This window comes from Cricetulus griseus, chromosome 6, assembly GCF_003668045.3.
Source record: "Cricetulus griseus strain 17A/GY chromosome 6, alternate assembly CriGri-PICRH-1.0, whole genome shotgun sequence".
In the NCBI taxonomy this organism is placed as follows: Eukaryota; Metazoa; Chordata; class Mammalia; order Rodentia; family Cricetidae; genus Cricetulus; species Cricetulus griseus.
In genome coordinates, this window is record NC_048599.1 from 109,807,728 (window position 1) to 110,043,586 (window position 235,859).

Consider the following 235,859-nt stretch of genomic DNA (forward strand, 5'->3'; position numbering starts at 1 on the left):
TAGGAAGATCCTGTTTGTGTGTGTGTGTGTGTGTGTGTGTGTGTGTGTGTGTGTGTGTGTGTGTGTGTGTTTAACTAAACAGATACCAGATGAAGGAAAGTGAATGAGCTGTCTCAAATACCAAAATATTAAGATTAAACCCATACGGGGAAAAAATAAACTCAGCAAATACATTTCCTTTACTTAGAAGTAATTCTCTAATTTAGAAGTTAGATTATCTAACTGCCTATCAAACACACAATGAAAACACTATAAATAAAACATAGGTGGACAAATATTGTAGCAAATAACAATTATTATCATTACTATTTACAATGCTGAAGGTGGAACCAGGACTCTCTAGTATGCTAGCCAAGTCCTCTACCAGAGAGCAGTAGTCACCCTTATTAATAAACATGTCATTATCTGCCAAGGGCTCATCAGCAAAAGGAACAAATACTTGTTTGTTCATTCATTGTCACGAGGAGGATTTCTAGGCTTTTTGGTTCTCAGTTAGGATATTCCTAAGGTCCTATACTTTGCTCTGGACTTATTCAAGTAAAAGGAAGGTGTAGACAATGGTACATTAAGTTGAAGTGACCCCAGCTCTTTGGTTCTTAAACTGAGAGAAAGGCTCAGATTGCTAAATGTATTGTGGTGGCAGGAGTCTGGGTGTAGAGAAGAACAAATAGAACAACAGGCTTACCTACAGTGACAGTGGGAAGACCTGTGTGTCTGTGATGAGTTCTCACAGAGAAACCACGGTCTACTACAGCAGAAGAAGCCTGAGCAGAGGTGCCATCCATCACAGGAAGCCAAGGACCAGCCCTTTCCTAATTTCCTTCATGCCAAAGACCATGTGCTCTACTCCAATTACTGAGAGATAGTGTAGCCCAAGATGGCTTTGTGACTGTGTTCCTGCCATGTTGCTCAGGCTGGTTCACAAAAGTGAAAGAATGAAGAAAAGACGCCTTGTTTTTAGCCATTTATATCAGTTATACAAAGTGACTTAGGATGTAGTGTGTTCAGTGAAGCATTGGACAGGCATGGTGTGATTAATACTGTGCACAGGGTACTAAAGCAGAATGATGCCTCTGCTCAGGATTAGAACATCCAACTGCAGAAATAGCTGTGGAACATGTGGATATATTGAAGTATCAGGGAGGAATCTGCTTTTACAGTCTGCTTGTCCTCTAGTTGTCTTGCTATCAATGATGTTAAGAGATGAAAGACAAACAATTGTTAAGGTGAATAAACGTGCTCTTTGTCATTTTGAAACATGTTGAGTAAAATCATAAACCAAAAGACATCACCTGTCCCAAACTGCACCATGTTCTGTGAGTGAGCTTTTGCTACTTTGTATTCGAGGGAAAAAAGTTTATTTTTAGTTCCTTAAGTAAGATTCTAAACATTCATCTCATGGGTATCTGTATACTCAAGAATGGTAAATCTGTCAGACGGTCCCTAAAGAAGGCAAAGTGAAGGAAAAACTGAAAGAAACTCACCGAGACTCTTACACAACACCCTGAAATAAAGAAACATGCTGACAGAACTGTTTTCTTTTTCCCATTGCTACCTTCCTTCCTTCCTTCTTTCCTTCCTTCCTTCCTTCCTTCCTTCCTTCCTTCCTTCCTAATCCTTCCCACAGAAATGATTCCTAAAAGTTGTCTTCTGATATTACGGCATGTGTACCTCCACCCCCAATGCATCATGCACATGCATACACAAACACAAATAAAAACCAATGTAATATAAATATTTTGAAATACTACAAATTGTACCGAGCACATATTGGCTCCCTTAGAGAATATCCAATAAAGGATAAATTCTCTCCTTCCCACTCTCAACCCTTGGTTAAAGGAGACTGAATTGGCATTGTTTCCGGGAACCTAAGAGGAATGTACTGGAAGAGGTGATTTCTCAAGGTCACAGAGATGATCCATTCTGGTTTTGGAATATGAATATTTCTCTCAGCAACAGCCTGACATGTAATTAAAGAGAAGGCACAGAGGCCTCAGGATGGCTTAAATAATGAGAGAGTGCTTAGCTCCTGTTGCTATTAAGATTATTGTTATATCGACTTCTATAAAATTGCACAATGATTGACATTTTAAGCAGCTGAGACACGTGAGGACATTTAAGTCATTGGACTGAAAATTGAGTTCCCAGTGCCATCAGTTGATTTGATCTCACTGAGTACTGAGTTAGTTCATTTATATACACAACAGCATAATTATATGGTCAAGGGGAAGGGATAGAAAAGACATTCTCTAAGCACTTTAACACTCCATCTTGCTCTTGCTTCAAGTCAGAATAAAAAGTTGATTTAAGAAAAACCAAACCAGGTAGAGGGTATGGAAAGGGTCAGGGTGCATACATACCATCCCTATCAGGAAAAAAAATTAGGCAAGCTGGGCACCTGTTTTTGGCTGAATGGAAATCCAGTTTTATTCCTGGAAGACATTAGTTAATAACTGAACAATGTAGGTAATTATTGTGGGGGAGATTATTATCATGAACCACAGCCCACGTTACACCAGGGCTGGGCTTGGTAGTGTTAGAATCATTTCTGCCATAAACATTTACTCAACTCGGATAAACAAAAGACTAGTTGTCTTGGTTACACATGCTACATCTCAAAATCGTCTGTTTCTCTCGTGTGCTTCTCTAGCTCTAAATTGTGATTATTCATAATTATGTTAAATACTAGTAATTATAAATTGGCAGGTACATATCAGAGGTGGTATGACTATGACTCACCTGCAAGGGTGCCTGTAAGCAAGAATGTTGTGGTGGAAGAAAACATTTAAGTTGGGAAAAGTAGAGAATTATTAACTTTGAGGTGTCAGAATACTCCAGTGGCTGGTTATGAATAGATCACTCATGAATAGATCGGCAGCACAGGTTGGACTCAGTGGGTTAAAAAAAAATCAAGAAGGTGGGAAGTTGGGAGGGGGAGTTGGTGGCAGGAGGGTCTGGGAGAAGTTAAATGAAGGCATTAGGGTAATTATGACCAAAATACATTGTATGCATGTATGACATTCTCAGATAACCAATGAAAATATATTTTAAAAAACAAAGTAAACAACAAAACAATCCTTGAGAGTCAGAAACACCAGGGGAGATTATGACTGTTTTAATTATTTTTAATTTTATTGTATTTAGAGTTAAATAGGCTTATTAATTAACTATTTAGTAACTATAATAAATACAACTTAGAATTTGCATAAATTTCCTTTGTCAAGGATATACATACTTAATGTGCCCCACTATCTAAAACATTATCTAAAGTTAAAGCTTTCATCAAGTTAAAGCCTCTCATATGTGTGTGAACATGTGTGGTGTGCAATCATTTTATTGCTTTGGCCATGTTAAAGATTGAACGAAGTTCCTTGAGCATACTAGGCAAGTACTGTACCACCAAACTTTATCTCTAGTCATTATGTAAAAATTTGTGAGAGAGGATTCAACTTCAGCTTATCCTGGAACTCACTATGTATCTCAGACTAGACTTGTTGAAATAGTGATTATGAGTTTTCTCCTCAGTAAAATTAAGGTAATAATGTTATTTTTAGTATGCCTTTGTGGTGATTAAGAAAGATTATCTATAAAGTTCTTAACACACTGCCTGAATCTAGCACCTCTGAAATAATTGATAATGACTGTTATTTTCTGCTCCTATTTGCACCTCTCTCAAGTGCTTAATCTCAAATCAGAGATCTGCCCACACCACAGTTCTCAGGGCAGCTACTTTCTGCCAGCACAGAGCCTGTGGCCCAAGACAAGTCTACATTCTTGTAGGATGTCATCACTTGGGAAGTCAAGTGAACTTACATGGAATTTTCTTAAATGGAAATTTAAGAAATAATTTTTCCAAGTTTTCAACTATGGTAACTGAGTGATATAAAGAAAAAACACAGCTTTTATGAAAATAGATATGCTTCCCTCAAAAACAACCATTTCTCAGGAATCCTAAATGATTGAAAAACTTGAGTTTGATACCAACATGCCCATGTTTCTACTTGCAGTAGCCTCAGACTCATTTATATTTTTAGAGGGGAAATTCTCTGTAGAGTTTGAATGGCAATTTTTGTTTGTTTGTTTGTTTTTTGTTTTTCAAGACAGGGTTTCTCTGTGGCTTTAGAGCCTGTCCTGGAACTAGCTGTTGTAGACCAGGCTGGTCTCCAACTCACAGAGATCCGCCTGCCTCTGCCTCCCGAGTGCTGGGATTAAAGGCGTGAGCCACCAACGCCCGGCTGAATGGCAATTTTTTAATATCCACGAATTTGTGCTCTCCTAGGGTCACCTCTCGGATCATACAAATGAGCAATCAATAGTGATCCAGAGAGTAGAGACAACAAACGACAGTGCTGGAGGAGACACTGAAATGAGGAACAACTGACTGAAAAGGCATTGAGGGGGCGGTCAAAAATGGCATAAAGCCGATGGTTTCCATTGGGAGGCAGTTTAAAGAGGGCTTTCTTGTCATCAATCAAGTGAAACACAGCAACAAAATTCCCTTGAAATTTCATAATCCTAAGTTTTAACTGTTGCTCAGCATTCGTGGATACAGGTTTTGAAAAGCATCATTTGACTTTCTCTTATCTTTCATAAGATAAGAATTTCTTCTGATCTTGCTTGGGTGCACTCAAAAACCTCTCAAAACTGTTTCCCAAATACTTGCTCTGTTGCATATTTTTAAAATGATTATCCATAAACGGAACCTGGACACTTCTATGCTCGATATGCACACCTCACAATCATGTTTTTACATTTCTGTTTTAGATAAATTAGCAATAATTATCATACCAACGGCTTAGCTCCGAGGTTCTCCCATTTTGAGCTAGGAAGGTTCAGGGCTGCAGAGTGTGTGAAGCTTAGGGAGGGGAAGTCTAGTGAGATATCCAACTCCCCTCACCTGTAGCGCTGACGTGTGTCCCTCCGGCTGGGTTGGTCAACCGACCCCACCAAGTTTGGGTTTGGGCGTTGGGTGCCAGATATGGATCAAGATTCACGGGACTAGGCTCAATATAGGTTAATATAATTTTATTCGGGGAGAAGGAGCTTACACAAGAAACAGATGGCCGCAGCAAGTTCCTGCTCCACGGATCCACCCAAGCTGCTCTCTGTCACCCGACTGGAAGCAGGAGAGAGCAAGAGCTGGGGTAGGAAACCCACACCTAGCCCTACCCTCACAGGTCCTCGCCTGTGACACCTCCCAAATGGGCGTGGTCAGCGCTACAGGTGCTGGGGTGGGGGTGGATATCTCACTACAGGGAAGGACACTTTTTAATGGTCACCATATTATCATGCTTCTCAGTAGCTGAAAAAGTCTTCTGAAGTCAGATTTATAGACAGTAGTTATGGCCTCATCTATATACTTCTTTTAACCATTTTATTAAGCAAGATCTTATTGATATGCCCAGTGACTAATGACTAATTAAAACAATTTGCATTTGTATTTAACTACTAGCTTTCAGACTGGGGATACATCTGTGTTAAAGCATTTGCCTAACACACATAAAGTTCTGGATTCATCCCCAGCACCACACACACACACACACACACACACACACACACACACACACACACAAAGGAAAGGAGGAGGCAGAGAATGTGGAGGAGGGGGAGGAAGAGGAGGAGGAAGAAGAAGTAAGAGGAAAAAAGGATTTTCTAGTTACTAGACATTTTAATTCACAAAAATAGTTTTCCTTGGGGGCTAGAGAGATGTATTACCAGTTAAGAGCACTGGCTACCCTTCCAGAGGACCTAGGTTCCGTATCTAGCACCCACATGCTGGCTAACACCAATTTTAAACTCCAATTTCAGGGGATTAAATTCCTTATTCCAGCCTCCTTGGGGAGCCAAACATGCAGATAGTGTACAGACATGCATGCAAGTGAAGTATCTATACACATAAAATAATAAAATATTGGAGCTGGGAGGTGGCACACGCCTTTAATCTCAACACTTGAGAGGCCGAAGCAGAGGCAGGTGGATCTCTGTGAGGTCCAGGTCAGCCTGGCTTATAGTGCAAGTTCCAGGACAGCCAAGCCACACAGAGAAATCCTGTCTCAAACAAACAAACAAACAATAATAACAGAAAAAACAACACCAAAACCAGTATTAAAGTAAGCTACTAGTTCATGTTCTCTGCTAAAATGACATAAAGACTTAAGTATGCTTTTCTATTAGTTTGAGTGTCCTTGGGGTAACTAATAAATTTATGCCTTTTCATTGCCTTATATCTTGTAGTGAGAACTAATTACATCCTTAAACTATATAGAACATTTGAGTATCTTATAAATAAACACAAGAGAGCTAGGGAGCTCACAGAGAAGGTAAAGGTACTTGTACCAGCCTGCTGGTCTAAATTCAGATCCCCACAACTCATGTAAAAATGGAAGGCAAGGACCTATCCCAACATGCTCTACTGGTACCCACTTGCCATCATACACACACACATACATACACACACACACACACACACACACACACACACACACACACACACACACACATATCTGTACTCTTACATATAAATACACATTTTAATTAAAAAGTAAAACCACAAATAAGGGACACCAAAGGTCATATCACCACAACCTTGGTGGACTCTCTCTGCCCAGCTTGCTTCAAGGCACTGTGTGTCTACTTTATTGTCCTCCCAAGTGCTCTTCTCTTGGATTTTAAGATCTTTTTAAATTTTATTTGATGGTCCTATTTAATTTTTATAAGGGATAATTTTAAGAGAAAACTATGATTGGAGCTAGCTAGCTTTATTACTTTTGCTAAATAACACATCTCTCAAAGGTAAAAATGTAGTGATATATTGTTTATGATCTTATAAAGCTTGCCTGAAGATCAGAATGCAAAGCTAGCCACAGCCATAGAGGCCAGGAAGTAGTGGCCACAGCTTTAATCCCAGGACTCAGGAGACTGAGGCAGATGGCTCTCTGTGAGTTCAAGGCCACCCTGGGCTATATGAGTGAATCAGTCTAAAAGAGAAACAGAGCTCACACATAGGTGATCCCAGCACTTGGGATCCCATGCCTTTAATCCCAGCACTAGAGAGATGGAGACAGGAGTGATATGTCTGGGTAGAGAGAGGAATATAAAGTAGGAGGAGACAGGATCCCAAAGCAGTGCCTCTGAGGATTCATGGAGAGTGCATTGCCATCTGAGAATTTGTGGAGACAGGATCATCCTTTCATTCTGAGGTAGAGGTAAGAGCTAGTGGCTGGCTGCTTTGATTTTCTGATCTTCAGCTTGAACCCCAGTATCTATATCTGGGTTTTTATTATTCATGGTATACAAAGATTTCATAATGGAAGGTAGCTAGTGCAACTGAGGGCAGGTGGCCGACTTAATGGTTTTCTGAGTCCTGCTTGGCTTACCAAGAGTACTGGGAAAAGCAATCTGAATGAATGAATGCATTTCAAGAATTTTAAAATGCATGGGCAATGGGGATTAGCAAAGCCAAAAACCTCGCAAAACTCACGTGCCTGGAAAGTCTCAGAAAAGCTCAGTGAAGCAGACAGAAATAGACATATTTATAACATATCATGGACACGGAAAAGGAGAATATTATGAATTTTTGGGTGGACAAGTTTAGAAACTTACATGAAACAATAAATTAGAATGAAAAAGATAAATTTACTTAGGGAAAAATGAAGTCAACGAGTTTCAGGCCACACTAGGTCAGGCAAGCCAAGGATCTTGCTGCAGTTTCCAGGCAGTCTTTTAAGAAACCCTCTGCTTCACTCCCTATGACTGAGGCTGGCTCATGTAACAGAATGTTACTGTTAAAATTCTGGACCTGTTTTTAAGTTACAGACAAAAAATGAGTACAGGAATTTTGTATTGATAAACAGCACTTTAATCTAAAATTTTAAACATAAAGTTAAAAGAACAACTACAAAATGGTTCTAAAGTTGTAATTTTTTTCTCTGTTGCTAGGGATCAAATCCAGGATCCTGCACATGCCAGGCAAGCATCTAGTACTGAGCTGACTTACCCCTTAGAAGGTAATTACAACTCTAATTCTTCTCTATCCTTTGGTAAAGTTGTAGTGTGGGGGTGTGGGTGTGTATGGTCTCAAGGCCTCACACAAGCTAAACCTGTCATCTCTCACTATCCTGGGCTGGCAGCCCCTTTATAAGACTAAAACTAACTTTAATTAAATGACTAATTGCCTAGAAGTACCAATAAACATGTCTCCTGAAACAGTGGCAACTCAGTTCTGGTTAATGGTTGCCAACTGAGCTATCTATATTAGCAAAACAAAGAAAGAAGCAGCACAAAGCAGAAAATGCATTGTGATTTGTATGTTTAAGTGCCCTTCATGTAAAGAATAGAGTAATTCAGAGAAGGACAGCTCAAGACAATAGATCCAAAGATCCATTTTAAACAATTCAATTATTTCTAGTTATGGTTAACAAATGGTTTTCTTTCCTACTACATGTAGTTTAATGTACTGTATGTAAGGGAAATGAGCAAACATTTCCCACAGAAGACATAGAAATAGCCAATAGGTTATGAAAATGCCTATTGGATCTTCAATCATCAAATGATTAAATAATAGAACAAAATTTTGAATACAGATCAGTGCAGCCAGTATATAGAGCAATTCCTTGACCTTGGAAATCTATGGGGCCTTTTGTAGTAGTTCAGTACTTATCCCTAGCTTAGGAATGGACTTTGGGAGCCATTTCCCAAAGGATATGACAGACTCTGAAGACCCCCTATGGAAGGCCTCACCGTCCCTGGGGAGCAGAAAGGGTATGGGATAGGTAGGGTATTAGTTGGGGTGGGGGCAGGGGAGGAGGAAAGGCAGAGGGAACTGGGATTGACATGTAAAATAATCTTGTTTCTAATTTCAATAAAAAATGGAGAGAAAGAAAAATTAAACAAATAAATAAGATGTTAAAAAAAAATAGAGCAATTCCTTAAGAAATAAAAAACGAGACTTGCAGACAGTTCACAACCTCTCTTTCAACAATATTCCCCAAAGAGACGAAGTTGCCATGTGTGAAGACACCTGTATTCCTGCATTCATTGCGGCACTGTTCGCATAGGCAAGACATGAAACAACCTAAGTGTCAACAAACAAATGGAAAAAAGAACTTATGTAAAAGAATACTATCCAGCCTTAAAAAAAATAAGAAAATCTTGCCACTGGAAAAAACATGGGATAGAAGGCATCACGCAAAGTGAAAAGGCCAGAGGTGTTTTTTTTGTTTTTTTTTTTTTTTGCAGATTTTTTTATTTGAATTAGAAACAAGATTGTTTTACACGACAATCCCAGTTCCCTTGTCCCTCCCATCCTCCCCTACCACTCCCTCCCCAACTAAAACCCTACCTATCACATATCCTTTCTGCTCCCCCTGGATGGTGAGGCCTTCCCTTGTGGGCCAGACATGTTTCTAAGTGGAATCTTGTGCACAAAGCAAACTGTGGGGTCTAAAACTCCATGTATTATGAAATTAACAAACTTTGCATGCTCTTTCTCCTATTAACAGAAATCAAATGCACAGAAGAGGCTAGAAGAATGGCAGCTACCACAAGCAAGTAGTGAAACAGGGCTGGGGGTGGGTCAAAGACAGTCACAGATAAATGGGTACAAGTCTAGATGCCTAGTGTACAGAATGAGGTCTAAGACTCAGCAAACCTAAAGAAGAACTGGGAAAAAGGAAAGGGCATAGGAGGTTGATAATGGTCTAGTACATGGATGGCAATGTCTTCATGAAACTCATCACTATGCATAATGAATATGTACCCGATGGGGGAAGTCCTTCTGTGTATTTGTTTGTCTTATTGGTTGATGAATAAAGCACCGTTGGCCAATAGGAAAGCAAGATAGGTGGGGCTAGGAGTCGAGGAGGATTCTGGGAAATGTAGTAAAGACAGAACTCCCATGTAATCCCTGGGAAGAGAGGACACATAAGGCCAGCATCCTCAGTAAGTCCTTATAAAATTATATAAATTAATGGTTATGGTTGATACTTAAGACAGAGCTAGCAAATAAGAACTCCTAGTCATTGGCCAGCATCATGGTAACTAATATAAGACTCTGTGTGTTATTTGTGGGCTCTAATGTGGTGGCGGAACTCAGGCAACTGGCAGAAAGAATTATCGTTACATGTACCAGTTTAAAAAAAGATTTTCTGCCAAAGCCACAGAGAAACCCTGTCTCAAAAAACCAAAATAAATAAATATGCTCTGATGAGATGACTCATTGGGTAAAGATACTAGTCACAAGAGCTAAGCCCAGAACCCACATAATGAAAGGAGAAAACTGACTCCTGCAAGCTGTCCTGTGACCTTGCATGTGTGCACACAGGCATACACACACCATAACAAATAAGTAAATGTTTTTGTTTTCTTGAAAGAACTATGACATATCTGCAGGCAGGCCTGGCAGATAGAATACAAGGTGCCCAGTTAAATTTCAAATATGGATGAATAAAAGAGAATGATTTTTGTTATATGTTCCGTACAATATTTACTTAGGTTAAATAATTGTTACTTCTCTGAAGTTTGAAATATTGCTATTGTGTATTTTGTTTATTTGTAAGCTTTGGTGGTTCATTAGTTATCTCTGTAGTCTTTTTCAGATTTAACAGGCACAACTTGCATTCAATGCCACCAGTTGGGAGGTAGAGGCAGGAAGGTTGAGTTAAAGGTCAGCCTTGGTTCTTACTTTTCTGTTGCTGTAACAAAACGCCAGGACCAGGCAATTTATAGATGATTTTATTTGGGTTTATGGTTAGGACAGTATGGCAGCAAGTGACAGGCGTGGTGACTGGAGCAGGAAGCTTCGTGTTCACATCCTTCAGTCAGCACAAAGTGGAACAAACTCTGAGGTTTTAACTCTGAAAGCCTGCCAGTGATACACTTTCCAACAAAGCCACACCTCCTAACATCCCCAAACAGCACCACCAAGTCGGGAACAAGTGCTCAAATGCCAGAGACTATGGGGGACATTTCTCATTTAAACCACCACACCCTGTCCCAAATGAAACAAACACAAAGCAGCAGATAAATGTTTTAATGTTATGTGACCTCTGGCCCAACTGGCTGTTTTTACAGACACAATTATTAGAAATCCTAACTGCAGGTAAGCTTTTACCATACTAGAGCATCTCCACCATGTTACAAAGATACTAAAATTAAGAAGAAAAAAAAAAACTGATTTTTCTTCCATGTAAGAAATTATGAATGCTCACTAGTGAAACTAGTATAATTACAGTATTCCAAGTTTCACTCCTTGAGTTTTGACTTTAAGATGTAAGCACATGTGCTGGGCAGTGATGCTGCACACCTTTAATCCTAGCACTTGGGAGGCAGAAGTAGGCGGAGCTCTGTGAGTTCCAGGCTAGCTTGTTCTACAGAGTGAGTTCCAGGACAGCCAGGGCTACACACAGAGAAACTCTGTTTAAAAAAACCAAAAAAAAAAAAAAAAAAGAAAGAAAGAAAAGAAAGGAAAGGAAAAGAAAGGAAGGAAGGAATAAATAAATATAAACACATGCAGATATGGAAAAAGTAGTTAGGATACTGGCTTTTGGTACACCTCTGTGACCAATATCATTTGAAGAACAGAATTCACAAATAGTTGGATTGTGTTTCAAAAAACAATATCAGCATAGTCCAGATTTTTTAAATTCCTCTGACTTTTTAAAAAGTGAGATATTGCAGAAAGAGTTGGCTGGAAGTTCTTGGATGCTGAAGGAATGTTAGTTATACTTAGCATGTTCCACATCATCAATAGGATGTGACAAATTATAACATGCATAAAAATCACACCTGAAGTGATCAGCAATACTTAATCTACAACCCAGTCTGCAGCAAAGAGTTTGGCTTTCTATGTGCAGATACAAGGCTATACTTGAGTAGTATTTTAAGCAAAAGGTGACAATCATAGTGTCCCTGAGTAGTCAGCCAATGCAGAGCTTAAAGTGAAGGTCACTTTGCATTATCTTCATTAGCATGCTCAGATCACCTTAAGCCCATTTGCATGGTTTCATTGTGGAATTATGTATTTACTCAGTACCATGCCAGATCCTTATGATCTTTACCCCTATGTGACTAAAGTTGTTTTTATTTATAACAGAAAAATCATGCAGAGATCATCCCAGAAAATATGTGATGATCCCTAAACCATACACAGAAACTCCTATAAGTACACATTTACAAATGACAAAACAATGAAACTTTCTTTTGTAGTAAACCTCATTTGGCTCCCTGCTTATGACAGTTCATAAATCCTGCAAGCCCACAAGAAAATGCTCCAGTTGGCAGTTACACATTTAGTCCTTTAAGCCAGACTTCTATGGACTGAACCCCTGCAAAGTGTATCAAGGATATTATGTCATTTAATTTCTCAGCAACATTATGAGGTCACACATATACACATCTGATGCTTATAAAGCCGTCTTTTCCATGACATTTTTCCACCTTTAGCACAGTCATTGGGGCAAAGCAGTAAAGAAAAAAAGAATAATAATAAATCTTGAAAAGCTTTTAACTCATGTTTGATACATACTAAAAACATACTAGGTAGACTTGGGACTTTGGGTACTCTTTCATGCTAGCAGTATTCCATGTCTGCATTTTGTGGGACATTTTCTTGTCTGGCTGCCTTCTGTAGATAGATAGCTGCCCCCCTTGCTAGTGGAGAAAAATACAGAGTGTAAGTACTTCCATCCAATCTCTCACCCAGTGGGGCTTGACATAAATACAGAAGGATCTGAATTAGCTAGCCTGGCTCACCACAGGATCCAGAGCAACTCAGGTAGTTCTGCAGCCCCACAGCAGAACAAGCCTTTGCATTTCATAGTGCCTTTGTTCATAATAACTTGTCACTCATGGGACCCTGAATGCTCACTCACTCCAGAACACAGCTTTTCTAAGACTGAAGCAGTTCCTATGCAACAGAACAGGTTCAGGCAGCAAGTCTTTGAAGCTGACCAGAGATGGGAAAGATATTCAGTATGCTATTGGCTTGAAAAAAATTTTTAATGAGAAAACTTCTCAAATGGTTCACATTGGAGGCATGGACTGTAAATTAAACAATAGCAGTGAATAAAATTTTAATTCCATTTGTGTTTCTTTACAAATAACAAAGTTCTGGGCTAGTTGTTAAATTTTCAGAAGAGTAAAATGAGGCTAAGAAGATGTATCTTTGCAGGCTGCTCAATGGTTCAAACTAGAGTCATTGTACTATATGAAAGGACATCATGCCATTAGCAGTCTGTATCTATGTCTATGTCTATATCTATATCTGTCTCTCTAAATTCACAGCTCAAACTTTTAAGATTTATTTTATGTATATCTGAGTGTTTTGTCTAGATGTAAGTATGGTGCTCATGAACATGTTTGGTGCTCATGAAGGCAGAAAAAGACATTGGATCCCTTGTGCTTGGAGTTATGGATGACTATGATTCACCATGTGGGTGTTAGGAACCAAACTTGGGTCCTCTGCAAGAGGAACAAGTTCTCAACCAATGAGGTATCTCTCCAGCCACCAATTTATAGTCTTTAATACAGTGAGCTTGAGTACCCAATATAGACGGGAAAGAAAATACTCAAGAGATCATGGAATATTTCTGCTCTCATTATAGAGATAAGGAAATTAAATATTCCACAGCTGAGTGGTTTGCCCAAGGTCACTATGCTGCAAGAAGCCAGAGATCCGGGCTTGGAGCAGGAAAATGGCCCAAGTCTTAACCAAGCACAACATGTTCTCATTTGCAACATTCCTGATAGAAGAGCCTCTGCTGCTTTTACTGAATGCAGAGTCTTCCTACACCAGACATTTACTATCTTAGCTAAGAACAATTACTTTCTTAATAACACTTAGAAAGTAAGTAAGTACCTCTCCATCCAAATCTGCCTGGTCCCTGCATCTGAGCTTTTAACCACTGCAGTAGTGATTCAACCACACAGGCTCAGCCTCCCCGGAGAAATGGCAGAGAAGCCTGAGGAACCTCTCCAGAAGGAAATGTGCTGGGACTTGTTGGGTGGTATGCCTAGATCAGTGGCAGCCTGGCTCAGGTATGCTTTGTGATAGATAGGGACAGACAAGCAGGTTGCAAAGCCCCTAAGACTTAGCGAGGTAGTGAAAACAATTGATAAAATAGTTTTTTAAAGGTTCCCAAGTTGGTTGATGAATAGGGTTTACTATACTCTGTATACGTAAAAAGGTGCTTTCCATAAAAAGTTTCCACAATAAAAGCTCTAGTATAGAGAAACATAAAAGTAGGAACACAACACCCAGTTATGGTTACCATGACATAAATAGCTCATGGCAAAATCCTAAGCACCAAAATTTAGTTACATCAAAATAAGGAGAAAATAGACTCCATCCTTTGGTGTTTCCATTTGTTTGATTTTAAGGAAAGAAAATCTATATTTGAATGGAATTTAAATATGATTATCAGGGTACTTTGAACAGAACTGGCTCTTAATATAGGGATTTATTTACTTTCACTTAGCAAGTATATTACTACCAACCAGTATCAGAATAATTGAATTCAGAAGATTTCATTTTGGTAAGAAAACATCTTAAGAAGGGTAGAGAATACAGTATACATTTTAAACAAGTTAGTGTTGATGTATCAGATTCTGGACTTAAAATTTGGGAGGGCAATGAAAACCTTACCCCAAAGTACTAATATTTCACATGTCTGCAAACCCATGTACGCTTCTCCAAGCTTTATGTCCATCCTAGGATGTGTAAATGCTGCCTAGATTATGTGTGATTATATAGAGTTATTTATGAGAGACTGTAGCATACTAAAACCAACAATTTTTTCTTTTGATTAACCAGGATTCTTAAGTATTAACATTTCTTTCATGGAAGAAAGGTGGAAGACCCTGCAGTGATTACTAGCCAACTTAATTTAGACTTTAACTTGAAAGCTCAGTGGTCTTTGTGCCCCATAAGGGCACAGGGTACATGATCCCCATCTTGTTCTCCTAGTCCAATACATGATATAGCATTCAAATAAATACTTTTTGTATAGATATAAAATTTAATCAACACATAGTTACTCTTCCTGCAAATTCTATTCTAGAAAAACATGTTGGTTTTTGTCTTCAAAAACTGAATATGAGTTAAAAATTTAGTAAAAATGACAATTAAAAACATCTAATTGCATACTTTTTCATTTCTAGAATGGTTACAAGTGACAAACTATGTAGCAATTGCTTCCAAAGTGAAAAATTTCATCTTACAGGGAGGCTTATTAAGATCTTGTTGTAAACAAAATCTACAAAGCTCAGGAAGTAAACAACTAATAAATCTCAGGAAGTTTAGGAAACAAGACTCACAGAGTTCCTCCTCAAGGTTATACAAGCAGTAAAATTACTAGGTGGAGGAGACTACCTTACCTGACCTACTCTGCTCCCTGCAACTTGTACAGGGAGCTTCAGATTTACAGTTTCCATGAGGGATTTCCCGTGTTTGGGGGAAGCTTTTTAGTAATGCAGCTGCCTTTAAGTCATCTATACTTTTGTAAGGAATCTCAATAAACTTACCTGTTCACCAAGATGTAGGAATCCATTGGAAGTTCCCTTATTTGGTCTCTGGGGTGATTGTTTGTTCACATCTTCCCAGGAAAAGTTCATGACACTCACTAAAGAAGTGAACGTGGTAGGGCATATACACTTCCAAACACAGGATGAGGAAAGGCACAATTTATATTTTCTTTTTGAAAACAGTATTATTCTAGTCAGAAGTGGTGACGCATATTTGTAATTAAGACACTTTGGGATCCAGGCATTGGTGGCATACGCTTTAGTCCCAGCACTTGGGAGGCAGAAGCAAGTTTGAGGTCAGCCTGGTCTACAGAGTGAGTGCCAGGACAGGCTCCAAAGCAATACAGAGAAACCCTGTCTCAAAACCCAAAAAACAAACAAAAAACCAAAAAACAACCCCCCCCACAAAACAAACAAACAGTAAATACAGTCTGGAAAACTGAAGCAGGACCTCTCTAGTTTGAGACAAGCAAGGACTACATAGTCAGTTCTAAGCTAACCTGGATTTAAGAGTAAGAGCCTGTTTCTAAAACCAGGACTAACAAAGAAAAAAGCAGTATTGTTCTTTTCATGAAATTTGTTTTTTCCTCAGAAAACTGAAGATTGAACTCAGGGCCTCTGCATGCCAGGAAAGCACTCAATCATGGAACTGCAATGAAGTGTCTGACCACCAAATAAGTTTCACACAAGTGGCTGGTGCTGAATAGCTCCAGCAATCTTTATTTATGTATCTAAAACAAACATCTTTTTCAATACTAACAAACAAGTTCTTCTCATCTTCCAGTGTCAACCTTTGTGTGTGTGTGTGTGTGTGTGTGTGTGTGTGTGTGTGTGTGTATTATATGCCAAATACGTTTTTCCCAACTTTTACATCACAACATCTTTAAACCAAAACAGTATATATCATTTTGTTAGCTTGGCCAAATATTTAGTCAGGTACATCCTGTTTATACAAAACTAAAAGGTGATAAACATAGGCACACATTTTCAAGAACAACAGTATCGTTCAAATCACATTTACAAAAATTGGGTTATCTGCCTCTGCTCCTATCAGCACTGAGTTACAACAGTTCCTGGGGTCTGAAGTGACAGCTGGCATCCCCAGACAAGAAACCTGAGAAACATCAGCTCCCAAAGAATTTTAGCGGAAAATAGTAGAGAAAAAATGGGGTTTCCAGGAATGATCATACCTGTTGGATGCATGATTGACAAAATGACACTAAAACCACCAAGAGAATCAATATTATGAGAGAAAAGAGAGAATGCAAGCTTCCTGGTCCTAGCAGTACTCTGTGCTGTCTCAAAGTCCACTGGTCTATGCTGAGTGAGACTGTTCCCCTGGGCTTTTGCCTCATCTGGAAACCCGTTCGACAAGCACTCGTATACTGGTCCCAAGCTAGGTCACATGGCTCCCAGTAACAGTTTTTTTTTTTTTTTTTTTTTTCAAAATGGAGCACAAATAGCTGTTCCTATAGAAACTCTATTTTAAAGTTTTTTTTATTAACATATTACATGTGAATTTTGTTATGAAAATTTTACTCCTGGTGTATATTTTGATGTAAACTTTACTATTAGAAAACATGTTCCTGTTACTTTTAATTTTAATATATTAATTTTTGTATCATTTGTGGAAAAAGGTATTAAGTAAGATTACAAATATAAAGAAGAGGGGAAGGAAAAGTAGATTGCCAAAGGGGGTGGGGGTGACCAAGAGAAAAACACATTCCAGAGTTCCTGTAGCCACACATCTAAAGTTAACGAGCTTGGGTGAAATACAAAGTCTAAGGTAAAATTTTTATTGCAATTGAACGTAATTATACAGTATCTCTAATCTTGGTATATAAAATGATATGCATATTCATTCCAGGAAGTGTTAATCCAACCAGGTGAGAATAAGACCACTACCACAGTTAATTTGAAGTAAACTTTAATTAAATACTGACTGACCAGGTGGATGGGCTCTGGCAGATCTATGTTCAGGTTTCTAGAGATGGTCTGAATCAAGTTTTGCAAGAGCTTAAGAAGGAAAACCCATAATTCATTGTATTACCCATCAGATCCAATTAGGGACAAGCATACATCTTGACTTACTGCTTGTGAACCTCCTGGCACACCTGTGATCAAGCTTGTCTGGTGCAGATGGGTCAAACAAACTTGTTTAGGGTAGTGAAAAAATGTGACCTGGTATCTCACATACATAATATCCTCCATCATTTAAGGAACTATCTGTTCTTGGGCAATGTGCTCGAAGGTCAGAGGCATTTTTGTTTCATGGATCTCTTAGGCACAGTAATTAAAACTTAAAATTTAACATTGGTTCTCACAGAAGCTATTAAATATGCACTTCCTTTAGGTTATAATTATAAGCACTTCGCCCGATCAGATGGACAGGGATGGAATATGACACTCAGGAATACCACAGGTCACAGTAAGCATAGCAGCTTACAGCCTTGCTTCAGGGAAAGGTTTCCCTAGTGTATCAGCTCTGCTCCTGCAGGAGAGGGCTTCCCTGGCAAAGTTGTTACAGTTCGGCTCCAGTCAACAACTTTGCTTCACCAGGGAAGGTTTCCCCAGAAAAAAAGTGTTACAGCCCTGTTCCACTCTACTCCACCCAGGGTTGTCTCTCACCCAAACCTCATTCAAGAGATTTATTGGGAGGGAAAAATCCAGGAGAGTGGCTGCCCTCTGCCAGGGTGGTAGAGAACAGCCAGGCAGCAAAAACAGCCAGAAGCTGAACAGGCACAGGGATTATATAGGGTTTCTCATGGGGATGGAGTTTTTCCTGGGTGGGGATTGATCAGATTTTAATCCCTGAGTTTAGGATAGCTAGATCTCCTGTTCAGGGATTGGTTAGTTTTCTGCACAGGTTTAGGGTCAGGTTTGGTTCTGGTTTCAGGGCCAAAGTGTGTTTCTTTCACTGGTCCTTTTTAGGATTTTTGGCTCTAGTTTTAGAGTCAGGGTGTATTTCTTTCACTAGCTCTGATTCCAGGGACAAACTTTTTCTCTAGCACTGGTTTCAGGGTCAGGGTGCAATTCTTTGGTTCTGGTTGCAGGGCTACAGTGTGTTTCTTTGGCTGGCCCCTTTCTACAATTATATGTGAAAGTACAGTGTGGCTGCTCTTGGCCACTAAGTCCGAGTATTGGGCAAAAGCCTGGAGATTTGGATGAACCACAAGACTCCTGGTCCCTTTCTGAGAGAATGTCTCCTACCTTTATTGTGGAGCAGCCTTATATACAAACTTACAAAAACCCCAGGTCAAAGGGTTCACAACAGGATATTGATCCCAGTGGGGTGAGGTCAGGAAAACAGGAGGTACCTGTGGTTATGCTAGAAAACAACTCTTAGAGACCCCATGGGGGCTGGGTTCCAACATCTCCCCCTTCTTTATATATAACAAAACAGTTATCAAGTAAGAACTATAAGATTTTAAACATTCTTAGTGTGTTGTTATAACTATCTTCAACTCCATCAAAGACCATAGAAGGATAATATATAAACTCTAGAACTGAGAGACATCTTGCTTCCTAGACAGTCACCCAAAGTTTCTTGGTTGTTGGGGCATCTGTCTTTAGCCTACAGGCCACATGTGTCTGACAGACTTCTCAGCAAAGCAGGAAATTCTAAACTGTCCACCTGCATTGGCAGTTTGTCTGACATCTTTTTTTCTGTGTTCTGTAGAATGTCTGGCAGACTCTTTCATGAAGCAGGGAATTCTAAACTGTCCTGCATTGGCAGTTTGTACCCTCCATGAAGCAGGAATGCTTTAGCCATTTTCCTGTGGGTCCTGAATGTCCAGTTTATAAAGCAACAGTTAAACAGTTCAGGCAAGAGTAGCTTCTTGCCCAAATGGCTGGTCTTGCCATGCCAAAAGCAAACTCTATAACGAGTTTCTTGGATGCCCATCTTCCTCTCAGTTTTATAATTGGTGTGCCAGGAACAGTTGTGTCTCACTCTCAAGAAAAACCCTAAACCAATTAAATGCCATTTTTCCATAGGTCTTTGAATGGTACAAAGAATATCTATATATCTAGAAAACCTAACAAATATCAACAAATGAGGATTCATTCCAATACAAAGTATCATTTCTATATCATATTCCTCCTTTTTTCCTTTTAAAAGTGATTGACTGTGACCACTACCATTTCTAATTGACCAAATTTAAGTGCAAACAAATATTTGGATCACCTGGGCCACTGCTTCAGGGGGTCCTGCCCCATGAAACCATACCACTCTGGAAGGAATCCACAGCTCTTCACACTCCATGGGAAAAAAAGCAGAAATTTCCCTCCCAAGTAACCTGTACTTTAACAACTGTTGCTCCTTCCCCAGCAATTAAACATTCAAAGACAACACAATAGTAACAATCACACATTTATGATCATACTTCATACACACATGCGTGGCCACACCATACATACATAACATACATAAATCTTTTGAACAAAAGTCACAAAGGAGAGGAGGTGTCAGGGATGGCCATCCTTACCATAGCTTGGCATCTTTGGATGGTCTTGAGGACTGCCGCATCTTTGTCCATTCCTGTATGGTCTTTTGTAGGACCTGGGTGTTTTCTTTATCTATTTGGTCATATTCTCCTTTCTCATCCGATGAGACAGATGATGTGGATGGCTTTCGATGAGGGCTCTGGGAGACTGGCTGAAAGTCCAGGGCTATGTAATTCACATTGCCAGTACTCTTTTTGGAGCTAGGTTATTAGTGCCACTGGGTACAGGGGATGAAGACTTTGGGTTCTGCATAGGGACTTAGTTCTCATCACTGTCTCTGGAGTCTATGTTGGTGATGCTTTGTGTGGAGATGGAATGGCAGTACTCAGAGAAGCTGGAGTTAAAGGTGTGGTTGACTGAGGACCAATACTTGGTGACAGGTGACTTGAAAGGAAGCCCATTGATGACAGTATTGTTTCTCAGGTGAAGGGTTGTTGGTGCAAGTGTTGATCACTGGTGGACAAGGCTTGACACAGGGGGCTGGCTAGAGTGTGAAGGAGATAAGGACTTTATTGCTCGGAGCAGGTGTTGACTGGAGCTGCTGAACTCAGCTGGAGAAGAGCAGAGACTATGACTGACCAAAGAAAGGTTTTTCTGGGTGTCAGTGCTCTCTTTAGTCTGACTGAAGCCGCAGATCTGGCAGATGCTCTGGACACACCTATTAATGTCAGCCTCTGTCTCAGCCACAAGATAGAAGGTGAGCTCATTGGACTTGATATCCTGCCGGGGTTTCTTGGAGTGTTCATTCTTGTAGTAGTCAGAACATCTGGGTCACCATTCATTTGACCTCTCCGCAGAATAAACCAGCGTTTCTTCCAAGCATAGTGCCCCAACTTTTTCTCAGGTGATTTCTCCAGCCAGTCTGTGCACAACACATCATTGCCGGCTGACTGGAGCCCACAGCAGGCTCAAGTGGACAAGAGCATGGGCTGCTGGGTCAGTTGGCAGCTGGTGCACAGCTCAAGGGGGAGGGATTCCTCAGTGGAGGATTTCCCGTATTTCTTTAATAATTTTCTTAGCATTATTACTTAATCCAAAGTTAAAATGAAATCTTACCACTACCTTGTCTCTTTAAACTTTCTCTGTGTGATTGACTGTGATCTCTATTCCAATCCAACTCTCTTAGGAGTTGAGGCACCCCCTTTTCCAGTGCCTTTACATCCAACTCTCTCAGGAGTACTATTTTCTAGTACCTTTTGCAATCCACCCTCACAACTCCTTACTTTCCAGCCTTCTGGGGATGATCTCTCAGGGTCCACTTTCTTTCCCGATCTTGGTGAAATCTCCATTTGTGGCTGCTCTTGGCCACTAAGTCCGAGTATTGGGCGAAAGCCTAGAGATTTGGATGAACCACAAGTCTCCTGGTCCCTTTCTGAGAGAATGTCTCCCACCTTTATTGTGGAGCAGCCTTATATACAAACTTACAAAAACCCCAGGTCAAAGGGTTCACAACAGGATATTGATCCCAGTGGGGTGAGGTCAGGAAAACAAGAGGTACCTGTGGTTATGCTGGAAAACAACTCTTAGAGACCCCATGGGGGCTGGGTTCCAACAGTATAGAAAGATGTTAGGCACTTTTGATGTGTGTGTGTGTGTTTTTTTTTTTTTTTCAATTTTCTTTTTCTATGTGGATATATTTATAACAGTGTCTTGATATGCAGCCCAGGTTGGCCTTGAACTCATTAGGTAGCATAAAGCGGCCTCAAAGATGTGACAAAAAACTTGTTTTGGCTTCTGGAATGCTGAGATTACACATATAAGTCATTGCATGTCCCGCGCGATCGTCTCGCCAGCAAGAACGACACAGGACACTCGGATCTTTCTGCAGTAAAGCTTTAATGCATCTTGAGAGACAGATGATCAGCTTCTGATTAGGGAGACCCCGAGCCAAGAATCCCGTCCCATTATAAAGGCTCATAAGCTCCGAGCAATGCATGTACAGCTGGGATAGGTGGAGGACTCACCCTATATGACGCCACGGGAGAGGCAAGACTAGGCAAGTGGAAAAACACTTGGCACATGCGCACCAACGTTGTTTACATGATCTGGCAGCGGATGTCAGCGCCATCTTGTAATGGCGAATGTGAGTGCGGCTCCTCACATCTCCCCCTATATAATTATATAGAAACACAGAGGCTATAGGCCAGCCAAATGCAGAGTGGAGATGGAGGTCAACTCCCCAAAACTGGATGCAGACCTTGTCTTGAGCAGGACTCCAGACTTTGTGTCCAGAGCAGGCCCAGACCCGTCCTTATGTCTTTTTCTGGGGGAAGGGCATTATGACATATAACCTTCATGCAAGATGACATATCTCCCAGAAGAGCCACAAGAAAAGCTGCAGGCCCTTTCTGTGCAGTGCTTAGCCTTGCAACTCTTTTGGCCTGCCAAACCTTGCTCACTCTATTCCGTGCAATGAGGTCAAGCCTCTGGAGGTGCAGGAGCTGAGCAGTCGGTGACCTATTGCTTCAACATGCTTAGCCAAATGCCGGGGGAGATTCCATTCTCTAGGGCAGCAAGTGCCTGTGCAACCACTACCTTATCTTTTTTTGTTTGGGTTTTGAGTCTACACACAGTCCAAAGCATAAACACCACACCACACCACTGCAGAGAATTGTGCCAAAAAGTCCCACCCCCACCCATTCCTTAAAATAAGAAACTGCTGATGAAATCCAGGAAGAGCCTGGGAAGGTCTCATTGAACTCCCGACTAATTTGAGGGGAGAAGGTGGAGTTCTGACTTGAGGGTCCGAAGGGGCTCTTCGGGTGAGTCTTTCCGGGATCCACAGGGGATTCTCTTCGTCCTGTGGAAAAACACATATAGTTCCCCTGGATCTTATGAGAATAGGATCCGGGCCTCTCCAAAGACCAGTCAAGATATCTTTCCATTTTACCATTTCCTTTGGCCTTTCAGGTTCTGAGGTGTGGCGCTCGGCTGCAGTATGGCCCTGAGCGTCAATGTTTAGAAAATTAAGGGTAAAGAGTGCCATGGATATTGCAACTCTTGGCACCGAGGGTAAGGATGCTCCTATTCCCTCCTTTTGTTTGATTAAATAAGACTTAAGCGTGCGATGGGCACGTTCCACAATGCTTTGTCCTTGAGGGTTATAAGGTAGGCCAGTCAGATGGGTAACCTCCATCTGTCTGTAGAAGTGCCGGAACTTTTGAGAGGTATAAGCCGGCCCATTATCTGTTTTTAGGATATGAGGCTTTCCCCAGGCACCCCAGGCCTCCAAGCAGTGTGGATCACATGCGCGGCCTTTTCCCCTGTCAAAGACTGGGAAAGCCATCTGCAGTTTCCTCCGCTCCTCTAATGGTAAAAAGGAGTCAGTACCAAATTTTTGTTGTGACTCATATAATGGGGGTGCTGATGGAAGTACACCTGCTGGATTAACAGGCGGTGGCCTCATATTTGCTTTCACTTTTGGCAGCCGATATCTATCTGGGTGGTATCTATCCTCTTCATATCGTGCTGCCTCCTCCTCTAGCTCTGCTTCCTCGCTAGAGTCTAAAATCTCAGAGTCTGAGCTGCTCAGCTCCAAGGCCTCTAGTTCCACCGTAGGGTACAGACTAGGTTTTGAGTCTTTATTTCTCTTAAATTTACCGGGGTTTGACTGGTCATCCCCTTTCTTCTCTCCCCCCTTTTTTGTATCCTGGGGAGGGCCCTTTTTCTTAGACATGTCCTTCCTTTTTTGAGCTCCCAATCTCTCATCTCGTTCGGTTTCTGACATACTATCCTGTACCTCTCCTCTTTAAGCGTTTCTTGACTCTCTGCTACCGTGGGACGGCAAGCCTCATCCTCTAGACAGTTTTTAATTAATTTCCATATGGCCTTAGTACCTAGACGAAGATCCCTTCCATGTGCTTTTTATCTAGATCTCTACCTAATTTGCTCCAGAAGGCCACGGTAAGGGACCCGGAACAGGCATACCATGGCGCCACTCTATCCACCTCCTTCACAAAATTTTGGAGTGTGCGGGGAGCCAATTTTTAGGTCTCTCTGTTTTAGAACCATTTGCAAGGCTGTGACTATCAATTGTGAGGAGGCCCATTATGCTGGCGGCTACCTGGGGTCCGCTTGGTCGCAAACTGAAACACCAGCCATGATGAGCACAATATAAGACCAATATGAACAAAAGAAGAATAATCAAGACTAGAGTTAGGGCTTCTACTAACCCATCACATGGTGGTGACAAATTAAGGCCAAAGTCAAAAAAACGGGGTATCAGGACTAAGCATACCTCTCCGAACTTACCACCCTGCAGTTCTGAATCCGCCCCGTCCTCCCAGGGGGTCTCCCGCAGCACCAGCGATGTCAACAAGTTCCCGGGTTTCGGCACCAGATGTCCTGCGTGATCGTCTCGCCAGCAAGAACGACACAGGACACTCGGATCCTTCTGCAGTAAAGCATTAATGCATCTTGAGAGACAGATGATCAGCTTCTGATTAGGGAGACCCCGAGCCAAGAATCCCATCCCCTTATAAAGGCTCATAAGCTCTGAGCAATGCGTGTACAGCTGGGATAGGTGGAGGACTCATCACCCTATATGATGAAGGCAAGTGGAAAAACACTTGGCACATGCGCACCAACGTTGTTTACTTAATCCGGCAGCGGATGTCAGCGCCATCTTGTAATGGCGAATGTGAGTGCGGCTCCTCACAATTGCATTCAACTATTTAGTTGGATATGGAAATATAAATTTTCAGCGGCATTTATAGTTGAGCAGAAAGCATACTGAAAAATGAACATTTATTTGCCTTTTCTTATTGTCTTAATCACTGTTCTATTTCTGTGAAGAGATGCCATGACCACAACTCTTAAACAAGAAAGCATTTAATTAGAGGCTTGCTTACAGTTTCAGAGATTCAATCTATTATCATCATGGCAGGGAGCATGTCAGCAGCCAGCATGCTGGAAAATTAGCTGAGAGCCTCATCCTGATCCCTGGACACAGAGACTCTGGAATGTGGCTGCTCTTGGTCACTAAGTCCGAGTATTGGGCGAAAGCCTGGAGATTTGGATGAACCACAAGACTCCTGGTCCCTTTCTGAGAGAATGTCTTCCACCTTTATTGTGGAGCAGCCTTATATACAAACTTACAAAAATCCCAGGTCAAAGGGTTCACAACAGGATATTGATCCCAGTGGGGTGAGGTCAGGAAAACAGGAGGTACCTGTGGTTATGCTAGAAAACAACTCTTAGAGACCCCATGGGGGCTGGGTTCTAACATCTCCCCCTTCTTTATATATAACAAAACAGTTATCAAGTAAGAACTATAAGATTTTAAACATTCTTAGTGTATTACTATAACTATCTTCAACTCCATCAAAGACCATAGAAGGATAATATATAAACTCCAGAACTGACAGAGACACCTTGCTTCCTAGACAGTCACCCAAAGTTTCTTGGTTGTTGGGGCATCCGTCTTTAGCTTACAGGCCACAATGTGTCTGGCAGACTTCTCAGCAAAGCAGGAAATTCTAAACTATCCATCTGCATTGACAGTTTGTCTGACATCTTTTTTTCCTGTGTTCTGTAGAATGTCTGGCAGACTCTTTCATGGAGCAGGGAATTCTAAACTGTCCTGCATTGGCAGTTTGTACTCCTCCATGAAGCAGGAACGCTTTAGGCATTTTCCTGTGGGTCCTGCATGTCCAGTTTATCTTGCCATGACAAGGTCAAACTCTATAATGAGTTTCTTGGATGCCCATCTTCCTCTCAGATATAATTGGTGTGCCAGGAGCAGTTGTGTCTCACTGTCAAGAAAAACCCTAAACCATTTAAATGCCCTATATTCTATAGGTCTTTGAATGGTATGAAGAAGGTCTTTGAATGGTATGAAGAATACCATTCAATATCTATATATCTAGAAAGCTAACTAGTATCAACAAATGAAGATCCATTCCAATACAAAGTATCAACAAATGAGGATCCATTCCAATACAAAGTATCATTTCTATATCATATTCCTCCTTTTTCCTTTTAAAAGTGATTGACTGTGACCACTACCATTTTTAACTGACCAAAGTTAAATGAAAACAAATATTCAGATCACCTGGGTCACTGCTTCAGGGGGTCCTGCCCCATGAAACCATACCAGTCTGGAAGATATCCATAGCTCTTCACCCTCCATAGAAAAAAAAGCAGAAATTTCCCTCCCAAGTAACCTATACTTTAACAACTGTTACTCCTTCCCCAGCAATTAAAACAATTCAAAGACAACACAATAGCATTCTTTTGTTAATCACACATTTACAATCACACTTCATACACATATGTGTGGCCACACCATATATACAGAACATACATCTTTTGAACAAAAGTCACAAAGGAGAGAAGGTGTCAGGGATGGCCAACCTTACCATAGCTTGGCATCTTTGCATGGTCTTGAGGACTGCCGGATCTTTGTCCATTCCTGTATGGTCTTTTGTAGGGCCTGGGTCTTTTCTTTACCCACTTGGACATATTCTCCTTTCTCTTCCGATGAGACAGATGATGTGGATGACTTGCGATGAGGACTCTGGGAGACTGGCTGAACGTCCAGGGCTATGTAATTCACATTGCCAGTACTCTTTTTTGAAGCTGGGCTGTTAGGGCCACTGGATACAGGGGATGAAGACATTGGGTTCTGTGTAGGGACATAGTTCTCCTCACTGTCTCTGGAGTCTGTATTGGAGATGGAATGGCGGTACTAGGAGGAGCTGGAGTTAAAGGTGTGGTTGACCGTGGACAAAGATTTGGTGACAGGTGTAAACCTCTTTGGGGGCTCTTGTTTGTTGAAGGTCAGGGCTCTGCATACAGAAGTTTAGGTTGATGATTCCCAGGGGTTTTCTAGAACATCTGGGTCACCACACATCTTACCACTCTGTGGGATGAACCAGCATTTCTTCCAAGCATAGCGCCCCAACTTTTTCTCAGGAGGCAATTTCTCCAGCCAGCCTGTGCACACCACATCATTACTGGCTGACTGGCAGGCTCAAGTGGACAAAAGCACGGCCTGCTGGGTCAGCTGGCTGCGCGTGGGTAGCTCATGGAGGAAGGATCCCTCAGTGGTGATTTCCCGAATTTCTGTAATAATTTTCTTAGCATTATTGCTTAATCCAAAGTTAAAATGAAATCTTACCAGTACCTTGCCTCTTTAAACTTTATCTGTGTGATTGACTGTGATCTCTATTCCAATCCAACTCTCTTTAGGAGTTGAGACACCCCTTTTCCAGTATCTTTGCAGTCTAACTCTCTTAGTTGAGGCACCCCTTCCAGTAACTTTCCAATCCAACTCTCTCAGAAGTTGAGGCACCCCTTTTCCAGTGCTTTTACAATCCAACTCTCTCAGGAGTTGAGGTATCTATTTTCCAGTGCCTTTACAATCCAACTCTCAGGAGTTGAGGTACCTATTTCCTAGTATCTTTTGCAATCCACCCTAACAACTCTTTACTTGCTTTCCAGCCTTCTGAGAGTGATCTCTCAGGGTTTCCTTTCTTTCCCGATCTTGGTGAAACCTCCATTTGTGGCTGCTCTTGGCCACTAAGTCCGAGTATTGGGCGAAAGCCTAGAGATTTGGATGAACCACAAGACTCCTGGTCCTTTTCTGATAGAATGTCTCCCACCTTTATTGTGGAGCAGCCTTATATACAAACTTACAAAAACCCCAGGTCAAAGGGTTCATAACAGGATATTTATCCCAGTGGGGTGAGGTCAGGAAAACAGGAGGTACCTGTGGTTATGCTGGAAAACAACTCTTAGAGACCCCCATGGGGGCTGGGTTCCAACACTGGAATTGGCATGAGCTTTTGAAACTCCAGGGCCTACTACCCCCAATGACATACTTTTTCCAAACAACGCCATCTATCTCCTTATCCTTCTAATCCTTTCAAATATTGCCACTCCCTGAGACTAAGCATTCAAACCTAGGAGTTTATGGAGGCCATTCTTATTCAAACCACCACACTCTACTCCCTGGACCCCATAGACATACAGTTATTTATTATTGCAAAATTTCATCTAGTTCAACTTCAAAAGTCCCCTTAGTCTGTCACAATCTCCACATCGTTTACAAGTCCAAAGTCTCTTATGAGATTCAAGTCTCTCCCCTAATGTACCTCCTGTAAAATAAAGATCATATCATACTTCCAACATAAAATAACACAGAAAATACATTACCATTCCAAAAGGGAGAAAATATTGGAAGAAATATTGGATCAGAGCAAGACAGAAAGCCAGCAGGGCCATTCTTATTTCAAACCACCACACCTATTGTTCTAAAAAGCTTACAAAATATTTGGGAAAGCCATAATTCTATTTTTCCAAAAAATGTTCTGTTGTGGAATATTTGTACATCTGTGTGAAGATGTGTTATTGTGATTGGTGTAATTAAAAGCTGAACAGCCAATAGCTAAGGAAGAGAGGATAAGCAGGATTTCTGGGGAGAGAAAGGAAGAGAAGAAATTTAGGTATGCAGGAGATGCCAGGGAGACACTGAAAAGGTCAGACATGCGGTACAGAGTGCCGGGCCATGTGGTAGAATCATAGAAACAGTTAATTTGAGTTATAAGAGCTAGCTTGGAAAAAGTCTAAACAAAGGCCAAGGTTTCAGATAAATAATAAGTCTCTGTATCATTTGTGGGCTGGTGGTCCCAACAAAAAAGTACTGATACAATGTTCACTTTGCACATTTTAACATTTTTCTACTTTTTTATATGATTCCATGTAAGTTAAGCATATGTCTTAGCTAGGGTTTCTACTTCTGTGAAGATACCATGACCATGGCCACTCTTATAATGGTAAGCATTTAATTGGGACTGGCTTACAGTTTAGAGGTTTAGTCCATTATTGTTGTGGAAGGAAGTATGCAGGCAAACATGGTGCTGGTGAGGTAGCTGAGAGTTAGACATCTGAATCTTCAGGCAGCAAGAGTGACTTTAGGCCTGGCGTGAGTTTCCTGAAACCTCAAAGTCCAACCCCAGTGACATACTTCCTCCAAAAAGGCCATCCCACACCTACTCCAACAAGGCCACACCTCCAATTATGAAATTCATTATGAGTCTATGGGGGCTATTTTCATTCAAGTCATCACAGCATGTGAGTATACTTTCTTTTTATTACTCTACGGTGGGAATTTTCAAGCTACTTTTGTTGGTTATTCTTGGGTGCTAGCTTATTTATATCTGGAATGAACTAAAACCTCAAGAGTTAGATACACCTATATGAGATTTTTTTCTTTTTTAAATAAGCCATTTGGAGTGTGAAGATCCACCTTCAATATGGGCTCCACCTTCTGGTGGCAGTTTATATAAATGACATGGAAGAAGAAAGCTCCCCCTTTGCCTGTTTGCCCTTGTTCTTGCTGGCAAGCCCATTCCTTCACTGGCATTAGAGCCTACTTTGGGATTCTGGCATATACTAAAGACCAGCTAAGACATCCAGGGTTATGGAATAATCTTTTTGTACACTGTGAAGATTTGTCTTTGTCAAGGTGCCTGCTGATTGGCTCAACAAAAAACTAAATGGCCATTAGCTAGGCAGGATATAGAGGCAGGACAGCCAGACCAGGAAGAAGCTGGGAAGGAGGACAGGTGTCAGGAGTCAACAGGAGCTGCCCATGAGACACAGAGAAAGCAGGATGGGAGTAGGTACATGAGGTAAATGAGCCTCAGTGTAGCACACAGACTAATACAAACGGGTTAAGTTATAAGAGCTAGCATAAAATGAGCTCAGCTATTGGCTGAGCATTTATAATTATTAAGTCTCTATGTGGTTATTTGGAGAGCAGCTGGTGGAACAGAACTGATTGGTGGTCTAGACAGAAAAGTCTGTCTACCACCCAGCCTCACAGACAACAACTACTGGATTCTTGAACCTTCCATTTGAAAACAGCCATTGTTGGACTGGCTGTACCACAACCTGTTCGACATTCTAATAAATTCCCTTCATATATGTGTGTGTGAGAGAGATAATTGTTTCTCTAGAGAACCCTGACTAATACACTAAGTTATTACTTAAAGATATTCATAGAAAACTTGACATTTGAGATGGTCTTGTGTAGCCCAGATTGGCTTCCAATTAAGGCTGAGCTTTAATTACTGAACTCCGTGGCCCTACCTCCTAACAGAATCAATGTTCCCTCTTATGAGGGCCAACTCACTTTCCATCTCTTGTTTTCAGTCATCAGCCAGGACCTCTGATCTAAACTATTCTTCTTAGACTCCTTCCTTTTTAGGAAGGCTGGGTAACAGTTTCCTCAAGAATGCTGTATAAGAGTTTCTTTTGAGACTGACACATTCCATCCTGCAGGAAAACTCCTTAAGCAGGAAGGTAAACAACTCAAGGAAGTAACTGAAACTGACCAGATTCACTAGGCCTTTCCCTGTCAGCATAAGCAATAAAAGCAGAGTCCCTCTCAGATCAAGTGATGACAAGCTGAGCTTCAAAGAAGACTCTTAGAGGAGAAAAGATGCAAAGACTCTGAGACAGACCAGCTGCCTAGTAGAAGCAGAAACCAGCCAGACTACCTGGAGGGGTTTTAGACCAATGGAGGCACCTTGAATGGACATTCTCCAACTTGTTGAGCTGTCTGCAGGCTGTGCAGTGTGCTCCAGGTTCCTAGCTTTGTGGGCTGTCACCAATGCTGGGGTGGGTTTTGGTGATGTAGCTGTCTTTGAGTCATTTCTGCTCCTGTAAATAACCCCAACAAAACTCATTGGTTCACCATTGTCTTAGGGTTTTGATTGCTGCGATGAAACACCATGACCAAAATGCAAGTTGGGGAGGAAAGGGTTTATTTCACTTACACTTCAGCATTGCTGTTCATCACTGAAGGGCAGGATCCTGGAAGGCACAAACTGATGTAGAGGCCATGGAGGGGAGTTGCTTACCTTACTTTACCTTGCTTCTCCTGCCTTGCTCATCCATCTTCTTATAGAATCAAGGACCAACAGCCCAGGGATGTCACCATCCACCATGGGTGGGCACTTCCCCACTGATCAATAAAATAGAAAATGCCTTAGGGCTGGATCTCATGGACCCAACATTTCACCTGAGGCTCCCTCCCCTGATGATTCTAGCTTGTGTCAAGCTGACACAAAACCAGCCAGTACAATTGACCCTTTGTCAACTTGACACACTAGCATGTCACTATTAACCACATCCCTTTCTTATTTATCCCCAAGATATCATATTAAAATCAAATAATTTTAAAACTCCCACAGTAATAACCAACTCAAACACATTAAAATTTCGGTTTCTTAAAATATCCGATCTCTTTTTTAGAAGTTCAAGTCTTTCAGCTATGGGCTCCTTTAAAAACCAAAATTAAGTATCTTCCTCAAGAGGGAAGAACCAGTCTCAACCAAGCAAAACCAAACTGCTACAGTATAAAGAACTCAATATCAAATTATCTGGGATTCACTCATGATCTTCTGGACTCCTCCAAAGGGCTTGAGTCACTTTTCTAGCTCTGCTCTCTGCAGCACACACAGCTTCACCTTCTAGGCTCCAGCTGGCTCTACTCCATTGCTATTGCCATTCTTAGTGTTCATCCCATGGTACTGGCATCTCCAAAATACAGGGTCCCTTGCTGCAACTGGGCAGCACTTTCACCGGTAGTCTCTAGTAGGCTCTCTTCATGGTGGCAAGTTTCAACTTCTTTGCACAACTTCTTAGTCCTTGGCCTTCAACTGCTACTGAGACTGCACCTTCACCAATGGCCTTCCCTGGCCTCTCCCAGTGCCAAGCCTCAGCTGCTCTCCATGCTCCCCTTCACACTTTCAAAACCACTTCTACCTGGGTGACATTTATAGATTACCATGTCCAGCTGGCTGCCAGCACGAGGTACAACCTTGGCCGCCTCTGGAACACAGCTTCTCGGAGCCTTCAGCAAACACATCCAAGAAGATTTCACCAGAGATGCTGGTCTCTTCTTAATCACCACTAATTTCTTAGCTCCAGCTAACCAGCATCAATTGTCCCAGTAAAGGTTTCACTTCAGTGGTTCTGGTATCTTGTTAATCACAGCTGAGTTCTTCAGCCCCAGCTAACTAGAACCACAGGGTTGTAATTCAAAATAACCAATGGCCCCGATAAAGAGTCTTTAAACTTCCCTCTGAAAGTTTGCAAGTCAGGCCTCCATCTACCCAACATTCTTATCAAGTTCCCCCAGAACATCCCACCGAGGTCTCAACACTCAATGGCTTTTCTAGCCCAAAGTTTCAAAGTCCTTCCATAATCCTTCTCAAAACATGGTCAGGTCCATCACAACAATACCTCAATTCACTGGTACCAATTTGTTGTTCATCATGGAAGGAATTCAGGACAGGAACTCAAACAGGGCAGAATTCTGGAGGCAGAAGCTGATACAGAAACCACGGAGGGAGCGCTTACTGGCTTGCTTCTCTGGCTTGCTCAGCCACCTTCTTATAGCACCCAGGACCAACAGCTCAGAGATGGCAACACCCACCAAGGGTTGGACCCTCCCTCATTGAGCACTAATTGAGACAATGCTTTACAGCTGGGCCTCTTGGAGACATTTCTTCAGCTGAGAATCCTTCCTCTGATGACTCTAGCTTGTGTCAAGTTGACACACAAAAATCAGCCAGTATAACCAAATTGAATTTTGGTGGTATCTGTACTTTGGTTTGTTGTGGGTTCTGACGGGGTGACTAGACGTGTTGCATCTCCTATGGAAAGGTTTTGTCACACAACAAATGTCTTACATGAAATCACTAAGGTTTCTTTTTCCTATTCCACAAATCTGGGCAGACTGCCTTGTGTGGTCTGAGCTACACCCTCAGAAGAGGACAGTGAGCACAAAGCCCATCAGATTGCTCTGTCTGTTTGACAGTTAATCATCAGTGTCAACTTTCCTGAACTTAGGTCACTTAGATTAGTAAAGCACACCCTTGGACCTGTCCATGAGGACTGTTCTAGAAAGGATTAATTGAGCTGGGAATGTGAGCCGAACCTTCCCTCTTGGGCTAAGGGCTCATATAAAATAAAAGTTGAAGAAAGGAGAAAGCCAGCCCTGTGCTGGCACATACCTTTTCTCTTTTTTCCTGGCCACCATGGCATGAGCTGCTGTTCCCCATCACACCTTCCCTGACATGATGAACGGACACCTCTATATCCCTAAACTGTGAGCTGAAATAAATTTTTTCTCCCTGTTTTTGACAGGTATTTTGGTCACAACAATGAAAAGCTAACTGAAATGAGCATGCCAGCCTGGGTCCACCTACCAATCTCCTGGAACTAAGAAGAGTGGGCTATTTCTACCTGGGCAGTCTGGAAAGCCTTTCTGAAGTGCTAATACCTGAAAGTATGCATTAAAAATTGTTGTATGGAACAGGGGGTAAGATTTTCAACCAGGGAAGCTGAGCAACATCTGGATAGACTTGAACAGCTCTTCAAAGGGACTGGGAAGGAGCCATTTTCCAGCATTATGGAAAAAAGTTTCTAGCAACTATGATTATTATTTTGCTGTCAAGTTACAAAATTACAAGATTATATCATGGATAGTAGTAAATAAGAACAGGAAGTATAGTCTTGTTTCTAAGAGCTACTGAACACATTTTAGTGACTTAATCCCCAAGTAGAGTAGTGCTTTGGGGGATTCTGTTGTAAATTTTTGGGCCTCTCCAAGCTGTGCTTAGAGTAATAGTGTAACATTTTAGGATCTTTCAGTTTTGTGTCACCTCCATCTTAACACATCTCTGCATGATTACAACAGCAGAGAAGGCCACGGAAGAGTCAGCATTCCCCTTGATGGGACCCTACAAGGAAATAAAACATTTCACTTGTGCAAGTAAGCCATTTGCATAGGCTCACTTTCAGTGCATGGAAAGTATGACCTTGCCCTATGCCCAAGAACAAAAGGATGACAGGGAAAACTGGTGTCATGTGCATTGCTCTAAGCAGTTATGTAATGTTGTGAAAACTTATGTTTAAGATCAGCCTACTCAGGATTCAGTAATAGTAGTGTACCCTAACTTCAGGTTGAAACTAATGAGGTGATTGATCCTGTGACTCAATACTTCTAAGTGGTTTCACTGTTAGTCACTGCTTACAGCCTGTCTACGCAACTGTTGTAAATCTAATACTCTTTTAGAGTCAGGACTCAGAAAGTCTTCAGGAACTCGTTGAACCTGTGTTATTGTTTAAAGTCTAAAACCCAGATCCAGTCCAATCAATTGCCTCAGTATTAGTCAAAATATTTAAAAGCAACTTTTAATGATATGGTTCTAATTGAGTAATCCACAGAAGCTACCCGATCCTCGCCTCCATTCATATTCAGGAATGTACTGAGACTGTATTCAACACAGCCAGGGAGACTAAAGACTGCCCATAGCAAACAGACAAAATGCTAAATGCTGGGGAATAGTTGGTACTTTTAATTACAGAATTCGTTGGTGGTGGTTGCAATGAATGAGCAACTGAAGAACCTTTAATTAAACACGGGTTATAAACACCAATTTAATTTTAATGTGTACCAGTTGTTGGAATCCTTTGTTATCTCACAGCATCCAGTTATTTTTTTTTAAAGTTTAACATTTTCTGACGTAAGCCTTTGAATTCATCAATATGATTTACTTTAAATAACTGGCAACCTTCTAAGAATGAAGAGAGGAAGGATATGCAAAAGTACCTGTTTGTGGGAAGATGCCCCGAAGGTTCCTGCAGGCTTGCAGGAACCAAAACTACAAACAAGCAAACACTGTCCGGGATTCCTTTATTCCTGTGAAACTTCCGAGAGGCCACTAAATCTACATTCAGTTCTTTCTTAGCTTACAGACTTTCATCATGAGAACGTCCAGTCCTCAAATCCCAGCTGTTGGGATGTTCACACCAAGAGAAGCATGCCAGGGAAGACAGGACAAGCTTAAACTTGCCACCTATTAGAAAGATCATAGTGTCAGAGGTGCCATTTACAGGCTAGCAACCGCAGGGGTCAGTAAGGTTAAAAAAAAAAAAAAAAAAAAAAAAAAAAAGGAGAGAAAAAAAAAAAATCCTGAACTTAGAAGGTCAGACTGCAGGTAGGACTCAGTTCGCCAGCTCTCTGCACTTCCGCGACCGCCCGGTCCTCCCTCCGGTTTTGCAAGCCAGGTACCCTCCCTGTCCTCCACTGTCCCTCATGGGTTCACAGGGCTTCCCACAGCAACGCGCTGGCGGTGGGGACTAGAACGCGCCGCCTAGGAGTTTCCTCTCCTCCAGCCTCGCTGGCGGTACCCTAAAGCCGCGTGTCTCGGGGCGGGAGGGGAAGGGGGAGGAAATTTCTCCTCGCTTTGCGTCCCCGCCCGCCCGCCCTGCCCGTCCCCTCTCCGGCTGGCTGCCCTGCTCGCTCCGATGCCGACCTCGTCACCCTCACTTTTGCAGGGCGAGGCGGCCGAAGCGGCGGCGAGCTCCGGGCTCCGGGCAGAGCCATGGGGCAGGGTGAGTGGGGACGCGGGCACGGCGGCCGGGGGACTGCCACCATTCGCCGTGTGCTCGCTTAGGGCGCCGGAGCTAGCCGTGCGGAGGTGGAGAGGGGGGTGCTTGGGGCCAGCTGCGCGCGGACTGGACGGGCCGGGTCCCCTGCAGCGGGGAGCGGCTTGAGAAAGTGGGGGCGCTGTGGTCCGCAGCTCTCGGGGAAAGTTTTCACGGGGTTCAGTTCGTGCGCTGCCCGCCGCCAGAGCCCAAGCACTGCGGGCGTGGCGACCGTCCCGCGCCCAGCCCGCTCCTCCTCCTTCGCAGTCCCGGCCGCCGCGCGCCGCCCCTTCGCCGCCAACTGGCTGCGGGTTGCAGCCGGGGCGGGGACCTGTGGCCTTAATCGCGGCGGACGCCCCCGGGCGGGTACCGGCCCGCAGGTGGAAGCGCCCTTGGGAGGCGGGTCCGCCCCCGGCTGCCGTGGGTCTAGGCGGGCTCTCGGCCCGCTCGCTCCCGCCCTGACCCTCTGGCCTCTCCCACCCCAGCAGTGACGCGCCGCCTCCAAGCCCGAGCCCGCGCAGCGACCAGCAGCGCGATGGACCGCAGCGCTCCGGATCCCGGACCCCGCAGCGCGCCCCGCACCTCCGCCCCGCAGCCCGTGGGCTCCTTAGGGTAAGCAGGGGAGCCACCTTCCTGGCCGCCGAGGCCTTCTTCGTGCGTTTCACCAGCCCCGCAGCGCGCTTCCCCGCGGGTCGCCTGACCCCCGGGCCGAGCCACACGCGGCGGGAGATTGCGTCCTCCAGTGTGTCCCCGGGGTGGGAGTTCGGTGGTTTGGGCAGGCTTTCGGATCGGGGTTGCTAAAGGCCAGGCGAATGCCAGGCGTCGGGTGAGGAGTCCCGGAGCAAAAGTGGTAACAAAGGGCTCCTTGTTGAGGCTCTGGAGCGGGGGACGACACCTGTAAGTGCGCTCCGGGAAAGGAAGGAAAAGTTTCACTGGCCAAGCGCTCAGGCCCTGCCGGACCAGTACTGTCAAGGTGACTGCTAGGAACGGGCTTTCTGAAAGCCCTCGGAGGGCGCTGCAAGGTGTGCCAGCTGTCAGCCCGGCTTGACAGTTCCGGGAGCAGGCGGGGTGCTTGCCTCTGACTGGCGGTGTGTGTGTGTGTGTGTGTGTGTGTGTGTGTGTGTGTGTGTGTGTGCCTCTGGCCAATTGGTGTTGCCAAAACGGAGCGCAAAGTCGTATTGGCAAACAGGTATACTTTTTATTGTCACGTGTCTGAGGAGCGATTGGAGGGGAAGGGGATGTCACATGGTGAGTTAATATTAAATGAAGCATGCCTTCCTGCCAAATATGCTAAAAATCACTGTTAAACGTTTGGGTAAACAGTAGTGAGAACAGGTAGTCCTGCAAGGACTGAGAACTTGAGTGTAACCTTTGTCGTGGTGAACGGTCAAGCTACACAACCCTGTCCTAGTTGAAAATGTCCTTTCATACACCTTCTTCCCTGTAAGGCACCCCTAATCTCATTTTTCTTTGTTAATCAGAATGTAGAAATGCCCTAAACAGTATGAACATTCCAGAAATAGGAACGTTAAGGAACAGTCGGCTGTAAGCAATGAATGAGAGTTGTTCAGTTTTTTTTTTGTTGTTGTTTTTTTGTTTTTTTCTGGTTTAAGAGGGAAGAAGTCATTTTTCCCTGGAACATGACAGGCGTTTCCTTAGGAGCAAGTCACAGCATGTTTATTCATCAGAGGCCATGCGAGCATTGGCAGTTGTCTAGAGGAAACATGGAAGAATCTCAAGGCAACATGACTAATCTAACAGATATTTAGTGTAATGCTTACGTAGAGGAAACATGCAGTGTATGAATTCGTTCTTTTTTCTCTAAATTTCGAACTTCTCCATGTAAATATCCCTTTTGCTGTACATCTCCACTATTTTTTTGGGGGGGGGTGGAGCTTGGTAAGGTGTATCCTTCCACATATTCTTTCTATGTGTTGGTAGGATGAGCATAAGACAAGGCCTGAAAATAGAACTACAGATTTATCTAAGTTAATGATGGACCAACTTTCACAAGACTCTTACAAAATAACAAGAGAATTGCATTGGTGCCTTTGGTAGTAGATTATTCTTTAAACATAGCCATTTACACAAAATAGACTTACAGATGCTCAGGAGTCATGATGTCCTTTTAAATAAAATGTGTAGTTCAGATAGCTCTGTGATGAAGAAATTGAAAAAGCTTTCTAGTTACAAGCCTAGAGAGAATATCCCAGGTTGTATGCTTGGGAACTTGAAGGCTAAACCAATGAGTTCTTTAAGAGTATGCATATAATTTCTCAGTGAAACATTTTGCTGTTCTTAAAATTTATTTATTTAGAGTCAGAAACTCCTTTAGCCCCAGCTCGTCTGGAGCTACATTTATAGTTGAGGGTGACCTCTGCCTCTGTCTCCCAAGTACTGAGATTACAGGCATACACCAGCACACCTTGGAAGAAAATATTTTAAAGAACATTTGCCTTTAACTTCCAAATTTAAGGGAAGACACCTGGGAAAGTGCACCACATAGGCGCTACAATAATACCTAACAGTATCCTTTAAAAAATGAATTTCTGGTGGCATGCCTTCTCCCGATTGTCTGCTGGCACATAATTCCCAGTGCTTGTTATATTTGTTGGTTATTCAGGATTAACTTTTGCTTTCTCTAAAAAAAACAAAACAAAAACAAAAACAAAAACAAAACAAAAAAAAACCCCAGACCTTTAAAAAGGTTTAAATTGTGGAAAAATAAGAGTATTTAGGAGGTGGCAGGTTATAATTTTAATATGATATAATTGCTGGTTTTGAAGGTAGGTTCCTTACTATAGAACTAATTATATCATGACTCAATAGCCTAATAGCTGGTGAGGCCTACTTTAGTTCTTATCCGTGGGTATTGTTGTTCAAAAGAGAAAAGAGGTCCTCTGTTGTCTGTAATTTTCCAAGGTGTATGCTGTTGTAACAGGTTATTTGGAAGACAAATCAACGAACGCAGCTACGTATTTTACAGAGGGGACCAGAGAGGAAACCCTCTGCTCAAGTTCCTGAGCCAATTAGTAAAAGCTGAGATTTGAGGTTCATTGTGTTCACTGATTTGAGTAGTCTCCTGACCATGGTAAGATATTTAAAAAAATCTACATTTTTAACAAACTATTGGTGTTGAATCATTAACTGAGAGCTGTAGTTTAGATACTTTTTTTTCTTCCCACAGAGGTTCCTAAGTTGGAAACTTGGCCCCCTGTATAACAGAGTTGTGGGCAGTGCCTTTAAGAAGTGATGAGGTCATTAGGGAAGATTAATGGGGATGGGTTGGTTGTGGGTAGTAGAGAATAATTTGTAAAGTGAACCTGGCTTTCTTTGCCTGCCTCTTGCTCCATTTCTTCTGGTCTTCTGCTGTGATACCTGTACTGTATGGTGCCGCTAGCAAGCCCTCACCTGATGAGCAGATAGGGCTGCCTGCTCTCAGGCTTCCGCCTCTACAGCTGGAGCTAACACACACCTCTTTTCTTCAAGAAGTAGTAAGTCAAAGGTATTATTTTATTGTAACCTAAGATGGACTTGTAGTACAGTACTTCCAGTAAAATTGATTTCCCTCTTCCCAACTCACGTAGATTTGATTATCTATTAGCACACTCAGGGAATAACATTATTTTAGGAAAGCAAATTGTTCTGTGGCCTCTTGGCTACTATGTTTTCTTTGAAACATTCCAAATAATTGTGATATTGCATATCTAAATCAAAATTGTGATAGTTGAAGTTTTTTTTTCCCCTTCAGTGGTTTCATATGGTGAACTCACATTTAGCACAGCACGGTGAAGCATCTAGGAGAGATGGGACCATCTGCATAGAAGCTGTGGCTGCCTTGTGGTCACCAGCTGAAAAACCTCTGGCCCTCAAGGGGTCTTTGCTGTATAGACCACACCCAATATTTCCCCTTGGCTTCTGGCTCACCTACCTCCTCAGTTCCTCATCATCTCTGAGTTCTCCTTTTCAATATTGTGTATAAATATCCGCTCCACTGGCCATTTGTTGCATGTCTTGTAGGCTTGGCTTTTTGACTTTGAAAAATGCTGCTGAGTATAGATTTCAGAGCCACTGAATTTCAACAGCTTTGATTTTACTTTGAGATTAAATGTTTGTTTATTTTCCCCATGAGTTTGTTTGGAGATGAGCCCTACAAAGTGGAGGCTGGCATTGAACTCTGGATCTTCCAGCCTCAACCTCTTGGAAAAGCGGCCTGTTTATGTGTACTATGATGCTAGATTAAAGTTTGCATGTTACTTACATGTGTTACACACACACACACACACACACACACACACACACACACACACTTTTAAAACAAAATTGCAAAAAGCAAATGATTTGAACTGGGTTCTAGTTCGCAGATCTCTGCTCAAATTACAGTATTTTGAATTCATCTCAATAATTTTCCTTCTGAATATCCATAGGTATCACGTAATATGTATCCATAGATATATGTTCCTTATCTGAAGCCTATCAATCTGTTTGTGCCTGTTATATAGGCTTTCACATAGATGAAAGTTAGCTGGTTTAATATGTATTGTAACGTATGAAAATTATTATCACTTATTGATTTTCCTTGGTTGGAAATGTTAGCTTGGTTGGTGTGACTTTGAAGAGAAGAGCACTGTTGACACTGATTGAAGAGTTAAAACGTTTTAGAGGTGAGAGTAGTAATCAGACAAACACAATTTTCCTTTCTACTATGGCTATATCCAATGTTAGTAGTTAAAGTTTCTTGTGGTCAGTAATGGGTTTAAAATATTACATAGAACATTCTAGGAAGAAACAGTTTGTAAATGTTAATTCACATTTCTTTCTGAGTACCTTGATGACATATTATGCCATCTGGATTTACTCCATCTTATCCAACCCAACAGATGACTGTTCATCCATGCTCTGTCTGCTGTCTACTACTGATCACTTGGTAGCCATCTTGGATATCACATCAGCCAACTCAAAGCACTGTAATGTTTTGGGGTCAAGAAACCATTATTTGCTGGGTGTCTCCTGCTTGTTATCCCAGTACTTGGGTCGTTGAGGCAGGGTGATTGTCATGAGTTTCAGCCAGCCATGCTGGGTTACAGAGTAAGACCTGGTCTCTAATCATCATCATCCAGAAAGAAATCCTCATTTTACTTAATGGTCCCAACATTCTAAGTTTTATGATTCTGAAAATTTAGATATGCCACAAATAGATTCAGTGTTTCATTGAATTGAAAGCACAAAATGATTAGAAAGAGATGTATTCCCCTCACATAACCATTATTATAGTAATGTTCCATTTTCTAGTTATTATTACTAGCATCTCACTGTTCCTAGTTTATAAATTAAACTATCTGAGGTAAGGGTGTGTATAGGGAAACATAGTATGGCCAAAGGTTTAGAACCCCAGCTATGGTTTCCGGCATCCATTGGAGGCCTTGGAACATGCACCCCACAAAGAAGAGTCTGCTTATTCTCTTAGAGTAAAGTTATCCAAGCTTTGGGTCTTAGTACCCGGTACTGTGGCATTAATCACTGAGAAAAAGCAATGTGATTGCTGACCTCAGTCTGAGACTTTATCTTTGGAATCATGTGCTTATGCTGGCATTCATTACTTGCTCAGATAAGCTTTTTTTTTTTTTTTTTGACTTTTCATAATGTAAATGTCAGAGTCTTAATTGACCTTGCTGTGAAGGATCTTAACTGTTTTGATTCTGAAAAAAAAAAAATCTGGAATAGACAGGGGTTAACAAACTCACTTTTAACTTTCACTGCTTGAGAGCAAAGGAGTTAATTGGAGGGCTAGGGAGAATTAAGGAAGAACTTACTGACTACTTTCTTCTGCCTCTATTTGGATGCATTATTGGGTCTAAAGTTTGATTATTGAATATTTAGTGTAAGTTTCAATATAAGAACCGCCCAGGTAACTTTAAAACCAATGCATATACTTCTTCACACATCTACCTGTTCTGGTTTGATTGACTCAGTCTCAGCCAAGGGCTTGGTTTGATTGGTTTGGTCTGGGCCAGGACATGGTTAGGTTTACAGAGCAACCAGGTTTGAGAGTGATTGATTACCATTAACAGCTGACTTTGGGATGGAGGAACTGCTATATTTTAAATAACTAAGCTTGATTTTGATTCTATTCACATTCTGCATAGTATGTTTTATTTTTAAAATAGTTGCTTTTTTTTTTTCATTTTGGTTTTTTGAGACAGGGTTTCTCTGTGTAGCTTTGGCTGTCTTGGAGCTAACTCTGTAGACCAGGCTGGCCTTGAACTCAAAGAGATCTGCCTCCTTAGTGCTGGGATTAGAGGGATGTACCACCACCGCCTGCCATTTATTTTTGAGAAAGTATATTGACTTCATTTTTTACTTGCTAAATTAACATATCCATGATCACAGAGCTGCAGTGGGTACAAGGGTATTAGAAGCAAGGTCTGCTTAGCCTAACACATTGATTGAGTTTACAGCTGTGTCATGAATTACATTTGGTGTTACGATTTTTGCTTAGTGGCTCAAAGTGGTTTTTATTTCAAGTGGTCTGAAAATTTCATTAACGCCATTCTTTTCAAAGAAATGTCTATATTTTATGTATTTAAAAATACTACACATTCCAATGTTTATAAAAGTGTGTAACATTGAAAAGGAGATTAAATACTTGGGCTGTGCATTGAAACCCGTGGCAAATTAACTCAGTAAAACTTCTACTCCTAGTAAATGGCAATCCTTTGTTGTATGACAAGGTGTTTTTTTTTTTTTTTCTCATATTGTGGCTGTGAAGTTTATTTGCAGCAAAATCTCAAAAGTAAGAGCTTACCAAATGAGAAACATGGAATTGTTTAGTAAAACAATGCTCAGTTTCTCCTTCAAAATCTTAATTTCCTCTGAGTGAGGTAGCAGGAAACAGTAACAATTTTGTAGGATGTATTTACACAGCAGTGCCAACCAACCATCCATTTACCCCACCTCACCCTTGTGCCCCAAAGACAGGGTTTCTCTGTGTAACAGCCCTGGCTGTCTTAGAACTCACTCTGTAGACCAGGCTGGCCTTGAACTCAGAGATCCAGCTGTCTGCCTACCAAGTGCTGGGATTAAAGCTGCCTGGCTTCTTATTGACTTCTTTTCATATAATTTGTCAAATCCTCATCAGTTCTTATTTTTATATAAAACGATTTGGGGCGGGGGGGGGGGAGGCACTGGGAAACTGGCTTCTGACTGTAAGTGCTTTGCTGAAGAAATTATCTGTACCCTGTAGGAAAAAAGAAACATGATATTAGATACAATCAGTACGTTGGTGCCAACTTAATGTTCTGTTTATTCTTAGAACTTAAGATACCATGCCTACTGCTCATGGGTTTGCAGACTGTGACCTGACAAATTGTGACTCTACCTGTGCTTTTCTTCCTTTTTTCATTTTTAAAATCAGAGCAAATAGTAACCACAATGTAAAATTCACTGCCTTAAGCATTTGGAAGTGTATATTAGGTTGTATTAAGCATATACATGTTTCTGTGTAGCCATCACCCCCGCCCCATCTCCATACCCATTGTTCTGTTAAAACTGAAAGTTTCTTTTCTTTTTTCTTTTTCTTTTCTTTTCTTTTCTTTTTTTTTTTTTTTTTTTTTTGAGACAGGGTTTCTCTGTGACTTTTGGAGGCTGGCCTGGAACTAGCTCTTGTAGACCAGGCTGGTCTCGAACTCACAGAGATCCACCTGCCTCTGCCTCCCGAGTGCTAAGATTAAAGGCATGCACCACCAATGCCCGGCTGAAAGTTTATTTTCATTAACCGATAGTGTCTGCTTCCCCCTTTTGAGGTACCCACCCAGCAACCATTTCTACTTTTTGCCTGTAATTTTTTAACCTTACTGACCATCTCTTATAAGTTGGATCTGTTGGTCTTTTGTGACCAGCTTATTTCACATGGCTTCAGTGTTTACATATTGCATCATGTATGAACACTTCATCCTTTTGTGTTAGTTAACAATGTGTTTGTATGTAAAGAGACAGTCATTCATCTGTGGATGCTTGGTTTCTTCCATATTTTAGTTATTGTGAGTAGTGATGCTATAAATGTGAGTGTACAAATAGCACTTAGAGACCAGCCTTCAGCCCTTAAATATGTAGTGAGGAGTGGAATTGGTATCTCATACAACCTGCCTGCTAGCCCTCCCTCCCTCCCTTCCTCCCTCCCTCCCTCCCTCTCCCTCCCTCCTCCCTCCCTTTCTCCTACCCTCCTTCCTTCCTTTCCTTCTTCCTTCAAGACAGGGCCTCATTATGTAGTACAGATGGACCAGGAACTCAAGATTTGCTTCAGCTTCCTGATATAGGTGTGTTGTTAACATGGCTGTAGTTTTTAATGTATTTTAATTGTTTGAAGACAGGGTCTTGGTCTATAGCTCTGGCTTCTTGAAACTTGCTATGCACCCAAAGCTGTCATTTGCCTCCAGAACACTGGGTTTTCAAGCATGTGTGGCCATGCCTACCTCTTGTTAATTTTTTTGAGAAATTTTCATAGTGTTTTCTACAATAGTTGTATCATTTTACATTCCCATTAACAGTAGAAAAAGCTTTTCATTTCTTGATTGTCTCAACAACTATAATTTTCTGGTCACACCTCATGCCAATTAGCCATCCTAGTGGTATGACAGTGTGTCTCATTCTGGGTTTGCTTTATATCTCCTTAATGGTTAGTGATGTCATGTAGTTTCCAGTTATGTATCTCTTTTTGGCCAATTCTCTATCTTCTTGGGAGATTACTCTGTTCAAGTACTTTGAATATTTTTGATTTTTTTTATCTCAGGTATTCTTTGGCTATTTATTTCTTGTTCTCTGCCCATGCTTTTGGAGCAGCTGAATTAGCTGGTACCAAATGCATTTGTGTACTGTGTTCACACACAGTTGAGTAGACCAGATTATGATCTTGTAGCCTGCAGAGCTAAAAACATTTACGCATCCTGAAGCTCCTCGGAACAGTTGGTTGACCCCTAGCTTAACCTATGAAGAGAAAACAATGAAGTATTTTTTTAAATTTAATTTTAAAAAAGTTTTTACTTATTTAAGTATCGAACACAAATGTCAGTTGTCTCTAAGTGATTTATACATTCATAAAATAAAGTATGTGTCAGATTTTGCAGAATAGTAAATTGGTTTTTCTTTTTTTCAGATGAAGACTAGGCTTGGTCCTTGGCAAATGGATTTGAATTTTAATATTTAGAGGATATTGGATTAATACCCATTATCTTGTATTGGCTGGACTTTTAGACTGCTGTACTAGAGAAAGCTTCACAAACAATGACAGATGCAGTACATTTTTTACTATCTAGTTTTTTTTAAGTTTATTTTACATTTATGTGTGTGTATATGTGTGTATGGAGACGGAGGTTCTCCCCTGCCACTGTGTGTGTTCCAGGGGTCAAACTCACAGTATTGGACTTGGTGTCAACTACCTTTTCAGCTGAGCCATCTCACCAGCCCCTATCTAGCATTTTGACTCTGTACTTTTTAGGAGTTAAATCTTTATAATTTCTAGCATTTTTTTATTGTTGTAAAAGATAGTTCATAGCCTTGGGCCTTTTAGTGTTCCAACTTCAGTATGATAGCTATGAGAATCTTTTTTTTCATGACACTGCTTCGCTAAATTTTTTCTCCATCTGTTATAAAAACAAACTAAAAGTATGGGAGAATGAAGTTTCCCAGGACTATTTATAAAGGGCCAAGGGGGCTCCAGTTTTGCATAGAAGGTCCCTATCTGAGGAATGCCTGCTTTGGGAAATGTGAGGAGTCAGTTGGGGTTGCTGGATTTTCACAGACTGAATTCACAGTGGTGCCCATCAACTTAAATATTTAGGGGTGGACTCAAACATCTGAAAACTGGAAGCAAATTTTGAAGTATTTTTTGATAGTGCATTAAGGGGGTGGAGGCTCAGTTTTTGAGACAGTAAAGAATGTAAAGGCAGTTAGGTCGGCTTGTAGCACCGAGTGGATTTTAGGTAGCTAATACCTGTTTACAAGGACCAAAGTCGCCACGGCTTCCAATCAGTAATTGTGTCTCACTCTTTGGTGTCATGTAGTAGGTGGTATTTGTCTTTACTTGTTAATATTCTTCCTCAGGGAGCAAGCTCATAGGCATGTTGTAGGAATTTGATAGGGGAAATGTACTGCACTACAGATTTGGGTCAGTTTTCAGCGTTGTGTATGTATAGAAAAACATGGAGCCCCAAGAAGGCTTTCAAGTGTTCAATCACAGGTTGTGAGAATGAAGGCCCTATCTAAGACCCGAGTCCCTCATTTGAATTTCCTATATTTTACCCTTGTTCTGAATTGGCTTGTCAGTTTAAATTGGAGCATAATACTGCAGTTTTTCCAAAGTTTGGGATAAAATGACATGCTTATCTTTTATAATTTCTCCAGACTTGAAGAAATTATGTCATTTGGACATATTTAAAAGAGTGACTGTTTTGAAAGAATTTCATATTTGAGAAAAATTCGATTTTTGGAAAAATGAAACAAGTGCTTTAAGAGGCAAGATTTTGAAAAATTATTGAACTATTATTGAATTATTGAACTTGAACCTGAGTTTTAATAGCTTGGGTTCATAATATGGTTGTGCATAATGACTTTGAATTTGTGTGTAGGTTGACTTTAAAATGCAAAAATTACTATGGCATGTTGTTACAGTGCTGGCACCATTATGGAAAAACTGTCTTCTCAGTGTGGTCAGTACTGTCTAGGTTTCTTCTTGCTGTTGCTGTGATAAAATACTCTGACGAAAGCAACTTAAGAGAGAAAAGGTTTATCCTGGCTTGGGGTTCATAGGCACAGCCATCCTTGGTGGGAAAGTCAAGACAAAAGGAGCTGGCATTTACCACTGGACAGCAGAGAGTGATGGATACGTGCTCAGCTTCACATTCTCCTTTTTATGTGGTGCAGGATATCAGTCTGTGGAATGGCGCCACCCTCCTGGTACACCTCAGGCATACCCAGAGGCTCCTCTTCCAGGTGACTCTCGAGTTTATCAAGCTGACAATTGAGATTAACCACCACAAACACCAAGTAATTGGCTGCCTTTTGGTGTATTTGCTAACACCACACCATTTCCATTTATGGCCTAATGCCATAGCTCATGTCCTTACGACAAGGTCTTTTTCTCAGGAAGTAGTAAAGATCCTCAACTCTAGGTGAGGAATTTATGGCCAGTCCTGGAGGATTTCCATCTGGCTACTCTGTCTTCATGCACACAAACACATGCTATTATTTCTGCAGAAACAGAAGTCTGGAAGTAGTAGATGAGCCTAAGGGGAGCAGTGGTGGCCAGACCTAGCATTTTTAACAGCTGTTGAAATTGTGTGTCAGTTCAAATATTCTAGAAAAACAGGAAATTGAACTGCTAATGGGAAAATGACCAGGACCCTTCCATTCTGGGCTTACTGGATATGCAATGCTTTCTAGGCCAGTCAACAGTAGTCAGGATAATTAAGAGAGCCATTGCGTTTACTTTCTCAGTTGTAAAAAGGATGAAATAGCAGAGTGGAGTGGAGTGTCCAAGAAGCAGCCTGGTGTTCCTGCCTTGTCATTTTATGTCCAATTGCCACTTGCTGTAAAATTGCCTTAAAAGAATAGAGGCAAACGTAGAATCTCTTAGGGAAGAGGTTGCTATCTGAGAGGATGACATCTGTGTTTTCTGTCCTTTGGCCACTCTTTTTGTCTGCTGTCTGTGACTCAGTGGATGGCTGCAAGATTTCTGGGCAAAAGCCTGGCTAGGGAGTGCCTTTGTCGTAGCTCTTGCTCCGGTGTGTCATTCAACATACGGCCTACATCCTAAGATGTGTTGTTCTGCATCCCCAGAGAGTAGTTAGACACTCTTGATATTTTTGCTGTGCTTCAAGAGAGGAAAGCTGAAAGTGTTAGAAAAGAGTGTCTATAGATGAAAGAGGTAAGGTAACATGTTGCTTTTTGTAGTCATATGCTACCTGTCTTCATCTCTGTGTAAATGTTTACATGTGGTATATAAGTGCATGCCTGTGTACATATGCACGTGTGCTTGTGTGGAGGCCAGAGATTGATGATGGGTGTATTGCTCTACTGATCCCCACCTTACTTCTCTGCACTAAAGTCGTCTTCTCTGATCCCAGAGCTCACCAGTTGGCTAGAGTGCTGACCCCGGAGCTCTGGAGATCTGGCTATCTCTGGTCCCAGCACTAGGGTTACAGATGTCTGCTGTACCCATCATGTCCAGTTTGTCATGTGGTGTTGGAGATCTGAACTCAGCTCTTCATGTTTGTGTGGTAAGCACTTTCCTTGCTGACCCATCTCCGCAGCACCCATGCTTTTCTGTTTTCCGTCTCTTTTGTAGGTTAACTTTTATTGTGGTAGTGTATTCCCTATGGATTGTTTTTCTGTCTAGAAAGTGTGAGCTGTGCCATCGCTTCAAAGGGAAACATTTAACACAAGTGATGTGAAAGAGGAAATAACGCTCACTTTCCCCTTGACATCCTATTTAAGATAGATTTTCTCTCTCGAATGTATTTCCACCTCTAGTCCACTCATTTACCATATTTTCTTTTGGAAATGCAGTCTGCCTTGGAAGGTGCAGTGTGCAGAAGGCATTCATGCCTTGCAAGTATGATGCTATGTGTTTGTCAAACTGTATAAGGACTCAATTCATACAGGATGCTAAGAACATGCAGGCCTGAGATTTGTGAAAAAAACGGAGAGGGCGTTTCCAGTATTTAAGACAAGTGGTTTTGAATTTATTTAGGGACTTTTTAGGATTTTAAAATCAAATTCATGATTTCAGGAACATATTTGAAATGATTCATTTTTGGGATTTGGATTTTTAGAGACAGAGTAGACTCTGCAAGCTTGAATTGATGGTGATACTGGGAACAATTGAATATTAATACTAGTCTTTAATAACTGAAATCCATTCTCTTTTTTTGGTGTGTTCCCCTGCTTGTTAAGCACATCAAAAGTTAAAATTGGCCAGCTGTAGCGGATCCTGCCTGTAATCCTAGCAGTAAGGAATGTTGAGGGAGGAGGATTTCTGTAAAGCTGAAAGTGAGCCGGAGCTACATGTGTAGTTTGAGGTCTACCTGTTGTACTGAGTGAGAGCTTGTCTCCAAAATTAAAGAGAGAAAGACAAAGGCAGAGAGGGGAGAAGAGGCCAATTATCAACAGTGGGGTATCAACAGATTTGGTCATTCATTGCTTCTTTATAATTACTTTGTAAGCTAAAGTTCTGGAATCCCACAATGTTTGTTTGGACTGGTGATGTAAATGGGTGATGGTAATGGTTTGGGCCCCTAGAAACGAGAAAGAATACCAGCGGTTCTTTGTTTCACAGACAAGTACCGAGTGATGAGCATGTCATAACTTTGATCTGTCCATTTTCACTGTGTGCTTCAAGAGATTTCCTATCAAGAAGCAATTTGTAAAAGTTCCAGCACTTTGCCATTTCACTCTCATCATTAAAGGCATCTGAGATGTTTTATGCATTGGCCCAAAGGGCCAAACTCTTGTTGATTATAGTGCTGTTCATCATGCAGTGTGATTTGGGTGGTGGGTGAGGAACTTGTCCCAGTTTAGTCATCACAGAGCTGCTGAGCCATTGTGGCTCTAGGGCATTTTCTGGGAATGAGGCACAGCCTTGCAGGCTGTAGCACATCTTCTCAGGGACATGTAAGAAGGACAAAGGTAGTGTTGCTCAGGAGTTCAGAAGGGAGGTCTTTCCTTAGTTTTAGAGACCAAACAGTTTACTGTTGCCAAGGAAAAGCTGTTTGGGATGATATATACATTTAAAGCTCAGAATTTTAAGGGTATAAATCATGTTTATTTTCAAAATAAAATGGTGAGTGCTTTGGAATTTGGGGTAACAATCCTATATGCAATTTGATTCTTTTAAATTTGTGTATCAGCTGTGTGTATTGGTTTCTTTCCTTTGTTCCTTTGTAATTGGTTAACATTTTCACACTGTTTACCCCAGAAACCAATTTCAGGGAGTTTTAAAGGGGAGAATTAAATGTCTTTTATTTTACTGAGGTTAGGTGAGTCATGTGTCTTTTGCTAAATGCAAATGTCAGGATGATCAGATTTGTACTTGGGATGTAGATTTTTTTTTTCTTTTTTTAAGGAACAAACAGCCAAGAACATATACTTGGAGAGTTGATAAAGACAATGATTTCTGATGGTGGGAAAATACATGCTAGGGCCAATGCTGGCTTGCCTTGTCACTAAACAAGCTATTCTGATGGCTTTGATCTATGGCACTGTTGTGAAGCAATCAAGTGATCTCAGATTATTGAGAATGTTTTATGTATGAGATTGTATACTGTATCTTCCAAGAGCAACATACATAACTATGGGGATATGGCATGGTTCAAACCTGAATGTCTCCCAAAGGCTCCTGTTTGGGGAACTTGACTGTCCTCTTTTGGAGGTCTGCTTTAGGACTAGGCTAGCTAAGGTGTGGGTTACAGGAGCTGACCTTTGAAGACTATAGCTTGGTGCTACAGCTTTAGCTCTGTTTCATGATCTTCCAAAAAAAAAAAAAAAAAAAAAAAAAAAGGAGCCTCAGTTGCAGGGTCTGGTGGCCCTGAAATCTCCCTGGCTTACCCCTTACAAGTTGCTTCTGTCAGTATTTTGTTACCATAAGAAAAGTTAGTGATATCGGAGTCAGGAGCTCTAATCTGTAGTCAGATTGATAATTGTGTCAGTGAAGGTAACTTCTCTGTGTGTATGTATCATTATCTAGTTCTTGTTTTCCCAATAGGTGGTATATTTAAGTGACGTGGAATGACACAACAGTAAAAAAAGATCTTTTTAGCCCCATCATTACTGCTATGTGGACTCCCACCCCCAAGGTGACTGGTATTAACATTAACATCCCTTTTGTGACAAAGTGGCTCCTGCCTATAATCCCAGCACATGGGAGGTTGTGGCAAGATTACAGTGAAATTGGATCAAATCAGCTTGTGCAATAGTGTGAGAATGTTTCAAAAAAAGCAACAACAAAAAACTTCAAACAAGCACGAGCAGAACAAATCACAAATCAAAGTACACTTGCAACATCAAAATAAAGCATTTCCTGCCCCCCCCTTTCGTCATACCCAGAGCCTCATGCATGATTATGCCCAGCTCTAGTTTTACTATTTCTTTGGAATCCTGGTAAGATACTATAATTTCAAACTTTCTCAGATCCACACAACAAACATAATTTAAATTGGATGCAATACAATGGTTAATAGATTCTGGTGCTACAGCACTAGCAAAGTTGTTTTTAAAAGTTATTTTTATTTAAGTATGTGTGTGTGCTTGTTTATGTTTATGTTTACATATGAGTTCAGGTGCCTTCAGAGAACATCAGATTTCCAGGAGCCAGAGTTACAAGTCGTTTGTGAGCCATCTGATATGAGTTGCTTGGGTCCTCTGTAAGAACTGCAGGCACTCTTACCACTGAGCCATTTCTCCAGTCCTAGTAAATTTGTCTCTGAAATTTCAATCAGTTAAATAACATGAAGAATTTGCTTCCTGATCATGTAGCCTCTTCTCAGTTAATCAAGAACCTGTGCCTGACATGAAGCCATGTGTCTCCTTAGAGTCAGAGCAAAAGTGTGTTTGTGTATTGTTTTCTCCTTTATCTGATAATGCTGGTTTTCGTAGACCTTAGCAATCAAACCTTTCCTTTATCAAGTCCCCCTCCATTTTAGCTTTCTGTCTGCAGGTGTTTAGGTTTGCTTCTCCTAGCTCACCCTACCTTTTGCTACTTAGTGATCACAATAGTATTCTTACTGTGAAATAGGAAAAAAAAAAAAAAAAACTGAGGCCATGTTCTTGGCTGCTACTTTTGTATAAATAAACATAAGATGGAATTATGAATAGTCTATTTGTTCTAGATCTAGGAAGAAGAGACAGAATTGGGAGGTTTTATGAAGGCAAGAAATTGTGTGAGGTGTGGAGGTGCAGCACTCTGTAATCCAGAATTCTGGAGGCCCCAGCAGGATCTGTACCAGGATCTGAAGGTCCAGGCCACCTGGAGTAAATAATGAAATTTTTGTCTCAAATCCCAAACCTGTAATAACTTCCATCTCCCCAAATTGCCAAATAATTACCTACATAGCGCTACCCTTTTCTCTGATGGTTTTCAGTGTTTTTTTTTTTTTTCTCCTTAGATTTAAGTGCTGCTGGTTTTTTTGTTTGTTTTTACCAAAATAGGTGTAAACTGCAAACTGTAGTTCAGAGAAACACAGTCATCTGTAGTTTTTTTTTTCTCTACTTTTTCTAAGCATATTCTGGCAATACATGGGCATTTTATAGTCTCCTAAAATAAGATGAACTACTAAGCCAGAATTTATCTTTAAAATCAGCAACAGTAAAACAATAAAACCTTTGAGAGGGCAAGGCAGGGAGGAAAGGAAAGTGTTGACAGGCATGGGGATGAGGGTGTATGTGGGGGAGGTGGAGTATTCTGAAAGCATTGTATACATGGATGGAATTTTCAGTGAATAAACCTAATTAATTAAAAACAAAACAAAAAGTCCTTTGTGAAATGATAAGCTATGCACAGGTGATCTGAAGTCCTTGGTGCATCTAACAGTGAGTCACAGTCCCTTCATTCAGTGCTGCAGCCTACTTATAATTGGCTGATGGGAGGAACCAGCACACTTGGCTCTCTGGCATTTAACAGCATTGGTTTGGGTTTCAGACAAAACTGGTCCATCCAGAAGTCAGCTGGCACTTGGAAGGCTGCTGTTGTAGGGTGAGCTTGGGCAGAAGAGCTGGGCGCTGGGTCTCTCTGCATTGTTGTTGGCTGGCTCCAGCACTGTGTGACCCCTCCATAGTACAAAAGTCTAATACCACAGAAACCAACTGTGGAAATAAGACTAGCGGGTAGCAGGCATGTGATATAATTGATAAATTTCAAATAACTCTCCACATTATTAGAAAGCATCCCATTGTAATGCTGAACCATCATTCCTGCAACTAACAGGAAGCCAAGGAAGGGCAAGGATGCCCACTTTTTATTTGCCTTCCCCAGGAAGGATAGGATGGGATTTGGTGAAGCTTCCTAAATCCACTGTGAAAAATCTGTACAGGGTTCATGGTGTTCTCTTTTGGCAAAACCTACACTAATTTTGATGAAACCACCTGCTTTTTCCATGGAAGAAAGTGTGCCCCCTCCCCCCATTAGGTTATGAATGTGCTAGCAGGGTGACCGTGAAATTGCCTCCATGGTGGAATCTGTATTTGAGAAGATTTTCTACCTCTCTTAAACAAGAAAACGAGGCATGGTGTACTGCAAATGCTGTAAAATTGTGCATCTGTCTAGAGGCCAGCTTCAGTTACTGATGCTCACAAAAGCCCCTGTAATTCCTCAATCTTGGTTCCCTGAGATGATTGCAGTGCACTGTTTAGTATTTGAGGGGAGTGTGCACCATGCTTGTCCAGAGACATTAAAGCTATAACTTCTTCTCCACTCTTGATTGAAAACCTTAATTGTGCCTGGTGCAGTGGTACGAACACCTGTTATTCTAGCTAAGAAGGAGAATACAAGCTCCAGGGGCAAGTCTGGGCAATTTAGAGTGACTCTGCCTGAGGGCTGAAAGTGCTGATGACAGATCATTTGACAAGTATACCTAAGGCCCTGGGTTCAATGACTGGGTTAGGGGATCTTTACTGGGACAAGTATGGTTGAATGGGTGTACTAGTTTCCTTTCTGTTGCTGTTTTACTCTGACCAAAAGCATCTTAGGGAGGAAGTTCTTTTTTTGGATTATACTTCCAGGTCACAGGTCATTATTGAGGAAGTGAACTCTAGCAGGAACTGAGGAATCCATGGGAGACTGTTGGTGACTGCCCCACTTCCAGGCCTATACTCTGCTAGCTTTCTAATAATGGCTTGGGACTACCAGCCTACAGGTGGTGCTGTCACAGTGGGCTGGACCTTCTCACATCAATTGAGACAGTCCCCTATGGGCATGTCTACACACTGATCTAATCCAGGCAAATCTGGGAAGTTCCCCCTTTCCAGGTGAGTGTGGGTTGTGTCAGGTTGACAGTGGAAGGTAACTAGGACAGTGGAATTATATATTAACATGGGTTTTTCCTTTGACTTATTGTTTTGTGGTTGGTTGTTTTAACAGGAATATGTACCCGGAGATGAACCTAGGACTTTGGGCGTGCCAGACCAGAAAAGCCTACCCCTGAGTTGTAGTCCTAGACATTTTTAATTTGTTTGAGACAAGTATCTATATTACCTTCCCCCCCTATTTCTTTCTATTTTTTTGGGGGGGGTGTCTAAGGAGAAAGCCTCATTCAAAATTTCTTGACACCATCTTAACTCTTTTCATAGCATATGTTGTTGTTGTATTCTGATTATACCCAGGCCAAAAAAAAAAAAACAGGGTGATCTGGTAAGTTGACTTTAGACGGTATGCTTCACAAGGTAATTTGTCAAGTGGCACAGATTTTGAAAGCTTCAGTAGTCACATGAATATTTGTAAAATATTTTTCAAGCAAATGATGAGGCCAAATGAGCATTCGTGAAGTCAGACTTCCACTTTTAAAAGGTGCAAAGTTGCGGTAACTTAGATGATACTGGGTGTGGTGACACACACTATTTTTTTGTTTATGTATTTATTTTTTATTGTGTGTGTTTTAGAAAAGTGATTTATTTTTATATCCCTGCCACAGTTTCCTCCTTCACTTTTGTTCAGGAAAGCGCAGGTCTCCAATGGATATCAAGAAAACACGAAGACAAATTGTCTTAAGACTAAACACCTCCCCGTGTTAAGTTTGGTCAAGGTGACCCGTATGAGGAGTAGGGTCTCAAAGCCAGTAAAAGAGTCAGGGACCACCCCTGTTCTCGCTGTTAGGAGTTGCACAAGAAGGCCAAACAACACAACTGCCGCACATATGCAGAGTGCCTAGGTTGATCCCATGCAGTCTCCCTGTTTGTCAGTCCAGTCTCTGTGAGCCCCTATGAGCCCAGGTTAGTTGATTCTGGTTCCTATAATCTTTTCCCTCATCTGGAGGATTTCCTGAGCTCCCGCCTAATGTTTGTCTGTGGGTCTGCATCTGTTTCCATTATTGCGGGATGCAGCCTCTCTGATGACACTTGGACTAGGCACCAACCTATGAGTATAGCAGAATGTTGTTATATTGATATTCGTCATTGCATTGACGTTTTTTCCCTCCAGTAGTGTTTGGTTCTATCCTAGGTCTCTGGGTCATCCAGCCTGTGGGTTCTGGTGCTCCAGGCAGTTGACAACACATCTTTAATCCTAACACTTGGAAGGCAGAGGCGGGTGGATCTCTTTGAGTTCTATATATCAAGTTTCAGGGTCACCCCAGGCTACATAGCAAGAACCTGTCCCAACCCTACCACCCCCAAACAAAACAAAACCAACAACAAAAAAGACGATGTTGTTGACTTGGAGCGGTGCCAACTCTCCAGGTGTTAGCAGCTTGACATGTTCTCCTGTGCCAAGTGGTGACATCTGGTACCTTTTCTGGAGAGGAGTCTGCCATCTTGATGTGTTACTGTGCTGAGTCACATGACCATGCAGTGGCAGGTCTGGAAACCAAGCCTGGATGTTAGATGAAACTATCTGCCTCTTGGAATTGTTTGTTCTTGCCACACCACTAGTGTGGCGAGGCCAGAGTGTAGCAGAGATAACCACAAATGGGGCAAAGCACTTTTGTTTTGTAATTTTATTTTTCTTAAATCATTTTTCATCGTAAAATTAACATGTTTGGTGTAGAATATTTAAAGAACTAATGACTTTGAAAAGGAAAATATTTCTTTTTGCCTTGTGGAGACAATAATGCAAATAATTGGCATTTTTGACATTTCCCTGGTACTTTGTAATGTTACAGATTTACATATTTCATGCAAAAAAAGCACCAGAGGTCCAATACTGTAGAGAAAGTTGGATTAAGCAGTTCTCTTAGTGTTCCCTGGGGATAGAGCCATGTTTGTTAAGCAGGATCCAGATGGAAGCCACAGTAAGCAACATTTACAAATTCGTCTATTAGAACACTGGTTTATACCTTCAAATCCACATTCTTTCCAAAGTGGCTCACATGACATTGTTGTTAGGTCACATGCTTCTGGATTGTTTTGTGAGCATTGTATTGTGTTCAGTGTCTTCCCTAAGTTTATATTGTAAGTTGTTCAGTTACTTAAAATTCATTTAAACATTCTTTTTGAAATGTCTGCATAGCAAGTCCTGTGAGTATCCCTGTGTACTCTGGTGTTACTTTTAACCTTTGACCTCTTGAGTCTTTGAACTGTTCCCAGTGAAATCATTAACTGCTTAAAGGGATGCAAGCCTTAGGTTGGGAGAAGGCTATTTCCCAAGCCTGATGCTGTGAAGCAAAGCCCACAGGTTTAATTCCACAGCTAGAAACTGAAAACCTTTGCAGCCTTTAGAGGAATCTGTGAGTGTCATCAGGGTAAGATACCAGAGAAGGGACATTCTTTGGGGGAAATTGAGGCAGTTAGCTATTGGGGGGGCATTGAACTAAGGTCTGGCTGCTTGTAATTGCCTGCTCCAGTAAGAGGTATTGTTTCTTCTGTGGTGGTTTGGTTGGTTCAGAGGTCTTTGAAAGAAGTTCCCACTGTGTAGTTTAAGTGGGCCCAAGCTCGCCTTCTGAGTGCAGGGATTTCATGTTTGTGCCACAAGCCTGCTCAGGTGTGTGCATTGCAGAAGTACAGCCTAGGTCAGGCTGGGCATCTCAGCAATACTGCAGACGCATGAGCACCTGAGGAGGCAAGATGCCATGACAGAGGCGTGATTGAACGCTGGGGTATAGGAGCCTGAAAGGCTTGGAACTTCATGGGTTCCTTTAAAGGGTGAAGAAGCTGCTTCTGTTACTAGAAATGGATTTGGGAGAGAGATAGTTAGAAAAGATGTGGGTTCCGTCTGTTTAATCTCATGTTCACTAATTTTTTTTTAAATTCATGTGTGTTTATTACTGACACTGAACTTTATCAGATAGTGGCTTGGGCATTAGTATGAACTGCATTGATAATGTTACTGTAATACATGGACATTATATTCATAGAACAAAATCATTTTGTCTGAGGGAAAAGCTGTTTCTGTGTTTTTAATAACGTACACCATTGACTAGCAGATGGCTTGGGGTTGAGTTGCTTGTGCTCAGGCTTAAGGTTCACCCCTGAATCCCACAAGGTGGCAGGAGAGAACCCACTCCTGAAAGCTGTCCCGACCTCCCCTTGTGCACACACACCTGCACTCCTTGTACAACTTCTGATAGCATGTACATACTAACACTTTGTTTTAATATAATGAAAATCTAAATCTTTGAAATACCAGTTACTATGAACATCAAATAGTTTTTTATTTTTCTGTATTGGATAGTATTATGTCTGATTTGTAAGGTGCCTGGGCCTTTGAGAAAGTGTACAGGAATATAGACCGTGTGAATGTGTGTATTCTCTTCCTCCCTGGTCAGAATTTTCCTATGCTTGGTTTTCAACAGACTCTAGGAAGTTAGCACAGATTTTTCTTGGCTATAACCCAGTATCAAAACTGCCTTTCTCATTCTGGATTTGTAAATGCAAGTGTGGAGAAAGCTGTCCTCACCATGGAGCACACATTGCAAGGTCCACTGAGGTGCCAAAGGGAAAATTCCTGACAGGAATATTTTGTTACCGAGGAGGAGTGAGGTTCATTGCTATGGCAGCAAGAGACGGTTAACTGGCTTGTTCCTTCCCTGCCAGGCCGGCTGGCTCAGTAGGCATGAGTCAAGCTGCCAGTTTGACAGGCAGCAGTGACAGTTATTCTTTATCATCTTTATTGCCTTAAACTTGGGACTGATCCTTCTAGAGCGACAAGACACACAAGAAGTAGTTGAAGGACTGTATGTAAAGAGAAGAACTAAAGACAGTAACTCCTTGAGCACAAGTTCATGTAACCAATGTCTATAGCTCAGTGATTGAAGTTTTTGAACAGGTACCATATCATAGTGATGTATGCATGATACATACCCCCCCCCCCCCCGTTTGGTTTTGAGACAGGTGCTCTCTCACCGGCCAGGAAGTCCCTAGATATGCTAGGCTGGCAGGCCACAGAACCCCAGGCATTACCCTGTCTCTACCTCTTGAGCACTGGGATTGCACGACTCCATGCCACCATGCCTGGCTTTTCACATGGTTTCTAATGTTCTAGCCACAGTTCACAAGGCAAACTTTCTATGGCCGTGGATGGGGACTGAACTTTCTCCCTAGCCCCAGCTCTCAGTTTCTGTTTAGTAAGTCAGTAGTTGATACTTCGCTTGGGATCATGGGTTCCCAAGTATAAATCAGGCTGTTTTGTAACTCATTAGTTCATGGAATGTGATTCTTTGTAAGCACATTTTTCTAGCCTGGAGCAGTCATTAGAAAAGGCTCTACCTGGTAAGATGAAGAGATAATATAAGTACACCATGTCTATATTAAAAAACTTCCTTACCTTTCCCTGTAGGAAAGAAAATAAGCAACCACACAAGTGGATTTTATTGTTAGGGAAGCTTCCTCACCAGAAGACCTTGCCTCTGAGCCTATGACAATCTTCTCTTACATAAGAACTCTGGAGCTTTTGTATCCATCTGTGTGCACAGACTGGATAACACTCACTGTGGTCTTCAACAAGTCAATTCTCACATTTATAGCTAGAAGTTATATGGAATTTATGTATGTAACCCTGACAGATTCTCTGGGGGGTGGAGAGTCCGGTGACATTGAGGAGTTGTTTCCTGTCACTGCCTCCAGGGTGTCATCGTCATTTCCAGGAGTCTGAAGGAAGACATGTTTTTATTCTATTCATAGAGCACTTCAAGCACCCCAACCAGAATGCTAGTGGCTGGTGAACTGGAGAAAACAAGTCTGATTAGCAGCAAGTCTGAGCCATAGACCATAATGTGTTCAGTTGTTGTCTAGTGTTTTGTTTTTTGATAAACTCACCAAAATTTAAACAGCTTGAAAACACATCACCTGTTAGTATTTGTTGATTTCAGAGAAATAGGTAATTTTAAAGATTTGTCAGAACCCTTCAAGTTCCTTGTCAGCATTTGTGTCTTTTCTGAAAATAACAGCGTGTTGCTCTGTGCTTTGAACTGTCTCAAATAGAAAGACTTGGACATTCATGAAGTAAAATAAATAAATAAATATATAAATAATATATATATATATATATTATATATGGAGGCAAAACTCATTGGTTTTCTTCTGAGGTAACCTTTAAAAATCTTCTACCTTTTAAAATCCAGGATGCAATCTAAATGAAAGTTGGTGGAAAAAAAATGGTCTCAGATTCATAAATAGTGACTCCACATCAGCTTGTTGAGGAAGTATTTTGTCTTGAGCCTTACATTCCCCCTTGTGCCAGACAGGGATGCATTTCCTGCCATCGCCAAACTTTACTTAGAAGTTTCCATTTTTCTGTTGCATTTCTGAAGCCATGGAAGCTTCTAGTTAAGGGGGAGTTGCTGTTTTTGTTTTGTGTTTCTTCAATGGTTCATGATGTTTAGGAAGCTCTTAAAATGTTTAATAGTCATTTGTTTTTCTTACACATATCCACAGGGTAGACAGAGCTCTTCTACATTCACACATTCATCTTTTTATTTGATCGTTCCCTCTCAACAGGGTTGTACGACATAGATAACTCTGGATGACTTGGAATTGACCATGTGGACCAGGCTGGCCTTGAACTAATAATGTGCCTAAGGCATGAGCCACCATTCCCAGCTAGCTTATTGTTGTAAAATGTTTTAGGATTAAAGGTGTATGCCACCACCAACCAGTAAAGGTTATTCTTTTCTGTTATTTATTTCTTGAATAATCCATCATTTAGGATTGCTTTGAAATGATGCCTTATACATTGAGCTTATTTTTGTTTACATATTTGTTGCTGGAACTTATGTTTTTTCTTTTTTCCCTGTTCATTCTGACAAAGATGTGGTACTTGAGGTGTCATATGGTTTAAAAGTCTTTATGTAAAAGCTAATTTTACTGTTGTGTGCATGATGTGTATGGGAGTGTGCATGCAGCAGTATACAGTGGGGGTCAGAGAACAACTTCCTGGAGTTGATTCTTGCCTTCACCTTTATGTGGGGCCTGGAGATTGAACACACGTCATCAGGCCTACAGGGCAAGCACCTTTACCTATTCAACCATCTCTCTGGCCTCTTAAAGTATGTTATGTAGGATAGGCTATGTTGAAATGATTAACATTACTTTGTAAAGTTCCCTTGGCTGTGTTCTTTACTATCCCAAAGTGGATTTAAATTTGGAAATGAGATTTGTTGTGTTGAATTCAACTTCCATACTATTTCTGTTGTCTTGACTTTGCCTACTCAGAAGTATTTTGGTCTGTTTTCTACCTCTGAAGTCTCACCTCTGTCAAAACTCTGCATTTCACTCCTCATGGGTTTCTTTTTGTCTTTGTCCCCTGTTAGAAACAGTGTGTCCTGAGGACTGCTCAGCTAAGCAAATGTCTTCTGACAGCTCCACCCTGGTGGTATCGTGAAGGGGTTCCCACCAGAGCCAATGTCCTCTGGGAACTTAATAAAATTGCAATTTTTCTGATCCGATTCCAAATATACATAGTCTGAAAGCTGTGGGGGATGCTGGCAGTCTTCTAGGCCTTCCATGGGATTCTGGGCCTTGGAAAGGCTGCAATTACTGGTGAGTTGCTAGATCGAGGACCTTATAAAATTGTCGCCTTTAGGTAGCGGCAGTGGTAGGAATCACCAGTGTCTTGGGCAGCTATTGATGTTATCAGAGTGTTGGTAAGTACCAGTGGAGTAATGCCAGTGTCAGTACTAAAGTGATGATTCTTAAGAGTGGAGGACAAGATGTGGACTGAACCCCCTTCAGTGTTATATAGGATTAAGTTACTAGATTCCAACATTGCACTGGATGAAACAACTATTTCTATATTTCTCCAGTTAAAAAAAAATCTTGTCTTTGTGACTAGAACATACTAGTGGAATTAGGATTAATTTCTCCACTCGAGTAGTAAATATTAGCAGTAAATAAGCACAATAAGTACCCAAAACCTGATCAGTTACTAGAAAACAGAAAAAAAAATGTTCATTTATCCAACATATTGTTAAATTGTTTGATGCCATAAATTGGGGGTAAATAGTAAGTATAAAAAACACAAGCTTTCCATGTAGCTGGAATTTTATAATTGGTTAGGGAAACAGCCAAAGGGATGTGGTGTTCATTATGGAAAGTCCAGAATGAAGGCTGGTTTGGAAGGCCTGAGGCATCCTGGGAGAGGGAGCCCTTGAGCTGCTCTTTCCTCCTCCGATTTCACCTCTTCATCCTCCCTTTTCTCCTCTTTTTCTTCTTTTCTTCCTCCTCCTGCTCCTCCTCCTGCTCCTCCTCCTCCTCCTACCCCCCCCCCCCGTTTTGAGACAATAGCCAGGCTGGCTGAAAACTTGGGATCCTCCTGCCTCGTGCTTCTGATTGTTGGAATTATAGGTTTCAGCTACCATGCCCTGCTCTGGAGCTCGTCTTAAGGGGTTGTCTATCCTGCAGCTGAAGTATATAGAAAATGTGGTAGGAATTCAGTCAGCCTTTAGTTCTGTCCCAGGACACAAGGGGTCTTAATGGTGGAGACGAGAGTGTACTCAAAGTGGCCAGACTGGAAAAGGAAGAAAACTTAACTTCTTCTCAGGGCACTAATACTGAGTGGTGGAGATCCCTTAGTGAGGAAAACAAGCTGGGTGAGGGCAGGTGAGACTAAAATTAGCCCAGGTGCATACATTCTCTGAAGATTGCAGTGGACTGAAATACTTTGTTTTACTTGGTATTTTTTTCTTTGTGGAGGAGTAGGATTTTTTTTTTTAATCTCAGTTATGCTGTGTACTTAAAACACCCCCCCCCCGTCATGTTACTTGTATCAGATTAAGTCATTTCACATAGGAGTTCAGTACATTTGTTTTACATCAGTGGTTTTCAACCTTCCTAGTGCTGCAACTCTTTAATAAAATTCCTCACATAGTGGTAATCTCCAACGGTAATATTATTTTTGTTGCTACTTCACAGCTGTAATTTTGCTACTGGTGTGAATCTTAATAGAAGTAGCAAAATTACAGCTGTGAAGTAGCAACATAAATACCCTGTAAAAGGGTAGTTTGATGACCCCCGACCCTACACACACACAAGTAAAGCCAGTTTTACATGATTGTACATCATACTTTTAGTTGGGGTTTCTGTTCATAGATTTTGAAAGTGGATAATTAGTTTTTTTTACCAGCATGTATGGCCTGCGGAAGTCCTGATGTTCTGTTGTCAGCATCCATTTGCTCAAGGGCTGTGGTCTTCCCAACAGAGGCCTGGAGGCTTCCTTTATGCTTTGCTGGAGTACATTTCACCAGGCTCTGGTTTTCCCGGCTTTTACTAACCACTTTTTTCTTTCTACTTGGATTTCTGAGGAGTCCTCTATCTAACATGTCTTTCACCTATTACTAATCAGAAATACCCAAAGAGTAAGTCCATGCCAGCCTCACTTTTTCTACCTCTGCTGTTTCAATCATATCCTTGTCTCATATGTAACCTATACTTAGCAGCTGTTGAAGTTGTCTTTTGGTCACACATGCTGGTCAGTCTCTTCTGTCCCATCCCCTCTTGGATGACCACTTGATTTCACACCAAATAAAAGGAATTATATTTTTATTATATCACAAGGGTGACATGTTGTTAAATAAAACGTCTATTTTCTGCTGTTCTTAGTTGATGTCTTTGGTTCCTTTTTCCTTGGTAATATTTATCACACCTACAGGGATATTGAAAAACCTGGGGTCAGTACATAGGGAGCTCCTCTCCCTTCCTCCAACAATTTCAGTGCCTGTTATAGCATCCAGGATGCCTGGATTCCTATTCCTAACTTTACTTTCTGACCTTACCTCCCACAGACACTTTCTGCCGCATTCCTTTCACACCTGGGAAGTCAACTGGAGCTTCTCTAGAAATCTAGAGTTTCACTCCTCTCTGCCCATGCCTTGTCCCTCTTTGTGTGGAATTTTACTGGCCCAGCTCACTGTCCAGAGGCGTCATAGGATTGCCAGTGGATGCAGATCAACATTCCACATTCTTGAAGTTTTCCCGGATCCTTGAACCAATACATCTCTTCTTCCTGATTGCCTCCAGGGTTGCAAGCTTTTACACAAAATAGCAAACTTCTTAAGTACAAGATCTATTCAGGTTTTTTTTTTTTTCTCTTCTTCAAACTAGCACTTAACTTGCATTGATTTCCCCCCCTCCCCCAGAGGCTTTCAGTAATTGCGTTGTCCCCAATTAGGACTTTGATGATCTAACAAATTGTACTTTTTACGAAGGAGGATGCCATAAAAGAATTGTATTTTTAAAATAGCTGCCATTTTAGCCCCACCCTCTTCTCTTGCTTTCATTTGTCAGGTAAAGGAATCTGTGTATGTACTTTTTTGTTCTGTTTTTGTGAGACAGGGTTTCTCTGTGTAGTCTCTGTGTAGCCCTGGCTGTCCTGGAACTTGCTCTGTAGACTAGGCTGGCCTTGAACTCAAATTGATCCGCCTGCCTCTGCTTCCAGAGTACTGGGATTAAAAGTGTGTGCTGCCATTGACCTGACTGGATATGTTAAAAAAAAAAAAAAATGGTTAGGGGAGGGATGATCCTATCGTATAACAGAACTTTTCCTTGGGAGATGCAACAAACATATCTGCTCACCCATAGGGACAGACCAAAGGACCAATACCACCAAAGTTCAACTTGGTGAATGAATGGGTTTTATTGTGGTTACTCAGAGGAATATAGTTGAGGGACTGCTTGCTGGAGTAGAAATGACTCAAAAAACAGTTGAATTACCAAAGCACCCACTACAGATGACAGCTCACATAAGCTGGAGAATCTGGAATGCACAGTGCACCCTGGAGGAAGATCAACAGACTGTCCTTTCCAAGTGACTCAGTGGTCTAAACCTCTTCCAGGCAGCTGGTCTGGTCTCAGAGTTTTCTTTTCAGCTTGGATTGTCTGTGAGTCATCTTTGCAGCAGCTCAACTCCATTCTCAGTTTTTGCTGTTTATTCTGGCAGACAGGGGCCTAGTGAATCTGGTCAGTTTCAGGGACTTCCTGAAACTATTTTGAGTTGTTTACCTTCCTGTTAAAAAGCTTCCTGCAGGATGGAATGTTTCAGTCTCAGGGGAAGCTGCTATGTGACAGATCCATAGAACTTTAATCCATTGTGGCTTTTGTGATGCTTGTTTGAAAATTGCTTGAAAAAGTATCATAATCCCCGGTCCTCCTTGGACATTTTAAGAATCATGTCTCATGGCAGTGTCTTGACATGCTTTGACAGTTTTCTCCTGCTAGATTAAGTAAAGGATAGAGCCATGTTTTTATGTTGGACCCGTCTTATTTCAGTGAACATGCCCTTCACCACTTTATTCTCCTGTTTTATTTATTTAAGAATTCATTATGTATACATTTCAGACCCCACCTTTTTGCTATGAGATCAAATCAAGTTCAGCATCAAGATCTGCTCAGAGCAGAAGTGATTTTAGCATTAGCCCTTCCCCAAACTAGCTTAGTTAGCTTGCAGGAGCTTAAGTCAACAAAGTTAGGCTCATCAATCAAATTAATAATAAAAGAGGCTAAAAGATAAATATTGGTCTAGAGTCACTTACATCAACCACAGTCGACCCATGGAGAATTGATTTCACCTCTGCCTTCTTGATTGTCTAAAGGACAGATAATGAAGGAGCTTGGTGGAAAGCCTTAGGATGTGGTGGGAGTTTACTGTTTTTTTTTTTTTTTAAGAGTTGGGGTAGTTTGCTTTCAAAAGGAAGAGGGCCTGGCACTTAGCAGAGGCAGGCAGGCCCAACACAGGCAGCAGAGGCAGGCAGGTCTCTGTGAATTTGAGGCCAGCCTGGTCTACAGAGTGAGTTCCAGGACAGGCTCCAAAGGTACATAGATAAACCCTGTCTTGAAAAAACAAAACAAACAACAACAACAATAAAAACACAAAGCAAAAACCCTATTAAATATGTTTTTCTTGCCTGGTCCCATCCCCGAGTGCCCCCCCCCAATATATTTGGTGTTTTTGTTTGTTTGTTTCTTTTGTTTTTGGTTTGATTGATTGATTTTCTTTGTTTTTGTCTTTAGTCTAAAATGGAGGTGGCATTGTGGAGGAAAGGGAAAATTGGCAGAACGGCTAGTTGTCTTGATGTCTCAGTATTTTCTTCATCAATATACAAGCAAATTCAGTGTTTAGGTGCTGTGTACCAGACTATTATTGGCCAATATTTATGAATCCTTATGAGATGTGGAGTCTTCTGTGGGCTCTGTTAACCATGGTCTAGCATTTGGTAGTCTGTGAGATCTGGAATCTGAAACAAATAAATGAAGCATCCTCTCTGCCTTGTAACTTATACCCACTTGTTTATCCATTTTATTCAAGTGGAGGATGGTCTTCTTGTATGCACAGGAGAGACTTTCCATATGGGAGTTTTTCAAAACTTTGTAAAAAGCAGCCTTCTAGGCCTGGGTGGGGGCTCTGAGGCCTTTGATTATATCACTTGTGTGACATGGAGCAAGTCCTGCATTCAGTTCTTTGTATCTGGTGGCAAGGGTGGGGGTAGGAGAGGTTGGGGGTGGAGGAATTTAAAAGAGTTCTTGCTACCTGTTCTGACTTTGTCATACAGACACAGATCTGAAACAAAACAGCCTTTTTTTTTTGGTGGCCTTGGGTAAGTTCCCTTAAATCCTCATAGCCATTTTTCTTGCTTGCAAAATGAGATTAAAACTAATTTTGTGTATGTGTGTGAGTGTGCGATGTACATGTAGTAAGACCCTACAACCTTGATTCCCATTCTGTTTCTCCTTTTTCCCTATGGAGCAACTCAATCAGGTAACCATATTAAACAAAAATCACTGAAAATTTTCAGCTTTTTCATTAAATTTTCTCATGATTTCCTAATATACTCCAGTGGCTCAAAAAGTGTTTTGGGTTCTGGAGAGCAAAGGCTAGAGTTGAAATTGGAAGCCTTGTGTCTACGTCATTATACTTGTCTCTCCCGTGTTTTAGGAGGGAGAGCCATGCTGTAACAGATAACGCTGTCTTGTACTGTAGCTAAACCAAGTGGCCATGGTTTGTGGTAAAATCTTCCTCATGGACATGTTTTCATGCTTCATGCTCCCTTTATTCTATCAGACCTTCTGAAGAACACATTGTTTCTCTAGTAAACTGAATATATAACCATGAAATCATTATTGTGGGTTAAACAAAGACCTCCTATGTCTCTGTCTCTCTCTGTCTCTCTGTCTCTCTGTCTCTCTGTCTCTCTGTCTCTCTGCCTCTCTGTCTCTCTGTCTCTCTGTGTGTGTGTGTGTGTGTGTGTGTGTGTGTGTGTGTGTGTTTTAGCCTCTTGTATTGTTGAGCTGTGGTTTTAAAAGCAATTGACTTTGACTTTTAGGTGGCCTCTGATTACAGTGAAGATGTGGAGTTACTATGACAACATTTCTACTTGTCACATCATTTGATGACACACAACTGAATGTATCACTTTCTGAAATCTAATTCTGGAAAAGTTGAATGTTCAGATTTTTTTCCCCCAGAGTTGGAAGTTTAATATTTTGGTCTCAAGTCCTCAAGAAAATTGTTAAAGGAGTAAATACTGAAATCTTGAAATGAATATAGAAGCCATAATTTATTTGAGCATAGCTAGATGAATTTTATTTGACTATGTTACATCATGGGAAAACATAGAAATTTAAGTTGTATTTTACTCTGCTGTTTAATGTTCAAGTGGCTTATGATGATGCTTAAGCATCCCCGTGCCTTTCCTTGCCAACTCTGTATTAAAAGGATATTGTGGTTGTGATTTTAACAGTAGCATCAGTCAGCAGTTATCAAGGGCTTATTAGACACTAGAAGATAACTTGTATTTATTTTTTATGCAGCTTCATCCGGAATGATAAGGTGTTTGTTTTACATCCTGAACTATTAAGTGGGGAAAGTGAGATCTTGGCAGCCACAGGCTTAACAGGTAGTCTGAAGATGTCACCTAGTCTGGATTGTTATTACCTCAGTTGTATCACAGATGCCCTGTGAGTGCATAAATGCAATGACCATGTTCTTGCTCAGAGCCTGCCCCCCCCCTCTCTAACTCAGTTGGCAGTGACTGACTTTGCTGGGTCTGTGCAGTGTGCACAGGCGCATACACAGCATGACATGACACTTCGGGAACCAGACTTGCTCTGCCGTTGCCCTTAGGATTTTCTTTTAAGTGGATTAGATCTGCAAGTTTTGGCTGCCATTTTCTAAGTTGACTAATTCTGGATTTTTTCCTCCCCTTTTCATCCATTGAGTAACATGTCCCTGCAAGCCTCTATTCAAAGTCAGAAGAACTTTGACAAACGGGTGCTTGAAGCAAGGCACCTGTTTTTCGTATTTCTTCATTTTTCTTTGTCTTTCTTTAAACTAGCTTTTGTTTGGGACAGAATTTTCATTTAAAACTCACTGTGAACTATGTCTAAATTGAAGTGATGTCTGAATTCCAACTAGTGAAGTGAAATAAATAACGAATTTAAGACTCTGATGGTCTGCAGGATTACAAAGTTACTGGCATGCTTGATGAGATTGATGATACAGTCCCTTCATTGGGGTGATTTGTTTAGATGCCGTAGAAAACTTCCTTGTGTATAACATTAGAGTGTATTTATTAACTGTCTGAGACTGCTGTAGTCCTCTTGCTGTGGATACATGAACACAAATGGGTTTAAATTGATTAATGACATTTATAGATGAATCAGTTACAAGTTTATTAGAGGTTTTATTCTTTAGAACTAAAAAGCAAACATGTACCAAGGGATAAAATTAATTACTTAGTAGTTAGTTATATTCCTGTCATTAGTTTTTTTATACTAATACTAGGAGATTCCACTAATATCTTATTAAAGGCCAATCCTATATTTGAACTATTTTCATTCAGCCGAAGCATCTAATCTTATAGAAATTTAGACCACAAAAACTCCTTTTTGTATCATCCTCTTTTTTATCTTTTCCTCAGACACTTGATTTCATAGGTGAAATGACAATGTCCCAAATGACTGCAGATACTGAGTTACTGATGTTTAGAAAGAAGAGTTTATTAGATCAGATGGTTTGTGATGGATAAGTATTTCTTTTACATTTAGGTACTTTGAAAAGAGTTTAGCTGAATGTTATCAGATACCACAATACTAAAATATATAAACTATACTTTCCTTTTCAACTCTGATTCTGCAGATACTTAGAAACTTATTTCTGAAGGTTGTTTTCCTTAAAATTCAAGCATATATTTTATAATTAAAGGAAGGATTTTACCTTACAAATGAAGGAAATATATTAAAGATCTCGAGAATGTTTCCTGTGTTGATGTCTTTGGAGAATGACAAGCGTATGATAACATTTTTTTTCAGTGTTCTGTATTGCAGAGCTGATGTCCAGAGAGTATTTAGTGGATGTAGTAAGTACCACATTGTTTGGCTATAAAAAGAAGAAACATTGTTCTTACTTTGTAAGAGTATGTGAGTGGGGTAACAAACCAGCTATTTATGGTTTAAACAATTTCAGCTAGTGACGATTTTTATAAACGGGGCCATACAGAAGGCACTGCAAAATCCTGTGGATTTTGTTTTATGAATTAAAAACTAAACTTTAAGATTTTTTTGAAAAAGCAGCCATTTATTGTGCTAGCTTAGCTTTTACATGTGCTTGAGTGCTTCAAGAGTCTAGTATCCTTTACCCTAGAGAGCTGGACTCAATAGAAAGAAGTAAATAATACAGTCAGCAGCTGAAGGATATAGTGGTAGTACAGATAGATGATTAGCAGCAAGCAGTGGTGGATGGAAGACAGAGGAGGAAACAGTATCAGATCTAACGTGAGGAACCATGCAGACCTTTCTCTGACAGCCTCTACTCACTAGGATGTCCCCCAACTGATATATGGTCTAGCAGGTACAGAGCATTAAAATGCTACTCACTAAATTAAGAATCTGGAAGAAATCAGACTAAAGTAAAATGTGCTTAGTGTACTTAAGAAGCTTGTAAAAATGATTATAGGCCAGCCCAGAAAGAAAACCCAGTTTATTTCCACAGATACCTGGCCAAAGATATTATTTAAAATAAGGTTCAAATAAAAATAAATCAACCACTTGGAAATAATGACCAAATTTCTTTAAACATTTAAGAGTTGCAAAAAAGAAACCAAAATCAGTAGGTGTAAGAACAGAATCCTAGTATTAGTAACAGCCCCTATTTAGAAGCCAGTAAAGGTGTGATTTTTCATTATGGAAGTTAGAGATGAGAGACCTTGAACCAAGAAATTCAGCCTATTTTGCTAACTACAAGAGGAAGACAGTGGCATACACAAAGAGAGAAGGTACAGGTTGGGAGCCATTCATCTTCAGGAGAAGAAAGGAATGCAGAGAAAAATAAAATAAATGTCTTAGGTGAATGTCAAGTTGGGAGAAAGCTGTTTATGTCAGGCATGGAGCTCAGTCTCCAGTCCAAGACAGGAGATGGTGAGTGCCCCCCAGCCCAAGCTGTGAAAAATGTTTCAAAAAAGTCAAACCAAACAACCAAACAAACAACCAACCAGTTTATTAATGCCTCCAAAAGGCTCTGGTGTAGGAGTACATTCTCATGGCATTTTATATGCACAAATTGGAAAGCCACGCTTTATTCTTGAGGATGGTGTGAAAACCCTAAATTAGGTTACTCTGATAAATAATGCTATTACAGGAATTCATTAATTGCTTAATAAGCCACTGTTTAAATTCCATGTGAATCAGAGATGTTATTCACGGTTTATACAGAGCCAGGTTAGTGAACCCCTGAATTTTCATGAGGAGTAGCTGTTATTTATCCCTTAAGTAATAAAGTACCCTAGACTTCTCTGAAATGCATCTGTCCTGCTGTTTCTCCCATTTTCCCTGAACGTTGGAATCATTTCAGTGCCTGAGCTTATGTTCTGACTCAGTTTAGGCCTGTGGCAATAGGGTTATCTAAGCTTCTGCCTTACTTCATCCTGGCTCCTCCTGTGTACAAGGCATCCTCTTTCACCTATCCCAAGAGGACTCTTTTCGCCCAAGGCTGTGCATTTTTCATGCTCAGGGAATGCTGAGCTGTCTACAGACCTTTCTTGCCTCCAGCTCCCTGAGGTCTGCCCTTTTTGGAGCCTGCTGTCACGTCTGCTGGGGCTGAACCATCACTCTTTGGTTTTCATTGGGACAGAGTTCAAGAATTCCTGGAGCTTTAGCTCCCCGACTGTCCTCATGTGTGTCCTTCAACCAAGGTGAATACCAAGCACAGAAACCCGAGGTTGTCCTATAACCTGCATGTAGATGCCTTGATGAATATGTGCCTGCACTCACACAAACAAACACATGCCACACACATCATACACACCATATGTGCATACATATTTTTAAAAAGTAATGGCTTGATTCTAATGCCTGGATGTTTCTTTAGAATATTGGATTATATCCAATCCATTTTAGCTTTTTAGAGTGTCCTCCTTTCTCTAAAAATATACACCATGCACAGTGCCAAGTAGAAGTGAACATGCTATTCAAGCTTCTCCTTCTGCTCAGGATGCTTTAATTTTAGGGTTAGGAATAAATGGGAAATCATGGGGCAATCTCTACAATCATTGTATCTATAAAGACTTAATTTTTAAACAGTCAACAATATGTGGACTTCTTGGTTGCACAGTTACAGTTATTTCAAGCCACGCATAGGGTTTTTTAAACCCCACCATCAGGGTGTATGGTGGTTCTATCTCTGCAGAAAAATATTTCTTGTGTTCCTTTGTAGTCAGAACATTGCCACAGCATAACACCGGGTAAGTGTAATTCTATTCTGTTGCTATAACCGACTTTGAAGAATTTCTTTGAAACATCAGATCTCTTTCCTTTCTCTCATTCTTTCCCTCCTTATTCCATCCCTTCTTCTCTCAACCACTCGTGAGACTGTCTCCTTTCACTTAATATTAATGCCATTGATATTCCAAGTTCTACTTGTCGCCATGAATTCTTTTGTTCTTGTTCAGTCTAGTAGCTCATAGTGCAGACTTCCTGTATGTCAATTACCCATTTACTCTTTGAATACATTGTGGATGGTTTGCAATTTTTGATCATTACAACTAGAACCTTCATGTTAAGGTAGGTGTGTATGTGTGTGTGTGTGTGTAAGTTTTTATTTCTCCCGTGGAACCATCTAGAAGATGGGTTGCTGAATTACATAGTTAAATTTGAATTTTTTGACATCCCCAAACTACTTTTCAGCATGGTTGTGCATTTTACTATACTGCCTGAAATTTTATTTGCTTGCAGACTCACCAAAAAGTGGTATTGTTCATATTTATTTTTAACTATTTTAGCACATTGTGATGTTTTTCTTGTCTTATACAGCAACTTTATTGCTTATTAACATTATGGTGTTTTAGTTGTGGTGTGTTTCACATTAAATTAACAATAATGGAGGTCTGTATCTATGCTTTACTAGGATTTGACTGGGATTGTTAAATATATAGATGGATTGAGGAAGTGTTGCTATCTTTACTGAGTTCAGTCTTCTGATCCACACCTATGATAGGTTTCTTCATTTAGGGGGAATCCTTCTTGATAACTACTGCTTTTTTTTCTCCATTTTTTTTAAAATTTAAATTAGAAACAAAATTGTTTTACATGTCAGTCCCAGTTCCCTCTCCCTCCCCTCCTCCACTACCCCCCACTAGCACTCTACCATACCATTTCTACACATACCATTTCTGCTCCCCAGGGAGAGTGAGGTTTTCCATGGGGGGGGTCTTCAGAGTCTGTCATATCCTTTGGGATAGGGCCTAGGCCCTCCTCCGTGTGTCTAGGCTGAGGGAGTATCCCTTTATGTGAAATGGGCTCCCAAAGTCCATTCCTATGCTAGGGATAAGTACTGAACTACTAGTGTGGAAGACTGACTTTGGAAAAGTACACTGTTGGAAAGCAAATATCCACTGCCTCCAAAACAGAAATTAAGCAGAAAATACAATTTCCATATGAACCTTAAATTAATTGGGAAAACAACTTTAAAATTGCTTTCATTTTTTATTCCAAGACATAGAAATAAAATGCATTAAATGACATTTTGAATTATAGACATATCACGAATCTACTTTTGGCTTCTTAAATTGATTTCTCAAATTGCAGGAGATGTCAGAGCAATATTAAAATATCACTGTGTAACTTTTAATTTAAAGTTAAATTTAGGGTTACATGAAACCAGTTTGTATTAGTTAAAGATATTCTTAGCAGTACTTGTAGTGGCATCACCAGAAAGAATCTTCTCAACTTTAGAAACTACCAAGTTTTACTTGTCAAGTTTACTGCCTTGTTTTTAAGCTTGAGAATCCAGATTCTCAACACACTTTGGTAAAAGTTACAGTTAAAATATTTTTGAGGTTGTTAGTATTACTGTAACTTTTGTTTTTTTGCTCAAGAAAAACAACAAGGCAACTTCTTCCTGAGTGTCCAGCCCCTCCCTGTATCCTTGGCCTCTATTGGGCTTCTGCTGTGTCTGAGCTTTGAACAGTTGGGAGTCCAGAAGGGTGATAGGAGGGGGAATAATTGAGTCAAATGGTCCTGTTCTGTTATTCCAATTTACTTTTCAGATTTCTCATGTTGTTCTTTCATGTGTTGTGTCTGTATTGGAGAAACTAAGTAGAGTGTGTTTACTCATTTCATGTGAAGCCAAAACCTAGACCAGAGTCTTCTGCTGGCTTTAATCAAATAGTTTTTAAAACAATAAAAAATTTGTTAGCTATGAGCAGGAAGCCTCGCTCTGTATTGAGGCCTTGTAACATCCTTCTCTTGTTTTCCCGACAAGACAATTATAGTGCAGTTCTTTTCCTAGCATGAGTACCCAGTTATTATTTATAGTGGAAGTATTTATTAGGGAAAATTATTTTTGGCTAGAGTAGTTGTAATTAAATACATTTTTTTTCTTAAAGAAGAGGAATTGTATTATATCTGAGTAACTAGCTTTGAGCTCTTTATAACATCCTACTGTGGTCCTTGTAAATATTCTAGTGAAGTGAAAAAAATTCACTTTTCTTTTTGATGAAATACAATTTAAAATTTTAAAATAAAAATGAAAGCGTGATTTTTTTTTAAAGGGCTGGAGAAATGGCTTAGTGACTTATGGTGCATTCCAACAAAACCTATCTGAATTTGAACCCCAAGACCCATCCCACATGGTAGAAGGAGAGAACCAGCTTAGGGCTGTTCTCTGATATACATACACTCACATGGCACACTAAAATTAAATTTTAATTAAACTTTTTATAATGTACACGAAGAGAAATAAAATTTTTAGAAAGGCAGTGTTCCTCTAACTTAGGTCAAGTCTCTGACTTAAATGTCACCGCTTTAAAAACCATCAAACTTTCTGTCTATAAACCCTGTAGGGAGGGCATTAAAGGCTTTTCTATTGAAATTGGGTAAATACATTTTATTTTACATTTGTTGGCCACTCCTGTGTCTTAAGTTTGCTTAGATATGCCATCTGCAAGCCAGTATAGAGTTCTGATTCAGTCTGCAGTAACTGACATTCTCGGTGTGTTTTAAATCATCAGTATCCTTGCATGAAGATAGAGGGATGGAGCTACATGGTTTCAGTTCCACTCAGGGTAGCTCTGAAACTGAACATCTGTAGTAACATCTGCGAGGGCTATTCTGTGTTCTTATATGGGGGAAAGCAAAGCAAAGGGTAAGTTGGTGTTTTGAGATAAAGGAGGAAGCAGGCTGAACTGCTTTTACAAAAGTCTTTTTTTCTTTAGAAGAAAAATATATCATAGCCCCCTAATGTGTAATCAGTACTTTTGGGAAGGGTAAGGAGTCATGGCATCATGTGGTCATGATGAAGTGAGAGCAGAAACATTGAGGTCAGAAAGATCTGTTTACATCTGAGAGCCTTGACACTGGCATGTTGCTTCAAACTTTTCCTGTTTTCTTAAACAGGCAGTTGATTGAATTGGTTCATAGGAATATTTTGTGATTCCAGCCAGAACGTTTGTAAATTAACACCAAACTATGCCTAGCACATAGTTGTACAGTTATTTAGAAATAGTACTTTCACAAGAGGTGTCTACTGGTATAATAGTGGCAGGACGATTTAGGGGTTAACTAACCTCTTCTGTGATTGTCTTTGAGGCTGTCTTTACATCAGGAATTACATGTTGGGTGCTGTAAGCTTGATCAAGCCTGTGGCTGGGAAGGTCATAGGCCCTAGGAAGGGAATACATTACTGATGTTTTGCTAAAATGGACATGTAGCCAAACTGCCTCCTAAGTGTTTATGTTTATACCCATAAGGCCAGTGTTGCTCTCACTTTGAATCAAGGAAGTAAAGTTTGTTTGTTTGTTTTACTGTGGATAGTGGTTAAAACAGAGACAAGATGGTCAGAGTACTGAGAATATGTGACTGTTGAGTGTTCAATCCTGAATAGGATGTCTACGTTACTTGTTTCCAAGATCCAGGAAACATCACAGAAGAGAGGAGGGAAAGATTTTAAGAACCAGAGGGTGGAGAGGAGCACAGTGAAACACTAACTTTTGCTGTGGCGCAGGTATAAACACGTGGCAGCTAAGGCCACCTGCACAACACTTACTTACACTCAAATGAGATATGCAGCACAGAAGAGGAGTTAGTAGGGAAGAAAAGAAGTGACAGTGGAATAAGTAAGAGTAATGGGAGTAAATAGGATTGCAGCCCAATATATACAAGTATGTCAGTGTAAAATAACGTTAAAAATAAAAATGGGAATAAGAGAAGTCTTGCCTTCATGGTATGTTAGAGCCGAGAGGAAGTCCTTAAATGGCAAAAGAGTTTTTCATTTATTTATTTAATCAGCATCTTGGAATGTAGCCAGGCTGGCCTTATGCTTAGATCTTCCTACCTCAGCCTTCAGAGTTATGGGAGTACAGACGTGTGCCTGCATGTCTGAGCAACTCAAGGGCTTTCTGCAAGGTCACCTGCTATTGCTCAGTCTTGATAAGGAACATTTTTAGCTTAGTTAATACAGTGTACAGACTGGGGTCCTCTGACTCCGGTGTCTGTTTATATTCCTGAGAGTTGAGATGCCAAGCAGGTTTAGGTGATGTTTTATCAGGGTAGGAGCCCAGGCGCTTTATAAAGTTTTTTTACTTAAACTTTTAGATGCATATGAATGCTGTCTCAGAATGCTACTAATGTTTGGGGTCTCATCTTTATCATGTGTTAATGACATTAGGATAGCATCGAAGACAAACTTGGGCATTCTGAACTCTAGCATGAACTTATGAATTATGAAGGTGGTATACTGATAAGAGAAATGGAAGAATAAAATATAAAGGGTTAACAGAAGAATTTCTCATTACGTGTATAGAAGAAAACTATTTGGCATCTGTAGTAGTATGATTTGGATAAGGAAACGGGATCCATGCTGTCTGTTAAACAGAAAATTTACATGAAGAGTCATTAGGTGCCTAAAAGAGTGATTATGATATATAAGCAAACACAGGTTCCCGAGGGTGAGGTCAGGTAACCATGGAAGAACAAACCCACATAGGGGACACACTTCCTTGGAGAAACTACAGTCCATCTATGGTAAGCTTAATGGTTTGGTTTGGAGCTGTTTGACAAGTAGACATTCCAGAGAACACTTGTGGAGTAGGCAGTCAGTCAGCCACCAGCAGTGTGGACAGTGGTGGCTGCCCAAGAGCTACAGGCAAGCAGATGTCCTTCCAGGGTGCTGGGTGGTGGGGATGGGCAAGGTTTGAGTGTGAGAAGGGATCTAAAGGAAGTGCTGTTCTGTGTGTGACCTTCCAGTCTACAGGCAGCAAGGCCTCAGTGTAGCCTTGATACTAGTGCAAAACAGAAGGCCTTTGGGACATGCAAGCCTGTGAAGGTTCTGATTTCAATGTCAAGGTAATGCAGAAGGATTACATTCTTTTTGTGCCAGCCCATGACTGGGCCAAGGTCTGTGCATGGATGGTGCAGGCTCTGCTGGAGGTCCCAATACCCAAACACCTCATGCCCCACCCAGCACAAGGCTGACAGTTCCGTAAGCCTCTCTAATGTGCCCTTCGTAAAAAAAACTGAACAACATGATGAAATGATTGGAGTAATGTTAAAATAATTCACTTGCTTATCTCAAGATACTCATTGAAGGATTTATTTGGAGCGGAGAAGCAGCAAGTCAAGACATACAGCGTCTTTCATTTTGAAACATTGAGGGATTAAGTCAGCATATTGAATGTAGAAATGATGCAGAATATGAGTGTGACTCAGTTTGCAACCTTGCTCTTTGAAGTGATGATGTGTGAATCTTAGGAGTTAGATAATATGTATCTTACTGATTGTACACAAGGACATGCTGAGCTTTGATTATCACACTCCTGAGATCTGTGGGAAGCTGCTTGGGTTTGTAGTAGTTGGTTGCATTTTTGATAGTTGTCATGGTGATGGTATTTAGGGTTTTTGTTTAGGGGAGTGGTTTAGTTCTTTCCCTCTATTTGCTGACCACCTCCTCTCTCATCTAGACTAGTGGATTGGTTTTTACCAAAATGAAATTTCGTTTAGTTTGTCCTGGTCATCAAATGACTTTTTGTGTGTTAATATTCTTCAATTTTCCAAGTTAAAATCTTTCCCTTATGTGAGCCAATTATCACACTGGCTTAGTGGACTCCCTTAGTAACATTCTTGGTGTCTGTTGTGCCTTGGCAGTTTCCTCAAATGATGTGTACCATGACTGATACTCATTTTTTGAGGTTTCAAGTTTTTATTTTTACAAATCACAGCTGATATACACCACCACCTTCACCCAGAGAGGGTACCACCCAACTCCTGGACTTGGCACTAAGAAAAGAGTACCTCTCCACAAGGGCTTGTACTGATAGGCAGGAGCCTATGAACACTGAAGTATAAGAAGGGACATGGAGGCTTAGGCCAGAGCTACAGTGTGTGCTGTTCCTGAACAGCTCACTTCCAGTTTGCATTTAGAAATCTGACAAGTGCAGTTTGTCCTTAATGGACTTCACCCCTGATTTTTCTACTTTCTGATTGGGTATCTGTCTATATAGCCTTCTGTAACACCATGATCATTCTGTTCTCTACTTAGGGTTTTCTGCTCATGAGAGAAATCAAAGATAGAGTTTTTGGTGTTGGATGCTGAGTGTAAGCCACAGAGATCCTACTTTTCTCCTGGCACCAGGAATGAACTCTTTCATCTGCTTGCCTGGTTCATTCAACATTGGTCCTGTAACCCTTAAGCCATCTTCTGGACTCTTGACAGTAGGCACTGTCTCCCTTCACAAGTCAATTGGCAAAGATCTTATAATTTGTTTCCCAAGAGAATAATAAAGAGGTAGTGAGCTCAGTGGGTCATTCTGTGAGTTTCCAGGTTGCCTTTCTCCTGTGGTTTTGGTCATTTCCTAAGCTCCTGCATCTCTGGCCTGCATGCTTGGTTGATGACTTCCTCCACAGGTGGGCTTCTCAGGGAGAGGTCCAACCCTGACTTCTGGAAGAGACTGGCAGCTACTTTACAAAATATTGTCCTTTTGGATTTTTTTCCCAGTCTTGAGATATTACTGTGCTCATAAATCCTTTCATTGGAAGCACAGATCTAGATCAAACAGTTTGAAGTTAAATAAATGTTGACAAGGTATAGAATAGTTGTAGTCATTAATGGATGTGTCTTAATTGGAGTTTTTATTGCTGTGAAGAGATAACCATGACAGGGCAACTCATAAGGAAACAATTAATTGGGATGGCTTGCTTACAGTTCAGAGGTTCAGTCCATTATCGTCATGGTGGGATGTGGCAGTCTGCAGGTAGACATGGTGCTGGAGAGGTAGCTTAGAGTTCCACACCTTGTGCAGACAACAGGAAGCAAACTCTGACACGGCGTGTGGCTTGAGCACAAAGCCCACCCCCACAGTGAAACACTTTCTCCAACAAGGCCGCACCTCCTGATAGTGCCACTCCCTTTGGGGGGGCATTTTTTTTTCAAACCACCACAGAATGTAGTGGCATGTTCCATGAGGACGTCCAGTGGCTTCTCTTCTTGAGGCGTACTCTGGGAATACTTAGTGCTCTTGCCAAGTCAGCTAAACTTGTTCCTCATATTTGGTATCTATACATATTGAGAAATCATACGTTTTTCATCCCGATTAAAACCTTGCAGATTTCCTTTAGAATAGTGGTTCTCAATCTTCCTAATGCTGGGACCATTTAATATAGTTTTTCATTGTTTGGGTGACTCACCCCCCACCATAAAATTATTTTGTTGCTACTTCATAACTGGGACTTGCTAAAGTTATGAATCATAAGGTAACTATCTGATACGTAGGATATCTGATATGCACCCCCCATGAAAGGGTTGTTCAACCCCTAGGTTGAGAACTCCTACTTTAGAAGCTGGTTTTAAATGTAGCTTTGAAATGACATATACCCATTTTAATTTATCATTTTACTAACTCCAAATGCCAAGGGGTTTCTCTAAGTCCAGCCATGTGTTTTCAACGTTTAAGTACTTGAGATATCATAGATGTCAGTTCTTAGGAGTTTTAAAATGATATCATAGCATTCCCCACCTATGTGAGACTGTGATGAAGACACTGTTTGCTGTCCATGGGAGAGTTTTATGTACTGGGTGGTGGGTATTGTGGTCAGTTTAACAACTCAAGGGTAAGAAAAGATTAGAGGCTGTATGCAATGAAATGTTTAAAATAAACATAATGAATGGATATAATCAATAGCAATGCCATGAGAAAAATTATTTATATTGACTTGCTAAATTAAATTTTTGGGAAATTGCATATTTTTATCAGTATACACTTTGCCATGCAATAGCTCTCCTCTCATGCTCTTCTTTATTCATAATAGTCTCTTGGAGAATTTTATTTATATCCTCCAAGTTTTCTGAGAGCTTCAAAACATGTTATTTTTTGAAGAAATGTAAAGAATCCCCTTTTAGAATGCTATTGTAAAGGAGTCGTTTTAAAAGGGACTTTTTAAAGTAGTAGTTTCCCTTTCAAAATAAACATTTGATTACTTGATTCGCGGAACCCACTTTCCCTAGAGACGGACATGAGAAGAGCCCTAGAAGGAAGTGGGTTTAGCAAAGACTGACCACAGTGATAAGTATTGCTCACAATTCGCTTTTGTTTTTGTTGGCTCCTGCTGTTGGCATTGACTTAAAGGGCTTTAAGATTCATATTCTTTTCTTAATAATACCAAATCTCAAAACACTAGTACTTGTTGGGTGGGGAAAAGATTTATGAGTTTGCCAAGGTCTCTGGCTCTGACATACAGGGCTGACGAAGGAGGATGCTGCACCCAGCGGATTCTGTGGGTTATAGGACTGCCCCATAGCCTGGCTAGTCCTGTTCTCTCTCCTTCCTTCTCTGCTCTTGGCCCTGCTTGGCAGTGTGCACCTGGCTGAACAGTGGAATGTGTCAAATGGTAGGTAACCTGGGCTATCGCTGTGCCTAGCAAAGGGTCACTGAAGTGTCACAATTCTAAATATGGTACTGGGAAATTCTTCAGTAGCATTGCCCTAGTTTTTGTCAGCCTTCCTCATGCCACGCTGCACTCGCCTTCTGCAATACGGTGTAATGAAGTCCCTATAAGTGCATGCAGTGTTGTTTTTCCTCAGGACCTGCTCTTGGTATGAAATACCTCTGAAACTCAAGGCCCTTTCCTCTCCATGAGTTCACAGCCTTTAGATAAATACAATTTTCTTTTATATCTGTGGCATGAGTAATGGCACACATCATTGAAGGATTATAGCTACAGCGTAAGAACAGCCATTGCTGGCACCAGGATGTGTATGAGAAGGCTGGGGTTCAGTCTTCACCCTTCAGCTGAGGTTTGGTTTTCTCATCTTAGAGGGATTGGTACATTAACAAGGTCAGGTGATTCTTATGTTTAACAAAGAAAGCTTGCCATTGTCTTCTTTGTACCCCTTCTGTCATTTCTAGGTGTAATTACCTTGTCCTTATAAGTTGGAAGTCACATGATTTGGTTCAGGTTGCTATGAATTATGAATAAGTGTTTAAATAGTTTATGTACAAGCTGTTTTAAAAATGTCCATTAAAACTTCATAGTATTAACACATGCACACCCCCCTGTAATCTAATTGAAAATTGATTTACTAGTGGTGACACTAATTACTACTACACTTCATAGCAGTTTAAAAAGCAATATTCTGCTAGTAGTGATTGTGCATTCATGTAATTTCAGGTACTTACAAGGTGGAGGCAGGAGAGTAGGCCAGTGTGGGCAGCCTAGGGAGACCCTGTCCCAAAATCAATTATAATAAAAGGGGGCTGAAGGTCATTTTCAGTGGTAGAGCACTTATTTAGGATGTGTGAGGCCCTGGGTAGAAGCCCTGGTAACAGAAAGGAAAATAGGGATATATTTATAGTCTCATCAGCATGCAGGAAATAGGCACTTCTGCTGGTCTCAATTGTTGAGTGTCTTTTGCATTCTGTGACATTGTTTTTCTATTTTTTTCTTTTTTTTTATTTGAGTTACAGACATGATTGAATTACGTAACAATCCCAGTTCCCTTCTCCCTCCCCTCCTCCCCTACCACCCCCCCACCTATCGCATATCCTTTCTTCTAATCTACACCTGTCTCAAACTTTCTGCTCCCTCATGACCTCTGTGTCCTTCCTCTTCTTACCTTCTCATTCTCGTAGCTCCCTCCGCCCTCTTTCCATGCTCTCAATTTGCTCAGGGAATCGTGACCCTTTCCTGTTCTCCAGGGGACAAAGTTTGTCTCTTTTAGGTTCCTCCTTGTTTACTAGTTTCTCTGGCAGTGTGTAATGTAGGCTGGTAATCCCTTACTCTATGTTTAAAATCCACATATGAGTGAGTACATATCATGTTTGTCTTTTTGTGATTGGATTATCTCACTCAGAATGGTTTCTTCGAGTTCCATCCATTTTCCTGCAGATTTCAAGATTCCATTGTTTTTTTCTGCTGAGTAGTACTCCATTGTGTAAATGTACCACATTTTCTCTATCCATTCTTCAGTTGAGGGGCATCTAGGCTGCTTCCAGTTTCTGGCTATTACAAATAGTGCTGCTATGAACATCATTGAACAGATGTCCTTGTTGTATGAATGTGCTTCTTTTGGGTATATGCCTAGGAGAGGAATTGCTGGTTCTTGTGGTAGACTGATTCCCATTTTCTTGAGGAGTCGCCATACTGATTTCCAAAGTGGTTGTACAAGTTGGCACTCCCACCAGTAATGGAGAAGTGTTCCCCTTTCTCCACATCCTCTCCAGCATAAACTGTCATTGGTGTTTTTGATTTTAGCCATTCTGACAGGAGTAAGATGGCATCTCAGAGTTGTTTTGATTTGCATTTCCCTGATGGCTAAGGATGTTGAAAATTTTCAGCCATTTTAGATTCCTCTATTGAGAATTGTCTTTTTAGTTCTGTACCCCACTTTTTAACTGGATTGTTTGGTGTTTTTGAGACTAGCTTCTTGAGTTCTTTGTATATTTTGGAGATCAGCCCTCTGTAAAATGTGGGGTTGGTGAATATCTTTTCCCAGTCTGTGGGCTGCCGTTTTGTCTTACTGACTGTGTCCTTTACCTTACAGAAGTGTCTCAGTTTCAGGAGGTCCCGTTTATTAATTGTTGATCTCAGTGTCTGTGCTACTGGTGTTATGTTCAGCATCACCATCCCTGACTTCAAGCTCTATTACAGTTGTGCCATTGTTTTTCATGCTGTTGCCCATTCTCACATAGGCCTGTCTGCATTGACAAGGGATGCACATACAACTTGATGTGGAAAACATGATTGCTAAAGGGTCCAAGTAGACTGTTAGAAGAAGCATTAGTGAATGACATCGTTCAGGACTTAGATGAGTATGGATAAAGATACAGTTACAGTAATAATATATTTGTAACAAAGTTTATGTCAGAACAATGTGAAAACACTTGAAGTTTTTTTAAAAATGGAATTTCTCAAATTTGTAAGGTAACAACTAAAAATTGTCCAAGCTTTTGTTTATCTTGAACATCTAGGACAGTTTAATTCTTCCTTTTGAAAATCGGTTTAAAGCCTGAAGCCTGCCTTAGGGATTATAAAGCACTGTCATATAGCAGAGTTTCTTCTGGGTCACAGAAGTTCCACTTTAGTGAGAAGGGAGCCCCAGGAGGAGTAAGGTGCCTCCTAGGCTGACTCATTTTCTTGGCCTGTCTGGTCCCAGTGGAAACACTGCAGGGCCCCTGTCTCTTGTAGGATTCTGGAGGCTGATTATCTCCAGGAGGAGATAAGGTTGTTGTTCTTTTCTTTCCCCAGCCGAGTAAGGATCCCTGATTAGGAGTAGAATGGAATTTGGGGGTAGGAATGTTTATGGGTGGGAGCCTTGGGTGTGTCTTCCAGTGGAATGTCTTTAACTCCAAAGAGTGATTACAGGACCTGGTGGGCCTGGAAAGGGAGTCAGCTCAGGGCCTGGAACAGAATAGGTCAGTTAATCTTCTCCCTAAATATTTTTTTTTTTTTTTTTTTTTTTAGGCAGGAACCTGTGAGGCATAATGCCTGAAGGCAGAGTTTAGGCTCAAAGGTATTCTCTATAGATGCAAAGCTAAGTAGAAAATAGAGGACTGGAGAGATGGCTCAGTGGTTAAGAGCACTGACTGCTCTTCCAGAGGAGCAGAGTTCAATTACAACTGTCTGTAACTCCAAAATCTGACACCCTCATACCGACTCACATGCAGGCAAAGCACCAATGCAAGGAAAAGTAGAAAATTATAAATAGTTAATGCTAGATATTTTATTGAGCCCCATTTTCTTTTTTCTTTTGGTTTTTTGAGACGGGGTTTCTCTGTATTGCTTTGGAGATCAAGCTGGCCTCGAACTCAGAGAGATCTGCCTTTAAAGGCGTGTACCACCTCCCAGCTTAGCGCCCCAAACCATTTTTACTGTTTTTTTTTTTTAAGGGGAAAATCTTTTTCCCCTCTCAGGATATGTTAATGCTTATGGCTCCTTATATATGTAATTTATATCAATACTATACAATTGGTATGCTCAATCTGACTTTGAAGAAATCCAGGCTTAATAATGCAATAGTAAAAGACCCCCCAGAGGCTCAGGCCCCCAGGATGTCAGTCCAGGCCGCAGTGACCCCAATCACCAGGCAGAGGTGAAAACTTGATGCAAACAGCATGAGGCTTTATTGCAGTTGTTTAACGTGCTAACCCCATGTTAGCTCAGGCCTTTCATCTATCCACCATGGCGGATAGCTGGAAAAGACACCGAGAAGCCACTCGATAGAGATTTTATAGGGCATTGTGGGGGAGTGTCTAGGGGGTACGCACAGGCTCAGGTTTGGTGTGCCTCTAGGCTTGGAGGACTTGCCCTTTGTTGATTGGCTAACTGGTTGTTAGGGCTCATAGGCCTCCCAGGGCGGTTGCTATGCTCTGCACGTCATTGCTGTGCACTTGTCCATAAAGCACACCTAGAGCTGTAAACTTCTGATTGGTTTCTTGCCACAAGGCAGGCATCTGACCTCCTAGTGACCAAGGCAAGGTCAGGCAAGCACGTGTTAGGCTGCTATGGCTGCTGAAATGGGGAGCTGGTCCCTTCAATAGTTGGGTCAAGGTTACTAGGTGATGAAGTCTACATTGGGATGTCAGTCTTTTGAACTTGGGCTATTTGTTTCTTAATTATGATCCTATCTTGAAACAGTAGCCATTTCTAGTTTTGTAATAGTTGAAGCCTCAACTTTGTTTTTTTAGGGGACAGTGGGGGTTGGTTCTGGGCATGCTTCTGCTTCTTTCCTAAAGCCACATTTGCTGAGTGTCTATCAGGCTGTGGTTTCCTGAATCCAAGCCTGGTGACTTTAAAACCTGTCAGGGTGAAGGAACCCATAACATCTCACCCTCAAAATCAGCTTTGTGATTTCATTCTTATTTCTGTTTTACTGTTATTTTGAGACAGCTTCTCAATGTGTCACTGAGGTTGATTTTGAACTCCTGGACTCAAGGAATTGCTCTGCCTCAGGCTCCTGAGCTGAGTACCTAGAGCTAAAGTATGTGCTGCTACACCTGACAAGATGCTGACTTTTAAGAAATTAAGTTCTAGAGAGTTAGGAGTTGAAAGAGGTTTTTTTCTGCTGTCCACTTACTGGTATTCCAACCAGTAGTGCATACGGTAACTTCCATTCCCTTGCTGGCAAATCATCTCAAAGAAGACTGGAGAAATCAGTTTACCCCGTGGACTTCCCTTACCAGTAATCTCTCCCTTGGCTAATTTTAACTTTTACCTTGGAGATCGACTAAGCTGTTGAGCATTGATTACAAATCATCCTGTAGATTTTATGATTATATAGTAAAGTGGTTGAGAGCTGGTTGTAGCTCAGTAGTGGAATGTGTGCTTAGAGTGCTGGTGGGCCTGAGTTCAATCATCAGTATCATACAACATGCACGCATGCACGCATGCACGCATGCACTCGCACACGCACCCTAAAACCTACAAATGGGAAAGTAAAGCAATTGAGCACTAATCTGATCTGTCTTGTATTACAACCAGCTTTCAGTCTCAGGAAATACAGAGATGACACACACAATTAATTACTTTGTTTGATTTTTAGAGACAGGGTCTTGGTATGTACCTCTGACTGTCTTGGAGCTATGTAGATCAGGCTGGCCCAGAACTCACAGAAACCCTACTGCCTCCCTAGTGCTTGGGTTGGATAGGAGACACATAACTTTTAAATAGAAAAGAATTTCATGAAAAATTGTAAAAAAGCTGGCAGCTTGGAACAGCAGGGTCTTTAGGTACAGTGAAACTAGGACCGTCCCATGCAGTGATATCCATGTAGCCCCCCAAGGACATACCATGGCTGCTACCATCAGCAGGTGGAGAAGTTGCTTCTCCAAGAATCACAGAGAACCAGCCACAGATGGGGGCTCACAGCATCTCAGATGGCATTTTTAATGTAAAGAAGTGTCTTATGCATTGTGGTTTTCATACTCATGCAGTCCGTGATTGTAAGGTGGAGTTGCTCCTCAGAGGCAGAGCACAGGCACCCTGCTGAGCTCACTTCCTTCCTGGTCTCTGGCCTGCATATCTGGTCAGCAGAGCCCTGGGTGGAAGGGGACCTGGGAAAGGGAATGCTCTAGGTTTTGGTTCTGTCATTCAGGAAGGTGGACAGGAAGAAAGCTCATGCTGGGGTTTACCCCATCTCTTGCTGGTTTCCATAGTCACATTTCCTGACCTGTCTCACTCCCCAGTTGTCATGAAAATGTCACCTTTGGTTCTTCTTGCCCTGTGATTGAAAACATTATTCAATTTCTGCTTTTCGGTATACTTCGGTAAAAAAAAGAGGTTTTTATCCATGCCATAGGTATGTTCTCAGTGAACCAACAGACTAAATGTGATTAATTATAACAGTTAACTTAAAGGTTTTTAGAAGTTGAATATCATAGCAAGTAGGAAGGGGTGTTAAGAGCTTCTAATACCAAATACCAGGAGAAATTATATGTAATGTATAAAATTTTGCATTATGTGTTATATGCTATATAATAACATGTAATTTAAATAATACACAGATATATAAATGTAGGAAAGTGCTTGAGTCCATGTATCTCCAGGCAGCATTCTATAAGGATGGGTTACACAGAATGAAGTGGGTATATATACAGTGTATACTTATGTGTATACATTTATATAAATTATCTGAATGGAATGAAATCGAGTTGTGGATTTTGCCAGAAACTTTTGATGGGAGTCATTTTGAAAAGAGACACTTACAAGCTGATATTTCACGTCCTCCAGAAATGTGAGGAGGAAGGAAGTTATTTCTAGGCTAGGTTGTATCTTTGGGTGTCAGTTTTAGATCAAATGCCTACCTTAACACTATTAAGTCTTGCTGGCTTCTAGAGAGAGATAGAGAGTCCTCCAGAACATTTCCCCTCAATGGCCAATGATGTCCTGTACAAGCTCTGCTTTCATTGTGTGGTCTTTCTATTTTCTTATCTTCCCAGTAGCCTTTCTATTTACTGCACTAGTGGTAGACCCTGGCACATAATTTAAAAGGCATAGATGAATGAAACACTTTGTTCTTGATTAATGACAAGGAGTATTTGTATTTGTTTTCTTTTTCTTATTTATATTTTTATCTACTTCATCTGTTTCTCCTGCTGCTTTTGAATGCAAAAGAAAAAAAGAAGCAAGTTAAACTTGAGGAAAACAAAACAGGAAAAAGGGGGTGAGGTGGGTGGGTGGGAAAAGAACTGGCTGTTGTAGAAGCATTATTAAAGTCCATAAGTTAGCACAGTGAGTGTCAACCTTGCCTGAGGTCCAGTGTGTTTGTTAGCTTCAAATCTCCTAGCTGCACTAGATTGTTTCTTTTGAGTAGCAGAGAGGCCGTCTGCACTGCTGTGTAGGTGCTCATAAGAATAGACTTGTCTGCTATGGGTTTCTGGTAGATAGTTAAGTAGTAGCTAATACTCTCACCTCGTTGGAAATCTGAATTGAAAAAAAATAAAATGCTAAAATTCAATCCCTACTATGTTGATCTATAGATTAGACTGTCCTTGAACTCCCTGTAGATGTTTTGTTGTTCTTGATTTTCAAAAACACCCTTGTTTCTCAGACAACACCCACTCTATTTAGCACAGAAGAAATGCTAGATTTTCTGTGTGTTCACTTTTGCTCTGTGTCCCTCACTCTTATGAGGTAGGAATGAAAACCCCTGAATTCTGACCATCTTGGAGACTGATACCATTTGCCCAAGCACCACTGACAACCTTCTTGCTTGCATTCTTCTAGCTTGGTCTAGTGGGGGTCAACCTCCCACTTCCCCACACCCACCTCACCTAGAGTTTTTTTAGTCTTCTTTAACCTTTACACTTACATTCTCTATTAAAATGGAGTTTGTGATACTCTCTCATAGTGTGTCTGTGTACACATTTATTTTCAATATCTGCTTGCCCCATAGACCTTTGAAAAGAAAAATTGATAAATTCTACCTCTATTTTCCTGGCTTCTGTGCTGACTCTTTTATTCCCTGTATACCTTGTACATTCGTTTCTCTGTGTTGATTTAATTTCTTTTCAAAAAGACATCCATACATTTATCGATCTATCATCTGTTTGTTTATTTTTGTGTCTGTCACATGGACACATGGAGGGCAGAGGACTACTTGTAGGAGTTGAGTATCTCCTTCCGCCATATCGCAGGATTCGTGGCCAGTGCCCTTTATCTGCTGAGCCATCTCCCTGTCTTCTATACTGATTGATTTCTATGGTTAATCATTTAACTCTTTGCAATGGTTGGATCAATTTTAAGCCTTTCTTCCTTTTCGTACTAGCCTTTGCCCAACATGCTACCAACTGTAAAACTGAGAAAGCCTGTATTAAAGCATCTGTCATTCTATTCTCTAGCTAATCGGGCATACTAGAGGAGAAAATGAGCCTGGGCTACCTATATTTATGTCATGGACTTTTCATTACCTGTGTAGAAGCTAGCTTCTAATTATCAACATTCACATTATATGGGGGGGGGGGTTTGCTGAAACACCCAGGTTTGATTCCCTGCACCCACATGGCAGCTGAAACTCTAACTCCAGTTGCAGGGTTCTATCCTCCTCCTTCAGGACTTCTCATACACACACACACACACACACACACACACACACACACACACACACACACACGAGTGCATGGGGTGACAGGTATATAGATACACATGCACACAAAACACCTATACACCCATAAAATAAAAAATAAAACAAAACACCTATAAAAATAAAAAAAGAAAAAAAAAAAAACTCCACACATGTTACTGGTAAAGCTCCCAGGTAGCACTCACAGGGTCTTGGCTTTGGTCCCCTGCACTTCACCCACCCCAAAGGCTTGTAGCTCTACATCTGCATAGCAATCTTTCTTAGATTTTAGACTTGTTAGAGAAAAATGGTCTTTCCTTTGCTGATTGTCACACAGGATTTCTGGAACACCCTGGGCCAGTTTTCAGCCAGTCCCAAGCAGTTATTCAGCCAGAGTTGTGTCATCTTCTAGTTGGTGTGGGATTATTGAGTATAAACCTTTATATCACAGTGGTAAAACTGCAAGTTCTTGTTCCTTGGCTTGGGCCAGAGTCTGTTACTATAGGTCATCTTAGAATCTATCCCTCCTAGCCCCCAGGTCTACTAACCCATTCAAGAGGAATGGGACAGATGGATTGAAGCCACTGACAAGTTCTGCTATGGCAGCTGCTTTTTCATTCAGTGTAAAAGAATCATCACAGCTTATTTCTGCTTTGATTATAGAAAAACCAAGTCATACAAGAGTTAGCTTTGAAATCAATAATGGAGCAATTCTGTGGGGTTACCCAGAAGCCTTGTATGGAAGTGGAGAAGGCATTTTGATGATAATACCCATAGCAATAAATGCTGGGGATTAGCTCTGTCCAGTGTCACTGCTCAGATTATGAATGCACCCCAAAGGCTTGGTCTCCTGTGGTGCTGCTGGGAGATGATAACAATGATGGGACCTAAAGACTATCAAAGGAAGTTAGGTCATTGGGAGCATGGCCTTTCAGGAGATGCTTGGATCCTGGTACCTGGCCTTTTTCTCTTTGCATCCCATTTGCCATTAGGTCAGCATGTTTCTTCTCTCCGTGTTCTCCCATCATGAATTTTGTCCCACATGAACCCAAAGCAGCAGGGACAAGTGTCTGTGGCCTGAAACCTCTGAAGCGCAAGCCAAAAGTAGATCTTTCCTTATAAGGCTTTCTTCTCATTTGGATCTGGGAGTATTTTGAATGTCAGATATTTGAGTAAGAGATGGTACATATTCTGCAAATTTGAAAAAATTCAGTCTGGAACATTTGTGCTCCAAAGCATCCTGGCTAAGAAATATTGGACCTGAGTTAGCTTAACTCTGTCAAGGCAATTTGTCGGTTATTCAGTTACCACTTTATGTGTTGAAGAGCATTTAAAATCTAATCTTTATTATACTTTATAAACACATTACAGTAGTGACTCTAGTCACATGTAGTATATTCGACTTCTACAGTATAGATTTGATATTTGCTAAGTTATACTACATTTGATACGTATAAATGAGTTTTGTGTTTTCTAATGTAGGTATATTTTCTAGTTTGTTTTCCTCTTGCTGTGATAAACACCACGACCAGAAGCAAGTTAGAGAAGGACAGGGTTGATTTGGCTTGTACTTCTAGGTCACAGTGCATCATTGAGGCAAGTCGAGAGGACAGGAAGTGAAGCAGGAACCATGGAAGAATGCTGCTTTCTCACTTCCTCACTGGTTCATGTTCAGCTAGCTTGCTTATATAGCTCTGAACCACTGCTCACAGTGACCTGGGCCCTTCTCCATCAGTTAGCAATCAAGACAGTTTCTCATAGACATGCCTACAATCACATCTAGGTAATTCTTCAGTTGAGGTTTGCTTTTCACAGGTGATTCTAAGTTGTATCGGTGGACAATTACAGCCACTTTGGAAATCAGTATAGCGACTCCTCAAGAAAATGGGAATCAGTCTACCACAAGATTCAGCAATTCCACTCCTAGGCATATACCCAAAAGAAGCACATTCATATAACAAGGACATATGTTCAACCATGTTCATAGCAGCACTATTTGTAATAGCCAGAAACTGGAAGCAGCCTAGATGCCCCTCAACTGAAGAATGGATACAGAAAATGTGGTACATTTACACAATGGAGTACTACTCAGCAGAAAAAAACAATGGAATCTTGAAATTTGCAGGAAAATGGATGGAACTTGAAGAAACCATTCTGAGCGAGGTAACCCAATCACAAAAAGACAAACATGATATGTACTCACTCATATGTGGACCTGCTTTATGAGACATAGTAGTGACCGTGCTTTATCAGAGCTGATTTTAATGATGTTGCTCAGAATGGTTTCCTTCCAGATGATGATTGAGAAGCTAATTTAAAAAAAAAAATGGTGCCAGGTACCACAAGAGTAACAGAACTGTGCTGTTTTTCTGGAATTTTGTTTTTTACTTTTTTTTTTTTTTAAATGGAGAGTGCTGGATGTCTCTACAGTTTTGTTCAAATGACTGCAGAACCTGGAAAAGCTGTTGCTGCTATTGATGCATAACATACTGCCATTATTGGTCTTTATATATATAGATATAAATATATATACATATATTTATATATATACACATATATAATTTGAATTTTTGGAAACTTTAGCTGTGCTGTCAACTTTGGAAAAAAGTATCCCAGTTTGTGTTGAGTTGGCATTGTACAAAAATTAACAGCCATATTGGTCTAGAAATGTAGAACTTATTTTTTTTCCCCATTTGTACAGAGGTAACGCACTGTATTAAATATGTAAGGTCTTAAAAAAAAGGGATTTTGAGAGCCCATCCCTTGTGAAGGGATGCTCTCTTGACATGGACACATGGGGTAGGGCCTAGGCCTGGCCCAGGATGATGTGGTAGACTTTGGGGAGCCCCTTTTGAGGGCCTTACCCTGCCTGGGGAGTGGAGTGGGGATGGCTAGGGGCAGGTGGGATGTTGGGGGGGAGGAGAGGGAGAGGGAGAAGGGATTGACATCTGAAGCAAGCTTGTTCCTAATTTGAACTAATAAAATAAAATAAAAAGTTACCTGACATCCCACAGCTGGGATTTGAAAGTTAGACTGACAGGTGGGAAGTCCTGCTACATACACTATCTCAACAATGAGCCTCTTCCTGTCTGCTGCCATAGGGTGCTTAACTAACAGGAGCACTGTAACTGACACAAAAGCCTGAGGCATGTTTGTGTAACAGAAATGCTGTAATTCCTTTAACTGGGAAGTAAAGTAACAAAGCAATATCTCAAGCAAAAAATAAAAATAAAAAAAAATTGGACTAGCGCAGGATATTTCAGGGAATAACAGTCTTTGACGTAACAGAATACAGGCATGAAGAGTCCAGTGAACAGTTAAGGTATTGTCTGGACCATCAGTGTAGGTTCTGACATTTACAGAGTAATGACAGCAATAAGGAAGAGGAATTTGCTGTGAACCAGAAGTCAAACTCCTTGGTGCTTGTTGGAGCTACGTGATAAACATGAACGTCGTTCCATTAACTTGGACAATGAGACTCTTAAGAAGATTTGTGGCTGATGATTAAGTTATACATTAGTGTTCAAGGAGCACAAGAGTCAGGAAATGGCAGCACTGTTCTGTCTAGAGGGATAAGAAAGGATGAGCAAACTCTGCTTGAGAAGTGTGTGATTGAGCTAGAGCCAGGAGAAGGCAAGCTATGTTAAGGCAAGGATGAAGGGGAAGGAATACTTAGAGAATGTGCAGGGCCTCTTGAGACTTAATGGTGGTTTAGGGATTGAAAACAGTAGTAACCTTTAAGAAGCTGTGTGGATTGGGGCTTCAGAAAAAGAACCTGGGAAGTCAATTGGCTGTGATGATGGATCTTCGATCTGAAGAAAATGGAACTGTAAGATAATGATTCTCATGTTTAGACTCTGTGGTGTGATTGGAGATTCATCTATATTCTCTCTCCCTCCTTCCTTCCCTCCCACTCTCCCTCTCTCCCTCTCTCCCTCCCTTTTCCTGTGTGTGTATGTGGTCACTGTTTCATGAGCTCCTCCTTTAACGCCCTGAAACTGAACTTCATGATCCTTTCCAGGTCATACGTTGTGTTACCTGTTTCTGCTCATGCATCCCATCCATTTTCTAGAAATGTCTACATCCTCTTAGTAGTAAAATCCATCGAAGATTTACGCTAGTCCTTGCTTCTAGAACATGTGCCTTCATTTCTGCCCTCTCTTCCTTCTTCCTGTTTATTTGATGTGGCTGTTAAGATTCTTGGTGCCCATGTTATTTTGCATTTGTGACTGCATATTTTGGTACATCCCCTTTGCTGTCTAGTAAGATGTGTTGTGTTTTGTGTGAGTGAAGATAACTTGTAGAATTTGTATAATTAGAAAGGACCAGAGAGCAAGGGAGATAGCTCACTCAGTAAAATGCTCACTCTACAGTTCTGAGGACCTGAGTTTAATACTAGAACTGATTGATGTAAAAAGTTGGGTGTAGCAGCACCCACTTATAATCCCTGCAATGGGAAGTAGGGATGGGTACATCCCTGAGCTCCAAAGAAAACCAGTCTAGTTTAATCAGTCAGTTCTAGGTGGAGCGAGAGACCCTGTTTAAAAAAGCAAAGTGGACTGCAAGCAAAGAGTGATGCCTAAGGTTAACCTTTGACTCCCATAAGTATATACACATGGGCACACATGCACATACACAAAATAAAATTAAAATGACTCTATCTTAAGACAGGTCTTCTGAATTTTGGTACAAGTATAGAAGGAATTCTTGATCGATTTCTTTATGTGGGAGTAAGTATGTTCATGGTTAAGTCTGTCAAGTTGACTTTAACACATTATATTTAACTAAAAAACCTTAGATTTATTTTCTTTTGCTGTGTTCCCACTTCACTAACATTTCCTCATCACCACAGCTACACGTTTTATTACTGTCTGTGTTAAAAGTCTCCTTACTGGGAGATGAGAGAGGATTTCCTCTTGCTGTTTACTTTATATCAAAGAAGACATGTAAGATCCGTGCTTCCAAATCAACTTCCTATTTTTTCCTTCAGGACACAGTCTCAGCTGCTCATTGTTAATTGTCTTTCACGGAAAACCCTCAGTAAATGGAGTAGGTGGTGACTAGACTATCTGTGCAGGGTTTGTTTGTTACTATAGCAACCCCAGAGGTGATACTGTCTCTTATTTTTTTGACCTCTTTGCTCATATGAAAATGTTTGGTGTAGCTTCCTGCAGTAACCCCCACTGAGAGTTACCACTTTGTCCTCCTGACTCATCATGAAGGGCTTTGACCATTGTTTTTCTTTCAAGAAAAAAAGAAAAGGAGGAGGTGGGGAGACAGGGGTAACCTTATTTAATATTTGAGTACGTCATTCATGGGGTTTTCCAAAAGTTTCATGGGACTGCCTTGAGTGACTGTTTGCTCTTGCTGCTTTTAGCACAATACCACAAAGAGGGTGATTAATAAAGAACAAAAAGTTATGCCCTCAGTGTTCTGGAGGCTGGCCAGTCCAGGATCAAGCACCAGCCGGCACTGAGGTGGTACACCCCTCATGTGACACAGTGCAGAGAGCAGAACAGCCTTGAGCCTTTTGTAATGGCATTAATCCTAACCACAGACCAATCAGCTTCCTCCCAACACTGACCCATTCGGTGTTACATTTCTAACACACGAATTTGAAGGAAGGGGTACAGTCATACAGTAGCACTTTCACTTTACACCTGCATCTGTCATTTAAAGATCCTTTGTTCACACTTCCAGTGGCAATGGGATCCTGCAATGAAAATGATAAATTTATAAGAAGGTAAATAGATAAATGCATGTTTGTATCCTGTGAGGGAATCTCACTTTCATAGCTTATGAATATGGCCTCTACTTACTTAGCAAATGGAGTCTGGGAATCTAGAGTATGAGGATGGAAAGGGAGACATGGGGGCTGTCTTCTCAGAGGAAATAACATCAGAACTGGCTCTTCCAGAGAGGAGTGACAAGACAGTGGGTAGATAAGGACATATCACGGTGGACTTCATAGAAACAGCTACACACAGTAATTCATGCGCATCTGGTATTTCTATATATCAATATCACTTGTACAGGGAACTTAGACTCAAGAAATAACTATGCTTTATACTGCAAAGGTTTTAAAATTCAGCTAGAAATTACAGACTGTAAACACAGGGTCCGAAACAAAGTTTATTAAGGGACTCCTGTGCACTGAAACTGTGATGGTAGGACCCCCTTTAAAGATTTTTTGAGAATATAAAATATGCATAAACAGAATCAGCTTTGTAATTTGTGCATACATGTGAATTCAGTATGAGCTCACTGCTGTGATGATTGTGGAATAAGAGAAATCACTATGAAGTGAGGATAGAAACAAAGTCTTGTTACCAGTTAGCTGGTAGAGTCCTTTTTTTCTCACCCAGCTATGAATTGTGGGTAGGTGAGGAGTAACTTTTCCAATACTGACAAAGTGCCCAGTGCCTCGGGGCTCGGGCTGGAAAAGACCCAGAGGCATCCAGCCTGAAGCCCTTTAGAAGGCAGAGGCTCCAGGCTCTCAGGTCAGAGGCTTGTCCCTTGTCCCTTGCCATGCAGAGTTGGCAATTTATATAATCCTTGGCTGTTGACAGGAGCAAGCAGCAGCAGGTCCCACTTCCTTGTATTAGAGCATTCATACAGGCCTTGGAATCTGAGAACCCCTCCATGGTTGCAGCTTCAGAACTTAGGGTATTGTGATCCTTAGATGTGACATCCTTGCCTGAGGGTCTAACTGTTGGCCTGTAAGGTTTGACAGCTCTCTGGAACTCTTTCCACAGGGTTTCTTTCTCTTCCCTAGCTCTTTGCAGCCTCCTCAGCCTCAGTTTCCTGCCTTCTGTTGACTTCCCTCCTACAACTAGTCTGCCTTTGTCCCCACTGCCTCTGCTCTTTGTTATTTTGTCTCGGTCATGTTCTCCATCTCTTTAGCTTCTCCTCATCACTCATGCCTGTGGTCATTGTTACTTCTGTCCTTGCCTTTGCCACTGTGCTGTTATATTTTTCTCATTTTACCATCTCAGCCTGCTCTCTTAAGTATGATCAAAAGTTGTTAAGAAAAGACCACTCAGAAGGAGCCTCTCATTGGATCTGACTTTGCCACATTAAAGAGCAGTGCAGGATACCTTTCAACTGACTCACAAAGGGAGTGTGGCACAGGGGCATAGTGTTTCTATTGCTGCCATAAAACATTATTACCAAAAGCAGTTTGGGGAGGAAAGGGTTTATTTCACCTTACAGCTTATATAAGTGCATATTTGAGGAAAGCCAGGGCAGGAAACTGGATGTAGGAACTATTACTTCAAACCAGGACAAATGATTAACAGAGGTACCTATTTAGCATATCAAAGTAGACCTAGCCACCAGGTTCTCCCAGCATCCCTTAGTCCCTACCTGTTAAAGGGTATGGATGGCATACAATGATCCCTACTCTAAATTTCTTCAGCCCAGGGCCTGGGCTGCCCTTCTCTATGTAATACAGCCATTTTGGTTATGGCAGTCTCTTGGCCCAGGCTGCCCCTCTGGGTCACTGCCTCCTCTCTTGCTTTCAGTCCTCCTCTGTCTTTACATGGTCCAGCTCAGGTTCATGCTCACTCTGGACTCTCCCAAATGTCCTGCTTCTGGCTATGCCCTCCCTTTTATCTACAGTAAACCTCTCCACCATACCCAGGAGCAGTCATGTCCTTTTCTTTTTCTCTCTTTTTCTTTCTTTCTCTGCCTGTCTGTCTGTCTGTCTTTTATTTTTCCATTCAGGAACTGAAACAGAGGTTATGAGGATTATTGTATACTGACTTGCTCCTCATTGCCTGCACAGCCTGCCTTCTTAAAGCACCCAGGACCAGTCTAGGGTTGATACTGCTGGGCCCTCTCACATTAATCATAAATCAAGAAAATGTCCTACAGACTTGCCTTCAAGCTAGTTCTATAGGAACATTTTCTCTAAGATTTCCTTTTAACCAGATGACCCTAGCTTGTGTCAAGTTGACCTGAAACCAGCCAGCACATACAGCCTGTTGATAACATTAAAAAAAGGTTAGGCAAGGGTGTTTGTGCCAGTCATGCAGATGAGAAACATGTTCTACCAATTACAGCAGTATCTCATGCAAATGAAAGACAGTATTTGCACCAACCACAAGCCTTCTGGCAGGGTGAATACAGAAAGAAGTCGTCTCTTCTCTTGGTGAGAAAGCCTGCGCAGTCACCTAGCGTTCACTGAGACTCAGAATAGCACAGGTCTAGAGTGGGCTATCTGAAACAGTCATGGCTGGGATAGGCCTTTAGGACGTGAAGTTGTGCTTTGGCCATAGACAGCTGTGGTTGCCATGTGGTTTATTCAGGGCATCATTGTTCAGAATGTCTGGTGTTGGCATGGACATAGTCCATCTGGCTGCTGCTTAATTAATAAATGTTTCCGTAAGCCATCCAGAAAAGTAAAAGTGGCCAAAAGCTGTTAATCGTTGTTTCAACCTCCTCTGTCTTTGCTTATTAAAAGGTGTGCTTACCTTAAAGGCTTATTGTTAACCTTAACAATGATATAGCAGTATTTTACAGTGCTTTAATAATGTTTAGCTCTGGCCGGACGTTGGTGGCACACACCTTTAATCCCAGCACTCGGGAAGCAGAGGCAGGCGGATCTCTGAGTTTGAGGCCAGCCTGTTCTCCAGAGCGAGTGCCAGGATAGGCTCCAAAGCTGCACAGAGAGACCCTGCCTCGAAAAACAAAACAAAACAAAACAAGCAAACAAAAAGATGTTCTGCTCCAGAGCTCTAGGAAGACGTGGGTCCCTCTCTTTTCAGTCTGAGAAGACTGTAGTCCACATGTGTCTGCTGTTTCTCCTTCTTGGACTTGGGTCTGGGGCCATCTCCTAATAGGAGCACCTCTAGGTGCTTCAGGGGGTCAGCTTCATTCTGAACTTTTCATTTATGATAGTAAAATCTGTGTGTGTGTGTGGTTTAATGTCAGGGATAGAGAAAGGGCTTTTACTTCTGTGGTTCTGGCCAATCCTGGCAGACCTTGTGCTACTGGTACCCTTCACTGCTTTTGTCAGTGCCTACCCACCCTAAGAGATGCACATATCCTGCCTTTTAAAAAAGACAAGTGGAAACTGGCATCATTTCTATGGAATCACATTAAAAATGTAGTTATTATTGCACACCAATGGGCTGGTCTCCCCTTTATATATCATGTGAAACTATTACAAAGCTATGCATACTAATAACCTATTGAGAAAGTATTTTCAGATACCTTGGGATGTTTTTATTTTCTAGGAGATGAAATTGTACCTTCAATGGATTTTCTTAGTTTTTCAAACATACGGCTTTCATTAAATGTCATTATTATGAAGTATAAGTCTTTGAACAGATAACTACTTGTTATATTAAAGGTATTCATAAATTGACATTTTATACCCTCAAAACTGTAGTAAAATAGAGTGTCATGTCCCTGTCATCCTGTCCTGTCCCATCCTGTCCTGTCATTCCATCTGCCCTCCAGCCCCCATGGCGGGGCCTCCGTCCCAGACCAGGGATTAGGCACAAACCACACCCAAGCACCTGTTTTCACAGAGATCCTTTATTAAGCAGGGAAGAAATGTTAAAAATGGGTGCTTTCTGACTCAGGCAGAAAAACAGCAGCCAATGACCTCGTAGGTGTAATTTTTAAGAGGAGAAGGGGAGGACTGTGTTAGAATGGTGAAGATATGGTGGCAAAGGAGAAAGATGACTAAGGAGAAGGGGAAGGAACCCAGAGAATGGGGCAGGGATATTTGTCCCAGGAAAACAAAAGGCTGCCTCTGGATAGAGAGGAGACAGACTGTCACATAGGCAAATGGATGATTTATAAAGGTAAAAATGGCAAACCCCGTGTAAGGATGAGGTGTTTAATTTTAATTGTGCATATTAATTAGGTGAGCTTGTGTGGGCTTTTGGTTGCTAAATTTCAATACTTTGATAGCTGGACGTTGGAAGTCAGACTCAGGAGGAGGAAGTGGCCAAATAAGGGAGTAGACCTTGGGTGCTGGCTTCAAGAATGTAATCTAACAGTTTTTAGCAAGGCAGAGGGGATGGGGGAGAATGACAAGGCTTGCCAGAGCCATGCTTGCCAAGCTCAAGCTGGCCAGAGTCCCTTCCATAGGTAGCATTTATGTGCAGCATTGTGTAACAAGTACTATTACTCAGTTATGGATTATTTTATCGTTTCAAAGTCTGGGGCAGGAGAGATGGTTCAGCCATTAAAAGCTAGGCTCACAACCAAAAATAAAGTCTGCCTACTTGAAGACGTGTCTGTTTCTTTTGAAAATTGTCTTTTGAAAATTTTCCTGGGGAGATGCAACAGACACATCTACTCACCCCAGATAGGGAGGGAGCCCATGACAGACCCAAGTATGGATACCACCTAAATCCATCTTGTGAGCCAGTGTGTTTTATTGGTGTTCCCTAAGGGAATATGGATAAGGGGTTCCTTACAGGAGCAGATAGGTCTCAGCTACATTGCCAAGGCCCAGGCAGTCAAGGGTGACAGCTCACAAAATCTGGGAAACTTTAGCATGCTACACAGCCTGCAGGCAGCTCAACAGGTTGGAGATTGTCCTTTCCAAGTGATTTGATTTGGTTGATCTAAACCTCTTCCAGGCAGTTAGATTGCATTGTGCTTCTTTTAGGCAGCTGGTCTGGTCTCAGATCTTTACAACTTGGCTTGTCTGAGACTGACTCTCAGGAGTCTTTATTGCTTGCTCTTGGGAGTAGGGGCCTGGTGAATCTGATCAGTTTCAGGGAAGTCCTGGATTTGTTTTGAGTTATTCACCTTCTGTCTTAAGGAATTTCACTGTGGGATGGAATGTTTTCAATCTGGGAGGAACCTGCTACACAATACTTTCTTCTCCAAACTATAGCATCTGTTAATTAATGTGCCCTTTGTTTTGTGTTTGCATTTGATTTTTTTTTTAATGTAATAGGTTTCAAAGTATTGGAAGTCAGCTGGTTTGATTTTTATTGATCAGTTTATGAAATTAAACATACTGACCCATTTATTAGTGCTGTTAACCTTATCAAACTTGCTAGTCATCTGACAACTTTGAAATTTGTCATCGTGAGAGTTAATTTAGAAGTGATGTGTCTAGACAGTTTAACATCAAAGTGTTAGCAAGTTATAAAGCAAACAAAAAGCTCATCAAAGTAAATTTAAGCAGCAGTAGAAGCCAGGCTTTTCCACGTGCTATTCTAATACTAACAGTTAACTGACAGAAAAAGCTAGCTCTCAAGAAGTTTCATTATGTAATCTGGGAATCTAAAATGGCAACTGTTAGACCCCCGAAAACTCAAGTATTCGGGGTCCCAGGCCACGTTCGCGGTCACCCCAATCACCAGGCGGATTCGAGAGCTTGCTGCAAACTGCACGAGGCTTTATTGTAATTTAACGAGCTAACCCCATGTTAGCTCGGGTCTTTCACCCACCAGCCATGGCGGATGGCTAGCAAAGACGGCTCCTACGGGCTCCCAAAAGATCTTACAGGGCAGCGTAAGGGGAATGTCTAGGGGTACACACAGGCTTACACACAGGCTCACGATTGGTGTGCTTCCAGGCTTGGAGGGCTTGCCCTGTGTTGATTGGTCAACTGGTTGTTATGGCCCATAGGCCCTCCCAGGGTGGTTGCTATGCTCTCTACGTCATTGCTGTGCGCTTGTCCATAAAGCACACCCAGGGTCGTAAAGCATAGCACCACCAGCTAACTTCTGATTGGCTCCTTGTCACAAGGCAGGCATCTGACTTTCTAGTGACTAGGTCAAGGTCATAGAAGCACATGTTCGGCTGTTATGGCTGCCAAAAGGGAAGCTGGTTCCTTCAGCAACATATACAGGTAAAAGGTACACGTCAAAATTTAACTGAGCCCCGGGGAGGTGGTGGTGCACGCCTTTACTCCCAGCACTTGGGAGGCAGATCTCTTTAAGTTCCAGGCCAGCCTGGTCTACAGAGCTAGTTCTGGGATGGACAGGCCCCAAAGCTACAGAGAAACCCTATCTGGGGGAAAAGCAAAAACAAAAAAACCAGAAAAACAAAAAAGTTTCACTTTACAAGATTAAAAACTCTTGTCTTCTTTATAATTGATTATATGAGGAAGAAAGGTAGGTTAATACACAATAAAAGTCTTCATTCAGTTGAAAATAGCTACTGATGTAATTAATTAGGGGAGTGTTGTTTGTAAATTCTCTAAGCAGAAGTTTTAGAAGGTTTGAACTCCCAGGGCACTGCCCTTGAGATTGCTGAACCCAAGTCATTTTACTGTTTTTCTCTGTGCTTTTCTTACGTGTTTTTAATTTTGTTTTGCTTTGAGCATGCCACACCAAAGTCTTTGAAACAAAATCAGGATGGGCGATTTAGTTTGGAGCACTCTGGGCATTGGATCTGCCTTTATCACAGTGGCTAAGAATGATGGTTCTAAGTGAGGCAACAATGGTGCAAATCCCACCATCCAGGAATACTGCCCTCTGATGGACAGTGAGGTTCTTAAGGATAAGAATGTCCTGAAGCATCCCTCCAGGGAGCTGAATGTCTCTGAGGTTGTGGAAAATAGGGAAGAGTGCTTAGGGAGCCCTACATGAAGTGCCCGGTTGTTAGGAAGCTCAGCAACTCTGGCCAGATGACAACACCAAAGCATCCCTAGCTAAAAGCTTAGTGTTAGTGTAACTGTCTACAACTTGTTGGTTTCAATTTTATTTTCAACAAACTTTGCAAAGTTTTTCCAGCCTCCCTCAGAAAGTAACTAAATACACATTGTAAAATTCTGAATATTAGAGAGGGAAACACATTACTCACTGTTAGTGAAACTCTGAAGGTGTGTGTGTGTGTGTGTGTTGAAACTTCTCCAGTTAGAAACCGCCCCTGTGGAAATCTGCACAACACAGGCAAAGTCTTAAGGAGTGTCTGTTCTAGACTGACTAAGTGGAAGAGCAAATTATGGGCTGGAATGATATTTACTCCATGTCCAGAGACCTCACAAGGTGACAGCAGGTCTCCATGAAAACACAGCATCTCACTTTTGTTGCCCTCTGTCCCTGCCTTCTGAATTTCCATTTTGCCCAGCAAATAGACTCTCAATACCACCCAGGGAAAACATCAGTTGACTTCTAAATACAGCTCAAAGGTGAATATGCACGAAAGTGGGGTTGCTGTGGAATAAATGAGAGTACTGTGCTTTGTGGTGGCATTGATGTGTGTCTCTTTGTGGAGCTCAGAATCATCTACTCTTAGCACCAAGGAAAACAGTAAGCAGGTCTTCAATTCATGTGTACTTCTTTTCTTATTTTGAGACGAGCTCTTGCTATGATTCTTACTTAGCCTGGTCTGGAATTCATAGTCCTCCTGCCTCCACCCCACCCTTCACATGCTGAGATCCCAGGCTTTTGTGCCACCACACCCACCTTAATTATTCAGTATTTTCCCTGGGGAAACCACCTTTAAGTTGGTCTGGAGGAAAACTTTCTTGAGAAGTCTCAAAACTTTTCCATGCTTTAAATAAGTGACTGTTCATCTTTCACTTGACCAGTGAATATAAATTTGAAGGGATGAATTGCATGGGATTAACGTTAATTTTCCCAAATGGCTATTAATGAAGACCTGCATGTGTTCTTTTTGTGGCCTCAGGAAACACAGTGTTAGCTATTCATGCTGTGCACACCTGTGCAGAGGACTTTATAGGAACTCTTAAGTTTTCTCTATAATCCCTTGAGTGGCTATTATTCCTACTCCATTGCACAGATGAAGATAGAGTGGAGAGAAACACCAGCTTGAGTCCACAGCATGCCAATGGCTATTCAAGAATCAGGCCCAGGGCAGATAGTAATCTGCTTTTTTCTTATTGTACTCCTTTAATTACAACCTTCTATCTCAATGTAGAGGTAGTTCTAGGTACAACTATGATACATTACTACTCTATTTATAGACTCCAAGGCACCTTAAGATCTGAGGTTTACACTCGTCAGTATAGCTAATTGCCTTCCTGGGAAAGCCCTTGTCTTTAGAGGCTGAGACTTCTTTTCTCTCCTGTGTTGACTGCTCTTCAGGTCCTTCTCTGACCTGTTATCTTGCTCTGTTGGTGCTTAGCAATCTCCCAAAGAGTGACGCTCAAGTAACAGTGAATGAACCTCTGGGAAGGTCATTTGGCCTTCCTGGTGGAACTGAGGAGCCTCTTTTTGGAGGTATCAGAATTGATTTTTTTTTTTTGTAGTTTCTGGCAACTCCTGGGCACTGTGCAAAGGAACAGATAGGAGGCTTGAGACCCAGCTGTTGGCCTGGAGTTCCAGTGCTGTTCTTCCAGGGACACGTAGAAGTGGGTGGTGTGATAACATTGAACATTGACTTGGAAGTCCAGGGTTCCAGGTTCTTCTAAAAAACTGACGCATAGTGACATGGGTTCATTCTCATTTCCTGTTAGCTAGGTATCAATCATGCTACCACCAGTTCTGTCTCCTTAGTCAGTTTCTTTCACATTTGACCCTGTAGTAGGCTTTCTTTTGGACTACCAACTAGCTCCTAAATTATGACATGGAGACTTATTAATTATGAATGCTCAGCCTTAATCTTAATGCTTGTTGCACTAGCTCTTATAACTTAGTTTAACCTGTTTGTCTTCATCTAAGTATTGTCTTGGGGCTTGTTTACCTTTCTTTCATTCTGTATGCCCTACTTTCACTGCTTCCTCTGTGTCTGGCTGGCTGAACCCACTGAACCCGGAACCCGGGCATGTCCCTCCCTTTCTCCCTTGTTCTCCCACCTCCCTCTCTCATAACCTTTTCATAATTAAACAAATGCTGCATAAATATAACACACCTTTACACAATATGACCCTTTTAAACCTGCTGTGCCTCAGTGACCCCATGTTAAGGACATTGTTTTACAACTTCTGTAAGTTGCTTTAAGATTCTGTGCTGTATTAAACTCACATAATTATGAGCCTCATCCATGTTGGTTAAGAGGTGTTCTTAAGAAGGACCGATGTAAGCCTTCTTAATGTTAAGTTCAGGCTTATATCAGGACTCCATTTCCCTCCCTTGTGATGTTGTTTGGACATATGCCCAAGTGACAAGTGGAAAATCCCCTGGAGAATCCTAGGCAGAAATGAAAACAACAAATAATAATCCCACCACACTGGTTAGTGTTGTTTATTTGTTTGCTTTTGTCAGTTAAACAGTAGTTAGATTCGAGTGAGAAGAGAGACTCTGAATTGAGAAAATGCTCCCATCAGATTGGCCTGTAGACAAGCCCATGGAACACTGTCTTGATTAATGAATGATATGGATGAGCCAGCCCCCTCTGGGTAGGTGGTCCTCAGTCGTATAAGGAAGCAGTCTGATAGAGTCAGTAAACAGCTTTCTTCTATGATCTCTGCTTCAGTTCTGGCCTGCAGGTTCCTGCCTTGACTTCTCTTGTGATGGACTGTAAGCCATAAAGTGAAACAAACCCTTTCTCCCCCAAGCTGTTTTGGGTTACAGACTTTTATCAAAGCACTATAAAGCAAGAAGCTATGACAGCCAAAGAGCTTGAAAATGATCTTGAGTAATAGCGACCTTTCAGGTGAATCTTTATTTAATAGTAACGTGTGTACATGTGACTTACCATATATTTTTTCTTTTCTGTTCTAAGACCACTAGAAAACTTTGTTACTTGCCAAAAGTGAAACTGAAAGTTCATTTTTAAATTAAAAAGGTTAATATGCCAGATGTGGTGGTTCACATCTGTAATTGGAGAAACAGAATCAAGAGGATTCAAGATATCCTGGGCTCTATAGCGATTTCCAGGCCACGCTGGGCTACAGAGTGAGATACTATCTCATACAACCAGCAAAACAAAGCAAGATTAAAATTTAGAATTCAATTTATACTGAATTGCATGTGGTATTTGACTTATTAGTACATTGTTATGTAAAACACCAATAAATAGGAAAAAATGCAAATGGATTATCTTTATAAACTTATTTCTTTATAAATGGAAAATTATGCTAATTTCTATTTTACAATTTAAAATATGTAACATTAATTCATTTTGTTACTTGAGGAACTAATAATAATGTTCTTTAGATGTGTATATACATACATTTATAATTTGATCACAAGGTTTTCTAAAGGACAGTTAGTCATAATTTTATATACATATTTAGCAAGATCATGTGGATTCTCAAATCCATCTTTATTGTAGGCATTGAGTAAAGACTAAAAAGGTACCTCTTTGAATTTAGGTCATGATAATGGCAATCTTTTACAGGGATGACCTCACAAAATAAATGCACAAAGAGACCAGCGATAAATGATTTGGAGAGAATTGTGGTACTGTAACATGATGCCTGAAAATGTTTATGAGAAGGGAACATTGGAAAGGAGATCTGAGTGATAGGAACTCTTTAAGAAGAAGAGAACTTCAGGCCTAGAAGGCAGCCAGACAGGCTAGAGAGCCATGGCACACAGACCTGAAAGCAAAGCAGTCGTTGGGAGCACAGTGGACAGAGAAGGGCACATAGAACCAGTACTCTCCCATGTTGTGGGGCCACATTGGCCAAGTTAAACCTGGGGTTCATTCTGAGCCCCATGGAGGCTTTGCAGGATTTGGTACAGAAGTGGCAAAGAACAGAGGTCCTGAGATAGTGATGGTGTGGAGTGAGGTGTTGGGGTCAGCTGATGTGTTGTCCAGATGAAATGCATTTATATGTGAGTTGAATATGAGGTGCAAAGAAAAGAGAAATCAAATATTAGATACTGTATCCCAGGGGATACTGTTTTTAAGATGACAAAGACTGAACTGAGGAGTAAAGAGGTCACTTATGGCACATTGTATTTGAGATGCCTACTTAGACAGCTACAAAGAGATGGCAGAAGATTGGGTGATCATAACTAGGAAGGTGAGACTTACGAGTGATATAACCACCTGGGGACCTGGAGAATGAAAGTCTAAGGGACTGTGTGCTGCTCGGGGCTGCCCAAAGGACAGCAGAGGCACCCCAGCACTTATTTGGGCAAAGCATATTGGATTGCATGTAGAAACCTCATTCTATACTAGTATTTAAGATGGTCTAGTTGAAAAGTAGTCAGGTATGTAGGATGAGAACAGAGGGCCCAGTTCTTCCAAGTACCAGGGAGTCACCATCGATAACGATAAATAAAGGATCCTCTCAGAGATGCAAGGGTATAGCCAGTTGGATTAGTCTAAGAGCAACTGGAGCTGGGAAGTTGCCAAGAAGCAGAAAGCGTGGATGCCTTTGAAAGGGATGTATAGATTTAGTTTTCCACATTGTATTATATATACATATGCAGTGATTGATTCCTCCATCAGAGTACGTTAAATTATCTACTTTGTTCCCAATTGCCTTTTCCCTTTCCTTTTTTTTTTTTTTTTTTTTTTTTTTTTTTTTTTTTTTTTTGTGTGTGTGTGTGTGTGTGTGTGTGTGTGTAAGAGCATTTCCTTAGCTAGTTTACGGTGGTGTTCACTGCAGTCACCATACTGCGTATCAGGTCTCTTGTCTTACACTCATGATTATGTTGTAAAAGAAATTTGCTCTGCAGAACGCCATAGATACAAAAATAAAAAGAACCGTAGAAGAACCTAACATAACTATCGTAAGTGTGGCAGCTGAATTTAATTTCAGGCTCCACATGTGTACCATGGTGCATACATCTCCTCCTTCCCCCACTGATGATAAATAAAATAAAATAAAAAAAAACGTAAAAGCAAGAAAGGAAATTGCAGAGGATGATCTCAATTGTTTTTATGTTTACCTGTGTCAGAGCCACCGTTATATATATAGAATAAGAATAGTGAAAGTAACAATGTATAGTTTTGTATTGTTTCTGTGACTTTTATTTGAATAGCTTCCATTTGATATTGAGGGTCCTGGGAAAATTCTAAATTGTTGCAGAGATATATTTGCATTATGAAAGGAACTGACTGTGAAGTTCACTATTTCAGATTACATTTCACTGATAGAATGGCTTTTATGGTAGGGGTGGAGTCTCCAACTCCAGTCCCAGCTTTTGTTAACTTTGCACCGTGGACAGTTGTGTTTGCCTTTACACTAACAGAGGAGCATCAGGCGGGGGTTTCCCATGTCCTTGTCCTTTCGACACAATCCACCCCTGACTACTGTTTTTTCATGGAGAGCTTTCTTCTAACTATTCTCTAAATAATTTGAAGTTTTTCTTTAATATTATGAAGAGGTACTCCTCAGTAGTAAAGTGTTTAAACAGTCTGATGAGATTGTGCTTAAAAATTAAATATCTGTGTATATTGAGATCTGCAAGCATTTATTGCTTTATAAAGGGAGACAAAATACTGACCTTTATAATTTCCACATTTCTTGAAAAACAGCCTTTAAATTTTGGGGGATGAAACACATTCTCTCTTAAAAAAAAAAAAAAAAGGCTTATGAAAATGTTACCTGATCATTCCCAGAACTATTTTGTAAGAGTCACAAATTCTTGCTTTTACATATTTGTCAGAGGTAAGAAGTGCCTAGTGTGTGCATGCATACATACATACATACATACATACATACATACACACACACACACACACACACACACACATACACACACACACGAGATAAACAACACTGGGCTTGCAACAGAGCAGGCTGTCAGTTTAGCATTCTCCAAAAGCAAATAACTAATGTGGGGCTGTGTCTTAGAGACGTTCTGGAAGAGTTGTAAGTATGTTTGTTTTTAAAACTTTCACCATAATTTACTTTTTCCTCATCAGTTGCTTTAAAGATGCTTAAAGTTTTCTTTTGAACAGTCGTTAATCATAAATATTTTATACATGAGAACTCTTTTTTTCTAGGTCATCATCCCGTAGAAAAAGCTGAGAAACTCAGTTTTGTGAATTGATGTTACTCTTTTCGCTTGACAGCATTAAATATATGCAGTTATGTAATCTGTGCTTGTTGAAGAAGTTGTATGTTAACTTTCCTTCAACTCTTGTGTGTCTAACAGTTGCCGTTCCTTATGCCCTTGAAACACGGTAGACATGATAGTCAAGTTCTTTTCAGATTCTGCTGAGTGTTTCAGTCGGATAGCTCTTAACTAGGGCTCTGATTGTTTTACAAGGTCTAATCACAATCTCTCAGTGTTCACAAGAAACCCTAGGAGGTGTTTGCTGTTTTTTTTTTTCCTTTTGATATCATTAAGTAAGAGACTCAGAGTTGATAAGTTATTTAACAGAGAAATTGAAACTGGACTGAAGGCATTAGTTTCTCAGCAGGTTCACTTCCCTGTAGTAGAGTGATTCGGACCTTTCTGTCTTGACCTTCTAGGTAATGAGTAAAAACTATATGTAGTCAAATTTACTTGAATTAAAGTTTAAAAGGCCTGTAACATAACCGAGGAAGCAGACATTGGATCAAACATTAACACTGCCTCTGTGGACTTTGAGTAAGAACGGTTGTTGTAGAAATTCTGACTGGGCTGCTGCCTGGCCGTTAACAACTTTGTTTTATGTAAGGGCACAAGCTGGTTTGTCTCTTTGCTGTGGTGCTGTGTTTTATACTGTGTGAGAGCTAAAAGGTTTTAAAAAATTGACAACATTGGGGATTGGACTCAGGGTCTCGTGTGTGCTATGCTGTATCCTCAGATCCTCGTGTGCTAAAAAATTTATTCTCTTACTAAGGACCTTTACCAACCTGTCATTTAGACAGTTGCCTGGTATGTAATGGCAAATGGGACAATATTTTCAATATGTGCTAAACGTTTGATACAAAATATCTGCTAACAGTAAAAATATTCCTTTCAATTGAAACTCCAAATGGTTTGAATTGAAAAGTTGCTGACTTAAAATGAGATGGGGCTGGAGAGAGAGCTCTGAAGTTAAATGCACTTCCTACCTTTCCAGTGACTGATTCTTAGCATTGATGCCAGGCATCTCATAACCACCTATAACTCCAACTCCAAAAGATCTGTCACCCTCTTCAGCCCTTTTCTGGTACCTGCACTTGAATGTTACACCTTCACTCAGACACGCACATGTTATTAACAGTCAGTCAGTAAACATCTTAAATTAAGAAAAGGATGACGAAAAATGTAAGTTAATGTCTTGTGACTTTTGTGTCACTTCTTAAAATACAGCTGGTTGTTGTCTGAAGAAGTCTTCCTAGTGCTAAGATTGTTCAAACCTTATAATAAATTAAAAGCAATGATTGCACATGGGAGAGAGTCCAAATTTTGAGATTGCAAGTTCACTTACTATAAATCTAAAGCCTGGGAAAATTTAGTCAGTACAATGAAAACAAGCACACCCATATCAGGGGCTGTTTCTAAATACTGTGCAGAAATCCAACTTACCTAGTTGAATTTTAAATTGCCCATAGAAATCAATGCATGGGATTTATATTTTTAAAATTGTACTAATAAAGAACTCCATTTACTTACAAGTTTGATACAGATAAACAGAAAGTACAAGTTCGTCGTACTTTAGAAATGATACAGTATCGTTACTATCTATCACCGGTTAGTTGGGATGTAGCAAACTCTGTGAGGAGTTAGGAAACAAATCTGTTTGTTCAAGTAGTTGATGAGGTCAGAGAGTCATGACTAGAAACAGGCATATTTAATGATGTCATTACTAAGGAAGTGGAAAATATGTTGGCTGTCTTGTTGATTCCCACTAAGCCCGTGTTGTTCGGGAAGCAAATTACCATGCAGAATCAGGCAAAGAAACTGAGCAATGAAACTGTTCAACACGAAGTCATTGCACATTCATTCAGTATTGAGAGTATAATTAATTATATTCTATGTTAATGTTTGAAATAATTACACTTTAATCTTCAGAATTAACTTTAGATGTGTTTCTAATAGTGTTTTGAAGTTTATCTTTGAATGGAGGGTTTAAATCTCCTCCTGTGACTATTAACCTTGTCAGAAGAAAATGGAAAGTAACTCATATGAGGATACATTGGGGTTGTGGATCCGTAAGCACATTTTCCTTTCCTACACTCAGCCTTTTCCTTTTCATGAAGTGTGCTGGTCCTGGGCTGTCCTCATTTGTTAATTTCAGCTGCTTGCCAGAACTTCCAGTTGTCTGGATCTGTTTTTTTTTTTTTTTTTTTTGTTTGTTTGTTTGTTTGTTGTTTTTTTGGAGTAACTTGGCTTTTTTTTTTTTTTTTTTTTTTTTTTTTTTTTGCCAGATCCAAACCAATGTAGTATGCACACTGGGGACCTGCTTTGCCTTTAAGCTACCCCACCCCCAACCTGGTCAACTCTTGTGTTGGAGTTTTTAACTTCTTGAAAAGGTGCCTTTTAAACTCAAATTTCTGGTTTCTGTTTTAGGAGTACTCTATAATCATCTGCTGCTCTAAGTGCCAAATCAAAACATGTAAATATGTTCCTGAAAGAGAAACACTAGAAAATAGTTTACCCTCTTGTTTAAACAACAACAAATTATATAGTATATAAAATTGATGACCTGTCACATGAGGTTTACTTAGAATTACTGAGATGATTTTCATATTGAGTTACAGTTAAGTTGTTGGTCAAAGTTAGCTATTATTCCTGACAGTTTAATACATATAACACACACAATACATATATATCATAAATAATAAAAATAGGCATTACACCCATAAAAATACAGGCCTCGTGTTTTGCTTTAAAGAAAGATGGTAGAAGGAGATTGTGAAAATACAAGAGTAGTGTGAATGGTGTTTACTAAATTTTGAGGCAAAACATAGAAAGTGACCTTTTAATAAAACTATTACACTAAGCACACCTGATTTTAATTCAGTGTCTGAGAGTGACTGTGCTGATGAGGATCTTACCACCTGCACCTTGGGTGTTCCACATCTGTTTCATAACAATTCTTGAACTAAAATGGCAAGACCACTGCTACTCAGCATGTCACACACCTGTGCCCTTGTTTTTTGGCCGGCCTATTAACTCAGGAGACATTTGTGTAAATGAATATCCCATGTGCTTTGTGACTTCGATTCTTGTTTCGAGGGTAGAAGAATTGCAGTAGATGTTATAATGGTTATTATACTCAGCTGCCTTCTGTGGAAATGATATGGTAGTTGGGAGGGACAACGGAGGAAACCAGTTTAGTTTTCACAAATGCTCCCTCCCTTCTTTTTTCTTAAAATCTAATGAAGTTTTACGGATCATAAAAACCTGGTCTGCTGAACTTTTCTTAGGCTGGGTGTTGGTGGCGAACACCTTTACTCCAGCACTTGGGAGTCAGAGGCAGGGGGATCTCTGTGAGTTCAGGGCCAGCCTGGTCTACAGAGAGAGTTCCAGGACAGCCAGGACTATTAGAAAGCAAGCAAACAAACCTTTCTTAATATGCACACATTAAGTGCTTTTCTTCTGGTATGATTCACTTGTGTGTCCTTGCATAGAAACCTGGGATCTGCTGGGGTGTGCTGTTTTTTCTCAGCACCTCACTCAGTTGGTTTTCAGGTCTCACAAATGCTTCATCAGTCCTAGGACCACAGAATGGGGAATGTAGTCCCTGAAAGGCATGGAGACAAGAAAATGCCTTTGGATATGAACTGCCAGAGGTTAGAAATCTAGGTCTGTAGTTAACTGACTGATGACAAAGAGACCCTTCCTTATTTTGTAAAATATGCAGAAGATATTAACTCACCATGTTGTTGTAGTAATTACTTTAGGATTCATAGGCGCTCCATTTTAGTGGACAGGTTACTTTTTGGATTTATGAGAACAGTTGACTAATATAATTTATATGGTCTTTGGATATAGGAAATGTGACTGCTTCTTTACCCAAAGCCAGGGAGGACTCTCACTAATACTTGTCTTGTGTGGTCTTCTTCACCTCCTGTTTCAGTGCCTTTTAATTTTGTACAGTTACTATCGCACAAGAACATAAAATATATTCTTAATTTTTCATGAATTGGAAGAATGTATTTAAAATGTTTTCTTTGGGGGACTTGTCAGACTAATAGTATATAAAGTAAAACGTATGACTTAGAATTTCTAACAGGAGGAAGAAACATCTGTTTCAGTGTGATAGAAATGCTGGGAACCCTGTTGGTTGGTGACTCGAACTGCTAAAGACAGGTTTATTTTGTGGATGCATCCTCTATTTAAAACAGCAAAAAGTAATTCTTTGTTTACGTTCTTGTCTAAAATGGTGAGAGAAAACTCACTTCACAATAAATGCATCAAAAGCCCTATCCCATTGTTCGTTTAGCAAGAAAGAAAGAAAGATTTTTTTTTTTAATTTGGAAAATATTTATCTACATCGCAAAGTATGTATTTATGATAGTATGTTAAAGTCTCACAATACTTAAACTCTGTGGACTTGCCCTTGCTAGTCAAAATATATTAATTTTGAGTATTCAGAATTGTAATTTACAGTGTCTTTTGGATCTACTTGCTGGTTTTATGTAGAATGTGTGAGTAAACACCTTTGCTTAGTTTACCGTGGTGTGCTTGCAGTAAAAAGAAAAACAGCAATAATTAAGGAATCAGGAAAGCCAGGGCTCCCTCAGAGACCCTCTTTGCTAATCCATGCTCTTTGCTAATGTTCTTTGTGAATACATACGTGCTTTTCAATTTCATTGTCTTTTTCTATTGACACGCTAGGAGTTTTACAATTCCTCTGCATTGACCAATTGTATTTACTCTGAGATGGACAATGTGTAGAAGAATGTGTTTGAAAGTATATTTTTTATTAAATCTGAGAATTTTGTACCTGTATCTTGATCAATAAGAACATGTAAATAATAGAAGCGATAGCTGCAGACTATAATATCATCAGATAAGTGGAATTTGTGTCTATAGAGGAATAAAAATGCTGGTTACTGGGGAGATACATATGTGTGTCTCACTGCTGTTTATTGTTTTATTGAGGTAATTGCTAGCATTACTTCTGGTGTGTGTGTTCTTACCCACGGTGTCCTCACTGCTGCTGTTCTTAGAAATTAGATAATAAGAGTCAGCAGGTACTTGTCTGCAAGTGCTTGCACGAACTTAAAAAAAAAAAAATCAAGTTATTGGTCATGATTCCCTGAGGATGTGTCCATGTATGGTTCAAATGCTGTAGCAGCTCTATATGTAGAAATACTATAGAAGTTCCCAAATTTTAGTTAACTAAGTTGGTCATAAATTCACTTACCCTGGTAAAACAAACTACATGTCTATAGAGTTCCCAGTTGGGAGACTATGTTTAGTTTGCATGTACAAGCCTTCTGAATATCATCCAATTTCTGCTTTTTTCCCTTTTGGTTTTGGTTTCTCTGTGCTGCTATGGCTGACCCTGGTCTCGCTCTGTAGACCAGGTTTTCCTCGAACTCAGAGATCCACCTGCTTCTGTCTCCCAAGTGCTGGGATTAAAGGTGTGAACCACCACATGGCTCCAAGTTGTTTTAATGTCTTAGCCTATGAAGACTTATATTACAGTATTTTAATAATATTGAATGTATTAAATATTGTAAATATACAATATGTAAAAAGATGTTTCTATAACAGTGAAATGAGATGTTTCAGAGAGGCATTCTAGTGAGTCATCCCAAAATGTGCTATTGAATTAGGGATAAGTGAGAGACAGTGAAGACTGAATCAAAACTATGAAAATCAAGGCATTTCTTAATAGAGTAGGTCTACATAAAGACTTGTGTTTTAGTGCTCTTACCAGCAGCGTTTTCAGTAGCTAAGGAGGAGGAAAACCCAAATACTAATCATTGGTTGATGACTAAATCAAACATAGCTTCATACAGTGACTGGTACTAGGTAATAAAGAGAAACAAAGTTTGAATGTCTACTACAACATGGATGATCCTTAAAAGCATCGAGCTCCATGGAAAAAGACAGATACAAAAATCAGTGAAATGTCCTCAAAATAAATATATAGTCAGGAAGTACATTAGTATTGTGTGGGGCTAGGTTTAAAACAATGTTACTAGAAACAAAACAAAACAAAAATGTCTCTTTGAAATTATATATTTACACAGAGGCCAAAACTGAGCTTTGGATCTCTTGAGGGTGGAGTTACAGGCATTTGTGCCACCAAATATGGGTGCTGGGACCCAAAGTCCTCCAGTTCTTCAGCAGAGCAGTCGACACCCTTAACCACTGAGCCATCTCTCCAACCAAAAGTGATCTTATATAAAATAAAGGTACAAATGCCAGAGGAGGAATGTTGAAGATCCAGTGCAGCCTCTGATTTAATAAAAGAAAAGGCAAGAGCCATCATTTATGAGATCAGTTTTATTGCAATGTGCAGTGATATGTATTACCTGAGCTTTAACTTTCATTTTCCTATTGGATGGCATTGAACATTATTTTGTGTACCTACTTGCTAATTTTAAACCTTTACTGTTCTAAATTCATTTTTTTCTCTCCTGTGTGTGTGTGTGTGTGTGTGTGTGTGTGTGTGTGAGAGAGAGAGAGAGAGAGAGAGAGAGAGAGAGAGAGAGAGAGAGAGAGAGAGAGAGAGAGAGAGAGAGAATGTATATGACATTGTACTTGTGCAGTGGTTGGAGGACAACTGTGTAGAGTCATTGTTCTCCTTGCATCTGAGGCTTTGTAGATGGACCTCAGGTAGTGAGGCTTGCAATGACATTCCTTATTGTTAAAGTGTCCAAACGTTTCCCCTCATTTTATAATTGAATACTTGCTTCTTACTGTTTGGAGGGGTCTTTGTTATTGATTATTGATGTGTCTTTTGTTGTTTATAGATGTGGAAAGTTTTTTCTCTGTAAGTTATTTTTTCATCGTAACAGAGTCTTTCATATAACTAAGTCTTAAACTCTGATTTAAGTCAGTTTATCAAGATTGTAAAGTTGCTGAGAACCTTTTGTCCAACCTGTGGCTCTGAATGCTTTACCTAGTATGTTTTTATGTAAATACTTAGAAGTTCACATTTTCCAAATTTGGTAACATTGGGTTAATTTGTTTCATAGATTCTGCTTTATATTTTTAACAGTTCTTCCCCTATTTAGTCTTTGTCAGAACTTTTAGATAGGATAACTATTCTAGGAAATTACTTCAAGGGGTTTCTTCTCGTACTAATGTGATTGGTTTAATTTGTCCCAACATGCATCACTCCCCAGCACAGATTTAACACAATGTAGACTAATGACTGGATACTGTTTAATATTTACCAAAGTCCATATTTGATTTTTGAGATTATGACTTTAAAGTATTTTCTTTTCACCCTTTTGTGGCTAATCTATCTTCTTGCTTGCTTAGAAGATAGTTCATTCCTATTATTTATTACACACACATACACACACACACATACACACACACACACACACACACACACTAATAATTATACGTCTCACATTTAAGTTTTAGAATTTCTTACCTGTCATGCTTTTGAAAACTAATAAAATACCTGGACTACACTTTTAATAACTGTGTAAATATTTCTTTGCAATATAATACAAGTAAGCATGAATAATTTCATCTGTGACCAGTTCCTTTGTCTTTGCGTCTAAGTGAAGTATTTACCTCCTTGAAACAGTGGAAGTAGATGCCGCATATATAAAATCTTTTATTCTTAAATTTTATTGTGCTTTGAAAATGTATTCTAACTTTTGTCTAATTATTTCTTGCTGTGTTTTTATTAATAGAAATAAATAGTGGTACCAACCAGATTTTATGACTTTTAATTAATTATTAATTTTAAAGTACTCTCTTATTTTTTGAATTTTTACTTCCTTATTTATATGCTTTGCCTGCATATATATCTATATCCCATATGGGTGAATTACAAATAGTTGTAAGATGTCATGTGCTTGCTGGGCATTGGACCTGGGTCCTCTGGAGCAACCAGCACTCCTAACCGTTAAGCTATCCTTCCAGCCCTGATTTTTATTTTTAAAGAATATTTACTTTGTTAATAGGAGTTGGTTCTCTCCTTCCCTCTTTATGTGTGTTCTGGGCATTAAATTCCTTTGTTACTCCCATAGGGCAAATGCTTTTACCCATGAGCCATCTTGCCTGCCCCATTTATTGCCCTTTTAGACAGACTTTCGGACACTCCCATACTTCTCCATAAACATTGTGGAAGGCATCAAACAAGGTATAGTGGAAGCTTATGAGAGAGGGTGTCACGTCCAGCCACTGCTGATATTAATTACACATGGGGCAGACACCTGGGACTGGGACTTGATGATTGGGATATGGTTCAGAGTTTTAGTTTGTTACAGAGAGAAATCATTAGATTTTTGTACCTTCCTCGAGGGATGAAGAATGGCTAGTGGGAGAGCGCTAATATCCCTGCTACTGAAATGCAAAAACAGTTACATGTGGGAAACGTGACCCAGAGGATGCGCAGTATTTTTGTTTTCAGTTTATCAGAAGCTCATCTTTTTCCTACTGTGTTTGCCAAGTGAGAGGCAGACACTTAGGAACGGAACCTTTTCTAGATTTCCAATTCTTGGGAGCCTCAGAACAGACCTGTAAGTGTCTGAGGACATGTGACTGTTCTCACCAAACATTGCCTGCAGACTAGCTCAGCCATTGTGCTCTCAACAAGTTCTGCAGATCTTGTGTCTGTTGTCAATATCTGAACAAAAGTTATGTTCAAATCTTTGAATGTGGTAGGACCTATGAGCCTCTAAAATAATGTATTTTAGAAATACTAGAAGATAACCCAGTGGCCATGGACAATGCAGCCAGGACTTTACTACCCAGGAGGGTGTGTGCCATTTCTCCAGCCTGCCAGGGGGAAAGCAGTCACTGTTGGGAGGCTGAGGTTGCTACACATCTGGAATCTGATTTGCTGCATACACAACAGGTCTTATTTCAATTACGCATGTTAAGCTCAAGGAGTTTGGCATTCATTTGTGGTCATACCACATTCTGTGTGCCTTGGGACAAATTTCTTCCCTTCCCTAAACCATACTTAAAAGTGTAATGTCAACTGCCTCATGAGATTAAATGAAAAAATTTAAAAAATGCACAAGGTTTAGTGGTGGATATCCATGGATTGTACACTTTCTTTGCTCCTCTGCTACTTGGCCTTTGCTCATCCATAGTTTGGTTTGGTTTTGTATGAATCGTTGAGCTCCCAAAGGAATGCTATGCTATAGCTGTTGAGAGTGTTGGCATTAGAACCAGAAATCTTAAGATTAAAACTCTGCTCCATTGGTGACATTAGGTAGCGCCTCCCCCCTTGGCCCTCTGCCTTTCCTTGCAGCAGTTCTCTGTTAGCACTTACCACATTGGTGGGGTGAAGATGGGTTAACACATCTGGAGACACTGAAGACAGTTCTTCTTTGTGCTGTCTAGTTGTGTGTCTACTTGATACAAGCTAGTCATTGCAGATAAGGGAGCCTCAGTTGAGAAAATGCCTCAATAAGATCAGTCTATAGGCAGGCCTGTAAGGCATTTTCTTAATTAATGACTTTTTTGGGGGAGGGGGGAGCTCAGCCCTTTATGGCAGGTAGGTAGTCCTAGGTTCTGTAAGTAGGCAGGGTGAGCAAGCCAATAAGCAGCACCCCTCCATGGCCTCTCATCGATCCTGCCTCCTGGTTCCTAACCTGTTTGAGTTCCTGTCCTGGCTTCCTTTAGTGATGAACAGTGAGTGATATGGAAGTGTATGCCAAATAAACCCTTCCCTCCCCAACTTGCTTCTGCTCTTGGTGTTTCATTGCAGCAATAGAAACGCTAAGACAACTCCCTCCTCCTCCTCTCATTTCCTCTTCTTTCTCCTTCTCTCATCTCTCCCATTTTCCTCCCTTCCTCCTCCTTTCTTCTTTGAGCTACTTCTTCCTCAGCCCCTTGGACCACCCACATCTGGCTAGGATAATTTCTAACACACTCAAGGATTTCCTCTTGAGGATATTGGATAACACTATTTTGTTTCATACTCATGTCCTTTATTGTTGAGACTTAGATGCTAATTGGGTAGGTGCTTGCTTTGCTTGCTCTATACTGGAACAAGAGAGAATGAGAGGGTCCAGGTCCCAACCTTCAGGGACCTTTCATCCACACACTGAATAATAAACAAGTAAATGCATGAGCAAGATGATTTCTAGTAGTAACAGACATGATAAGGACAATGTCGTGTTATGAAGGGATATACTGGGTAGGACTGGGGTTGGCAACTCTTCTGAGAGATCTGGGAATACTCCAGTAAGGAGGGTTTTTATTATTTTGATTATGTATAATAAGGGCTTCTGTGACTTTTTTTTTTTACATGTATACAAGGTATTTTGATCATTCTCCACACACATCCCCCCCAAGGAGAAAATGATTTCTCTAAAGTCAGAATGAGTCCAAGGAATAGGTGACTTACAGTATAGTGCTTGGGGTATTTGGGGGTGAGGAAAGCTGTGCAAGGTCCTCAGATGCAAAGGGACTGGGTCTGTTTTAGAAAGGGAAAGACACTTTGTGTGTATTACATATGGAACAGACACTAGACATAATAGGAGAGCTCAGGTTTCCCGGGGCTAGCTCAGATGCTCAGCATAAACTTGGAAGGCCATGATGAGGTGTAGGCTAACTCTACCCCTGACTCTGCTGATACAGATCTGGAGAAGGAATTTGCCTTTGTAAGGTTTCAGGTGTTGTTGCTAGAGTTCTGAAACCAAATGAATAAATTCCAAGGGAACTTTAAAGCCAATGAAAGGGCCTTAGGATGCATTGTCAGTGCAAGGAAAGCCAGTGGAGGACCAGAGATAGGAATCAGACTGATTGACATACTAGGAAACTTCTGTTTCTTCTCCATCTTTTATAGGTCTCAGTTCTGACCACAATGGAGTTAGGATCACACTGGGCACAGAATTAGAAGCACTCTAGATAAGATGAAAAGACCAGTATTAGTTGTAGGATGTCAGTGGAAATCAGAATCAATTGAGGCTTTGGTATTTTAAAAATGTATCGTTGGGTGTGATGATTAGTTAGAGTGGATTTAGAATCGCCTAAGAAAAGTACTTCTGGGTGTGTCTGTGATGGTGTGTCCAGAAAGGTATGACTAAGGAGGGAGGACCCACCCTGATTGTGGACAACACCATCTCAGAGGCTGAGGAGCCAGACAAATTAATAAGGAAAAAGGAGAAAGTAAGACAAACACTGGTGTTCATCTCTCTCCTGGACTCTGTGACTGTGGGCAGTCACAGTGTGACCATCCCCTCTGCTGCCACAGCTGGTGCCACCTTCACTACCATGCCTGTACCATGATGGACCCACCCTCAGATTGTGAGGCAAAATACACCATCTTTTCTTAAGTTGATTCTAGGTGTCTTGCCACAAAAAAGTAATACACTGGGTATGTGAAATTATAGGCTTCCTTATGAAAATCATTAAGTAATACAATAATTTGGGCCAGCAAAATGACTCAGCTGCTACAAGCATTTGCTGCCATGCTGATATAAGTTCAGTCTACAGAACTCACATACTAGAAGGAGGGAACTGACTCCTGCAAGTTGGCCTCTGTGGCATGAATGTTTGTGTCTCCCTACCTCTTTCTAAGGAAATAAAAGTATTTATTTTTTCTCAAGCTAAAAATAATTCTACAGTGATTTACTGTGGTGTGCTCATTTTAAGGATTAAGTTTTCATCAAATCTGGGTTTTTTTTTTGTCTCAAACATGTTTTCATATTTCTTCTCTTTCGAGTCTTTTAACACTGAGATTTGCCAAGGGTAGCAGCCCCCATGAGTGAGCACAGGTATCCACACTATATGCCCTGGTAAAGAAGAGCTGCTAGGAAAAGCTTTCAGTATTCATCTTTAAAAGGTGTGGGGCACACCTGGGGATCAACTCGGTGTTGGAGAGCTTTCCTAATTGCTCAGTGCTGTGAATTTGGTCCCGAACATCAAAATCAATCGCCCAATGAGATGTGGGGACTTGAATGGCAGTAATTATCATTTTAAGATTTTACATTTACTATTTTTGAATTACGTGTTTGTGTGTGTTCACATGAGTTCAGATGCCCATAGAGCAAGGAAGAAGAGACTGTTTGATGCCCTGGAGCTGGAGTTAATGTGGTGGTGGGATGCCAGACATGGATGGGAACCCAACTCAGGTTCTCTGCAAGAGCAACATGCAAGAGCAACTGCCATACCATCTCTTGAGCTATGAAATGATAATTTCAGCACACTACTGGAAACTAAAGTCTGGGGAAATGCTCAGCAATTAAAGTGCCTTCTGGTTACACATAAAAGTTGGGGTTCAGATCCTCAATCTTATATGAAATGCTGGGCAGGCATGGTGACCTGCCTGTAACCCCAGCCCTGGAAAGCCGAGAGAACAAGTTAGCTATAAAGACTAGCTGTGTCTACGAATTCTGCATTTGATTAAGAGGTTCTACCTCAACAATAATGTGCAAGAGCAATATAGGAACGTTCCTGCCATCAACCCGGGGTCTCTCTATGCACCTGTATCTACACTTGTGCATCCACATGTGCAAACATGCTTGTGTATGCACACCACACAAGACAAATGGTAATAAAGACTCCTATTTGTAGACCGCAGTTATTAAATACCTGTGTCTGGTATTTAATACCTCTTCCCCCTTTTCCTCCCCATCTTCCTCTCCTCCCTCTCCATTACTAAAATTTTCTTCATTTAGATAACCTATAATCTATATTTGACTATTCTTACTTGGTTTGGGTGACGTTCAGTTCTTTTGCAGATTCGTGGCATGTCATCAAAACATTAACACCGTGAGAAGTCAGTAGGTTAAACAAAGAAGTATTTGACATTTTCTGCTGATAAATGAAAGGTCATGTAAGTTAAAGCATTGAAGCTATTTAAGATTCAGGCCAAATCCAGGCCTCCTCTGGTATTCTTTCACTAGATTAGAATATGGAGGATGGAGTAAGTGAACCGGAGAGACACACCCTCACTTTAATGGGTCACAATTGGAGCTAGCACTAACTGGCAGGATATACTCTAGGAAGTTCTACTTTGCCTTCAGGGGCTGAGTCACTTGCTCTACTCTCTTAAGCTCACTGTGAGCCTCCTGCCCTCTCCCACTCTGCCATTTTCTGCTGTCGTTGCTGTGGTTTGCAGTCACCCATCTGCTTGGTGACCTTTTGGCTGTGCAGCTTTATACCGTCCCTTTTGGGTTGTTTGACCCTGTGAGAGAATCTTAGTCTTAAGTACTTAGTCTCCGAGGTACTTCCATGTTTAGCCCAAAAAAGGAGCCAAATGCTCTGTTAATTGCAACAATAAAAGGATCTTCAGAGCAGTTCTACATGAACAGCGCTTTCTTTCAGCCTGTGTATTATTCTCTGATTGGTGTATGTTAGTCATTAGAGAAGGACTGTCATCACAGACTCCAAGGGCCTTAGGGTACAAGACAGTGCTCTCACACACAATGTCAAAACTGTGAGAATTTATTGGTGGGTCCAGTAAATGGGGAAGACCTTTCAGGAAGTTTTACTTCTCTGGACTTTGAAAGGTTATAGCTAGAAAAAGATGTAGAAGCCAAGGAGAGTAATGCAAGTGGACACTAGGAAAGCACCACCTGGGGCTGGTAAGCTTTGATCTGTTTATAATATACTGTTGACAGAAACATTAGGGATTAGGTATATGTTATTAAGAAAGGGGATTTTGAGTTCCAAGAGAACTGAAAGAAATGTTATTCACAAAAGTGGGGAAAGTTGGGAGTCTTTTCTGATTCATTTTTCTGCTGTTAAAAGAGGAATTTTTGATCACTATGCTTTCTGGTTAATTTTTGCTCATGTGTCAGGAGGCCATTGACCTAAGCATATCATCTTTGTGCTGAGCCACTTTATTGAATCCTCCTATTGTTAGACCCCTGGAAAACTCAGGTTCCGGGGTCCCAGGCCATGACCGCGGTCACCCCAATCACCAGGTAGATTCGAGAGCTTGCTGCAAACTGCATGAGGCTTTATTGTAATTTAACGAGCTAACCCCATGTTAGCTCGGGTCTTTTGTCCACCCACCATGGCGGTTGGCTACAAAAGACACCTCCAATCGGCTGCTGAGCGATCTTGTAGGGCAGCGTAAGGGGAGTGTCTAGGGGTATGCACAGGCTCAGGATTGGTGTGCCTCCAGGCTTGGAGGACTTGCCCTGTGTTGATTGGCCAACTGGTTGTTATGGCCCATAGGCCCTCCCAGGGTGCTTGCTATGCTCTGTGCATCATTGCTGTGTGCTTGTCCGTAAAGTACACCCAGGGTCGTAAAGCATAGCGCCACCAGCTAACTTCTGGTTCCCTGTCACGAGGCAGGCACCTAACCTCTAGTGACTAAGACAAGGTCATAGCGAGCACGTGTTACTGTCATGGCTGCCGAAATGGGGGGCTGGTCCCTTCATTATGTTTTTCACCTGATTCACTGACTTTTTATCTCCTTTCTCTTCTCTGGAATTTTTATCATAGTCTTCAATTCCAAGAAGAATGATTTTTTATGGCTCTTATGCTTTTCTCTGCCAGAAATATAACTCATTTCAAATCATTTCTAATTTATTTAGTTTTTTTTTTCACCCAGATCCAGTGTATTCTTATTTCCCATACTTAAAACCTCTTTGCTTCTCAGGAAAGTTAGATTCTGTGTGGTGACTATCAACAGAAACAGATAGCTTTAGTCTTCATCAGACTTTATGGTAATTTTTTGTGTCCATCAGCCCCGTTGGCCATGCCCTTGGAAAGTCACATTTGAATCGTTCATCTTTAGGTCTCTTGTGCTTACTTGAATTAGGTACTGAAATTTTCTATTATAGAAATAGTGCTTGTAATATATGAGTAGTCAGTTTCTACAGATTAAGATTTAGAATAGGGAAGTGTTTTTCTTTGTAGATTTAAAAAACATCTCTCTATATAGTAACTTTTAAAATTTTATTTTTATTGCAAATTATTTAGAAGTCAGATTATATGGCTAAAAGTTAAAGACCAGTTCTTCTAATAATTAACATACAAAGAAAAACTTCGATCTTTTTACTGTAGTGCTTAAAGATGCTTGAGTTTATAAGTTGTAAATTTTGAAAACGCTGAGTTGGAGGATGGTGTATTTATCCTGTGTGGTTCTTATATTTTCTCAGGAAATGTGGAATTAAAATTTACATTTTCCCTGGAAGGAAGTGACTATTATTTTTCTTCCGACACAATTAGTTTTTAGAAAATTATTTTATGTGTAAAATGTTTTGCTGCACATGTGTTTGTATACCTCCTGCATGCCTGCTGCCCCTAGAGCCCAGAGAAGGGTGTTACATACCAAACTCGAATTACAGATGATTGTCAGCTGCCATGTGTATGCTGGGAATCAGTCATGGGTCTTTGGCAGAGCAACCAGTGCTCTTAATCTTGTAGCCATTTCTCTGGCCCTGGAATCACTTTTTTTTAAGATAACATTTTCAAACTTTTAAAGTTAATTTTACTTAAATATTTAAAAAAATATGTCATTAGAGTTTTTTTCTTTTTTCTTTTCTTTCTTTTTTTTTTTTTTTTTTTGGTTTTTCGAGACAGGGTTTCTCTGTGTAGCTTTGGAGCCTGTCCTGGCACTCACTCTGGAGACCAGGCTGGCCTCAAACTCACAGAGATCTGCCTGCCTCTGCCTCCTGAGTTCTGGGATTAAAGGCGTGCGCCACCAACGCCCAGCAGTTAGAGTTTTTTTCACATTTCCTTTTTTTAGAAGACTGTCATACCTTTAAATTGTTTCTATAGAAATTGTTTTCAGAATGTCCCAAGTAGCCTCATTGTCCACATGACACTGAAAGTACTTATTAGTATAATTATTTGTGAAAGTTCATTGGAACCCATTTGTAATTTTATGAAATAACTATGTGTTACTCTTCTTGTTGTGACAAATACCTAGCAAAAGCAACTTAAGAAAGTATAGTCCGTCATGGCCAGGGAGTTGAGGCATCCTTGGCCTCAACTTGGAGAGGGAGATGATCTCAGAGGCTCCAGCTCTACTTACTTTTTTTCTTTTGTTTGGCTTACGCTTCCAGCCCTTGGGATTGCACCACCCGTGGAAGGTTGGGTCTTCCTCCCCCAGGTAAACCTTTCTAGAAGAACTTTCACAGGCCTACCCATAGGTCTATCTCTTAGGTGATTCTACACTTGATCTAATTTTTAGACAAAACACCAAGAAGTAGTTCCTCCTAGGTGATTTTAAATCTATCCATGTTAATTGTGAATTTTAACCAATTACAAGTCTATCAAACACTTTTTAAGCCATAACCTCACACTCATGGTCTTCAAAGGTGCATGACCATTTCATAACACAAAAGGTATTAGTTCATTTATAAGAATTCCCAAAGTATTAACAGTTCTAGCATTGTCCAAAAGTCCAAAGTGTCTTATGAGACCCAAGGTAATTTCTTAACTGTGAGGCCTTATAAGATTGATTTTTTTAAAGGATTTATTTATTTATTTATTATGTATACAGTGTTCTGCATGCATATATTCCTGCAGGTCAGAAGAGGGCACCAGATCTCATTAAAGATGGTTGTGAGCCACCATGTAATTGCTGGGAATCGAACTCAGGACCTCTGGAAGAACATCGAGTGCTCTTAACCTCTGAGCCATCTCTCCAGCCCATAAAATAAAATTCTTAAAAACTACACTATCATTTCTTCCAATATACAATGGAATGGTATAAATATACACATTCCAAAGAGGAGGAATAGAGGTAAAGAAAGGGAAGGTTGTGTAAAAGCATTAGGAAACTAAGCAGGTAAAACATCAAATCTCCAGCTTCATGTACAGATACAGGGATTGTGATGGAACCCTCTGAGCTCTCTAGCAGACTTGGCCAGACTGCGCCTTCAATTCTGCCAGCTACAGCGCCCATAGCTTGTCACTTAGACTGGCTCCCCTCCATGCCTGCAGCTTCCTTAGTGGACATCCAGTGGTACTGACATTTCCAACATAACTGGGTTCTTCACTGCAGCTTAAGCATTATCTTCACAGTGTCATGCAACAGTATTTCAAAGTAGGAAATCTTGCGGTGATACGTTATTTATGATTTATTAAAGCTTGCCTGGGGGTGATGCACACCTTTAATCCCAGCAGCCACACTAACTAGCCACAGAACCAGGCAGTGGTGACACACACCTTTAATCCCAGGACTCAAGAAACAGATGGATCTCTGTTTTTTTCAAGGCCACACTGACTACATAAAATTGATCCAGTCCTAAAGAAAAACAGCTCACACAAAGGTGATCTCAGCACTAGGGATCACACACACTAAGAAGGTATAAAAGGAAGAACCTAAGGGTCTCATGAAAGAATTAGTCTCTAGGTATGTTGAGAGAGCAGAGCAGTCTGAGTGAATCTGAGGAGCAGTGAAATTGTGGAACAGTCTGAGGATCATCCCTTTGGTCTGAGCATAGGTAGAGGTAAGAGCCAGTGGCTGACTGCTTTGCTTTTCTGATCTTCAGCTTGAAGCTTGGACCCAATATCTGCCTCTGGGCTTTTATTTTTCATGTTACAGTGTCTAACTTTGCCTGGCCTCAGCGGCTTCCTGCAACATGGTGTAAGCCACCATGATCCCATAATTCTTGCATTTTATGTGCCTGTAAAACCATCTTCTTGTGGATGATGGTCTCAAGTTCAGCCCGAGCTCCTCTTCCATAGCCACCTTGGCCTTTGTGTTCTATGGTAGGCAAGACTAGGAAAATAACTTTTCTTAAGTAATTGTTTCTAAGCAGGGAGTCCATTTAATAGGGGAGGCTGCCAGTGGCATTTTCAGTTCTGGATCTCTCTTTTCAAATGAATTTGCATTTCTAAAAGTTGGTGCCTGCCATAGGTGGAGTCATGGCTTACAGACTTCTTTCCTGTTACCTAGTAAAGAACACAAAATTTCTCTTTAATGAGACTAATTAATCTCTCACTGCTCTTTTACTTCCTTAAACCTTGTTTGCATCTTTCGCCATACTCAAGTTCCTTTCCTTGCTAGACTGCACACTTTTTCCTTTCTGCTGTGAGTCTCACATAAACCTCAATAAATAGAGTGAGCAAATACTAGACAGCAGTCTGAATGTTTTGCTGCCTTGAAAATTGATCTGCTAAATAACTTAGTCCGTTGCTTTCAGCCTCACTCACAATTTTTAGAATGCAGCCAGACTCTGCAGAACTCAACATGAATGGCCTCTAACCCAGTTCCTGATAGAGTCCTGTTCATCTCAGAAACCTCTCGAGAGCCTGACCTTTACTGCCTGGATTTCTGCAGGCATTCTGGTCTTCAGAAGTTCTGAATGGCCCATTCAGCTCTGCTCATAGCATTCTTGGGCTTCTCTAGCCTGCAGCTCCCAAGCCTTCCATATCCTACAAAGTAGTTTTACAGGTCTGTGAACCGCAAGGTTAAATAAGTTATTTTGTGGTTTTTATCATTGCAACGTAGTGTCTAACAAAAGCAATGAAGAGTATATTTTGGCTCCCAGTTTGTCAGCATATTCCACCATGGCTAGGAAGTTGTGATATTAGGATACTAGGGCGGTGATCAGTGCCAGTGTTCCCTCCCTTTCTCCTTTCTATGTGGTCTGGACCCGGTGCTTCCGGTAGGTGGTGCATCCATTCAGGGTGGATCTTGGCTGTTTCAGTTAAACTTGTCTGAAAATGCCCCCTGGTAATAGCCATGCCCAGATGTGTGACTTACAGTGAGACAGTTCATTGTGCAGTGCTAGGAGGAAGCAGTAGAAAATATAGCCACTTACAACTTTCTTTCATTGTTTTGTAAATTCAGAGGGACGATCTGGTCATCAGGAAAAAATAGGGAAAATTGCTAGATTTAGAGATTCAGAATCATTTCAAAGAAAGAAGTTCTGTGTACACTTTTGGGACCAGAGAGTAGACTAAGCTAGAGCATAATGAATAGATAAGGTTTATCTGGATAGAGAAGTAGGGCATACTATTACGGAAAGAATGGTCAACTCAGAGGAGCCATTGTGAGGTGTATAGTGCAGATAGTCCATCATGAGGCATTGTTAATGTAACCGCATCAAAGAAGAGAAATGATACTCTTAACTCAATAGGAAGGAACATTGACTGAACCAGATGAAGGCCAATATAGATTTTATTGTCTTTTTTTAACTGTATATTCATTATATGTAGATAGTTGTGGGTTTCGTAAGGATACTTTCATATATGTAATGCCGTTTTCACTTTGCCCCCACATCCCTTCCTCTCCTTTCTTTCCCCCTCTCCTAGTAGTCATCTTCACATAGACAGTTTTTCTACTTTTGGGTCACAGACACAGAAATGATTTTGCGTATCTGTATAAAAGCCAGGTTCCACAAATGGGTAAAAAAACATGCATTATTTGTCTCTCTGCTTCAGAATTCACTTAATATTAAAATCTTCAGTTTTATTACAAGTGGAATAATTCCAATGCATAGCTGAATAAAATGTTGTTGTTGTTGTGTGTATACCTGTTTTCTTTATGCACTCCTGTTGATGGATACCTAAGGTGCTTCCACTGTGTGGCTATTGTGAATAGTGGTATGGTAACTATCCTTGAAGAAGGATCTCTATGATATGTTGACTTCAAGTCTTGCCTGGGAGTGGCACGCTGGGTTATAGAGTCCATCTGTTGTGTCCCCCCCCCCCCAGAACCTTCATACAGATTTCCAAAGTACTTTCACTAGTTTATAATCTTGTTTGTAAGGGTTCCTTCTCCTGAGTATCTTAGCATCATTTATTGTTATTTTTTTCCTTATTGTCCACTACTCTGAGTAGGATGAGTTGGGATCACAGTGTCCTTTTAGATTGTTTACCTGATGCTGCTGATGGACATTTTTCATGTGTTTTATTAGCTATTTATATTTTATGTTTCTTAATTAACAAATTATAATTTTTCCTGGATGTGAAAATAATCTAAACTTAGGTTTGGGATTTCAATACAATTAAATAATAATAGATTCTTTTAAGATGATTTATTTTCTGGGTTTTCTTTTTTTTTTAGGAGGAAACCAAAAGCGAAGGCACCGCTTCCTCCTGCTGAGACGAAGGGCATGGGTGTCCCTTCTGCTGAGGAGCTTGTAGAATCGGCTGCTGTCATCATGGAGCAAAATGAAAATATGATCGATAAAGACATTGACCTCTCAGTGGTCCTGCCTGGAGATATTCTCAAATCTGCCACTGTTCCTGGCAGGTATGCTGCTTTGGCTGAAACACCAGGGCCTCGCTTTCTTATGCCACCACTGATACCTCTGTGACAATATGTCTTCACTTTTTTTTTACTCTGACAAAAGCATCTGTTGTTATCTATTTTGTTTTTAAAGCAAATGCTAAAGTAGTAAATCCCTTGCAGCATTTTAACATCAAGGGTGTGTATTCTACCAGCTCAATCCAGTGATTAAGATTTGGGATTTTTGCACATCTTGTTATTTATTGATAAGTGTTAAAAGTTAGCCTGTCCTATTGTTCAGTCTGCAAGTGGAGGCTCCAGCACACACAGTCTGTCTCCCCCCCTCCCCCTCCTCCTCCTCTTATTTCCCCTTCAGGCTGCTGCTCCTGGGATGTAAGAGTTACTTCGCTTAAAATGTAGCATTTTCTTATTTACCCAAGCAAATAGATCTATATGTAACATTAAGGATTTTCTTTTTCAGTTCACCGATTTAATTCCATAGGCATGGATGTATCAAGTAGAAAATAGAAAATGAACTTGAACTAGCAAGAATGAAGATACAATTTAGGAGGCTGATGGTTGGAAAAAAAATTGGGAAAATGGAACAAAGCCACTTGTAATTTTCCATTTCGGCTGAAGTGGAAAGTTACATGAACTACGTAATTGATCTCACTGCCCACCTTTCTGCCTTCACCCTCATGTTGTTATCCAGCAGCATGTGTTAGAAACAGAAGCTGCTTGACCTTGACATAGCATGAGTGTACGCATGTATAGCACAAGAAATAAGTATTACGTTGGTTATCACTTTCCAATACTGTGCTTTTCTGTAAGACTCTCATTCAGGATAATGAATTCAGTTTTAGATGAATTAAAATCAAATGCAACTCTATAACATTATAAAAGTTGATGAAAATAAAATAAATTCAGCCTTAGGAAATAATTCTTAATTATATGTCTTATATTCTCTTTAAGTATTAGTAAGTTACATTTTTTTCCCATTTGTTTTTAGAGTGAAAGTAGTTTTAGGGTTTTTGTTTCTTCACTGAACCCTCTTTATGAGTTTGTTATACTTGTGACTATCCTTGGTGAGCTCCTACTTATGCCTGCACTCTTTCTGGGGAGGAAGTTGCAGTGACCATCAAATTAGGACTCTGACGTCATTAGCATTGACCTCAAACAGTGATAGGAATTGACATAGCTGAGGCAGTAAACCCTATTCACAGTAGTTCGGTTTTCCTGCTTTTCTTTAAGGAGTACAGGTAAGGCTGGTTTCATCAATGGCACACCTTTCTTCTGGGATGCCTCAGTGATCTCACTGCATTGTGTTTGGGATCTGCTATTGTCCCTGTCTTGCTCTGAGCCTTGCCCACTCACAATAGTCTCAGACCTTGTACTGGCCACCTTCACTGTGGGAAGCTACATCTCTCGTCCTCTGTCCTGACAGCTGCAGTGGGATCTCATCATTTTTAAACTGCCCCATTGCTGAGATGGTAGGCCTCCTTTAGCAGTCTTTTAAACACCTAGGGTTGCTACTTTCTATTTCACGACCTGAATTCGTCCCTCCTTCCCTTCTTAGTCTAATTTATGATGCCTCATCTTCATTTTCTTTGGATCTGAATTTTCTACATAGATGACTTAAAGGTTTTGAATCATTTTTGCTACATGTGTTCTTACCAGGACCATAGAACTTTTCACACCTCTTGCCTCCAGCTCTTTGGCTTCTCCATTCCTAAAACCTGAGTAATTTTCCATCAATCACCCTTTGTATATGTCCCAGCCCAGCTATTGTTGATTTGCAGCATTTGCTTATCTATGAAAGCGTTTTGTGTCCGAATTGTTAGGATTAAATAACACATCGTATATCGATTGCTGGGATTACATGAAATACTATCACTGCTTGGTACATACTGGCTGTATTTTTTAGTGGTGGAGAGATGAAGCTGAGGTCCAAAGGCAACATCAGGTAAGTCTCACTGAGCCATACCCTCAAGCTCTTTTCTGTTAGGGAGCTGATTATCTTCACATAGCCCAGCCTCTCTCCCTTTATGGCTCCACACACAGATTCCTCTGGCTGAAGGGACCTCTCAGTTTGTGCAACCGTGGCAATTCAATACTAAATCAAGGAAGTCCAGACTACCAAGTGGGATATGTTAATTTCTCCTCTGAAATTAAGTAGGCTTTTCCTTCCCTACCCTCTTTTATATATCTTAAGCTTTACCACATACATGACTCTTTGTTCTTCGACAGATACTTTCTTTTTAAGTCTCCAGACCTTTATGAACACTACCCCCTGCCCTCTGCAGGACTTATGTCTGTCCTTCTCTCCAGTCAGCTTATATAGGCTCAAATGACACTTCAAACGGAAACTTTGTCCCCAGTATCAGTTGCTCCGACCCACTTCCACACTCTCGATTCCTCATGCAGTAGAACATACTGTTTCATGCTATGCCTTTTATTTATCTTTTTTTAAAAACTAAGATGTTTTTCCTTTAATGTGTGTGTGTGTGTGTGTGTGTGTGTGTGTGTGTGTGTGTGTGTAAGCATTTGCGTGTAAGTGCAGTTGCAAATGAAGGCCAGAAGAAAGTGTCAAGTCCTCTGGAGCTAGGGAACCAAACTTGGGTCCTCTGGAAGAGCAGACTTAACTGCTGAGCCATTCTTTCCAAGTAGAGATCGTGTCGGAATGCCCTAAAAGGAAGCGTCTCTAATTTTTAAAAAAGTTTTGTTTAGGGTTCAAGTTTTGTAAGTTGGAATTTATTTGTTACCAGGTTTTAATGTGGCAACTCACTTTTAAGTCTCACCACCCAAGAGCTAACCATGTGTGGTTATTTTCATGAGCCTTTCAGTTGGAGGACTAATGAGTATTTGAAATGTTGACAATGTAAGTAAGCCACTGTGTGATTTTGAGTAACTTAGTAGGATACTTTTGCAAGTGTAATTTGGAGTACCAATCGGAGTGTGAGGTGAGGAATACTGAGTGTGATAAAAGCTGTTTTAACAGTTTACTGACGCACCATTATCTTCAAAGGTGTTAATAAGCACAAAAGATGTCTAAGCAGTAAAATATATTCTATTTATTAAAATTGTTGGCTAATGGGAAGACTTCCAGTGTCATATCTTTGTAACTATAAAGGGGAAAAATCTTATGGGTGGGGAGGGGAAGGCCACACAGAACTTCAAAGTACAAACCCCAGGTAGAAATTGCACTTTGCCTCATGGCTTACTGTGTGACCTCAGAAATAGAAACTGACCTCTCTGGGAATTTTTTTGTTAAATGACCAGAGCTATTTTACATAAAACACGTGGCCTATTCATACTTTGTCCAGTACTACTAAGAATAGTTCTCACTGGTACAGGGCAGCTCAGCAGCAGATTCAGATCATTTACATGGAGTAGAGTGCCACCTATTGGAGGTAAATAGAGTAATAAAAATGACAGGCTACTCCATTGTCCGTTTATGTTAAAACAAAGCAGTTAAACTCTTGCCACCAAGCCCGACATCCTGAGTTTGATCTCTGAGACCCATGGTAGAGTGGTTTAAAAAAAAAAAAAAAAAGCATTACTAGATCTAAGGCACTCAAAAAATGAATGAGTTCTTACAAGTGAGGCCTTTAGGATTTATTAGGGTACAGGCACAATGGCTCAGTAGTTAAGACTATTTGCAGCTATTGCAGAGAACCTGAATTCTGTCCTAGCACCAACATCATGCAGCTCGAAGACACCTGTGATCCAGTTCCAGGGAGTCATTGCTCTCTTAGCCTCTAAGGACACCTTCATGCAGGTAGTGCATATATAGACAAGCAGGTACATACACATTCACACAAATGAAAATAAATATAAACTTTATATATTTGAAAGAATAAAAACAACAGCAAAGCAATTATGGATACCAGAATTCAAAAGTTCACATATAATTGTGTTTATTGAAAACTGTACTAAAATCAGGTCCGTAGTCAGCACCTGAGAGCTAGAGGCAGGAGTATCAGAAGGTCAGTCATCTTCAACTAAGTAGTATCTTTGTGGCCAGCCTGGACTATATGAGACCCTATCTCAAAAGAACAAGTAAAAGGACAACAAAAAACCACAAGCATTTCTTCCAGACTGGTTTGGTCAGTGTCTGAGTTAGGGTTCCTATTACTGTGATGAAACACCATGACCAAAAACAACTTGAAGAAGCTTACTCTTCAAAATCGCTGTTCATCACTGTAGAAAGTCAGGACAGGAATGCAAGCAGGGCAGGAACTTGGAGGCAGGGACTGATACAGAGGCCATGAAGGAGGAATACTGCTTATGACATTGCTCCTCGTGGCTTGCTCAACCTAGTTTCTTATTTAACTCCGGATCAACAGCCCAGGGCTGGAACCACCTACAATGGGCTGGGCCCTTCACATCAGTTACTAATTAAGAAAATGCCTGGGCTGGAGAGATGGCTCAGAGGTTAAGAGCACTGGCTACTCTTCCAGAGGTCCTGAGTTCAATTCCCAGCAACCACATGGTGGCTCACAACCACCTATAATGCTATCTGGTGCCCTCTTCTGGCATGTAGGCATACATGCAGGCAGAACACTACATAATAAATTTTTTAAAAAAGAGAAAAGAAAAAATGCCCTGCAGGTTTGCCTACAGCTGGAGCTCATGGAGGCATTTTCTTAATTGATGCTCCCTCATCTTAGATGACATTAGCTTGTGTCAAGTTGACATAAAACTAGGCAGCACATTGAGAATCCCACTCCCTTTTTATTCCTTTTTAGTTATTTTCCATGCAGTGACTGACCCTCGTCCTCAGCTGTAAATTTCCACTTGTCACCATGGTGAGAGCTGGACTGTGTTTGCAGGAGGCTCTTTGCACCACTGCATTAGTTTCTAATGGACTCCTGCTTTCGGCTCTCCTGCCTAGCTTTGGTTTCCTTCTATAGTTGCTATTCCTCTTTCTAGGAGACTTAGTATGTAAACTTGGACAAACAGTGACCGATTTGTGGCCTTTTCATCTCACCTTTGAAGAAAGGCATAACATCCTCAAAGAATGAATGTAGTGCTCACAGGAATTTTAGTATGAGAAAAGGTCTCAAAGATACACTGATACTTCTGCTGATTACAAATTCAGTCAAGAGTATAACAAAGACACAAACCATATTACAACCCGTCTCGCTCTCTCTCTCTCTCTCTCTCTCTCTCTCTCTCTCTGATATTTATTGGGTATATTCTTTTTGTGTTAGATTATTTCTATTTGTTTGTGCTTGGACTCCTTTTGTCCTCTTTTAGAACTGGAAGTGCTAACACAGTGTAGATCTTACTCAGTTGTTGGTGTGTGTTCAGAAGGCAGAGAAACAATTCAACTCAAAGCAGTTTTGAGGATTTGTTCAGATTGCATAAAATAGATCGTGAGAGATTGGGTTAGATTTAAAAAACCTTACTTATTTTTATGTTGCTTGAAACACATCTATATACTTATTGTCATGTGTTCCCATTTCTAGGATGTTCCTCTTAGTGCCCTTTATCCCTGAGTCATTACTAAGAGCAAGCACTCTTTTGCTCTTAGCTGTCACAGATTGAAGGAAAAATCACCTAGGCACCCTGTTGGCGAATGGCCTTGTTTAAACATGGAGAGGCTTGGAAACCCACCTATGTCATTGTCGCATGTCTTTCTGTTCTTGGAGCCCTTTATTGCACCGTGACCTGTATCTTTTGATATCCAGCTGGATCTTTAAAGCACAGAAATAGAAGCTCTAACCATCCGTTATCAAAACCAGGTTAAGATTACAACCTCTCTGTGTCCCAGATACAGAAAGGGTCCCGGAGGATTTAGGGAGGATTTGATGATGTCTTTGATCTATATGGTAAAATTATAGTACAAAGCAGATCGCCCATTCTAAGCCATCCGTTTCACCACCGTGAGCACTACCTTGAATCATGAGGATGCTCAAGTGTAGCTGGAAACTCTGGATTGGAGAGTCCGAAAATTCTTATCCCAGTGATTATTTATAGGTGTTTCGTAGAATATGATTTCTTAATCTCCTCTGTTTCATTTATAATATAGGAATAGCTTAAATTCTCTGGTTGACAGGAGCTCAAATGAAGTAATAATAATAGTAATCATAGGTGATTGTTTATTAAAAAGTTGGAAATCTCATAGAGGTTTCTTCATGTTAAAGAGTGCTTTAAAAACTTTTTTTTTTTACATAAGCTGTTTTAATTTTTTAAAAATATGCCTTCCATGAACTCATTATATAAATGCCTCTAAGTATTATTAGTAATATAGAAACAACAATAAGAGTAGTGTTGTAGCTAGGTAATGTGATAAAGCAGAATTCATAGTGGTTTGGAGATAAGGGGGAGAGGAGGCCAATGCACACATCAGTGAGGGGTGGTAATTCAGTGCATATGCTCTTAACCACTTCACTGATTTGCTCAGGGTCTCGGATGCTCCTGCCTTGGGCTACAGGAAAATGGCACTTTTCCTGTGGTAATCCGTGGCCCAACCTGCCCACTAACTGCTGTCAGTCGTGTCAGGTCAGAACAGTTATTCCTAAGCCATAAGTGTTGTCTTTGGCAAAGGTACTTTGGCAGCAGGGTGGGTAATTCTTCTGTGTTTAAGGGCTGGCCTGACTTTTGTGGGAGCAGCATGTGACTAGTAAGTCCAGCAACAACTATGAGTTGTGGTGCCTGCTTCAGAGTTTGAGTCCTACCTGATACTGTTGTGGCTCCTTTTGACAGAGTTAGAACATGGTTTCTACCCTTCTGGGGGAGGTAAGCGCTGAGGTGTTTTAGTGTCAAATGCCGAGGCTTCTCTTAAATATTTTAACCATTCAGATTGATCTGAAAGTACATTGATGACTTTATATAAAACAAGGCTGCCACACAAACTTGCTAAAGTTTTGAATACATACCTTTTCCTAAAACATGTAACTCTCCCTCAGCAACAACATCCACGGCACATTGATCTCCATGGTAGTCTGTCTGTCTGTCTGTCTGTCTCTCTCTGTCTCTGTCTCTGTCTCTGTCTCTCCCTCGCTCCCTTCCTCCCCCCTCTTGTGTAACATTGCAAATCGAGCAGAATTGTCCAGGAGGACATAACCACTGGCTGGTTCGCTAAAGCCTTCATGTAACAGCATCGCCTTCATTCTGTGCCTCCATTCATGTCCTGGGAGCAAAGATTGATAGGCTGGGTACCTTCAAGAGAGGTGTCCACATCTAGGTGTGCATGGGTCCTAGATAAGGTCTGGAACAAAATGGCCAGAGCTCCTATCACAATTCCTGAGGAATGTGCAGTCTGCTTAGTGACCTTATGTAAATCCCCAAGTGTTTTATTCTTCCCTGTCCTGTTGGAGAATATTATTTTAAGGTGTGCAACTATTGTTTATGTTCTGGAATATTTGTTTAATGATGTAAAGATGTGTAATTAAATAAAATTAAATAAAATTCACCTGCTATCAGGAGGCTGGGTCAGCAACTAGCTGCCAGGAAGTTATAGGGAGGAGCCAGGTGGAGAAGTGTTTATGAGGAGGAGGTGAGAAAAAGCACTTGGACTTTTTGGGAGACACAACAAGGTGAGCTAGGTGAGCTGCTTGATATTCAAGCTCTCTGGACTTTTATCTGTCTTCTGTATATCTTAATTTTCCTCTTCATGGATGGTCCCTGACATCCTCCTCTTCTTGTTCTCTTCTCCTCCTTTCTCCTCCTTGGTTCTCCTTCTGTCTATACTCTCTGCCTGTCAGCCCCTCCTCTCTTTGTTGCTGTCTCTCTGTTGTCCATTCTGCTCCTTATTAGACCATCAGGTGTTTTAGACAGACACAGTTAACACAGCTTCACAGAGTTAAACAAATGCAGCATAAACAAAAGTCACCCACCTTAAAATAATATTCTACCATTCTCTCACTCTTTCTCCTCTCTTCTCTCAGTATTTAGTCCAGGCCAGTATTCTAGCTTTACAGGTATATGCTAAGCTCCCCATGTAAATTTTTGCTATAGCCCTCTAACTGTTGCCACAGCCTTTTAAATCTCACTCGATTAAATCTCTGGTCTTTCCCAAAGAAGCCTTTTAAAAACGCTGTAAGACTGTAACTAGTTTTTAAATGCTCTGCGTCCAGGGCCTTGAAGCATTGGCATTCCAGCTGACATGTGAACCTTCCCCAGCTTACCGATTCTCTCCAAGTCTCTATTCTAATGGCATTTTCCAATTAAAACATTCTCTCAAATCCTCCCCACTCCTTGCACTTATGGATGAGAGTCTGTGTATTCTTTTTTGTTTATTATCTCTCTAAATCCAGGCCTTACAAAGTGAAGTGGCAGTCATTTACTGATCTAGTCATTTATTGTGTAGCAGAATGCTGCCAGTACATGGGGGAGACGAACCTCTTGTGAGATGGCTGTAGTATAAGGCCCTGGGTTCAATCCACAGTTGTCGAATTGAGGAGAAAGGAATACCTCTTTATTGCACAGTGATTGGAATGGCCTGGGGGATGAAACCACTATGAATATAGGGAGGGGGTGGTTTGAAAGTCTAGGTAAAGTGGTTGGTATCTCACTTCAGGTTCGAATGGTGACAGCTCCCTTAAAAAAAAAAAAAAATCAACAAAAAACAAAAAAACCCTAGATCAGAGAGGTCACAGACCTGGAGCTGCAGTTCGGACAGACAGGGGTGAGGCACTGTATTAATCCGGTGTACTGCATTTGACATGGAAAGCTGAGTGGTGAGTTTCCTAGCCCCATTTCTGTCAAGTTCCTCAAAGCTAGTAACTAAGTTCAAGTTGAATAATTAGAAAATCATTTTTTACCGGCCATTTACATTTTCCCAAAAAAAGAAGGGGGTCACAGATTTCCCGAAAGCCAAGTCCATGAAGCTCTACCTCCACTCATGAAATAAGAAACAGGACTTCTGTGCATTGTTTTAAGGCCTTTGTCTTAAGTGTGAATGGTTCAGTATCTCCAAGCATTTGAGGAAAATGTGATACAAAAGATTTTGTAATTTTTTTTATAAAGGGTTGACAATTAAGAAAGACAAGGCCACAGTGTTCTGTTAATGTGAACGAAAACTTAATTGCGTGTCGGCAGGTGGTACCGATGAAAAGGGGAGCCCCAAGCTGAGAAGTACCCCGAAAGCCAAGCTGGGTGTGCAAGAATCCTGTAGTTTTTCTTGCATTGAGATCAGTCCTGAGTTCTCCTACTGGCCATTATTTGATATGGCCTCAAACATTTAGCTTTACATGAGGGCCCATAAACTTCTTCTATCAAGGGCCAGGTAATAAAAATGTTAAACTTTGTAGCCATTCAATCTACAGGCCATAGTGACCTCAATCTGTCACTATACCAACAGAGCAACCCGAGATATCAAATGAACAAGTCATAACACCAACAAGCATGCTATGCCCTAATAGTCTCAATTTAAAAAGCACAAAATAGAAAGCAGACATAATGGTACACAGCTGTAATCCTAGCACTGGGGAGGCTGAGGCCTGGCTGTGAGTCCACAGCGAGGTGAGGTCAGCCTAGGTTTCTTGCAGGTTGTAAGTGGACTGCAGACGACAGTTGCTGACACATGGTCTAGTCTGTCAAAGAGAGCTCTCAGAGCAGGCATGCCATAATACTTGTGCAATGAGAGCAGAACCTAGGAAACACTGAGGAAGTATTCTTTGGTCCAAGAACCCGCAGGATTTGTTACAAGTTTGGGGGCCCTCATATATTGGTTCACTAATATATAACACATACACACACACATCAATGCGCATGCATGCGCGAGCACACTTGCACACACAGGCACACACTTTAAAACTCAAAAGGTTGTATTTTGTTCTATTGGAGCTTTGGAATGTAGCCATTTCATGAGGACTGCAAGTTGTAATACTGAGGATTGTCTTAAAACCAAGTGACTATTCTTGGGTAAGGAAGGACTCCTACAATATATGATGTAAAAAACTTGGCAAATAAAAATCTGCAGAAAATGATTAAAGTGATCCTAGTCTCTAAAATGTCAAGCATTCTAACTGCTGCCTTTACTCTGTTGGGATTTTGTCTTCCTAATTGTAAGATATTTTTTATAGATTTTATTTGTTATGTATACAGCATTCTGCTTCCATGTATATCTGCACACCAGATCTCATAACGATGGTTGTGAGCCATCATGTGGTTGCTGGGAATTGAACTCAGGACCTCTGGAAGAGCAGTCAGTGCTCTTAACCTCTGAGCCATCTCTCCAGCCCCCTAATTGTAAGATTTTTAAGGTGCTCTCACAACTCTTACTTTGTAGCCTTGTTTCATGTCTTGAAGGTAAACAGGGCCAGAGTAGGGTTCTTAAGGCAGTTAAGTGTCACAGTCTGCTGAGTCAGAGTCTAAGGACCATCACTCCTCCTGTTTTACAGTAAGCCAATGATGGACTTGCTCGTCTTCCTCTGTGCACAGTACCACTTAAATCCATCAAGTCACACAATTGATCTACTGTCTGCTGAAGAAAATCTCATCAAATTTAAGCCAAACACACCAATAGGAATGCTGGAGGTAGAGAAGGTCATTTTAAAGCCAAAGTCTCTGGACAAGAAAAAGCCTACACCGATAATCCCAGAGGTAAGGATTCTGTCACAGATTTTGATGTACTTACAGCTGAGAAAGTTAATTTTTTGTCAGTGTCTATGGTTATTTCATCATAAGTGAAATAAAAAGTAGATTTCTGGTCTGGCATTTTACAATATAGTTCTCATGTTTTCCTAAACCATTTTTTATCAGCTGGTTATTCATTCTTGGGTGAAACAATTTAGGTATCAAATGCTCTAAAAATGATTGGCTTGGCTGCATCAGGATCTGTCAGTAATAAGTTATGCTTTAAAAAAATTTTACACCTAAATGACATTTTTAAAACCAATGAATATTTAATATCATATTTGACTTCTGTATATTTTATGAAATAAAACATATACACAGATCACAGTTCATTATCCTATATAGTAGCTCGCTCTTCTTTTTTTTAATAATTTCTTTTTGTGTGTAGTAAATAAATGTTCAGGTGGATGTATGGACGCCAGCAGAGAGCATAGGATATCCTTCACTCTCTGCCTTGTTGCTTTGAGGAGAGTCTTTCCCTGAACCTGGAGCTATTGTTTTTAGCTACTCTGGCAGCAAGTGCCAGTGGTTCTCTTGTCTCTGATCCCCACAACACAGGAGCTGTAGGCATGCGTACAACCATGCCTGTCCTGCTACATGGATCATGATTGTATAGCTTGCACTGCTAATCACTGAGCCATCTATTCAGGTCCTTAGAATTTTATGTTTTTTTTTTTTTAATGTGTGAATTTAACCAGAAACTTTGAAACACAAAGATGCTAATTTATTCAGTTGATATTCTTAGCATTATTTATTTGTGAATTTGACCAAACCCAGTTCTTCATACTTGCGAGACAGACATTCTACCAGTGTGCCAATGTCCATAGCACTTTTTTTCCTCTTAAAATTAGTCTCATAAAGTTATTGCTATAAACACAGGAGTATAAGTTTATGACTTCAAAAAATACTTCTGAGTTACAAACATCAACATTTTTTACTCTATAAAATTTGTGCACTGACTTGAATACATACATCTTATATCATTGTATAAAATCCTTACTAAAAAATGTTGACAAATTTCATGATAAAATATTGGCTTTAATATTTGATCGAATATTAAATATTAATAAGACAGTGGTCTGTCTTCTGTCTAGGTATGAATTTACCTGCTGTATGCACATGCCATTATTCTATATTGGAGCAATTGTATTTATGTTAACAAATAGATTGCCAATATTAGGATCCCCCTGTTATATATAGGTTTAGTTTTGTGAATCAACATCACTGAGGATCAGAAAACGGTAGATTTTGTTTAGTATAGCTACCTATTTCATACTTCCATTTTTACTGGGGGTTAATCCAGTTACATCAAAATAGGGAGACACTTCAAAGTGTGTAAATAATTTTGGAATTACTAGTATTATGTCTAAGTAAGGATGATATCCTTTACTATTTTGATATCTTTTACTATTGTGTTAGAGTTAACTGGGGCAATAATAATATAAACAGCAAGCATCAATGTCATATGTAATATTCACTTACTGATAACTGACCATATACCTGACATGATGCTAGTCTCTTAGTGTGACTGATCTGATTGATCTTGTTAGAAGGATAGTAGTTTTTGAAATACTTGGGGTTTTGTTGTTTTCATGTGTCTATTGACAGGCTATTAACAAGCATTCTTTAACGAACAACATAAAATATGGATATTATTATTGTGTGTATTTGATAATTTGAAAATACTTTAAGATACAATATAATAATATTAGTAATATTACATATGAATCTTTGTTCTTGTTGGGTTTTACTATCAAGAATTTTACCTGGGTGGTAGTGGCACACACCAGCACTTGAGAGGCAGAGGCAGGAGGATCTCTGAGTTTGAGGCCACCCTGGTCTATAGAGTGAGTTCCAGGGCAGCCAGGGCTACCCAGAGAAACCCTGCCTCAAAAAACAGACAGACAGACAGACAGACAGACAGACAGACAGACAGACACACAGTCTCTCTAAATAGAAACAACCTTAAAATAATTTTGAATTTAATTTACCAGTTATAAAAACAAATTGAGCTAGGCCTGTTGCATGGCTGTTATCACAGATACTTAGTAGGCTTCAACAGGAGAATCACAAATTCAAGTCCAGCCAGGACAACTTAGTGACACTGTATCAATATGAAAATTGAAAATAGCTTAGTAGTTGAGCTTTGTCTACCGTGAATAAAACCTTAGTACTGGTAGACTTTTCTGTCCTGCAAGCCTGCTTCCAAATAACCACACAGAGACTTTTTATTAATCATGAAAACTCAGCCAATAGCTTAGGCTTGTTTCTAACTGGCTCTTATAACTTAAATCAACCCATTTCTATTAATTGACTTTCTGCTTTGTGGCTTTATTATCTTTACTCTGTATGTTCATGCTGCTTCCTCTCTGCCTCCTGGTGATTCCCCACTTCTTCTTCCCAGCATCCTGTGTGCCTAAAAACTCTGCCTTGCTATTGGCCATTAGCTTTTTATTAAACCAATCAGAATGAGACATCTTCACAGTGTACAAAAAGATTATTCCATGACACCTTAAGTTCAATCACTAGGACCATTAAAAACACACACCCACCCACACACACACACACACACACAAAAATTGTTTTTATTTTCTTAGAATTTGTTTTAAAATTAGGAAATAGCATTAATGAAAAGGAAAATTTTACATCAGAAGAAGAAAAGGATGGGAAGAACTATTTTCTGAAGAAATATAAAGCCTTGAGTAATACATAACTCTGGATAACACTGCTTAGTGTATGTTTTAATAAATGACCTGTAGTGTAATTATTTAATTCACTGAGAGTTGTGGTCAGTTATTCTAGATACCATTATAGATACCATTGTGGAAATTTGTTTTAGCAAATACATTATGTCGTAACTGGCTTTAATTTACATTTCAGAAAACTGTGAGAGTAGTGATCAACTTTAAGAAAACACAGAAGACCATAGTGAGAGTTAGTCCCCATGTACCGCTGCAAGATCTTGCTCCCATTATATGCAGTAAATGTGAGTTTGATCCATTGCATACAGTATTGTTGAAGGATTATCAGGCTCAGGAGCCCCTGGACTTGACAAAATCTCTTAATGACTTGGGACTGAGAGAGTTATATGCAATGGATATCAGCAAAGGTAAGTGGACTTTCCCCCCCAACTTGAGTGGTGAGTGAGTGAGTGTGTGAGAGTGTGTGTGTGTGTGTGTGTGTGTGTGTGTGTGTGTGTGTGTGTGTCTGTCTGTCTGTGTGTGTTTTGTATAGTTAGGTGCTCCCAACTTCATAATGCCAAGGGTTTAATGGATCAATCATATACATAGAAGTAAATACATCCTACTGAGGATAAGAAGAAAAAAAAATGAATAGAAGTAAATCAGCCGGGCGTTGGTGGCACACGCCTTTAATCCCAGCACTCGGGAGGTAGAGGCAGGCGGATCTCTGTGAGTTCGAGACCAGCCTGGTCTACAAGAGCTAGTTGCAGGACAGCCTCCAAAGCCACAGAGAAACCCTGTCTGGAAAAACAAACAAAAAACAAAAAAAAAAAGAAGAAGAAGTAAATAAATTAAACCAACCATACAATTTAACTTGGTAGCAATTGTTGAAATGGTCTTCTTGGCTGTCATCAACATTTTATATTTTTCTGTCAACCTAGGAATTCTTTTGGTAGTTTTACTTTTCTTTTCCTTATTTGTTTGTTTTGTTTTGTGTATTTTTGATCAGGTCTCACTGGGATGCCTAGCTTGGGCTTGAACCTCTAAGCTCAAGGAATCCTCTTGTCTCAGCTGATTCAGCCATTTAGGATGACAGGCTTTTACCACCATGCACTGCCTTGGGTGGAATTTAACATAATTTCTTGTGCATTTTGGATTTAAATAAAGTACATATTTACGTGCAAGCCCATGGCTGTTCTAATGAAGCAGTAGTTTGTTTATAAAGATTTCATACAGTTTTGTATGAGGCTTAGTTATCACTCACATTTGGACATTTTTTGCTGACTTCTTTTCTTAGGTCAGCACCCAGAGTAAATTAAACCTGCATATAAAGTGAATCATAAAATACCTCCCCAAATTTTTCCAGATAGCAGAGTTTTCATCCATACAAAGAGGGGATGCATTAAAATGTGGCGATCTCAAATGAGGTGATTTTTTTTTTTTTCCTGGTGCCTGGTAGACCAAGGCAGTTAGATATTCAGTGAATCTCCTTCATTCAGGGAAATAAGGGTTTAGTGGAGGAGACAGTTAATGCACACTTTCAGACATTCTTCTGAGGGTGTGGCATAGTGTAATCCACAGAGTACTGTTTTGAGTCAGTGATATTTGACAGTTAACGGACACCATCATCACAGTCATTTCCCCCTTTTTACTCCCTCTTGCTGTAGCCCCCCCTGTTACTGCCTTCCGTAAGTCATCCTTCCAAGGTAAGATACACGAATCAGTAGAAACTGTAAATTACAACACAAAATTGGGAGGATTAAAATTGCTATTCTGACCTTAACTTTCTTAACATTACTAACACATACAGAGATTCTGGGGGGTTAATTTCCTAGAAAAAGAATTTATAGGTTTCCTTCTTTGATTTCTGGTTCTAATCATAATAATTTCACTTCAATAGAATGGTGATCGATGATGTCATTCTAGAGCTGGGAATAATAGTATCGATCTGTAATTTCAGTACTCAGGGTGTTTGAGGATTCTGAGTTGGAGGCCAGTCTGAGCTACACATATAAAAACAATCCCAGACACTAAAATCAATACTGAAAATGCATCATGCTAAAAGTCTGGGAAGACTGATTTGTTCTCTGACATAAGAGACAACAATTTGGGTGGAGCCTGCTTGGATACAGTGTGGGTGGATACTTGGGTGGTTCTTGGGAGCTGCTTCTCACTGGGCAGCTACTGGGAGAGATGGTACTTGCTCTTTTTTCCACAGCACTTTTTTCCTTTGCCACCACTTAGTTTTTAATGAAAATGTTAAAACTAGCTTAAAAAGGCATTTCATAGTGTATGTAAAAAACTTTATGTTTTCCCAAAGGAAATATATAAAATGTTTAATAGTGATTAGCTTTGAGGGGTAGGCCTGTGAGCAAGTTTTTGTATTTCTTTGTTACAGGATTTATAATAAATATATATTACTTTCATGGGAAAATTGATTAAAATTATTTAAAAATGGAATCTTTTTCCCTGTTATAAAAAGGATAGGCTCGGATCTCTGATTTGTCTAATTGTTAGGACCCTGCCTAGAATCGAAACCTTGTTAAACTGCATATGACATGTTGCCAGGCTTTTCTGATTAAGCCAACGACAGTAAATGTATGTTGATTTATTCTCGGTGGCTAATACACGCTAGTCTAATCAAAGAAACTAAAAATTCCTATTTTAAAATATACCCTGGCAGAGAATCAGAAACTAGGCTCTTTAATTCTGACGCTACAGTGGCTGATAGACCAAAGGGGCAAGCTTCGAGGGTGGATAGCTTTAGAAGTCTGGATTCTACTTCTTTGATAGTCTGGAATGGGAACAGATAGTCTTTGCTTTCTTCTAGAAATGGTGCTTGTACTTGCTTCCTCCTCACCACAACCCGTGATCTTCTTTAAAAGTGTTTAATATATTGATTTCTAATGTCCCTTCTATAGCCTAGCTTTCCATGTATGGGGTTTCTCCAGAGGCTTAATAGCTATGGGCAGAACCTTCAAGGACTGGAATTGTGGAGTCAAGAGATCTCCTTTTACCATGACAGAGTCCAGCAGGTCAATCCAAACCCTACTGATGTTCTTACACCCTGATTTGGTGGGATGTCATCAGAAGCCTTCAGACTTTGTGTGCTGTGACTTTTGGCCTCTCTTCTAGAATCAGGAAGTGCAGTGCCTGAGCTGATTTCCTTAATAACAGCAAGGCTTGACATGCCTTGTTTAAGTCTGACAGCTCAGGCATCTGCACACAGCTTTAAGTGAGGAGGGCTGACCTGGTATAGGGGGTGACCAGCTGTCCAGAAAGAAGCATCATTTGACATATTCTGGCTACACTTGCTGAATGGCTCCACCGAGTTTTTGAGTTATTCAAATCTCGGGTCACTTGATTTCTGAAATGTGAATGGAATGCTGTTTTCTTTTTTCTTTTTTTTTTTTTTTTTTCATTTGTCACACCACGGCTAACATATGCCAATAGAGAAAAATAGCTCAAAATGAAGCTTTTATTTATTCATTCACAGGGTTCCCAGAAATAAAGCATATGAAAAACCTTTAACCTTGAAGTACTGTCCATGTCCTCATGGTTGTTTGTTAGCCTTAGGAAGGCCCTTGTGCAATGTGTACTGCTTATTTGATGTTTGAGTTATTGATGTTTCAGTTTGTGAAATACGGTTTGCCTTTAGTATGTTACTGTGACAGATTGTACTAATGCATGCTTTGGTATTAACTGCCTGCCCTACCTTTCTATTCATTGCTAGGATAAGAATGCCCTGACCAAAAGCAACTTGAGAAGGAAAAGGTCCTGATCACAGTCTATCTTATTAAGAGAGGTTGAGGCAGGAACTCAAGCAGGGCAGGGACCTTGTGACAGGAATTGAAGCAGAGTCCATGACTTCCTCAGCCTGCTTTCTCATACAACCGAAGGTCGCCAGCACCCAGATGACATCACCTACAGAAGGCTGGGCCCTCCCATATTGATTATTAATTAAGAAAATGCTCCACAGAGTTGCATACATAGAATCTGATGGCCTTTTCTAAATTGAGATTCCCCCTTTCCATGTGATCATAGCTTGTGTCAAGTTGACACACACACACACACACACACACACACACACACACACACACACAGTAACCAGCACACTCTCTCTGCTTCCCTACAATAGTCTGGACATTGCCACCATTTGTTTATTTTTTTAAACACTTATTTTAAGTGCAGTCATTTAAGATTGTATGTTTACTTCCAAGTCCCATGTAAATCTTCTCTCACATTTTTATGCGAAGTGCTTTGTTATCAATATCATTAAAATTGCACTGTAATTTGCATAGAATTCTCATTTCTTTGTGGAAGAGATATTTTCATCGTTTACTCCTCACCCCCCTTTGAACTTATAATTCTTTTACTAAAGACACCAACTTTTATCTCCATGGTTTATCTCATAGTCTATCTTTTCCAGGATTGGTCCCATGCACCTTGTGGGTATCACTTCACCTACTTATTTGTTCCTGTCAGCTGACTATAAATCTAGATACTTGACAGGCTTGGGTGAGATAATTTGTGGCAAGAATAGTTCATAAGCACCAAATGATGCTTGTCTGTAGCCCCAGCTCCTCGGGAGGTGGAGGAAGAGGATTGTGTAAGCCTCGGGCTGCAAGACCACCCTGAGCTGCACAGAGATCCCTTCTCCAAGCAAACAAAACACCCTTCATAAATAGTGGTTTGTACCTCCACTTAGAGACCCTGTAATAGCATCGCTAATCATCAGCATTTGCTGTGTGCATCTTAATAAGGAACTGAAAGAGAGTGCTAGTCTTATACAGTCTTTTAGCTGCTAGCGCTTAAAAAAATCTTGTGTATATGAATGTCGGGGAGCAGGATGGGATGTCTGTACAGGAGTGTGTGTGCTATGACATGCATGTAGCAGACAATGGATATTGTTCACTGTAGTCCACCTCATTTGCAGAGTCCTTACTGCTGTGCATGCCAAGCTAGAGGGCCCACAGGCCTCCAGGGATTCTCCTGTGTGCTTCCCATCACACAGTAGGAGCACTAGGATTACAGATGTGTGTTCTCTCATTCAACTTTATATGAGTTCAGGGAATCTGAATTCAGTTCCTCATGCTCATGTGATGTTTCGATATATGTGTTTCAAAAATAAACAAAGTATGTTTCAAATACATGCAGTCACTCTTAACTATACTAAATCATCCTGAATTTTGCCAGTGCAAACACTTGTAGGATGGCTCCTGAGTCCTTCGGCATGATTCCCAGTGAACTTTGGTAACATTCACCCTGCTGTCACTAGTTGGTTGTAGCTCATTGCTGTATACAAACAGCAAAGCAACTAATTCCAAGCAGCCATGGTTCCTTCCAGTGGGATACCATTTTGGAAGTATACTGGGACACAGTGGCCTAGCAGCTGGCTTGGTCCTTAGGTAATTGATGATGTCATTTGACATTAGGAAACAGACTTTTTTGGGGGTGGTTAGAGAAGTATTATGGATACAGTCTTGAAGTTTGATGATTACCATTCTAACTGAAGTCCAGTTTTTGTAATGTTAACCTTTTAGGGCCTGGTAATTTTGGCCCCAGTAGAACTACTAGGTTAAACAAATAGCATTTGTGACACATTATCTGGTTCATTCTTCCCTCAGTGCCTAGGGGAGATTGGTTCTGAACCCTTGTGGGCATCCAAATCTGTGGAAACTCAATTCATTGATAAAGAATTGCCTAGTGCTTGCATCTAGCCTCTACTCACCACCCCTCATATACATTAAGTCATCTCAGGACTATTTCTGACACCCAATACGTTGTAAATGGTCATTATGGTAGGTTTTCGACCAGGAATGATGGCCAGGAAAAAAAAATCTGTATGTATTCAGTGCAGGTTTAATTTTTCTTGGAGCATTTTCCATGTGGGGTTTGTTTGTATCCATTGAAGTGTACTTGCATATAGAGTGACAGCTGTAATTATAATGGCTCATGTTTTGAGAGTGAAATAACACTTCATGGTTGTTTAGCTCTGACAAAATTATAGCTGAAATAAACAAAAGGACAAGCTGTGTGAGAGAAGCATCATGTGTCACTTACTATGCTGTAATCTTCTTACTTTGCATCTGAAATGCTGGTAACGATACAGTGCATAAAGAGTTGAGTTTGCTGTCTAGCTCTGCCTCTTGACCTTGGCTGTGTGTCTTAGCTTCTTTAAGCTTTATTTGCCTCTGGTCTAAAGCGGTAACTACATTCTCTTGTTGCTTTGAGAATTGGATAAGGTATTTGCTGCCTAGCTGAGTAGCTGTAACTGGCAACGTTCATCACCAGAAAAGCTTTTAAAGGAGAGGCTAGAAAAGAAACACTGGAAATGAGTTACACCCATGAACAAAAAAGGAAATTGTTTTTCATCTTCTTCAGAATCCTGCCAAATGTCACAAACCCCGGACATCGTGAAGGAGAAAGAAAACAGAGGGATTTTCAGCTTTTTCCAACGCAGTAAGAAAAAGCGGGAGCAAGTAAGCATTTTTATGCCGCATGTTAAGATTCTTAACGAGTATTTTTACAGTGGTTTCTGCTTGGATTATAAACTGGCCTTGCTTTTTGATTCTCTGTTAGACTGCCAGCGCGCCTGCGACCCCACTAGTGAGCAAGCACCGCCCATCTTTTACAAGGTCCAACACCATTTCCAAACCCTACATTTCCAACACGCTACCCTCAGATGCACCCAAGAAGAGACGTGCCCCGCTGCCCCCCATGCCCACATCCCAGGGTGATGCGCAAGGCCAAGAGAGGCGAGCTTCGTGTGTGGTGAGATCCACCAGTGTGGATGACAATGACAAGGTGCACTGGGTTTGGGGTTGTTTGTTTGTTTGTTTTCAGGTTGATGTAGGGAGGCGTCTGTTTTTCTCTCTTTAAGTTGTCCATTTCCACATAGACTACTGAGAAAGAAACAGTTATTAATATGCACTCAGTGGAATAGTTACTGACAAGGTTGATAGAAAAAGGTCATGGATACTCTACCATATCTTAAATGAATGTCAGTTTTAAAACACTTCCATCCTCAAGCTAATACATGACATATAAATTCCCTCTTGCTTTACCTCCTCTAAGCCAGGGTATCTATACTGTCTGCATGTATCAGGAATTAAACGCATATCTTCAACACATACCTTCTGAATAACCACATGCATCTGTTATGTTCCATTCTTGGGTTTCTAACCGTTGGTATCTTCAGAGATTCTCCAGGGGACATCCTGGTGTTTACTTGATCTATCAGTGTTGTTTTTTAAAAACAAACCCTTTACTGGAATATGCTGCTGTTTTACTCATATTGTCTATCCAGAGGGGATGTTCTACGTAAAGCTTTATCAATTTACAAAAAAAAAAATACTCATTTTAGTACAGGTGTGTGCTGTATGTGGCATGTGGAAGTGAGAGAACAATGTGTGTGTATTCTATCCTTCCAGCATGTCAGCTCCGGGGATCGAACCTGGGTCATCAGGCTTGGTGGAAGGCCCCTGCCCCTTTACCAGCTAAGCCATCTCACCAGACCACCTCAATTTAAAATAAAGATCTTTAACATTAAAGTTTCCCTCAATATATCTTTTTCTGTGAGATCCATTTGTCTTAAAATATCTATACTTCCCTTGCTTTATTCAGGTGGAGCATAAGTGAGATTTAGGTAAATGTAATAGAACATAACGCCATCTACTTTATTGTTCATAGTCAGGTGGAGTAATTTAAGGGACATTGATGGTAAAAATGTATTTTGAGTTACTTACACCCCAAGTGGTGTTCCAGTATTGAAGCTGAAGGATGTTATCCCATTTTTGGGTGGTGAGCAACCAGAGAAATGAACTCTTTAGAAACTAAGTATTTTCTTATCTACGTTAATGTTGTGGTATAAAAATTTTCATCTTACAAAACATAAGGGTAGTTACTCCCGCTCCCCCCAAGTCATTTGCTGACAAAACTTGCAGGGTATCTGTTCTGTAGTTGGACAGTGGTTCTCAGAAAAGGAGATCTTTGTGTTTAGTCATAAATGTGTGTGGGAAGGAGTACAATAGTTGGGTGAAAAACTCCACTCGGATTCCAGAATGTCAAGGATAAGGCATGCTTAGGCCTGAGCAAGGGTCAGACTGGCAACTATACAAGGAAGACAGGACAAGGCTGGTCCTAAAGGCTTCTTTTTGTGTTACAGCCCCTTTCTACTACTTAATAGGAACAAGAACCTTTGGAAGATTACTTTCCATTTTAATTACCTTAAAACTGAACTATAGTAATATAAACTATTATATGCTCATGTAGTTACCAAAGTCTTCTTGCCTTTGTATAGAAGTTACATCTATTACAGCTGTCTTTGTGCAAGCCATCCCAGTAGCTTTGTGTGCTTTGATTCTCAGGGAGTCTGGATCATCTAATGTCTGCCTCTTACATGTCTGAGCTGTGTCACCAGCAACCTCATGGAAAGCTGGTTCTTTTGATTCTCATCCTCCACTCTGTGACCACTTGGTGCCCTGTGTTAAGTAAATTTTTTTTTGTATATTGCCTTTGGCAAATTACACATCTTTATGCAATTTTCTGATTATTTCATCGTTTGATCTGGACATCTGGATAGTTCTTTGATGTATTGTTCAACAGGAACCAGAATTATTTGTTTTTCCCTAGAGAAGCTGAAGAACCATTTTTTGTTTATTCATTACCGAAATACTTAATGATTAGGCTGGGGGTTATGTTTGTTTGTGTCTGTTCATGTACACACATGAACTCATGCCTTACTAGGCATTCTCAGCACTTAGACTCATGGATAGATTTTTATGTGACTAATCATCCTCCATTTAACTCTTCTTTCATCTTCATAGTCTCCTTATAACTTAGGAGTGTGTGTGTGTGTGTGTGTGTGTGTGTGTGTGTGTGTGTCTTGTCTATCCTGCTTTTAAGTACTACTGTTACTTTCTTTATTCATTACCTGTTTTCTGTACTGGCCATACCTGAATCTATGGTCTTAAGGTCTTAAGTCCACTTACTCAACTCTTGAAGAAAGGTATTTATTTTGTTGTTGTTGTTGTTGAATTTGTGAGATGAACTCAACTGTAGTGGTTTGAATAATGCTCCTCTCAGAGTTGTATTCAGGTCCTAATGTAACCAGGGTACAACTTCTAAGGTTTGGAATCCACTGAATGGCTCCTGGCATCAATTTTTTTTAGGCCCCTGGCTCCTCACCTTGTCCCCATTGTTCTTGTTTAGAAACCTACCTACAGTTTCTCCTCACAGTGCCTTCTGGGAATAAGAATTCCACTTTTCTGGAAGCCTGCTTCCATTTTGCTTGTCTACATATGTCCCTCTAACTGTTTTTCATTAAGCCCTAATGCTTATAAATATGACTTGCCTTAGAAATAGAGGGTGTGCATATGGATTTCAGTTTGGAGGTACCACCATCTTATTTTAAGTTGAGCCCAAATACAAAGGCTAGGATCCATTTTAGATGATTTGACACAGCATGGAGACAGAAGAAAAGGCCATGTGCACACCCAGGCCAAGCTGGGTGTTCTGCCATAAGGAACACTGGAAGTCACCAGAGATGACATCAGGAAAGGGCAGGGAGCATGGCTCTCTGCATGCTCTGGTTTCAGACTTCTGGCCTTTAGATTCCTGTTTTAAGCCATTGTGGGTTTTTATAGCATTCCTAGGAAATTACTATGCCGACTTTGTCATTCCAATCTTTATATTCTTGTGGTTAAATTTGAACACGTGAATAACGACTCATCACTGTATGGAAATCAGCACATCTAAATGCAGCCCCATTTTTACTCTGTAGTCAAAAGTCCAAACTCATCTTGGTGTGTGTTTTATAGTTTTCATATCTACTAGAGAGCAGGCTTTCATGTATTCTCATAGTGTCTCCCTCTGCTCAAATCATCTCTAGAAAAATCCAGAGTAGAGAGTCAGAACATGCTTAACTTGTCTTCATATTGCTCTCTGTGGCTGACTGACACATTTGTGTTTCTTATTTACCATTTCCCAAGTCAGAAACTGTTACCAGCCATCATTTTTGGGATCTCAGGTTCATCTATTTACTGATCATAACTTTCCATTTGAAACTCTATTCCTTATCAGTTTCAGGATTCTTTGAACTCTAGGCAGGACATTTGAGTGGTTATGCTTATGTGAAGTCTCGCTTCTGATCCTTTCATAATGGAGTATGGCTGCCTCTGTCCTCTGTATCACCCTTCCCCACAGAATTGGTTCCTGATGAAGAATGCTCTACAGAGAAAAATCACTTTCTCTGAATCGGTCTTGTGTGTTTTGATTCGTGTGTGCCTATTGCTAGGATTCTTATATAAATTATAATGAATTCTTGAGTTGATGTTTATATTCAAGTATTCATGAAGTTCAGCAGAACATATCTGCTTGTGAATGAATGTTATTTATTTTGTTGCTATTTTGTTTTAAATTTTAAATAAAAATATAAATTGTAATGACATATACATCTACTTGAACAATTTAGTTGAATTTTTAACAAATGTTATGTTTCTAGTCATTGAAAGTAATAGCAATGAAATATGCAAACATAACTGAAAGAAAAAAAATATGTATGACCAAAACTGCTATTGCTTGTGATGCAGCATAAACCACAAGGGTGCGCTGTTTAACAGAAGTACAGCACTCCAATTTTTCCATTTTTACCCCCTTTAACACATCTTTAAAAAAGAAGAAAGAAAATGTTGAAATGGTTATGTTATGTTAGAAAACCTTATTTTGTTTGGTAAAGTGACAGAAAAGTGAACTAGAAATATGAGTATTAGTAATGCATGAAAAACATTTATAATGAACAACATTTTCATTTTAACCTTTGGTTCATTTTGGTCACCTTTTAAGTAGTCACTGGTCCAGTGGTCACCTTTGTTAATCAATACTTACTCTAAATGTGTCTGTTTTTGAATAAAAGTATTAACTACATCTCTTCTACTTTTTGGCTCTCCATATTTAATAATTTGCCTCATTCTTCCAGGACATTTCTCAACATTGGCAAATTGAGGTACTTGGATAGTGATTCTGGAACAAACACTGGGATTATTCACATAGCTGACTGTTGATTTTTCAGTATAATTTTGACAGTTGCTTGTGCTCTTCCCAAAAGTGTTCATTAAACCAACTTAACAAAATACCCTATCCTAACCTTTGTGGGATTTCTGATGGAACAGGCCATCTAAAGAATAAGTTTTACTGTCATTCCATTTAAGTCAGGGCTATCATGTCTTTTTTCATGTACATAAATTTTCTGTACACTTTGGCATGATTTTCAGCCCCATGTCATTTTCTCTATAAAAGAATGTATTGCATTCTATGAAAATGTTCATTTCAAAATGAATTTCCAATTGGAAAATTTCTAGCAGTTTTTCCTGAAACGTTTCAGAACATTTTCTTAAGCATTTTCTCCCCAGTGATTTGAAATGTCATTTGTGTTACAAGGTATATGGTATTCATCTTTTGTTGTTATATGTATGGACAGTTAAAATGGTATTCCTTTGTATAACCATATACAGACAGATTGTCAAACACAGTGGCATTGACTTAAAACTAATACAGAATTTTGGAATTAAAGCTAAGTATAGGAATCCAATTCTTATACTCAGTTGTTGTCTATTGAAAACACATTTAACAAAACCAGTAGGCAGAGGATGGATGGCCTTGCCTTTTAGGCCAGTTAACCTCTTAGGCTTATTTATGTTTCGAGTGGAGGTAGAAGAGTTAAAAAGAAATGGTTAGAAAACTTCACCCACAGAATTCTCAAAACCTGTGGAGAATTTTTCACTTGCATATTTGGTGTAGTCTTACTGCTTAGAATCCTGGGCATACAACGACGAATAGCTTTTCCCCTGGCCACTAGCATGGTGTTTGACCTCCTTTGGGATAGGGTTGTGGCTGAAAGCACAGTAAAGGAATAATCCCTTCTGGGCATTTCATTTGGTCTCAATTTGCATGCTGCTACAGAAAACATTCAAATATTGAGAAACTGAAACTCCTTGCCATCTACTATTATGCAAGTGAAATTTAATACCCAGAGTATTAGTTTTAAATAGCTGACTAAATATTTTAGGAATGCTTTGCATTCCTCTTTTACCCAGTTTTATCTTTTTCCTACATAGTGTAGTTTAAAAGCAGATGATATACTAATGAAGTAAGTAAACATCTATTTGTATTTTACTTGGTAAATTTTAATTCTAGTTTTCTTTTCTTTCTTTCTTTCTTTCTTTTTTTTTTTTTGTTTTTTTTTGTTTTTCGAGACAGGGTTTCTCTGTGTACCTTTGGAGCCTATCCTGGCACTGGCTCTGGAGACCAGGCTGGCCTCGAACTCACAGAGATCTGCCTGCCTCTGCCTCACTAGTGCTGGGATTAAAGGCGTGCGCCATCAACGCCCGGCTAATTATTTTATGCAGAGTAATTAAGGTTGTATTTCCCTGTTGTAATAGATTGTGTATTTGTATTTATTAAGAAATATTTCTCTTTCTGCTTTTTTTTTTTTTTGGTCCAGGTTATCACATACACTTTATTTTCCCCTCCACTCTCCTTCTTGTATTTATTGTATGAAAAGTGGACCCCACACATAGTTCTGCAGTTGCCTAGGAACAGTGGTTGCCATGGCATTTGCAGCTTGATATACAGAGTACATCTGGCTACACTTCTAAAACTATGAGTGGGTTAACTCATCTGAAAAATATACTATCACAATATAATACTTAATCTTTGCCAGATATAACACACATTATTTTGTTATAATTTTCCTAAGATTTATTAACAAATCAGCCACTAAAATAAAGCCTACAGTGCCTGCTTATGAATTTATTTTTAATATGCCAAGCAAAGTTCTAAGAACAGCATTCAATTAATTACACAAAAGCACCCTGTTAGTACTTCCAATCCTGCTTCAACCTAAAAGCAAAGGGATCTGCTAGTTATAAAGTTTTCAACTCTAAAGAAAAATAATATTCAAAGAACAAGAGATTGACCATTCCACAATTCTCTTCTTGTCTGTCAAGGAGAAAACACCTGGATTTGCCTTAAGCTTCACACTAAGTTCATAGCAGAACACTCAAGTCAGAAGTCCGAGCTTTGCTCAGCTGCTCTCCAATTGTGTTGCTTGAGTAGACTTGTCTTTCTCTGGCAATCCCCATGCATCAACAGAAGGCACAGACAGAACATAGCCATGGCTATAAGTCTGTAGGGAGGGCACATGGGTAAAGCTTGCTCGACAGCTTTGACATCCTGTCTAGGTATAATTGAAATGTCCTTCAGTTTCTTTGGGGGGTTGCTTCCCTCTGGCATAGGTTCTAATCTAAGTTACTCTGCTAAGTGTTTTGTCTTCTCCTCACGTGTCCCTAGAAACATGTCTGTCCAGTTTGTTATGATTCCAGGGAACCATGGTAACCATTTCTTCCTCTTTACTTTGAATGCCAGGCTCTACTTCCTTCTTGTTCATTGAAGATGCACTGCTGAACTCAGCGCTCATCTTTTGGCTGAAAAATGTTAAAGCCAAGGACTGTCACTAATAAGACTTGATTACATGAATATATTTCAGTTAATGATGAGTGAGCAGGACTGATGAAAACAATGATTTGTCTCAAGTAGAGGAATGTGAAAGTCTGTCAGGGGCATAACATAGACCTTAAATTTGTCATTTTTTTCTTTGCATAGAAAAGGGTCAGTGTAGATGTAAATAGGACACTACTAAACCTTGACGGTGTCTTTCGTCATCTTAGGCTCTCATTGTTCTGTCTTGTTCTTTATCCCTGTCATTTTATTTCAGTCATTTGCTGAGCTTTCTCCTCTAAGGAATAAGATTTTGTAACTGAATTTCCCAGAATCTTCAAAGTCTTGTGTTGCAAAATTATATAAGTCTGGCTTTTACCTGATGAAAGTGCTCTGTGGTGTGGAGCTTTGGTGGGTGGTAACCAGGTCACAATGCCTACTTGTATTGGAAGATTGCTGAGACCCAAAGTAACATAGAAGGCTTAATAACTGGCATCTCTCTCTGCTGTGACTGTAACACAGGAATCCTCACTGGAAGCACCTTGCACTACTACAAAGAAATGGAGGGCTTAAATTGTGAGAAAGATGTGTTCACTTACTGAACTTATTAACTAGAGGACTCAAATGTCATTATTAACTAATAATGAGTTTTATACTAGATATGTTTGAGACAAATCTTGTGACCAACTCAGCCACCTGGAATTCCCTGGAGGGCCTAACTTTCAGGAACAAAAGGCCACAGGATATTGGTGGTGATGTCACTTGGAACGCCTGCTAGTTGATCTAGCTCTTACCTTATTGGCCTCTATCATAGTACCCATTTCAGAAGATTGATGGGAGTGGTGTTAAAATTGGCCGAGTAAATGCCTTCTCACCCCATGTGGGTTGAAGAGCCGCAGGTCCTGAACTTAACATCTCCTGTTGTCTCCTGCTCAGCTCACTTTGATAGGGTAATCTGAGTTGATCCTGACAAGGTAAGACTTACCCATGCTATCAGTGAGGACTCTGTATATTTTCTGAAATAGAGAATATGAAAATAGAGTACACAAAGTTTCAGGTGTTTCCTTTTCCCAGAGAAGGCATGAGTAGAGAGCAGAGATTCAGGTCTTTGGAAGAAGCTTTTCCATATTTCACCCAGAAAGAGCAGTTTAGTTTTAAACTGCTTCAATGACAAATTGGCATTTATATTTCCATCCAGTGTAAGTCCAGTTGTGTTTATGCAGGTGTGAAAATTACACATGAGAAAATAAATAGCAAAACCTCAAAGGGATGACCAGTGTTTTGTTAGAATTTACAGTAACTTTTCTTTATTCCACTTCCATTTAGGCATTGTTTATAGTCCACGTGCAATTATACGGATTTCATTGTTATAGGAGAGAAACTTGGTTACAGAGCTTATCTACTTTGAAAATCCAATACCTCATATTTCTATATTCCATTAATTATTACATAATAATTATCTCCAAAATACTGGTATTTAAACCCAACTTGTATATCTTGAGTTGTGAAATTATTTTAGGGAATCTTTCACCAAGAGTTCAAACTCAACCCTCAGTCACATACGAGGGTTGAGACATTGGGACTTAGATTTATTTGGACAAGCCTAATGGCAATCATAAAACATTTAGTACATTTTTATGCTGTTGAACAGGTTATCCCAACATAATGTGAATCTGTCCTATAAAAAGGAAATGTATTTTACAACTAAAGATCATTTCAAATGGTTGTTTAGGTACCCCCTAGGCCCACCACTGCCCAAACATGGAAATATTCTTAAAAGCAGATATAATCCAAGATCTCATAATAGAACATTTAGCAACATCATTGGAGTTGGACAGCTGTTTCTGTTCTTTGTCAATTTCCCCCTATATTCTTTCTGATTCATATAGGACATACTTCACTGCCCCCTGTTGTGATGCACCTGTGATTAATACGTAAACTAATACTGTCTCCAGTGCTAGTCCTCAGCAAGGCTGGGGAACTCTGCTTAATTCTACCTCTGTTAGATTTCATTCCATTTGAATGAGTGAATTCTAATCCGTATGTGAATTCAGGGGGACTATCTGCCATGGTTTTCCATCTGACCTTACCACTTTCTTACACCTGTGTGTTCTAGTTTTCCTTGTAATATTTCCCTTTTCACAGATCATAAAGTTTGGGGGTATGTGTTGCTGTTCAGGTGCAGGACTCACCAATAGCACCCAGCCTTATCAGTGGCTTTAACTAGAGCAAATAATTGAGTAGCTAATGATTAGCCAAGGCGGGTTCTCCTAGGGAGTTAGAAACCTGTTTTCTCAGCTTGCAAACCTTTCAGACTTAAAAATAATTTAGCCCCTCTTTGAAAAGTCCAGTTATAATTTGACTAAAGGAAATGAATGTTGATGTCAAAACTAAAGAGTTGTAAGCAATTAATTTGGATTAAACATGCTTATGAAATTGTTCAAATGTATATCCTCTAGTACACATTTATCTATGTATTGCCAAGATTTCACAAACTAGTGTTTGTTAACAAACTAAGGTTTGTTAAACCTTAACTTCAACCAGAGTCTTTCATGGTATGATGAGGTGACTTAACAGTGGAGATTTTTCCGGCAGTAAGCCCGGTATATGCAGTAAGCTCTGCATATGCAATAATCTAAGACAGATTCCAGTAGGAGTCCCACTTCCACTCTCACCAAAGATAGATGATTTTACATGCCCCCATTTTATATTCACAACTATTTCTTGCCTTCGTCACTATTATTTTCTTATTTACAAAATAACATTCACAGCCTAAAAATAGGCAAATGTAGTAATGCCAGCTAATGTCTATGTAGCATGTACTGTGCCCTAGGCATTACTCTTATTGTACATGCATGATGCTATTTGGGTAAACCAGTCCCTTGTTGGCATAGGTACTTTTCATGGTTAATGTGGTTACTTTTCAAACTTGAGAGGACTGAAGTTCCCATTTGTTAGTAACTATTAGAATATATCCTCTTCCAAATTGAAAACACTCTGTTAAGCCTCTCTGCAGTTAGACAGGTTCTCTTATCTGAATAAATTGACCGGTTGCTTTGGAAGCTTATAATGTGCGTTTCTTAAGTAATTATAGTAGTTCTACAAGTCTGCTTTCTAATGTTTAATGTTCTTGACTTTGGAGCTTCTCCAGTCTTGTGTCACATACTCAACATAAATTTATAATAGTTTACTTGGCTACAAGTTAGTCAAGAAATACTGCAATCTTCTAATTTGTATGCCTCTTTCCATGAAGATTTTGACCAAAGGATATATTCATAGATTAAAAACCTCTCTTATTTGGTGTCCTTCGGGGTCCTTTTGTATATAGTGTTCTGTCTGCATGTATGCCCGAAGGCCAGAGGAGGGCATCAGATCTCATTACAGATCGTTGTGAGCCACCATGTGGCTGCTGGGAATTGAACTCAGGACTTTTGGAAGGCTGAGCCATCTCTCCAGCCCCAGTTCTTTAGTCAACATAAAAGATCTTCAGATTGACTTTATGTGGCCTTAGCTTTCTTTGACTATATCTTGACTGACTATAGTTCTTTTCCGCAAAAACTCTTTATGGTTACCAATTACCTTTTGTCTCCCTGTATTATAAGACAATAAGATATATAAATCTACTTTCTTGAAGGTTAATATTATCTCATTCATATGTCAAATATGTATTCCTGTCATCAGCTTATTGCTGATCATCTAAAGTCACAATTCTTATTTGTTCAAAATTCCTACCCTTGGGCCATTTGTACCAATTGTCACATTTGCATTTTTTTGTGTCTGTGTCATTAAAGTTAGTAAGTTTTCACTCCACTTAACCACATAGACTGTGTTTATGATGGGCCTTGAGGTGTAGCTTTGTGGCTTAGAAACAGTCATGTTCTCCCCTCATGCCTACTTTCTTAGCACCCTTGATCCAAATAGCATCTTTAGAAATTTATGCTTCTTTCTACATTCTCTTCAGGCTAAGGGGTAGCTTTCACAGGATAAGGTTACAAAATACTTCCTAGGATGTCTGTGTCTTCTGCTTTCAACTGACTTCATAAATAGTACTGAAAAACTGTAAACCATATATAAAACTGCAGTCTGTCTCATTTTGATGTGGTTTAAATTCCTTATTCCTAGACATATAAGTATCATGTACAAAGATACTAGCTTGCTTTTGAGACCTCCAGACTGATAAATGAATCTGTGCATATTTTGTCTTTGAGTTACAGATAGGTTCATATAAATTGGTGAGCCCAGGTAGAAAAACTCCTCCCTTTGTTTATTTCTGTCATCTGCTATATTATACCCCCGGCCTTGTGTTTAAGAGCGCTGACTCTAACCACATACTTTTGCCTGACAAAATTCATGTTGTGACTGCTTTTATCAGGTGATAAAGAGACCCCCTCTGTGACAGTGATAGGGCCTGCAACCTAGAGGTGAAAGAGTTTTATCATACAATCATTTGAGCAATCAGCCAAGACTTGGGAGTGTGGGATCAGGAAGCAAGCCACAGTTTCTCTTGCTTCCTGCTTCTCAGCAGTTACTTATTGATCACCTACTATATTCTCATGGATGAACCCAGACTGTGGTGGGAATTGTGTGTCTCTAGGGCTTTATCAAAAGAAGTAAATTCATTATGGAATTACATGTAGTTCTTTCAACTTTGGGGTAAATATTTTAAAAAGTGAAATTTCAGGTTCTTTAGAATTTGAGGCTTCCCTCAATTCTGATAATGATTATGTTTGGGTATCTTTTCCTATATAATATGGTATGTATATCAACATCAAATTGCATGTGAATTTTCATTATTTGCCTATGTTCATTTGTTTTGTTTACCAACTCATTTTTCCTTCCAAATGTCATATGCCACAGTTTAATTTTTTGAAGCATTTTTTTTAACACTACAGACAAAGCCCTTTAAAATGATCATATGGATATACTTGTTTCACACAGTTATGGTCCCAGTAGTGTTTCACAGGTGTCTGTAGCGGCCAGGAGTGGACATCTGGTTCCCTGGAGCTGTGGTTACAGATGGCTGTGAGCTACCAGATGTAGGTACTGGGTACCAAATTCCAGTTGTCTGCAAGATCAGCACATGCTCTTAACTGATGAGCCATTTCTCTCGACCCCTAGCAGTTTTTTCATAATCATCTTTGTGATGGATAAGTTTTGTTTGTTTTTGATTGTGACAGTCTTCATACAGCTTCAAAGAACTCGTGCTTTGTTGTGTCTTGAACAGTTTGGTGATTTGCTGCAGCCTCCGCCTTCTGGGCCAGCATGCACAACATTGCCTGCCAACCTCCCCTTGGCTGATCTGAACAGAATGTATTACTTTCATAAGATACTAACTGAAAGTTTCAGAATACAGAGGCATCAGTAGAAGCTTTTTAAAACTTTATATTCCACTGAAATGGGATTTAAACACTACCAAGTCACATGTTTTATTCTCAGCTTTTTGTCACGGAAGGTCTTTGAATTATTTCGTTAAGTCCATTAAGGATGCTCTTGCATGCCCTCCCAAGGGGGTCTGGTTGCAATATTTAGTCAGAACTGATGTTAATGACTCTGAATCCAAATGTGGACTTGGGTGCATGTTGTAGCTCATTTCTTGTATGGTTATGGAAAGGTCTCAGGACTTCTGAAGGAAGGAGAGTAGTGTTCAGTAAGGGCTGGCTTAGGTTTGGCCGTAGATATTTTTACCAAGTGATATGGAAGTTTAGTTATTTGCTACCTCAGATGTAACAGCAGTGCTGTGGTATCCTGTCCCCTTTGTAAAAGGAGTGGGTAGAGAGATTTGTGAAGCCGAGTGCCTGCTTCAGTAGATGTCACTGCTCTGTTCCCATGAGGTGTCTTTAGAACTAACCTTCTTATTTTTTGCCTGGTGTTGGGAGGTGCCTCTGGAAAAACATTTAAAAAATCCAAAATAGTAAATTTGTTAAATTTTTCTTGATTAACAGCAAGGTACGAGGATTGAAAATTTTCTATGAATTTATTCACTACTCTTTAATGTAGTTAATTATCTTGCAAGATTAGATTGACCCAAGATAATACATGAATTCCGAGAGTTCAAGTTCACCTCAGCTTATAATAATTACAAAACTTCTATGAGCCCGACATTGGTGTTGAAATACAGCAGTGGGCATAATTGGGGGCAGTGGGAATCCCCTGCCCCTTTAGTTTGTTGGAGGAGGAGTTGACATTGAGCAATTAAGCCAGCTCTGTAGTATGCTAGAAAACTATTCAGTGCTGATCTACAGGCATTAAGCTGGGAAGCAGGTTGTGAGCTGGTGGGAGTCGAGGATTCATTGAGGAGGTGCCATCTGAGAAAAAGCAGCAGAGAATGAGGGGTATGATACTGTGTTATCAGAAGAGAGAATACTACTCCCAGAGAACAGCAAAGTTAACTTCACTTAGGTAGGGATAGCAAGAAGACAGTGTGGCAAGAAGGACGGCGAGACTGACCTGAGTCAGCCATCCTTGGAGAAGGAAATTATTAATGGGTTTTAAGTAAAGGAGCTTACTGCGGTGTGCATTTTACCAGGGAAGCCCTTTTGTTGATGGGCTAAGAAAGGTCAGTAGAGAAGTGGTGTAGAATATAGTCTATTTGGAAGGTTCACTGTGATTCAGAGAGTGATAGACATCATCTGGGTGTTGGGTGTTAAGGAAAGAGCCAGCAGACCAGAGGCAGTGTGGGTGGAGAGAGCAGGTGAAGCAGTTGGAAGATGGGAGCAGGGCTGTCTCTGCTGAGACTTGTGAAGACTAGGAGGAGACAGCTTTGGTGATGAAGGAAAAGCAGTGATTATCCAGAGCTCAGGTGTAGATGTGCTAGCAACGAGTATCCTTAAAACATTCAGTGGAGATAGAAGAGGGGTCTAGGATGGAGACATGAGTTTGGGATTCATTATTATGTAAGGAATACTTAAGAGAGGCATGGGGTTGCCAGAAAGTGAACATAGACACTAAAACAAATTACATAGTGTGAGAGAGTCCCACAGATGTTCTTATGTGATGGATAGCAAAGTGAAGTAGCAGTGTGGAACTGTGGGGAGTAAGTAGTGAGGTATCCCAGGAGTAAGGAGAAGTTTGGATAGCAGTGGTCAACTATGCTTAGTGCTGCACAGGTCAAATCAAGAGGTCCGTTAAGTGACTATTACTTATGGTCAAGTTTGGTGGGTTTTTTGTTTGTTTGTTTTTGGAAAAGTATTAATGGGTTAAAAGTTAGAAAAATTCAGTTGGAGGGACTCCAGTAAAAAAAAAAATAGGAGATTGAACTACATATATAACTCTGTGAAGTGGGCAGAAGCAAAGATGGTAAGGCAGTTGGCCAGGAGGTGTCCCTGCTCAGAATGCTTGTCTTAGGATCTGCTGACAGTCACCCGCTGTGGGGCAGCAGGGGCTGTATGTGCACAGTGACCTCAAAGTTCTCTCTCTCTCTCTCCCTGCCTCCCTCCTTCCCTGCCTCTCTCTCGCCCTCCCTGCCTCTCTTTTTCTCTCTCTCCCTGCTTCCCTCCCTGCCTCCCCCCCCCCCTGGGTGTGGGTGTGTGTGTGTGTGGGTGTGGGTGTGTGTGTGTGTGTGTGTGTGTGTGTAGGTCAGAAGGCAACTTGCAAAAGTTAGTCTCTCCTTCTACTATATAGGGCCCAGGAATCAAACTCAAGCCATTAGGCTTGGCAGTAAGAGCCTTTATCCACTGAGCCATCTCGGGGCCCAGCTACCTTCCCTTCCGTGTGTGTGTGTGTGTGTGTGTGTGTGTGTGTGTGTGTGTGTGTGTGTGTGTGTGTGTGTGTGTTGTGTGTTGTGTGTGTGTGTGTGTATACACAAATGCATGCACTCCCCTATTCATGTCTGTGGGGAGGCCAGAGGTTAGTGTTAGGTATCTGGTATCTAGTGTACTCCACCTCTATTGTGCTCCACCCTATTTTTTTTTTTTTTTTTTTTGAAACAGAGTCTTCCCACTGAATCCTGAGCTCACCAGTTGGTTTGACTGGCTGCCCAGGGAAACAGGGATCCATTTGTTTCCTCTCCCATTCTTTCACATACTGGGGTTACAGATATGGGCACCACGTGTGGGTTTTATATTGGTGCTGAGATACAAACTCAATACCTCATGGTTGTTCAGTAACACTACCTTCTGACCCATCTCCTCAGCCCTTTCCTTCCTGTCTTTTGCATCCAGTAATTTCTCTAGAATTTCCCTTAAAAGTTAGCTTTCAATTGTGTCACTTTGGAGTCTTGTACACTGTAGTTTGTGTGTCAGTCCCATCCTAGACTGATTTTTTCTTTTTAGAAGGGCCATTTGTTTTTGTTTCTTTATGTATCCATCCCCCTTGTCTACCATCTGTACATGGCAGATGCTCCATAAATATTTTCGGATGAATGACTGTTGTGATTCATTCTAGTTATTTGACATGTTTGCTGTGGAGGTCAGGGCCATCCTGAAGTCTGTGGTTGGTTTCTAAATGTAGGATTCTTTGGCCATTTTGTTTTCTACAGAGTTCCACTGATGGGGTCATGGTGAGGACAGGGTCACTGCAGCTCAGTAGCTCGTCAGTAGGAACTTTGTCTCTGAAAAGAACAAAGCGAAAAGCACCCGCCCCGCCTTCGAAAACACCGGTGCAGCAGAATGACACCAGCCTTGCATCTGATACTGGTATTCTCTTGTGAACAGTACATTGGCTTTGGCTTTGCATTTTAATACAGTCAGTAAAAGCAGTAAAAAGTAAAAAAAAAAAAAAAGCAGTCAGTAAAACCATGACTTTTGTTTTCCCCCTTTTAAACAGTCTTTCACTATCCTTAGCTGGCCTAGAACTCCCTAATCAGAACAGACTGGCCTCAGACTCACAGAGATCTGTCTGCTTCTGTCCCTGAGTGCTGGGATTTAAGACTTGACTCTTAAATCTCTCTCTCTCTCTCTCTCTCTCTCTCTCTCTCTCTCTCTCTCTGTACATACATACATACATACATACATACATACATACATACATACATTCTTTGTCTATCTATCTCCATGTGTGTGTATATATACTAATGATACCAGGCTTTTAAAATGGTCTGATTATTCTCACTTAGCTGCTTTTGGAAAGTCTGTAATGAAAAACGGCAAAATTATACCACTTCATTATTGTAATGAGCTTGTGAGCAGTGTGCAGATTTATTTAGAAGATACGAACCACGTTTCCTGGTTTGACTACTTAGGAATGGGGATGGAGGGTGAATGTAGTCATTTTACAGCTGCACGGTAAATGACCTAATAAGTTTAAGTTCATCATTCTTGGACTATGTAAAAGCAGAAAATTTCTTCAGGGGTTGTTTCTCATCAGGGTGTGACTTTTTTTTTTTTTTTTTTTTTTAAAGAATCAGTTTTGTTGCATCTTTCAGCCCTTCCTCCAGAAGATGGACTTGCTCCAGACAGCGCTGTGGAAGCAAACTCTCCTGAGGGCCTGTCCAGCCCAGGTATGACTCCCATCACTGCACACTGCAGTTGTGACAGAAAGAAATGTCTTGACAGTCAAGAAATGGAGATTTGAATTCTTTGGCCTCCTTTCCCCACATTGGTACTGTGAAACAAACCCTTTGTTTCCTCCCCCGAGGATTAGATGCTAGGATAAGAAACTGGCAGAGATGAAAATTTCAGTTCTGGAGGTGGATCCCCAAGTGCTCTCTCGATTTGGTCTCTTGTTTTTCCTTATGGCACTATCTAGTGGAGAGCTAGCAGCCTTCGTCTAGGTAGGGTACACCACGGTGGGAAGATTCATTGGTTATGTTTCAAAGACTTAAACTACAGTCTTTCCAAAACTGCTTCCGGAATGAATTCTGCATTTATGCTGTCCTACTCTAACAGTGAATGTTGTCCACATGCAAATACTTCCCACCACATAGCTCACATTGCAGATTCTCCCCAAGTAAATGACTTTAAAAAATAATAAAACAGTTCAATCTGTTTTTTAAATTTCAATGATAACTTCTTAGTAGCTTTTGTAAGAATAACTATGAACTGGGTTTAGTGGTGCCCGTCCGTAATTCCAGCATTTCTGAGGCTGAGGCAGGAGGATCCATAGTATCAGGCCAACCTTCCACAAGAAGAAAAAAAAAAATACTAAAAATGTCTCACTCTTAGTACATTAGCATGGCAATGTTGCGAGTGTGACTACCTGCATCGTACCATTTATAGTCACAAACTTGGGCGAGTTTAGGTACAGCTGACCTTGAATCTTGACTCTTATTTGGTACTTAGGAATTTGAGATTTTAAATTGTAAAGGAATCCCCTGTTTATGATTTAAGACACTACTATTATATATGTAGTAATGCTTTTTTTTTTCTTAAAACAATCTTAACAAGATCATCTCATTCCATACAGGAAATTTATCAGATAATGTGACCATCATTAAAATATATCATGGAAATAGGAGGTTTTGAAGTTTCTGAAAGATGGGCAGGCTTCTCAAACTTTGTCCCATGTTTATTTCTCACTTTGCCTTTTCATAACTATTCCGTGGGTCAATGTGAGCTAACAGCACTGATTTCCCACTGTATCTTGATATCTGCTTGCTTTGTTTTAACTCTCTTGTCTAAGTGCCATTTCCACAGACTCTACTTCTTTGGCAGAGGGCTCCCTTGGCCCCGGGTTCCTAAACCAGGAGCAGTGCACTGTGCCCAAGCCGGCGGATGAACTCTCGCTTTCTGAGGGCCCTGGAACTCCAGAGGCAGCTGTAGCATCCTTGACGTGTAGGTGTTCAGGCCTTAACTGGCTGTGGCTTTGGTCTATGCAGAGGAAGATGCCATTGAGTATAGATCAGATTACTTATTACACTCTAAAATGTTTCATAAGTAAATATGTCATTTATACCTTTATCCAGGTTTATAATGTGTGGTTTTCTTTAAGCATCTAAATAAGCAGAGCAAAATGGGAGGGAAGTCACTCAGTGGCTCTGAGGAGCAGTTTTGCTTGTATTTGGTATCCTACTGTTCTGAAGGGCTGCTTGAACTTGATTATTTTCAATGAGCATATATAGGGGAATATTTCCAAGGATTCTTTATTGAACTAGCCCTGTGTTAGCTGTGTGGCTTATTTTCTCTACTGTTATTCTCGGATGCCTTTTCTCTTTTTAAAGTTGGATTATTTTGTTTTAAGATAGCACAATGTTATAACTGTATAAAACTTAGATCTCCTCATAAAAGTGACTCATTTTTAAATAATTTTTGACTTAGTTGTCTAAAATTAGTATACAGTCACATGTTTCTTGTGATAGTGCAAAGTTGTTTGAGGACTCTGGCAGTTAGGAGAATTTTGGGTGGTGATGGAGATTAACGCCAAAACTTCATGCTAAGAGGGTAGGGATCTACCACTGTGCTATCATGTAGCCCTTAGCAGGGTATTTAAAATGAAATGAGCATACTCATTTCCTATATAACTCAACAAGCATTGCCCATTGGTAATTTTTCAAGAAAAATGAAAGTGCAAATATACATAAAGCCTGCAGTTACAGAATCCAGCGTGGTAATTGCCTCCAAAGGGGAAAATACCCAAATATTTTTAAATTGTAGACAGTTAAGTTTTAACCCATCCATACATCACAGTACAATGCTGACTAGAAAGAGAAGTGTGTTTAGGATTAATTTAATAGAACTATATGTTACCAAAGGCACAATATCTGTCAAGCAATTTTTTCCATTTTGATGACAACCAGGAAAAACATGTGGTACCTAAAAAGACATATTTAAATGTTAAGTTTAATAGCGTCAGAATTCAAATGTTAGCCAACATATTATTTGAAATATTAGTTACATTTCATCTTCATGCGTTTCAAATTTTTTAAATTCAAATTCCTTAATATTTTTTGTCTGTGTAATCAAATCTTTGTGAAGGAAATAATCAGCAGTACTAACTTAAACACTAGCACCTTTTGGAACTTCCTTTTTAGACCAAGCTGACCAGAAACACATAGAGACCCACTTGCCTCTGCCTCCTGAATGCTGGGATTAAAGACATATGCAGTGTACCTGGCATTGATTTTGTTTTGTTTTGAGGTTTTCGTTGTTGTTTTATATATATTTTTTGGAAAGGTTCTTGCTGTGTTGTTCATATTAGCCTAAAATTCTTAGGGAGATGTCATCCTCCTGCCTCAGCCATCCCAGGTGCTAGTGTTGGACATAATCAAGACCCACTCAGTGTTATTTTCTCCCTCACTCCCTTTTTTCATTTTGTTTTTTTGGGGGGACAAGTTCTCTCAATATAGGCATGGCTATCCTAGAACTCACTGTAGACCAGGCTAGTCTTGAGCTCATAGGTATTTACCTGTCTTTGCCTCTCAAGTACTGGTACTAAAGGTGTGCAACCCCACTCCTGGCTCAAAGATCAGAAGTTAACACCCGTTCCTGTCTAGAACTAAAATTAAACTTCGGTTACAGTTTGTGGATGGTCTGACCACTGTAGCAGTGGTAACATGACCTCACTGCCCTCTTGCCAGGTAAAATTAAAGTTCATTCAGATGCTCTCATGTAAATGGAAATGTTTAATTTGTTTAAGCAAAACTCCTGAGCCTCATGGAGAGTTTAACCTTAACAGTTGGCATTGGCAAAAATGATGAGCACTTCGCTGCAATGTAAGAAATAATGAAAAAAAGTTCTTGTGGAATGAAATAATACCCAAAACTGTTGAAAAGAACTGCACATATATACGTATCAGTAAGTGATAAGACTTAGGTATAGTAAGTGTGGTGTATGGGGGGCAGGGATTAAGACATTGAGTGTACCATATTTCAGTTTAAATTAACATAAAAGAGAAAAATGGAAACTTAAGTGGGGATACCTGCTTATGTCTGTTTGTTATACTTTCTGAAACATAGGAAAAAGTGTCAGAAGATGCTGCTTCAGTTAGACATGCTGGGTTGTGTCTATATTTCTCAGCACTCAGGATTAGAAGAATTTGAGGCTAACCTGTGAAGCACAAGACTCAATCTTAACAACAAAGGAAAATTAAAATGAGAACAAGAAAAAAAAAAACCCAAAACAAAAACTAGAACTGGGTCTGCTGCCTCAGATTTGTAGTTCTAGCTACTCAGGAAGTTGAGGAAGGAGGATTGCATGTCTAGGCCTTCCTGGCTACAGAGCATATTCAAGGCCAATCTGGGAAATTTACAGGGAATAATAACTATAAAATGGCTTCAAACATAGCTCAGTATGTAGCACAGTCGGTATTACCTAGCATGAATGAAGTCAAAGACAGGGTTAGTATAGCATATCTAAGAAGAGAAAAAAATTAATTTGCAGTATTTGATCTTTGTTTTCCTTTATTAAAAATATTAGGCAGTTAGGTAAGTGGCTTTTAGTATAAACTGCACATTAGAAACACCTAAAGAATATTCTCAGCTCTTGACCCCAATACGCAGAGGATTCTAATTTAGTTGGAGAATGTCTGTGAGCATCAGTATTTCCAAAGGACACCCAGATACTCTGAATTGTATTCAATTCTGATATCTAAGGAGACAGTCTGTGGGCATACTAGTAGACAGTACAAAAATCTCATATTCAATTAATCTGCATTTTAGGCTACTTAGTTGTCTAATTCACATTATTTTTTACATTAACTCTAATGTTACCTAATGAAAGGTATTCATTCCTAAATGCAGTATATGACATTTAGAAGATTAACCTTCCATCACTAAAGCTCAGAGTGGTAGAACATGATTGTAGAATGATATGAATGGGAAATGGTCTGCTTATATGCAATGTGACCATTCACCATTAGAAAAGCATTTCACTATTAATTTGGACTCTCTGTTTAAGATGCTAGCTAATTGTTGTTATTAAAACCCCTTCCTTGCTAGATTGTGTAGGATGAACAGGGCAGATTGGTATTTAGGGATTATTTCTGCATTTCTTTGTAGCTGGTGTGAGCTCGGATTACAGTCTTGAAGAGATAGATGAAAAGGAAGAACTGGGTGAGTCTTGTAAAGATCAGGCGCAAAGTATTTCAGTGAAGTCACCTGACATCCCTTCGGTATCTACTGATGTAGTGAATACATTGGAGAATGATCCTGACTCGGCTCTCAGCCTCAGTGATGGAGAGGCCTCTCCAAGCTCCAAAGGAAAAATCCAAGAAGGCACAAACACAGAGGGACAGTAAGTAGTTTCTAGGCCACAAGTAGTGGTGGTGGTTTGTTTAGGTAATGCTGTTGTTCGGACAGAAAGCTGATATTTTAAGCTTAGGTATAGTTGGCCATTTTGTTTAGGTTCTATCTCTCATACTGTCCTTGTAAAAATGCTTCTTAATAAAGTAGCAAGCTACATGTGATTGTCTTCAGATGAAACCCAAGCAAGAGTTGTAGTATCCCCATGCCAGGTAACCATAGCATATAAGTTAGTTAATTTGTGTGACTCAAAAATAAAAGTTTCCACTTGTTCCATACATTTTGTTCATTATTTGTTTGACCTAAATAATTCATTGAGTTTTTCACTTTGTACTGGATGCATCTGAGGATTTTCACTGCCTGGACTGTGAAACTGCTCTGTAAATTCAAAGTCAATTAAGCCACCAGCGTTGTTTATAGTCAAGTCTGAGATGCAAACAGCACTGATCATTGATGCAGGAATTCTGAAAACTCCTCTAGTCCACTGTGAACTACTGTGAATAAAGTTGACATCAAACAAGCAAAAAAAGGTTTCTTTATTAGAAGTTTACCTAATTTACATGGGATTGTCTCCAAATTAAACTCTCTTGTCACCAGAAGAAAAAATAAAAATCAGTGAGGTCAATTCCCATCCTGATTTATATAGGAGACTTTGCCAGATGCAAGGATAAAATGTTCCATTTCATTTCCTTTTCTCATTAAGAGAAAAATAGCTTCTAACAACTAAGTAAAGACATTTATTTGGAAATGCCCCTTTTTACCAAGCCTCTTACATCCTTTTAGCAGTAGGACAAGTTTACTGAAGCTAATGTTTCATGGCAGCATTTCCTCTGTTATATTTCTCTAATATTTGGCAGCAAAGGGTGATTATTTCAATCCATCTGTCTTTGAAAGAAGTATTGCCTGTTTTTTTTTTTTTCATGTTGTGTTTGAATAACCTCCACATATCATGTACAATGTCATGTCTTCCAGAGGGCCACATAATCCTGTTGTATGTGATATAAGCAATGAAGACACAGTATCTGACAGTTTAAGAGACTTGAAGTCATTGGGCCCAAGCCAAGAGAATGGTGAGTGTTACAAACACAGGAGTCTAACACAATGTCATAGACTGTAACAAACCAAGGACTATCCTTAAAACAGGTTGAATCAGTTTTTTCATGTATCGACCCATTTAATATCTGTCTTCCTTTATGAATATCGTGGGGACTGTTACTCTTAGTCTCACTTTACACAAGAGTAAGCCTTGAAGATACTGTCTCACATTTAGTAAGTGGTGGATGTAGGATTTGAACAAGAACTGTATAATTCCTTCCACAGTGGGTTCTTAGCTTTCATGTCTGCATCTCATCATATTGTTCTACCTTTTGATGCTATCTAACTTAAACTTCATATCTTAAAGTTGTGTCCTCTGTGCATCTATCTGTGACCTGAGTTCCTCTCAGTTCCCTAGTACATGCTTTTACTTCATACTCAAATTGCCACACTTTGAATGAAACTTGCTTGCCTGATTTTCAAGCCATATAATTACAAAACATCACTTGCCACCATTTCCCCATTCTCACCCAAGTTGAAGCAGTTTCTTGTTTTGTTCATGATGTAATTGGTTTACTTCTGCCAGTTGGCGTAGGGTCGTGCTGTCCTTGTATAAGAAACTTTCCATCTCCTTCAGCCATTCAGTTCCTATCCACACCCTTCTGTGTTAACTTTGTTACTTGATTACTGTAAGGCATGCACTTCAGTATTCCTGACTTTCTAGCCAAGTTTCACAGTGTTAGGTCAGGGAATTCAATCTATGACTTCCTGTGAAATCTTTATAGCCCATAACAAAGTTGAACTTCAAAACAGAATAATGCAGATGGGCAGTGATGGCGCATGCCTTTAGTCCCAGTACTTGGGAGGCAGAGGCAGGTGGATCTCAGTGAATTTGAGGCCAGCCTGGTCTACAAAGTGGGTTCCAGGACAGCCACAATGGTTACGCAGAGAAACCCTGTCTGGAAAAACAAACAACAACAAAAACAAAATAATGCTCAGAAGAGAATTCAAGGAATATGTGATAATGCATTCTGAGGGAATGAGAAGGAGGCTTATGAGTGTTTATAGTCCAATCTGTGTTAAGTAAAAAAACTTTAATAGTCGTTTTAAACAAATACAGGGCCATAGAATTCATATTTGGAAGGAGATGTTGTAGTTGTTGTTGTTGTTATGAAATGGCTAATTCCAATATTATTGTTGTAGTTGCTGTTGATTTTGTGTGTGTGTGTCCTCCATATAACACAGAATTTTACAGCTAATGTGAATGTGTTTATATCTGATTCATTTTCTCCATTCACAGTACTCTTTTCTGATACTATATTAAAATGTTCTAAAGCTCTTCAGTAGCAATAGTATTGCTATTGTAAGTCACGATTTTATAACTACTTCATTTGGGAGTCAATTTACTTACTTATTTTTTAGTGCTAGGGTTTGTATACAGGGCTTTCCACACAGAGGATGGGTGTCTACCACTCGGGTATGAGTCCAGTCTTCAGAGCTCTTCCTTCAGTTGGCATCTGACGCACAGCTATAGTTTCAGTACTCAGAAGGCTAAGACTAGCCATGGTTAAATAGTGAGATTATCTAAAAATCAATTCCTTTTTTCAAATTTGACAGTCACGTCAGTAAGATTTTGACACTAGATTAGTGCTAGGTTATTTGTAAGTGTATCTCAGTAATATTTTCTGTCACGTACATGTACTTTGTAGCAACCTTTGTCAACTTACAGGCTATTTTAAAAAATTATTTTCTAGGATCCATAAGGTATTTTATTACATTTTTTTTCACCATATGCAGTTCTCTGTACCACCATTTTGTTCCATTGTAGAAGTCAGTGTTAGTTTTGAATAGAGGGAAGGAAAGAAAAGTAATGCAGTAGCTACCTTCTCCTTTATCGTCATCTCTTGGGCAATGGTGCAGCCATTCCTAGACATTTTGTGAGCATCGTCATTAGACGTGAATGAGGGTGGGCAGCTGATGAATTCAGTGGTGGGTCCAGGTTGTCTTCTTGACAGTCTTTGGGAATAATTGTGACATGTTAATGAGAAACAGAGTGATTAATAAGTCAACTCATTGGAAATTCAGACTTTAACACCAGTAAGTTAGAGTTGCTTATTGGTGGTCTATACAAATAGCTTTACACTTAATTATTTTCTCTTAGAAACTGCCATTCTATTTTCCATGCCCCATTGCTTGCCTTTGTATAATTACGAAGCTGAAAATGGTATGTAGCACTCAAATCATCCACTTATAGATTTGGGTGAGACACATTGAAAAACTGAATTCTCCCTCATTTTAACATATATGCTTGACAGTATTTCTTTCTTTTTTTTTTTTTTTTCCTCAGTAGTTCAAAATGAAATCATGGTCTGTGCCACAAACACAGATTATGTGAAAGACAGCCTGAGGAAAACAGAAACCTCCACAGAAAGCCAAGCCTCAGAGAAAGCCGTGGACGTGGAAGCTGATAGACTATCCAGCTTTCCTGCATGTAGAACGGATCATGTTAAAAGCTCTAGGGAAAATCATCTAACAGCACCATCAGGACCAGATCAAAAATTGAATCAACCAAGTGTAGAAAAGACAAAAACGCAAGATGCAGCAATTCAGGCAACCCCTGCCAGCAGCAGTTTTGATGGGAATCACAAAGACCATAATTCGTCTGACCTCAAGGTTGATGAAAGTGTGCAAACTTCAAATAGCAGCAGATCAACTCAGCATTCCTCCTCAAGTCTCAGTGATCCTGAAAATGCCTCAAAAGCATTCAGGAGTCAGGGCATCCCAACACCTGTCCAAGATAGACTCCCCATGAAAGAGCCAGCCACGTGTGCATATGGGAACCACAACTCTTTGTCTCCTGTAGACAGAAATGATAAGAATCCAGCTGCTTCTTATCTGAAGAATTTTCCGCTTTATAGACAGGACTATAATCCCAAACCAAAACCTTCAAATGAAATTACAAGAGAGTATATACCTAAAATTGGAATGACTACTTACAAAATAGTGCCCCCCAAATCTCTGGAAATAGTGAAAGATTGGGAATCAGAAACAGTGGGGAATAAAGATGACCAAAAGATGCATGCTGAAGGGCAGAAGCATATTCTTGGGAATATGGAACAAACAGCCATGCAGACAGAAACCCTTGTTACTTCCAAAGGCTCACAGGAGCCTCAGCCTGATCTTAAGCCAAAGCCAGGCTTAGGCACAGAGCAGCATTTGCACAGGACTCTGAGCGTTGGTTCCGAGATGAAGCCTCCAAAACCTCCCAGAATGACGATGGATACTGGTGGCATTCCTTTTGCACCAAATTTGGAAGATATAAACAACATTTTGGAGTCAAAATTTAGATCTCGAGCTTCAAATCCCCAGGCCAAACCAAGTTCATTTTTTCTGCAGATGCAGAAGAGAGCATCAGGCCACTATGTGACTTCTGCAGCTGCTAAGAGTGTGCACACTGCTCCTGGGCCTACCCCCAAATCACCAACAACCAAAGAGGTGCAAAGGGACCCCCGGACCCCTCCAGAACAGATTCTTTCTCCCTTAAGTGAATGGACTCATTCTGCTCAGCTGCCCAGTCTTTCAAAAACTGATGGTGACACTACCATCCAAAAGCCTGCTGAGATCTCTCTTCCTCCTGTAGCTCCCAAGCCTGTGGCTCTTCCTGCTGTGACCTCTCCTCCCCCTGTAGCTCCCAAGCCTATGGCTCTTCCTGCTGAGACCTCTCCTCCCCCTGTAGCTCCCAAGCCTATGGCTCTTCCTGCTGAGACCTCTCCTCCCCCTGTAGCTCCCAAGCCTATGGCTCTTTCTGCTGAGACCTCTCCTCCCCCTGTAGCTCCCAAGCCTGTGGCTCTTCCTGCTGAGACCTCTCCTCCCCCTGTAGCATCCAAGCCTGTGGCTCTTCCTGGTAGTCAGGGAGCATCATCACTAAACCTGAAGACCTTGAAAACTTTCGGGGCCCCACGACCATACTCCAGTTCTGGCCCCTCACCCTTTGCCCTTGCTGTGGTAAAAAGGTCACAGTCGTTCAGTAAGACACGTCCAGAGTCCAGTGAGGGCTTCTCCGCCCAGCCTGCAGACACGGAGGGTGAAAAGACATATGCAGTAAATAAATCTGCCGTGGTTGCCCAACCTGATGATGATGATGATGATGATAAGGTAAGCCTTAGCTTTTCGAATATAAATAATCAGATTCCAGTACGACTTGGTTAAAGTAGGGGGCAGCCCATTTTATACTAGTGCTTTAGTATGTTCATGTATTGCTTAACTCTGAATTACATTGCACTCAGCTATAGTTATAAGGTCATTGTTACGTAATTGTATCATTAGCAAGTATTTTAAAGTTTCTTTATTCATGCACATGTATAATTGCTGAGTGTAGAATAGTGTCTATTTTCTTAACTATTTTGGGTATTGTGGTTTACTTTATTTTTCATCCACCTTTATAGAACTATGTAATAGCCAAATAAATAGTTTTAATTGTTTGAAACAAACAATATACAGGACTGAAAGGGGCCCAGAGTGTCTCAGTGGTATATTTCTCATTACATGTATCCAACTTCAGCTTACCAAACATACCACATATAACTTAATTTAAAATGAAAGTGGCTTTAAACTGTAGTTTTCATAATTATCCATTATGTTAATTCCCATTACATGCATGTAGATCAAAATACCATCTAACCATGGTAATTTTTAAAAAGTCCCGTTGACCTGAATTGTCAACTAAGCATTTGCTTTCTGAATTCCCATAGTATAGTCAAAGGAGGTGATGGAATTCACAGTGTGGTTCATGGTAATCCACAAGCCATCTTTTAAAAACTACTTCGTGTCCTCTACTCTGGTAGTGTTTAAAGAAAACTCCTGTTTGTGTGACAGCTCCCGGAACATTTTCTACAACTTTCTCAAACATTCCCAGACTACAAGAAGAATGACCCTGATGCCAAGTGAATATTTCTTTTTAATGTTGAGGCAATATCTTGAAGAATATCTCCTCATACATTTGACATTTATGCTTAGTAGTTTAATCCAGCATCAGGAAGTGATGTGTGATACAGAAAATTCTGGACTTGGAGGTGGAGCCTGCATTTTCCCTGAAATGGATCACCATTGCTAAAGAATGCAAGCTCCATTTACATGATGGCAGTTTTGATTTACTGCCTCAGCCTTATTTAGTTTATTTAAACAGTAAAGACATGAATTTGACAGTTTGCAAAAGACATTTTTAGGATTACTTGATATAACACTTCCCAGTTACATCAGTTACTAAATATTTGTTCTTAAGAGGTTTAATTAAATTTCTGATTATTTAACTTGGAAGTTCTTAACATTTATTTTTAGTCTAATGGGTTAAAAAAAAAAAGTCTTGGTCAGCCCATAGTTCTCGTTGCTTCTGGAAACAAAAAACTCAGGCCATTATAGTGGAGACACCAATATTCCCTTGTTGCATGGCATATGGGATTGTAAAGTATGAAATGGTCAGTATTCAGCTACCTTATACATTTGCCCAAATGTGTTAGAACCATAAAAATGGGTTATTTTTCAGTTTGTGGATTTTTTTTTATCATGAGTTTTGGCTTTGGTAGCCAGTTCTATGTATTGGCAATATCAATGTTCTTTGATTTACACACAGTAAAATTACTACTTTATTCATGAAACAAAAAGAGGTAGCATTTCTCTTCCACAGCTTCCTAAGCTGAGAAAGTAAGGTATATAGTTCATCTCCCAACTGGACTCTACCAACAGAGATAACCAAGTGAAGGGTGGAGATAGGGAACTGTGTCTGTGTCATTAGGATGGCATGTGGTGGTTTCAAAAGAGCAATTGCTAGCACAGTTTGTAAAATAGGCCTTTCTTCTCTTGGAACTCATAAAAAAGTTTTGCATTTATTTTTCATAGCATAACAAACCTGTACAGAATGAACAAAGTTCTCACATGCTGACTCCAGCTGACGGCCCATCGTTCACCCTTAAGAGACAGAGTTCTTTAACATTCCAAAGCTCTGACCCAGAGCAGGTCCACCAGAGCTTGCTGACCGCAATCCGTTCTGGAGAGGCTGCCTCCAAGTTAAAGAGAGTAAGTTTTCCCTAGCAGATGGGTGACAGTGCTCTATTTTCATCCTTGTTAAACTAACACTTAAGTGTGGGAGGGGCATTCTCCTAACAGTCAAATATCAATAGGAAAGATGCCAGAAATTACTCTTTGGCTTCAGGAGTCATTTTTGAGGTATAAACTGAAGGATCCAGAATCTGACACATACATCAAAGCATGTCAGTTTTTCTTTTTTTCCACTGTGTGGGCCAGGTTCAAAATATGACTGTATTCATTGTTGAGTGTAGAAAGCTAGCCTTGACTCTTATTTTAAGAAATTATGTTAGCACAGTAAGAAAGATTCTCTTGAAATGCACCCTCCCCACCATCCCCCCCCACCCCCACCCCCAGAAAAGGTGAGGACTTTTACCAGTGGGAATGTTGATGTTTGCAGTCATCTCTCCATGGTCAAAGTAACTATTGCAAGTGAGTTTTAAAGCAACCTAAGTTTAAAAAAAAAGTAGAGAGGACTCTAGAGAATGCAGAGGAGAATTCTTCCAGAGTCTATATTTATTTATAATGCCCACCATGATCCAGCCAACCTTGCTTTGCTATAGGAGAGCCATGAGATGGAGGTGTGATTCCTCCAGACAGAATGTGAGTGGCAGGATGAGTCCTACCTATCTCCACCTGCTTTCCCTGGGAAAGGAGAGCACAGGGCAGGTTGACCAGCCATTGCCGTGGATGCTACTCGGTGGTGCTGTGAGAAGCGCCTCAACATGGGCATTCTGAATCCCCTGACTGACTGGGTATTTTATGTTGTGACCTCTGTTGATGATCACATCAGAAGCTGAGAGACCTGCCAAGTAAAACTTTGAGTTCCACAGAAATTAAAGCCACAAAGGAATAGAAGTGCAGAAAAAACAGAAGAAAGGGACAAGTGTCTTAGGTGTTCCATCCATACCAGCCTTTGCCATGCAGAACTGTTTAAGGTAGCTACCTCTGAGTGCGTGCATGCGTGCGTGCGTGCGTGCGTACCTTACTGTTGTTCCAAGAGACTTGGCACTTCCTTCTGGGCAAGAATTGAGACAAAGCAAAATATTAAGTGCTTTCAAGATTGCTAGAAACACCAAGGAATAATTCAGAGGACAGATTTGATTATATATTTATTATAGATTATATATAAGTACCAAGGCAGAAGAAAAGTTCATGTAGGTTTAAATATTGATATTAATATTTTATCAGTCCTCACAAATTTGTCAAGAGGGAAATATGCTAGTGTCAATAAATAACCATTCTTGTTTATGAAAATATTTATTTCTGTTTTTTATCCAGGAAGTGAAACATGAGTTTCAAGCCAATTACCACCAATCTGAGATTCTTAAATTCGATAAATTTTAGGCGCATTTTACTAGACACAGAGGACAGAAAGGTGAATAAGCCAAGCCATTGCATTCTATGTAGCCTGGGCCTGAAAAGAAATGTTGCATTGGATCCCCAGGAGAGCTCAGTGCCTACACAGGAACTGGTATTGAACTGCAAATGTGTTTCAAGCCAGCAGCTGGATATAATGGTGGATTTCTGGGCCTGATTTGACAGGACTTTCATATAGTAAACTCTCACTGCTTCCAGAAAGAGCAGGATCAGAGCCAACAGAAGGGGGCCTAAATGATGTGCCTATAATTGTATCCTATTTAAAACTCATTACTTTAGATTCTATTGAGTATAAAACTTCATCTCATTGAGTACGAAGTTATTAACAGCTTGGAGCCTGTAGAGTGCCAACTCCTAAGATTTTTTTTTAATGAACATTTCATACATAATCTGTTTAATTTCACTAACAGTGGTCAAAGGAGCTAGTAATGGTAACAGTCTCTAAACTCAATGACTATATACTAGAGCCTTTCAGCTCTAGTATATATCCTTAAAAATGGCTTTAGTATACCAAGACTTACATATAACAGTGCTTATGCCATATCTGTTGTAAGGTTCCAAATAACTATAACTCTAATTCTAAAAATAATAAACAATAGCATTTTCGAAGAGTAGACCATCTTACGGGAACATTTTTTGAATGTTCTTTGATAGTTCATACGTTTATACCATGTCTGTTGTCATGTCCATCTTCCACTACTGCCCTTTTGCTCCCCTGTCTGCTCCCCCATCTCCCTGCCAACTTCATATCCTCTTTGAGGAAGTGTTTGCATTACTTCTCTGGGACTTTCATATGAGGTATTTTATTAATGTCATTCCCTTGCCCTGTTCTTCCCAGATCTACTTCTCATTCCTTACCCAATTCTGCGTTGTCTTCTCCTCCTCCTTCTTCCTTCTTCTTCTTCCTTCCTTTTCTTCCTTCTTCTTCCTCTTCCTCCTCCTCCTCCTCCTCCTCCCCCTCCTCCTCCTCCTCCTTCTCCTCCTCCTCCTCCCCCTCCTCCTCCTCCTCCTTCTCCTCCTCCTCCTCCTCCTTTTCTTTTTTGTTAAACTCACCAAGTCCAATTTGTGCTTGGAAAAGTGTGGTTAACTACCACAGAGTCACACCCGTAAAACGGATTCTCCCTTTGCCAGCAGCTATCAGTTGTCAGTCGCTCCTCAGGTGGAGGTGGGGCCTCATGCAACTGATGTGTGACATCCAGAAAAGAGTTCCCTTGTAGTCATCCACTACTTCTGGCTCTTTCAGTCTTTCACCTTCCTCTTCCCCAAAGATCCGTGAACCTAGGGAGGAGGAGTTATGATATAGATTCCTATTTATGGAAGAGTATTTTGTGGTTATCCATTTATAAATCTTGACCAGTCATGAGTCTCTGTGTAAATTGCCATCTACTGCAAAAAAGAAGCTTCTTTGATCCTCAGGAGAGGCGCCCTAATCGATGAGTATAATGATAATCATCCGGATATTATTTAATACTGTGTCTGTCTATTTAGTAAGAATAATAGTTTCAGGTTTCCCCCTAGGGCCTCTGACCTGTCTAGCCAGAGGTTTGTGAGTTCTAATAACTGTCCAGCTATGGGTTTCACCTTGTGGAGCAGGCCTTAATCGGAAAAAAGCAATGGAATATTGAAATTCGCAGGCAAATGGATGGAACTAGAAGAAACCATTCTGAACGAGGTAACAAAAAGACAAACATGGTATGCACTTACTCATATATGGATTTTATACACAGAGCAAAGGATTACCAGCCTATAATCCATACCACCAGAGAAGCTAGACAACAAGAAGGACTCTAAAAGAGACATACATGGTCCCCCGGAGGAGAAAGAGACAAGATCTCCTGAGCAAATTGGGAGCATGTGGGGAGGGAGAGGGAGCAAGGAGAATGAGAAGGGGAGAAGAGGAGGGGTGAGGACGAAATAAGGGAGCAAGAAGGTTGTGTAGGGGGAAGAATAGAGGAGAGCACATTAAGAGATAGCATCAAAGCGGGAGCCATTATAGGTTTAAAGTGAAATCAGGCACTAAGGAAATGTCTAGAGATATACAAGGATGACACCAACTCACCATCTAAGCAGCAGAGGAGAGGCCACTTTAAATGCCTTCCCCTGATAATGAGATTGACATCTAACTTATATAATACCCTAGAGCCTTAATCCAGCAGTTGATGGAAGTAGAAGCAGACACCCACAGCTAAACACTGAACTGAATTGGAATCCAGTTGCAGAGAAGGAGGAGTGATGAGCAAAGGGGTCAAGACCACATTGGTGAAACCCACAAAAACAGCTGGCCTGAACAAGAGGGAGCTCCTGCCACCCAGACTGGTCACTGAGAAACCAGCATTGAATTGATCCAGACCCCATAAATGTGGGTGTCAGTGAGGAGGCCCTGGAAATCCCTAGCATAGGAATGGACTTTGGGAGCCCATTTCACATAGAGGCACACTCCCTCAGCCTAGACACATGGGGGACTGCCTAGGCACTATCCCAAAGGATATGCTAGATTCTGAAGACCCCCCCCCCCTTGGAAGGCCTCACTCTCCCTGGGGAACAGAAATGGTATTGGATAGGTAGGGTGTTAGTGGGAGGTAGGGGAGTAGGGGAAAGAAAGGGAACGGGGATTGACATGTGAAACAATCTTGTTTCTAATATAAATTAAAAAGAAAATTTAAAAAAAATGTCCATCCAGAAAGTGGTTGGTTACTCCACAACATCCATTCTATTGTTGCACCAGTGGGCATGCCTTGTGGCACATGTGAACTCAACAGTGTCTGTAACAGCATATGCAAGTCCTGCACAAGCTCAGGCTGGACAAATCCGTATATGGAAAGGGGAGTTGGCTCCATGTTTACCTATGTCTTGGAACTCAAAATGTTCAGTTTAGTTCCAGGTACCAACAAGGCTGTGGCTGTGGTTTCTCTAGAGCAGCTGACCTTCATTAGAATAGCTACCTTGCATTAAGACATTCTGTTTATGTCCATTGTGTAAAAGTGGCTGTGAACATGCTGAGATTTTTTTTTCATGTGTCTCTGAAGCTTTTCCATACCTTATTCCCATTCACCGCACAGGTAGCCATAGAGACTAGTTTGTCTTCATACAAAGCTTTAATTAGCCTAGCACAATACTTTAAAATTGTGTTCAGTGTTCTGATTTATCCATGAATCAGCAAATTATTCATAGAGAATGAAGTTAAATCATCCATTATTGCTGGTCCATGTTGACACAAGGTCTCTGGCTGCTTTCCGTGCTTTGTGTTTTCCCTAATTACTGAAAATCAAGTCATTGCATTGTTACAAATAGAATACAGGCATTAAAGTAGAGTCTAAAGTAAATTTCTATTTTATACTTTATATTGTAGATTGTCTCGGAATATAAAATTTATCTTTGGCTGAATAGAAGTCTGGAAGGAATAGCAAGTCTGTGGAAGCCTTTCACAGACTCTCACTGGCTTGTGTTATTTAGTTAGCTTGCTTTTTTAAAAAAAAATTTGGTTTGATTTTAAACAAAGGGTCATGGGTTGATAGTTCTCTCTCAATGCATTTTCTGTAAAATATAATTAGTGTTGTGTTTCATAGCCACAGTTCAAATTTTGTGACTATTCCTGAAAATTTCTTCAAACATCAAGGATAGGTAATCAACAGGCATATCAGTTAAGTTTTTCCATGTTAGCTTTTCAGAAGTAAGTTTATTGTGGGTATGGAGACATGGCTAAGAGGTTAAGAGTACTATCTGTCCTTTCAGAGGACTGTGGTTCCATTCGAAGTGCCCATGTAGCTGCTCACAACTGCCTGTAACTCCATCCAGTTCCAGTTTTTCAAATGCTTGCCTCTGGCTGCTGTGGACACTGGGAATGCACATGAAATAAAAATAAATTGTTTCTAAATAGTAATTCTGTTGCAAGTTAATTATGTGCATAGTTCAAGTCAAATAATGCATTGGTTTCTGAATGTTTCTAAAAAGTTGTTGTATCTCTTTTGAGAAATATTCTTTAGCACTCGACTGTGACAGGCACCAAAAGAAGCTTTGCTATAAAGTGGGATCCAAGAGACAGGATCTCTGATCCCAGAGTTTATATATTTGTAGACATGTATACTAACGACATCTTCTCATACTAATATATTTTTAAATATCAAAAAAATACGTTTTTTTTTCTTTTTAGGTAACCTCTCTTATTTGTTTGTTTTGTGTTGTTGTTGTGTTGTTGCTTTTGAGACAGGGTCTGATCTACCTATTGTAACTCAGGCTAGTCTTACATTCACAATCCCTCTGCCCCAACTTCTCAAAGGGCTCATTGTAGGTACATGCTATCAAACCTTGTGAGTATTTGCATCTGGCACATTGGTATGTAATCCTCCAGAATATTTTGTTAGTGTATTAACAAATCTAGTTTGTACCATGAAATCTTCTGGAAATAATTCATAAACTTGCATCTCTGCAACTTCCCATCATAGATAGGTCTATGCTATTTAAGATGATACAGTATTTGTCTTTTTTTAAAAATTAGCTTCCAAAATGTTAGGTTTCTGCATAAGTTTTTTTCCACACATGTTAAATTTTAGTTGGCACTCCCTTGACTTCTCCTTCATGTGCCTCCTTTGTTCTCCCACTCTAACATTTCATCACACTTAGTATTCTCTTTCATGTTTCCCATTTCTGTCCCTTAAAGCACTATTCCAGAGAACCAGAGTTCAATTTCCAGAACTATGCCTGGCAGCCCACCAAGGCTCCATTTTTTAATTGGGTTATTTGGTAGTTTGATTTCTAGTTTCTTGAGTTCTTTGTATATTTTGGAGATCAGCCCTCTGTCAGATGTGGGATTGGTGAAGATCTTTTCCCATTCTGTACAGAGCCATTTTGTCTTGTTGACCTGTTCTTTTGCTTTACAGAAGCTTCTCAGTTTCAGGAGGTCCCATTTATTAATTGTTGCTCTCAGAGTCTGTGCTACTGATGTTCTATTTAGGAAGTGGTCTCCTGTGCCTATCTGTTCAAGTGTATTTCCCACTTTCTCTTCTATGAGGTTCAGTGTGGATGGATTTATATTGAAGTCTTTGATCCATTTGGACCTGAGTTTTGTTAATGGCAATAGATAGAGTCATTTGCATTCTTCTATATGTTGAGAGCCAGTTATACCAGCAGCATTTGTTAAATATATTTTCTTTTTTCCATTTTATATTTTTACCTCCTTTTCAAAAATTAGATGTCCAGAGGTGTGTGGGTTGATATTGGGGTCTTCGATGTGTGTGTCGATTCCACTCTTGTAATGTTTTATTTTATTTTACATCACACACACACACACACACACACACACACACACACACACACACACACACAAAATACACACACACACACACACACACACACACACACACACCCGTATGTCTTTACTATTCATGATCCGTATTTTTTTCTTTACATTCTTCTAAGTCTTTTAAAAAGTGCCTTGGAATTCCAAGGCATTTGTAAAACTCTTCAGTTTTTTTTTCCCAGGGGGTGTGTGTGTGTGTGTGTGTGTGTGTGTGTGTGTGTGTGTGTGTGTGTGTGTGTGTGTGTGTGTGTGTGTGTGTGTGTGTGTGTGTGTGTGTGTGTGTGTGTGTGTGTGTGTGTGTGTGTGTGTGTGTGTGTGTGTGTGTGTGTGTGTGTGTGTGTGTGTGTGTGTGTGTGTGTGTGTGTGTGTGTGTGACTCTGTATCCCATACTGGCCTGGTACTCTCCTGCCTCAGTGTCCCAAGTGCTGGGACAGCAGGTGTGTGCCATCCTGCTTGACTGTCTTAAATGATTTTTTCCTTCAGTGCTTTTCAAATGGAACACTCAACCACTGGGTTTTTGAAGGTTGAATGTTCACTGATTGAAAATTCCTGTAAAGCTCCTTTGTAATCCCACTGTTCTAGGCGTAATAGTCACAGGCTTGACAGTTGACTGTAGTCCTTACCATGAAAGAATTCTTAAAGACCCAGTTTGGGTGGTTGATGCTTTTATTTTAAATATATAGGGAATTGGTAAAGGGAGGATTTTTAAACTATTTCCTGATATTAGCACAAAATTGTAAAATGTTTCAAAATTCACTTGAATTTTTCCCATTTTTTAAAAAGCACTTTTGAGAAGCCAGGACTCATCTAGCTAAAACTGCCTTGTGACAGCTTGGCCTGCAGTCTGTTTGTGCTCTTGTCTTTTATGTTGGCTTGGTAATTTTATAAAGACTAAGATGTGGTGATGGGTTATTTAACTTGTTTGTTGTGGAAATAATACGTCTCTCATTTTCCATTTCATGATAGAGAGAACATTTATTCTTAATTATTTGTAAATCATTGAGAGATAAATACTGAATGCTAACATTTTCAGTTAAGCAGAAGTTATAATGTGATATTGGTTGAAAATTAGACAGCTGTCCCATTTTATAAAAACTGATGGGAACAAAATGTGTTTCTTCCTCTTAGGTTATTGTTCCATCAAATACAATATCTGTGAATGGGAAGTCAGGAATCAGCCACACCATGTCCTCTGATGCCCAGGACAGTCGCTGACACACTTCACTGACCAGATTTCTGTCTACAAGGAATATTGGCAAATATATATTCAGATGTACATTAATATATAAATCTGTTCAACAATAAGCATTTGTGTTAATGGATTTAATACCAAAAGAAAAAGAACTAGAATTTATAATTTATATAATGTTTGGTCTTTTTTGTCATAACTATTGCTGCTTTAGAACTTTAAACAAGGTATAAATGACTTTTCTTTCCCCATGGTGAATAATCACTGCTTAATGATTGTTTTCTTTTATTTATGGACATACTGTGTACCATGCAACAAAGGTATAAATTGAGATTTATGGACATATTGTGTGACAGAGAAATAGGCAAGCACAAACTAACATTTTCTGCCTCAGCGTTAGGCTGTAATTAGAAACATAAATTATAATAAAGCCTTTATGCTGAAAGATATGGAAGACTAGTATATAAATAATGCTCAGTTATTATTATTGAAGAACCACTTAGTGTTGAGACTTATTTTGTGCATTCTTTAATTACAAGTGAGTTACAGATCTATAGGAAATAATAAAGTATTTTTAAATATAATACTTTAACCTTTAGAAGTTAAATTGCACAAGGAGACTTTAAGATGTTTTCTGTATATAATTATGATGTTACACAGATATTACATATTTTCTAATGCCAGAAGTCTTAAAACATCCCTGTGAAAATGTTGATATATTATGACAGATATTTCACATTTGTTATATAAGGAGAATAGGGGCTGGTTGATGTCCACATTTAATACTTTAAAGACTAGTTAGAAGTTTCCAAAATCCTGATTTAATTAAAATAAAATGCTAAGCTAGTCATTTATGTAGCTCAGATGCTAATCGTCTAAATAATAATATATATTTTCCTGAAAGCCAAACTGGTTGAAGGAAACAATACTTGATGTGTTGGCTTACAGTGATTCTAGGGTCTAGAACATCTTGGTGTCATGAATTTCCTTAAGAATTTAATTGTTCCTTTATTCCAGAAACTGTCCAAACATCCTGACACTGTTTTGACTCCTAATAAAACTACTGGGCTATATGCCATTTTGACAAACGTGAATTTTTTTTCCATTTAATAAAAGCAAGTTATATATTTGAAGTCTGTTATTTCTGGTGTGGTTTGTGTTAACTAGCATGTTTGAATAACTTACCTGAAGAAAATGCATTTTGAATAACTTTTATGTGTATGAGTGTTTTGCCTGCATGTCCATACAACCTATGTGTGCAGTGTCTGTGGAGACCAAGAGAAGGCACCGGGTCCCCAGAAACTGGTGTTTCATACAGTAGTGAGCTGATAGGTGGGTGCTGGGAACTGAATCCAAGTCCTCTGAAAGAGCAGCCAGTGCTCTTAACCACTGAGCCATCTCCCGAGCCCTGATGAACACATTTCTGTCAACCATTACCACACAAATAATAGTAGCGCTTTCGAGTTATCAGACTTCCCAGTGAATAGTTAAGCCCTGATGTTCTGATGCCAGCACATAGAATATTTAACCTGTTTTCTGATGCTGCTGTTTCCTTGTTTGAAGCTTAAGAGTGTGAACCTTCTGCACAGGTAATTAAGTTCTTTCATTTTAAACCAGTTGAGAAAAGAACAGGTTTTTAAAAATCAGTGTTTGTACAATTGTCTATTTGAGGAAAACCGTGGTCTCTACTTCAAACCATATCATCAATGTGTTTGTGTGGGATTCCAGGCTTTTAAAATAACATTTAAAAACTTAGACTATAATTTGTGCTTTCAGACTGTAGCATGTGAAAACTTGTTTAAAATACATGATGCTGTCATAAAAATATGATGAATTTCAAGCCTTTAAGAAGTAGAATGTATATAATTACCGTAAGGCAGATAAGGTATGTGTAATAACATGTTTTAGATATGTGAAGGAGTTAATTTGTTGACAGGATGAGGAAATCTAAAAGGCTAGCAGACATGGAAAATAGTTTTTCATTGCTAATCAGAGAAACAGTACACAGTAAGTAGGAAATATATAGTTTACCATCTCAGCAAAACTGCAAGGTCCAAAGTTAGTAAGTAAGCATCAAAAACAAGGAACAGCAATGGGCGATGTCTGGCTCTTGCTAGGAAATACCCAGCAAATCAGAAGTCCCTTGCCTATATCCTCAAAATTATTCAACATGCAAAGGAGACATTAACAAGGTGTGACAGCCTTGTATGCATCCTTTCAGTATTCCACCAGTATATATTCGTGATAGGTTCATATACAATACCCAATCAAGCTAGAGTCCTGGGTTAGCACAGATACAGCAAAAAATTACAAGTGAAAAGAGAAAGTTGTAAAACAAGATGAGTTTCATGAGATCAGTTACAGAAAGTATAAAATATGTGCATAAGTGATTCTGTACATTATGGTTGAGCACATAGAAAAAAAAAATCTCCCACACTTGGTAATGGCTGGTCATTTATAGGAGGCAGATGAGGAAAGCAAGTGAGAATTATGGGAGCCATCAACTGTGTTGCTGTGATTTCTTTTATAAACTTGTTTGAAAATAAAGACTTCTTACAGCCCAGATTCTAATCTACAGAAGTAGTCTTAATAGTTTATAGGTTTCATGGGATGGAGGGGATGTGTCAGTCTCTGAGTCATCCATTAGGAATCTTGAAAAGTCTTGCCCACACTGCGTTAAAATTTTGTCACCATCTCCTTAGCTGAGAAGTCTATGACAAATTGTTTTTCCCCTCATTTCCTTGAGGTAATAACAAGAATACAAGACGGGAATGACCCAGAAACAACTTCAGATTATGTTGAACAGCTATACAATGTTGAATAGCTAGGAATTTCACCCTGATTTTCACCTTGATGGGTTCTGTACAACATTTTAAAATTATAACTTTATTAATATTTTGATATTAATAACTTAAATGTTTTGATCAAATTCATCTAATGGATTTCTAAGGTCTTGAGTATCTATTGGACAGAGCTGCACACTCATGTTCTTAAGCAGCTTGACTTTGGTATACTAATATTATTCTGGAAGAGAAAGTTTTTATACCTAAAAGATCTGTCACATTTGTTTGCCATCTTCCTGTTTATTACTACACTATACCAAACTGCCTGGAGTGTAGGTATTTGGGATCAAGTCTCAGGTCTGTCTACCATTTTAAAATCATGGGATTTGGGAGAAAATATAACTTTCTTTTTTTTTTGTTTTCTGAAAAAAAAAAAAAGAACTGCTATATCTATCTCATAGAGATGATTTTAAGGATTAGGTGGATTTTAAAGATGTTTGACACAATTTTCTTCCAGATGCACCTGTTTTTCACACATAGCAAGAATTACACTTCTTTGTTTTTCGGGGGGAATGGCCCTCTGTCACATTTCACCTACATGTGCTGCCAGGTCAGGCATTGGCAACAGAATCCACTCTGTAACTTAATCAACGTCCTTGCAATGAGACCAATCTTTTTCCCAGGACCAGAGCTGGTGGTTCTGAAGACCAGGGCTCAGTTGATTCACATGTCTATGGTGTGCTTTCTTCTCACTATCAGGAGACACTTAACTACAAAAGAGCCTAGATTCACACCCATTATTCTTAACTATTATGTCTTCTAAAATAAAGGGGATTTCCAGCTGAAGGTCACAGTGTAGATCCTTGCCTAAAATGATGTCTTTGAAATTATTTGAAATACCCATATTTATTTGATACTTTAAACTTGCATAGGATTTTCATGTTACTTGATTTCCTGTGCAACAAAAAAATCTGGAAGATAGCTGGGTTACAAATACAAATCAGCCAGACACATCTCAGGATTTTGCATTCCCAGATGGTTCTTTCCAATGATTAAATGTCACAAATGCCAGTGAGGTAAACAGTGCTGGTTTCCAAGGTCTTCAGAGCTGTAACCCACTTAGGTTCCTTTTAGCCTTTTTAACCCCCTCCATTTTATCACTTTCTTGCAAATTTCCAGCCCTAATACTATGGCTTGTCCTGTGAGCAGATAAACTACTCACCAGAAGACAAAAAGGCCACAGTATATTCTCTCAAAGAACTTTTCTCACAGGTGTTTTGGGGAAAATTGTAGAAAGTTCTGGTAATTTATGTACAATTCTTGGTTAGATGCCTTGTGGACTTTAAAAATTCATTTGAAAGTTGGACACTTTGTTTTTCTTGGCGTAAAAAACTATTCTGCATTTCCAGAAAAAAATATTTCCAAACAACATTCATTTATTCTTATTTTTTTAAATCTCCTATTGTGGTGGATAAGTGATAGCCCACATTATTTTCTGCCTTTCAATGCACACAGTTGCTCTGTGACTTGGCAGGCATTCTCTGTACAGAGGCCAGGCCCATTATCCTGCCTGTAGAAGCGTCTGGTTTTGTGCCTAATATAAAGACAGAGGTGACATTGTACTGGTTCTGAGGCATCTCAAAGGTTGTATATTTTGGTCTCTGGACCTATGCTTCAGACAGTGCTCTGAGAAATCTGTGAGGGGTCCTGAGGGAAAGGTGAAGGGTGGGGAGATAGCAGAAGCAACTGCTAAGTCTGGCCCACTGGCATGAGCCATCCTAGCCCAAATCAATGGGGGTCATAGAGCCTCACCCAACATTACATTGAGATGTGCTATTAGTTAGAGCTATGGTGTGATAGTCGGTGAAATGTACCATTTTAAATGTGGTTGAATGACTCTAACTGAATTCACAGATTCATTCAGTCTGTTCTCTAGTCTTCTCCAGTCTTTTCAAAGGCTCTTTGGACTTATTGTATAGCTTGATGGATAACATACAAGATGTACAGGTAAATTTATGTATCTGCTAAATATTCTTCAATATGAGTAGTTCTGTGTAGTATCAGGGACACACATTTCCCAATTATTTCAGAAACTCCATTTTGACTGGCCATCCTATAACAAACTTTCCCAAGTTTGTTAATATTATTTTTTTTGAAAATCTGTGAAGAGTGAGAAAAAGCAAGAGTTGGGGTCGACTAAATAAAGCAGAGGAGACAACAGGTGTAGGCCTAGCTGAAGTGAGCCATGAGCTTGCGTTACAGAATAAAGAAGTTCAACCTTTGAAGTGCTGGATAGCTTACCATCAGAGGAATCTCCATATCATGAGTGAGGAGACGTTCATTGATGAATTCTCAGTCAAGAATTCAGTAACTCATATGAATGTTCTCCGTACTTGAAAGCACTGGTTCTCAACCTTTCTAATGCCTCGAACCTTTAGTATAGTTCCTCGTGTGGTGACCCTCAACCGTAAATTTATTTCATTTCTACTTCATAACTGTAGTTTTGCTACTGTTATAAATCATAGTGTCAACATTTGATGCATGACCCCTGTGAAAGGGTCATTTGACCTTTAGAGAGGTTTCCACCCACAAGTTGAGAACCGCTGTGACCAAGCCCTCAAGGAGTCTAGAAACAACTTCATGGAGGGGAGGTACAGATGCAGAAATATGGAGGAATGGTTTTATGTTGTGGGAGATATTCCATAGGAACACTTGGTGGTTGGCAGATGCTAGGAAGGCTTTAGGGTAGATGGACACAAGCAGGAAGGTACTTATGCTGTGAGTGTGAGTAAATCCTGTGGATGGTGTACAGTGTGAATGTCGATAACAGAGTGCACATTATCCTGGGGTGGTTGGTTAGCTGCTGTATTTGATAAGCAGAAACACTGGTCATTTCCATTCTCCTAGGCATATGAAACAGATGGCTAATGCATGATTCCAGAACTCCAAGCGACATTTCATGAAATAAGAGTATCACACTGGCAATACAACTTGCCCATCTTCCCCTAGGTTGTCTCTTCCTTTTTAGCATTTGGAAGCCATTTATATATTCTTCATACTAGCCCATTATTAGTTATATGAATTTTAAATATTTTCTTCATGTCTATACCTTCTTGTTTAAAATTTTAGTTAACTCAAATTATAGTAATTGGACATATCAATATATTCTTTCATGATTGAGGGTTTTTTATTTTTTTAATTATGGTTAAGAGATCCTTCAGCACTCTAGGGTCAGAAAGGACATCCGATCCCATTTAGTTCTGGCATTCTTTAGATTTTCTATCTCAGAGTTAAGGTCTGATGTCTGCAGTGTAAGATAGCAATCCATTTTCTTTTTCATCTCTAGATGAAAAACTATTTTTTGAAACTCTGTGATTTAGATAGCCATGATTCTCTTCAGAGATCTGAATGGCACCTCTGTCATGGGTGATCATCAATGAATGTATGCCTCTTTGGGAATACTTTTCTTCTGTTCCATTGATTAAGATAAGTGTATCTTAATTTATACTGTCTTGATTACTACCCTTATAAGCACCCTTTGTATCTTGGGGGGGGTACCCCTTCCCTTTCAGAAATGTCTTGGCTACTCATTGGGGTTTTTTTTTTCTTTCTTTGTTAGTTCTACATAAGCTCTAGCACAAAATTAAGTTTTGGGTGTGGGACTCGGGATTTTATAGAAGAATTAATACATCTGTTTAGTAAATAGAAGAGAAGGTCAGTGTCAGGGAAGATAGGGATCATTCTAATTTCCTAACAACTGTTTGTCACTGATTCAGCTAATATAAATACTTTGGAAAATGAGATGGATCTGAATAATAGTTAACATATGCATGTATCTGTTTACTTTTTTGGAGCTAGTCTCCAGCCCTCCAATCCTACTCTTAGAAACAGACGCCTGTAGTCTTCACTAATGGATTCCTTTGACGAAGGGCTTCCTGTTCAGCCTATATAGTACTGGCAAGACATTAGAGAGAAGGGAAGGGTCAAGTCAGGGTTCTCAACCCTCCCGCTGAGGTTGGTTACCTCAATGAGGGCAGGAGTTCTGTTGAGTCTGCCTCTCTCTTGCAGTAGCTGGCCTTTGCAATTCCTTTAATCCTTTCACACCCCCTTTGCCTCTTTAAGCTAGGGATAGTTTGATCTTCCTGCCCTTGCTAGTCCTTACATGTTTTACTGTCCTATAATAGTTATTTCACTGAACTGACTCTGTGACACTTTTGACCTTGTCCTTACAGGACCATTGTTGATACTTAAAACTCAATGTTCTCATCTATTCAGGAGGGTTCAAGTGTCCTTTAGAAACTTTTGTAATACAAAAAAAAAAAAAAAAAAAAAAGAAGGGAAAGAAACAGACCAAATATCAATTGGCAAGTAAATGGATATTTGAATATTGTGGTATATTTTCCAAATACAGCATTATACAAAAGAGCAAACAGATATGCTTGGGTAAGCAATGCTAAAACATTTTAAAATAAGCAAAAAATGTGTGTGTGTCTGTATGAAAATAAATAACCTATTCTGTATAATTTTTTTTATATTTTTTTACTTGAGAAAATTAAATTTTTCAAGTAAGTAATGCTAAACACCAATTTTGGAGAGTGATAGTTATTTTTCCTGGAAAAGAAGGAAATTTGATCAGGTAGGGAAATATGTTATTCTCTTTTAGAAACTAGATAGTGAATTCTGAGGGAATCACTAGCAAATAAATTTGTCAAAAAGTAGATACATAGTCTGTTTCAGGTAAAATTTTGAAGCTAGTTTAGAAAATCTAGACTTCCAGATTATCACATTTAAAACCTTTTTACAACATAATCCTCTGAAGTGTTTTTGTTTGGTTTTGTTTTTGCTTTTGTAATCCAATGATAAATCATAGGCCAGAAGTAGACAAAAACAGAAATTCGGAAGTTAAAGATCATTTGCCCAAGTCCAAGTCTGAATGGTGGGAGTTCTACCCAAAAGTTTTGGCAGTGATGTCTCAAGATAAAGGGAAGGAAAGCGATGCAGAGCTGGAGAGTCATAGGATTCTTGGTGGTGAACAAGGGAGGACCAAGTATGAGGCCAAGAGTCAGGACAGATTGGCCACCTCAGAAGTCTGGGATCAGTGTAAGGAGTATAGTCTATTAACATGATAGGATGACATGTGGTGTTGTCTTAATAGCTCAACTTTTAATACATGAGCTGATTCATCTTAATTCCTTGGACTCTTACCAAACTTTTTGTATAGTAGGAATTATATACAAGTATGAAACTGTGACACTTCTATGATTTTTGTTGACACTTCCAATAAATGGATTATACTTCTACAAAACCAATTACATGTTATCTAGCTGCCACATATAGCCCACGTTGCTTTGTGTGTGTGTGTGTGTGTGTGTGTGTGTGTGTGTGTGTGTATGTAATAAAGCTAAAAGATATAAGACATGCCAGCTTAAAAATTGAGACTATTCAAAATTAGAGTGTAAATTGCTAATGTTTTAATATCAAACATTCTTCAACTCACAATATATTTCCTTAGCGACTGTTTGTCTTAAATATGTGAAAGTATCCTATTTATTGCATTCAATAAACAACCAATCTTATTAGTGAATTTGGGTGAAGTTAATCCCAGAATCCTATACAATGATTTTCAAATTTCCTATTTTTGTCATGTCCTCCAACTGCAGTACATTTCAGGGTTGTCTATTTTTAGTGCACTTAAGCACCGGGCCATGGAAATACTTTCACACTTTTCTATATAAGCACAGCAGTCCTGGGCTGCATCTGCGCCTGCTTGGCTGCACTGGCCGGTCTCAGGTGTCTTCTAGTTAATGGGGTGAGTATGATGTTTCCTGTTCATGTTTCATTTCAAAGAATGCCTGTGATGATGCCAAGAAGAAAAGTAACAGCAGTATTGCTTTTAGTATCCCAATTGATTTTTCCCTTTTACATAATATTTTATTAATTCTTCAAGAATGCAAAGTCTCTTGATTATATTTGCCCTATACTCTTACCTGTTACCCCCAAACTTTCTCGGATTCACTTGTTCCTTTCTCACTCATATCTTTGTTGTTATTGTTTTGTTTTTAGAAGAGGCCATATTAAAACACGTGTCCTGGTCACCTGTCTCTTAACAATTTTTCCACTTCCTTTTCCACAATGTCCCCTGAGTCTTAAGTATAGGGTTGTGTTATAAATGTATTAACGGGCTGGACACCCCAAAATCAGTTGGTCTCTGCATTTTCACGAAGTGTGGTTTTCTGTAATGATCTCCATCTGCTACATAAAGAAGTCTCTTTGATGATGGTAAGAGATGCACTTATCTGTGGATATGCGGTTAAGTATTTATAATGCAGTTAGACACTACCTTATACTGTTTTGGGAAAGCAGTAGTAGTAGGTTCTCCTCTTGCTTCCTTGGCATTACTAGCCACAGGTTGCTGCCTAAATCTACAGTGCTAGGCATGAGGTTCCTACTACTTAGTGGGCCTTATGTCCAATTAGGTGACTGTTGGTTACCCTCAGGGTATAATGCTACAATTTCACCTTTTGGAATATTTTACTGTGATGGTGATTAATCAGAGTAACGAATCTGGCTTCTAAATCTGACAGTTTCTCCTTTAAAAACATTGTCTAAATGAACTGTGGGGAAAGTCTGTGTTTATTTCAACATGGATTTAAAAAGTCTATGCTTCCAATGCCTTTGACAGTTGCCTGGGTACCAGAATACTAAGTGTGTTTAGAGGTTCAGATATTTCAGGTGATTTCTAGGCTACAGCAATCAGCAAATACTACAATAAAATGAGTCACACTTTTTTGTGTGTTTCCCAGTAGCATGTGAAAGTTATGTTTAACCCAGACATGTTGGCAGAAATCTGTCATATTAGAACTTGGAAGGCTGACACAATATGATCCTGAGTTCAAAGTCAGTTTGGGTTAATAGATAGACCATGTCACAAAACAAAACAAAAAACCCATAAAAGTTGTACTTATTACCTAAAATGTGTGTGGTAGTATTTACCTTAAAATTAATGCCCATATTTAGTTAAATATGTTTTACCACTAAAACTGCAGATGGTATTTGGAATTATTGAAAACTGATTCCCATAAACTTAATTCACACACCAACACATACAAACAACCACTCCTAGTTGAAGAAAAAGCAGTATCCACAAAATACAATATAAGCTGAGGTACAACAGTTTGAAGTTGGTCTATATCTGGTTAATATTTATGCAGATTATCCACATCAGTTTGGTTATAGAAGGCTGAGAAGAGGAATTACACAAAATGACCGTCATTGCTGTGTGCACTGTTGAATGAGGCAGTGTGGTTATGGAGATGGAGGTCCCCTCCTCCTAACCACCAGCCTGTAGATGACATCTGTTGCAACAACGAAGCCTGTCTTCAACAAACACTAGCAGTTGGTCTTTTCATTTCTTCCCAGAACTATTTGTTTTCAAGACAAAGGTCTTTGGAGTCTCACAGAGAATTTTGCCTGAAGGAATAAATCCAAATGAAATTACGAGTGCTTTCTTAAAACTTTAAATGGTCATTTAAAAATAAGAAGCAAAATGGAACATATTCTCAGAGTGCTTGCCCCAAATGGTGTGCTTGGTGGTCAATTCCCTTTTGTAGTTAATTGAAATGTTATGATCTACCATAGAGATTTTAAAATTGGATATTTAGTGACCAGTTGGAGAAGTGTGAAGCATGGCTTTCCTTGATTGTAGAAAATGGAAAGATGCATTAATATATAGATTAATGGCAGAAACAACCATCATGCTCTGTGCAAAGGGAAGGTCATAGAATGACTAGGACTCCAGAGATTTGGTTTGTAGTCCCAGTAATTCTTATTGGGACTTATCCATTTATCAGGAGGTCTTGCCTGAGTACTTACTGTGACATCTTGAGCAGACTTAGAATCACATATGACATCAATGAGGCACCAGTTATACGTATCTTTGAGGGCATTTCCAGAAGGTAAACTGTCAAATTAAGACCCTCTGAATATCCCTGAGTCTGACAGGAGCAGAAAGGGGAAAAAGAAGTCTGAGAGCTTGTTCTCTCTACTTTTTGATTGCCATGATGAAGAGAAGTGACACCTGGGAACCCATGCTCCCACAGTCTTACTGTACCCTAGGAACGGAACTGTGCAACCATGGACTGAATTCTCTGAACCTGTAAGACACAACAAATCTTTCTTTCCAAGAGCTGTTCATAGCAGGTAATTCTTTGCAGAGACACAAAAGTAATATACTTCCCAGAGCTTCAAGTCCTACATTCATAAAACTAAGGTACTTTGAGAAATCTTTTTTCCTTTCTAGAAAATATATATGCTCTGATTTTAGTAATGACATTTTTAAGGAGCCATTTTCAAGGTAGAGGTTGCAACATCTTCCCCAAAGTCTAGGTTCCCATTAAGTGATAGGGTTCTCTATGAAGAATTAAAATGAGTGTGGTAAAGGATCGAATTTGAGAGGTACCGAGGGGACAGAGACTTGTCATTGCCAAGTAAGTCACATTTAAATTCCCTCAAGCCTTGAGAAATAATGTGAGGGAAAAGTGCAAAAATAGCACAGTCATTCCTTCAGAATAAGTCGACTCCTGGGCCTCCTGAGAGCACCTCAGCTGTGTATTCATCTATATGCAAAGAGAAATAATAAGACGCATCTATATTTGGCACATGGCACTTTTCAATGCCCCAGAGCATTCATCTATCAATACACATATGCGTTATGTTGCGACTTTCAGGAAGGAGGACTGCGGTGCACACTGCCTCATACACAGCAATAGACACACTCTGAAGATTCTTTTTTCTCCCTGCAATACAGAAAATTGCAACAGCTCACAGCCACACTAGACCAACCAGAATACAAGAGGAGGCAGCTGTATCTGATTGAAACCCTAGCGAGAATTGAGATCCACAGATCTGCAGGGCTAGGAGGTTAATGAGCCTATAGTCCTGCCTCTAGGCACAACTGTCCCAAAGCATTCCAGTCAAATGACAGCTCGGCCTCTTGGAAAAAAATCTTCATAATGCATTTCAGTAGCATATTCTATTGTCTAAATGTCTTTAGTCTCATGAAGTTCTAGGAACAATATGAATCCATATTCTCTTCTTTTAATCTCCAACCTGACAGAGAAACAATAAATTTACAGAAATGTCAAAGATGATGAGAGCCTTATTGTTAGATCACAGACAGGTGAGATGTCAGCCACTACTCCTGAAGCTCTGCTTAAGGACAAATCTAGAAACAAAGCTCAACTGTCACCAGGGTAGGTTTGGGATAGCTGCTGGCTTCCTAGAATCTCTGTGGCTCAGTCTATTCATCAGGGAAATGGGAAATATGCCATTTTCTTATGTGTGAGTCTTCACACACTTCTCCAGGGCCTTATGAAGGGAGGGTAATGGAAAAATCTCTAGTGAAATATGGTTCCAGGTACACTAATCTTCCAAATCTAATGATTTGTTTTCATCAATGGGATTAATTTATTCTGAGTCATAAGATGAAGTTTCACCTTACATTTCATAGATCAAACCAGAAGTTGGTCAACTACTATTTTAAACTGAAAGATAAACATCAAAGAATGAATTCTTACATAGAAAAAGTAAGGAAGTATAGAATCCGCATGCCAAGAGTGACACTTCCTTGTTTACTAATGCTAGTTGTTCAATATTTCAATGCATGGATACTGTCTTATGTAATGCTCTCCATAGCTTTCCAGTTGGCTTATACTTGGGAACTTGGGAAGGATACACACATGTATTTGAGTGTTGTGTGGCGAAAAGAGTCGATGACTGCAGCCAGAGCTTCAGGGCTTTCTCTGGGATGTTTATCCTTGTGGTTTTCAGTTCACAGCTTCTCTCTGAGATTTGTTGACCTCATATGTAAGGGGGGGGGGGACTATCCATACCTGTTTCTCACTGTATTTGAAGGATGGAAAAGGAAAACATTGGTAAAAATCACCTAGGACATAGAAAGATCTAGACTAGTATCAGTCATACATTGCTTTTATTCCTCTCTAGTCCTTGTGAGTTCTAAGAAGTGGTGGAATAATGGTCAAAGGAATAGCCTAGGTTTCTGTGTCCATTTGGCTTCACTTTTCCATTGCTGATCACCATGCAAATCCATGGAGGGTATTTTACTTAGGGACCCAAATGGCAAGAGTGGAGTCTGTATGATCCAACTGAAAACTAGGTTTTTGCTTACACTTGAAAAAAAGAAAAAGAAAACTATGTACATGTCATATTTCTTATATTTTTTGGCTGTGGTGTAGCCTTTAATAGCTGAGCCATCTCCCCTGCCCTATGTTATATCCACCAAGAAAAAGTAGGTAGGTGGTTTAGGGGCCTAAAACACTATATTCATATTTATTTGTTGGTTGTGCTGTAGCCTTTAACAGCTGAGCCATTTCTCCAGACCCATGCTATTTTATTTGTGCTAAGAAAAAGAAGGGGTTTAGGGCTAAAGCATTATATTCATATTTATTTTATGTGTGTGAATGTTTTGCCTGAAATTATGTCTGTGTACTGTGTGTGTGTGTGTGTGCCTGCTGCCTACAATGCCCAGAAGAAGATGTCTTGGAACAGGGGTTTCAGGTATTTCTGAGCTGCCATGTAAGTGCTGGGAATCAAGCCTGGTTCCTCTGCAAGAGCAACAGTGCTCTAAACCACTAAGCAATCTCTCCATCCCCACTATGTTCATGTTTAGACTATAATCGAACTCCTTTGTGAATAAGCCCAAAAGATTCAAAGGCAAGATTTTACTTTAGTGAGCAGCTCACCATGATTCAGTATGAGGTAGAAATGATATTTTCTTCACAATTTGGAATGTGTTTAAACAACCTGTTATCAAATAAATATGTTCTTGCACATAAAATTAAGATAAATATAAAAATATTTTAAGAAGCCATGACCCAGGTTCAGCCATTGACAGAACTTAGGTACATGAGCTCTTTCTCTGAAATATTTTGACTGTTCACTAGCTGGATCTTGGCATGTTATTTAGTTTCTCTAAGCATCTGTTGCTTCCTCTAAAGACTGGTGCAGACTCTGGGATCACTGTGAAGAGCACTGAGGTAATGTCTAGAAATAGTCCATTGTGGGGTCCATAATGAGCTGTCAAGGTCAGCCTCTGTTATTTCCAGTATTTCCACCATTCTGCTGAAAATTGAGAAACTACAATTCAAGGAGGGGAAAGGAAGGCCACTAGTAAACTGTTGTACTTGGGCTTCTGGAGAATAAACATTACAGGAAGTCTGGTCATGCGACAGCACAGAGCGACTAAATGCTCTGTTGTGACCCCAGATACTGTAAAGTGATAGCTAAAATCCTTACATGGGCTGATAAGACAGGTACTATTATTGTTACTAGTCCCATTTTACAGACTAGTATGTGGAGCCAAAGGCAGGTTAAATAACCTTAGATGGCAAAAGCAGGATTTGATTGCAGTGGCCTGTTTCCAAAGTCCAGTTTGTGTAAATAAATCTAAGCAAGTGTAATACTTAACAGGAATATTTGTAAGCAATATAGTAAAAGTCAAACATTCTGATAAGCACACGATTTGTAATTCATAAGAAAATTACATGGGTGAGTACCAAGAAAGCAATCAATTCACTGACCTATCAACTTATGTAAAAATTTCATCATCAATCCAGTTGGCCATGTATACCCGTTTGGTCACAAGGTCTCTGGTTTGGTTCATCTGAACTTTGTAAGTAGCTAGGAGTTTCTGGGCAGCAGGCAGTGTTCTTGGAAAAATGATTTATATTATTCTTGGAAACACTTTACTGTAAGAAGAAAGTCTTTGGCATATGGGAAGGCTGGGTATTCACCACTGTCTCTCAGATGGTGTACTTTTGGAAATGCAATTGGACATGTCAAATCCTTTAAGTTTCCTTTTCCTTTCAATTGAATTCCAGAATGTGTTTTATGACACTACAGAACACTCATCTACTTATTGATTCCTGCATAGTATTTCATTGAATGGGTGCAGATGAAGTTAAATTCCATGGGCCCTCACTTACTCCATTAAGAAAAAGAAGAGGGGTGGGGTGGAGACATGGCTTAGAGGTAAGAAAATGGATGGATGGCTCTTGCAGAATACCTGACTTTCATTCCCAGCACCCAAGTTGAACAGCTCCTATCTACCTGGAACAGGGGAACCCGCATGGACACCTGCACTGATGTGCAGCCTCCACACATGAAATTTAAGATTAAAAAGGAAAGAAAAACAAAAATAATCTACAGGGCTGGATAAAACCATCAGCTGTAAACGTTTGGAGAAAATCGCTGTGTTAGATGTTGCTGAGAAAAGTGTAAATTGGAGCAGCCCTTTAAGACAAAACGTTGGCAACATTCATAGAGAACTATAAATGTTCTTACTGTTTGGCACAACTCCCCCATTCCTGGGAATTTATCCTAAGGCAATAATTAAAATGAAGGAAAAAATGTAGAGGGAATTCAAATGCAATGTTCATTAGAACTGAAATCTAAAGAGTCATCTGGTTGTTCAACAAAGGCAAATAAACAAACAGCCGTGAAATATTTCATTCTCTCACATAGGTGTAAACATGAACTTTCTAAAACAGAAAATTAATGTCTGAAAATCAGAACGTTGAAGGTGTGCTTTATACTTTGATTGCACCATTTAAGATAAGTAAACTTGGAAATAACATTGAATGACTGAAGCAGTGATTTTGTTTTCTTATCTATTTAGAATTTTTCTTTATTTATATGTTTGTTTTCTGACACAGAATTTTATGCTGTTGCCTCAGCTGCCTTCAGATTCAAGATGATTCTTCTGCATCTGCCTCCTACACCCTGGGGTTACAGTTGTGAACTTCCATGTTTGGCTTTCAGTGTTCTTAGTAAGAATACACTAGCTAGTTTTTTTTTTTTTAAGTATCTTTGAAGATTGTGTAACAAATATACAATGATCAATTTAAAAAAACAAAAAAATAAATGGATGTCAAGTTTTCTTTGTCTTTAGAAGAGAAAGCAAATCTTCCCTTGCCCATGTCCATCTACAAAACTCTTCTTAATGAAGCAGGGCACGAAGTAAAGGGCTTGTCATTCTCCTTCAAGGAGAGATGGCATGCTTACTGATCACCCCCATGAGAAAAGCACTGAGACTGATGCATTAGATTTATGTCATGGCTTTGGCGTTACTGTCACAGTAATTGGTGATCTTGCTCCCTTCCTCTGCTCCCAGCTGCCACCTGTGACCACTAGCCTGACTTTCAGCTCTTTTCCTTCACTGCGCTATCTCATTGTGACCATTTAACCTCTCGTTTCTATTTGTTGTTCATAGTTAATTCTCTAACACGTGTGTTATTCTCATTGTGCTCTGGTCTCTTTTTAAAGATGCCTTGACTAACTAGCTGCATTTTCAATTTCAAGGCTTGAGATAATTGAAGTTCACACAATTCCAGTTCTTAAACAGTACTTGTTCATTCCCAGAAGGGTAAATGATCATGGTTTTGTGTCTCTGAGAACATATTATTATTATTTCTGCCTTATACTAAAATTCTCTATTGCACACAGAGGGAATCCTTAAAACTGCTGCGTATTTCTTTGTTTCTGATAGATGCCTTGTAGAAAATCTAATGGTTCCTTCACACCTAATATTCAAAGACTTTGTTCTTTGGCAATTATACTTTGGTGTCTTAATCGAGTGGTCATGTTGACCAGAACTAGCTAGGCAGCCAGTGAATTGGTCTGCATTAACTGTGGTCTGTTGCTAGTGATTTTTTTCTTGTTGAGTTATTCATAAGGAGATATTTTCTTTTTTTGATATTTTCTTTTCCTGAGAGCATGATTGCCTTCAAGGACTTTTCAATTTAATAAATGCAAATGTTAGCTGGACTTTTCATTTTATCATGAAATTATGATGTATGCACAGCTTCTAATTTGACTCTATCCTCTGACTTTTGCCTTTTACCATCTGAGAACTGCAGTTGTCAGTAAAGAATCATATGATTCTCCGAGTGAGTGTATGGTGCTATAGGATAAGTCCTAGTTGATGAGTTAGTGCACTCTAATCCACTTGCACTAAGGACTGCTGCAACATGGTCCCCTGGAGTAACATACAAATGTATAGGCCATGGCACAAAACAAGGGTCAAACCTGACCCCTTTGCATCCCTTCACATAGAAACAGTTACTGCACCCCTAAAGTCTCTCTTAGACATGTGTTCTCTTAATAAATCTAGTTGCTTTCAAACATAATAAAAGGACTTGTTCAAAAGTAAAAGCACCACTAGGGAAATGTCTGGAGGTCTACAAAGATGACCCAGCTAACACCAGCAACAGAGGAGAGGCTACCTTAAATGCCCTCCCCTGATAATGACATTGATGACTGACTGATGCCACCCAATAGCCCTCATCCAGCAGCTGGTGGAAGTAGAAGCTGACACCCACAACTAATCACTGAACTGAACTGGAATCCAGATGCAGAGAAGGACGAGTGAAGAGCAAAGGGGTCCAGACCAGGCTGGTGAAACCCACAGAAACAGCTGACCTGAACATCGGGGAACTCTTGCTCCCCAGACTGATTGCTGGGATACCAGCATGGGACTGATCCAGACCCCAGGAACATGGGTTTCAGTGAGGAAACCTCAGAAATCTATGGGACCTCCTGTAGTAGTTCAGTACTTATCCCTAGGATAGGTGTGGACTTTGGGAGCCCATTCCACATAGAGGAATACTCCCTGAGCCAAGACACATTGAGGTGGTCCTAGGCCCTATACCAAAGGTCACGATAGACTCTGATGACCCCCTATGGGAGGCCTTACCATCCAGGGGGAGCAGAAAGGATATGTGATAGGTAGGGTTTTAGTTGGGGGAGGGTGGTAGGGGAAGATGGGAGGGAGAAGGGAACTGGGATGTCATGTAAAACAATCTTGTTTGTAATTCAAATAAAATATCTGCAGAAAAAATAGTTAAAAAAGTAAAAGCACCAAAGACTTCTTTATTCAACTAAGACATGTGAAAAGACTCATGGCTAATCATTTAGAATGTACTACAGTAGGGACAATGGCTGCAGAATATTAAGAATATTTGGCTGGAACTGCAGATACAGATATCTATATGTTCAAGGGTCAAATGCATGAATATTGAACAAAGAAATTTAAACGTACAACTTTATGGCTTTGGAGTAGTAAACGAGGGCAGTATGAAACATAGTAAAACAAGACAGAAGTAAGAGATTGTTACAGACTAAACAACATTCTGAGAAGTTGAATATATGCACTGGGCATTTCTACCACTATCACACTGGGAAGAAAGGATGGTCTTATTTTAAACATTAAAATGCACATGTAGGAGAGAAGCTTAACAGTTGTGCTTTTTGCAGGGACACTTGGTTTTCTTAGGAGACACTCAAGATTCCACTATTTTGATTCCATGTGCAAAATTCCCATTCCTATAATGTATCTGCTATGCAAAGTTCAAATTCATTGTAATCTTCTTAACCTTACAGAGTAGCCACGAGGTCATTCAGACTCACTTTTGGCTTCTGTGTGAAGACAGCCTCAGGCTGTTTAAGGTTTATCTGGCAATGGGAGGTCTTGGAGCCAACCTTGCAACTCATCACCAGTGAGTGCACACTACGATGTTTGCTTGTGTCCTGTACCTGTCAGTCTTCTCCAGGCCTACACCTCCCCTTTGTTTCATTTAAAAACACTGATCATTCATGTAAGAAGCTTAATTCTTCCTTTTTTGTTAAAAATTAATCTTGATTAATAATTCACGTAAAAAAATTAAAAAGCCACACTACAGGACTGGTGAATGACCCAGCTGCCAGTAGAACTGCACCCCTCCCTGAAGTCTGTCTCCTGGAACCTTTCTCCAGGCCAATTCTCCAGCCTGTCCCTGGACCCTCTGCTGAATCCTCCCCTATCCCCAGAAGACTTCCACCAAGCAGGTGGCCACACAAACCAGAACTGGTGAGTGAACTGCCTGACGGTAGAATTGTTTTCCTCCTGGATTCTGTCCCCCAACCTCAACACTGTGACCCTTTCCCAGGCCAACACTGTCCCAGCTAGTCCATGACTCTGCTGCTGCTAGGTCCTTCCCCTAGTCCCAGCAGACTTCCTTCACTGAGGCGTAGACCAGCCACATCTGTGATGGTAAGTGACCCTCCTGTCCTATGGCCTGCCTCCTGGTTGTTAATATCTCTCAGGATCAACAGACTCAATTTGCCAATGAAAAGACACAGGCTTACAAAATGGATGTGAAAACAGGATCCATACTTCTGCTGCACACAAGAAACAAACATCAACATTAAAGACAAAAATTACCTCAAGCTTGGGAAAAGATTTTTCAAACCAAACAGATCTAAGAAGCAAGCTGACATAGCTGTCCTAATATCTAACAAAATAGCTTTCAAACCAAAATTAATCAAAAGAGATGGAGACATTTCATATTCATCAAAGGACATATCCACCAAAATGATGTCTCAATTTGGTGGGAAAATCTATGCCCCAAATACAAGGGTTCCCATATTTGTAGAAGAAAAATTACTAAAGCTTAAATCACATATGGAATCCCACACATTAATAGTGAGATACTGCAACACTCACTCTTACTAATGGAGTTGTAAGGTTAGGTTGTCCAGAGATAAACTAAATAGAAAAAAAACAGAGCTAACAAATGTTATAACTCAAATGGACTTAATGGATATCTACAGTATGTTTCACCCAAACACCAAATAACATACCTTCTTCTTAGCATCTCATGGAATGTTCTCCAAAATTGTTCACATACTCAGTAACAAAGAAAGTCTTAAAAGATAGAAAAAAATTAGAATTACCCCCTCTATCTTAACAGGTCACCATTGATTTAAAATTGGAGTTCAATAGCAGCACAAAACACAGAAAGCTTATGAAGTCAGGGAAACTGATTAGATCTCAAATGAATTACCACTGGGTCAAAGAAGAAATAAAGAAAGAAATTAGCACTAGTGAGAATTCCAGAGCTCTAACAAGGATGACACCAACTTGCAATCTAAGCAATAGTGGAGAGGCTTCCTTAAACACCCTTCCCTGAAAAATGGCATTGATGAATACCTTATATGCCACCCTAGAGCCTTCATCCAGTGGCTGATGTAAGCAGAGGCAGACACCCACAGCTAAACATTGAACTGAACTCCTGGAATCCAGTTGCAAAGTGGGAGGAGTGAAGAGCAAAGGGGTCAAGACCGAGATTGTGAAACCCACAGAAGCAGCTGACCTGAACAAGGGGTGCTCATGGACCCCAGACTAATAGCTAGGAGGCCAGGATGGTACTGATCCAAACACCCCTGAATATGGGTGTCAGTGAGGAGGTCTCAACAATATATGGAACCTCTGGTAGTAGATCAGTATTTATCCTTGGCATATCAATGGACTTTGGGAGACCAGTCCACATGGAGGGTTGTTCTCTCAGCCTGGACACACAGGGGAGGGCCTAGACCCTGCCTGGGATGATATGATTTTGGTAATCCCCGATGGAGGGCCTCGCCCTCCTTAGGTATCAGAGAGGGGATAAGGTGGGGGGCTGGTGGGGGTGGGGAGGAGGGGAGGGAGAGAGAACTGGGATTGACATGTGAGGCAGGCTTGCTTCTAATTTAAATAAAAATATTTAAAAAAGAAAGACATAAAAGACTTCCTAGATTTTTAATGAAAATCTTATAACACACAATGAAAGAAGTGCTAAGAGGAAAGCCCATGGAACTAAGTATCTGCATAAAGAAATTAGAGATATCTCATACTAGCAACTTAAGAGAACACCTGAAAGCTCTAGAACAAAAAGAAGCAAACATATCCAAGAGGAGTAGATAGCAGGAAATAATCAAACTGAGGGCTGAAATCAATAAAATAGAAACAGAGAGGACAATACAAAGAATCAATGAAATAAAGAGTTGGTTCCTTGAGAAAAATCAACAACATAGACAAACCCTTATCCAAGCTGGCTAAAAGTCAGAGAGAGAATATCCAAATTAACAAAATCAGAAACAAAAGGGAGACATAAAAATAGACAATGAGGAAATCATTAGGTCATACTTCAGAAACCTGTACTCCACAAGATGGGAGAATCTAAAAGAAATGTATAAATTTCTTAATAGATACCACATACCAAAATTAAACGAGGATCAGAAAAACAATTTAAATAGACCCATTTGCCCCCTAAGGAAATAGAAGCAAGCATTAAAACTCTCCTAACCAAAAAATGCTCCCCCAGGGGGGTTTATTAAGGAGGCTGGGAAACTGTGGTTGGTAAATAAAATAAATAAAATATTTAAATTAAAAAACAGCCCAGGGCCAGATGGTTTCAGCACAAAATTCTTCCAGATATTCAAACAAGAGCTAATACTAGTATTCCTCAAATTGTTCCACAAAATAGAAATAGGACACCGTCAAATTCTTTTTATGAGGTCACAATTACCCTGATATCCTAACCACATAAAGACTCAACAAAGAAAGAGAATTATAGACCAATTTCCCTAGTGAGCATTGATGCAAAAATACTGGCAAACCAAATCCAAGAACACATCAAAAAGATCATCCACCATGATCAAGTGGGCTTCATCCCAGAAATGCAGGGATGGTTCAACATACAAAACAAAAATCTGTCAATGTAATGCACCATACATGATAAAATTCCTGGAGAGATTGGAGATACAAGAAACATACCCAAATATAATAAAATAAACACACCGCAAGCTAATGGCCAATATCAAATTAAATGGAAAGAAATTCAAAGCAATTCCACTAAAATGAGGAACAAGACAAGACTATCCACTCTCTCCATATCTATTCAATGTAGTTCTAGTTAGAGCAATAAGACAATAAAAAGAAGTCAAGGGGATACAAATTGGAAAGGAAGAAGTCAAAGTGTTGGTATTTGCAGATGACATAATAGTATACATTAGCAACCTCAAAACGTCTACCAGGGAACTCCCCTAGCTAATAAACACCTTCAGTGAAGTGACTGGATACGAGATTAACTAAAAAAAATCAATAGCCCTCTTATAGACTAAGATAAAAAGGCTGAGAAAGAAATCATGGAAACAACACCATTCTCAAATAATATAAAATACCATCGGGTAACTCTAACCAAGCAAGTGAAAGACCTATATGACAAGAACTTCAAGTATTTGAAGAAATAAATTGAAGGAGATATCAGAAGATAGAAAGATCTCCCACGCTCACACATCAGCAGGATTAACACAGTAAAAATAGGCATCTTACCAAAAACAATCTGCAGAATCAATGCAATCCTCATCAAAATTCCAACACAATTCTTTACAAACCTTGAAAGAACAGTGTTTAACTTCACATGGAAAAATAAAAATCCCAGGGAAGCTAAAACTTTCTTGTATAATAAAAGAACTACCAGAAATATTATCATCCACAACTTCAAGCTCTACTACAGAGATATAGTAATAAAAACAACATGATATTGGCACAAAACAGACAGGTAGATCAATGGAATCTAATCAAAGACCCAGACATAAATCCACACACCTATGGACATCTGAGTTTTTGACAAAGAAGCCAAAATTATATAATGGAAAAAAGGCATATTCAACAAATAGTTCTGGCACAACTGGATGTTGGCATAGAATGCAAACAAATGTATTGCTACCAGCCTGCATAAAACTCAAGTCCAAATGGGTCAAAGACTTCAAGATAAATCCAGGTACACTGAACTGATAGAAGAGAAAGTGGGGAATAGTCTTGAATGCATTGGCACAGGAGACAACTTCCCAAATAAAATACCAGTAGCACAAACACTGATATCAATACTTCAAACCTCATGAAACTGAAAAAACTTTTATAAGACAAAGGGCACTGTCAATAGGATAAAATGGCAGACTACAATCCTGCTTCCAACAGCGGGATGATCTCCAAAATATGTAAAGAGCTGAAGAAACTAGACTTCTAAAAAAAATAATCCAATTAAAAAAAAATCAGATACAGACCTAAACAGAGAATTCTCAACAGAAGAATCACAAATGTCAGGGAAACACCTAAAGAAATGTTCAACATCCTTAACCATCAGGGAAATACAAATCAAAACCACTCTGAGAGTCCATCTTACACCTATCAGAATGGCTAAGATCAAAAACACAAATGACGACTTATGCTGAAGAGCATGTGGAGCAAGGGGAACACTCCTCCATTGCTGGTGGGAGTGCAAACTTGTACAGTCACTTTGGAAATCAACATGGAGGTTTCTCAGAAAACGGGGAATCTATCTACCTCAAGATCCAGATATACCACTCTTGAACATATACCCAAAGGATCACACCACAAGAACACTTGCTCAACTATATAGCAGCTTTATTCATAATAGCCAGAAACTGGAAACAACCTAGATGCTCTCCAACTGAAAAATGTATTTAAAAAATGTGGTTCATTTATACAATGGAGTATATTATTCAACTGTTAAAAACAATGATGTCAGGAAATTTGAAGTCAAATGGATGGAACTAGAAAAGAATCATCCCGATTGAGGTAACCTAACCCCCAAAAGACAAACATGATATGTACTCACTCATAAGTGAATACTAGGTGTAAAATAAAGGATAACAAGAAGCCCAGGGGGATGCATGGATCGCCCTGGGAGAGAGAAATACAAGAGATCTGGGTGAACTGGGGATAGGTGGGGATGGGAACTTGAGGGATTGGGTTAGGGTGTGGATGGAGGTGGACAGTACTGAAAAAGACTACTGGAAAGGGGAGTGCATTTCCAGGTCACTTAGAAACCTGATGCAAGAGAGACTCCCACAAATCTAATCTAGAAGGATGACCCCAGTTAAGACTCCTAACAATAGTGGATATGTAGCCTGAACTGGCCATCTTCTGTGATAAGATATGTGACTACCCCACTTGTCATCAGAGAGCATTTATCCGGTAATTTATGGAAACAGATGCAGAAACCCACAGACAAACATTAGCTCAAGCTAGGGGAATCCTGTGGAAGAGAGGAAGGATTGTAGGAGCCAGAATTCAATGACACCACAAGAAAACCCATAGGAACAACTGACCTGGGCTCATAGCAACTCGAAGACTTTGAATCAACAGCCAGAGAGCCAGCATGTGACAGACCCAGGCCCTCTACATATGTGTGACAGTTTTATAGGTTGGTCTACTTGTGGACTCTTAACAATGAAAGCAAGGGCTGTCCCTAACACTTTGGTTGGCTCTTGGGAACCTATTTCTCATACTGGGTTGCCTTGCCTAGCCTTAATACATGGGGAGGTGCTTAGTCTTATTGTAATTTGAAATTCCAAGCTTTGTTGATATTCATGAGAGGCCTGCCCCTTTCTGAACAGATGGAATGGATTGCTGGGGTGGGGGGAGTGGGGAAGGTCCTGAGAGGAGAGGATGAAGGGGAAAATATGCTTGGGATGTAAAATAAAAAAATAAATAAAAAGAGTAGTCTGCCTTGTATAGATTTTGATACATATCTCTACATGAGTAAAAACATAATGTATGGGGGTATTAGGAAACCCATAGGCCTAAAGTTATGATAATTTTGATGATAGAAATGAGTAACAATAAAGTGAATGATATGTTAATAGATAACTTACGTTGATAAAGAATTAGTATGGGAAAATCATTTCACTCATGCTATTTTGATACATTTGTTTGCCTGTCATAGTCTTAGTGGTACAGCATATAAATTCACATAAACTGAGACATTTTAGAAAACTCTATTTTCATCTTTAAAATGGTATATTGACATTAATTTACAACACAATCCTTGAGGAAATCCCTGTAATAGTAACATTAATCCAGTGAAGTCATGGAAACTTCTGTGATTTCCACAGGAGTCAACAGTGCTGCTTTGCTTAATGTAACATTCAATCATTCATGTCTCATTTCTGTGGAAATAGTTGGAAGACTTAAAAAATATCTGTGGTAAATTATTTTGGGGTCTAAAACATTTCACTGTTGCAAATTACAAACCTGAAAATAATATTTTTACATAACTATTAATTTATTTTGAAGACTCCAATAACAAATCATGGTATTATTTTCTTTGTATGACCCAAATCTTGCATCTTTGGGGAATGTACTTTCTTTTTTCATGCGAATAATCCTAACATTGATGGAATATTTATTTCCATTCAATCTCTGATTATCAAATGTGTAACTCAAAATAATATATTAATATAGAAACTATCTTGGTAGGATGTAATATATCAGTAATGATAAATGCTTAAACTGTGGCATTCATTTTGTTAATAAGTTGTATCATTCAGTAAGATAACATGGCAATGTTTTACTTATAGACAATTACTACACACACACACAGACACACACACACTTATTTGTCTCCATAATTCCATGGAGGCAACTATTTAAAATTCCACTCTCTGGCTGACATAGAAATTATATGAAATTTAGAAATATTTTCCATCATAAGAGTAGCATTTAAAATTACAACTTTCAAGATATGTCTTTACAACAATAAGAAATAAGATAAACCCCCAATAATATTTTTACCAAACTACCAACTTATTCTGGATGACTCCAATCCCAAACTATGATAGAGTTTTTCTACCCAACCCCTTCTGTCAGCCACATTGTCTTTGCCTTCATTGGAATTTCAGAGGGCTGTCATTCATTATCCAGCAATCTGAAGAGTCCCTGGTGGCCTTAAGCTGAATAAGGTTGCAGTAGAATCTCGTAGATATTTCCTTCCTATCTCAAGTATAGCAGTTGATTCTTTCCTTAAGAAAGAATGAACAAACACAGCAGTACAGTTAACAGCAGTGTATTCTGTTTTCACTGATACCCAGAATGTGGATTGCTCAAATTTGTTGGGTTTAGAATACCATTGTGTCCCCTGGTGAAAGAATTCCTACTTGTTTTAATTTTTCTTATTTATTTTATTTTTGGTGCTATTTTACCAGGATACAAAAATCAGAGGGCAGAAAGAAAATAATCAGCCAGTGAGTTGGAAATTGTAATATGAACACTATATCCTAATTTCTAGCACTGAGCTTCCAGATTACATATTCTACAAGAGTGGAGAGATGCATAGGCTGCTCACTGAGTGAGAACATAATGCTTTTCAGGACAATGTTGTAGACTCCTAATTGTTTACCCATGGGTAAACCCATCTGGATCTTTACTGAAATGCAGTATGTGAAAATATCAATTAATCCCTTAAACATTAGCCTAGGACCATAGTTGTTTCTCCATAAAATTAAAACTAACTTGAAAATTGTATCCTATAAACAGAAGCAATAAAGCATTTGGTTCCATAACCTTGAAGAAGGCAACAGATGATATAATCACAGAGAAAAAAGGTTAACACTACTACAACAACTACTACTACTACTATTAATGTTTTAAAATTAAATAAAACCCCAAACAAGCAAAATTACAAAACCAGAATAAATATCCACTGCAATAAAGAAAACTTGATGCTTCTTGCAACTGCTCTCTAGGAGTTACCCAGTATAGAATACTCAGCACCCAATAGTTCTTTGATGATTCCAGATATGATGCTTATCAGGAGCCCTTGATAGGCTACTGGTACTGGAAAACTGGTGGTTCATTAAAGCTACAGACATCACCTTGGAACAGAATTCTATGTTATATATTCTCCATTCCTTCCATGATGAATATTTGATTCAGGAGTTCCCTGACACTGGTGAGAAAGAACCATGTCCTCTGGTTCACCAAATGGATCATTTTCTTGATGTTAGAAGCTTTGTGGAGAACACATATCTCTCTAAAAAATATCTAGTCAACCCATGTATCCCATGAAGACACAAGTCTTTAATACAAAATGTTAAAGTATATGTGCATAACATTTTTATTTATATGTCATTTTGAATAGTTTAAATCATCATTAGATTATTTCTAATACCTAATATAATGTGAATGCTATGTACTTGCTATGGTAAATAGTTTAGGCATAATAAGAAAAGTGATATGATTTTTTTAGTCCAAGTGCCAACTTTCCTCCAAGAATCTTCACTCTTTGGTTAAAACACTCTGAAGATATAGAACCTGCTTAAATGGAGGGCCAGCTGGAATCACATTCTGTCTTCATTATGACAGATTGTGCCTCTTCAACATATACTTTTTTGACACTTCTTCCACAATTCTCCAAATCCTATTATTTCCAACTACCTGACCATTCAACCAATCTATTGTCCATTGAATTGGTATATGTCCCCATTATTTTTATCTTTGCTGAACAAAAGTATTAAATCACTGCTCGGTGTCATCAAATTTCCTTTATTATGATTATGAACTCTGTTGGTGAAGAGTTGAGATGAGACACGGTGGAGATGGGGGTCTGTGTGCTATTTGATATCTACTACCTCATCTAAGAAGTTTTGAAACCTGGAGAGATGGCTTTGACTGCAAGCTGGATCCATCTGAAAGCCTGTTCACTCAAACATCTGACACCTAGACTGGGCTGATTAAAAATGTAGAATTAGGTGCTGCAGCAGGTCTTCAATGGCATCTCTTGGCAACCACATACCACAACAAACACAGGGCTACTGGAAATGTAGCTACTAAGGTCAACCCTTTCCACCTTCTTTTGAAAAGTTATTGTGGAGACTCATCTTCAAAGTGCAGCTATATGCCTAGGACCTGGCAGTACCTGATGCACTAGTTTAAAGAAAATTTTTTGACAATTTTATACAATGCATTTTCATCATAATCATCCCCTACCCCACCTCTTAACTATTCTCAGACCCACTCCCACCACCCCCTTAACCCTCAATTTCATAACCCATCTTTTCTTCCAGGAACTGCAATCTATGCTGTCTGTATACTGCTGGATGTGTAGCCATCCACCGGAAGGTGGTTAACCTACCTGTAGCAATATCCCTGGAGTGATCTCCCTCCGTCCCGCAGAAGTCATAGCTTATTAGTTAGAGGTGGGCACTATTAACCCTCCCCATTCCTTGCTAGAATATTAAGTGGCTTGCTCTGGGGCAGGTCTTGTGTATGCAACCACAGCTGTTGTGAGTTCGTGAGTACAGCGGTTTTGTCATTTCTGGAACAGATGGTTTTGCTCCTGTCTTCCCACTGTCTGGCTTATGCAATCTTTCTTCCCCTTCCTTTGAGATGATGTCTGTGCCTTGGGGAGGGAATGTGCAGTTACAGATGTGATTTTCATCTGTAACTGCACAATCCACAGCCATTTATTCTCTGTGCTTTGACCAGTTGTGCACTTCTGCATTAACCACTATCTATTGCCCAAAGAAACTTCTCTGATGAGGTCTAAGAGTGGCACTAATCTATGGACATAGAGATGGGAATTTAGAGAGTACTTCGATACCAGTCCATTTAGCAGAATAATAGCAGTAACTTCACCCTGGGTCCTGTGAGCTCCCCAGCCATGCTTTTGTTTGCTTATGGTTTGGAGGCAGGTAGTGTATGTGTTTCCTTCTGTGGAGTGGAACTTAAATCTAGTCAGAAAGCATCTGTTTAACTCCATAACACTGGTGCCACCCATGAGCATATATTGCCACACTGGTCATCACTGTTATTCACAGAGCTCACAGATGGGTAAGACTGTTGGTGACTTTGCTTTTGTTTACTCAGCAGCTGACATAGCGCCTGTTAGCACTATGCATGTGAGATAGCAGGGAGGAAATTCATTGGTTAGTACCTACTTTATTTCTCCATGCCCTGTGACCAGTGTGTGTGGTGTTTTCAACGATTGTTGAAGGACTCTTAACATCAAGTTCTGCTGTGCAAACAAGAATAATGGCAACAGACTGTATTGCTTGGGGCTTTTCAGGGACACGTGATTAACAACTTGAGGGAGGCATTGCATATCCATCAATGGACTTTTTATTTGGCAACTTATGGCTTCTGGAATGAGCAAAACCCCCAATGTAAGGTAACTCCAATTAAACCCTTTTGTATGAATCTATATAATTAGCAAATCATAAGACAGGTTTCTATATGGGTTTTTCAAACCTTCTTAGTTTGTTATCTCTACCCCAAAACTCTTCTCTGCAGCACCCTCCCCCTCTTTACCCATTTGAACATTCCTCCCCATTATTTGTCCTTTCCCTTTCTTGTGTTCACTATCATTTTTCCTTTTAAGACCTTTCTTCACCCTCTCCTGGATTATAATCCACTTTCCTGGATTGTACAAGCATGCCAAATTAAAATTTTAATTCTAGGATCCACATATGAGTGAGAACATGTGGTATTTGTCCTTCTGGCTCTGGATTAGCTCATTTGGTATAATTCTTGGCAGCCCAGGAGTGGTATAGTTGGATAATATGAGAGATCTCATTCTGTATTTCTGAAGAATGACCACACTGATTTCCACAGTGGCTGCTTCAAATTGCTCATGGGTTCTGATTTCCCAATCCTTGCCAGCATTTTTTTTGGTAATTTGTTTCTTAATCTTTAACATTCTAATTGGGATAAGATGAAATCTTAAAGTAGTTTTAGTGCCCATTGCCCTGACAGCTAAAAATGGTGAACACTTCTTACAAAATATTTCTGATATTTCTTCTGAAGACTCTGCTCAGTTATGTAGCCCCTCTTTGATCTTTTTTGCTTTCTTGATGTTTAGTTTTTTGTTTGTTTTTTTACTTCCTTATATGTTCTAGACACAATCCCCTGTTAAATTTATACCTGGAAAGGATTTTTCCCATTCTGTAATTGCCTCTTAAGTCAATGAACAATTTCCTTTTTGATACAGAAGCCCTTTTAGTTTCAAGAAGTTCCACATGTTGATTTTTAGAGAAACTCTTAATGAAGAAAATCGGTGAGCTTTAACTTATTGAATTCTCAGTGGATGTTTTTAATGGGTCTGTGTAATCAAAGACTGTTGAAAAAAATGCCATCTCGTTGAATGGTTATGCATCTAATTTTTTATCAAACCAAAGTGGAAATTTGGATTTTCTTTTAAATTTGCTTTTGTTTTTCTTTCTTCAACCGCAGCAGTTTGGCTGTTGGGAAACCAAACGACTCACAGACTGGAGAACAGTGATCTCAGTCTTCTCTGGAGCATGCAGATGTCTGGCCCAAAAATCTTTTCGTAAGAGCTTAGGGTGGATCTCAGTGGTAGAATGCTCACCCATCATTTGAAGGCCCTGGGTTTAAAAAATAGTTTCATGAGAAACTAAGTTCCAAGGCTCCTTATGAAATAATTTAGGACTTTCTGCTTCATCCCTCTCATCTGAGTTGTTCCTTCAGGGGCCTAATTTTTACCTCTGAGTATAGTCCTACCTTTCCAAGCCTGGGAAAGACCACAAATATTCTTGAAGGGAGAAGTGGTATGACTCAATGGTTGGCTGCCATTCCTTTGCACAATGTCTCTGTTATGGGGGAGATGTTTATGGGAACCCCCTGGGCCAATATTTTGGTGACCAATATTGACTGGGGACCAAATCTTTGAAGATTTATGTTTGGGTAGCCTCCACAGACCTCTTACCTAAATGAACAGTACTTCTAAAACAAAGATATATTTCATGAACTCAGAGGAGAATGCTTGCTTTTTGGACAAAACTATATTTTTCCAAAACTTCTGAAGTTTGCTATGTAATTTGCTGCATAATGAATCCAAAATTTCCAAACAAGATTATGACAGAGGACTCACAGCAGACTGTTCACGAAGTAACAGACATTCAACAGGAGCTTTGGATTTTATATAAGTCTCCTGAGTCATGTCTGTGTTAAAGGGAAATTCCCAGAGAGGTGATAGTTTTGACCACTGGGTGTTTTGCAGTCTTCTCAAACCAATATTAGATCAAAACAGAACTTCATTCAGTGAAGTTCATGGTCCACCTGACCACAAAAACATGCTGAGGGACTAGTACTGTGGTATTGGGTGTCTACACAGCAGCACACCTCAGAATTTGCTGTTCAATCAGTTACATGAGTTCGCAAAATGAATGGCAGCTAACTCTGTGTGTTCCCTGAGGACATGACTGAGGATTATTGGCTAGCTGAAGATTTATTGAAAATTGATCATAGGCAAATTTCATAAAGTGTGATAAAGTTATTTGAAAGTTTAGTTTTTTTCATGACTTAGAAGGTTGTCCTAGCTTCAGGGGCCAGTAAAACGTCCAACTTAATGAACTGGTAGAGGAAAAAATAAAGAAGATCATAAATGTAGATGCATACGGTATTTATTTTTCAATATGTTTTCTCTAATGGAGTCTCACTGGGTATACAACCCACACTCAAAGGACCACATGCCTAGCAGTAGATGTAGATGGCCAACACAAAATGAACTCAATGGTGTTTTGGAGCTTGTTTGTTGTTTTGTTTGCTCATAATGCCTTGTCTGTTTTTTTTTTTGTCTCCCTATTGTTCTTTTGCTTTTAAATGATGGTTTTCAATTGTATCTTTATAGGATTTCTGTACAGCCAATGTGTCTCTCTGCATCTGTAAATGATTCTTGTGCCATTTATTCAAATCTATTTTTTTCTATTCATTTGTTTTCTTTTATTATTTTTCATTCTTTTTTGACACTGTTTTCTAATGAGAAAGAGAATGAAAATGTGTGGATTTGGATGGGTGGGGCTGTTGGAGGATCTGGGAGGTGTTGAGGGAGGGGAACCAAAATCTAAATATGCTGTATAAAAAACTATTTTCAATAAAAATAGAAACCAATTTTTTTCTCATAGGGCCATGCATAAAAAAACAGCATCATAGCTGTGAGTTAACGTAATGTAATGTAATACCATAGACTATTATTATATCTTTTTGCTAGGGAAGAAACTGAGGTGTAAGAGCCTGGATCCAGAGCACAGACCCATGAACCCATATTAAATTTTTGGAAGGAACTGTGTCAATGTTCTCTATCATCCTGGGTCAAGATTATCCTAGTGTGATAAACATGCTTAGAAAATACACATAACTTTGAAGGTACTATTACATCAACCTCTGAGGGACAGAGAAGTGATGGTCATGCCATTTTATAGAGACGTTTGTATCCATTTTCTATTTTCTACTGCTTTTCAGGATTTCTGTGAATTTTATTTTATAGTACATATTCAAACAACTTTGTTTTGTTCTTTGAAAAAAATCACTCCAGAAAAGCATTAGATTATCTGCATCCTATATCCAGGTCACAGGTTAAGCTTGAAGAAGCCCATCTTTGTTTTGGAACTTCACTCCACCCATCACTATCTCCTTTCCTAGTCCCTTCAGTTTCTTTTCACTGCTTCCTTCCTTCTCTGTTGTTTCAACTTAGTTCAGACCTTCAGCCTGTTTCATTTGGATTACTGAAATGCCTTTTCAAATTCTTGCTTCATACTTGAGCCAGACTGATCTTTACAAAACAAACATTACCTCGTGCAATTCCCATTGCCTTGAAGACCCAGCAATTGCTACCCAACTGTGCAACTCCAGCCAAGTCTTTATTTACAATCTTGGAACCAATATCTAGAGCATACAAGTGGTAGAAGCAGAGACAACTTGAGAAAAATGAAGACTCCATAGTAAACCCTAGGAAAGTGTGACATAATTATTAGTATTACTATGTAGAATATAGTCCAAATTCCTCCAGAGAGCACTCTGCTTTCCGTCTCTCTCCTTTGTTATGATAAGTCTCTCCGCCCAAGCTGCCCAAGCCATTCTGTAATGATAAATCTTTCTGCCAGCCGCCTGAGCCCCACTGCCACGTGGCAGCCCAAAAATAACACACAGAGTCTTTACTATTTACAACGCTGTTGGCCAATGACTAGGATTTCTCAATTGCTAGCTCTGTCTTAAGTATCAACCATAATTATTAATCTTTATATTTTATAAGACTTATTTTATTGAGGACGCCTTCCGCTGGTGTCCTCTTCCCGGGATCACATGGCAGCTCTGTATAGAAGAAAGCAAGAGGAAGAGGAAGCACCCTGCTTATATTCTGAGTCAGCCGCTATGTCACTTCCTGCCTGGATCACAAGACTTGTTACTACATTTCCCAGAATCCTCCTCGACGCCTAGTCCCACCTATCCTGCTTCCTCATTGGCTGAACAGTGCTTTATTCAACAACCAATAAGATAAACATATACACAGAAGGACCTCCCCAATCACTCCTTTAAAAAAGTTTATTTTATGTGTATGTGTATCTGCATGCATGTGCACTGCATGCATGCCAGGTACCTGCAGAAGCTAAAGGAGGGAATCAAACCCACTGGGGCTTGAATTACAGGTCACTGTGAGCCCCTTGTTTGTGTTGAGAACTGAACCATAGTCCTCTGCAATCACAGCAAGTGCTCTTAATTGTTGAGCTATCTGTCCTTTCTCCTTTTAACCTTCATCGTATCTCAGGTCACTGTTTGTAGAGCACCAACCAAGCTCTTGTATATCTTACAGAACTACTTGTTCACATCTCTAACATACCTATTTCTTTGTTGAGTATCCTGTCTTCAGCTTCATGGTACTCTCCTCTGCAACACTGGGCTTCACACCGAGGGAAGTCCTTTACTAGATGCCCATTGGTGTATTCTTAGTACATTCAGAGGGGACGCCCATTGGTGTGCTCTTAGTGTGGTCAGGGGGATGCCCGTCCATGTGCTTTAAATGTGTCCAGAGGGTTAGAACGAAACTCCACAAACTGGATGGACTGCAAACAGCTAAGTGTTATTTCTCACTGTTCTGGAGGCTGAAGCATTCAAGATCAAGGCACTACTAGCAGTCTTGTCTTTGGAGGCCTGTATCTTGGCTCACAGATAGTGCCTTGCTGTTAGGGCACAAATGACATTCACAGTGGTTCCATGCTCATCACATAGTCATTTTCCAAGGACAGTGCTTCCCAATAAAACAACACTGAGTGTGAAGATTTCAATATAAGCGATTAGAAGGAACTATGAACATTCAGATCACATAAGAGCTGTATGGGGGAGGGGGGAATCAGTCATATCTGCTAGTTTCTTTGTCCCATTCACTTGTTTTTCCAAAACATTTTCTCAATTAAAAATTGTGTGTGTGTGTGTGTGTGTGTGTGTGTGTGTGTGTGTGTGTGTGAGAGAGAGAGAGAGAGAGAGAGAGAGAGAGAGAGAGAGAGAGAGAGCACCAAGGTATGCATGTGGAAGTCATAGAACCTATGGGAATCTCTTCTTTCTCTTAACGCTGTTGGTTCCAGGAATCAAAGTCAGGTCCTCAGGCTTGGCAGCAAGTCTCTTTCCTAGCTAAACCATCTTGCCAGCCCCTCCACAAGATTCTTGAAGGTAGAATTTCCTCACTTCAGAATCTATGTTGGTACCTGAAATATAGTGAATATTTAGTAAATGAAGGGACAATGAATAAATAGGACATGCGTTTGGTAAAGCTGTTATTTCAAAACGCAGAAAGAACAAAGCAAAAATATTTGTGCCAGGTGTTGGTGGTGCACGCCTTTAATCCCAGCACTCGGGAGGCAGAGGCAGGTGGATCTCTGTGAGTTCGAGGCCAGCCTGGTCCCCAGAGTGAGTACCAGGATAGGCTCCAAAGCTACACAAAGAAACCCTGTCTCGAGAAACCAAAAAAAAAAAAAAAAATTGTAATGAGTTTCATAAACATGTTTTCCCCTTGAAATACTCAAACATATTATCAATTCATAAGTAAATGAAGAATTTGAAATTAAATCATATAAGATGGAAAATTTTAAACAGTGCATATCATGTATTTACATAGATATAAAATATATTTAGTGATATGCATAAAATATTGCACTGTTTTTGGAAAAATTGAAATTGATATGTTGAACACATTTCTAATCTTCTTTCTTTTATAGCTACTGTCTCTGTTTATTTTACTTTGAAATGAAATTGATCTTGGCTTATTGGTCTGTAACATGGGGACCTAGATTGAAACACACTGTGAAATACAAATATATTTTCATTCACTAAGGGAGATGATTCTTAAGATTTTAATCCTGAGAATGAAGTTTTCTCTGTGTATTATTTGTCCTTCTGACAGAGGCCAAATGACAACACAGAAAGACATTTGACCAAGTGTCAAGAGAAAACTCCATTTTCTAGTGTCATTTTTCTTTTCTTATGTTTTTTTATTTCTGCTTAAAACACCCTTGTAAATGTATTAATCTCAGTATTTCTGAGAGCCAGAAAAGGAAAAGAAAGATACCTTATAATTATAAAAGAAAGACACATAGCAGCATAGTGCAAAAGCTTATAGCCTTGGAGATATCACCATGGAGTCGTAGCTTTGCCAGTCCTACTGAGGGGACCACTTATAACAAGTTGCCCCCCTTTCTCTTTCACTGACTTAATTTATATCAGTGGTTGGCATAAACTGATACCATGTTGAACATAATCAGAAGGAAAAGAAGTGGATCTCATGGAGAGGGACTCAGAATTGCTTTTAAAAGATACCATCTCCAAAACTTTGATCATGCTACTAATCACAATCCTACTCGGAATTTTATGTGCTCAGCAATCAGTTGGGGATCTCCTTACATTGTAAGTTGTGGCTTAATAGGTAGGGAGTAGGGCTGATATTCTGTCTCACTGCTTCTGGGATTTCTCATAACTTTCCAAGCTGTTGATATTGTGAATCAGTTGATGAGGATTGAGTGAGTTGAGACATAGACAGAACAAAGAAGAAGATAAAGTAACTCAACTAGGAAGACTTGACAGGGAAAAAAGGTGGGCTGGAGGATGGGTAGCAGAAGAAGAGAAGGAAGTCTAAAATACATATAAGTACAAACAATATTCTATATACAATACAAAATATAAATGGATTTAATATGGATGTGGAAAAGAGATCACACAGTGGGATAGTCCTGTAGCAAGAAGATCAATTTCTAAGAAAAGCAGAAGTCCAAGTGGTAGATGATTAAGCCCCGACTACTTTAATATAGTCATCTAAGTATACATAAATGGGTTAAATACAAGTTATGGGATGAAGAGGGCTTCATGAAGCTCTAGACAATGATGGTGAATAAAAGGAGAGCTGGGCAGTGGTATAAAAAGACAGATAGATATCAGCTACTAAATAAAGTAAAATGGAATATTTCAAACTGTTGAAACTATTTTCTTGAAAAGTCTTCCACTGGTATGGATCTCGTACAACCTCCTGGTCCGTCATCAGGAAGCAATTCGGGACAGAATTAGTGAACTTAACAGGGAACTACTTTTCACGACACTTGTTTTCATTGTTGCCTTAATGTCTTTTGTTTTCATAATCTCTTTTTTATGAATTTTATTTAAATTAGAAACTATATTATTTTGCATATCAATACCAGTTCCCTCTCCCTCCCATCTTTCCATGCTTCCCACCAACCCCTCCCACCCCCCCACTCCCCAGGGAGGGTGAGGCATTCCATGAGGGATCATCAAAAAATCTGTGAAGTCATTTGAGGCAGGGCCTAGGCCCTCCTCTGTGTGTCTAGGCTAAGAGAGTATCCCTCCGTGGGGAACAGGCTCCCAAAGTCCATTAGTATACTAGGCATAAATACTGATCCACTACCAGAGGCCCCTTAGACTGGCCAGTGCTCCTAACTGAAACCCGCATTCAGGAGTCCTGTTTTGGGCCTATGGTGGTTCCCCAGCTGTCAGACTGGGGTCCATGAGTTCCCACTTGCTCAGGTCAGCTGTTTTTGTGGGTTTTTCCAGCATGGTCTTGACCCCTTTGCTCATCACTCCTCCTTCTCTGAAACTGGATTCCAGGAGTTTGGCTCAGTGCTTGACTGTGGATGTCTGCTTCTGCTTCCATCAGCAACTGGATGAAGGTTCTAGAATGACATTTTAGGTAGTCATCATTCTTAATATAGGGGGAGGGAATTTAAGGTAGCCTTTCCACTATTGCTTAGGGTCCTAGTTGCGGTCATCCTTGTGGATGTCTCTGTACAATTTCCTAGTGCCAAATTTCTCTTTAGTGGCTCCCTCTTTAGTCGCTTTTCTTGCTCTACTCTATTCCTCTCCCCACTCAATCTTCCTGATCCCTATGTTCTCCTTCCCCTCATCTTCTCCCCTCCTCTTTATCCTCCCTCCCTTCCCCCATGCTCTCCATCTTTTCAGGGGCTGTTGTCCTTTTCTGCTTCACAGGGGAACCATGTATGTCTCTCTTATGGTCCTCCTTGTTTCTCTGGAGGTGTGGATTGTAGGCTGGTAATCCTTTTGCCTATGTCTAATATCCATATATGAGTGAGTACATACCATGTTTGTCTTTCTGTGACTGGTCATAATCTCCTTCTCTTTATTTATTATTTGTGTCTTTCCCATCATGCATCTCTGTCCCATTCATTTCCCCATCCCTGCATATCCACCTCTGCCCTTGCAGCCTGTCCTCCCCACAAAGTAAAAGAAAATGTAAGAGAGAGAAAAAAAAAAAAAACAGAAAGAGAAGAAAAAAAATCAATCTCATCATGGAAGCTGCAGTGTGACATAGTCATGCAGTAAACACTTTTATCTACATATCTTTATAAGTATTCAATGCAAAGAGTCATTGGTTGTGTCTGAGGCCTCTGGTTTGTGCTTCACTATAGATACTGGGCCTTCACTGGAACTCCTCTTGTTGCTCTGTGTTGTGGAAATCCTACAGTTTTGGGTCTGCAGGGCCTGGCTCTTCATGTACTCTAGCAGATCACAGACAGGGTGGATGTTTTGTGGGCCAACTCAGAAGCCTGTGTATTTGCATTATTGGTCAATCCACCAGCTCTCTCTTGTCCCTACCACCGGAGTGAGCGCTCCTGCACTGTCCTGGTGAGTTGAATTCACCTCTTGCAGAGATAAGCAAGGGGCAGCAACAGTTCTCTTGCTTTCAAGTTCTCAGGGTATGATCTACGACACCTACACCTTCAGGGTTAGTTCTACTGTGTGCCCAGATGTGGTACAGAGGCCACTCTCTGGAGTGCTGAAGCTGATGATTGGCAGGGATAGCTCTCCTGCTCTTATGACCTGAGGACCAATTCTCCCCTGCCTCAGGCCTCAGGCATTGATGGGAGGAGGAAGGGCATCTCTCTCCTGCCCATGCCACCACATGAAGGCCTTAATGTCTTCTTTTTTTTTGTTTTGTTTTTTTGAGACAAGGTTTCTCTGTGGCTTTGGAGGCTGTCCTGGAACTAGCTCTTGTAGACCAGGCTGGCTTTGAACTCACAGAGATCCGCCTGCCTCTGCCTCCCTAGTGCTGGGATTAAAGGCGTGCACCACCACCGCCCGGCCCTGCCTTAATGTCTTTCTACAGAAATTTGTCCTATTTCAGGACACTTGACCTTTTGATCTTAGTATTAATGGTTTTAAGTTTGATTTTTGTGCCTTATTAAAAACTAGAATATCTCATGCAGAATTGTTTGTTGGAGCTTTTCATCTCTTTATCATCAAATCATCATAATCATCATCTTCATAATCATCACCATCATTTTTGTCATTGTCATCATCATTTTCAACAAGTTTTACTTTTTTATTTTAATTAGAAAGAAATTATTTTACATGTCAATCCCAGGTCCCTTTCCCTCCCCTCCTCCCCTGCCCCCTCAACTAACACCCTACCTATCTCATACCTCAACAAGTTTTACTTTTTTCTGTGAAAACTTGTTACCACTTCCAGGGGCAGATTGCTTTCCTGACATTTTTAAGAGTTCTTAATCATTCATGTTTAAGAGTTCTTCATCATTCTCATCTTCGTCTTCTGCCTGACATCTTCCTCCACAGTGACTAGGTGAGGTCCACTAATATACACAGGCCCTGAACAACACTTCAACCTGAAGATCATAGTCATTGTCACTTCAAAACCCCTAAGGGAAGCTATTGATTGCACAGATTTTCACCACTGCCAGTGTTATTTTAATTGGACAATTGGATTGTCTTCATAATTTATTGCTTCTGCCTCAACGATGTATAATTCACCATTTTCATTTTCCCTTATCCTTAAACTTTTTATGTCCTTAAGCAAATGTCCCTAAACCATTCTCAACAATTAGTAGTGTTCACTTTTATCATTATCTACCTTAAAGTGAAAATACTTGTCAGCCTTAAATTCACAATCAAAAGATATTCTGAGTATGTCCATGTCCACTGAGTCTTTGACGCAGTGGAAGCATTCACTTTGGTGTGTGTGAAGTGGAACAGATGTGACTGCCTCCTGATCCTCTCTACAGACTCCCAAGATGCAATTACACCAAGGAGGGCGGAGCAGCTTCAATCTTGCATCTTCTCATTATGTGTGGTACTGCCACAGGCTCCAAGACACAGGGCAATTAATCATGGACTTGAACTTCCAAATTCTGAGTCCTCCCCTCCAAAATCACCTTTTGTCTTTATAAACCAACACTCTCAGATGACCTTGGTAAAGTGACAGAAAACTGACTAACACATTATCTAGAAATCTGTTATTGTTTCTCAGTTTTAAAGTTCATTATCTTTGAATGATGCATATGTTTCTATGTTTCTGTTTTCATAATAAACAGAAAACAACTTTGAGAAATAATTAACGTTGTGCCCTCATTTTATGAGTCTCTTCAAGAAATTTCTTTTCTTGTTTATAAATTATCTTTGTATGTTCTTAAAGCTGGTCTGTTATTACTTTTAATAGTAACAGAAGTGGTGCCAGGATAATGTCACAACAGGAAGCCCCTAACCTTGGTCTCTGACAAAAACACTGTCTTTGAAACAGCAAACAGTCCTCAAGTCCTTTATGGTGATGCCAGAAATAAGCTAGGATGCTGAGATAATAAACAAGCACCAAGTCCACAAGGTCAAGAACAGCTATGTGGACAGGATGAAGAGAAGCCATTTTCTTTTTAAATACAGAAGAGGACTTGAAGTTGGGAGGAAGTTGGGGTAGGGGATACTTGGGGAGATTGGAGAAAGGTAGTGGAAAAAAGAAATATACATCAAAATATGATGTATAAATATATACATTTTCAAATAATAAATTAAATTAATTTGAAAAGAAACAGAGACTAGGAAAGGATAATAATGGGTGGCTGTGGCCAGAGTATGTAAGAAAGGATAATAGAGGGGTAACTGTGGCCAAAGTATGTGGTATGCATGTATGGATGTGTCATTAATGAAATCTGTTAGTACAAAATACAATAAACATTGGAGAAAAAGAAAACAAAAGCCATGTGATGTCATTAGTCAAGCTCCTCTTCCAGGATGTTAGGTCTAGAATTTGGAAGGAAGGCTCAGTATTTGTCATCCACCTTTCAGAGAGAAGAGAATGTATATATTCAGTGTTCCAAATTGGGGGAAGATGCCAGAGAGACTGTTTACATCTTTACTAACATGGATACTGGCATGGGATCCATACACTTTGAATATGTGGGGGACTGAACAACAAGAGAGAGCTCAGCAAACTATGATAGTGCCAGAGATCCTACAGTGCTCAAGAGAGACATTAGATAGTAGTGGGAGCAGGAGATTTTGGATTCCTGAAGAAGAAATTACCATTGGAAATGTATATGCAAGAGTCAAGACAAACATCCCAGTGCAAGGTTTATGGAGCTTTAAGACTCTTTACCCACATTTATTGATGATGGCTTTCCCCTGAACAATGCCAATCTACAAAAATTAGAAGAAAGGTTTGTGTTTTAAATGCAAAAATCATCACCACCTCCAACAAAAAATAAGATACATAAAGAAACAAGGGAAGATGACCAAATTCAAAGAATTAAAACAAACATTCAAAAACCTATTGTAAAGAAACAGACATCCTTGACTTTTTTTATTAAAAAACAAAATACTTGTTTTAAAGAAACACAGTGAGCCACAAAAGAAGAAAAATGAAAAACAACATAGAAAGTAAGAATATTACAGAAACTAGGAAAAAGCAAAAACTTCCAGTAATTTTAGAGCCAAATAACAAAATAAACTGACATTTTCACTGCAGAATTCATCAAATAGAAAAAAAAAGAAATAACTTAGTAAAATATCATTTCAAATTACCAAGAGCAACAATACCAGAGGAATGAGAAATGTGATTTAAACCAAGGGGATTTAGGGATTTGTGGATCACCAAACCAAAAAAAGATTTAGAAGAAACTCCAGAATTAGAAGAGAAATTGAAAGGGAGAGAGAGCTCATTTGAGAAGGTTCATGGCTGAAAACTCTCCAAATGTGAGGAAGGACATTCAGGAACAATTTTGAAGACTCCAACTAGATACACTATACAGAAGAGGTCAAAAATCTAAGACTTGAAAGAGACAATTTTGAAAATAGCAAGAAAAAAATTTCCACAGCCTGTGAGAGACATGTCTTAAAAGAGTAAAAATGATTTATCAGCAAAAATTACAGTTCAGCAAAATGGGATGACATCCTTAAAGTGCTTAGAGAAAAGACAAGTTAAATGAGAATACTATGCAGAAAACATATCCTTAAGGTAGACTGATTCCCATTTTCCTGAGAAACCTCCATACTGATTTCCAAAGTGGCTGTACAAGTTTGCATTTCCACCAGCAGTGGAGGAGTGTTCCCCTTTATCCACATCCTCTCCAGCATAAACTGTCATTGGTATTTTTGACTTTAGCCATTCTGATAGGTGTAAGATGGTGTCTCGGAGTTGTTTTGATTTGCATTTCCCCAATGGCTAAGGATGTTGAGCAGTTTAAGTGTCTTTCAGCCATTTTAGATTCCTCTATTGAGAATTCTCTCGTTAGTTCTGTAACCCACTTTTTAATTGGATTATTTGCTGTTTTGGTGACTAGCTTCTTGAGTTCTTTGTATATTTTGGAAATCAGCCCTCTGTCAGATGTGGGGTTGGTGAATATCTTTTCCCATTCTGTGGGCTGCCATTTTGTCTTGTTGACTGTGTCCTTTGCCTTACAGAAGCTTCACAGTTTCAGGAGGTCCCATTTATTGTTGACCTCAGTGTCTCCTATACCAATTCATATGGGAATCAGTCTACCTCAAGATCCAGCCATTCCACTCTTAGGCATACACCCAAAGGATGCACATTCATACAACTAGGGCATCTGCTCATATTAGCATTATTTGTGGTAGCCAGAACCTTGAAGCATTCTAGATGTCCCTCAACCAAAAAATGGATAGAGGAAATGTGGTACATTTACACAGTGGAGTACTACTCAGAGGAAAAAAAAACAATGAAATCTTGAAATTCGCAGGCAAATGGATGGAACTAGAAGAAACCATCCCGAGTGAGGTAACCCAGTCACAAAAAGACAAACATGGTATGTACTCACTCATAAGTGGATATTAGACATAGAGCAAAGGATAACCAGTCCACAACCCCAGAGAGAACCCTAAGAGATATATACATGGTCCCTTGGAGAAGGGGAAAGGGACAAGAGCTCCTGAGAAAATTGGGAGCACCGGGGGCATTGCGGAGGGAGGTAGGAGAAAGAGGAGGGGAGAAGAGGGAGGAGGACATGAAGGAGCAGGAAGATTGAGTCAAGGGAAGAATAGAGGAGAGCAAGAAAAGAGATACCTTAATAGAGGGAGGATCCATTAAAGGTTTAAAGAGAAATCTGTCACTAGGGAAATGTCCAGGGATCCAAAAGGATGACCCCAACTAAGTATCTAAGCAATAGTGGAGAGGCTACCTTAAATGCCCTTCCCCTATAATGAGACTGATGAATATCTTTAATGCCATCCTAGAACCTTCATCCAGTAGCTGATAGAACAGAAGCAGAGATCCATTGCCAAACACTGAGCTGAACTCCTGGAATACAGTTGTAGAGAGGGAGGAGTGATGAGCAAAGGGGTCAAGACTATGCTGGGAAAACCCACAGAAACAACTGACCCGAGCAAGTGGGAACTCATGGACCTTGGTCTGACAGTTGGGGAACCAGCATAGAACCAAACCTGCCCTCCTGAACGTGGATGTCAGTTAGGAGGCCTAGGCTGTCTATGAAGCCTCTGGCAGTGGAACCAATATTTATCCCTAGTGCATGAACGGACTTTGGGAGTCCATTCCCTATGGAGGGATAATCTCTCAGCCTAGATACACAGGGGAGTGCCTAGGTCCTGCCCCAAATGATGTGTCAGACTTTGATGATCCCTCATGGGAGACCTCACCCTCCCTGGGGAGTAGATGGGGGTTGCTGGGGGGCATAGGAGGATGGGAGAGAGAGGGAACTGGGATTGGTATGTAAAATAAGATTGTTTTAAATTTAAATAAAAATTTATTTTTTAAGAAGAAAACATATCCTTAAAAATAAATGGGAAATAATGACTTTTTTAAGTAGGCAAAGGCTGATAAAATTCACCTCTAGAACTCCCTTACAAGAATTACCAAAGTAAGATCTTCAGGTTTTTTTTTTCTTTTTTTTCTTTTTCTTTTCTTTTCTTTTCTTTCCTTTTTTTTTTTTTTTGGTTGTTTTGGTTTTTTCGACACAGGGTTTCCCTGTGTAGCTTTGGAGCCTATCCTGGCACTCGCTCTGGAGGCCAGGCTGGCCTTGAACTCACAGAGATCCACCTGCCTCTGCCTCCCGAGTGCTTGGATTAAAGGTATGCGACACCAACTCCTGGTAGATCTTCAGTTTTAAATGAAAGGATGTTAGATAGAAAACTCAAGCCATATTAAATTAGAAACTTCCCTGCCAAAGAGAAGATACAGACAAATACAGAATCCTGTAATGTTGTTCTGGCTCCACACAGATCTAGGTACAGACTATAAGAAATAACTCTAAAATCATCTCAATGGATACAAATTACAAAGGGTGTACTTTGTGACATTTATAGCATAAAGTAGAGGGATATGTGATCAGCAGGTCTTATACAGAATGTATCATTAATATAAATTAACATAATTTTAGGTATTTTATATAACTCCAGTGGTAATCACAGAGATATCATCTTTAGAAGATACAAGATGGAAAATGAGCAAAGAATCAAAGCAAAAAAAATAAAGACAAAAGAATAAAAAAATCTACTAGATGCAAAGCAAGATAGAAAAAGAGATAAAAATCACTATATGAAACACATGAAAGGATAATCACAGTGATATGTTGCTTCTATCAGTAATTAATTTAAAATTAATAAATTAATTTTTTGTTTGTTTTTGTTTTTTTCGAGACAGGGTTTCTCTGTGTAGCTTTGCAGCCTGTCCTGGAACTAGCCTTTGTAGACCAACGTTGGTCTTGAACTCACAGAGATCTACCTGCCTCTGCCTCCCAGGTGCTGGGATTAAAGACGTGTGCCACCACCACCTGGCTAAATTTTTCATTGATAAAAACTTTGTAATTTTAAAAATTATCTACAACATGATATTTGAAGCATGAATCTATGACAAAATTACTAGATCTAGCTAATCAACAGAGACATTACTTTTTATTGTTATCTTATTTGTGATTTGTGATTCTTTGTGATGTCATAGCACATAGAACCCACTCTCTGCCTACTTGCTAATGTGTTTGATCATTAACTTCTGTCATCTTACATATGACAGTTACATCCAAGTATGTTCCACCTGACCGTGGGTGTGTTTCCTTGGACCACCATCACCTGTCTCTTCCAAGACACCTTATCTATTGTGATGAGTTCCATGAACTTTCTTCATTCCTGTCCATCCTTTCATCCATTTCCTTGTTTGGTTATAGGGCTTTATTTAGCCTGTCTTTGAGATTATGGATTGGTCTTCTGATTGTTCAATTGGTCTATGCATACCACTTGTGGAATTTTGCATTTTACTCATTGTAGTTTTTCAGTTCCAATATTTTTTCTTTCTTTCACTTTTTTCTGTGATGGATATTCTTGGTTCAATTTGATATACCCATGAAGAGAGAATCTCAACTGAAAAATTGCCTCTACCAGGTTGGCCTTTGGGCATGTCTGTGTGTCATTTTCTTGATTGCTGATTGATATGGGAAGACCCAACAAATTGTGAGTGGTGCCATCCATGGACAAGTGGTACTGGCAAGTAGAAGAAAGGTAGCTAACTTGAGCCTGGAGGCAGTCCAGTAATCAGCATTTGTCCATGGTTTCTTTTGCAATCCCTACATCTAGGTTCGTGGCTTGGTTTCCATCAATGATGGACAATAACGTATAAGTCAAATAAACCCCTTTCTCTCACAAATTGTGTTTGATCAGTGTGTTATTACAGCAGTGGACATCTAACTAGAACACATTTCTGAATTATTTCTTCATGGTTTCTTTAAGTTTGCTTCATGTTGTGTGACACTATTCTGGGGGAGACATGAACAAATGTCTATTGATCCAGATAGGAACCAATGACAAACCAAAGTGAGGGTACCACCAAAGTCCAACTTGGTGAACCAATGAGTTTATTTGGGCTACTTTCAGGATTATGGATGAGCAGGCACTTATAGGAGAAATGATTCTAAGACATTTGCATGATAATTTTCAGATAGCTCAACAGGTTAGGAAGAGAGTCTTTTCCAGGAAGCTCAAATGGTCTGAGCCTGGAGACGTGTCTGGTCTGAGAGTGTCTCAGAAGTCCTTACAACTTACATATTCTTAGGAAAGGAGAAACTTAGTGAATATGGTCAGGTTCTGGGACTTTGAATTGCTTGCTTTCTGAACTTAAGGACCTTCCAGGCAGGATGGGATGTTTCACTTCCTTTAAGAACATCATGTACCTTATTGAGCTTCTCTTTAAGATGGAAGGTTTTATCTTGAAGAAAACTGTGAAAACATTAAGAAATATTCATTAAAAACCCTTTGCTTTTATTTTGTTTTTGTTTGGAGCTTTTGATAATGGAGTCCTCTTTTTATTAGCCTGCCTATTCTTGTAGCATGAATAATAAAAGACCCAGAGACTGATAATGGGGTTCAAGCTTCAAGTTCAAGATCAAAGAAGCAAAGTAGCCAACACAGCAGATCTTACCTCTACCTAGCTGAGACAGCAATACTCAGACTGCTCCAAACTTCGCTGCTTCTCAGATTCACTCAGACTGCTATACTCTCCTCAATGTGGCTAGAGACTAACTGTCAGGCTGAATGCCTCTGCCTTTTATACCTCTCAAATCATGGGATTAAACGTGTGAGCTCTGATTCACTCTCTGGTAGCCCAGGGTGGTCTTGGGCTCAGAGATCCACCTGCCTTTCTTCTGAGTCCTGGGATTAAAGGCGTATACCACCATAGTCTGGCTTCTATAACTAACTAGTATGGCTACTTTGCTATTTTGATCTCCACTGGCTTTAAAAAATCATAAACAATACATCATCACATCTTCTCATTTACTGCATTACGAAAGCAGTTTCTAAACCACCAGCTTACTCTGGGGAGGTAGGGGCGAGGGATGTGGTTTTTAAGACAAGTAGAAATCTGATTTTTTAAAAAAATTTAAATCCACTAGTGTCACCAATGTCATCGAAAACAAACAAACTGCAAAAAACAAAAACAAAAACAAAAACAAAAAATACATCCAGAGTTGAACTAGGTTAAACTGTCCCTCTTCAATGTGTATTGAAGACCTAACTCTCACTACTTGTGAGGGGCCGTATTTTCATCTTAGGTCTTTGCAAATACAGTCAACTTGAAATGAACTCATTGGAGTGGGCTAAAATCCAGCTTTTCTGGCATAATGATAGACAAGAGAAGAAGCACACGTAGCAGGAGCATCTTGTTAAGGCAGCTAAGACCAAGATTGGAGTGATGTGTCATCAAGCCAAGAACGATGAGTGTCAAGGATCATTAGTGTCTTTGGCTAAAGAGGAGAGGCATGAAAGAAATCTCACAGTGGAACCAAACTGCTGACAGCTGGGACTCTTATGTCTAGTCACCAGATTTGTGTGAGAATACATTTCGGTTTTAAGTGTCCCTATTTATGGTACTTTGTTCTTTCAGTTTTATGAAATTAATAACAGAGTTCATAAATACATCTATAATTCAGCAAACTTTAAGATTAGATCACCCTAAGAATTTATAAAAGTTTCTTTATTGTAGCTATGCTTTTTTTTTTTTCTATAATTACATTAGGTCCTTTGGTGTCATTATCAGCATCACTCTCTCCTGAGCTGTAATCTCAAATTTTGCTGCCAAGTTAGGCATTCTCTCACTAAGCATTATTAAATGCTTATGACTGGATGAAGCACAAGAGGCAAAATTAAGAATAATAACACCTTTCCTCAAGAAAACACCTTAGTAATAATATTTCTTTCTTTCTTTCTTATTTTTTTTTTGCAGGGGTGGAGGGAGTTTTGAGACAGGGTTTCTCTGTGGCTTTGGAGGCTGTCCTGGAACTCACAGAGATCTTCCTGCCTCTGATTCCCGAGTGCTGGGATTAAGGGCAAGTTCCACCACTGCCCAGGTTATTTTTTTGAATAATAATATTTCTTATACATCAAGACTGCACACTAACAAGAGGTCTGATCAAACTGTCATTGAAGGACTGAAATGTCAGCTAATGTGCCTCACAGCTAGTGCATACCAGAACTGAGATGCAGACCCAAACTGCACATTCTGTGGTTTCCTACCTACATTCTACAACCTCTTTCTCTCCCTCTCTGTCTGTCTCCTTCCTTTCATTTGATCTGCAAATAGTTAACATATTGCTTTGCTACTTCTTTTTCCTTTCTGTCTTTGTGTGTGTGTGGGCCTGGAATTCACGATATAACTGAGGCTAGCCTCAAAATCTCAACCTTCCTGCCTGAGATTTTCCAGTGCTTGGATTACAAGAATGGGCCACAGTGTTTTACTCTGTGGTCTCTGAAGTAGAGACTTTCATCCCTCTCCCCTGGCTTATAATGGTGCCAACATTCCTTGGTATTCAACATTCCTGGCTTGCTAATTTATCATGGAAGCTCTTTCTCAGACTTCACATGGGGTACTTCTCATGCCATTTTCTCTTTTATTCTCTTAATAATATCACTTCCTAAACTTTGCTTGCATGTTTGTAGAGAACATCTGAAGCAGATTGCCTTCCTGTTATGTAAGAGTGGACCTCAAGTCAACGGTGTCTGCCAGAATCTGGCTCTTCTCCCCACTCTGCACTACAGAAGGCTATGTTTCCTAGGTGCCTCACTTATGTAGCATCATGAGACCAGTTCTGCCCAGTATGTGAAAGCACACAATAGCTAAAGTGTGACTTTCATGCTCCTTTCCCATCTATGGGCAAAGGAGATGCTATGTTCTAGATTCTTGAGTTGTAATTCACCACACTCTGTCAGCTGCGAGCCTGAGAAACTGCGGATCAGGACTTCTGTCATGCCATCTTTTCATCATGGCTTTGCTTTGTTAATCCAGGGAGACCTAAGAGTACATGTATGACAGTAATGTATTTACCCTATGCTAACTGGTCTAGAATGCATACTCTACAAATTTTCTTCTTTCCCTCTGCATCAAGCAAGAAAGCCAGGGAAATAGAAATAATCTTTAAGTCAATAGTATCAAATTAATCCATGTATTTTCAGACTGCATATAATAAATATTTATTGCAAACCCTGAGAGAACCCAAAAGCTTCAGCCAAGAGCTGAGAAAAATCCCTTCATGGCCAGAAAGATCATTTTTCTCATTCCTCCAAACCAAATTATTTCAGTCAAAAATAGAAGGGCATTATATAAAAAAAAAGCCCATACAAATAAATGTTAAAAATTTCAGCTTGAGGTTTCAGCACTAATCTGAGCATACCTTCAGAGGGGTTTTGACAGTCATTAGTTCAAATAGAAGACACTCTGGAAGGTTTGAGTCAACAATATAAGTCTTTATTCTCTCTACAAGTTGGGACATAGGGAGAAATATGACTGGACATAGAGTTTCAGTGTTTCTTCTCAGACTACCACACTTCTGCTTAGCACTCTGTGTCTCTTATGTTCAATGTTGCTAAAGACCCTTACTGCTCTTCCACCCTGCACACACTCACTTTTAATCCAGCCTCCTCAAAATCAACAGACAAGCTATGGTTCGTCTTCTTAAGCCTATTCAATTGGCCTGAAATGCTTTTCTCTATTAGCAAACCCAGCCCTAGATTTATCTCTAGTAGTGTGGTGGTTTGAATGAGAATGGCTGCATAGACTCATATATTTGAATGCTTGGTCCCTAGTTGGTGGAACTGTTTGGGAAGGATTAGGAGGTGTGGTCTTGTTGGATGAGCTGTGTCACTGGAAGCCAGGTTTGAAGTTTAAAATCATCATCATCATCATCCCTCTCTCTCTCTCTCTCTCTCTCTCTCTCTCTCTCTCTCTCTCTCTCTCTCTGCCTCATGATTGTTGTCTCATGGAACTTTGGGGATATATAGGTAAAGTTTTATACTATTTTCTGGCTTTTATATTTTTAATGACTGTACTGTAAGCACTCCAAGAAACAAACAAACAAACAAACAAACAAACAAAAAACAAGGTCTTTGCACGTCGTGCCCATATCCTTAAAGTTCCATGTGACCGCTTGTATTTTGTATGTTGCTTGATTGATAGCTTATGATACTCCTGGGAGGTAGGAGAGCCCTTAAGAGCTGGAAGCCACTGGGAAATCTTAGATTATTGGGTGTATATTCTTCTTGAAGAGGACTGTGTATACTATCTCTTCCTGTCCAGCTCACCTTTATTTGGTTCATATTGTTGAGTACTAGGTGGTGCACTAAGCGTAAGGAGCTACAGGGGAAGCAGGTACACTTGCCTTCTGCAACTGAGTGAGGAGAAGCAATAAGCAGGGAGTAACCTGAAGCAATTGAGCTGGCTAGAAAGATAGTAAAATGGAAATTGTCACAGTGGCATGGAAGGGTCATTGATCAAAGACACTCTGGGATGTGATCAGAGTAGAAGCCGAAGTGATACCAGTGAGAAAGCTTTGCCCTAACATGGGGAAAAAACATCCCAGCACTGTAGTCTGGGGTGGGCTTTGTATGTTTGTGTGTAAGAAACACTATGATACCAACATGACAACAGAGAAAGAAGGAGAAGAGATCCAGGAGAGGATGGCATGGCTCAGACCATCAGGGCACCAGATGGCATCGGCACATGGGTTTCACTGGACTGAACCTGCCCCCAACTTGCTCTGCTAATTCTGTTGGTCCATGCACATTTTATCTTCTCTGCCTTTTGTAGCTGGTGGGTTCAGGTCCACAGTCTCCTAGAACATGGTTCTCAAGGACCCACCATATTTCAAACAGGATCGCTTTATTTCTTTGAAAGGTTATTTGAAGGAAACATGCTCGGGCTTAGTAGCCATTTCTCACAAGCACTCACTGTCCTTTCGTGTGGCTTCTCTGCCACAGTATGCTAGCCAAGAAGAAGGCCGGTGACAACCTTTCAAAAGCTCTGGATGTCTTTGGTGGTGTTGATGTTGTGGTTAATGGTTATGACACAGTGGGGATAGTATCTAGGACTGGCAATACTTTCAGGATTTCAAAAGGTGTTGAAATGTATTTTAAAACCAGGAGAAAAAAGGGACTTTTAGATGAAAGAGACCAGTCACAGCACTATGGTCATCTTCATGGGAATACAGAAATAACTGTAAGTCAACAGCTCCCCCCTTACCATGGGATTGCATCCCAATGAGCTGAACATCTCCAAAGGTAAAAATACCTTAGCTTAAACAGACATGAACTTAGTGAACATTACACTCTGAACATCACAGCAACCAAGTGCGCTATAGTGGACACAATATGTAATTTCCCCTTGGGATTGCTTGCTGCCTGAAACTAAGACAAGAGAAATAAACTTAGCCTAATCTCACCCAGGGAAACATAAAAGTTCAAACTTTTATGTATGGTTTCCACTAAATGTGAATCCTATTCACATAGTCTTAATGTTGAAAACTCCTAAGTCAAGGATCATTAGAAAAATAAATTACACGGTAATAGCTGAGATGAATGTATGCAATTAATCAGTTTCAATTTAAAGTCCATTATAACTTCAGTTTTAATAATTTAGTCTGAAACATGACTTAGAATGTCCCTAATGTTACATAGTAACAATTTATTAGAACCTGGACTACTTGTCTAGATTTAGGCAGTCTAGATTTATTCAAGATGAGGGCACTGGAAAAATAAACCCAGTTTGAAGCAACATTGGCAAAAAGAAGTTTGAAAGCCAAAGGCAACAAAAAGTAATTTCTTCCCAGTCCATTGAATTGCCTTGGCGTAATCCATATTTACCAACTTCTTTCCTTCTATTTTCTTTTTCTATCATTAACTGAGACAGTGGGACTCAGTCTTGAAGCTAGCAGAAATAACCCCCTGAGGGAAGTAATAACTACCTAGATTTCTGACTGCATCTTTTCTGTATACTTTGAGGCCTCTCCCTCTCTGCCCACAAACATTCCTGCTTAAGGTTTGTTCAACTCTTTGCTTCTCAGACCTTTGTGTCTGGTAGTTTCCTCTATATCATTCTTATAAATATGGCCTCTCTGTCAAAGTATTCCAAATAAGTAATAGTAGCTGGGACTTCACACTACAAACTCATGTGACAGTCCCAGATACCTCCTGCCCAGGCATCTGGGTATTCCCCAATGGTGCAAAGTTCATGTATGCAAAAAACCACCCCAAACCTCCTACATTATAATTCACTCCTCTATTTCGGTGCACACTCTCACCTTTTCTACCTAGCTACCTACCACGCAAGTTGTCTTAGAGTCTCCCCACTCCCTCTGTGCTCCAGACCCACTTTCACTACAGCTACGGGCACTATTTTCAATGAGTTTTCCAGTCTCTTTGCTTCCCAGAGGAACAGATCAACTTGTCTCATGGCTCTAATGCTTGGCTCATATTGTACTTCAAATGTTCTTTTGGAACTTCTGTTTGGTTCTTATTGTATAGAGACGAGTGCTGGTTCTTCACTCTGATGTTTGAGAAGACAACAAAATCCATCAAAGTTTTCTTAATTTGTCCTGGAAGTTATAGCTTATACATTAAAGTTGAAATTTATTACCATATACAATAGTATTTTGGTTTTGTCACCTACATAATGGGAATAAGCCAGATTACCAAAAAGTTCAAAAGGAATTCTGCAGTATGACTGAGGTCATTGGTACTTAGCCAATAGAGTTGTATACACGTCCAAGAAAATAGAACATTAGGCATTCATATATGTATTTATATACATATATACATAATATACACACATAATACACACACACACACACACACACACACACACACACACACACACACACACACAGAATCATGTTCGAACCAAGCATTTTAAAATAGAGAGTAAGGACTAAGATAATGATAGCCCTTGTTTTCCTTGGCTAATGGCCCTGAAGCTTAAACCCAGTCTATTTCCAGGACTCAGAAACTCAACCTAAAATTGACTGGATTGATGGGTCTGACATCTTTGTGACTGATTCATGAAAGCAGTGTAGAGAGTTCTTTAGTCATGCTGGACATAAAACTGGATGACAAACTGACACTCTTTATTACTCGAACCAGGAGCCATATGCCATTAGAATGAGAAGAAAATATCCAACTATTCAATCTTGTTGCTCCTGTTGACTTTGGTGCTGTCCTGCTCTGTTTTTGCAACAACAATACATGAGAAGTCAAGATCTGAATGTAAAGAAAGAAAGCAAATTCAAGCTGAGGGAATTGTTCATCCACAGAATATACGCTTTAGGGGTTTATGTGCCAGCTGTATGTGAGCTACAATCAAAATACTGAGTTTTATGTAAAAATTAGAGATCTTTGAAGATGTACTTTATTTTCTTTGAAAAACATCTTTCTATAAAGTAAGTTCCAGGACAGCCAAAGCTACATAGAGAAACTTTGTCTCATAAACAAAACAAAGCAAAGAAGGAAGGAAGGAAGGAAGGAAGGGAGGAAGGAAGGAAGGACAACTTTCTTAGAACATGAAGCTAAAGGTGAATCTGTAAAGGAGGCATATGTGAGTAGTTCCTAGGAACACGTCCCTGTTTTCCTGGGTCAGTCACACTAGCTGATGGCTGTTTTCAGAGGCTGTGAGATATGGTTCTCAACCTGTGGGTTGCAACCCTTTTGGGGGTCAAAAGACACTTTTACAGGGGTTGCATATCAGACATCCTACATATCATTTACATTATGATTCATAACAGTAGCAAAATTACAGTTATGCAGTAGCAATGAAAATAATTTTATGGTTGGGGGTCGCTACCATATGAGAAACTATTAAAGGGTCACAGCAATAGGAAGATTCAGAGTCACTGCCTTCAGGGATTGTCATTTCCTGATCATCCTGCCAATAATCCAAACATTTTGTACTTGCTGCCTTTTCCTTTCTCCGTCTTCAAATCTACCCTGTATGCATTCATTGAAATACTAAGGTTTGGATTTCCTGGCACTGCTAGTAAAATAAGAGACACAAATTTGGGAATTACAAAAAAAAAATAAAAATCAGTGACTAGAGAATTAGCCCTAGCCACTGAAATCAATATAAGTTGAGCTGTTGCATAGCTTCTTTTTGCATTTCCAATTCAGCGTGGCTGGTATGATCACTGGCAGCCATCTGGAGTGTGGAGCTGCAAGAGCAGGTGTGGATTCCATCTGATGAAGGCATGCATGCACACATGTGCAGAGCCACACTCATGGAGACTTGTGCTCCTAGGACTGGAGAATAAAGCTGCCTCTCTGGAGTCCCTTGTGGTTTTCTTTTCATTAAAGTGTCAGACTTACAGTTTTGAGTTCTCAAATTTCTTCTTTCCACAAGAGAAGAGCTTTTCAAGCAGGGAAATATCTAATTTCCTGGAACATTTTTGGTGTGAGAAAGAATTAAGGAGCCTAATTGGGGAAGTGTAAGAATTTATAACCATCCTACAATTTTTATATGAATCAGGATGACCAACTGGAGGCTGTACCAGGGGAGGTATAAGACATTTCTAAACAGTGCAAACAGTTCAGGAAGCTGTCAATTATTGCTCCTACAAGTTGAGTTTTTGATACGGCTTGAAGATTACTTAACATATGCATTCTTGATAGGGAACCACCTACCAGAAAATAATTAATGCAATTCCCCCAATGGACCATTAAAGTAGAACCTGTACCTATTGGACATAGCAAGTAGGTAAGTCTTTGGAAGACCAAACACTTAGTCTTAACTTGTAAAGAAATTGTAGACTGTTGGTGTTCTCCAACCTGGTAAAGCAAATACAATCCTTTCTAAAGGAAGTTGGCACCAGTCTAGGTCTCCATTGCTGGTTTTTTTTTTTTGTTGTTGTTGTTGTTGTTTTCATTACCTCATAAATCAGTGACAAACAAGGAATTCAAAACTAAATCATCAAGTTGTCAAGACAACTTGACATGAATATAACCTATCAGAATAAGTAGGTAACAGAGGTAACAGAAAACTATACTTTTTCTTTTCTTTTCTTTTCTTTTCTTTTCTTCTTGAGATAGGGAATTACTTTGTAGCTGGCTAGTGTCTAGAACTTACTGTGTAGACAAGGCTGGTCCAA

General features: G+C 39.9%; 1 protein-coding gene and 1 long non-coding RNA gene across 16 annotated transcripts; both read left to right on the forward strand.

Annotated features, from left to right (window-relative positions):
- Positions 1 to 9,900: 9,900 nt before the first annotated feature.
- LOC103162683 lies at positions 9,901 to 16,297 on the forward strand. The gene is made up of 3 exons (XR_003486315.2): positions 9,901 to 9,939; positions 10,586 to 10,663; positions 16,112 to 16,297. It is a non-coding gene; the product is annotated as an uncharacterized LOC103162683 (long non-coding RNA).
- A 19,021-nt stretch (positions 16,298 to 35,318) lies between these two features.
- On the forward strand, positions 35,319 to 183,077 carry Cobll1 (cordon-bleu WH2 repeat protein like 1). 15 transcript variants are annotated; one of them, XM_027420295.2, is made up of 17 exons: positions 35,319 to 35,439; positions 35,958 to 36,084; positions 125,921 to 126,109; positions 136,438 to 136,639; positions 139,553 to 139,781; positions 141,021 to 141,059; positions 145,738 to 145,835; positions 145,936 to 146,160; positions 161,327 to 161,483; positions 162,188 to 162,286; positions 163,422 to 163,559; positions 166,721 to 166,955; positions 167,936 to 168,033; positions 170,346 to 172,153; positions 173,894 to 174,070; positions 175,361 to 175,457; positions 181,884 to 183,077. In XM_027420295.2, the coding sequence occupies exons 1-16, from the start codon at positions 35,430 to 35,432 to the stop codon at positions 175,424 to 175,426; spliced, it is 3,897 nt and encodes a 1,298-aa protein (XP_027276096.1). In that variant the 5' UTR covers positions 35,319 to 35,429; the 3' UTR covers positions 175,427 to 175,457; positions 181,884 to 183,077. The 15 variants fall into 15 exon arrangements, with proteins under 15 accessions (XP_027276096.1, XP_027276093.1, XP_027276094.1 ...); XM_027420292.2 differs by lacking the exon at positions 175,361 to 175,457 and having other exon boundaries at positions 35,320 to 35,439; XM_027420293.2 differs by lacking the exon at positions 175,361 to 175,457 and having other exon boundaries at positions 35,320 to 35,439; positions 170,349 to 172,153.
- Positions 183,078 to 235,859: the final 52,782 nt, after the last annotated feature.

Bases quoted from the DNA above. Each gene is read 5' to 3' on its own strand.
- Cobll1 (XM_027420292.2), top strand. The intron at 162,287-163,421 runs GTATGACTCCCA...CCATTTCCACAG, and splicing joins TGAGGGCCTGTCCAGCCCAG to ACTCTACTTCTTTGGCAGAG. The intron at 166,956-167,935 runs GTAAGTAGTTTC...CATGTCTTCCAG, and splicing joins GGCACAAACACAGAGGGACA to AGGGCCACATAATCCTGTTG.